General features: G+C 38.5%; 24 protein-coding genes, 2 long non-coding RNA genes and 3 pseudogenes across 29 annotated transcripts; 15 read left to right on the top strand and 14 right to left on the bottom strand.

The window, feature by feature from the left end:
* Positions 1–3,640: 3,640 nt before the first annotated feature.
* On the bottom strand, positions 3,641–6,186 carry LOC144655659 (prokineticin receptor 2-like). Its single transcript, XM_078515953.1, has one exon. The coding sequence runs from the start codon at positions 5,527–5,529 to the stop codon at positions 4,312–4,314; it is 1,218 nt and encodes a 405-aa protein (XP_078372079.1). The 5' UTR covers positions 5,530–6,186; the 3' UTR covers positions 3,641–4,311.
* Positions 6,187–8,931: 2,745 nt separating this feature from the next.
* On the bottom strand, positions 8,932–10,678 carry LOC144655673 (neuropeptide Y receptor type 1-like). Its single transcript, XM_078515971.1, has one exon. It carries the CDS (start codon positions 10,317–10,319, stop codon positions 9,267–9,269), a length of 1,053 nt encoding a protein of 350 aa, XP_078372097.1. The 5' UTR covers positions 10,320–10,678; the 3' UTR covers positions 8,932–9,266.
* Positions 10,679–14,762: 4,084 nt separating this feature from the next.
* On the bottom strand, positions 14,763–23,302 carry LOC144655683 (galanin receptor 2b-like; annotated as a pseudogene). The gene is made up of 2 exons (XR_013571171.1): positions 23,191–23,302; positions 14,763–16,080 (listed from the first exon to the last, which is right to left on the bottom strand). The product of XR_013571171.1 is annotated as a galanin receptor 2b-like (transcript).
* A 13,702-nt stretch (positions 23,303–37,004) lies between these two features.
* LOC144655726 (uncharacterized) lies at positions 37,005–42,164 on the bottom strand. The gene is made up of 3 exons (XR_013571189.1): positions 41,615–42,164; positions 39,157–39,321; positions 37,005–38,584 (listed from the first exon to the last, which is right to left on the bottom strand). It is a non-coding gene; the product is annotated as an uncharacterized LOC144655726 (long non-coding RNA).
* Positions 42,165–44,062: 1,898 nt separating this feature from the next.
* Positions 44,063–45,365, bottom strand: LOC144655670 (neuropeptide Y receptor type 1-like). Its single transcript, XM_078515966.1, has one exon. It carries the CDS (start codon positions 45,281–45,283, stop codon positions 44,189–44,191), a length of 1,095 nt encoding a protein of 364 aa, XP_078372092.1. The 5' UTR covers positions 45,284–45,365; the 3' UTR covers positions 44,063–44,188.
* A 6,440-nt stretch (positions 45,366–51,805) lies between these two features.
* Positions 51,806–53,939, bottom strand: LOC144655685 (QRFP-like peptide receptor). The gene has a single exon (XM_078515984.1). The coding sequence runs from the start codon at positions 53,937–53,939 to the stop codon at positions 52,908–52,910; it is 1,032 nt and encodes a 343-aa protein (XP_078372110.1). The 3' UTR covers positions 51,806–52,907.
* Positions 53,940–63,942: 10,003 nt separating this feature from the next.
* On the top strand, positions 63,943–65,803 carry LOC144655684 (neuropeptide FF receptor 2-like). The gene has a single exon (XM_078515983.1). It carries the CDS (start codon positions 64,036–64,038, stop codon positions 65,065–65,067), a length of 1,032 nt encoding a protein of 343 aa, XP_078372109.1. The 5' UTR covers positions 63,943–64,035; the 3' UTR covers positions 65,068–65,803.
* A 4,046-nt stretch (positions 65,804–69,849) lies between these two features.
* LOC144655681 (QRFP-like peptide receptor) lies at positions 69,850–72,189 on the top strand. The gene is made up of 2 exons (XM_078515979.1): positions 69,850–69,923; positions 70,687–72,189. The coding sequence occupies exon 2, from the start codon at positions 70,774–70,776 to the stop codon at positions 71,815–71,817; it is 1,044 nt and encodes a 347-aa protein (XP_078372105.1). The 5' UTR covers positions 69,850–69,923; positions 70,687–70,773; the 3' UTR covers positions 71,818–72,189.
* Positions 72,190–76,208: 4,019 nt separating this feature from the next.
* Positions 76,209–80,377, top strand: LOC144655678 (neuropeptide Y receptor type 1-like). The gene is made up of 2 exons (XM_078515975.1): positions 76,209–76,552; positions 77,204–80,377. Exon 2 carries the CDS (start codon positions 77,290–77,292, stop codon positions 78,331–78,333), a length of 1,044 nt encoding a protein of 347 aa, XP_078372101.1. The 5' UTR covers positions 76,209–76,552; positions 77,204–77,289; the 3' UTR covers positions 78,334–80,377.
* A 2,077-nt stretch (positions 80,378–82,454) lies between these two features.
* On the bottom strand, positions 82,455–84,792 carry LOC144655657 (QRFP-like peptide receptor). The gene is made up of 2 exons (XM_078515951.1): positions 83,292–84,792; positions 82,455–83,257 (listed from the first exon to the last, which is right to left on the bottom strand). Exon 1 carries the CDS (start codon positions 84,649–84,651, stop codon positions 83,422–83,424), a length of 1,230 nt encoding a protein of 409 aa, XP_078372077.1. The 5' UTR covers positions 84,652–84,792; the 3' UTR covers positions 82,455–83,257; positions 83,292–83,421.
* Positions 84,793–94,483: 9,691 nt separating this feature from the next.
* LOC144655693 (neuropeptide Y receptor type 1-like) lies at positions 94,484–106,119 on the bottom strand. Its single transcript, XM_078515992.1, has 3 exons — positions 105,258–106,119; positions 95,545–95,651; positions 94,484–94,791 (listed from the first exon to the last, which is right to left on the bottom strand). The coding sequence occupies exons 1-3, from the start codon at positions 106,062–106,064 to the stop codon at positions 94,707–94,709; spliced, it is 999 nt and encodes a 332-aa protein (XP_078372118.1). The 5' UTR covers positions 106,065–106,119; the 3' UTR covers positions 94,484–94,706.
* Positions 106,120–111,939: 5,820 nt separating this feature from the next.
* Positions 111,940–113,780, top strand: LOC144655658 (prokineticin receptor 2-like). The gene has a single exon (XM_078515952.1). The coding sequence runs from the start codon at positions 112,207–112,209 to the stop codon at positions 113,434–113,436; it is 1,230 nt and encodes a 409-aa protein (XP_078372078.1). The 5' UTR covers positions 111,940–112,206; the 3' UTR covers positions 113,437–113,780.
* A 665-nt stretch (positions 113,781–114,445) lies between these two features.
* On the top strand, positions 114,446–116,250 carry LOC144655668 (prokineticin receptor 2-like; annotated as a pseudogene). Its single transcript, XR_013571169.1, has 2 exons — positions 114,446–114,472; positions 114,674–116,250. The product of XR_013571169.1 is annotated as a prokineticin receptor 2-like (transcript).
* Positions 116,251–122,017: 5,767 nt separating this feature from the next.
* LOC144654065 (neuropeptide Y receptor type 1-like) lies at positions 122,018–123,111 on the bottom strand. The gene has a single exon (XM_078514174.1). It carries the CDS (start codon positions 123,020–123,022, stop codon positions 122,018–122,020), a length of 1,005 nt encoding a protein of 334 aa, XP_078370300.1. The 5' UTR covers positions 123,023–123,111.
* Positions 123,112–132,292: 9,181 nt separating this feature from the next.
* On the top strand, positions 132,293–133,458 carry LOC144655666 (neuropeptide FF receptor 1-like). The gene has a single exon (XM_078515962.1). The coding sequence runs from the start codon at positions 132,293–132,295 to the stop codon at positions 133,448–133,450; it is 1,158 nt and encodes a 385-aa protein (XP_078372088.1). The 3' UTR covers positions 133,451–133,458.
* A 6,586-nt stretch (positions 133,459–140,044) lies between these two features.
* On the top strand, positions 140,045–141,776 carry LOC144655665 (trace amine-associated receptor 8c-like). Its single transcript, XM_078515961.1, has one exon. It carries the CDS (start codon positions 140,127–140,129, stop codon positions 141,282–141,284), a length of 1,158 nt encoding a protein of 385 aa, XP_078372087.1. The 5' UTR covers positions 140,045–140,126; the 3' UTR covers positions 141,285–141,776.
* A 9,109-nt stretch (positions 141,777–150,885) lies between these two features.
* LOC144655689 (neuropeptide FF receptor 2-like) lies at positions 150,886–153,073 on the bottom strand. Its single transcript, XM_078515988.1, has one exon. It carries the CDS (start codon positions 152,840–152,842, stop codon positions 151,838–151,840), a length of 1,005 nt encoding a protein of 334 aa, XP_078372114.1. The 5' UTR covers positions 152,843–153,073; the 3' UTR covers positions 150,886–151,837.
* A 12,711-nt stretch (positions 153,074–165,784) lies between these two features.
* On the bottom strand, positions 165,785–167,801 carry LOC144655671 (neuropeptide receptor 22-like). Its single transcript, XM_078515967.1, has one exon. It carries the CDS (start codon positions 167,330–167,332, stop codon positions 166,262–166,264), a length of 1,071 nt encoding a protein of 356 aa, XP_078372093.1. The 5' UTR covers positions 167,333–167,801; the 3' UTR covers positions 165,785–166,261.
* Positions 167,802–169,847: 2,046 nt separating this feature from the next.
* On the bottom strand, positions 169,848–173,166 carry LOC144655696 (uncharacterized; annotated as a pseudogene). The gene is made up of 3 exons (XR_013571172.1): positions 172,544–173,166; positions 171,390–171,521; positions 169,848–170,670 (listed from the first exon to the last, which is right to left on the bottom strand). The product of XR_013571172.1 is annotated as an uncharacterized LOC144655696 (transcript).
* Positions 173,167–173,470: 304 nt separating this feature from the next.
* LOC144655708 (uncharacterized) lies at positions 173,471–175,780 on the top strand. The gene has a single exon (XM_078516009.1). It carries the CDS (start codon positions 174,393–174,395, stop codon positions 174,831–174,833), a length of 441 nt encoding a protein of 146 aa, XP_078372135.1. The 5' UTR covers positions 173,471–174,392; the 3' UTR covers positions 174,834–175,780.
* A 460-nt stretch (positions 175,781–176,240) lies between these two features.
* On the top strand, positions 176,241–178,334 carry LOC144655706 (uncharacterized). The gene has a single exon (XM_078516007.1). It carries the CDS (start codon positions 176,612–176,614, stop codon positions 177,098–177,100), a length of 489 nt encoding a protein of 162 aa, XP_078372133.1. The 5' UTR covers positions 176,241–176,611; the 3' UTR covers positions 177,101–178,334.
* Positions 178,335–179,330: 996 nt separating this feature from the next.
* On the top strand, positions 179,331–180,472 carry LOC144655709 (uncharacterized). The gene has a single exon (XM_078516010.1). The coding sequence runs from the start codon at positions 179,622–179,624 to the stop codon at positions 180,060–180,062; it is 441 nt and encodes a 146-aa protein (XP_078372136.1). The 5' UTR covers positions 179,331–179,621; the 3' UTR covers positions 180,063–180,472.
* A 902-nt stretch (positions 180,473–181,374) lies between these two features.
* On the top strand, positions 181,375–183,527 carry LOC144655707 (uncharacterized). Its single transcript, XM_078516008.1, has one exon. The coding sequence runs from the start codon at positions 182,218–182,220 to the stop codon at positions 182,659–182,661; it is 444 nt and encodes a 147-aa protein (XP_078372134.1). The 5' UTR covers positions 181,375–182,217; the 3' UTR covers positions 182,662–183,527.
* A 3,429-nt stretch (positions 183,528–186,956) lies between these two features.
* Positions 186,957–187,983, top strand: LOC144655710 (uncharacterized). Its single transcript, XM_078516011.1, has one exon. It carries the CDS (start codon positions 187,099–187,101, stop codon positions 187,516–187,518), a length of 420 nt encoding a protein of 139 aa, XP_078372137.1. The 5' UTR covers positions 186,957–187,098; the 3' UTR covers positions 187,519–187,983.
* An 8,323-nt stretch (positions 187,984–196,306) lies between these two features.
* On the bottom strand, positions 196,307–205,101 carry LOC144655662 (T-box transcription factor TBX20-like). Its single transcript, XM_078515956.1, has 7 exons — positions 204,618–205,101; positions 204,021–204,264; positions 201,964–202,237; positions 200,900–201,058; positions 200,177–200,253; positions 198,740–198,903; positions 196,307–196,577 (listed from the first exon to the last, which is right to left on the bottom strand). The coding sequence occupies exons 1-7, from the start codon at positions 204,712–204,714 to the stop codon at positions 196,423–196,425; spliced, it is 1,170 nt and encodes a 389-aa protein (XP_078372082.1). The 5' UTR covers positions 204,715–205,101; the 3' UTR covers positions 196,307–196,422.
* Positions 205,102–208,593: 3,492 nt separating this feature from the next.
* On the bottom strand, positions 208,594–214,331 carry LOC144655661 (T-box transcription factor TBX20-like). The gene is made up of 7 exons (XM_078515955.1): positions 214,137–214,331; positions 213,707–213,950; positions 213,044–213,317; positions 212,472–212,630; positions 211,805–211,881; positions 211,183–211,340; positions 208,594–209,736 (listed from the first exon to the last, which is right to left on the bottom strand). The coding sequence occupies exons 1-7, from the start codon at positions 214,222–214,224 to the stop codon at positions 209,537–209,539; spliced, it is 1,200 nt and encodes a 399-aa protein (XP_078372081.1). The 5' UTR covers positions 214,225–214,331; the 3' UTR covers positions 208,594–209,536.
* Positions 214,332–216,003: 1,672 nt separating this feature from the next.
* LOC144655727 (uncharacterized) lies at positions 216,004–235,214 on the top strand. Its single transcript, XR_013571190.1, has 3 exons — positions 216,004–216,067; positions 221,580–221,635; positions 235,014–235,214. It is a non-coding gene; the product is annotated as an uncharacterized LOC144655727 (long non-coding RNA).
* A 22,741-nt stretch (positions 235,215–257,955) lies between these two features.
* LOC144655688 (microfibril-associated glycoprotein 4-like) lies at positions 257,956–263,083 on the top strand. The gene is made up of 4 exons (XM_078515987.1): positions 257,956–259,634; positions 259,768–259,813; positions 260,256–260,636; positions 261,718–263,083. Exons 1-4 carry the CDS (start codon positions 259,311–259,313, stop codon positions 261,987–261,989), a joined length of 1,023 nt encoding a protein of 340 aa, XP_078372113.1. The 5' UTR covers positions 257,956–259,310; the 3' UTR covers positions 261,990–263,083.
* A 7,178-nt stretch (positions 263,084–270,261) lies between these two features.
* On the top strand, positions 270,262–276,472 carry LOC144655711 (mitochondrial import inner membrane translocase subunit tim16-like). Its single transcript, XM_078516012.1, has 6 exons — positions 270,262–270,331; positions 270,405–270,489; positions 271,713–271,801; positions 273,669–273,722; positions 274,618–274,683; positions 275,389–276,472. Exons 1-6 carry the CDS (start codon positions 270,329–270,331, stop codon positions 275,485–275,487), a joined length of 396 nt encoding a protein of 131 aa, XP_078372138.1. The 5' UTR covers positions 270,262–270,328; the 3' UTR covers positions 275,488–276,472.
* The last annotated feature ends 8,528 nt before the right edge of the window (positions 276,473–285,000 follow it).

The raw sequence follows: 285,000 nt of genomic DNA, 5'->3' as shown, positions 1-285,000 counted from the left end.
TTAAAAATGAACGGTCCCTTATAAAGAACAAGACGATTTCTTCAACTAGAAAATACTATTCTCTTGTCAAGCCGGAGAACAGTCAACAAGGGTCAAGGCCGTCTTGAATGTCTTTCTCTCCCGCCGAAAGTGGTCAGTAAAAAAATTCCCTAGGGTGCATCTTGGCCAAGTGGAAGTATAAATATTTATAAGCTGATTCTATTTTGCGTTAATTATTAGACCGGCGTTAAATGAGATTTCAATATGAAAACAAACGAAACTTAGAGCAATTTGCAGGCTGCCGTTTCCAACAGCCGTCGTAAAGCCTAAAGGGCTGGAAATTACAAGATACCGGTGGAATTCGCTATTGTTATCTTCTGTAATGTTCGAAGTCATGTCTTAATACCTGAGTAGACGAGACCCTTTATAATTTGGCTGCTCAAAGTTGAGGAAGAGCGACATAAACTTAGCTTTGCTGGAGGCTAGGGTGGTGAATTCTCGTCCCTTGTCACTAAAGTAAAAATAGGACAAATAACAACTCAAAGCAACGAAAGTTCTCAGCTTATAGAATACTTTATGAAGATTCTGAATGTGTAAACAGTTTTTACATTTAATGCAAGAAATTTGGGGTATTTAAAGGTGCATTGTCAAAGCCATTTTAACAAAATAAAAATAGTTTATAACTCAAGGGGAAATTGAACAATAATATTTTTGTAGCAAGAATTTGATCCAAGACATACAGGGGCATATCTGCCTTTACTACCACTAAAATTGCCTAGGAACGGCCCTGACATAAAATACAATAACAGGACTTTTTACGGGAGTATGTCACAGGAAATATAAAAGGGAGAATTCTAGGATCTTCATGCAGAAGCATTGAACAACTCATGACATACTCGAAATTCTGACCATTTCAAGCCTGCCAAGTTTAGTGGCACAAGGATAAATCCAACAGGAGCTACTCTATCTACAATGAATGCATGTCTGTGTAGCAAGTGTCTTAATTGTTCAAATACGCCTTATTTTTCGCACCTTCTACCCTGATTGATTCTTGTGCGAGTTCTGCCTTCCTGCCATGTTTCTTAGGTCAGCAATGTATAATTCCAGTGGTGAGTAACAAACTTTTGCCCTGTATAAGGTCTTCTATTCCCGTTTTTCCCAGCACTCATTGAATTCATGCTGTATCATTCAAAGGGAAACCATGAATAGGGAATTTTAGTATTAACAGTTTGTATTTATATATCTACTCCTTTGAGTGTATGAAATGGCTAGGTCACACCTTACCGATGCCTTCCTGTACCATCAAAAGGCAAGCTTTGACCTGAAATCCTCAAGGGAGTCAAAAGAGAGGTAGACCATGATCATGAAACACCTGGAGACGTTCGCTAAAAGCAGAGATCAAGTCCATGGGCAAGAGTTGGTACCAGCTAGAGAAGGATGCACAGGACAGGATGCTATGACGAGAGACTGTTGATAGTCTATACTCCTGAGAAGGAGTCGAGTGAAGGGCTACTACTACTTATTAACATGTTAACTTAAACCTATTTTATATTTTCGTGCTGTTCGTCTATGGGGAATACACTTCGTGTATTTGTGGGGATGAAGTGCTCTGTACCATTTGCCCTTTTGCCCCATAGCCTCGCAGGGTCAGCTTTCCCCTTATAGTGGAGTCCCCCAGTGTTGCTGTTGTTGGTTGTTGTGATTGTTCCCAAGGGTCCTAGAGATTAGGACCCCAGTTTCTTGGGAACCAGGGCATGTGGTTGTGTTTGTTCCCAAGGGTCCTAGAGATTAGGACCCCAGTTTCTTGGGAACTAGGACTTCCTGAAAGGAAGGAGAGGATTCCAGTCTCTCGTTGCCAACCAACTAACCTGTGATACATGTACCCTGCATGATTCTTATTGATGATTCTGATTGGCAACTGGAGCACTTCATCCCTTATCCCTTTTCTCCCACTGAACTTGTTGTCTTGTTTTGACTTCATAGGTTGGGAACATTAAAGCAAATTTATATGTAATATAAATGCCAATTTACATGTAATATAAATTAAAGTTAATGTGACAACCATGGAAGGAGTTCAGAGAAGTCATAAGATCACTCTATTCAAATACGCAGATCTGTCACGCTATATGCTGCAAGACCATCACTCTTGCGTTACATTCCAAGGTCAAACTCACTTCCAGAGTGTGATGCGCTATTCGGGCTGGCCAATCACATCGCCCCTTTTCTATTATGTCAATCAAGGCCATGCGGTTTTATCTAGACTTGAGTAGTTTTACTTCAAATTCTCTGAGCTCCCTAAAAGAGTTTTCACAATAATTCCCACCCACCCAACCCTCTTTGGTTCTCTTTTAGCTTAGTATTTGTAAAAATGTAGGCAATGTTCTAGTTCTACGCACATATCCGGCTATGTTAAGGGTGTTTATTATATTACTATTACTATTTTTAAACGTTAGCCATAGCTGATGGACAAAAGAAGCAAGCCCGCATTTATAGACATTATTCTAATAATTATTATTTCCATTTTGTATGCTTACTTACGTTCAGAGCTGATGGACTTAAGCAGCATGCCTGCTTACAGAAACATTGTTTTTTTTATATTGTTACCATTTTGTATGCTAGCTCAGGCTTAGAGCTGTTGGACTTGAGCAATGTGTCTTCTTTTGAGATATTGATATACATATAACCGTTAGCTTTAGTGTCAAGCTGGCATATACTAACTCGACCATTCTGTTATTCGATTACTGTCTCTTCTGAACTTATTCAATAGCTTTAGAACATCTTAACTAAGCATTGTCTTTTCTTATAATTAATAAACCACGGGAGGGGATGAAGAGCTCTGTACCATTCGCCCTTTTGCCCCATAGCCTCACAGGGTCAGCTTTCCCCTTATAGTGGAGCCCCCCAGTGTTGCTGTTGTTGGTTGTTGTGATTGTTCCCAAGGGTCCTAGAGATTAGGACCCCAGTTTCTTGGGAACGTTCCGAAGGGTCCTAGAGATTAGGACCCCAGTTTCTTGGGAACTAGGGCTTCCTGAAAGGAAGGAGAGGATTCCAGTCTCTCGTTGCTAACCAACTAACCTGTGATACATGTACCCTGCATGATTCTTATTGATGATTCTGATTGGCAACTGGAGCACTTCATCCCTTACCCCTTTTCTCTCACTGAACTTGTTGTCTTGTTTTGACTTGGCTTGGCTTGACATGGGTTGGGAACATTAATATTTGGTTTATTGCATTGTTATGTAATGTACCTGCATATGTATGTTTATCAATAATAATAATAATAATAATAATAATAATAATAATAATAATAATAATAATAATAATAATAATAATAATAATAATAATAATAATAATAATAATAATAATAATAATAATAATAAAATCTTTGTCATATATGTTCCCGGTAGACCGGGCTGGCCAAGTTACCGAGATCTCGGCTCACTCCAATTTCCTTTGTAAAATTTTTTAAGTGTTCATACGAAAAGGCGGGCCAGCCTGGTTACCGATTTCTCGGTTTCTCGATTTCTCGATTTTTCGGCAAACGGGAAGAAAAATTTCCTATATAAACACTCCAGTCTGGTCACCGGGATGCAACATGTTGTTTTTTTTTGAGAAAATAGCTTTTCTTTCGTAACTGACAGTCAAAATGGCATAATTTTCCCTTGTACCTATTTCCCCTACAGAAACATGCGAATTAGCTTTATTAGTAAAGTTACAAGTGTCGATAAAGCTATAATAGTCGCGAACGATGCAACTTTATGTGTCGCCTTTTAGGTTTCGTCTCTTGAATTTTATCCCCGTCGACCGGGCTTAAATTTTCCATATGAACAGACGACAAAATCCGCTCTGGTAACCGATAAAGACCGTAATCCGGACTCATGTGGAGAGGCCCTTAAAGTAAAAAAAAAACAACAAAGATTAAGGTACAGTTTTATTTCGGGACAACTCAGTTCTCCTCCCTTAATAAAAATAATAATCTTATAAACTCCCGCTCGGATATTCTTGACCAAGGCCATCCTCCGATCGCTCTTTTCAGTTCAAAGGGGACTATTAAAATACATCAAAATAATGTAGAAGAAAATGAGGAATGCAGTTGACGAATTTGTAGAAGTCTCACAATATTTTTTTAAAGACCTGTCATTAGTCTGCATTCGCTAAACAAAATAATAAAATTTGAAAGCCTTGTTCTTATGATTCACTCACAGCTTTTATTCTAAAAGAAATAAAATGAAAAAGAAGTGTCCGATAAAGTCTTAACTTACAGAATGTTTGTCCCCAAAACCCAGACACAGTTATGTAGGAGATGGCGCCACGTTTAAAGTCCTGTCAATACTAGCTCTGCGGTGTTGAATTATTGTTTTTAGAAGTTACCCTATTCGCCGCAAATGAAGGCGTTGAGACATTAGAATGACTGTTCTCACTACTCATCACTGAGGTCATTCTTAGTGCAGAATCAGACAAGGACTGTCGTAACTCAATCCGACGGCTGTAGATTGAACCCGACTCACCCTTAGCTTTTCTGTCTGTTGACACAGACTGTTGACGTTTTTGTTTACACATAAACTTCAGCTCACGAGAAAAACTTCTCACGAAAATGAAACAAATGCATGGATTCACTGCACAATAGGAGCTTGCCAAAACGCGAGATACATAATATACCACCTCAAAACTTTTACTACATTTAGGAACCACTTCCGGATAAAAGAGTTCGAGAAAAGCGAACCCAATATAGAGCGTCCAGCATATTAAAAATGCTGTTACAGTAGCAATGACCATCCTTTGTAAATTCCTGTTACGTTCCTTATTTCGTCTTGCTCCATTGTCAGTTCGATTTGTCGCCATTTTGTCCCTTCGAAGCTTGATTACCACCGTAGTGTAGAGAACAGATATAACAAGTAGCGGTATGAACAAGACTGTAACATATAAAAGTATGTTGTAGCCAAGGTGTGTTGATTGGTGGTCGAAGGCAGGTCCCCAGTTGGGTTGACATACTAGGCGATCAGCATCGCCATCGGCTATCAGTCGAAACGTGTAAAAATATGGAGCGTGAATTGCCATGGCCATGATCCAAGTAGAAGCGACGAGAAAGCGACGTATTTTCACGGTGATGTTCTTATACAGTAAGGGATATACAACTGCAAAGAATCGTTCAAAGGCGATTAAAACTAGACACTGCGTTGACACCGACAACGATATGTCGCTAAGGAAAGTGCACATCTTGCAGAGAAACAGACCGCCTTTTCCGTGAACTAGGAAAGCATTGGAACTGATGGCTTCTCTTGTAATCAGTCGAGGGATTAGAAACATCGCTACCAGAAGGTCGGATGCAGCCATGTTAGCAATAAGAAGCATGATGGGTTCTTTCATTCTCACGAAGGCTGTAAGGAGGAGCATGTTTCCCACCAAGGCCAGTAACAGAGTGAAGACATGGATTGTTATGGTAACTTGCCTTGGACCCACTACAATCGCACAATGTTCCGTTGAATTAGTGTTGTTAATGATTGCACCAACATCGCCTAAAACTTTGGAGACGTTAATGGCCGAATGCATCAGTGATTTGATCCAATCTCTTGTGGATCGGCTTTACTCCAGTTCGGAATATTTCATGTCAAATATTGGTCAAAGACGAACATCGCGTGGGGAAACAAATTCCGGATGTCAAAATATGTCGTATACCGATACGAAAAACGACTTTTCGTTTATAATATTTAGCAGAACAGAGTTTAAATAGCATTGTTATAGCCTTGACCCTTCTGAAACATTGAATTAAATATTCATATTCCTGTGTCACGTCAACACTTTCTACTTTGATCACGAAGCTGTCGACAGGCATTAATACTTTTAAGTCCCCCAACAGACAGTCATGCAGGGTCGATTTTCTTATTGCACACCGACAAGCCAAATTAATGATTACTTTATCATACGTGAAGGTGAAACATGGGCGAGTTATTTACAAAAAATGTATTTCTGAATTCAAGTCAGCGATCCACTTTTAACGAGTGTTATTTACGTAATAAACCGCACTTCTTACGGGTTCACCGATGCAATAAACCAACACGGGATGTTGTGAGAACGCGACAAAACAAGCTTGTAAATCACTCGCCTAAAGGCCCGTGATTTATAAGAATTTCTCGTATTCTTCCAACATCACAAGAGAAAAAAAATCACAATTCAAGGATTTCGTACTGAAATTGCCATTAAATATGAAACGGAAAGTAAGATCAAAAAGAAAGATTATTTTAAAAAAAAGTGGGTACTAATCCCAAACTAATTTATGTAATTTATATTTTTTGTTAGACACGTAGATGGCATTATTATTATTTGAACTATTTGAACAGCATGACAACTGTAACTGTCTTTTTTTCTTTCTTTCTTCTTTTTACATTGTTTAAAGCACAAAGTTAATTAAGATATTTTCCCTTCTGTTTTATCTCTTAATATTCAAGCTTTGTAGTATTGTTAGTATTAATTTTTGTGAGCAATGTAATGGCGTTTGTATCTTTCATGTGAATAATCTATAAGTAAATAATCTCGGTACTGTTAGTTAATATATAAGTGTGTTCGTCATCATTGTATTTTATAGAGTTGTTATCGTAAGCTAACTACATATTTATCTCTGATCGTAAGTTAATTGTAGGTAATTTATTCTTCTGTAAGTAACTTTAACGTAAGTAGCGTATATCATTGTAACTTATTTTTTGTTAGTAATTATTCTTGTTTTGTAGTATTGTTAGTACGTTTAACGGTTGTAATGGACAATGTAGACGCGCTTCTTGTGAATTGTCGGTACTGTAAGTTATTTTAGTATGTTTTGTAATTGTTGTGTCAAATGCAGAATAAAAAATAAATAAATAAAAACAAGAGAAAAAAAAGTATGGAAGGGAGAAAAGTTAATTTAAATTACATCATCCAGTTGCTTTATCTATAACCATATCTATCGGACGCCGCGGGTAAACCAATGACGACATTGGCTGAAAGAAAGAAAGCACAGATTCAGATCCACAGACAAAATTTATTGAGAAAATTCATCTAGCTGACGGGAAACAAAAATCGCTATGAACTCATAAGAAAAGAAAAACAACGTCGTTGTCCATTTAATTTATACAATAACCGAGCTATTGCGCGCGCTGTGATTGGTTGATGCCTGTCATCTATTAAAGCACAGACGCACAGATGACGTTACGGGGTGGTGTGACTCGCGCGCGTGATGAAGAGTTCATAGTCAGAGTTGTCGGCAAAGTTTTTCAAACTCGCGGGGCCACAACAAAGCAAAAAAGTTCAGCTAAATTACAAATCTACAGTGAGAAAAAATACACCAAACGTCCTTCACTTTTCGAAGCATTTTACTGGGCTAAACAAGCTTGAAGAAGACAGTTAATTATTTGACAAATTATCGAAATCTGTATGAAAGTGTTTGACCGATGTCGTACGAGGAAAACAAATGAATGGCGGTTTAATGCTTAGGTTAATGTCACAGACTTTCGAAATCGGAATAAAGGTTAGTTTTTTTCATTGACTTTCAATTGACCATTTTTCTTTCTGTTTATTCAATCGGATTAACAGTGATTCGTGTTAACGAAAACTTAATAGTGAAATCAAAACAACTTTGCTCATCGGCACGGCGGCATTGCTCACACTGAAGTGTGCTGAAGTCCTGTGTTATTACATAAAACAAATAGATTCCATTTTGCCGTGGGTCTGTTCAGTTATAGATCACAGAAGACGTCAAAATGTGGTATGAACATCAGTGACCCACTCGCCTTCGGCTCGTGGGCCACTTCTTTTGTTCATACCACATTTTGACGTCATCTGTGATCTATAACTGAACAGACGCACGGCAAAATGGAATCTATTTGTTCAATAAATAGTCCTGAACATTGGGATTATAAAAGTACCCATTGCAAAAGAAATATACCTGATGCAAAAGAAATGCCACAAAGAATAAAATACATCTAAGAGAGAAAAAAATTGGAAGTCTGCGTGGTGAAAAATGTTGCAACTAATGGTGTCTCTTGTAATTACGCAAGGGATTTACAACGTAAAAAAACTACCATAAGAAGGTCGGATGCAGCCATGTTAGCATTTTTCGTTTATTTTATCAAAATCAGTTATTGCAGAGCGTTACCAGCACAGCATGCTTACAGAGTAGAGTATTGTTATGTTAACTTGGTGGCTTGGTGTCATAGAAACTCCACCATGGCGCAATTTCTCCCTAAATATGTTTCGTTGCTGCTTACACCAAATCATCTTACGTTTCTGTAGAAACGTTTATGTATGGAACCACTACATACGCGCAAAACGACGGCTCCAATTTAACTGCAGCTGTTTTGAGTTATTCTGACTGGCAGAACGACAGTTTGTAGATAGCTCGATGTAGTTTTTTTAGCTGAAGAATGGTTCTTTTGGAAATTAAACTTATCTAGGAAGCCAATGTTCAATTCTTGCCAAAATACACCATAATGATCAAATATGACCAAATTTAAATTTTTTACCCGTCACTTAGTCACAAAGGTTACCATAGCAACGATTGACGTTTTCTTTTGTTCTCAAACAAGCTTGATTTTCTCGAAATCTAGATTGACTCTCTCTAGATTTCGAGAAAATCAAGCTTGTTTGAGAACAAAAGAAAACGTCAGTGGTTGCTATGGTAACCTTTGTGATAAAGTGACGGGTAGAAAATTAACATTTGGTCATATTTAATCATTATGGTGTATTTTGGCAAAAATCGAACATTGGCTTCCTAGATAAGTTTAATTTTCAAAACAACCACCCTTCGGCTAAAAAAAACTACATCGAGCTTCCTTAATCTTACATTGTCCAAAAAGAGAAATATTCATATTCATGTTGGAATTAAACAACAGTCGTCATAACTGAAACACATCACGATTCTGGTATTATTAAATAGAAATAAAAAACAACGCTTATAACGGTAAGCGACATGACTTTTATTAACTTATTTAAAGTACAAGTACGAAAGTTACCATCCTAAATATTATTGTACGCTTTGTTGAAGAGATATATTTTTGCATTTAAAGTGTTCTAGATACTTTCTATTTCAAATTATTCTCTTTGAAGACTTTCTCTGTAACTACATTTCACCAAAAGGCTTAAGAAGCCTACGATATTGCATATCATTTTGATTATCAAGAAGAGATCACCACAAGTTGCTTCTTATACGTCCATAGTTATAAACCTCTGAGCTCTGAGCTTACCACACCAAAAGAAACAAAAAAATATTAATATCACAAGAAGAGTGCACGACCCAGCAATGGGAACAAAAAAAGCTACTATTGAATTCTAGTTTCCATATCGGTGGAACTCTTCTTCCGTGTTATTGTATTAATAGATTTCAGACTCAGGTTTTTACGAATTCGCCGCATAAAAGTAAAGCAAATACATGGATTCACTACGCAATGGCACAACGAAAACAAAATGGCAAACTGGCCAAATATTTCAAAGCCTAGACTACAGTGAGGGATTGAGCTTGAAAAATAAAGATGAAGAAACTGAACGACAAGAAAAGGTAACCAGCACGAGGCAAATGCCAAAACGATCACTGCAGACATTTTAAGCAGCTTTTTGTTCCTTTTCTTGTGTCGTTGATTGACGATGGAAGAACGAAAAGGCGCCATTTCATCGTTTTTTAATTTCAGGAAGGTTATAGTTTGTAACATAGAAACTGTTACTAGTGGCACAATCAAAACAGTAACAAGTAACGCAGTGTAGTAGCGGGTATGTGTTGACTTGTGATTGAAGGCCGGCTCCCAGTTTGTGATACAGAAAGCTTCTCCATGTTTTGTCTCCAAACTGAAAGTATAGAAATATGGAGAATGAATCGCCATCGCTAAAATCCAAGTAGAAATGATGAAAAGCCGTCGCTTTTTGACAGTGATGCGACGATATTTTCGTGGGAATACCACAGCCACCAACCTTACAACGGTAATTAGAACCAAGGACAGTGTAGACACAGCAATGGTAACATCCGCGACAAAAGCACAAATCTTACAGAGGATCTCCCCAATCCATCCGTGGACTACAAAAACCGTCGACTCCTTAATATGGACCACTATCTCTCGAGGAAAGTGAACTATGGAGAAGAACAAATCTGAAATAGCTATGTTGGCTAGTATAAGGTTCATAGTCATATTTGATTTGAGATAGGCGAAGATAAGCAGGGTGTTTCCCACAAGCGAAGCAATGAGAAGGGCGCTGTATATGGTTACGTAACTTATCATGATAGCTACGAAATCAACTGGCAGCAAACACGTTCCATTTTCGTCTTTGTCGCGTTGAAATCCGTCTTTACTGCAACAATTTGTCGAGAAGTTGTTAGCGAGCATTGTGATGATAATAATCAGCCCTTTTATAGAAGCAAGTTCGATAGATGTAATAACGATAACCCTTATTTGAAGTCAAAACAGTAACCTGGCAAGAAAGACAATTTCCACTGATCAGCGATGTCGCAATAACATTGATTATGTCTATTTACTTTGTGACTTTGATACAAATGTATCTGAAATCCAGTATGTTTTTCTTTATATCATGCACATTTGCCGTTAGATATATTATTCATAGCATTTTTATGGTAAAAATGCTGTGCTATGGTAACTTCCCTTAGGGTGACAGGATCGGAGCTCCTCGTATACAGCTGCGTGTACCCTCATTGTCTCAAAAAACGTGCGGGCTTGCAGTTATTGTAAATGACTGTAAAATAACACCTGAACTGCAAAACTTGTGTTTGTTTGAATTATTGCACCGTCATGTTACCGCAATTACAGGTATATTCACGTCCACAGATAATTTTTAATTTTTGTTACTTTGAATAATTGTGTTTTGCGGCTGCCTTCAAAGTAGAGTAAATTATTTTTCCTTAAATGTGCTTGTCATTCCCTTTAGTAGGCTCGCAGGATGTTGAAGCTGAGGGACCTATCTGGACATCATAATCGGTGGTTACAGCAGTTCGGCGGATTACCAGACCTGGATATATGATTTCCTGTGTTCTAATTGGCTCATTCACCGACCAAAACATTGTTAAGACCGCGAAAGGACTAAGCTCCAGTAGGACGCTGAGCAAATACGGCGTCGGTCCCCGAGTCTTCCATGAACGAATATAACAAGCTCGAATGGTATAAGTAGAATCCCGATTTACTTACGTTTTCTTGAACCTCGAGCTCCGCATAACTAAAACCAGTGGTTGTTTTCCTTGGATTTATGTCACTTATGGATTTACGCTTCAATTTAACGCACGCTTTCTCGCTGTACTTTTCATTATAAATGATTTTTTGCACAAGATTTCGTTTTAAAGGCTGACAGCCAAAGCATCATAAACGAAAAAAAGATGCTTCGGCCTTAATGTGTCTAATGCAGCTAAAAAGAATTTTTCATCAGGCTATTATGACAGTTGAGGTATTGTATTACACGTTTCAAAGAGAGATTCACGTTGCGCCCGAAATGAGAGCCTGCTCGCAGGCTAAATACAATTTAGCTCAGATTTTTTTAAGATATGATCATTTCTTTCTCACGTGCAATGTTTGAGTTATTAATAAAACCATTTACTCTTCAAAAAATGTTCCAGGTACATGTACATGACGTATGTTAGGACTATCCTGATAACATTATTCCTTGAGGTAAAAAATGTAATTAATTATTATTTGTTTCTAAAAATTGACTGCCACTACAGCTTTCAATTCCGGCGCAGAATTCAGATTTCAACAAACCCACGTTAGATATCTTTCTTTGCTGCTGCCCCAGACACTTCAATCACTTTCTGTTTATACTCAAAATTTTGCAGTGTTTGTATTTTGTGTGCAAGCAGACTTGAAACAAACATTTACAGTAACTTGATTATAGCATTCAATATCACTCATTCAAAAGTTATTTTATTATGTTTATTGATCGTATCATAACTTCCTTTTCCTGTTACAGCTTTCTTGCCATAACCTGCAAAAAAATACGATTTAGCAAATTGTATTAGTGCAATGAGAGCAGCTCAACTCATATAATTATTTCATCCTATTACATGTACATGTATTAGCTATCACTGGGAAGTAAAAATGATTCTGTCAGAATTTGCATACTGTTGAAGTGTAGATTTTAGCTAGATCAAGACTCCCAAACAATTATTCTACCATTTCCCTCCACAGCCACTAAAATTTCACGAAAAGATGATAGCCTCATTTTTTTTTAATTGTGCATTTAATGTACTGTATGGTGCTTTACCATGTGGACATTCCGCCATTATTGGACAGCAAGAGATAGTTTTAATTTGGTGAAAAAGGTTTGTTGACATAGATACCATGGGTGATGATACAAAGAAAAAAAGATTTGTCAAAACAGCACATGTACCAGGCCAGCCCGGATTCTCCCCATACCCCAATCATGTCTGTGTTGCTAGTAGAAGATTAATCCGATCCACGGTTTCAAACAACTCCTTTTATTTAACAGTCATCGTAGGGAGTGTAGGGAGTGTAGACGTTCAAAATCTAAATTACAGAGCAGTGTTAGTAAAAGGCAAAAGTCAGTTCAAACCAAAGAAATATATTTACCTAGTGGCGTTTCATAGTTCTTCTGACTAGCAAGTCGTAGAGTTGTAAATTACATCTACACTGTATGACGTCATCGCATTATACTAATTACGAAATGTTCGAGTGTTGCGGCCTTAATTAGCTTGCGCTAATAAATTACATATTTAACAATACAATGTCCACCTTAATTACCAGGTGGCTAGTTTCGCGTTTTGTCTTGTTTTTCATCCATAATAAAAAATCTGTACTTGTCAGAATTCAAAGGATCCTATATGTAGGATCGTAAGAAAACGTAAAAAAACGTTAGATTGTCCCGCAGTTGATCACAAGGCGTTGTGCTCTTAAAGATGATTGATGATGGCTATTTTTCCTTTTGTTATTCGGATGATAAAGAAAAACAATAAGGGCCCATTCGCACTATAAGACAGGTTTGAAATGTCTTGACAGTTTTGAAAAAAATTGTCGCGACAATTTGTCAGAGACATCCTGAAGGGAACAAAAGGTAAATATTAGTACAAAAGCTTTGCACGTGCTTTTGTCATTCCTTTATTTCTTAGCGCGGCCGTTTTAACAAATTATCCTAGTCCAAACAAGTTGTTCGCACTTGTTTTTGCAAGTGTTTTCACTAAAAATGACAAAATGTATCGCGTGTGCAACGCAGACCAATCATAAGACAACTGCCTCTTTATTATTATGTATTCTTGGACTGACAAATTCGGTCTATAACTTCTAAACCAAAACATTCAAGATGGCGGTGCTGCAAACGCACACACGAAAAAAAAGGCACGCATAATTATTAAGCCAGCGAAATAAAGGGGCATAAATTACATCTTCCTTCTAAGGAAAAATACAAAATGAATCCAACGATCAAGGATGACATACGAACAGGAGCCACTATGTTGTAAGTACCTGCGGGAGCCTTTTAAAAGTCGGAAACTGGCAGCGACAGGATTGACAAATAATATTCCAACTCATCTGGAAAGTTGTATCGTATTTCACTTGCTATACATTTATAAATGTAATTTTTCCCTTTTAAGGGTATTTCTCTCATGAGCTAAGGATCTATAAATGTCCACAGTCTTTATAAAAAGTAAAAATGTACACGGAGATTGATCCCGGCGTTTATAGTATTGGACTGATATCGAATTAAAAATCTTATTGCGGGCCCAAGAGAAGCCCGCAACCCTAATCTTGACAGTGACCAGCGGATTACGTACCAAGCGTGCCAACACGTTTATTAACAGGCCAGCTCAATCCGGAAGTTGAAAATTTCTTCTTCCACCAAGAACTATTAGAATTCGAAAAAAATGTGTCAATCTCAACAGTTTGTCACATATTAAAAGATGGAAAAAATTCAAACTTATGTTTTGCAGACGTTCTTTAGGCGTTGCTGTAGAAGATTTGGTGTGCTGGAATCAGATAAACGGCGGCAAAACGAATGATTGAACACTGACAACATAGCGTGTTCAACGACCGATCTAAGATCACATCTTGATTCACATCGCTTACTCGATTATACTTCGCAAAACTGTCAATCAAAAAACAACTCTGATTGGTTCGCGACAATAGAAAACGATAAAATCCTGCATTCCTTGCGTGACGCGTTACTCGGAATAATTTTCTTTTGTGCAGTAATTTACCAAATTTACTATATAGTATTTTGCGACCTGTTTTATGACTTTATAGAATAATTGCCGTGAAACATGAATGTATTTTGCAATCTTAGATTACGCATGCTCTTACCAGTACCTCCGCTTATTGCTCACACGACTCTTTATAGGCCCGCACGCTCTAACCCGTGGATACCACTAGTTTTATATAAGGCATTATTATGCCTTTCCATCCTCCGTGTTTGAATACATGAAGATGTACAAGGCTTTTAATAGCCCCATTCACGTTTGTATAAAAATACTGCTGTGTTGTCTCAAACGAAATCGCAAATCACCTTCCAAATGTAGTTAAAACACATCAACAGTCGACGAAAAACATTCTTGCTTCAACCTGCTCTCAACGTGTTTTTGAATTTTAAACTGACTGAATTATTCAAACTGAATAGTATTCGGCGTATGGCCTGGTTCCAGGGAGAGAGGCCGGGGCAGGGGCAGAGGCAGAGGCAGAGGCAGAGGCAGAGGCAGAGGCAGAGGCAGAGGCAGAGGCAGAGGCAGAGGCAGAGGCAGAGGCAGAGGCAGAGGCAGAGGCAGAGGCAGAGGCAGAGGCAGAGGCAGAGGCAGAGGCAGAGGCAGAGGCAGAGGCAGAGGCAGAGGCAGAGGCAGAGGCAGAGGCAGAGGCAGAGGTAGAGGCAGAGGCAGACTAAGTATTTTTCGTCCAGCAATTCTTTAATTTCTTGCTTAGTCGAAGAAGCGAATCGACGAGCAATTTATACTACTGCTCTGGAAACAATGCATTGCAAGCGCAACCTAAAGACTATTTACTTATTTGCTAGCAGATTAGCAAACTGTAGATTGCGCTGATTCCCACAATTAGCTGTGGGCTCTTAGCCAAGAAATGTTAGGAAATGTTGTTTCAACTGTCATAATTTTGTGTCCATACAAGATGAACTCTTCCTCTGTGAAATCGCATGAGCCGGTTTTAGAATTTTACGAATACGATGCATAAAAGTGAAGCAGATACATGGATTCACTACGCAATGGCACAACGAAAACAGGATGGCAAACTGACCAAAAATTGTAAAGCCTAGACTACACTGTGGGATTGAGCTTGAAAAGTAAAGCTGAAGAAACTAAAGGGCAAGAAAAGGCAACCAGCACAAGGCAAAGGCCAAAGCGATCGCCATAGACATCTTAAGCAGCTTTTTATTTCTTTTGATGCGTTGTTGATTGGCGATGGAAGTACGAAAAGGCACCAACTTGTCACTTCTGAGCTTTGCCAAAGTTATAGTCTGCAAAATGGACACCGCCACCAGTGGCACAATCAAAACAGTAACGAGTAACGAAGTGTAGTAGCGCATGTGTTAACTCGTGATTAAAGGCCGGCTCCCAGTTTGTGATACAAAGAGTTTCCCCATTTACTGTCTCCAATTTGAAGGTGTAGAAATATGGGGAGTGAATTGCCATCGCCAAGATCCAAGTGAAAAAGTTGAGAAGCTGGCGGTTTCTGACAGTGATTAGAAGGTATTTTCTTGGGAATACAACGGCGACGAACCTATCAGCGGCAGTTAAAAGCAAGGATAGTGTAGACACAGCAATAGAAACATCCGTGACGAAAGCACAGATCTTACAGAGGAACGATCCAATCCATCCATGGACAAGAAATGTCGTCGAGCCGTTGATTTGAACCGCAATCTCACGAGGAAAGTGAACTATGGAAAAATAGAGATCTGAAGCAGCTATGTTTGCTATCATGTGGCCCATCTTGATATTTGATCTAAGGGACGCGTAGATAAGCAGGGAATTTCCCATGAGAGAGGCAATCATAAGGACACTATAGATAGTAGCATAGCTTATCATGACGGCTACAAAATCAATGGGCAGCAAACACTTTCCATTTGCGCCGTTATCAGTGCTGACAGAGTTTGTTGAGCTGTTGTTGGCGAACATCATAATCGAACGGCAGCAACCTGCGGATATAGGCAAGTTCGATGGATTAGCGAAACTGCAACAGAGATGTTGTTTTTAAAACTTCTCGTCGATTTGTATTATGATACTCAGCACTAAGTGCCGTTGAATTTAGCAGACAAGACGGATAAAACGTTGGGGCATCATATATGCTCGTGTAACACTGTAGCCAATATAACAGAAGTATGGCTGTGGAAGTCTTATAAAAAGGACATCTTCATGATTGACAACATGATATTGAACTCGTATAAGCTGTTTGGTTGAACTTGATCTTATTTCTTTTTTACGATTTAAATTTGTTACATTTCTGTGAATTTTTTTCTTCTTCTGAGCTGAGTATCATAAAGTAAAAGAAAAGCGGGGAGAAAATGTATTTTAAATTAACCTCGATTATATTTCATACTGTAACGATTTTTTTATTTTATTTATTTATTTTTTTTTCGTTCCTTTCACATTTGAAGATATTTTTCAACTAGCCCTTTTTACGTTTAACTTTTCATATTTGCATAACAATGCTCTTATGCGACAGCGAGGCGAATCCGGGTTCCGGCTGTTAATCATCTTGATTCTCTTCATCTCCAGGGGGCATGTAAGAAAAAAACAGCTGAGGACTGTTTACACTTCTTCAGATTCAGTTTGCCTCAAAGATGGGTTAACGATCGCTATTTTTTCAAATACGGATATAATATCTAAAAGAATACGATCGCACATGTTGCTCTTTATAAAAGGGACAATTTTTCTTGATTTTTGGCTAAAAATACGAAGCATTGTAACTTTTCGACTACAAGACTATTAGACTACTCGCCTGTGTTTTCTATTAACTACACCTCGTTGACTATTCGCTCATATAAAACGAGTGTTCTAATTGTTAAATATGGCTTGGAAGACAAACATTCTTAAAAGGGAGACCTGCATATACACCACCAGTTTCATATCTGTTCAGTCACAACAAAGACCACTATACGATCACTTTGTTGTAAATGTTGAACTTAACTACAATCGTGCACACAATTGTCGAGTCACTTCCCTTTTCCCGACATATTTAAAGTTATAAAGGGTACGCTGCATTTCTATCCTTCCTTCTTCCGTCCTCAATGTTGTTTTCGATCAATAATCAAATCAAGTATACGCGCAACCTTCTGAACGACAGTGTATCTGCGGGATCGGGAAATCAATCGGTGTATTGTTCGCATAATCAGCAAAACGGGTATTAAGATGTTGTTAGTCTTTTTTGTTTGATTTGTTTAACAAATAAATAATAAAACACGACGGTCATTTGAGGACACGAGGGAAATGTAGAAAACATGAGCCGCAGGCGAATGTTTTCTACATTTCTCGAGTGTTCTCAAATGCCCGGAGTGTTTTATGACAGAATAAAACATGGCTTAGGCTTCTTTCTTTGCTTTATGATATAGATTTTAAGACACCGCTAGTGAAGAGCTTTATTAAAAATATGTACAACAAGAGCGAGTAAACGGAGATGAACAGCAGAACATAGTTTACAGGAAGACAAGAAAACTGACACAATTTCATTCAGCCGTTCGACGTAAAATAAGGCTAAGCATTTCAGCAAAGTTTGTTACCTTTTAATCTTGATCTTGCTATTTTGATTTTCAATAAACTTCACCGACTCTGAGTGCAATTTTGTCTCAGCATAATATAGTAGTATCGATGACATTCGTCCTTAGCTTCGTTCGACTTGAACAAGGCGTATAATTTCCAGAAAGGCTATTGCTTCGGATCTTCCCGTAAACCTTGTTTGTTGTCACAATCAAGTTCCAGCATAAATAGACGATTTAAGAGGAGATTTTCGAAGAAAATCTTCGAAAGAAAACTCTGTCGCTCGCTTTCCTTGCGAGTTTCATTCAACTCAAGCAGTGAACACCACGCCACAAATTTTCTCGCCTCACTTCGTTTACATGAAAATGAAATGTCCAGTGGGTTTATACTTTAATAAAACAATTATTCCATTCGCCCTTGTTGGATACGAGTGGTTATAGCCAACGAACAGTCAACGACGCGCGAAGCACTCGAGGAAAACAGACGAAAAACAATAAAACATGATTTTTCTATGTTTTGTACTTTGATAAAACATAGGTTTTTAGCCAGTCAGAGCGCGCGTAAACTCCTATCTATATAATAAAGTCTGATACCTTAGTGTGATAATTAGTTTGATACTTAGTACCGCTGAATGTAAATAGACGAGACAATATAATGGAAGTATGGCTAATTAAACCGACAACGACAATTAATACTGAACCCTTGCAGGCTGTTTTTTGAGTGATGGGAAATTGTGCATCACTTGAAGTTGCAATTATGTATCTTTATATAATTGCTTTCATTGTTGTACCACACTTTTCTTCTTGTGAACTGAGAGACAGATACGAAAGAAGAAAGTATTGTGTAACCAGTTGCTGTGGAACAAAAAATCCTATTTCACATGTTTCCTTCCATGTGTGAACGTATAATAAACTTGTAAACATCTCTGTCATGCCTCTCCTACAAGAATCCCTCTTATGTTTATGATTCTTGGCTCACGAGAAATGAAACAAATCTAAATTGTAAAGAGAAGACAAGTGAATTCAACTAAAGTGTTACACAATTTTCCATCTCTCAAAAAGCAATCGGCAAGAGTTCAGTCAACATCATTTGGCCATCAATTCCCTGTTACTTTGGCTGCTTCTTTATCTTCAGTCCTGCTACTTAGCTACCATTAATAATATACCATTTCTGTACCATTTCCGTCATTTGCAATCTCGACATTTTTTTAGCACTTAGAGACTGTTACTTACAGCAAGGAATCCAGATGTAACAAGAAGCTTGAGAAGCTTGAGAAGCTTAAAATCGGGCGCTTAGTAATTAGCTATTTGTTTTGACTTGAAAGGCAGGGTACAGTACAGTAAAAATCACTGGAAAAACAGTCACTTAAAGCTATTCAGGCGGGGGGGGGGGGGAGGGGGGGCTTTTGAGGCCCGCGCTGACTTTGGACGCTTATAACTTTTTCAAGATTCAACCAAACGCTGCCAAACTTTGCGCGTTTATCTAAAATTTATCTCGCAATAATTTGGTAGGATTAGTTATTGTGCCAGTAACTTGTAACCATGGCAACGTCATTTTGACAGGCTTGTTTTCCCAAATTTGAATTTTTCGTGTTTCTATTTAATAATGAAAATCTGGAATGTTTTCAAGATTTCATTATTACTTAATGACATAATGGTCTCAATTTATAAAAATATATTTCGCACAATACAAAAAACGATTGAAGTGCAGCCTTTTCGCAATACTTAATAAAGGCGGGGTTTTTACCTGAAGACCAATTTCAACGCTTAAGGTGGCTGACGCATTTCAGTATTTTCCAGCCCTTACACTTTAATGGAACAGTATACAACTCCTAATCAGGAAACTACTATTGTCAAGAAAATGATCACAACGTTTTGACCAATGATTAGGTATTTGTTTCATACCATTACTGTAATAGCAACTGGTGAAGAATAGTAGTACTGACCCAAAGTATAAGGGCTGGAAAATACTGAAAACCATTTCAGCCGCGTTTCAAGGAATCCAAAAAAGCTTTACTTATCCCATATATATTTGTTTTGCAGTATTTTGTTAATTTTTGGACGATTTTGAGGGATGTCTGGGAGGCGATAGTTTTTCTCAAAGGATTAGTAAAATTTAGACAAATAAGAAATATTGGAGATTTAATGTGATTTTAAAATTTGAATTTGAAGTTAAAAATTGGTGGACGGACACCAAACAGTCTCCTGATAACCCGGAGTGCTCTTGCGAGGGGGTCAACTGTTTTTCTTCAATCCCTTCTTTAAATCTCTTAAAGTTCCACTCAAATTCAGGTAGAACCCCACCTTAAGTTTTGTTCTTGTGAGAAAACAACAGAAGTCAAAGGTTGCGTGATATAACCAAGCATGGATTTTAATTCTCCCTCCCTTTCCATCTCCTTAGCCTTTCACCTCCACCTGTCCCTCCCTTTCTACTCTCATTCAATTTAATGTTTGTTTAATTTCCTAACCAATTCAGTATCGTACTAATCTGTGCCAAGCAATCAGATAATAACAGAAATTTACCTTAATTTTGATCTCCCATACCAAGACCTTAGAGTATAAACCGCTAATAAAACAAAACACACTTGATATTAATTCTCTGAGGTTATACACCTTGTAGTATTAACGTACTAACGAACTTGATAAAAAACCCCATGTCATACTAAGGATTTTTACTGATCAACATAGAAAATAAGTTCACAATGGTTTGTTCCCAAAACGTTTTTTACTGTACAGAGGGCCTGTATACCGTATTGAAAAATTCAGAACGAACCGACTTCTGCCCGCTACCATGATATCATGTTGAAAAATTAGCTCGTTCGAAACCGTAGCAAAATCGTTAGAGACAGACAAGATACAGCCGTTTACTGGCAGTCTTTGAAAATCCTGAATTTCGTCAAAATGAGCCAAAATAAAGTTTTAAAATTTCCTTTATCAATATGGTTCTTATCTTTTTATTCAATTCTATGAACTGCTTTTATGCAGTACTGTCCACAAAGATTTCAATTTCCTCAAAGTTTTGGGACAAATGGATACAAAATATTTCGTGCAGAATGTAATTTGATTAAGCGAATGTTTTCACGTCTATAAATACTTCAAGCAGCGAATGAAAAACCGTTTTGTTTTCATCGATGAAAACCACTTTCAAATAGTTAATGCATAAAAAATAACAATCAGATCAGAATACAATAATTATTAATGTAAGGTCTCGCTATTATGTCTCGGCAGAGATACTTCTTTTTTGCAAGTTCAAATGTATGCAAATTTCGTGTGAAATGTAATTCGATTCCATTGTCTTGTTTACAAACTCTTTCTTAAGAAAGTTGTATTTTCGTGAATAAAACCCATTGGCCTGTTTTGTTTTCCTGATCATGTTTGTCTGTGATTTTTACAAAACATGTGGTCCCTTTTTTTCGGAACTTTAAGTTGTACAAAAATTCCTATTTTGAACACAGATGTCACTTCCGGAATTTCTCATCTAAAATTCAATTGGTATTTAATTATAATTATTCGAAGTTTTCATTTTCAAGTCATCTTTTCATTCGATAGCTTTACTGATCTCGTAAAAAATTCCATTCAAGTTCACACCAATACTGTACATTGCCAATGTTTTGCTGACGTCTTGAGAAGTGTCTTACTAACGTCACTAGTCAAATCTAAAATATATCCAAACCAAGTTGTGCAAACATTCTACTTTTTGTGACAGGCGACTTTGACGCCCAACTGTGCGGAAATGAAAATCGACATACTTCTTGCTAAATATATAAAAAAATAGTTTTAAAGTGGAGTCCGCCTCAAAAAAAATGTACCGCCAGATCACACTGCTATTTGTAGAAACCAGCAAAGCGTCTAGTTTCAAAGTTTCCCACAAAAACATTGCGTGACATGAATGACGTTACCCCTTTTATTTACCAAAATAGCTTCAACTTGTCAAAGCAACTACAGTTTCACAATGGTGATTATTAGTACCTTACCCTTAAGCTTTTTTCTCTGTCCTCCCGCCGAAGCAAAGAAGAGAACCAGATTGCAGATTAGCCCAAAAGTCGACCTACAACGATTTACTGTCAAAACTGAAATGAACCCGATTGGCCCAGGCTATCCCTGTCATTTTTAGCCGACAGGAGACTATCGTCTAGGACGACCAAAGGGTAAACTATAAATCGGCCACGCCCGATTAAAAAGTGTCTAGCGGATGTTGCGTTTAGTTTTGGGCTGACTGCCAGTTGTCCGGCTGGCCTCAAGCAGGATAAGGCGACGAGACTGCTGAATGGTAAAGTGAGCAGTTAAGCGAACTGTTCAGCGAAGGAGTAAGCTTTCGAATGTCTCAACGGCTGAGATTATACGTATATTGAAAAAAAAACCGGTTTTGCCAATGTACAACCTTACCGCCCCGGCACACAAAATCGTCATAATAAATTTTCCACCAAAATTGTCTGCGTATCCAGAAAAAAAAAATAGAGCTTTTTTGCTAAGAACTAAAACAAAAAATAGACGTAATTGAATTTTGAATTAATCGATTATTACCGTAATTTTATCGTGATGGATGACGTTTTTGATAGTTTTAACACCGCTCACTTTCGAAAGAGTCACGTTCTTCTCGTATAAACGCTTACATGAATAATGAAGACGAAATCCATCAGGAAATCGAGTAATATTAATTAATGTTTAACAAAAATCTAGAACTAGAATAATTTAAATCCTATTAAGTTATTTTCTACCTTTTTTTGAAGCTGAAGATGTAAGTGATTATCGTAAGTGATAACGCCAACAACAAATTGTTATCAAAGGCCTTAAAAAATGAATTTTAATATAGCTATTTTATAAAATCGTTTATGCGCGATTTAATGAGATTCAGAAGAACTTGTTTTCTCGTATCGAGACTTTGGCCTGCCTGTGTTGTGACTTCTATATAATGACAGAACGGACAAAAATAATTTACTTATTTGCGTGTAGTGACTAAATGATGCAAACACTGTTGCCTTGTAGTGACAGATTGAATTAAATATGTTACCATTTTTATTGTGAGGTTCGAATGCTTGCCCCTTCGCTAAACTGGCCTTCGCTCAGTTATTCGCTTCACCTTCGTTCATCATCTTGTTAAAATAGCGCATCGTACGCCATTTTTCATAAACAACAGCGCAAAGCAGGAAACAAATCGATCTACTAACTCCTCTCATATTGAAATTCAGCGCTTCTCCCAAGGTATGATGAGAGAGATAAGCATGACGTTATACGGAAAACGGCAAACGCAAGCTTGCTTTTCATTTTGTTTTCTTTTTATCGAACTCTAAAACCAATTTTTCTTAAAAATAGGGAAAAAATCATACATTCACGAAAAACACAAAACTACTCATTTCTGTGTATAAACGCCAAACGGCAGACAGCAGAAGTTAAATTTTTGCCATTCGCGTGAAAAATAAACGTCATGCTTAATCTCTCTAATGACGGACGTGTAGTGCAAACCGCCCTTAAAAGTTTTGATTCAAATGGTAGCGTAGCAGTAAAAATGTTAGCAACAAGTCAAAATAACTCACAAAAAGTTGAAAATATTACCTTCTCTTGACTTTAAATTTGATACTTGCCGAAACTTAGTCGATCTTATTTGAATTAAACGAAAAGCAATATTTTGCGTGCGTTAACACGATGGATATGTTAGAGAATCGCGTCCAGTTGTTTGTTCATCGCAACTTTTTAATTAACAATTTTGTTCCAAAAACGGAAACTAAGTAACATATTGAATAGAATTTGGCAAGCGTGTCAAATAAAGATGTTTGCTGTCTTCAATTGTGATGCTCTTTAAAAAAAACAGCTGAGTAATTTTCCCATAGTGGTGAGGAATTAAATTATACAATAGCTGGAGCCCAAAGGTTCCCCCAAAAAAGAGTACACATTGCTTTTCAAAATATTTCTTAGAAGTGCGTTATTAGGGAAACTTTCACTTAAAAAACATAATGTTTCTGGAAAAAAAGTCAGACACTTTTTTTTCTGGGAAACATTATTTCCTTCTGCATACACAATAGAGTACACATTGCTTTTCAAAATATTTCTTAGGTGCGCGTTAACTTCGTGATGATGAGATAGAATTTCCATCAAACTTCAACTTACAGGTAAGTCTCGTTTAATTTTTCAATTCTATCCCATCATCCTCAGTGTAGGGATCCCATGAGATGTTGAGAGACAGCATTTGTGAACCCAAAAAAGGGAAACTCAACAAGTTTAATGGCAAAAAACTGCTGTACAGTGAAAAATTACTGATTCTTGGTAATCAAAAAATTACAACACAGGCACTGAAGCGTTTAGAACAGTAGTAGCGTAATCTCCTTGTTTGTGCACCTCCTTCTGATAATACTGAGCGAAGGTGCAGTGGCTGGACCAGCCTGCTGTTCGGAAAATGGTTCCCAGAGGGACACTTGCCTGAGATGCATCAGAGCTAGATGCTGCCCTAATACTGTGTGGTTTAAATCGGGTCAGATCAACCCCTGCTAGGCCTAAAGTAGTTTTGACCCAACGAGAAACTGTATCCTTACTGACTGGCCTATGTGGTCTTACAAAACTAATGAATAAATTTGTAATTTGACCCCGGAGAGGTTTCGTCCGGGATAAATATTCCCTAACAACTGTAACAGGACAGAGTTGTTGATCAGGAGAATAAGCTGGAAATTCAAGTTCATGGAGATGATAACCTGGTCTTGTTTGTTTCAACTTATCTCCAATAGAAATTTTAACAACAGAATCACTAATCACCATATTGCGAATATCAAATAAATGAACAGTTTGTATCCTCTGGGCTGAAAGAAGAGTTAACAAAGTCACAGTCTTGAAAGTTAACATTTTGAGGTCTAGTTTTTCAACTGGGGATTGACTTTTTAAGAATTTCAGCAACAAAGCTGGGTCCCATGTAGCTGTGTATCGTGGAAGAGAAGGCTTCTCTTGAAAAACCCCTTTCATAAATTGTTTAGTGAGGGGCAGTTCTCCAAATGAAACTCCAGCTTGAGAAGGTAAAACTTGAGACAACGCAGATCTGGCAGTATTTAAAGCACTGTAGCCTAAGCCCTGTTCGAACAGTTCAGCCAAGAAATCCAGAGCTGTTACGGGAGACACTGAGCAGGGATCCAAAGCCCTTTTGCTGCAAAAACTGTACCACTTCTTGAGATATGTCTGGTATTGTTTTTGAGTGGTTCCTCTCCAGGATTTGAGGATAACTGCTGAAGCTTTCTCTGATACTCCTCTTGCTCGCAGTGAATCCCGGACAACTTGCATGCCATTAGCTTTAACTTCCTGTGTAGAGGGTGCCTCATTTGAGCATCGGTTGGAAGGGTTAGTACTTGGGGGTAACAAGGTAGAAGAAGAGGATGGTCGACAAGCATCCGTAGCAGACGTGGAAACCAGATCTGAGTGGTCCAAATTGGAACAACAATTATGCCGCAGGATTGATCCTGTTCGGTCTTCTGCAGAACCCTGTTGATAACAGCAAAAGGAGGAAAAGCATAAAAATTTTCTTCCTTCCAGCTTATTGAAAAAGCATCAATTGCAAAAGCTTCTGGATCTGGTTTCCATGAGACGAAAGGTCTCAATTGGAAATTGAGTCTTGAGGCAAAAAGATCTATTGATGGTTTTCCCCAGTGAGAATATATCCTCTCAAAAACTTTTGGGTCAAGTTTCCATTCAGTGTCTTGGTAGACTTTTCTTGATTCTGTGTCAGCTATGACATTAAGTTTCCCTGGGATATGGCCTGCAGTAATCCATAGATTTCTTTCAATACACCAAAGCCATAGATTTCTTGCTAGCTGATTGCATGCTATGGTTCTACCATCCATGTTATTAATATAAGCAATGGCTGTAGTATTGTCAATCATTGCTTTAATTTGACAATCTCTCAGGTTAGCACAGAAGGTTTTAAGTGTGAGAAAACAAGCCAAAATCTCAAGATAGTTAATGTGGTTGGTCTGTTCTTCCTCTGAAAAAGGACCCCCAGTAGACACCTCATTCATAACACCACCCCAACCGGTCAAAGACGCGTCAGAGTAAACAGTGACACTAGGGTTGCCATGAGAGACCGGTTTGAAGGCAGTGTGTATGTGTGTTATCCACCATTCTAAGTCAGATTTTGAGATGGGACAGGGTCATTAAAGCATCAAAATTCCCTTTCCTAGCCTTTAAGGCCATTGTTTTGTCAAGTTCTAACTGTCTATAAAAAAGTTGACCATGCATGACACCGGGAAAGCTAGAGACCATAATACCAATCAGTTCAGAAACTTCCCTTATTGAGGGTGACTGCTTTTGCAGTACTGCCTTGGCGTTTGTAACCAATTTAGTAGCTTTCTCGGTTGTCAAGGTGACTGTCATGTTGACATAATTCAAAATAAAACCCAGGAATGTTAAAAACTGGGTTGGTTGGAAAACGGATTTTTTGTGATTCAGAATGAATCCCAGATCGCTAAACAGCTTGACAGTGACAGCCACACTGGTCTCACAGTCCTCAAAGGTACCTCCCTGGAGATAGGAGTCATCAATGTAACCCACATTTTCTTGCCCTTGTGATCACAATGTAGCATAAACTGGTTTAAGTATTTTTGTAAATATTCTAGGTGCACTACTCAAACCATTAGGAAGGCAGGTAAACTGAAAGGGTTGATTTTTCCAAATGAATCTCAGGTATTTTCTATGACTTTCACTGACTGAGACAGAATAATAAGCATCTTTTAAATCAATGGAAGCCATAAAGCAGTTTGGGGTCATGAGAGTAATGGCATTTTTTAGGTTCTCCATTTTGAAATGATGATATTCTACTGATTCATTTAGTTGTTTCAAATTAAGAATAAGCCTGTGAGAGCCATCTTTCTTTGGCCGTATAAGTGCATAGCCTTTTCAATGATACCCCTTTCAAGAAAACTTTTGATTTGTTCATCAATAACCTTTACCTCAGATGGGTTAACTTTGTACTGGCTTGGTACAAAATGTTGAGTAGGGTTCTCATTAAAATCAATTGTGACCCCTCTGCCAACTGTGTACTCACAGCTTCACTCACAGCTCCTTCTGAATCATAAATCTTTGACAGCTCGGCAAGGAAATCGTCCTCACCTTCTGCTGACTTCTCGGGCGTTTCCGCCATCTCGGCTGTGACTGCAGCGAGCTTGTCGCATGCTTCGTCCACTGAGTCAGTGGTGTCCTCTTCCTCGTGCTCATCATCCTCCGAATCGTATCGATCACTAAGTTCGTCCCTTTTCCTTTTTCGGGATCCACTGGTCGCAGCGGATTTCGTAAATTCTTTTACAGTCGCTGCCATAGAGTTAATCGCCGTTCCAAGCGATGATAGAGATGCCGACTGATCCTCCTGAAGTTGTTTAAGGACTTCCATAACAGCATCATGTTTGCTGTTCGATTGGGCACGAGGTTTGCTAGCAGAGGATTTCGGCAACGTGGCCTTCTGTTTTGACCTGCTCCCCGTAGAAACCGGTGGTTTGGGTGCAGTTTCATTAGTTTTCGGCTCACCCCGTGGGTTGACCGATAAGTCAGTGGCCGATAAGTAGTCAAAAAGACGTTCATCTTCGCTGTTTTCGGCCATTGGTAATTTAGGCGCGAAACAGAACAAACACGGTGTGATTGTCACTGGACGCAGAGAAAACCGGAAAACCCGTGGTTTCCGGTGTGCCTCGTGGTATGCGAGGGCAAAGCTCCTCCAAATATCCACATAAAAGGGAAAAATATTCGATTTTTCCCGATAATTTGAAGAGATAAATTCGTACACGTTTGCTCTCGAAGCGGGAAAGGACGTGCATTGAATTCTGGGATTGGATGGTGCAATCTCATGGGATCCCTACACTGAGGATGATGGGATAGAATTATACCTGGCTTGTGCCTGTTTATCTATTCACGGTGTAGCATGATCTTATCGGCCAGACATTGTGTTTGCATTGTCATGTGCCATTTATGTGTTACGCACCGTTGTGTGAATAATTTTGATCACACACACTTACTATTATTATTGTTAGAATTATTATTAATATCATTATTATTATTACTGTGTGAATGACTGTGATCACACACACGTATTATTATTATTATCGTTTTAGGTTCTTCATACCTCAGTCTGTCATGTTCCGTGTTCGGTTATTTATACCGTCACGACATGTACTTATTTATTGGGGCGATGATTTATATCTCCCATTTTATCATGCTTTGTGTTTGGGCTATTTATGCCCTGCCGGCATGTTGTTTATAAATTGGAGTTATTTATACTCCATTTTTTGTCAGGTTTTTCAAGTCTAGGTTAATTATACCTGGCTTGTGCCTGTTTATCTATTCACGGTGTAGCATGATCTTATCGGCCAGGCATTGTGTTTGCATTGTCATGTGCCATTCATGTGTTACGCACCGTTGTGTGAATAATTGTGATCACACACACTTATTAATATCATTATTATTATTACTGTTTGAATGATTGTTATCACACACTCACTTATTATTATTATTATTATTATTATTTTTATTATTATTAGTATTAATTAAAATTCCTAAAGGACTGGGTCTTATCCATTATTCTAGAGAACTTTAAGGCATAACTTTACCCAGTTTTCGGGCCTTTTCTAATGTGGTTATTTTGATTGACATCACCCCCACTACCTGTACCATCACCATCTTCTTTATGGTCAGAGGCCTTGCTAGTCGAGGAGGGTATTGGAACAAATTCTTGATGCATTTGTTTTTTTCAATAAATGGGGTTTTTGTTCCTAATTGGTGTCGTTAGGTTAATCTAAGTTTTTACAAGTTTCTTTTCATTACAGTAACAAGGTTTTGAGAATACGGCTCTGTGCCCTCCATTTAGAGTTTATTAGAATTCCAATGTAAGAATTCCAATTCGCTGTTTTCACCGTTCCCATAATACATCTTGTTTACCCCCCAAAATTTTTGCATAAGCATTGTTTTCAATTTCTCTTGGGATTTACAGTGACGTGCAATCGTCCCCAGAGAAATTGAAAACAATGCTTATGCAAAAATTTTGGGGGATTATTTAAATAAAACAAGATGTATTATGGGATCGTGAAAAAAGCGAATACACCTAACTTTATTTTTTAATAATTGCTAAGAGAAATTCTTGCAATATCAACTTTATAATACATCCACTAATAGCCTCAAAGGTTCATCAGCTTATTTGCTATGCAAAGCACGTCATTAGCATTTTCTTTCCCTGCTTGTCAGCTCATTAATTTGAAGAGCTAGTCAACTACCTCATAATTTCTGTAAGTGATGTACAACATGTACATGTATGTTGACCTTTCGGAAAGTGCAGGTACAATAATTTTTATACAATTATACAGTTCTCAATGTTGAGAATATCAGCATAAAAGGATGCTTAAATGCTTAAACATCATTTGAGCAGCATATCAGGCACAATCTGATGGATTTTATAGTTATAATAAGTATACCTCAGCTTCTGTTTGTGATACCCTGTCCTTAAATCCCCCAAAGTTTTTTCCTTTCATTTGATATCTTTGTATGATAAATATGAGGGTAGGTTCTATAAATTATTGCCTTTTAAACCAATGTTATAAAGTAAAAAAAAAAAAAAAAAAAAAAAAAAAAAGTCTGTGCAGTTGGTTAGATATTTCTTGCCTTATAACACCAAAATATTGTACTTATTTTGGTTCATCCAAGGTGTCAAAATTAAATTACCATTATGTTAACTGGTAAACTTAATTCCTGAGATATATGTACTGTTAGGCTAAAAAACTGTCCTCATGGCGTACATATATACATGTACTGACATTTTAGGACCTTTGATGACATTTAATGGTCTCATTTGGTTGTTTCCCTTGTGATATTTAGCTATCATTTTAGGCCAACTACCCATTTTGGAGGTTTCTATTATAAGGTTTACAGGTTTCTTCAGCTCTGGTCAATGTACCTCCAGTTATTCATTTTCTTAATGGACAGTTCTTCCTGCTGAGCTGCATTTATTTGCCTTGCACCTGGGTTATATATACCCTTTACCGCATGTACCTATTTATTAGAGTGATTATTTTAATACCCCATTTTCTCATGCTTTTATGTTTGGGCTATTTTTGCCCTGCCAACATGTTGCTTTTAAATTTGAGGTTACATGTATTTGTGCCTCAGTTTATCATGTTCCGTGTTCGGGCTTTCTATACCCTCTCGGCATGTACTTATTTATTGGGGTTAAATTACCGTGATTGTAACTGGTAAACTTCATTCATGAGATACTATACTGTTAGGGTAAAACCTGTTTTCGTGGAGTACATATATGAAGATATTTTAGAACCTGTGATGACATTTAATTGTCTCATTTGGTTGTTTCGCTTGTGATGTTTAGCTATTATTTTAGGCCTACTACCCACTTGGAGGTTTTTATTTATTAGCTTAACAGGTTTCTTCCGCTCCAGACGGATGAACAGTTCGTCTTGCTGACCTGTATTTATTTGCCTTGTACCTGATGTTCCTCAAAAGTCACTCAAGAGCCTGTCGACACTGATGCGCCGACCATTGCCTCTCCGAGACGAGGATGCCGATGATGATGATTGACAATGTTCCTCAGCCCTTCAGGAAGTTATGTACATTGGTTTTCCTGCTACAGCCAGTGCAGCATTTAACGGTTTCTCCTAAGGAGTCCAGCCATAGATCATAAAGGTCCTAACTAGTTTATCAAACCATGTGCGCAGGGGCCACTTGGCGTTAAACTGGTGAACATTTTTTTTTTTTCAGTTTTTGTAATATAGTAGGCCTGAACTGTCACACAATGGCCATCAGTCTGAGTTAGATTTGTTCTGTTTGGTTATATAATTTACTAGGTTGGAAGCACTTGCGCAGGGGCCAAATGTTTCCTATTCTTGAGAATAACTTTAAATATTAGCAAACTTTGACAGTTCATGTAGGTCATAATTAGTTTATCAAACCATGTCACAGGGCACAGAGGAGTCAAGTTTGTCCGCAATTCAAAATCTCTACGGTGCAAAACGACCTTCAAAGCGATCGTGTAAGCGTACGTGGTCATGCGATACTTGTTTGCAGATCGTCTGGTGATATCGTATTCTGACAATGGTCGCCTGGGGTGAAAAAATCGTCGCCCTTCGGGCGACGATTTTTTTTCGGAAAGCGAAGCTTTCCGACGAGGCACGAAGTGCCGAGAAGAAAAAGAGACAAGGGACGAAACATTATACCACGTGATCGGCTCGATGTCACCCGAAGCATACTGGTGGCGGAAACGGAAGTCGTGTGTAGATCCATGCTGTGACAGATGAAATCAACCGTTACTAATCCGAAATTCAAAACAACAACTGATCTTTCGACCGGCGGTAAGATTCAAAATATGAATAGTGCTCTCCGGGAAAAGCGAAATTAACCAGACGAGGTACAACGCAATCCGAAGAAATTGAAAGTGGAAAACAAGGTTTTCTCTTCAAAGTGCTAAGTTACTTGTGAAACACATTACGGTATTGCAACATCACATGTCTCGTGACGCATTTCCGCCACCAGTATCCTCCGGTCCACATTGTACGAAAACAAATTTTTAACTGCCTAAAACTCGTCCCCCGAAATACAGCTTAAACGACTTGTTTGAAGATTTTCTTACAGTGTATGGGGAGACAATACTAGTCTTAAACCACATGTTAAAAATGAGATCGTTCCGTTTGATTTTGAGCGAGTAACGAGGGATCGGAATTTCGCCTCAAATCGCTTTCGTCCCTTGCTTTCTTTCTTACTGCTGGTCTCTCTGGTAACGCCCACAAACATTGTTGTCTGCGGATGTCGCATGAGGGTACGAATACGATATCATCAGACCAGACGATACAAGTATCGCATGACGGCGTTGTATCACGTACGGCTTACACGATCGCTTTGAAAAGCTTTTGAAGGTCGTTTTGCACGGTAGAGATTTTGAATTGCGGACAAACTTGACTCCTCTGTGCCCTGTGACCATGTGCGCAGGGGCCACCTGGTTAAACATGGTAACAATGTTTAGTTTTTGTATAGTAGGGTTGAACTGTCATGCAATGGCCAACATTCTGAGATATACTTGTTGTGTGGCTATAGAGTTTACTAGGTTGGAGCCCTTTATGCAGGGGTGAATTGTTTCCTATTCTTGAGAATAACTTTTAATATCAGGAGAATTTGTCAGATCATAAAGTTCATAATAATTTAGTTTATCACACTTACTGTCAGTAGGGGCCACTTGGTTACACCCGTAAAAATTTTCAGTGGTTGCAATGTCACAGTAGTGAACTGTCGTGTAAGGGCAACAGTCTGAGCTACATATTTTGTGTTTGGTTACAGAAGTTACTGTAAGGTGGAAGCATTTGCGCAGGGGCCAACTGTTTCCTCTCCTTATAAATAACTTTTAATTTTAGCAAAATTTGACAAAATAATAATTCTGTGGATCTTGCCATGTAAACAAGGGCCACTCAGTTAAACATGTCATCAGGTTTTAAGGGGTTGAGTGATTACTAGAGAGAAAGAATTAGTTATAGGAAGGACAAATGTTTCCTAACCTCGAGAGTAACTTTTCTTTGGAGCTGCTTGATTCTTGTCTAACCAATTAATTTGTGGATCAAATTGTGCGAGCAAAGGCCACTGGGATGTAGTTAGTTCCAAGTTGACGTGCATGGGCTGTAAGGCCTGGATTCATGGTTAAACATCTACTTGTAGTAAAGAGATTGGTAGAATTCGGGCAGGGGCTATTGCTTTCTGACCTTAAGAATAACTCAAATATTTGAGGCTACATTCAATAACTTATCAAAATGTATGTTCAACCTGAATTCGAGTTAAGACCTGTCAAACATTACTTGATACTTATGATTAATCATTTGTTCATATAAGTGGGACAGCACAATTGAGCAGGGGCTAAATGGTGGTGGACCACTTATATTTTTATAACTTAAGCAAATTCCCTAGTTGGCATTACTCTATCCTTGACTCATATTGCGATAATTCCAGTCCTCCTTCCCCCTTTTTTGGGTGGGCGAGCACACTTGTACTGGTATGAAGTAATTAATATTTATTACAATTTAACATAAGTTAATGCCCTGTAGGATGGGCTAGAGCTTGAGCCTTGGTTCCTACCCAGATTTCCTGACCAATTTTTCCCTACGGGGTTTTTTGTGGCAGGTTTTTTCTGGCCTCCGTTTACTTACTAGTTATCTAGTTTGTATTTGCTCAGCTCTACTGGGGTCAATCTTCAAAGTACAGTTGTAAAAAGGGCTTAGTTGACACCCAATTATATTATAATGGTATATCACACTTGCGCAGTTGCCAAGTGTCATGGACAGACTCTCTTGTTACAATTTACAAAACTACCTATCGGTGCAACTGGCCATGTGTACAGTGCACTTGGGCCGCTTTACAGTCATGGTTGTCTTAAGAGTGTGCTTTCAGGTTCATGTACCTTAGTTAGATACATGTTCGTTATTTAGCGTACTTAAGGTATGCTTTGTATGTACAGCAAATGACAAGCCAAAAATAATTAGTGTTCAAACAGATGCACCTCTATACTTATAATTTACTTAATATGGATTACAGTCTCACCTTAACTTCCCACTTGTTGTAACCTACCATTGCCATTCAGGTTGCTTATAGGTCTAAACTCTAAGTTGTGCTTGTTGTGGTATTGGGTTAATTTGTCCTAAATGCTACAGTGATCATGAGAATTTCCAGTGGCCATATTCTTTACTGTTATATGCTAGTGAGAATTATGTTCTCTTCTTTACTTTCACATTGTCAGTGGGTTGTGTCTGTTGCTTTGGCTTCGGGTGGGGTCCCGCTCACTCGTACCTCATGGCGGGCTGTGGCGGGTTCTCCCTCACCTTTGCTGGGATAATACTTTAAGGTTTCCATATTTTAAGCTTTCAATCCTTGATATAAAAAATAAACGGCCACACCCGTGGCCAAAATCTGCCAAATGGTAGTCTTGTCTTTTATTATCCCAGCAAACAGAGCTTTGCCAAAGCAACACATACATACTTGTTTATATGCAAGACATCTAATCTAGGAGGAACGTTTTTGAACCAAAAATTGCTAATCAAAAAGTGCAGATGAATAAACAACTGGACGTGATTCTCTAGGGTCAGATAAATGGCGTGGGTGGGTGGGTCGTGGGTCGTGGGTCGTGGGTCGGTCGTGGGTTTTGGGTCGTGGCAAGTTCGCCCCCGAAGCAAAGGACCATTCCTACCGATTTTTTTATTTTTGTATACCGTTTTTATATTTAACAAAAACATGTTTTTCTTTTTTGTCCGGCGCACCGTTTCGCTTTTTCTGCCGGACAGTTTTACAGTGCGGCTACTGTAACCGGGGTCACCCAGACAAAGTTAACCAATCACAAAGCAGAACTGAAACAAAAGATTTCTACATTTTTAGCTTCAGCCAATGAAATGTCGAGTACAGAACAAAGAAATTTCAACTTCTTCGTTCGCCACGAAAACAGATCGACACAAACTTTGGCCGTATGGCGGAGCTGAATTTTCAATTAATTTCAATTTCATCCGTTTTGAACTTGAGTGGTTGTGACAGCAACATTTGGAAGGTAAATATTAGCGATGTTTATGTAAGAGAAGTTCGAAACTGTGTAAAAACGGGGAAAGAAACGACCGTATCGTCTGTGTCAATGGTGCGTGGCGGAGTTCGCTCGTGACAATTTCAAGTTTTCTCTACGGCATCATAACGCGACGGTCATAGGTTAGGCAAAGTGCGTGGCGTATTTGCAAACAACGAAGCACATTACCAGCGTGATAAATTTAGTTTTCTGCGATGTCCGATCGTTGAGTTCCACCGAAAGCGTATCGGCCGTATACATCCGAAAGTTTCGGCAATTCAGCTAGCTTGAATAAACACGCAAAAACATAAGCTTCACGAGTGAACAAATTGAAATTTTATTTTTATTTACTCAAACGACAAAAAAATGTTGGCATCGCCACTTTCACTGGTACGTTATACAGCGCAGAATGTCTTCCTTCGCTAGCATCACGTGTATTTATTTTCCAAATGGTACAGCTACCAAAACTTCAATTGATGACGTAGAGAAAACTTTGAAATTGTCACGAGCGAACTCCGCCACGCACCATTGACACAGACGATACGGTCGTTTCTTTCCCCGTTTTTACACAGTTTCGAACTTCTCTTACATAAACATCGCTAATATTTACCTTCCAAATGTTGCTGTCACAACCACTCAAGTTCAAAACGGATGCAATTGAAATTAAATGAAAATTCAGCGCCGCCATACGGCCAAAGTTTGTATCGATCTGTTTTCGTGGCGAACGAAGAAGTTGAAATTTCTTTGTTCTGTACTCGACATTTCATTGGCTGAAGCTAACTTTGTCTGGGTGACCCCGGTTACAGTAGCCGCACTGTAAGGAAGTGGGCCGAAAATTGCAAGCATTTGCTTGACCTTGGCGTGCAGGCTGTTTGCCAAATGAGAATTTTCTGATCGGCAACGTTTTGGTAACAACCGATTTATTGAACGATTTTATGTAGATAGCTTGGTGGTTCTTTATTCCATATCGATTAAATGATCGTGCTATTCATTTATTTGTTTTTCCAATTTTATCTGGGAAGTCACGCTAGTCAATATATTTTATAATTTTTAATAATTCGTGGCTTTTCTTGGTCATTTAAAGGGATTTCTACAGAACACCTAATGGATTTTTTTCCTGTGCATGGCCAACTTTTTATTCCTCTAATGAAAAAAAAAGTTTCTTTTCAGTTGATCGCTACCTACCAGTGATCCAATTAGTGGCGTGGGAACGCTCAAGTATGATTGGTTAAAAATAGGTGAAATGTACATGTTTGCTGAAAGCATTTGCGGAAGCATTATCAAAACTTGCACTGTCTGGAACTATTTATATTCTTGAAATGACTTAATAATTGTACGCCGATTTTAAGTACTAGAGATTTCTTTCACAAGGCCAAATCGATGTTGCTGTTTCAGAATCCGAACTTGCAGGTTCCTCGTCGACCGCGGTCAAACGACAAAAGTATGCCAAAAACAAGACAAGTACTTCAAAGATACGGTTTTAATTTTCATAATTAAAAGTTTCATACATTACCGGTATCACGGTGACAATTTACGAAGTTTTTGGGGGCTTTATTAAAAAAAATGTTTGAGAATGGTGATATGTGGACTTTTCTGTGCCATTTTTTCAAAGCACTTTGGTTCAGATGTAAAACATTTAAAAAGTAAAAACACTCTTATACCTGGGAAAACGGGAATGTTCAGGAAAGCGTGACTCTCGCGTGACTAAGTTATCGTGACGTTGTGTTTCAGGTCAAAGTTTAAATGAGTGACAGATGTCAAACGAAAGGTGTCAAGGATTCGCGAGGCAGTAGTTGTTGTACACTGTTGTATGACGAAATTCCCCGAAATAGGAAGAAAAGCTGCCTATAAAGACGTTTGAATGCGGTGAAGGTGCGTCGAGATTTGACCTTCCGTTATCAATTGAAGCTTGAGGCTGCAGATGCACTATCGAATGTTGCGTTTAAAGAGATTAAAGGGAAATCAAAACTTGCAATGTCAAGAACTGTAGCGAAATAAACGTTTCATTTTGTTGAACGTAACTGACTAAAGTTATATTTTAGACCATTATTTTAAAATAAAAACGTTTATATTATTTTTGCATATATCCTGCGAAACCAAGAAACAAAAAAAACCCAATGAAAATATTTAGACACTAGTTTGTCACTGATCCACACACTGGTCCCTGATTAAAATTCCGATTTTACACAGATGAAATGGCAGAATTAGAAGTAGCTGATCGGCTTATCAGCCAAACTGAAGGAACTTGTCCTTGTCAATGCAATCGTTTTAAGGGTGTTCTTTTTTGTTTAAGATTTTTCAGTTTTTCTGCGAACTAGTAGGCTGCGTGGCTAACTGCGTGGCCGGCGTGCAAAGGGGAAGGAGAGGGGAAGTTCTAGCGGTAGTCTCATGCAACGTATATTGTAACACCTCCATCCGAGGTCTTTGAATGAGTGAGTTCAAATTTTCGGCCTTGTTAAGCCTCACACATTTTTCGGTAAATTTAAAATCCAGAGATAGCTGGTAACTCTGCCTATACACGCACGACCCACGACCAACGACCCACAACCCACGACCCACGACGCACGCCAATTAGACAATCTCAGCTTAGACTGATAGTTAGTCAAATACTTGATTACAAAAAAGATGCCACTGAATTTAAATTGGACCAAATGGATCGAACGATTTAGGATGAGATAAGAACAGGATGTGCTGCGGATATATATGCGGAAGTGTGATAACATTTGCAAACCGACAGCGACTTAATTGACAGATAATATTACAACTATCTTAGGCTGTTTTCTGAGTGATGGAAAGTCGTGTAACATTGCACACGCTTTAATTTTAAAATTTACTCTAATATATAGATTTAGGCAAGCCTAAAAGCGGAGCTCCCCGGTTATTTGCCCTTTATACTTTTTTAGACCGATTTTTTTATTCATGTTATTATCTTTATATATTATATGCATCATTGTTCACCATGAACAACAGCACCAAATAAGAGGAAAAATAATTGATCAATTAAAAAAGGATTATCAATTAGCAGTAACTTTTCTTAACCCTCGGATGTACAGTTGAATCTCGACAACTCGAACTCACAAAAACTTTAACCTCTCACTAACTGGAACCTTTTCGAATTCCCCTTAAGGTCAATTTTTTAAAATAATTTTACCCTCGCTAACTCAAACCTCTGATATTTCGAACCATTTTCGATTTCCCTTAAGGTTCGAGTTATTGGGATCCAACTGTACAAGACCATCACCATCATCTGTACTCCCACCATCGTATAAGGGGTTGGGGGGGGGGGGGGGGCTTGGAGACCCTCCCCAGAGTTTTCATCCTATTAAGGTGCAGTGAAATACATGTACTTGTGCACTGAGTAGAAAGCCCGTAGCGTACTCCACAAGATGACATAATTTTTGTTGGCTGTGACGTCAATATAGCTGTCATCTTGATGCAAAATCAAGCTAGAATGCTTATGGAATGCAAAACAAATCAAATCGTACCATTTTGTTTAAAAACAAAATGAAAAAAAAAAAAGAAAGAAAAATGTTAAACATGACGATTTTTCGCCAGACCTCATTATAATTATGGCATTGCCATGGCAACATCAAATATCATGAACATATGATTTAACACATGAAAATTTTTGCAAGGTATGAATGAACAACTACTGAAAAATTCAGCATTGTAGAGTACCGTATTTATTCGATTAAACGCCTCCCTCGAATAATCGCCGCAGATAAGGGCACAAATATTAATGGACGCCGCCCTTAAATACACGCTGCATCATGATGTGGCGTTTATTCCAATAATAGAGTCAAAAAGCAAATGCAATAGTAATCAAGTTTGAACCAAGGCTCAAAAGAAATATTTTCCTTGATTAAAGCCTTTTCAGATGAGCACTAAAAACATTTTTCTGTTTTTAAAATTCAAATGTTCAGTTACCATACTATTGTTAGCAAGAATAAAATTGAATTTGAAATAAACGACACCCTCATATAAGCGCTGACCTTGCCTGCGCGTTGCCTTGCCTGCGCGTTTAATCGAAAATTAAATTCAAAATTTTTTTAAAAAAAAGTTTGGAGGGGGGTGGCATCCACTCCCCCCCCCCCCCTCCATGTACATGTATGTCCAAGGTTAAACTCTCAAAGAGGAGATAAAACAAAGAAAATGTTGTTCTAGTTCTGGCTGGTATGTTCCAGCTGTACACATAGCATACAACTGGAAAGTTTTACATGCACCTTCCCTCCCCTTCCCACCCCCCCCCCCCCAAATGGGCACCCTTTGTCATAGAACGGTGACAAAAATTATTATAATTATACAACACAAGTGAATACAATGTAGTGCTTTTCGTGCACGCTGATTGGTTAACTCGGAGGTGATTTGCAAAGTACTTTTGACCTCATTACAGCTAAGAAAAACAAACTGCCATCGTGCATCGCTTTGTTTGCTTGTTATTCAACTTGTGTGGTACATATTAAAACAATTATTTACTTCAGCGTTGGTGAATGTGGTGGATATTTACCGCTTCGCGGCTCGGTAAATATCCAACAATATTCATCTCCACTACGGTGAATAATTGTTAATTATTGCCCAATACCAAAAATAACAGCTTTCTGCTAGCACACCAGACTAAAAGCTAGCTGCAAGCCAAAATAGTGACATTCTGTTATTCTGACAAATACATGTACATGTAGGGTCCCCCAAAACCATAGCACCTTCTTCCCTAATTATATGAGTATTGTTCCTTTCTCCTTTCACTTATTTACACATAATACAATCTATAGCTGTGTATAGTTTGGTTTTGGTAAAGTCAAAATTTGCCTAGGAAAAATAAATATTTCATCAGTTAATTATTGTATTGCAACATACAATGTTACTGAATTTTGAGATTAATGAACTGTGTTTCTCATTTATTACTGTTCTTCACAGTGTGAGCACTGAGAATTAAGGATAATTTTTATGTTGTGCTATCAGAAATCCTTTAAGAAATATACATGATTGTACCACAACTGGCTTTTTTTCATTAACTTTAAAATTACACCTGTCCATATTTAAGTACATTAAGTATTAGTTGTACATGCAATTAAGAGATAATATAATAATCTGATTGTTCATTTATCTCTCCCTGTCCCTGCAGCTATCTGGTACTTGTGTTAACCCTGAAAAAGGCAAAAAAGACAGATAAAATTTTGTTGATTATCATTGGCATTAATATTTATAATTCCAAAGTTATTCAAAACACTGATCTACAGATACAATGTATAGGGAAATATTTTTCCAATTTTTGGCTGGGCCAGGGACTGTGTTGAGGGATATGTTCAGAACCAAAAAAAAAAATCCTTTCACAGTGAGTATATCAGCACAACTGCTTTCAACCTACTGAAAACATTATTAGTGCTTTTTATAAGACCCGGCACATGTCAGGGCTTTGGTGAGTGTTTTGGTGAGCCACTGGCTAAAATTCATGAGTTCCCTTCAAAATGAGGTATCTTAAGACTCTTATGTTACTCTCTGACAGGTGCTGCTGAAAGCACTGTCTGATTAACTTCATAAAGGCTTGCATATTCTCCCCAAAACTTTTATCAGGGATGTAGCTAAGAGACACTTTGCGGGCACATCAACAAGCCCAGCTGTCTTTTCTAGCCTTAGCAGCTCTAAAAGTTTAGTAAGTCTTTGCTTTTATGAGAAATTTCAGCTGAATTCAGGTTTTCTTTCTACATTTGCCTAGTACCACAACAAGATAAACAGGTCAATTTGCACTTCTCCCACAAAATCATTACAAGTATTAATTCCAGTAATTTGTCGGGTCAGGTAGCAGATCTTGTTAGGTTTTTGCCCTCAAACCCCTCCCCTGCCCCCTCTTTTCTTGAGCAATGATAACAGTTTATTTACATTTGCTTTTACATGTAAATTGTGTACTAAATTCCTCAATAGAGGCAGAATTGCAAGGAAACAATAATTTTTACTGTTAACTTATTCTTATAAAGGAAATGTAATTATCTTCTTCTGTTCTAAGTAGCATAATGTATTTAGTTTATTTTAAGTAGCTTGTTGTCAACAAATAAAGTTATGTTTTATATCTAAAAAAGTCACAATACATTACATTTATTTAAAACTAGCTATGGTACATGTACATCCAAGCCATGCCACAGGCTATTGTGCAATATGCATATGTATGAGTGTTAAAAAAAAATTGCAACGATAAAAAATAGCCTTAATATACTATTACGCCCCCTCTTTCGCCTCCCCTTTTAACTCGCAAAAACATTACACCTGTTCGCACCAAATAAACACATATGGTGCATGTATTTTTTCTCCTGAAAACACTGCTTTTTATTCAGCTAAAATAACTGAATGTCAATGCCCTCAAAATGTTTTTATATGTTGGTGTCAGAATGTGGGAAATGCACTCGAAAAGGCCAAAATTTGTAAAATTTTCTTGGGCAGCACCCCCCCCCCCCCCAAAAAAAAACAACAACAAAAAAACAAGAAGGTAATGCCTTAGGTATGAAATGTTCTCCTAAGCTATCCCATGGGGTTGACTGGATTTTTCAAATACAGACACTACCCAGTGTTTGTTTGTCCATGTTGTCAGTTGCATGCATAAATGAACAGGTACATTAGAGATAAAATGAGATGCACAAGTCATTTTAGAATATGTATTAAAGACTAAATTAAAATCCCTCAGTTCCCAAGGGGTTGAATAAGTTTCATTTTTTAAATTACAAAGGTCATGCTGTTCTTTCTTGTTGGTATTCTCTTAGAGGAAAACAATGGCTCCAAAACAAACAGAAAACTCTACAATTGTTTTTACACTGCGTATGTGCCATACTTTACACAAAAAAGCACAAATTATCATCTAATGAATTTTAATTGTTTTGATATCTGTACATTGGGCAACTCCTGCCACTTTTAGTATTTAACCATGGAAATCTAACCCTTGACATCAGCTTGAATTACTTCATAAGCTTCAGTAATGTAGAGTGAATAACTTGTCTGTTGTGTATTTGCTATCCTATGTTTACATTGTAATGGCTCTTGAAAAAATGAAGACGAAAGTAGTTCTCAGACAGTACCAATGAAACTGGAATTAGAGTCCAAATACATGTACTTTGGGTGACATTTCATCGATAAAAACATTTCTAAGTAAACTATTTACATTGTGAAACGCAAATCAATCTACCTCTTTCCGGAAACACCAAATTTGAGAAGAGACCTGTTTCTCGATTTAACTAAACTACAAACAGTTCAGCAAGCTAAGGGAAAGTAACCAGGCAAAATCCTCGACATTTGAGAAGCGAATGCCTACTAGTCAGTTGAAAAATGCTAGCATATGGTGCTGATTAATCATTTACTTTGAAAATTCTAAACTCCGAAGTAAGAACGTTGACAAGACAAATTTTCCATAAATGAATAAGCCTATTATTTTATAACTTAACTTTTAATACTCACATTCTCCAAAACGTCGCTCGTTTTTTTTTTCTGAACTCTCTTTGTTTTTCTCTCTCGCGATGCTCCTCGCTACTTCGTTGCCTCTTTTCAGCTCTTTTGCTGGGCTCTTTCATGCTCTCTTTGTCGTTGTTGTTCGCTACTATTCACGTCGCGGATCGCTTTTCTCCCCGAAGTTCAATTCGCTCTACTCTCGTTTGTCAACATCGACACAACAAGAGATTAGAAAAAATAAGTTTTTCTCGTGTTTGAAACTTCAGACCGGCTGAATAAACGTATTGAATCTAGAGACTGAAGTCGTTTTGAAAGCTTCTTTGCAAAATTAAAAATTGAAAATCTTTGCCTACTACATTTTCCCACCAACAAACGCGGGCTCCCCGGAAGACAAACTCGTCCCCAGTCCTAATCAGGGCGGACGGACGGACGGACGGACGGACGGAAGGTCACGTGACTACCAAACTTTTTCGGCTTGACGGGTTTCAGTTTATCTGCTTTGTCCGCATGAACCAATGGGGCTCCGCCTTCGGCGCCTTCGGCGCCGTGCGAGCTCCGCTATTAACCTAATTTTTAAAGGAACCGTAAGCCTTTCAATCCTCCGTTTTTAAATAGTTATAGAGGCCGACAAATGGCATTTTCCTTTTTAACTCCTTGCATACTGTTGCATATCAATGCAGTAAGACAATGCTTATGTGCATGGAAGCATACTAGAACACCATCTGTCAGACAGCATATATTCTTTGACACCTGAAGCTATTTAAGCAAACAAACAGGTCTACACTGAACGAAGAAGAACTTCACGTAATTCTTAAGGTCAAGTTTGCCGTAAAAATTGTCTTGTCTATTGGGACCTCTTCTTTGTTTTAGCTATACTGTAATAAGATACAAACGAAGATTGTGTTTATCTTTTCGTTTGATAAGCATTTTTTGAATTTTAATAGTTTTGTCTGAAACTTAATTAGTCTAGTACTGATGGCAAAAAAAAAACGATGCCGATAAATTTAGTTAGAACGTAGTGAATAGAAGGAAATGGTTAGGAAGGCAGGCAAACATCAAAGGAGAAAACAAAGAGGCTAAGATTTCTGTTGGAAGGTCCACGACCCTGTACATCTTTTTTGCGCTCATCATTACGCAATCGCAATGTTTCTATTGGTTTGTTACATGAACACACGTAACCACCTATTGTATTTTGTCAGGTTTTGTGCAGGGTCAACCCCGACAATTTTTTCTCTTTTAACTATGAATCAAAGCTGTGGATCCAAAGATGCAGAATAAGAAAAGTACTGGAACCAATGTACAAAATATGATAAAAGGCAGCGGAATCCTAAAAAAACGTAAACCAACAGCGATGTGATAGTCACATAATACTGAAACTCCTTTAGGCTGTGTTTTTGAGAAATGGATAGATATGTAATATGCACTCAATTTCCTTTTGTCTATTGTCTCGTGTCTAGCCCATTCCTAATAAAAATACTCTTTATTCTTGTTTGTTCATTATGTCTGTTAGTGACAATAGTGAGAAATGGAATAGTACTACTCTGGTGTATAAAAGTAAACCAAATACATGGATTTACTCTGCATTCACACAAAGAAAAAATATTTAAATCGAATAAATATTTCCGGTGCGGTATTGAGCTTAAAAACTTAATTATATAGCTGTCAGTAAATCCTATATTGTCAGCGCAGCTATTTTTCCTTAATTTCTGAGAACTGTCCAATTTGGGATTAAATTTGGATAGTTTTAATTAGGACTTTCAGGTAAAATGCACAAACTGTCCAATTTAAGAAAAATTGGACAGTTTTGTCTCAGCCAATCGAATCGAAGAAAAAACAACATGTGACGGATGTTAGCCAATTAGTACAAAGCATAGCGTCAGCCCTGTAAACTTGTCTTAGTTGACAATGGCGGAATTTTTAAGGCAAGATTGCTACGTTTTTCCATTCCTTTTGAGCTTTTCAGCAATAGTAACAACAAAGAGAAATTTTCTACGTTGTCAGAAGAGGAGCTAGCTACACTAAGAAGCAAAACCTAAGAGCAAAACACCTCTAATAGTACAAAACTTGGGTGAACGTAAGTGCAGCGAAGCGAAGGAAGAAATCTGTCAGATATTCATCGCCACGAGCTAGATGCAATTCTTTGTCGTTTATGCTGAAATTCGAAAAGATTAGACGGCCATGAAGTATGAGCGAAATTGTGGAAAGGAGTATGTCAGATTCAAGAAGTTGTAAAGCTCTTCGGACACTTTGTTTACGACTTTAATTGATTGATGCAGTGTTTTCACTCACTTTGTAGCAAGCTTTGCAAACTCAGGTGAATAAAATTGCACTGTTTTGTTTAAGTTTTTTTTGTAAAGACAATGGCAGAATTTGAATTCCTTGGGGGCAGTTTCACGCTCACTCCAGGACCAAATTAAAATTCGCTACATGATATTATTTGCATTATCAAAAAGAGAAAAACACAAGTTTTTTTCTTATACACCAGGGGGTATACACTTTAGGGCTTCGATGTTGACTGTTACCTTAGTTAACAGTAGAGAAAGTAGTAGAGGAAGATATTCGAGATGCATGACTTAGAAAGGTCTATAATCTCGTTTCCATATAGTTTGAACTTTTCTTCTGTGTTGTTGTATTTATGACATAGATTTTTGGATTTGGACTTGTATTTTTGGATTTGGATTTAAAACATAGGATTTTACGAATCCGGCGCATAAAAGTGAAGCAAATACTTGGATTCACTATGCAATGACACAACGAAAACAGAATGGCAAACTGATTAAATATTTTAAAGCCTAGACTACAACGTGGAATTGAGTTTGGAAAATAAAGATAAAGAAACTGAACGGCAAGAAAAGGCAACCAGCACGAGGCAAATGCCAAAACGATCAATGCAGACATTTTAAGCAGCTTTTTGTTCCTTTTCTTGTGTCGTTGATTGGCGATAGAAGTACGAAAAGGCGCCATTTCATCGTTCTTTAGTTTCACCAATATTATCGTCTGAAGTATGCAAACTGTTACTAGTGGCACAATCAAAACAGTAACAAGTAACGCAGTGTAGTAGCGGGTATGTGTTAACTTGTGATTGAAGGCCGGCTCCCAGTTTGTGATACAAAGAGTTTCTCCATTTCTTGTCTCCAAACTGAAAGTATAGAAATATGGGGAGTGAATCGCCATCGCTAAAATCCAAGTCGAAAAGATAAGGATTCGTCGCTCTTTGACAGTGGCTCGACGATATCTTCGTGGGAATACCACAGCGACCAACCTATCAATGGTAATTAGAACTAAGGACAGTGTAGACACAGCAATTGTAACATCTGCAACAAAGGCACAAATCTTACAGAGAATCCGACCAATCCATCCGTGTACCAGAAAAACCGTCGACTCTTTAATATGAACCACTATCTCTCGAGGAAATTCAACTAGGGAGAACAATAAATCTGAAATAGCTATGTTGGCTAGTATCAGGTTCATCGTCATATTCGATTTGAGAGAGGCGAAGATAAGGAGGGTATTTCCCACAAGCGAAGCAATCAGAATGACAATGTTAATAGTAGCATAACTTATCATGATAGCCACAGAATCAATCGGCGGCAAACACGTGCTATTCTGAGCATTATGGCCTCGAAATTCGTTATTATTCAAGGTTGTTGTCGTGCTGTTGTTGGCGAACATCATCATAGAAGACGCAAACCGAGAACAGGAACAGGTTCGACTGACCAGTGAAACTGTAATACGGACCCAAATGAAGATTGCGTTTATATATTCGTTCTTATAGCATCTACACAGGTTAGACTGATAGTGAGTCAAATACTTGATTACAAAAAAGATGCCGCTGAATTTAAATTGGACCAAATGGATCGAACGATTTAGGATGAGATAAGAGCAGGATGTGCTGCGGACATATATGCGGAAGTGTGATAAAATTTGCAAACCGAAAGCGACTTAATTGACAGATAATATTACAACTATCTTAGGCTGCTTTTTGAGTGACGGAAAGTCGTGTAACATTGCACACGCTTTACTTTTGGAATTTACTATATTACCTGATTTTTGAAGGAACCATAAGCCTTTCCATCCTCCGTTTTTAAATAATTATAGATGCCGACAAATGGCCTTTTCCTTTTTAACTCTTTTTAACACCTTGTCTGTTGTCTGTTAGTGACAATAGTGAGAAATGGAATAGTACTAATCTGGTGCATACAAGTAAACCAAATACATAGATTTACCCTGCATTCACACAAAGAAAAAATAATTAAATCGAATAAATAATTCCGGCGCGGTATTGAGCTTAAAAAACTAAATTTAAAGATGGACGAACTGAAGGGCATCAAAAGATAACCAGCACAACGCAGACACCACAATTATTACTATAGACATCTTCAGTAGTTTTTTTTTCCCTTTTCGTGTGCCGTCGATTGACGATGGAAAAGCATAAAGGCTCTACTTTATTATATTACCTGTAATATAATCTTTACTGAGGTTATAGTCCGCAGTATATTCAGGTACACAGGAGCCGAAAACGTGAAAAATACCCACAGGCATTGTAATCTGATTTTTGGCAATATAGCTATTTTTACCAAATCAAGTACATGTAGGCTGATTTCGAAAATCATTGTTGCCAAGCTCAATTCTTGTATTAAGATAAAGTTTTGAGGCATTTAATTATGACGTCATTGTCCAAATAAGGAGTTTTCTTTCCTTTAGCTATTTTAAGCAAAATACATCCAGAAATTCTTTTAAAGCAGTATAAGTGCTACAGCTGCAAACAACAAACCGGCCGTATTTTTAAATCTTTTCAAGTAATATTTTATAAGCTTACACGCGCGAGCGAGTGCTTTATCAAGTTTAAAACACGGTGAATTACAGAGTTCTTTTTTAGCTACAACAACTCGATGCAGAAATTTGAATTGGAATTCCCTCAGCTTGTTTTCTTTGGAAACCTGTTTAACTGATCTGAAAATTATATCCCATTGTTCTGTATTTATTGGCAAGGATTTGCTCCATTTTTTCGGTCCGGTATGTGAACAATTATGAGCTTTCGTATTTAATAACCTGTAAAAATCCTTTACTTTGGCTGTTTCAAGATTAACCTAAGTTGAATCATCAAGTTCGATAATTGAGTGGTTTCCAAGAACATATTCTTAGAAAAATAATTGTTCCTTGTCCTAGACAGCAAACTGCCCGGGATTGCACTTGTAACTTGATAGTAATTTAAAAAGTTAGTTTTACATTTGTATTTCGTTTTAAATGCTTTATATGAGAGCAGCTGGCCTTGTTCATCTAACAGGTCACTGATTTAGATAATCCCTTAAGAGAACCATTCTTTGATGAAAAACGGTTTGCCGTCTATTAGTATTTCTCGGTTGCCCCAGATCATAATTATAAAGAGTTTTGAGCTCATCGAAGAAAAATAGCATGTCCTTATGGAAAGTTGGTTATTTTGACACATCAAAATTACAACGTAATAGAAAGTTCAGTCCGCCTAGCTTTTTCAAGAAAAAGTCGGGTACAGATTTCCAGTTCAAGTTTCCTTGTTTCAAAAGACGTGGAATCCATGCCAACCGCATTGCCTTTATCATTAAATCGAGATCGGGCCTGCGAATTCCACCTTTATCATAATCTTGATATAAGCTTTCTCTTTTAATTTTATCTCTTTTTTTTGTTCTAAAGGAAACCGAAGAGTTTCCTTTTAACAGTTTGGGTGGTATCCTTAGGCACACTAGTATTAGATGCCAAGTATAAAATTTGCCACAATCCAAGACATTTTATGATCACAACTTTCCCAAAAAAAGTAAGACTTTTTGAACTCCACATGCATATCTAAATGAGTCTGACGTTTTTGAACTTTTAACCCTCCCATAAGGTTTTTCCCAAATTTAAAAAAAACTATTTACTCTACAATGCTAACACTTTCAGTAGCTGTACATTCATCCTTTGTGGAAAATTTAATATGTCAACCATTTCTCCATGGTATTTGACGTTGCCATGGCAACGTCAAAAATATAGGCATGTCTTGACAAAAATCGTCAGTTTTAACTTTTTTCTTGATTTTTTCCAGTTTTTTTAAACAGAAGTGCAAAATTTGTTTATTTTTACATTCCATAAGCATTCTGGCTTGATTTTGCATCAATTTCCGTTATTTTGTGACCTTCTAAGAAAATGTTGAAATCCAAGATGGCGGATCCAAGATGGCGGCTCTTATGACGTCGTGTGACGTCATATGACGTCACAGCCAATTAAAATTATGTCATCTTGTAGAGTAAGCTAAGGGCTTTCTTTTCAGTGCAAAATATTTTCGCTACGCCTTAATATAACTAAAACTCCGGGGAGGGGTTCCATCCACCCCCCCCCCCCCCCCCCCCTTGTACGATGGTGGGGGTATGAGTTTGCTTGTACGTCCGAGGGTTAAGTTGAAATTATAGTAATCGTTAGTCTTTTCGCCATACGAAAAGTATATTCCCAGGATTTTGACTGGATCTCGAGGCCATGACAGCTGTAACGACGTCGTTCTCTGTTGTTGCGCCATTTGCCCAGCCACAGTGCTTTGGTCTTTTTGACATTAAGTTTTAAACATACATACATACATATATACATACATACATATATCTACCTTGATTTGATAAAAGGTGTCTTCCGAATTTTGACACAACATTATAGTTCTGAGCCATATTTCGGCAGAGAACGTTGAATGAGGGATAGTTTTAGCTCGAGGTGAACGTTGATTACTCTAATTTATGTCTTTTCGAACCAAGAAGACTGCATTTACGGCATTTTGTTCAAATTATGAATTCTACAATTTAATTAACTTGTTTACAACATGAAATAACATCAACTGAAAAACCAACTTAAAAAGTGCTAGAGCGAGAGCTGAACTGAAGCTTTCTAAATCCATGCATGGTCTAAAATGAACTATCAACAGGCGTTCTACATCGACGTTCGCTTCATTTTCAAGGAATTGGGGAATAAATAACTAGACAATTTATGACTCAGCGAAACAATTCGATATGTTTCATGTCAGTTCACGGCCGGAAACCACGCATATCGAATTGCTTCTCGCTGACAAATCGCAAAACGCGCTGATCGCTAAATGAGCCAAAGCGGCAAAATAATCATCAAATGAAGAGAATTCTACTCACATAAGGGTTTCAAGAAATTCCCTTTCGACCATCAGCTGCGCTCTTTGCAACCTTTCCATCTTATTCACAATGTAATACCCCGGATGTGAAGAATCGTTAAAAAGCGAACCAATACCCTCGGACATTACAACAGAATTTTTCTAAGTCTCCAGCCAAGGAAGAGTTCAAGCCCAATATCGCCATGACCGCCTTCAAATCAGCCCTAAAGTCTAGTTCCGAGTCCTAGTTGATGTGGCTGAAGACCTTTGCTGTCTAAAGGAAGCACAACGTTATTTGTACCGAGCAAAACGTACCGAATCAAGAGTTCAACCCGTTAAAGCTTTGTTCTAAGGTACAATAACAGCCGACGCAAAACTTGCAAATCGTTAGACTTCCACCTTCATAGGACTTAATGATGTCCTCCGGCAAACTTCCTTTAGACAGCAGAATGGAAAGCTATAGATCACAACTGTTCTACTAGTTAGCGCGCGCAACTAGAATTCAAATGAAAGAGAGGGGTTGGAGTTAGAGACTGGGCTAGACTAACCACAAGTAAATCTACGGGGAGGGAGACGGGGGGGGGGGGGGAGACAGGGAGGGAGAAAAAAAAGTAAGATTGAATTCACTACATTAGACAGGGCGACATTTCATTGGAAGAAAGCCGAACAATTTTCCGTATCCTCAAAAAAAAAAAAATGAAACCCCATACATTCCTTAACAGCCCGATAGCCACCTTTTATCAAATCAAGGTAGATATACATACATACATACATACATACATACATACATACACACACACACACACACACACACACACACACACACACACACACACACACACACACACACACACACCATACATACATACATACATACAGTTCAATATAATAAAATTACAAAAACAGATTAAAAATTTAAAAATTTAGATTAAAGGGCTTTCTTAACAGAAGTTATATCTGCGCAAAAGAGATTGGTATCATCTGCAAATTGGTTCATTTTAATTTCGTTGCCGTAAAAATTTATTAACAAGCTTACTTTGACGAATTTTACTAGATAAAATTTCTGCGCTTAAAATAAAAATATATGGTGATAGGGGACAGCCTTGGTTTACTCCCTTTGTTGGCTTGAACCAATTAGTCGCAAACCCGTTGTTTAGAACTGCATTTTTAACATTATTGTAAAAGACACTTGTCCACCGCTTTGCAATTTCACCAAAATAAAAGAGACTTAACACGCTTTTAATTAACGGCCATTCCAATGTGTCAAATGCTTTTTTAAAGTCGACAGATACTAGGACACCCGTTTATTCTTCCGTTTTAGTGTATTCCATAACATCACTTATGAGTCTGAGACTGAATTTTCACCTATATATCGCCCCTTCATGAAGCCTGTCTGATCTGGGTGTATCAGTTTTGGAAGAATTGTCTCAATCCGTCTAGCTAGAGCTCTAGATGCAATTTACATGTAAATGCAACAAGTAACGCAGTATAGCCGTTGAGTAGCAAGTTTGTGTTGCCTCGTGATTGAAGGCGGCGCCAGTTCGTGAATTTTGATACAAAAAGGTTCGCCGTTGTTTGCATCCAAACAGAAAGTAGAAAAATATGGAGAATGAATTGCCATCGCCAAGATCCAAATGCAAAGGACCAGAAGTCTATGCTTTTTGACGGCGATTCGACGATATTGCATTGGAAACACAGCGGCAACTAACCGGACTCTCTCATTGAGAGAGTCCAGAAGAGAGCCATGTTTATTATTTGTCCTTCCCTCGACTACAACGAGGCATTACGGCTTCTCGGCCTCACTTCATTGAGAGAACGGCGCCAACATCTTTGCCGGCAGTATGTCTGTAAACTTCAAGATGTAAATAGCCCTCTTCATTTTCTATTGCCTCGACGTGAGGAGATTGTACATAACTACGACTTAAGATCCGGCACAAGTCGAAGCACCACCAAACCTCGCAGAACGAAGCGTTCTCAGGCCTTCGTCACTTTTCGATATTACACCTCGAACAAGCTTGTTTATAATAGAACCTTTTATTGTATATGTATTGTAATTTTTATATTTATAGTTTATATTTATACCTTAGCTTGTTTTTTACTCTGTAATTCAGTTATTAATACTGCAATGAGTGTCTATTAAACATTACATTACATTAAACATTACATTACATTATATCAACGGCAATTTGAACATGTATTTAAGGAGGCTCGATGTAGTTTCTTTAGACTAAGGGTGGTTGTTTTGAAAATTAAAATTACCTAGGAAGCCAATGTTCAATTTTTGCCAAAATACACCATAATGATCAAATGTGACCAAATTTTAATTTTTTACCCGTCACTTAGTCACAACGGTTACCATAGCAACGATTGACGTTTTCTTTTGTTCTCAAACAAGCTTGATTTTCTCGAAATCTAGACTGACACTTGGTGTTTATTTTTTGATATGTTAAAGTTTAGTAGATTGACTAACTGTTGACGAAATTTTAGAAAAATCTGTAAGAGCGTTTTCAAGTAAATCAAGAATAAAATTTTCAGAAAAACACCGTTTTAATATAAAATAGGCGCCTTAAAATTGTTTCGTATTATTTGAGCACAGTTTCTCTCACTGAAATATAAATACTTACACCATCAAAGAGCATTAACTAAAAGCGAAAGACTTTTTGCTTTAATTTGTTAAAATATATCGACTGCCGATTGTAAGAAATTATAAGAAAATACCAAAAACTTCATTCTTGATTTACTCTAAAACGCTCTTACAGATTTTCCTAAAATTTTGAGCACAGGTAGTAAATCTACTGTACTTGAACATATCAAAAAATGAAAACCAAGTGTCAGTCTAGATTTCGAGAAAACCAAGCTTGTTTGAGAACAAAAGAAAACGTCAATGGTTGCTATGGTAACCTTTGTGACAAAGTGACGAGTAAAAAATTAAAATTTGGTCATATTTGATCATTATGGTGTATTTTGGCAAAAATCGAACATTGGCTTCCTAGATAATTTTCATTTTCAAAACAACCACCCTTCGGCTAAAAAACTACATCGAGCCTCCTTAAGCAAAACCAAGGACAATGTAGGTCCGCAATTATAGAAACATCCTTGACAAAAGCAGAGATCTTAGAAAAGTGATCCAATCCACCCGTGGATTAAAAAGGTCGTCTTGCCTTTTATTTCAGCCACAATCTCACGAGAAAGATCAACTATGGAAAACAACAGGTCTAAAGCGGCTATGTTAGCTATCAGATGCGACCCATCTGGATATTGGATTTTAGAGACCCGTGGACAAGCATGGGATTCCTTACGAGTGAAACAATCGAGATGATATTGCATATAGAAGCATAGCTTATCATGACAACCACCAAAAATCCGGTTAAACGATAGCGAACAAGTCCTATTCTGGGCATCGAGGCCTTGAAATTCGTCATCATTAAAGATAATCTGCGAACATCATAATCGAAAACGGCAACCTGCAAAGAGAGAACGTACGCGTTCGATGTGACAGCGATACTGTTATAAGACAGAAATGAAGATTGTTTATCGTTTCGTTTTGAGTTGCAGTGTGAAAGTTTAGTCTGATACTTAGCCTAGTACTGATTACAAAAAACAAGATGCAACTGAATTTAATTCGACAAATTTGATCTAAATATTAAGGATAAGACCTGCAACCACAGTGTCGAATATAATAGTGGCCGCTAAAGTCTTATAAAAGTTGGAAACTGACAGAGACATGATTGACAACTAATATTGAAACTCTTTTAGGCTCTTTTGTAGAGTGATAGGAAGTTGCATGCCTACTTGCATCCCTCATCGAAAGTTAAATTGCTACAATAATATCTAGCAAATAAAAAAAAAGATTGATTTAGTATATTTATATCGGCCTAAGAAACTAATCGTTGGTTGTAATCGTAACAATATTTCAACTTGAGATAGCGAGAAAGATGTCACATTTTGTTTGTTAATCCATTTAATGACCTCCCAAAAGAAGATTTATCTGAAACAAGTTTGTTTGTTTTCTGGTATCCTCAAGATCAATGCAAGTTTTAATGATATATTAATCGAAACCTCGTAACTTGGTGCTTTATTTCTTTGTATTCAAATAACATTATTTTACGCTTGACTTTAAATTTCTGTCTTGACGGCATCATTGATAGGAACTTGAGAAACGTTTTTGTTCGTTGCATGTGTTAACTGTCACAATTTTGTGTCCATACAAGTAGAAATCTTGCTCTTCTTAATTACATTAGCAGGTTTTAGAATAACACGAACTCGGCGCAGAAAAGTGAAGCAAATACATGGATTTGCTATGCAATGACACAACGAAAACAGGATGGCAAACTGACCAAAAATTGTAAAGCCTAGACTACACTGTGGGATTGAGCTTGAAAAGTAAAGATGAAGAAACTGAAGGGCAAGAAAAGGCAACCAGCACAAGGCAAATGCCAAAGCTATCACTACAGACATCTTCAGCAGCTTTTTATTCCTTTTGGCGAGTCGTTGATTGGCAATGGAAGTACGAAAAGGCGCCAACTTGTCGCTTCTGAGCTTTGTCAAGATTATAGTCTGCAAAATAAACACTGTCACTAGTGGCACAATCAAAACAGTAACAAGTAACGCAGTGTAGTAGCGTTTATGTGTTAACTCGTGATTAAAAGCCGGCTCCCAGTTTGTGATACAAAGAGTTTTCTCATTTATTGTTTCCAAACGGAAGGTGTAGAAATATGGAGAGTGAATTGCCATCGCTAAGATCCAAGTAAAAAAGTTGAGAAGCTGTCGGATTCTGACAGTGATAAGAAGGTATTTTCTTGGGAATACAACGGCGACGAACCTTTCAGCGGCAGTTAAAACCAAGGATAGTGTAGACACCGCAATAGAAACATCCGTGACGAAAGCACACATCTTACAGAGGAGCGATCCAATCCATCCATGAACAAGAAAAGTCGTCGAGCCGTTGATTTGAACCGCAATCTCACGAGGAAAGTGAGCTATGGTGAACGAGAGATCTGAAGCAGCAAAGTTGGCCATTATGTTGCCCAACTTGATATTTGATCTAAGGGACGCGTAGATAAGCAGAGAATTCCCCATTAGTGAGACACTTATAAGGACACTGTATATAGTAGCATAGCTTGTCATGACGGCTAGAAAATCAATGGGCAGCAAACACGTTCCATTTGGGCCGATGTTAGCGCTGTCAGAGTTTGTTGAGCTGTTGTTGGTGAACATCATAACCGAAAGCAACAACCTGTAAATATAAGCAAGTACAAATTGATATAAGCGAAACTGCGAGATGTTGTAAAACTTTTCGTCTATTTATATCCTAACAATTCAATGGACAAAACGGATTAAAATGTGCTACATCAGACGTGCTCAATGAAACACTGTAACCAATATTACAAAAGTATGAATGCAGTTGCCTGATAAAATGGACATCAAATGATTGACGTGATATCGAACTGCGGTAGGCTGTTTGGCGGTATAACAATTGAACTTGCTTTTATTTCTCTTTTTCAATTTGTATTTGTTTCATTTTTGTGCAGTTGTTTTTTCTTCTTCTGATCTGATTATCATAAAGTTAAAGGAAAGCAACTGGAGAATGTATTAAAAAACCCGACCTCGTTTTTGTACTATAACGATCCTTTTTTTTTATTTTCGTCTCTTCCACGTTTGAGCATATTTTTCAATTATGCTTACGACAGCGAGGCGAATCCGGGTTCCGGCTGTTAATCATCTTGATTTGCTTCAACTCCAGGGGGCATGTTAGGAAACAAACAGACCTGCCTACTCGTCTTCAGATTCAGTTTGCCACCAAGACCGGTAAACGATCGCTTGATAAGCAAAATTGATATTAAGGTTATATTTCTCTTTTTCGGTGGCTTTGTAGTTTGATACCTTAGTATGATACTGAGTGCCGCTGAATTTAATAGACGATAACTTATGATGGAAGTTTGTCTGCGGAAGTCTGATTAAACCGACGACTACAATCAATAATAAATCCTTACAGTCTGTTTTTTTTTGAGTGATGGGAAATTGCGTATTACTTGAATTGGCACTCATGTCTCTTTATATGATTTATTTCATTGTAATACAGTACTTTTCTTCTTGTGAGCTGAGTAACAGATACGAAAGCCTTGTATAACCGGTTGCTGTGGAATAAAATATCCTATTTTATAAGACAGCAATATACATGTTTTCTTCCATGCTTGAACGAGCTATCAATTTGTAAACATCCCTATCATACCTTTAATACAAAAATATCTTACTTTTATGAACTCGGCTCACGAGAAATGAAAGAAATTGAAATTGTAAAGGAGAAAGACATATGAGTTCAAGTAAAGTGTTACACAATTTCTGCTCTCTGAAAAAAAAAAAAAAAAAAAAAAAACACCGACCAAGAGTTCAATATCATTTGCTTATCAATTCCCTCTTACTTTGGCAGTTTCTTTATCTTCAGTCCTGCTACTCAGCTACCATTAATTATGTAACATCTATGTAACATTTTCGCCATTGCGATCTCGACATTTTTTCACCACTCAAGGAGTGTTACTTACAGCAAGATGTAATAGGCGTCTAGCGGATGTTGCGTGTAGTTTTGGACTGGCTAGTTGACCGGCTTGTCTCAAGCAGCATGAGGCGACGAGACTGGCGAATGGTGATGCGACCAGTTAAGCGAACTGTTCAGGGAAGTAGCAAGCTTTCGAATGTCTCAACGGTTAAGATTGCGTATACCGTATTGAAAAATTTGACTCGCCGAATACAACCTCGCCGTCTTCAGAAAACATGTCATAATCAAATTCCCACTAAAATTGGCTAAGTATTTCGGAACTAAAAACAAATATAAGAGATTTAATGTCAAGAACTAAAAATACATGCAATTAAAATTCACTCGATTATTGCCGTAATTTTATCGTGATGACGTAGTTTTAACATCGCTTTCTTTCGAGAGAGTCACGTTCTACTCGGTCGTATAAACGCTTTCATGAATATTCAACAGGAAATCGAGTAATATTAATTTTAGCTTGACAAAAATAGAGAATCAGAATAATTTAAATCCTATTGTGTTATTTTCTGCCCCTTTCAAAAGCTAAAGATGTAAGTAATTATCCGTGATAACACCAATTATTAGGCTGCATTCATTATGTATCCTACAGAGGGGGGGGGGGGGGCAGAGGATTTTAGGGGGGTTCTCAATTTTTAGAGCAAAAAAAGGGGGATATGAAAATTGTTTAAATATCTCCTGGGGGGATGCCTATTTTTTGTAAGATTATGTCTAGCTTTTGTAATAGTTTTAAAAAATGGAAAAAGAAATGATAAGTACAGCAGCTTCTTTCAAGGATTGTAGGCAACAAGGGTACCTCTATTATTTTGAGAGACTATAGTACCTATTTTAAAGTTTTTTAAATAGTGTGCCTCGCCTGTAGATGTAATGTTTCGATACAGTATAGAAAGTAAAACATCTAAAATGGAAACATTTAATGCAACCTCAGAAAAATGATAAGATAAGGAGAATAATGGCACATGTTGCACTTAAGAGAAATGATGCTGAACGGTCTGAAAACGAGGGTGAAGAGGATGGCAACAGCGGAAATGAATCCGTGGATGGTGTGATAGTGGGAGGGATGATGATGATGATGAGGTTGTTGCTTTTGTCAACGAGAGTGACAGTGAAACGCAGGTTTCTGTCAATACTCCTGGTAGTACTGGTACTCGAGCTGGCAGGCTATCTATACCTTATTCACGCTACTTCGACTGGCTTGCATAGGTATGACATAAACAGTCAAAGCTCTCTCGATGTTCTTATTGAACATGTCTCTTTAAATTTCAAACCGATATAGTGTACTTTTATACAGATATTTATTTTGATATTTCTTGTGAAGGAAGAAGGGGGGGGGGGGTATTCAATTACTCGGCTGATTACATGGGGTATTATGAAAATTTGTATGGACCTTGGGGGGGATATAAAAAAACGAGCTGCTGAAAAAAAAATCCTCTGTCCCCCCCCCTGTAGCATACATAATGAATGCAGCCTTATCAGTGCCCAAGGAAGTGAATTTCAAAGTCACAAGAACAATGTAAACTTTAGGTAAAATATCATGTGTAGCTATTTTGTAAAATTGTCTTTTAAGCGATTCAGTGAAATTCCGTGGAACTTCTCTGGATTTCTCGTATCGCCACTTTGGCCTGCCTGTGTTTTTGTTTTTTATTATGACAAAAATAATTTACTGATTTATTTGCTTGCAGTGTCTAAAATATTTCAACATTGTTTTCTTGTTGTGACAGTTAGAATTAAAAATGTTACCAGTTTCATTGTGTGTTTCGAAAGCTCGCCACTTCGCTTATCTTTTTTTGTAAAAATAACACATCGTACGCCATTATTCTTTACCACAACGCAAAGCACGAAACAAAGTGATTTACTTACTCTTCTCATATTGATTTTGAGCACTACTCTCAAGGAATAATTGACAGACGTGTATTGCAAACCCGGCCCTTAAAAGTTTGGATTAGAAGGCCGACTCTCGGTTTCATAATAAGAGCGCATAACTAGCGCTTTCGTTGTAGCGAGGGCAAAAAAGGCCAGTAAAATTACAGACTAACAAGAACTATTTACAATTTGTACAATCATTTACTATCACGTTAAAATAAATATTGACTAATGTTAACTCGTGTAACAGATTTCTGTTCCGAAACGACCAGAAATCAGAAAATGGTCTAACAATGTAAAGAATAATCTTTTATACTGTAAAAATGAATCAACCCATAGGCTTTCTCTGAAAATTTATTTTCATAAAGTTGTCCTTAGACAAACATTGTTGCAGACTGCATTTTTGTGTCAACATTGTTTTTGTGCGAAATTATGGTGTATGCAGAAAAAGATAATGTTTCCCAGAAAAAACGTTTCTGACTTTTTTTTCAGAAACATTCTGTTTTTTAAGCGAACGTTTCTCTGTTTACGCGCACCTAAGAAATATTTGAAAAAACAATGTGTACTGTTTTGTGGGGGAACCTTTGGGCTCCAGCTATCGCATAATTTAATTCCTCGCCACTGTGGGAAATTAATCAGCTGTTTTTAAAGAGCATCACAATTAAAGACAGCGAACAGCTTTATTTGACGCGCTTGCCAAATTCTATTCAAGATGTTATTTAGTTTCCGTTTTTGGAACAAAATTGTTAATTAAAAAGTGCAGATAAATAAACAACTGGACGTGATTCTCTAACATATCCATCGTGTTAACGCACGCAAAAGATTGCTTTTCGTTTAATTCAAATAAGGTCGACAACGTTTCGGCAAGTATCAAATTTACAGTCAAGAGAAGGTAATATTTTCAACTTTTTGTGAGTTATGTTGACTTGTTGCCTCCATTTTACTGCTACGCTACTATTTGAATCAAAACTTTTAAGGGCGGTTTGCAGTACACGTCCGTCAATCATACCTTAAGAGGAGCGCTTAATTTCAATATGAGAGGAGTTAGTAGATCGATTTGTTTCGTGCTTTGCGCTGTGGTCATGAATAATGGCGTACGTTGCGCTATTTCAACAAGATGACGAACGAAGGTGAAGCGAATAACTGAGCGAAGGCCAGTTTAGCGAAGGGGCCAGCTTTCAAACCTCACAATAAAAATGGTAACATATTTAATTCAATCTGTCACTACAATACAACAGTGTTTGCATCATTTAGCCACTACACGCAAATAAGTAAATTATTTCTGTCTGTTCTGTCATTATGGAAGGTACAACACAGGCAGGCCAAAGTCTCGATACGAGAAAACAAGTTCTTCTGAATTCCATTGAATCGCGCAAAAATGATTTTATAAAATAGCTACATTAAAATTCATTTTCACGGCCTCTCTAGCTTCAAAAAGGATAGAAAATAACACAATAGGATATAATTTATTCTAGTTCTCGATTTTTATTAAACTTTAATTAATATTACTCGATTTCCTGATGGATTTCGTCTTAATCATTCATGTAAGCGTTTATACGAGAAGAACGTGACTCTTTCGAAAGTGGGCGGGGTTAAAACTTACAAAGTTCTATCAGTTGAAGAACTGTGTAACAAATATAATAATATTGATTCATGCAGGTAGGACTTTGTATCTGCATGTGTCGTGTTTGTTTGCGAAATTTATTTACGTGTTTCAGAGCAATCAGGTCCGGCTGACACAACTCGAAAAAAAAATATACAAACAGACCAAAGATTATATTCCAGCTTATTTACCAATGCCTATATCGTAATGCAATCGAGCTTGAAAAAAAAAAACTGAACAATGCCGAAGCTATCGCTACAGACATGTAAAGTACGAATAGGCGCCATTTTGTCGCTTCTGATCATGACCTTGACCAAGATTACAGTCTGTAGTATAGACACTGCCATTAGTGGCACAATCAAAGCGGTGACTTGTACCGTAGTGTAGAAGCGGATCTGTGTTGACTCGTGATTGAAGGCCGATACCCAGTTTGTCATAAAGGGGGGCATAACACAATGTCATAGTAAGCGCGTAGCTGGCGGCTTTGTTGTCTTACTATCACGTTAAATATTAACTAATGTTAACTCGTGTAACAGAGAAGGCTCTTTAAGCTTGTTTCCGAAACGACCAGAAACCCGAAAATGGTCTAAAAAGTAAAGAATAAACGTTTATACTGTAACAATGAATCAAAGCTGGAGCTTTAGGAGATGTGTATTTTTACTGAATAAAAGAAAATTTATTTTAATGAAGTAGTCCTTAGACAAACATTGGTTGCAGACAGCATATTTGTGTAAACATTGTTTTTGCGCGCAATTATTTTGTGTGTATAATAATAATATAATAATAATAATAATAATAATCATTTCTATAGCGCTATTTAGCTAATCTTTCATAGCGCTTTACAATCACTATGCTAAAAAATAAAAATAAAATATAAAAATACCAAACTAAATTAATCTATTGAGCTAAAATATCTATACATGCAGAGAGTGAAGTTTTAAAAGTTAAAAATTTAAAAACTAAAAATATATAAGTGTAGAAGCAAATAATGTTTTCTACAAAAAATGGTTCTGCTGCAGCAAACGTTATTCTTTTTACGCGCACCTAAGAAATATTTTGAAAAGCAATGTGTACTCTTTTGTGGGGAACCTTTGGGCTCCAGCTATTGTATAATTTAGTAATTCCTCACCACTATGGGAAAATTACTCAGCTGTTTTTTTTTTTGTAAGAGCATCACAATTAAAGACAGCAAACATCTTTATTTGACGCGCTTGCCAAATTCTATTCAAGATGTTACTTAGTTTCCTTTTTTGGAACAAAATTGTTAATTAAAAAGTGCCGATGAACAAACAACTGGACGCGATTCTCTAACATATCTATCGTGTTAACGCACGCAAAATATTGCTTTTCGTTTAATTCGAATTAGATCGACCACGTTTCGGCAAGTACCAAATTGACAGTCAAGAGAAGGTAATATTTTCAACTTTTTGTGAGTTATTTTGACTTGTTGCTAACATTTTTACTGCTACGCTACCATTTGAATCAAAACTTTTAAGGGCGGTTTGCACCACACGTCCGTCTTAGAGAGATTAAGCATGATGTTTGTTTTTTCCCGCGAACGGCAAGAATTCAACTTCTGCCGTCTGCCGTTTGGCGTTTATACACAGAAATGAGTAGTTTTGTGTTTTTCGTGAATGTGGTATTTTTCCCTATTTTTATGAAAAATTGGTTTTAGAATTCGATAAAAAGAAAACAAAATGAAAAGCAAGCTCGCGTTTGCCGTTTTCCGTATAACGTCATGCTTAATCTCTCTCATCATACCTTGGGAGAAGCGCTTAATTTCAATATGAGAGGAATTAGTAGATCGATTTGTTTCCTGCTTTGCGCTGTTGTTTATGAAAAATGGCGTACGATGCGCTATTTTAACAAGATGATGAACGAAGGTGAAGCGAATAACTGAGCGAAGGCCAGTTTAGCGAACGGGCCAGCTTTCAAACCTCACAATAAAAATGGTAACATATTTAATTCAATCTGTCACTACAAGACAACAGTGTTTGCATCATTTAGCCACTACATGCAAATAAGTAGATTCTTTCTTTCTTTATATGAGAAGAACGTGACTCTTTCGAAAGTGAGCGGTGTTAAAACTATCAAAAACGTCATCCATCACGATAAAATTACGGTAATAATCGATTAAAAAATTCAATTACGTCTATTTTTAGTTTTAGTTCTTAGCAAAAAAGCCCTATTTTTATTTTTTTTTTCTGGATACGCAGACAATTTTGGTGGAAAATTAATTATGACGATTTTGTGTGGGCGGTAAGGTTGTATTCGGCAAAACAAGTTTTTTTCAATATTCGTATAATCTCAGCCGTTGAGACATTCGAAAGCTTACTCCTTCGCTGAACAGTTCGCTTAACTGGTCGCTTTACCATTCACCAGTCTCGTTGCTTTTGCTGCTTGTGGCCAGCCGGACAACCAGCAGTCAGCCCAAAACTAAACGCAACATCCGCTAGACACTTTTTACATCTGGATTCCTTGCTGTAAGTAACAGTCTCTAAGTGCTAAAAAAGGTCGAGATTGCAAATGGCGGAAATGGTACAGAAATGGTATATTATTAATGGTAGCTAAGTAGCAGGACTGAAGATAAAGAAGCAGCCAAAGTGAGGGAATTGATGGGCAAATGATGTTGACTGAACTCTTCCCGATTGCTTTTTGAGAGATGGAAAATTATGAAACACTTTAGTTGAATTCACTTGTCTTCTCTTTACAATTTAGATTTGTTTCATTTCTCGTGAGCCGGGAATCATTAACGTTAGAGGGATTCTTGTAGAAAAGGTATGACAGAGATGTTCACAAGTTTATTTTACGTTCAAATATGGAAGGAAAAATGTGAAATAGGATTTTTTATTCCACAGCAACTGGTTACACAAAACTTTCTTCTTTCGTATCTGTCTCTCAGTTCGCAAGAAGAAAAGTGTGGTACAACAATGAAAGCAATTATATAAAGATACATAATTGCAACTTCAAGTGATGCACAATTTCCCATCACTCAAAAAACAGCCTGCAAGGGTTCAGTATTAATTGTCGTTGTCGGTTTAATTAGCCATACTTCCATTATATTGTCTCGTCTATTTACATTTAGCGGTACCAAGTATCAAACTAATTATCATACTAAGGTATCAGACTTTATAATATAGATAGGAGTTTACGCGCGCTCTGATTGGCTAAAAACCTATGTTTTATCATAGAAAAATCATGTTTTATTGTTTTTTTTTTGTCAGCTTTCCTCGAGTGCTTCGCGCGTCGTTGACTGTTCGTTGGCTATAACCACTCGTATCCAACAAGGGCGAATGGAATAATTGTTTTATTAAATTCTTTTTTAAGTATAAACCCACTGGACATTTCATTTTCATGTAAACGAAGTGAGGCGGAAAAATTGTGACGCGGTGTTCACTGCTTGAGTTGAATGAAACTCGCAAGGAAAGCAAGCAACAGAGTTTTCTTTCGAAGATTTTCTTCGACAATCTCCTCTTAAATCGTCTATTCATACTGGAACTTGATTGTGACAACAAACAAGGTTTACGGGAAGATCCGAAGCAATAGTCTTTCTAGAAATTATACGCCTTGTTCAAGTCGAACGAAGCTTAGGACGAATGTCATCGAGACTACTTTATTATGCTGAGACGAAATTGCACTCAGAGTCGGTAAAGTTTATTGAAGTTCAAGAAGGCAAGATCAAGATTAAAAGGTAACAATCTTAGCTGATATGCTTAGCCTTATTTTACATCGAACGGCTGAATGAAATTGTGTCAGTTTTTGGGTCTTCCCGTAAACTATGTTCTGCTGTTCATCTTCGTTTACTCGCTCTTGTTGTACATATTTTTTAAAAAGCTCTTCGCTCGCGGTGTCTAAAATCTATATCATAAAGCAAAGAAAGAAGCCTAAGCGATGTTTTATTCTGTCATAAAACACTCCGGGCATTTGAGAACACTCGAGAAATGTAGAAAACATGAGCCGCAGGCGAATGTTTTCTACATTTCCCTCGTGTCCTCAAATGACCGTCGTGTTTTATTATTTATTTGTTAAACAAATCAAACAAAAAAGACTAACAACATCTTAATACCCGTTTCGCTGATCACGCGAACAATACACCGGTTGATTTCCCGATCCCGCAGATACACTGTCGTTCAGAAGGTTGCTCGTATACTTGATTTGATTATTGATCAAAAACAACATTGAGGACGGAAGAAGGAGGGATAGAAATGCAGTGTACCCTTCATAGCTTGAAATATGTCGGGAAAAGGGAAGTGACTCGACAATTTTGTGCACGATTGTAGTTAAGTTCAACATTTACAACAAAGTGATCGTTCAGTGGTCTTTGTTGTGACTGAACAGATATGAAACTGGTGGCGTATATGCAGGTCTCCCTTTTAAGAATGTTTGTCTTCCAAGCCATATTTAACAATTAGAACACTCGTTTTATAAGAGCGAATAGTCAACGAGGCGCAGCTAATAGAAAAAAAAAAGGCGAGTAGTCTAATTGTTTAAGTAGAACTGTCTTGGAATGTAGTCGACAAGTTACAATGCTTCGTAGTTTTAGCCAAAATTCAAGAATAATTGTCCCTTTAATAAAGAGCAACATGTGCGATCGTATTCTTTTAGATATTATATCCGTATTTGAAAAAAATAGCGATCGTCAACCGATCTTTGTGGCAAACTGAATCTGAAGAAGTGTAAGCAGTCCTCAGCTGTTTTTTTCTTACATGCCCCCTGGAGATGAAGAGAATCAAGATGATTAACAGCCGGAACCCGGATTCGCCTCGCTGTCGCATAAGAGCATTGTTATGCAAATATGAAAAGTTAAACGTAAAAAGGGCTAGTTGAAAAATATCTTCAAACGTGAAAGGAACGAAAAAAACAAATAAAAAATAAAAAAAATCGTTATAGTATGAAATATAACCGAGGTTAATTTAAAATACATTTTCTACCCGCTTTCCTTTTACTTTATGATAATCAGCTCAGAAGAAGAAAAAAATTCACAGAAATGTAACAAATTTAAATCGTAAAAAATAAATAAGATCAAGTTCAACCAAACAGCCTATAAGAGTTCAATATCACGTTGTCAATCATGTAGATATACTTTTAAAACTTCCACAGCCATACTTCTGTTACATTAGCTACAGTGTTACATGAGCATATATGATGCCCCATTTTTTTATCCGTCTTGTTTGCTAAATTCAACGGCACTTAGTGCTGAGTATCATAATATAAATCGACGAGAAGTTAAACAACATCTCTGTTGCAGTTTCGCTAACCAATCGAACTTGCCTATATCCGCTGGTTGCTGCCGTTCGATTATGATGTTCGCCAACAACAGCTCAACAAACTCTGTCAGCGCTGATAACGGCGCAAATGGAACGTGTTTGCTGCCCATTGATTTTGTAGCCGTCATGATAAGCTATGCTACTATATACAGCGTCCTTATGATTGCCTCTCTCATGGGAAATTCCCTGCTTATCTACGCGTCCCTTAGATCAAATATCAAGATGGGCCACATGATAGCAAACATAGCTGCTTCAGATCTCTTGTTTTCCATAGTTCACTTTCCTCGTGAGATTGCAGTTCAAATCAACGGCACGACGACTTTTCTTGTTCGTGGATGGATTGGATCGCTCCTCTGTAAGATGTGTGCTTTCGTCACGGATGTTTCTATTACTGTGTCTACACTATCCTTGGTTTTAACTGCCGCTGATAGGTTCGTCGCCGTTGTATTCCCAAGAAAATACCTTCTAATCACTGTCAGAAACCGACAACTTCTCAACTTTTTTACTTGGATCTTGGCGATGGCAATTCACTCTCCATATTTCTACACCTTCCGTTTGGAGACAGTAAATGGGGCAACTTTTTGTATCACAAACTGGGAGCCGGCCTTTAATCACGAGTTAACACATATGCGCTACTACACTGCGTTACTCGTTACTGTTTTGATTGTGCCACTGGTGGCGGTGTCCATTTTGCAGACTATAACTTTGGCAAAGCTCCGAAGTGACAAGTTGGTGCCTTTTCGTACTTCCATCGCCAATCAACAACGCATCAAAAGAAATAAAAAGCTTCTAAAGATGTCTATGGCGATCGCCTTGGCCTTTGCCTTGTGCTGGTTGCCTTTTCTTGCCCTTCAGTTTCTTCATCTTTACTTTTCAAGCTCAATCCCACAGTGTAGTCTAGGCTTTACAGTTTTTGGTCAGTTTGCCATTCTGTTTTCGTTGTGCCATTGCGTAGTGAATCCATGTATCTGCTTCACTTTTATGCATCGTATTCGTATAATTCTAAAACCGGCTCATACGATTTCACAGAGGAAGAGCTCATCATGTATGGACACAAAATTATAACAATTAACACAACGAACAAAATCATTTCTCATTATTTCTTGGCTAAGAGCCTACAGGTAATTCTGGGAATCAGCGCAATCTACAAATTGATTACTTATCTGTTAGCGCATTAGTGACTAGTCTTAAGGTTGCGCTTGCAATGCATGGCTTCCAGAGCAGTAGTATAAATTTGTTCGTCGATTCGCTTCCTCAACCAAGCAATAATTGCTGGACGATAAAAACTTAGTAAACAGAAAAAGATCGACAAAAGTTGCGAAGGAAATGTTCCACGAATACCTTGAGGAGAATACCATTCAGGAGCCGGGCGCAAAAAGGCAAAAAGGCGCAAGTGTTTTCGGCGAGTGTAAGCCCTAGCTACCTCTGCCATTGCCTCTGCCTCTGCCTCTTCCTCTGCCTCTGCCTCCTAATTCCATTTAATGGAAATTACATATAAGAAAATTCACTGTTTCACTATCGTTAGTGATCCTGTTTCCAACTTAACTGTTTATATCTCCCGTTTATACTTGCGTCGTAGAGAAGATATTTTAATAGTTGTGTGATAATTTACAAGAACCTTTTTTTTCTGTAAAACACTTGCTATTTTTATTTTTATTTCCCGTCTACAAGAACTGAAAAATGAAGAAACAGCTGAAATACAAAGAAATCTATTAAAGTATCAACTAAGCCTTAAGCATTTTTTTTTTTCAAATAAGCATAATGATTACTAATGCATTAACTTATTAAGGCTGGAACTATCGGAGTCACAACATTGTAATCATTGATCGACATTAAAACGAATTCAACCGAGCCATACGCCGCATACTATTCAGTTTGAATAATTTGGTCAGTTTAAAATTCAAAAACACGTTGAGAGCAGGTTGAGGCAAGAGTGTTTCTCGTCGACTATTGATGTGTTTTTACTACATTTGGAAGGTGATTTGCGACTTCGTTTGAGACAACATAGCAGTATTTTTATACAAACGTGAATAGGGCTATTAAAAGCCTTGTACATCTTCATGTATTTTAACACGGAGGATGGAAAGGCATAATGATGCCTTATATAAAACTAGTGGTAACCACGGGTTAGAGCGTGCGGGCCTATAAAGAGTCGTGTGAGCAATAAGCGGAGGTACTGGTGAAAGCATGCGTAATTTAAGATTGCAAAATACATTCATGTTTCACGGCAATTATTCTATAAAGACATTAAACAGGTCGCAAAATTTCCCAGACAGTGTTGGTAAATTACTGCACAAAAGAAAATGATTCCGAGTAAGGCGTCACGCAAGGAATGCAGGATTTATCGTTTTCTATTGTCGCGAACTAATCAGAGTTGTTTTTTGATTGACAGTTTTGAGAAGTATAATCGAGCACGAGGTGAGAATCAGGATGTGATCTTAGGTCGGTCGTTGAACACGCTATGTTGCTAGTTGCAAACCATCATGATACAATAACTGAGGCTAGACTGGGTGGCAGAACTTGAAGTACTGAAAATCCAGGATACATAAGATGGCATAGGACAAAAATATTTGGCGCTGGAAATTCACGAGAGAACCCACCCAAGGGACGGCAGCCTGAGCGTCAGTAATTTGACTAGGGCATTATACACCCTTTCAGGCTACCATGGCCATGGGAAGAAAAGGAAAAGAAAATGGCCATGGACAGGACGCGCAGTTATCTAAGCAAAAGTTCGCTTTCCCGGCCTAAAGACGAGCACTTTTCCACAAAGACAAATCATAAAGCAACTGAGGACAGACTGCCTTCCCTTGGGCGGCAGAACTTGAGATACAGAAAATCCAGGATAAATGCACATGGCATAGGACAAAAATATTAGGCGCTGGAAATGCACGAAAGAACCCACCCAAGGGATGGCAGCCTGAGCGTCAGTAATCTGACTAGGGCATTAGACACCCTTTCAGGCTACCATGGGAAGAAAAGGAAAAGAAAATGGCCCGGGACAATAGGGCAGTAAAATCGAAACGTGAACTCTGCTGTCAAGAAAACCCAAACAGATATGCCAAAGCAAAACATGCAAAACAATACGGTGGCTAAAAGAAAAAACAAAAGAAGCTGCGAAGTGGCTGGCAAAAAAAAGAAAGCTAACGATATGACACCAAATTAGATGCAAATGACGCAAAAAAGAAAACATGACAGGAAAACAACAAAATAAAAGCAATAATTAAGGCAATAAACGAGGGGAGACAATGGGAACCATGTAAATCCAACCTAGACTAGAAAGCTACAAAATCTTCAAGCGTGCAAACTCAAAACTTGGAAATTGGGACACTGAACTGAGCTCCACCATCCTATGTTGAGAGGCGAGACACGCACAAAGAAACCACATTGAAAAACCTCACGCAATGAAATTTAAAAAAAATGGGCGCCTATAGGGAATAGCACTGCTCAAACACGAAATTTGAGAGGCGAAGTATGCATAACAAAAAACATAAAAAAAAAACAACAAGCCAAATAAAAGCACTTCACAAAACCCGTTGTCTGTGAGGCAAACAACACGAAACATAAGTTTCACCGGAACGAACGAAACAAACCAAAAGGGAAGGGAAAGGAGTGGAAAGCACTATGCAATCCCGAAGTTTGCACGGCAAAGTACGCAACAAAAAACCTCACAGTTACAAGTACAAATAAAGCATGAAAGCGTACAATTCCAAAGGGGTCAAGGAAAGCACAGCACAAACCTCGTGTTTGCGAGGCGAAGTACGCTGACTAAACAAATTAAAGGCGTGCAAAGGAAAGCACTGCAGGCGAAGCACACTAACATAACGAATTTTCGTGTGCAAAGAAAAACACTGCACAAACCCGATGTTTGTGAGGCGAAGCACACCAACATAGCAAATAAATTTGTGCAAAAGGGATCGAAGCACTGCACAAACCCGATGTTTGCGAGGCGAAGCACACCAACGTAACAGATAAACGTGTGCAAAAGTCAAGGAAAGCACTGCACAAACCCGATGTTTGCGAGGCGAAGCACACTAACAACAAATAAACGTGTGCAAAAGGAAAGCACTGCACAAACCCGATGTTTGCGAGGCGAAGCACACCAACAAAACAGATAAACGTGTGCAAAAGGTAAGCTCTACACAACCCCGAAGTTTGCGAGGTGAAGCACACTAACATAACAAAATAAACGTGTGCAAAAGGAAAGCACTGCACAAACTCGATGCTTGCGAGGCGAAGCACACCAACATAACAGATAAATCTGATAAATGTGTGCAAAAGGGAAGGAAAGCACTGCACAAACCCGATGTTTGCGAGGCGAAGCACACTGAACCAAATAAACGTGTGCAAAAAGTGATGGGAGCCGACCGACGGGAAAAGCGCTTCACAAACCCGGAGTTTGCGAGGCGAAGCACGCATAAAATAAACATTCACAACAGTGCAAGCGTGCAAACTTTAGCAAGGGAACCGAGGAAAAAGCGCTGCACAAACGACCGATTTGTGAAGCTAATATGACACCTAACTAGGGAACACGTGGGAGGAAAAAACAAGCCAGTAAATGACTAAAACAGATAAATACACATCGCTACTTTACCAGATAGTGCCGGACTTGAGACTGGATAACTGCAGAAGTGTATAGGCGTCGAAGAAATGCTTTTAAAGCTTAAAAGACAGCGGCCAAAACTTAGTTTGAACATTTGCTATTACAACAAATCAGGTAACAGAAGCGAAGGATTCTTACGCGAACTGGGCCGAAATGAGATGCAGGGCTCTCATTTATACTCGCTCTTGTAAGGGACTGGCGCGAATAGGTTTTTAATAGCCCTTATGCCTGTTTACGTCAGTCTGGCTAGTTCGAAAGTACGAAATTGCAAATTTTATCATGAGCGAATTCCCTAAGCAGCAAAGATGAAGAGAATACCCACGTGAAAACTGCATGAAGGTGCCAGAAGGTTGAAAATAATTCGCGTAAACGAGGCTTGGTGGTGAATTTTGAGCACATGACGTTATCAAGCATAAGGCCTATTCGATAACAGTACAGTACTTTAAACGCCGGAATCAATCTTCTTGTACATTTCTACTTATTATAAAGACTGTTGACATTTATGGATCCTTAGATCATGAGAGAAATAACCTTAAAGTGAAAAAAAGACAATTATAAATGAATAGCAAGTGCAATACGATACAACTTTCCATCACTCGACAAAAGAGCCCAGATGAGTTGGAATAAAAATTGTCAATCCTGCCGCTGCCAGTTTCCGACTTTTAAAAGGCTCCCGCAGGCACTTTCAACACAGTGGCACCTGTTCTTATGTCATCCTTAATCGTTGGATCCATTTTGTATGTTTGCTTAAAAGGAAGATATAATGTATGCCCCTTTATTTCGCTGGCTTAATAATTATGCGTGTCTTGTTGTGCAAATCACCTTGCAGCACCGCCATCTTGAATGAATTTATAGGCCGAATTTGTCAGTCCAAGAATACGTAATAATAAAGAGGCAGTTGTCTTATGGTCTGCGTTGCACATGCGATACATTTTGTCATTTTAAGTGAAAACACTTGCAAAAACAAGTGCGAAAAACTTGTTTGGACTAGGATAATTTGTTTAAAACAGCCGCGCCTAAGAAATAAAGGAATGCCAAAAGCACGTGCAAAGCTTTTGTACTAATATTTACCTTTTGTTCACTTCAGGATGTCTCTGACAAATTGTCGCGACAATTTTTGTCAAAAATGTCCCGACATTTCAAACCTGTCCTCTAGTGCGAATCGGCCGTTATTGTTTTTCTTTATCATCCGAATAACAAAAGTAAAAATAGCCATCATCAATCATCTTCAAGAGCACAACGCCTTGCGGATGTTCGGGTAGCTGGTCACAGACTGCACGTACACGTCCAAACATTTGCTTCTTATTGCTAAGTTTATCAGGTAAGTTTACACTACCTTACAATACACAAGGAGTTCTTCTAAAATTAATTGCAATAATAATTCTAAGTCAGTCAACTGGTGAAGAAGGTCACTAGTGAAAACTTATTATCCGCGGGACAATCCAGCAGTTTCCTTATGTAAAACCGCCTTGTGTAAATAATAATTCTAAGTCAGTCAACTGGCGAAGAAGGTTACTAGTGAAAAGTTATTATCCGCGGGACAATCTAGCAGTTTCCTTATGTAAAACCGCCTTGTGTAACCACCGATTATGATTTCTAGATAGTTCCCTTCAAAATCGAGCGAGACAGTTAAAGGGAAAGACAAGCACATTTTAGGATTAATAATTTATTTTACGTTGACGGCACCCGCAAAACACAATTATTCAAAGTAATAAAATAGGCAATTATCTGTGGACGTGAATATTCCTGTAACTACACTAACAGGGCCGTGAAGGTACAGTAATTCAGACACACACAAGTCCTACCGGCCTGTAGTTAAACTTCAGGCGTTCTTTTACTGACATTTACAAAAAAAAATAACAAGGGTACCATAGCACATCAGTTCACATGCTGTGAATAATATATATAACGACAAATTTCATGATATAATAGAAGCGAAGCCAAATTTTGTCGGTGCTAGCCGGTTAGTTGAAATTAATTAGCCGGGGATTGAAAGCCAATTAGAAACGAAGACATATTTCGAATGAATAATAATCAATGTTATTGCAACATCGCTGATCAGTGGAATCTGTCTCTCTTGCCAGGTGACTGTCTTGATTCCAAATAAGGGCTATCTTTATAACATCTATCGAACTTGCTTATTTAAGAGGGCTGATTATTATCATTACACGATGCTCGCCAAGAACATCTCGACAGAGTTTTGCAGTGAAGACGGATTTCAACACCATAAAGACGAAAATGGAACGTGTTTGCTGCCGATTGATTTTGAAGCTATCGTGATAAGTTATGTTACCATATGCAGCACCCTTCTCATTGCTTCGCTTGTGGGAAATACCCTGTTAATCTACGCCTCCTTAAAATCGAATCTGACGATGAACCTGGTAATGGCCAACATAGCTGCTTCAGATTTATTGTTCTCAATAGTTCATCTTCCTCGTGAAATTATGGTTCAAATTAAAAAGTCGACGGCGTTTGTAGTCCACGGAACGATTGGACAGCTCCTCTGTAAGATGTGTGCCTTTGTCACGGATGTCACCATTGCTGTGTCCACACTGTCCTTGGTTTTAATTACCGCTGATAGGTTGGTTGCTGTAGTATTTCCAAGGCGATATCGTCGAATCACTGTCAAAAGGCGACGACTTCTCATCTTGTCTACTTGGGCTTTTGCGATGGCAATTCATTCTCCATATTTCTATACTTTCGGTTTGGAGACAAGGGATGGAGAAACTTTTTGTATCACAAATTGGGAGCCGGCCTTCAATCACAAGTCAACACATACCCGCTATTACACTGCGTTACTAGTTACTGTTTTGATTGTGCCACTAGTAACAGTTTCTATAGTACAACTTATAGTCTTGTTGAAACTAAGAGACGGAAAAATGGTGTCTTTTTGTACATCAGTCGTCCAAAAACGACGCAGGGAAAGAAACAAAATGCTACTAAAAATGTCTATAGCGATCGTTTTGGCATTTGCATTATGCTGGTTACCTTTTATTGCCATTCAGTTTCTCTATCTTTACTTTTTAAGCTCAATTCCACATTGTAGTCTAGGCTTTAAAATATTCAATCAGTTTGTCATTTTTCTTTCGTTGTGTCATTGCATAGTGAATCCATGTATTTCCTTCAGTTGCATGCGCCGGATTCGCATAAGTCTAAAATCTATTAATACAATCAAGACGAGATCCACCTTTGTTGAAGAACGATTATGCCAATAGCTATTTCTTGTTCTGGCTAATTCATTACGCATCTTGAATATATTTATTCTTAACGACGTGTGATAATTAAAGGATCATTTAGATGGGGAAAATGACAAGGAGGACACAATATGTTCCACAATTGACATGACAAAATTTAATTACCAGTGCGATATCTTAAGTTTGGATCACGTATGGCGTCACGAAACTGGCCGAAACTTTATGCAATTGTTTTCTTGAGGTTAAAAAGTAACAAATAGCAACTTTGTATAGTGAGAAACGCTTTTGTATGCCAACGTGGCCTCTTTATATTTCTCAGCCGTATAACTAGAGAATGATTATCTTCAACGTAATTCAGTTTTTAGGGTTTTCAATAAATCATCACGCGTCACTAGCAATTCCTTAATTTATATTTCAGTTTATTTTTATTGTTAGTTTTTTTTTGATTGAATGTTTGTAAAATTAACACTAGCTTTTATGTTACATTAATAAAGTTATACTGAAGATAAATTACTAAGTTGTCGAAGTTCTTAAAAGCTTATTTTTTTATGATTAGGATTTCTAAGTATTGTTTTGTAAAGCGACTTGTTTAATAGGACAATTCCTTATGATTAGCGTCGTTCGTCATTCGATTTTGTTTGAGGTTAAAGACAACATCTGAAACCGAGTAATATTTTTTTTTTATTTCAGGAAACACCAATAATATTATCATTACATGTAAATTTCGATGCTAAATTTCTCTTAAGTTGATTCACGATTGCATAATTAAGACAAAGTGAATTCAGGCGGACTGGTGAGGAAAAAGCGTTTCTTCATTCGATTTATCTCACATTGCAAATATTCCATGTGCGAATATTCAGAATAAGTTCACCCTAACTTTAAGTATTCCACTGAGATCAAATGAAACAGCAAGCTAAAGCACATTCGAGCTTCAAAGGTATATACCCTTTACATAAATGGCGCCCAAATTTGAATAACAGTACTTTGCCTCGAGTGGATGTTTTTTGTCAAAGAATTTTTTACGTGACTGCAAGGCTAAGGATGTATAAGTGTTGTTATCAAGACACCATTTATGCAAAGGGTCTATGGCGTATTCGATTTACCACTGCACCTGTAATTCAGAATACGACTGTAGGTTGCGTTTCGAATCCAAGCCAGGGTTCCCGATTTTGTTCTCTTTTCTTTCTTTCCTTTTTTAACGCATGTGTTTACATCATTTGACTATGGGCATGTCATTTTATTGTACCGCAATCAGCATTTAAGAAACCATTTACAGAAACGGAGCGTTTCTCTCTCGATCCGTTTCCTGTAGAAAAAAAAGTCGTGAACGTTTTAAGCGTTCGAGAGTTCGTAAATTTCATCGTTTTGGGGCCTTTATTTATTGTGGTTGAGTATTTCAATTTCGATCTCAAAAAAGGTGTTTGTTTGTATTGGTTGGAGGAGGAAAAAATAATGAAATGTAAGACGGCGTTCGTCCTCGATCCCTCGATTACTGATGTGCAAGCATTATGCACTTGTCAGCGGATCTACAAATTTTATAACAAGAAAAGAAGAAGTGACCGAAGGAGAGAAATTCGCTTCGATACGAACAACTCTGTAATGGCTTTACTATTTTCCGAGTTTTAAAGAGAGCAGGAAATTATTCCTTTCCCTTTTCGGCGAATAAATGGGTCTTGATAAACTGGAATTATACCAGTAAGGCGCCGAAGGGGCCGATTTTTCAAAATTAAAAACACATAACATTTTGAATTTTGAAGGGTGATATCCAGTGGAGATATAACAGCAACCAGCGCAGTCTGCCGATTAACAGCAACCACAAGTCATTTTATTCTTCTCCTTTGACATAGGGACGTGTTGTATTTTTTTTTTTTTTAAGTTTGCGTATGAAAAATAATAACCAGGACGTGTCAAGACTCAAACGGGAACATGCCAACTTGCCAGAGCAAACTTGGATTGAATTTACAAGTTGCTGGAACAAACTGTCAATCAATATTGCAACATCGCTGAGTTATGCGAGAAAGAACGTCCGGTTTGAACGTAAACCATTTAAATGTCATGTTTTTACACTTATATAATGAAAATTACCGCGCCCAAGAAATACAGCGTGCTGTAAGAAATGGCTTTATTTTCTGACCACAATTAATTTACAACAGTGTTTACAGGTAGTGTGTTAATTAATCTTAACATTTGCGCAAATGAAACAGGTATTATTAACGCAGCATTGTATTTTTTTATTTGAGTTTTTGTATTTTCTTGTTCCCTGCATCTTTTCCCGACCTGTCGTGATCTTTTCTTCGCGGTATCCGGTTTTCTAGGAATCCAAACGGTGTAGTTTGAAGTCCTGAGTGTTTTTTTAACCATTCATAAGTGTGATAAGCTGTAATTAAAAATAACCTTTCAGAAAAGGTTTTATGAAGTCAAATTTACAGAGGTAGTTTGCATTTTTACACAGGAGGATGGCCTTCAGGACCTACGTTTTTGCGGAGAACAATCACAATAGTAAACGTTCATCCTGAGTGCAGGGAGACAATTTGTGAAACATATTCAAAAGGGAAGCTCATATTTTACAAAGCTGTAAAAAAATTGTTATAGCAACGGCATAAAGTTTAAGGATGTTAATAAAGCTTGCATACTTTCCTTTCGTTGTGCGAGGCGATTTTAAAAAGGTATTTTTCGATAAAAGGTGGATTTCCACTGACGCGTAATTATTTATGTACGTAAAACGTGCGTTAAAATCGTACGTTGGCAAATTTCCACTGCCGCGTAAAAATTTTTAAAAGGCGTTGCTTTTTTACGTGCGTTGAGTGTACGTAAATGCTCGTCGTCCTAGATTTTGGCGCCAAAAAGCAAGCCGCCTTTTGAAAACTCGTCGCCGAGAAGACCCTGGGTACGAGGTTGGATATCGCGGAAAATTTGATTTGCCCTACCGCCAAAGTATTAATGGCAGTCGCTGTAGACAAGAGTTTCTTTCTCCATTTTTTACCTACGGCAAAGACGCTAGGGAAAAATAAACCGCAAGAGAAACTGGGTAACAGAGCTGTTTCAAAACGGTTATTAGGTGGGTGAATACCAAACGAAAGTAAAAGAAACCGTGAATATGACCACACGTCATTTTACAAATACTTCCGAAAGACACCATCAAGTGAATAAAGATTTGAGGCGGAGTTCCTGGCTTTCCGATTCAAAGCCTACGTGACTCCATAACATACGCCAATTATCCACTGTAGTAGGAAACACCTACTAATTATGCAAATTTGATTCTGGTGTGAAATTCAGAATAGAGGTTTCGCATGGCGGCCATGTTGCATGGCAGGAACAATAGAATATTCGTTCAATGGGACAAAATGTTCATTCTAATGCAAAACATTTTTATTCTTCCTGCTATGAAACATGTCCGCCATGCAAAACTCCCCCCGGGGGGGGGGGGGTACTCCCATATAAGGGCTATACGGGTATGTGCCACTCAACAGGGTATGCTTTTTGCCTCTCTGACTCTGGAACAGGGTATAAAAATCACCCTTTTGACTCTGGAACAGGGTCGTTTTTTCTCCCAGAATCCGGACTAAACACGATCAAGTTTAGCTATTAAACTCCGCTCTTCTAATCGCTTTATCTCCGAGCCACAGAAGAAGTCAAGTGAGCCAGAGTGAGCGCTTTGTGATGTATATGCTAGTGTTTTTATATCTATCTACATATATTTCCATTGTGGATATTGTCTGAAACAGGGTACCTATTTTGCAATGTTTGTCTGGAACAGGGTCGCAAATTCAACGTTTTTTCTCTGGAACAGGTCCAGAGTCTCAGAGACTCAGCGGCACACCCCCGTGGTAAATTTTAGGGAGTACGCCACCCCCCTCCCTCCCGGGACAAAAACTTTAGAATAGTTATTCAGCATAAGCAAGTTTAGATGACAGAGTCGTAATCTATTTTCATTCTTTCTTTACAAGTGAGTACAATCTATTTCCATATTATAATTAACACATCATATTCAAAGTCAATGCGTGTCATCACTTGAATCATATTTTTCAAGCACTCTGCATTTTGTCCAGCATTTGCATTGCTTTTCGACACATCTTAACGTGAGCTTTACTCGCCTCTTTCGCAAGTTTTCCACGATGATCTGATTTTAAAAATTTGAAAACATACCGGGCGATCGGTACCATTTGGCGCCATCCCCGATGGTTTAAGCCCGTCGTTGTAGAACTTGGCACATATTTCGGCCCAGCGACATTTCGTACTGTTTAATGATATATAATTGACTATACTTCATCTAAACGAAGGTAGCACGGTATACTCAAGAAAGATAAAAGTGAAATTCTATGCTTAAACCCGAACCCGTTCATCAGACAGAAAGAAACAAAGCTATGTAAATATAAAATATATTTGGTGTCATAGTCATGAAGATTGTTTGATTTTTAATTCATCGACAATTCACATTGTCAGAGCTGTTGAACTGATGACAACAAACGGTCTTTCATTGTTTAATTTGTAACTTGCATATTTAGTAGGTGTTTCCAAATACAGTGGTTAATTTGCGTAGGTAGTGGAGTTATGCGAAACATTATGCGAAAGATTTCAAACCTGTCCTCTGGTGCGAATCGGCCCTTATTGTTTTCCTTTATCATCCGAATAACAAAAGGAAAAATAGTTATCATCAATCACCTACAAGCCACAACGCCTTGCGGATGTTCGGTTAGCTGATCACGGACTGCACGTACACGTCCAAACATTTGCTTCTCATTGCTAAGTTTATCAGGTAAGTTTACACTACTTTACAATACACAAATGGTTCTTCTAAAATTAATTACAACAATAGTTCTGAGTCAGTCAACTGGTGAAAAAGGTCACCAGTGAAAAGTATTAATTTACGGGACAATCTAATATTTCTTTATGTAAAACCGCCTTGTGAAGCCACCGATTATAATGTCTAGATAGGTCCCTTCAACATCCAGCGAGCCTACTAAAGGGAAGGACACGTACGTTTTAGGAAGAAGACAACCGAAAACTCAAGTATTCAAGCTTAAATAGGCGATTATCTGTGGACGTGAATAGTCCTGTAACTGTGGTAACCGGGCCATGACTGTGCAATAATCCAAACAAACACAAGTCCTGCAGTTGAACTCCAGGCGTTCTTTTACACAACAAATGCAAACCTGCACGTTCTTTGAGATAATAAAGGTACACACGGCTGTATACGAGGAGGTCTTGTCTCTCTAAGAGAAGTTACCACAGCACAAAATTTTTATGATAAAAATGCTGATAATAATATATAATACGACAAATGTCATGATAGAAAGAAAAAAAATTGGATGACAGATACCTTTGTACCAAAGTCACAAAGATAAATAGACAATGATCCAGTGTAATTGCGACATCGCTGATCAGTGGAAATTGTCTTTCTTGCTAGGTTGATGTTTGATTCCAAATAAGGGATATATTTATTACATCTATCGAACTTGCTTCGATAAGAGGGCTGATTATTATCATTACACGATGCTCGCCAACAACATCTCGACAGAGTGTTGCAGTGAAGACGGATTTCAACACCATAAAGACGAAAATGAAACGTGTTTGCTGCCGATTGATTTTGAAGCTATCGTGATAAGTTATGTTACCATATACAGCACCCTTCTCATTGCTTCGCTTGTGGGAAATACCCTGTTAATCTACGCCTCCTTAAAATCGAATCTGACGATGAACCTGGTAATGGCCAACATAGCTGTTTCAGATTTATTGTTCTCAATATTTCATCTTCCTCGTGAAATTATGGTTCAAATTAAAAAGTCGACGGCGTTTGTAGTCCACGGAACGATTGGACAGCTCCTCTGTAAGATGTGTGCCTTTGTCACGGATGTCACCATTGCTGTGTCCACACTGTCCTTGGTTCTAATTACCGCTGATAGGTTGGTTGCTGTAGTATTTCCAAGGCGATATCGTCGAATCACTGTCAAAAGGCGACGACTTCTCATCTTGTCTACTTGGATTTTAGCGATGGCAATTCATTCTCCATATTTCTATACTTTCGGTTTGGAGACAAGGGATGGAAAAACTTTTTGTATCACAAATTGGGAGCCGGCTTTCAATCACAAGTCCACACATACCCGCTACTACACTGCGTTACTAGTTACTGTTTTGATTGTGCCACTAGTAACAGTTTCTATAGTACAACTTATAGTCTTGTTGAAACTAAGAGACGAAAAAATGGTGTCTTTTTGTACATTAGTCGTCCAAAAACGACGCAAGGAAAGGAACAAAATGCTACAAAAAATGTCTTTAGCGATCGTTTTGGCATTTGCATTATGCTGGTTACCTTTTATTGCCATTCAGTTTCTCTATCTTTACTTCCCAAGCTCAATCCCGCATTGTAGTCTAGGCTTTAAAATATTCAGTCAGTTTGTCATTTTTCTTTCGTTGTGTCATTGCATAGTGAATCCATGTATTTCCTTTAGTTGCTTGCGCCGGATTCGCATTAGTCTGAAATCCATTAATACAATAACACAGAAGAAGCGTTCCACCTTTATTGAAGAACGATTGTGACAAAAGCTATTTCTTGCTCTGGCTAATTCAGTACGCATCTTGAATATCTTTCTTCTTAACGACGTGTGATAATTAAAAAAATTATTAAGATGGGGAAAATGACGAGGAGAAGACAACATTTTCCACAATTGAAATGACAAAATTTAATTACCAGTGCGACATCTTAAGTTTGGATCACGTATGCAATCACGAAACTTCATGCAAGTAAGGCTGAAAAGTAACAAAAAGCAACTTTAATTTGTATGGTGAGAAACGCTTTTGCATACCAACGTGACCAATTTATATCCCTCAGCCGTATTGCTAGAGGATGATTATCTTCAACGTAATTCCGAATTACGTTGAAGATAGGGTCTTCAAGATAGGGTCGTTGAAGATAGGGTCTTCAATAAATCATCACGCGTCACTAGCATTAATTTCCTTGATTAATATTTCAGTTTATTTTTATTGTTAATTTTTTTGTTTAAAGTTTTGTAAAATTAACACTAGTTTTTATGCTACATTAATAAAAATATACTAAAGATAAATTACTAAGTCGTCGAAGTCCTTCAAAGCTTATTTGTTATGATTACGATTTCTTAGTATTTATTTTTGTAAAGCGACTTGTTTATTAGGAGAAATTTTTATGAGCAGCGCCTTTCGCTTTTCGAGCTTGTTTAAGGTTAAAGAAAACATCTGAGACCAAGTAACAGTTTAATTTCGGGAAACACCAATAATATTATCATATCATGCATATTTCGATGCTAAATTTCTCTTAAGTTGATTCACTCTTGAATACTTAAGACAAAGGGAATTCAGTGCGGACCGCGGAGGAAAAAGCGTTTCTTCATTCGATTTTATCGCACATTACAAGTACTCCATGTGCGGGTTTGCATCTTAATGCCTAACATATAAATACACACACATACACACTAAACACTTAAGTCTTCGCCTTCTTTCGTTGTTCGAATTAGTTTACAACAAATGGGTAACCAAGCTTTTGTTGAACCGAGAAGTCTTGGATTTCAAACTAATTTGCAATTGCACTGCACGTGCCACTCCCCGAAACAAACACTTTTTTCTTTGGGGGTAGGGGTATGCCTACAGCTAGGCTAATTTGCATTTGATACCATGTGCAAAATACCATGGGCAGGTAAATAATCCCGTCGATCGTGTGAAGCTCGTAAAATCCAAAGGTGGTCATCTCCTTATATGGAAGGTAAAGGTGGCCCACCAGGGGGGGGGGGGGGGGGTTCCAAAGGAGACCATTCAGTTACACAGGGAGTAGGATGTAGTGAACATAGGTTTACCCGGAGTCGTTGGAGTCTTGCTTAATTAAATGGTTGAATTTTGCGAGTATGAATTGGAGTTGAGAACTATAAATAATACAGGCTAGCCAACTTTTACAACTTTTCTTTATTTTCCTGTCATAAACTGACGTTCCAATGTTGAGAGAAGTGGTGAAGGTCTTAACCCATAATATGCTGAAATTTCTCCAAAAAACAGGGTTTTTTTTTTTTTAACCGTTAATCGATTCCCTTGGCTCTACGGTCCTAAATTTCTCTAAACTTTGCTAGAAATGAACTTTCACTTTCTGACACTGCAGTAGGTTTTTGATGCAATTTCCATGTAAAATGTACAATATTTTACTTATCGCATGCTGAACCGTTCCCAATTTTTTTTTCCTTGCTCCTTTCCTTTTTTTTCTCAGCTTTCTTATTCTCTCTACTGGCCTAAAAAGTTTTGATCTTAATCAATGGAAAACCCTGGAAAGGAGACCATGATCAAGTGCGGGTATATTGGCCTGTTTTAGCACCAATTTTACACATGTACAAAAAACTGATCACGTTTTTTTCGATTAGCTCTGTCGGAATGCAGTCAATGCTCAAGATGGACACTCCTGTGGAAAGATCTATCCAAACTCTACAAGTTGCACATCACAAACATCTGCTGACGTGTAAATTGATGACGTCAGAAGTGGTTGAATGGCCATTCCTCCAAATCCCGGAAAAATCCGGACTTAGCATATTTTAACGAATATTCGCTTATTTTAACGAATATTAGCATATTTTTTAGCATATTTTTACGAATTCTCGAATACTTAACCCTTAAAAGGGTTAAGTATTCGAGAATTCGTAAAGTTCATCGTTTTTGTGTCATTATATTTTTGGTGGTTGAGTATTTCAATTTCGATCTCACAAAAGGTGTTTGTTTGCATTGGTTGGGGGAGGAAAAATAATGAAATGTAATACAGCTTTCGTCCTCGATACCTCGCGATTACTGATGTGAAAGCATTATGCACTTGTCAGCGGATTTACAAATTGTATAACAGGAACAGAAGAAGTGACTGAAGGAGAGAAATTTGCTTCGTTACGAACAACTCTGAAATGGCTTTACCATTTTCCGAGTTAAAAGGGAATAGGATTTTTTCCCTTTTTTGCAAAAAAAAAAAAAATGGGTCTGGATTAAATTGAAATAAGATTAGTAAGGCGTCAAAGAGGATAAAAATAACTGCCCTAGCTATGGCTGATTTTTCATCAACAGACTACCAGAAACCGTGCTTCAAAATAAAAAAAAAAACGTAACATTTTGAATTTTGAAGAAGATATCCAGTGGGGATATAAAAGCAATCTGCGCTTATTTCTTGCAGTCTGCTGATTAACGGTCAACCACAAGTCATTTTTTCTTCCCTTTTGACATAGAGACGTGTTGCAGTTTTTTTTTAAAGTTTGTACACGAAAAAAGAATAACCAGGACGTGTGAAGACTCAACGGGAACATGACAACTTGCTGGAACAAACTTGGATTAAATTTACAAGTTGCTGGAACAAACTGTCAATCAATATTGCAACATAGCTGAGTTATGCGAGAAAGAACGTCCGGTTTGACCGTAAACCATTACAATGTCATGTTTTTACACTAATTTAATGAAAATTACCACCCCCACCAAATACAGCGTGCTGTTAGAAATGGCTTTATTTTCTGACCCCAATTAATTTACAGCAGTGTTTACAGGTAGTGTGTTAATCTTAACATTTGCGGAAATGAAACAGTTATTATTAACGCATCATTGTATTTTTTATTTCAATTTTTGTATTTTTTTTTTTTTTGTTCCCTGCATCTTTTCCCGACCCGCCGTGATCTTTTCTTCGCTGTCTCCGGTTGTCTAGGAATCCAAGCGGTATAGTTTGAATTTCTGAGTGTTTGTTAACCATTGATAATAGTAATAAGGTTTAATTAAAAAAAGAATTGGCAGAGGAAATTTGCACTTTTATACAGAGGACAGATTTCAGGACCTACGTTTTTTTTATTTAACGCAGAAAAAATAAATGTTTTTTATGTAGCTTGTGACGCATCACTTCTTACATAAAAAATGAGGCAACCTGGGGACTAGTTCGACCTTCGTTGAAGCATTGTCACAAAATGGCGTATTCCAGTTTTCCCTCCCTCTGCTCCCTGTCTTATATCTTACCGAACGTGAAGCGGGTTTTCCCCCGCCTTTGCTGGGATATTTCCTTGTTTGTTTTTCTAATGTTATCTTTAACTGATTGTTTTGAAATAAAACGGCCACACCTGTGGCCAAAAAATCCCAAATCGGAATGTCTGTCTTTGTCCCAGCAAACAGAGCTCAGCCAAAGCAACACACATGTCTTACCAATAAGTATGTTTTCATTAATTAAGAAGGAGCAAGATACATAAAAATGTTTACGTACGTAAAACGTGCGTTAAAAACGTACGTTGGCAAATTTCCACTGTCGCGTAAAAATTATTAAAAGGCGTTGCTTTTTTACGTGCGTTAAGCGTACGAAAATGCTCGGCATCCTAGATTTTGGTGCCAAAAAGCAAGCCGCCATTTTAAAAACTCGTTGCCGAGAAGACCCTGGGTACGAGGTTGGATATCGCGGACAATTTGATCTGCCTACCGCCAAAGTATTAATGGCAGTCGCTGTAGACAAGCGTTTACTTATCCAATTTTTCCCTACGACAAAGACGCTAGAGAAAAAAAAACCGCAATAGAAACTGGGTAAGAGAGCTGTTACAAAACGGTTATTAAGTGGGTGAATAACAAACGAAAGTAAAAGAAAAAAACGCGTTAAGGTGGATTTCCACTGTCGCGTCAATATTTACGTACGTAAAACGTCCTTTTTACGCGCGTTGAACGTGCGTTAATGCCCACCATACTGATTTATCAAGTTGGTGAATAGAGTGTGTGATTGTCGGCCATATTGGAGGAGTGAAACAATAAATTGTTTTTTTTTCCTTTGGGAAAAAAACCATTAACATTTTTATGCAATTAACAAATATCTTGTTGTTTGACTCTTCCAACATGGCTGCCATGAACACACTTTGTACCACACGCTAGTAAAAGAAATGCGTGAATATGACAAAGAGGCATTTTATAAATACTTCCGAAAGACACCATCAAGTAAAAAAAGATTTGAGGCGACCTTCCCGGATTGCCGGTTCAAAGCCTACGTGACCCGACGCCAGGCGTTTTCTTTCACTACTGCGTTCGTGCAATTTGGTTCTGTAGTCAGTTCTATAGATTATTTCTTGAAATGTTAAGACTTTCTCGATTAGAAGTGCTCCTACATCTGAATGTTTTCCCAAGTAAATCGATGGGCGATTTAAAACAAAATGGTTTTCCACATGGTAAGTGGTGTCATGTGACGAAATCCAAAAGTATGATTGGGTAAATCGCTGCGTAACCGCAGACAGCCGCGAAAAAAGTTGAACTCAGGTCAACTTTTTTGAAAACACTCGCGATCGCTACGTGCGTATACGCGCGTGTAACGTACGTAAATACAAAGAAAAAAACATGGCATTGGAAATTGAACAACGTAAATTCGACGCACGTAATTGCGCGCGTAAAATTTCCTTTTTACGCACGTTTACAATTTTTACGTACGTTTACGTGCGTCAACAAAAACGCGGCAGTGGAAATCCACCTTTATGGTGGATTTCTAATTAGTGTAAATCCACCTTAAGTTGAATCAAACGTAAAAAAAGGAAAAAGTTAAGACGTTTCTATATCACCCGACAGTGTTTTCTTATTACGACATAAAGATCGTGCCGTATTAATATTTCAGTTAACAGAAAAAAACTGCGACCTTTACAATACTGAATTATTGGTTTTAGATCTATTCCTATTTGCCGCAAAGGAAGGCGTTGGCGCATTGGAAAGGCTGTCTTCGTTACTCGGTACTAAGGTCATTCTTAGTGCAGATTCAGACCAGGACCGTCGTAACTCAATCCGACAGGTGTTGATTGAACCCGACTCACCCCGTACTTTTCTGTCTGTTATCACAGACTGTTGACGTTTTCGCTTGCACATAATCTTCAGCTCACGAGAAAAGCTTCTCACGAAAACAAAGCAAATGCAGGGATTCACTGCACAATAGGAGCTTGCCAAAACGCGAGAGGCGTAATACACTAGTTCGAAACTTTTACTACATTTAGGAACCGCCTCCGGAGAAAGAAGTTCAAACAAAGCGAACCCAATGTAGAGCGTCCAGCATATTAAAAATGCTGTTACAGTTGCTATGACCATCCTTTGTAAATTTCTGTTACGTTTTCTGTTTCGCCTTGCTCCATTTTCACTTCGATTTGTCGCCATTTTGTCCCTCCGAAGTCTTATTACCACTGTAGTGTAGAGAACAGATATAACAAGTAGCGGTATAAACAAGACTGAAACAAATAAAAATATGTTGTAGCCAAGGTGTGTTGATTGGTGATCGAAGGCAGGTTCCCATCTAGGTTGGCATACTAGGTGATCAGCATCGCCATCGGCTACCAGTCGAAACGTGTAAAAATATGGCGCGTGAATTGCCATGGCCATGATCCAAGTAGAAGCGACGAGAAAGCGACGTATTTTCACGGAGATTTTCTTATACATTATGGGATTCACAACTGCTAAGAATCGTTCAAAGGCGATTAAAACTAGACACTGGGTTGATACTGACAACGACATGTCGCTAAGGAAAGTGCACATCTTGCAGAGAAACAGACCGCCTTTTCCGTGAAGAAGGAAAGCATTGGAACCGATTATTTCTCTTGTAATTAAACGAGGGATTAGAAAGATTGCTACCAGAAGGTCAGATGCAGCCATGTTAGCAATAAGAAGCATGATGGGTTCTTTCATTCTCACGAAGGCTGTTATGAGAAGAATGTTTCCCACCAAGGCCAGTAACAGAGTGAAGACATGTATTGTTATGGTAACTTGCCTTGGACCCACTTCTAACGTACACTGTTCCGTTGAATTAGTGTTGTTAATGCTTGCATCAACATCGCTGAAAGTTTCTGAAGAGACGTTAATGGCCGAGTGCATCAGTGATTTGATCATTAAAGGTCAAATGACGAATATTGCAGTCTCCTTCGACTTCACTCCTGCAAGAAATACTGGCGACTTTTGCGCTTTTTGGTCAAGACGGACATCGTGGGGAACGGATACGGATGTCAAAATATGTTGTATACCGATACATAATATAAGATATAATTACAGGGTGTAGCATTTAAAACGTTATTAAAAACGTTAATAAGCATAATAGCCTTGACCTTTCTGAGATATTGATTTCGATATTTATATAGCTGTGTCACGTACCGCGTGAAAACCGTAATATTTTGGTCATGAAGCCGCCGATAATGGGATCAATACTTTTAGGCTACGGACGAATTTTAAAAGCTAAATGTATGATTCCTAGTTTTTTCTGCATTTAGTAAGAAATAGAAGACAAAAAACATGAAACGCGGGCGAATTATTCAAAAAGTTTCTTTCAGAATTCAATTAAATTTAAGTGTTATTTACGTCGTTAACGACAATTTCGAGTGCAATACCAATTAATACAGGATGTTGAGAGAACGCGAGAAAATATAAACTCGAATCTTATCATAAGAATACATAATCGGGCAGCAGTTTCTGAAGAGAAAAGCTTTATTTACACGGTACAGTATACTGACTATACTGAAGTGCTGAAAAACCAGTAAACTATCTAATTATTAACATAGCAAACTGAGTAATTATTCATTCGACCCCGAAACCCAAATCCCCGTTTTCCGTTTCTCTTCAGAGGTTGTGTCTGGAAGAGAGGGAATTGATTTAAATTGCGTGATCCAGTAGCCTAAAGCAATTTCATCATTTCCTTAAAGGATAATTGCACACATTCAGACCCACAAGCAAAATTCATTGATCCAAGAAACGAAAAATATGCTATGGAGTCAGTAAAAAGAAAGATAGAATCGCCGTAAACTCGTGATATCGAACTGTCGATTGAATTCTTAATTTATCTCATAGTCACGATAACAAACCAGCTGGCAATGCGGAATTAGATATCAAGTAGTTATGACGTAATAGCCAAAATAAGTAAAGTGGATAATTTTTTGTTTCTCTTCCTTTTGGCGAACAGTTTTTGAACGGTTCAGTTTGCCTTAAAATACCCAAGACGTTTTGAGGTTTCATTCGATATTAAGGTGATTCCCTTGAGATAGAACTGCTCATAGATTTCCAACCAAACTTTGCCAGTTGGTTGTTTACCTTTAAGGAAGTTAAATTTTGAAATAAAAAAGGGGGGTCACCGTATTCGTTTAGAAGCAGAGAGACCTTGTATTTACCGTATAATTCCTTATATTTCCTTTGCGAGTACCTGCAAAGTACACGTTCAGTTCGGTGATAATGTATTATTCTGCCATTGAAATTGATCTCTATTCATTTTATAGAAAGAATTTGATCGCTACATTCGAACTAAGAGAAAAAAATGATAGGTCACCAAACTCGTTTACGAGAAAACGATGATTTCTCTCTCGCACGAACCAAGCCATATAGAAAAATGCCGCCATTTTGTTTATGTGCGCGCGCTAATTAATTACGCGTAATCGTCACACAGATATTTTTTTTTTTTTCGCCTGAATAATTATTAATGAATTTTTTTGGGTGGCACTTACTCTCCCATATCAGGTGACACACCTTACAAAACATTTAAAGCATTTCCCTATGGGTTGAAGGAGGAACGGTTACGTGGATCACAGAAGGTAAATTTACAACAAAGCTATATGCTGAACAGAACGTATTTATGCAAATCATTTCGCTCCATGGCAGGATTTGAATTCCTTGGAGGCAGTTTTACGCTCACTCCAGGACCAAATTAACATTCGCTACATGATATTATTTGCATTATCAAAAAGAGAAAAACACAATTTTTTTCTTATACGCCAGGGGGTATAAACTTCAGGGCTTCGATGTTTACCGTTACCTTACTTAACAGTAGAGGAAGTAGTAGAGGAAGATATTCGAGATGCATGACTTAGAAATGGAAGCAAGAAATAGCAATAGCTCACTTCGAAAAAGAGTGGCAGCCTGGGCCGAGAGTGTCGCCGCGAGCGATTGTGTGATTATTCGGGAGGGACGAAGAATGGAACTCTAAATGCGATCATGTGTGGTTTAATACCTGGGGCGGATCCAGGATTAAACAAAAGGGGGTTCGATATAGGACCGCCGAAGGCGGTCCTCTGTAGGGGGGTTCCGGGGGCATCCTCCCCCGGGAAAATTTTGAAATTCAAGTCCTCGGAAATGCGATTTCCAACATTTTGAGGCCAAGTCAGTGTGTTTTAATGCCTCATATTTTTAAAGTCAAAGTGCCACTCCTTTGCATTAAAATATTGCAAAGCTACGATAAAACTATCAAAAATAATGTATTCTGATTCAAATTACATTTACAAAACTATACTGCGTTTTAGCTTTTTTCAATTTTGTGTCTCATCAAAGACGGAATCAACAAAAAGCATTCTTGGAGGGTATTATTCCACAAACATTTGAACTACAGCATCATAGTAAACAGGCTTTTAGTAATGAATGTTTATCAATGCCAAGCCTAATAGTCTTTCCGTTGTCATAGTGGTCTGTAAATATCCTTTGACAAGTTTCAAAGTGCTGTTTGCTCGCTTGTCAGCCGGGCTGAGGTGCAGATATTTCAACCTCAAGTAAGAAAAAAAGTGAGGTTTTGAAACGGCGTAGCCGCGACCACGAGCACAAAAGTTGTGTGCCTCTAGGGGGGGTCTGGGGGCATGCCCCCCAGGAAAGTTTTTGAAAATATAGGCCACTAAGATGCCATTTCCTGCATTTTGACATCAACGACGAACAGAACGACTTCAGAAACCACCACAAATGAACGTAAACCTTGCACGAAAATGAGGCGATCTACTGTATTACGGCTATACCGCGCCGACAAAACCGCAGGTTCATGCTAGGATTCCCTGAAGGTGAAAGAAGCCAAGGCACCACAGAAAAACGACAAAGGATCGTGCTTAAAGCAGTCAAGATTATCTTTCTTTGCTAGAGAAGGGTTACAAAAAACGGGAGAATTTTGAGTGAAAACGGTGGGCCAAAACGTGAGGGTTGGAATCTCTGGAGGTTGTAGCAAACAGTTGGTGTTAGGGATCAGCTAAGGTTTAATTTGTCCATTAAATTATTGCATATAACATTGAATTTATTTACTAACATTTTACAAGTATTTTAACGTTAGCAGTTTCAATTTAGGGGGTTCGACCGAACCCCCGAACCCCCCCCCCCCCCCCTAGATCCGCCCCAGAATACCAAACCGTAATTTTAATTAAAGGACTTGAAAAGAACGGAAAGTACAGAAGTACAAACATTACTAACTATCGGGAAGTGTAAAAGACGAGGAATTTATCGAAAAGGCAAAGAGGACAAGGCATATTAAACTTGAAATTAAGCTCACGCCGACGGGCGATAAAGGATAGCAACTGATCCGCGCCTAAACATTGCTTCATTTCTCTGAAGCGAAACGCAAAGAAGTAGTGACCAGACTACCTAGGAACCGGTTGCCTCTCTTTTTTGAATGAATACAGAAGTAGCAAAAATTTTAATTTTTAAGAGACAATGCTCAGAGATAAGGTAAGCTTGTTAATTAAAGGTCGCTCGGTAACAACACAGGCAGACCACCCTATGTGTTCGTGGTTAATAATTGTTGACATAAGGTCATGTTGAAATCAATGGCGCATATAGAAGATATATAGAGAAACATTACGTCGGCTTCGATTTACTACAAAATATAAAATTTACTCTAAATGATTCAATAAAAGTTAAGATGAAATGCTGAATGTGTCTTGTGTCGTGTTTTTTTGCCGCCCCGAGCCCTTTAAGACGTTTATTTTGCGAGATCATTTAGCGACCGTTAGAAGAGAGAGAGAAGAGAGAACAAGGCAGGCAGCTTTACCGCCGGCGGTCGCGACCTTGTCTAATTCAAGCTGGAACTGACGCTAAACCATCTTGTTCTCTCTTCTCTCTCTCTTCTAACGGTCGCTAAATGATCTCGCAAAATAAACGTCTTAAAGGGCTCGGGGCGGCAAAAAAACACGACACAAGACACATTCAGCATTTCATCTTAACTTTTATTGAATCATTTAGAGTAAATTTTATATTTTGTAGTAAATCGAAGCCGACGTAATGTTTCTCTATATATCTTCTATATGCGCCATTGATTTCAACATGACCTTATGTCAACAATTATTAACCACGAACACATAGGTGTAGCGATTACATCATTGATACACGTGATTTAATAATTTACTATCAATGTAACATGATCATCCAAGAATGAGATTAGAGTGAATTACATCTGAGATTGAACGCGTGTACATTGTACTTGTCTTCCTTCGTCTTACCCGATCACTACATTGGCGACGAGGACGGGATATAAGAAAAAGAAGCGAAGAAGCAAAACGCAGAAAGAAGATGGGAAATCCTGATGAAGCTGCTTCGGCTACACCGAGCAGTAGCGCCGCTCCACAAGCCCAAGCACAACCGGTACAGCAGAACATCACTGTTACAAACAGACAGCTCAATATTACACCCTTCGTTATCGACCGTGATCCCACTAACACCGCCAACAGATGGGATAAATGGAAGAAGGATATCGAACGTCAATTTCGTTTTTTCGGCATTCAAGACCCGGAGTTGAAAAAGGATGGTCTAATCATCTACGGCGGACGCGATATCGCCGATCTCGAAGACTCTCTACCAGATGTCGAAAGTACAGACCCACCCGCGGACGAATACACGAAATTCATCCGAAAGCTGGACAAGCATTTCCTCCCAAAGAAAAATAAAGATTACGCAAGATTTCAACTTGGAAATCTACAGCAAGAAGAAGACGAATCACTCGCCAAATACTTCGCTCGTGTACGAGAAATCGCCAAGAAATGCGAATATCACGATGAAAACGACGCCATCCGAGACCACTTAATAAAAACAATGCGTAATAGAAGGATTCGAGTTAAAGCCATTCGACAAGGCTGGAGTCTTCAAGAAATCCTGGATGAAGCCGCTATTGACGAAGAGACCAACCAGCAAGCGTCCGAAATGGAAAAGAAGATTTCCCACGAAGAAAAAGATGTTAAACGCATCGAAGAAACGCCAGCTTCAAAACCATGTGGTCGATGTGGGCGTAAACACACGCAAAAATGCCCGGCGTTCGGCGCCACTTGCACCGCATGTGGAAAACGAAACCATTACGCAAACGTCTGTAAAACTAACCCTCAAGAAAAGAAAGGCTTTCGTCCACAGCAAGACAAAACTCGCTATCCAAAAGATTACCGAACAAGACGCGATCAGCGAGGACGAAGAAATTATCGAAGACAAAACAACCGTAATGGCAAAATCCACCAAGTGTCAGGTCACGAGGAAATCGACCGGAAGTCCGATTCCAGCGACACTTCGAGCGATGAATGTTTCATCCACCACCTCAAGATACACAAAGCGAGCCAAAGCATCCAAAAGACCTGCACCATCTTCATAAACGGCATTGAAACCACAGTAGAGCCAGATACCGGCGCAGACACAAACATCATGGATGAATATCAGTTCCGAAAACTGCAAACAGAAAGACCGAAAATGGCACTTGAAGAATCGAAAATCAAATTGAAGGCACTCACCCATGACCTGCCAATCATAGGAGAATGTACCGTGAAAATCGAAAACCAGACGAGAGAAACAGAAGCAACAATCGTGGTAGTAAAAGGAAAGATTGACTCTCTACCTTTACTCGGAAGACCAAGCTTAGACGAACTGGGCATGCTGAAGATCGATGAAACTGGCGGATTAAAAGAACCAAACAAAGCCGTGAAGAAAATCGAAAACGAGAATCCTGAGCTAAAGAAAATCCTAAATCGGTACAAGAATCTTTTTGAAGGCGTTGGCAAGGCCACAAGAGATGGCCAAGAGATACAAATTCATCTAGCCATGAAAGAAGACGCCATCCCAATCGCCCAGAAACCTAGACGCGTCCCATACCATCTCATTGAACCCCTCCAAGACAGAATTGAAGAGTTTATCGAGAATGACATCATGGAGAAAGTCCCTGACCACGAAGCAATCACCTGGTGCTCACCAATCGTCGTGCAACCAAAGCCTAAGAACCCTAAAGATATCAGAGTTAGCCTGGACCTCCGTCTCTTGAACAAATCAATGCTTCGCACACGAAACGTCCAAGCCCCAATCACAGAGGACTTTGTAACAGTATTCAGAGACTGTAAGGTCTTTAGTAAACTTGACCTTAACCATGGCTACCACCAATTCTGCCTCGACCCCGAATCACGAAAAACCATGACCTTCTCCACTCCATGGGGCAATTACAGGTACAAACGTCTGGCCTTTGGCGGAGTAAACAGCCAAGACCTGTTCGATGCAGAAATCAGCAAGATCATATCAGGCATCCCAAAGGTTCTCAATAACCGTGACGACATTATGATCGGTGGTAGAGACTGGGACGAGCACAACAAGTCTCTTGCACAACTGCTACAACGATTGAAAGATCACAACCTGACCCTGCGACGTGAAAAGTGCGAATTTGGAAAAGCGTCCATCGACTTCCATGGACACTTGTTTACACAAGAAGGCCTTAAACCAAGTCCAACCAAGATTCAAGCTGTCCAAAACTGTGCTCCACCAGCATCCAAAGAGGAACTAGTCTCTTTCCTTCAAATGGTAGCCTACCTATCCAGGTACATCAGTAACTTCTCCAGCCGGTGTGAACCACTGAGAAAGATCACAAAAGTCAATGCAAAGTTTGAGTGGTCGACAGAACAAGAAACAGCCTTCAAGGACCTGAAAGCCGCCATCACAGCAGCCCCAGTCCTAATCCCGTACCATCCAGAACGCGAAACACTTATCATCTGTGACGGAAGCCCAGAAGGATTAGGAGGAGGACTGTTTCAGAAGACTGGCAAAGGATTCCAACCAGTACACTACGTGAGCCGGACCTTAACTGACACAGAGAAGAGGTACTCCCAAATCGAGAGAGAAGCACTCGCAGCAGAATTCACTACAACCAGGCTCCAGATGTATCTGCTTGGCGCACCAAAGTTCCAGTTGGCAACAGACCACAAGCCACTGCTTCCACTGTTCAACAACCCAACAGCTAAACTGCCACCGCGTATTGAAAGACTGGCCTTAAAAATGCAGAACCTTGACTTCGAAATGATTCACATCCCTGGTAAAACCAACATGACTGACTACATGTCCAGACACCCACTGCCAGAGACAGGGAATGACCGTCTTGAGAAATATGTCATCGCCACTGTCCAATCAGAGCACGCTGTAGTCCTGGACAGAATCAAAGAAGAAACCGCAAAAGACAGAGAACTTACGAAGCTCGCTGCAGCCATGCAAACAGGCAAATGGACCAAGACTGATCCAGATCTTAAGCCATACTTCGACCTGAGAGCAGAGCTATACATGGCAGAAGGACTGATCCTGAGAATGGACAGAATCATCCCCCCTGAATCACTGAGAGACAAGATTATCCAGATAGCCCACAAGCAAGGACACTTGGGTATCAGCAAGACTAAAGAAATGCTACGCCGAAAGTATTGGTTTCCCGCCATAAACTCTCGCATTGACACCGTTGTGAGCACTTGCTTTGACTGCCAGATAGCAACAAACACGCAGCATACTGAACCAGCCAAAATGACGAAACTGCCAGAGAGACCTTGGGAAACCATTGAAATCGACTTCTGTGGACCATTCCCAAGCAAAGAGTACGCACTGGTCATAACTGACCAATACTCAAGGTACCCAGAGGTTGAGTTTGTTTACTCGACAGCCATCAAGCCGGTACGGAAGAAGTTGAAGAAAGTCTTCGCCACTCACGGAGTCCCCAAGACAGTCCAATCAGACAATGGACCACCGTTTAACTCCGAAGACTTCAAAGAGTTTGCAGCAGAAATGGGTTTCACACACAAGAAAATCACACCACGACATCCCAAAGCCCAGGGACAAGTGGAAGGTTTCAACAAGCTCATAAACAAGACAGCCGCTATAGCACGCGCAGAAGGCATTGATCTCCATGAAGCAACCTATGACATGCTACAAGCATACAGGGAGACACCTCACCCAGCCACAGGAAATGCACCATATGATCTGCTCATGAATCGAGCAATCCGTACCAGACTTGACCACTACCCAACAGAGAGAGCCAACAGGGACGAAGAAGTCAGGAAAAGAGACAGCAATTACAAAAAGAAATTGAAGTCTTACCATGACCGAAGACACAGAGCCAAGAAACACAAGTTCAAAGCCGGAGAAGCCGTTCTCCTGAAACGTGACAAGAAACGCAAAGGAGACACCCCATTCGAACCGTACATTTACCTTGCCACAAAGGTAATTGGCTCCACAATCCATGCCAGGAGAACCAGTGATGGGAAAACAGTGTGCCGAGATGCATCCAAATTCAAGCTGCTCAGAACAGCCTATGTCCCAGCAAGAGACAAGAAAACACCCACTGTAAGACCAGTAGTACCACCAGCAGCTAAATGCCAGGCAGCACCAGCTGTCACCCAGGAAACAACACCAGTAGCAGCACCAATAGCCACCCAAGGCATTGTTACCCGACAAGTGCCAATTGAGGCAACGCCTACCAACCAAACCCTACCACTGCGCAGATCACAGCGACAGACCAAATCTACATTTGATGGGCATCTGAAGGACTATGCCAAATGAACATTGAATTGACTTTGAACATTGATCAGATGCTATCAACAATGATTATGAACACTAAACACTTGTTTCGTTACTGACATTGACTGCGATATTTCCGATTACTATGGTATTACGGTACCAGCATTGAATATGTTTCATTGATTAGGTGCATGTTAATCAATTATTATTTATTGATTAAGTGATTGATTAGTTGCATGTTAAGCATAACCAAGAATGAATTTGATACATGAATTTTAAGGAACTGATCTGAAGAAGGAGGAGTGTAGCGATTACATCATTGATACACGTGATTTAATAATTTACTATCAATGTAACATGATCATCCAAGAATGAGATTAGAGTGAATTACATCTGAGATTGAACGCGTGTACATTGTACTTGTCTTCCTTCGTCTTACCCGATCACTACAATAGGGTGGTCTGCCTGTGGTAACAAAGGCGCAAAAGATAATTTACTGCTGTTTATATCTAACCTGTAAAACGTCAATTGAAGTCAGGCAGTCACACAGAGTTGTAGCTGAATGCTCTCATGTACTACGAAAATCCGTTCGGTGGATTTTTATAGTTGAGTATTTCAATTCGGTATTATGGTCACCCTGTTGAAGATTTATTTCTGTACGCACGCACAAAACAACGGCATGGATCCAAAGTTTCTTAAAACCACCACAAAACATCTCTGCCGAGAACGGCAGCAGAACTTTGTGAATTTTTCCCTTGCTTTTTCATTCACATACACTCCAATTCAACGGCGAAAAGAATCAAAATACTATTCTGAAGTAGAAGTTTTCATACAGCACTTCCAGAAAGTGAATGATACGCACGAGTTCACACGTCCAAAATTTTAGCCAGGCGCTAAATGTATGAAGTTGTCACTAAAGTTATCAAAGCGTGACAGAAATTGTCGCTTGTATATTAGTGACAGTAATCACATGATTTCAAGGGCAATTTGAAATAAATAAGCACTTCTAAATGTTTCAAAGAAGACAATTTGCGCGAGCCCGGTTAGCCTTTGAAAAAGTTACTCGTGCTATTTTTTTCCAAATTGTACTTGAAATCATGTTATTACTGATACTAATTTGTCGATGATTCTCTACTCATTCATTATCTTCTCTAGACTTTATATATTTATCCTAAAACCATCATTGCGTTCAGCGTTCCTGTGTCCTTCTCTGTGTTTCTCCCCGCGAGTATTTTTGTTTCCCCCCAAATTATCCCACACACGCCCGCGAGGATACTCTCGGCCCAGGCCATCACTCTTTTTCAAAGTGAGCTGTTGCTTTAATGACCGGGGGCCTATAATCTAGTTTCCATATAGTTTGAACTTTTCTTCTGTGTTGTTGTATTTATGACATAGATTTTTGGATTTGTACTTGTATTTTTGGATTTGGATTAAAGACACAGGTTTTTACGAATCCGGCGCATAAAAGTGAAGCAAATACATGAATTCACTATGCAATGACACAACGAAAACAGGGCCCGGTTGTTCAAAAGAGGGTTAACTCCTAACCTCGGGTTAAATCGACTTAACCTCCGGTTAAATTTTATCCGCAGGTTAGTTCTGTTGTTCAAAGGTAAGTTAACACTAACCTCGGGGTAAACAGCGGGTTAAATTTAACCCACCTAACTAGGTGGGTTAAATCGTTAACCTCGGATTAGATAGTAAAATTCAATAGTGAAAGTCAAACAAAACGGCAACACTCAACGCCATCAAGCCTTGCAGCCGATAAATCATGTCTGGGAAGTCTTTCTTTGCCGCGAAGTTTAAATTTTCCACTTTTCGCAAACTTCGTGTACAGTCCGCATTTCCACGCCGACGGCAGTTATCGCCACGGTAAATTCTTGCCATACTGTACGTCGTTCTGTTTTCGTTTGTCACGCTGTTTGTAGTTTATTCTGTCAAATGATCAAGTTCTCTTCTACTTTGTCCGTTAAAATGGCTATTTTGGTCGCGCTAAAGCCTTGTTTTCTTGCCTTGCGTGAAGGTGCCGGTGTCACAGAAACTATTTTTACCGCTGGCCCGAAATAAAACAGACAAACAAAGAATATTATGGGATGCTATCCGCGAGTTAGCGCGCGTAACCCGGGTTTAACTAACCGGCCCACAAAACGTGCTTTGAACAACACCATTTTATCCTCGGGTTAATAAACCTCCGGTTAAGAAATCTAACCTCGGGTTTAGCTCTAACCCAAGGTTAATTGAACCCTCTTTCGAACAACCGGGCCCAGAATGGCAAACTGACCAAATATTTCAAAGCTTAGACTACAGCGTGGAATTGAGCTTGAAAAATAAAGATGAAGAAACTGTAAGGCAAGAAAAGGTAACCAGCATGTTTTCTTCTCTTTTGTGTGCGTCTTGTTTTTTTTTCGTTTTTTTCTTTTTTTCTTTCCTGTTCCGCTCTTTTTCTTCCGTGTTCCTTCCTTCTTTCCGTCCGCCTTTTTTCGTTTCTCTTTTCTTCCTTTCGTCTCTTTTTTTTTTTTTTCCGCTCTCTTTGTTTTTTTTGTTCGGCTTGCTCTTTCTCCTCTCTGTTCTTTTTTCGCGGTTTTTCCGTCCTCTTCTTCCTCTCCGATTCCCTTCTTCCGCCTGCCTTCTTTTCCTTTTTTTTTTCCTTTCGCCTTTTCCTGCTTTTGTCGCCTCATTTCCTCTTCGTCCTCTTCGCGGTTCTGTTTTCGTCGTTCGTTCTTTTGACCTTTGGGCCCCCTCTTTTGTGGTTTGTTTCCTGTTTGGTTTCTTGTGTTTCCGTCTTTTTCTCCTTTCGGCGCTTGTCTCTCTTTTTTTGCGTTTTTCTTCCCGGTCTCCCTACCCCCGCTCCGTGTTCTGTGTCCCGTGACTTCTGCGTTGCGTTTGTTTTCGTTGTGTCCGGCGGTTTTCTCTTTCGTTTGGATCTTCTTGGTCGTGTGTGCTGGTCGGTCGTCTCCCCCCCCCCCCCTCCACGTTTTTGTTTTTTTGGTGTTGTTTCCTTGCGCTTGGTTTGGTTCCCGACTCCCACCACTCACGTCTTCTGCCTTTTGTTTTTTTTGTTTCGTCTGTCGTGTTGGTGTCCGGGCAGATTTTCGTGTTGCGTGATGGTGGTTGTGGGTGTGTGCCTCGTCGCGGTGGTTTGCTTCCCTCTCTGCTCTGCTCTTCTTCTTCCTCGCGTTCTCCTACTCCTTTGCTTCGCTTCCAGCTACTTTGTGACAACAGTGCAACTATTGTTTACTCATGTTGCAGTTTTTTTCTTTTTTGTCTTGATCAACTTGTTGACACACTCTTTTCGACTTTTGGTTGATTACTCCTGTATGTGACCAACTGATGATAGACTCCGTCAGTCTGCATGAGTTCATCATGGCTTCCTTTCTCGACCACCACACCCTCCTGATAGCTGCAATACATCAGCATTCTGGACTGTTGACAACGGTGAGCAATCACAATGGTTGTACGACCCTGACGGCCTAACAGATGAGGAATTGATATGATATTAGTTTTTTGGCCTCTACTTACTATGTATATGTATATGGGGGAGCTTTGGCCAGCGCCCATACCTGCCGGCTTGTCCCAGTTTGTGCATTGTTCACACAGTCAGGGATGAGAACTGCTACCTTTTGTCACTTATTTTTCGTACTTTTTTTGATCTTCCGATCTTGATTTCGGACTATTTTTGACTTTCTTGCATTTTTTGTTTTTCTTTTGTTTTGGCATTGTTTGCACCTTACATTTTGCTGGTTTCTCTGTTACGATAGTTGGTATTACATGTATTTTTCTCACCTGATCCAGGCCGCTTGTACATTGATTCACTTTCACTGTCCAACGCTGAGTTGCTTCATCTGCCATATCCTGGGATCTTTCAGAGCTCGTGCAATGGCATTCGCTGCTTCTGTCCGCCACTAGCTGAGTTCCTCGCTCACCAACAGAGTTTCTTCCCTGAGATTGGACTCACATCATTTTTTTTTTGTGTGATGACTCCACACATTTTTTTCAGGTTTGCCTTGAGAGTTGTGTTCATGGTCTTGGTCAGATGCATTCCAATTTTTCGGATATGGAGTGTTCGCTCCAGGTTGTATCTGGCGCCATTTTTTCGCAGTCCACTTTTTCTTCTCACTTGAGGAGCCTCATGATCTGGCTTGGCCATCTTGGTTGCTCTTTCTTTCTTCCTGTGTGACGCCATCTTTCCTACCGGATTTCTCTGCTATTGTTGTGGCAGACGGCTCTTGACTCACCACCAATGTGTTGACGCACCACTTCAGTTGAGATTACGTGTCTTGGCCATCAACAGTCCTTCACACAGAGAGAGATATGTGTTGTATGACTCATACTTCGACATCGAGCAATCGCATGGACAATGATGTTTTGCACAGTTGTGTGGAGGATAGCCTGAACTATACGATCGTTTGACTGCATCACGCGATTCCTGACGGATATCGCTGGGGCGTTTCGTGTTTCTTTTACTGTGCACAACATGTTTGAGTATATTGTTAGTCCATTTGATGTATTTGTAATGTGTTGAATTTTTCAGTACTGTGCAGTTGCCGTCGTCGAATTCGTTTTTTGTTCTCGTTTTCGTCGATTTTCTTCTTTCGGACATGTTCGTTCACGTTACGCGTGATATCGATTTCGTCGAAATTCGGATAGCGATTCATGCATTTTCGTGGAGCCTCGAGCATCGAATTCGTATCGATGACACAATGATACTACGGTTGCATGCAGTGGTCGCTATGGTGATCAACAGCGCAGAGACTGGGTTTGCGGAACATGGCATCTGCTACCGACGCGAGTGTGTGGCCTACATCTGAGTCTTTCCGTCAGCTTTGTCATATCCATGATGCCTTTTGAAGTGTTCCAGTTAATGACAGTCGAGAGCTGACGGTGATCCAATCCTATTCTTTGGTTTTTATTGTAGCTTTTCGACCCTCGTTAACTGGAGTACATTTACGCCTAGTTCAGCTTGGTGATTCTCTTTCGAATTTGCCGAAATTCGCAGAGCCGCTCGAATTTCGAGGAGTATTTCGAACAGTGCGAATTTTGAGACATTCCGAGCAGCGAAATATGCTCGCGAAATTCGGGACGTTTCATAGACGACGAGTGCTACTTTTTCGCCGAATTCGCTCGACATTTCGCAATTTTTTTGTCGAGCCCGAAAGTTGCGAATTTCACGATTTCGTTTGCATTACTTTTGCACAGTACTGTACAGGATTATCTTGCACTATCATTTTATGACTGATGGGGTCTTCCTGGCCACTACTGGGATCATATCTCTGCGAGCTTGACAACTGTACTTTTCCACAGCCACTCTCACCAACCAATGCAACAGTCAGGCCACTGTCGACACTCAGTTCATTGTTTATCTGGGGAGGTCATTTTCATTGGTTTTTGTTTTTTTGTGCGATTACATCATTGATACACGTGATTTATTTTACTTCTGTACATATCATCCAGAATGAGATTAGAGTGAATTACTCTGAGATTGACGCGTGTACATTGTACTTGTCTTCCTTCGTCTTCCCGATCACTACATTGGCGACGAGGACGGGATATAGAAGAGCGAGAGCACACAGAAAGGATGGGATCCTGATGAGCTGCTTCGGCTACACCGAGCAGTAGTGCCGCTCCACAGCCCAAGCACAACCGGTACAGCGAACATCACTGTTACACAGACAGCTCAATATTCCCCTTCGTTTCGCCGTGTCCCACTACACCGCCAACAGATGGGATATGGAGAGGATATCGCGTCAATTTCGTTTTTGGCATTCGACCCGGAGTTGAAGGATGGTCTATCATCTACGGCGGACGCGATATCGAGACTCTCTACCAGATGTCGAAAGTACGACCCACCCGCGGACGAATACACGAATTCATCCGAAGCTGGACAGCATTTCCTCCCAAAGAGATTACGCAGATTTCCTTGGAATCTCAGCAGAGAGACGAATCACTCGCCATACTTCGCTCGTGTGGATTGCCAGTGCGATATCCTGCGCGCCATCCAGACCACTTATCTGCGTATGGGATTCGAGTGCCATTCGACAGGCTGGAGTCTTCGATCCTTGTGAGCCGCTATTGACGAGAGACCAACCAGCAAGCGTCCGAAATGGAGGATTTCCCACGAGAGATGTTCGCATCGAGACGCCAGCTTCAACCATGTGGTCGATGTGGGCGTACACCGCAAAATGCCCGGCGTTCGGCGCCACTTGCACCGCATGTGGAAAACGAAACCATTACGCAAACGTCTGTAAACTAACCTCAGAGAAAGGCTTCGTCACAGCAGACAAAACTCGCTATCCAAAGATTACCGACAAGACGCAATCGCGAGGACGAGAAATTATCGAGACAAACACCGTATGGCAAATCCACCAAGTGTCAGGTCACGAGGAAATTGACCGGAGTCCGATTCAGCGACCTTCGGCGATGATGTTTCTCCACCACCTCAAGATACACAAGCGGCCAAAGCATCCAAAAGACCTGCACCATCTTCTAACGGCATTGAACCACAGTAGAGCCAGATACCGGCGCAGACACAACATCATGATGAATATCAGTTCCGAAACTGCAATAGAGACCGGAAATGGCACTTGAGAATCGAATCAAATTGGGCACTCACCCATGACCTGCCAATCATAGGAGAATGTACCGTGAATCGAACCAGACGAGAGAAACGAAGCACAATCGTGGTAGTAGGAGATTGACTCTCTACCTTTACTCGGAGACCAAGCTTAGACGAACTGGGCATGCTGAGATCGTGAACTGGCGGATAGACCAAACAAGCCGTGAGAAATCGACGGAATCCTGAGCTGTCTTCGGTACAGAATCTTTTGAGGCGTTGGCAGGCCACAGAGACGGCCAAGAGATACATTCATCTACCCATGAGAGACGCCATCCCAATCGCCAGACCTAGACGCGTCCCATACCATCTCTTGCCCCTCCAGACAGAATTGGAGTTTATTGGATGACATCATGAGAGTCCCTGACCACGCATCACCTGGTGCTCACCAATCGTCGTGCAACCAGCCTAGCCCTAGATATCGAGTTGCCTGGACCTCCGTCTCTTGCTCTGCTTCGCACACGCGTCGCCCCAATCCAGAGGACTTTGTCGTATTCGAGACTGTGTCTTTAGTCTTGACCTTCATGGCTACCACCATTCTCTCGCCCGATCCCATACCTTCTCCACTCCTGGGGCAACTACAGGTACACGTCTGGCCTTTGGCGGGGCAGACCTGTTCGTGCGAGCGATCTCGGTCCCAAGGTTCTCTCCGTGCGACATTATGTCGGTGGTGGACTGGGACGGCACACGTCTCTTGCACACTGCTCACGATTGGGATCCACCTGACCCTGCGCGTGGTGCGATTGCGTCCTCGCTTCCTGCTTGTTCACGGGCCTTCAGTCCCAGATTCCTGTCCAGACTGTGCTCCACAGCATCCAGGCGCATTCTGGTCTTACATGACGAGACACGCAGAACACAGTTCAGCCGAGAGCGTTCTCCTGACGTGAGACGCGGGCACCCATTCGCCGTACATTTCCTTGCCACAAGGTTTGGCTCCACTCCATCAGGGCAGTGTGGGCAGTGTGCGGATCTCATTCGCTGCTCGCGCCTATGTCCACGGCGCACCCACTGGCAGTAGTCCGCCGCGCACAGCTGTCCCAGGCACACAGTGGCAGCACCATCCACCCAGATTGTTCTCCACTCCATTTTCGCGTCCTTGGCCCCTACCAACCACCTCCCTCGATCGCGGCTCTTTTGGGGCATCTGGGACTATCAATGCTTTCTCTTGTGTGCTTTGTCCTTTCTTGCTGCGTCTGCTGTTCGGTCAGCTTTCTTGGGTGCTGTCTTTTTTTCTGTGTAGTTGCTGGTCGATGATTTGATCATGATTTTGGACTGATCTGGGGGGGGCGCTCTTGCCGTGATTTTCTTGTTGATCTCGTGAGATTGGTGATTCATCTGGATTGCGCGTGTCTTGTCTTGTCTTCCTTCGTCCCGATCCTCTTTTCCTTGTGCCTTCAATCCTCCCTTTCTTTGTCTGGCCTTGCGTTCCACTTTGGTCCTCTCTGCTTGTTTCTCTTGGTGCCTTTCTGTGGCTCTCTCTTCTTCTGCTTTTCTTTGTCTCTCTTGTCTGGTTTTTGTGTTCTTCCCGTGCTCGCTCCTTTCTTCTTTCGTGTTCTGCAGTCTGCTCTCTTTTCTTTTTTTGTCTGGGTCTTTTTCCTCTCGCTCTCGCGTTCCTCGTGTGTTTCTGCTGTCGCTTTTTCTCTCTGGTGGCTTGTTTCTTTGCTGTGCTGTTGTCTTTTTGTGTCTGCTGTCTGTCCTTCCTCTGTGCTTTCTCCTCTCTGCTGCTCTTTTTCGCTTTCTTTGCTTGGTCTCCTCGCTTTCTGTCTGCTTTTCCGCTCTTTTTTTTTCCTCTTTTGCCTCTCCTTCCTTCTCCTTCTCTGTGTGTGTTTCCCTTGGTCACTTCCACTGTGGTGCGCGGGGCACGTTCTTCTGTCCTTTGTCTTGGGGTCGTCTGGCTGGTTCCTTTGGCTGTCTCCTCCCCTCAGTAGACTGGAGTCTTGGGGTCCTCTATTGCTCACTGTGACACATTTTCTGTGCACTGATCCTGGGGTCTTTGTGCTCGCGCTGCCGTCTTTTCCCTGCTGTCTGCTTCTCTTGCCCCTCTTTCCCTTGGGCCTCTCCTCTCGTGTCTGCGCTCTTTCTCCCCTCAGCGATTACTGATCCTGCTCTTTTTCTTTTGTCTGTCTCCACACTTGGCTGCCCCTGCTGTGCTTCTGGTTCGCCTGACCAGCTGCTAGCACCCATGACTGAACTAGAGAGCCCACAGATGAAACATTCGCGGGCATATCTGTAGTACGGTACTGGGTCCCTCGTGACGGGATGTCTACTTGGCTTAATTTTACTGTGGCACAGTCAGATTTGAGATTCTGGATCTCCCTTTCTGTGGGTCGTCCTGCTCGGTCTTTTTTTTTCGTCTCCACTTCTTTCTCTTCCTTTCTCTTTCTCTCCCCTCTCGTTTGGTGCTCCCTCTTTCCGGCCTGCTGCCACTGATCCGGGCCTCGTCGACTCCCTTCTGTCCTTCTGAGACTGGTTCTTTCGGTTGAGAAGACTGTGTTCGCCTTTTGGGTGGTTTTTTTTCTTTTTTTGGTGATCCTGGTTTTTACTTATTGCCAGGGACAGGCAGTGGCGCCCTCACTGGCAGCGGGGCATCCCCTTTTGGTGGAGACAGGGTCTGTGGTGATTTTTTGGGGGTGTCTGTGTAGTGCGTATTCTTGTTTTCTTTCTGTTGTCGGGTCTTTCGCTCGTGGCACTTCCATGTGACTTCCCATAGCCCCATTGTCTCGTTCTTTCTCTTGGTTTCGTCTCGCTTTTCACTTTTTGCTTTTTTTTGGTGCTGCTTTTTTCCCCTCCTTCTTTCTCTCTCTTCTTCCGCTGCTCCAGCTCTTTGGTCTTGGTCCTCATCTTCTCTTCTGGATGGCTCTTCTGCTTTTTTTTCTTCACTTTTTGCTTTTTTTTTATTCTGCTGACATCTTTCCTTCGTGCTTTTCTTCAGTGTCTATGCAGATCTTGCTTTGACTAGGAGTTTTCTCTCTCCCCTGTGGTGCTGGTCTCGCGGCCGCCTTCCGTACCCTTCTGGGGGGGGGCACCCATCCCTGCAGGCCCCACCTGACACTCTCGTACCCCGTCTGTGCGGGCCAGTGCTGCGCCTTTGCAGTGCCTCGTCGCTTCTGCGGTCTTCCTGGTGGTTGCGCGCGCCCCCCTGGGGCCAGCGCGCCGGGGGGCGCTCCGTGTTGTGGGGGCTCGCGTCTTTTTTCTTCTGCGGCTTGGTGTGGGCCGTCTGCTGGTGCCTCAATTCTTTCTTTCCTGTGGGGGGATACGTCATCGCTCCGTTGCTCGTCTTGGTCTCCTCGGTAGTCCATCCTCCGGACGTACGGGGGGGCGGGTCCCGGCAGTGTGCTGGCTACACGGTTCCTTGCCTTTGCGGTGCGCACAGACACACGCCAAGATCAGCAGTGATCCGCGGTGGCAGGCGAGGCGAGTGTCGGGGGGAGACTTCTCGGACTACATGTCCCTGCGCAGACTTCTGTCGTGCTTTTGGGTCGTCTGGGGCATTCGACCTCGTGTTCCTTCTTGTGTTGTCACTTCTTCTCGTTCGCCGTGGGGGGCGGTCGCTCGGCGGTCGCGTTCCGGGAGTGTCGCCAGTGTTTGAGAGCGTTCGGGGCGTGCAGCTTGTCTTGCGCCGCTGCAGCTGTGATGTGGTACTGGAAATCGGCGTAAAGTGTTCATGGTTGTTCTCATTATTTTAATTTTCTGCTAGAGTGCCTCGGATTTCTCCCTTGGAACGAACGAGTGAGCGTAGGGACGAGTGAGTTCGTCTGTGATCCGTGGGCACTTTTGTTCTTTGTCACTTCGCATTTCTTATGTCACGACACATAGCACTGCAGTGTCCTCCCATTTCCTGCGTGCATCTGGCTTGCTGCGGGTGCTCCATCCGTCACTCCCATGATCCTACTTCAGTGAGCATGGCATCCAATTGCTGCCATCTTCACTTGTTGGGTCTCTGTGGAGGGAGAAGCTCATGACACCTGATCAGAGGACCCTGTGCGTGGAGCTCCTGACAGCCCTGTGGACTTGGTCTCGACGGGTCTGGTCCCGCTCCTCAGTTGGGATCTGACATCACGGGCGGACATGCATTGGTCCATTGCTGTCCCCTTCCACTCACGTAGGGTGTGACCACATGTAGCTCCCCCATATCTACTCTACGTCTCGTACGACGCACAGACAGTGTCGGCATTGTTGGCATGATGTGTCATTTTGGATGGGACTACCACTACATGCAATTATGATTTCTGCTTTCCTCTTCCGCTTGTCCTCTGCAGTGTGATACTTGGAGATGCAGGGAGGAGGCCCTGGCTCACAATCTGTGCACCGACTATAGGGAGATCTTGATGTACACTCGCATCAGTGGGCCAGCGCACCTGTGCATTGTCATTTTCTTGTGTTCCAAATTTTCGGCTTCTTCTGCGTGAGGCAGTTCCCAATTCCCCCTGATGGGTTTCTTTGTCGGGGTCAGCCATTGGGTACATCTACTACTCGTGAGTCGACTGTGAGTCTCCTGGATCAGTGTGTCCACCATGTCCTGTTTCGCGACTACCAACGCATTTCCTCACTGCCGGTGGCAGTGTGACCACAGCGCCATTTGACCATTGCGACCCATGTTTCCATGCTGGTCATAGTCTCGTCTGTCCTCCTTCTCTTCAGTCTCGCTTTGCTCGGCGGGGGACAGCTGCTCCGTGGCTGGCTGAGTTCGCCATGGTGTCCCACTGTCCGAGCGAAGTCATTCGCTTGAGTGTGAGGTGGAGTGTTTGTGTGAGAGAGCGGCACTGACATAATTTCCTTGGTGCGCACAGTTGGGCACAGCTGGAGGTTCTCTTCTTCTCTCCTTCTTTCCTCTTTCTTTTCACTGTTGTCCAGGAATGTCCTTTCTCAGTGACTGGTTCATTTTCTCACTTCCCCTACCTATTGGCATGACCCTTGTTTGGCTTCAGAACCTAGTTTCAAGTCTCCCTGGTATTAGCTAGATTTTGCCAGTCAGTAGTGGCCTCTAGATGATCCCAGACCCTGTGCATAGCTCCACCCTCTTCCACTCTTGGCAGTTGTATGCTGTGTTGCCATTGAAAAGAATATTTCTTCTTGGGTTCAGTGGTAATTTTTTCTTCAGTCGTCATTCGTTCTTTTTTGGTGGGGGGGGGGGCGAGATGTCTTTCTTGTTCCTTTCTGCATGATCTTTTTGCTGGGAGTCACATGTTTGTTGTTCATTTGTTTTCTTTTTTGGTCTCCAGGGGCAGTGTTATTCATGTGGCTCCACTTGTTCTCTGGGGGTTTTTTTTCCCATGCTATGTAATGTGCTGCATCTTGTCGCTCTCCCTAGCTGTCTCTTATTCGGCAGATGCGAAGGATGGGGAAACTCAAAGAGACTGGGGACGGAGGCAAATGCCAAAACGATCAATGCAGACATTTTAAGCAGCTTTTTGTTCCTTTTCTTGTGTCGTTGATTGGCGATAGAAGTACGAAAAGGCGCCATTTCATCGTTCTTTAGTTTCACCAATATTATCGTCTTAAGTATGCAAACTGTTACTAGTGGCACAATCAAAACAGTAACAAGTAACGCAGTGTAGTAGCGGGTATGTGTTAACTCGTGATTGAAGGCCGGCTCCCAGTTTGTGATACAGAAAGTTTCTCCATTTCTTGTCTCCAAACTGAAAGTGTAGAAATATGGGGAGTGAATCGCCATCGCTAAAATCCAAGTCGAAAAGATAAGGATTCGTCGCTTTTTGACAGTGGCTCGACGATATCTTCGTGGGAGTACCACAGCGACCAACCTATCAATGGTAATTAGAACTAAGGACAGTGTAGACACAGCAATTGTAACATCTGCAACAAAGGCACAAATCTTACAGAGGATCCGACCAATCCATCCGTGTACCAGAAAAACCGTCGACTCTTTAATATGAACCACTATCTCTCGAGGAAATTCAACTACGGAGAACAATAAATCTGAAATAGCTATGTTGGCTAGTATCAGGTTCATCTTCATATTCGATTTGAGAGAGGCGAAGATAAGGAGGGTATTTCCCACAAGCGAAGCAATCAGAATGACACTGTTAATAGTAGCATAACTTATCATGATAGCCACAGAATCAATCGGCGGCAAACACGTGCTATTCTGAGCATTATGGCCTCGAAATTCGTTATTATTTAAGGTTGTTGTCGTGCTGTTGTTGGCGAACATCATCATCGAAGACGCAAACCGAGAACACGAACAGGTTCGACTGACCAGTGAAACTGTAATACGGACCCAAATGAAGATTGTGTTTATATTTTCGTTCTAGTAGCATTTACACAGGTTAGACTGATAGTTAGTCAAATACTTGATTACAAAAAAGATGCCGCTGAATTAAAATTGGACTAAATGGATCGAACGATTTAGGATAAGATAAGAACAGGATGTGCTGCGGATATATATGCGGAAGTGTGATAAAATTTGCAAACCGACAGCGACTTAATTGACAGATAATATTAAAACTATCTTAGGCTGTTTTCTGAGTGATTGAAAGTCGTGTAACATTGCACACGCTTTACTTTTAGAATTTACTATATTAACCTATTTTTTTTAAGGAACCGTAAGCCTTTCCATCCTCCGTTTTTAAATAATTGTAGATGCCGACAAATGGCCTTTTCCTTTTTAACTCTTTGCATACTGTTGCATATCAATGCAGTAAGACAATGCTTATGTGCATGGAAGCATACTCGAACACCATCTGTGTAATGTAATGTATATGAAATGATTCATATATGAACTGCGGGTGTATGTGAGAGTGATAAATGATCATCGCAGTGAATTTTCAATTTTAAGCAATTGGAATAAAGAAGCCTGAAAAAAAAAAAAAATCAGGGCTTCAACATAATGTCAGGCTTCATAATTCCAATTGCTTAAAATTGGAAATTCACTGCGACGATCATTTATCACTCTCAGCATATATATTCTTTGACACCTGAAGCTATTTAAGCAAACAAACAGGTCTACACTGAACGAAGAAGAACTTCACGTAAATCTTAAGGTCAAGTTTGCCGTAAAAATTGTCTTGTCTATTGGGATCTCTTCTTTGTTTCAGCTATACTGTGATAAGATACAAACGAAGATTGCGTTTATCTTTTCGTTTGATATGCATTTTTGAATTTTATTAGTTTTGTCTGAAACTTAATTAGTCTAGTACTGATGACAAAAAAAAAACGATGCTGATAAATTTAGTTAGAACGCAGTGAATAGAAGGAAATGTTTAGGAAGCCAGGCAAACATCAAAGGAGAAAACAAAGAGGCTAAGATTTATGTTGGAAGGTCCACGACCCTGTACATCTTTTTTGCGCTTATCAGACTATGCATGACTTACGTAATCACAATGTTTCTATTGGTTTGTTACATGAACACAAGTAACCACCTATTGTATTTTGTCAGGTTTTGTGCAGGGTCAACCCCGAGAATAGCAAAAAACATACAACTTCGCCGGGCTTTAACACAATTTTTCTCTTTTAACTATGGTTCAAAGCTGTGGATCCAAAGGTGCAGAATAAGAAAAGCAGTGGAACCAATGTACAAAATATGAGCCGGCCCGTACCGACAGCGAGTGTGTCATACTGAACACTTGGCTGTGTTTTGAGGGAGAAGTTGCACTCATCCTTGTCTGGTCTCGGTCTGCCCATTCCCAATAAAAAGACTCTTTATTCTTGTTTGTTCATTATGTCTGTTAGTGACAATAGTGAGAAATGGAATAGTACTAATCTGGTGCATAAAAGTAAACCAAATACATGGATTTACTCTGCATTCACACAAAGAAAAAATAATTAAATCGAATAAATAATTCCGGCGCGGTATTGAGCTTAAAAACTAAATTTAAAGATGGACGAACTGAAGGGCACCAAAAAATAACCAGCACAACGCAGACACCACAATTATTACTATAGACATCTTCAGTAGTTTTTTTTTTTCCTTTTCGTGTGCCGTAGATTGACGATGGAAAAGCATAAAGGCTCTATTTTATTACCTCTTATATAAGCTGTACTGAGGTTATAGTCTGCAGTATATTCAGGTACACAGGAGCCCAAAACGTGATAAATAATATACCCACAGGCATTTTAATCTGATTTTTGGCAATATAGCTATTTTTACCAAATCAAGTACATGTACGCTGATTTCGATAATCATTGTAGCCAAGCTCAATTCTTGTGTTAAGATAAAGTTTTAAGGCATTTAATTATGACGTCATTGTCCAAATAAGGAGTTTTCTTTCCTTTAGCTATTTTAAGCAAAATACATCCAGAAATTCTTTCAAAGCAATATAAGTGCTGCAGATGCAAAACATAAATTTAGCATTTTATTTATTCATTGAGTTAATAAAAATATCTCTTACATGCACGCAAACAGCGAACCGGCCGTATTTTTAAATCTTTTCAAGTAATGTTTTATAAAGCTTACACGCGGGATCGAGTGCTTTATCAAGTTTAAAACACGATGCCCAGCCGAGTGTTTTAGACTTGATAAAGCAAGAACTGCGAGTTCATTGAACGGCTCAAGTTAAAAATGGTCGAACGTACATCTTTTCATTCTGGCACTGATATTAAAAATTAAATTTTGGGTTCTTTTATCCAAAAAATTGGACATAAAATTTAGCCGTGTCTTTATCTGATATAAAGCAATTTCCTTTTGTTTTTTCCTAATGAATTATTAATGAGTTTTGAATGCGTAAACAGTTGAAACTCTTCAGTGTTTCGAACGCTGTGCTGGAAACGAATTGTTTATTTAAATTTATAAGTTTAAATTTTGCTTGCCTTGATCAGAGATGAAATAAGTACACACATACACAAACAAACAAGATGAATAAAAATTAGTTTAATTTGTGCTTGCAGGTTGGTTTCCAAGGCGTTTTTTGATTCCAACAATTTTTCATTTATTTTATTCGATAGTCAGAAAGGCTATTGAATCCCGTTCCATTTACTAAGCAGTTAAGCAAGTAAGATTAATTTTCCGCGGACAAGTTGTGACTGCATAAGGTTTCAGTTATTTTGCCGCGCGTGATATATTTCTCATCTGTGGAAAATACGCCTCACGTTCCTCCTTTCTCTACCTGAAACGTACATGAACAGGATTTCAAACCCGATCAATACATCATCTTGTGGCTTGTGCAGTCGTCTTCAAGTTCCTTCTGCATACCCCCCCCCCCCCCCCTCTCCGCCATCTCTAACAGAAATGTCGTCCCGACTTCGCAAAAGTTAGAAAGTGTGCATGTGTGTCAGTCATGGAGTTTTAACTGCCTCCTCCACAGACTCAGTTCCAAAGCCAATTGAGCGCGGATTCTGATAGAGAGTCGCGAGTGGGAGGATTGGAAAATTGCAATCTGTTGTATACTATTTGTCAAAACACACTTCAGAAGTCTTCTGGAATATTTATTTTTAAATCAATTGCTCCATTAGCTGTACAACAGACTTTGCTTTTTCTCTTCAGCTTGCGCCTTTTTCTTCCAGACGACTCCTTAGGAGAGATCAAACCCTTTTTAAAGGGTTTGATCTCTCCTAAGGAGAGAGAGCTGGGTAAAAAGCCTCGACCAATGTTATTTGTTATACCCAGCTAGCAGCAGCTTCTGAGTGGATTCACTACTGTTGATAAGCTCGTAACAGTATGCATTATTTAGCCTATGTTAACGCCATTTTTTCCCCACACCGTGCTATTACGAACTCTCGCTATCATGGACTCTAAACGACGTCCCGGCGTGTCCGCTAAAACAAGAAGTGACTGTATAATGCAATTTGATATGACTTGGTAGGAATCGCCTGAGAACCTTCTGGGTTTAAACGTTAGTGGTAAGCACTCCCATTTGAGCGTAAGTCAGAGTCAGAGGAGGTCATTCCTCCCTTGTCAGTGTGGTAGCTTTCTCAAAGTGTTGCCGCTATTGACTACTTGTGGTCACTCCCTGAGCTTGCCATCTGACTTTTTGGCACGATCTTTATTATCAAAGTGGTCCTGTTAAGCGTGTTTGGGCCTTCACGTTTTTAGAATGAAGAATGCACATTATGCTTGGCGTTTTTGGGCTTTCATACTTTCAGGACGAGGTATATAAATTGCCCCCGTGCTTGAAGTTTATGATGCCAAACCAGGTGGGTGTAGGGGCAACATCTCGATGTCTTGGACTAGAGGGGAGTGCACAAAGTTTAACACGTGTTCCTCTTTTATAAATCTATTTGCATATCATCTATTCATCCCCAGGGCATAATTACCAATACAAATTGACTGAGTTTGAATAGGTGCATGATATGAGCAGATCATCTCAAAGGGGACGCGGGTCCTGGGAACGAGATTGTTTCTATTTGTTAAATAAATTTTCAACTTTACGTTTTCTTTGACTGCTCTTTTGAGGACCGAGAGCTCTAATGGAAGCGTGCCGAGAAAATATATTTTTTCGGCTCCAGAGGCGGTACCCGATTCTGCGATGTGTAAACATTTGTATTCTGTATACGAGTCGAAAAATTAGACTCACAGAACAACCAACAAAATGACATAAAAACGAGCTTAAACAATGCGAACATATTTCTACTTCATTTTATTAGAAATACAAAGTCGTAAAATTTTAGAAAGCTTCAATATTTACAGTGGCAATTAGTGAAGAAATTTGAATATTCATATGGGTATACTGTGACCACGCAAACAAACACAAACATAGGATGGTAAGCCTGTGACTTACCGTTTCGCCTTCATCAAGTTGGTTTACACACCTCGATTATGAGGGTCTCAATGGGGTTAACCGTTAGCCGTAAAACGGAGACAAATTTAGCCGTTAGGCGTAAAAATTCGAAACTTTTAACCGTTAGCCGTAAAATATGTTAACCGTAAAAAATCGGTCAGTAATTATAAAAGCTTATAAATAAACAAAAATAGTCCACTTCATCGTCCCAGAATAGCCCTGAGACCTAAAATATGTTTTTTCAATAATACAAATTAATTATTAACATTTAAAAACAATTAAAATTAACTTTTTACTTCTGTTAACCGTTATGGAAATCAATTAACCGTTAGCCGTAAAAAAGCCAAAATTTTAACCGTTAACCGTAAAAGCCACCACCCCATTGAGACCCTCGATTATCCACTGATCCCAGTTGTATTACAGTGTATCTTTAAAGCGGAAAAAATGTCTCCGGTAAGGTTCTTGTTGCCAACATGTGGTGTTTGTTGTGAAAATAATGCATGCACGACGAAATGGCAATGAAAACATGGCGACGGAAATTGCCCGGTGCGGGTTGGAGCTATATATTGTTTTTTCTGCTCTATTGTTTTGAGGTTCTTCGTTGACTTGGTCGTTCTTTGTCTTACGTTATTGGTGAGCCTCCACGCGAAATAACAAAATTCTGTTTTTTTTTTTTTTAACAACGCGACAACAACGAATTTTTCGGATTTAAATTGAAGATAGTTGCGACCCCTTTACAAACACTGAATCCACGGCATCGCTGTCGTGGTGGCCCTCGCTACTTAAGAAAAGCCATAATTTATGCGTTCTACTCTTTTCAGTACGGTAGTCTATTCGGCATTTTACACTCAGTTGGGGAAGCTACAAACTTAACATTGTTTAATTCCTCTATCTTAGATCGAATCCCAAAATCTTTTCCTTTCGATTTTTTTTGGCTAAAGAAAGTCCACATAATTTCTTACCGATTGATATAAGAAAAGAGAATTCGACTCTTTGAGTGTGGGTGTCTACGCCACCTACGTATCATTGTCATTGTAATTGTCTTTCGATATTGTTCAATAACGCGGGCTTGAGTTTCACGTTTAATGAACGGGGCGTATTTATGCAAATCAATTCCATTCATAGCAGAAATTGCTTCCATTATGACAGCAGAGTAGATTTAATTAAATGGCGTTTTTTTAGAAGATAACAAAGATTCGTCTCAAAACGTGCTTTAGAAATAGATTTGCATTTCAATGTTTAGATTATGTTACAGTGTCAGACAGAAAACTTAACACTCAGACAGAGAACATAAACATTTAGATTTATCTTGGATATGCAAATTTCTATGTAGAATGAGTGATGGAGCCGGTTGGTTATTTTATACGTATACCTTTTTTTTCAAAGCCGACATAATAAAATTGCGTGTCCACCTTGCTCCGGTATTCCCAGCGAAACCCTTTGCGATTTGAGCAAAGAAAGAAAACCACTATGGGTTTTATTAATAATTGTAATATCTTTACGCGAAACGCCTTAGGTCATTTTAACTGTCATAAAACGTTATTCAATTTTCCGGCCTTTACTAACAGGCTTCCGAATAAATAATTGTCCCTGTGAAGTGAAGCCGAACAGTAGACGAACGTAAACGCAATAGGTCGTGACAACATCATGTACACCCGATCGATCACTCGTTGTGTTATATTACTTCAACTATTTTTCATCGATCATATCTTTGCAACTAACTTGAACAACTCGTCACGGGTCTCAGATGATGATGGTGCAAGTGTTAATAAGTCATCTACACCTGAACATTGTACCATTACAGTAGGTCCAAGACAGGTCAATATCGCAGTACACGTTTTCACTCTGTTAGCATCCTTGGTAGGAAACAGTCTCATCATTACTGCCTTCGTGAGGATGAAAGAACCCATCATGCTTCTTATTGCTAACATGGCTGCCTCCGACCTTCTTGTAGCGATCTTTCTAATCCCTCGCTTTATTACAAGAGAGGTAACAGGCTCCAACGCTTTCCTTGTTCGCGGAAATGGAGGCATGTTCCTCTGTAAGATATGCACCTTCTTCAGCGACATTTCGTTGTCGGTGTCAACCCAGAGTCTAGTTTTAATCGCCGTTGAACGCTTCCTAGCAGTTGTGTGTCCCGTACTGTATAAGAAAATCACACAGAAAATACGTCGCTTTCTTGTGGTTTCTACTTGGATCATGGCCATGGCAATTCACTCGCCATATTTTTATACGTTTCGACTGAAGACCATTGTTGACACAGAAGATACCAACCGTGAATATGAAGTATGTCAACCCAGCTGGGAACCGGCCTTTGATAACAAGTCAGCACACCTTCGCTACAACATATTTTTATTCGTAACAGTGCTGTTTATACCGCTGCTTGTTATTTGTGTTTTGTACACTGTCATCGTGGTCAAACTCCAAAGGGACAAATTGGCAACGTATCGAACTGACAAAGGAACGAGACGAATAAAAGAACGCAACAAGAATCTAAAAAGAATGGCCGTGGCTACTGTTGCAGCACTTGTAATATGCTGGGCGCTCTACATACCGATAAACTTTCTGAAAATCTTTTCTCCAGAGAAGGTTCCAAAATGTAGTAAAAGTTTCAAGGTAGTGGATTACATCTCTCGCGTACTGGCTAGTTCTTATTGTGCAGTTAATCCATGGATTTGCTTTATTTTCGTGCGAAATTTTACTCGTGAGCTGAGTATTATATGCAAACGGAAACGCCAAAGGTCTGATGCAAGGAGAAAGTCTAGAAAAAGCAACAGCTGTCGAACTGAGATACAACGGTCTCTTTCTGAATCCCTACAAACTGCCACCTCGCTATTAAGCAATGGGAAAAACCTCATTATCTTGGAATCTTTGTAGCTAAATAGTTAAGCATCTCAGCAATTTCGCACTACTGAAAATATAAACGAGATACGTTTCGAAATTTTCCGAGCCAGTTCCTTTGCACCGGTCGAATTGGCTTACTCAATTAGCAATTCAACACTAAAGAGTCTTGGAAATTCATGCGTAACGCGATGAATACAGAACACGTGCTTTATAAAATAATCATGATTGCTTTTTTGCGCTTGAGGAATAATGGAATTCTGCTCAAGAATTATTGGTTAAAAATTGTAAAGTCATGTACCCCCTGGCTGAAAGAGTCCAATATCTTTTTTGTAAATTTAATCATATCTACCACGCAATGAGTGCATTTTAGTAGGTGTCTTTTGTTCTTTTGGGGTTTGAATAAATATCATAATTTAGCTCCAAAATTTAAAGAAATGAATGAGCCCCAACAGTACAGTGTCCCATGATAAATCGATAAGCGACGACGAGTTAAAGACAGGAAATTTTATTTAGCAAAGGTGAATACTCGACCCACTTGGGATTCGTGTAGTTCAAATTTTCACAAAAATGTAAATTTCTTTTGGGAAGGAAGCCTTGTGCAAATTTATCAGAAATAACCGCGGGCTGAAAAGGCGGTCAGATCCACTTGACATTTCCTTTTCACATAGAAAGTTATTTTCTTGCTTTATCAACAAATTTGACGCCAAAGGCGCTTTTAAGTTTTGCTTTTCACGACAGATTTGGTTTGTCTTGTACTTCAAGGTGCCCGAATATTTTAGCAGATACAATTTTAACCCTCACCCCACCCCCACCCATAGCCCCGCTACCTGAATAGGGTTGATGTGATATAAACGGTCAGAGATAATGTGAAATGAGAAAGAAGCTGTCTCTTTGCGCCTTCCACTTAGCGCGTGTAAAGAGGACCACTTGTTTACTCTGCAATTATAACTGTCCACTTAAAAAATACCTGACAACATTCAATTATCCAGTTTTACGAATATTGAATTAAATAGTAATGTTCGTCGAACAGGACGCAAATCACATTCCTTCTAGGCAACACCTAAGGTAGGTTTAAATAATTATAATGTTTTTAGAAGTAATCGAAGGTTCGTCTCCCTTCTGTGAAAATGGATTACACTGTAATGATTAGATTGTGGTACCTCTTCAAAATTTGAACAAGGAAAAAATTGCATTTTATGCGGAACGCCTTCGGCTATTATGTCTCTAATAAAATTTCAGTTGCTTTTTCTGCCTTTTTTCCAATAGGCAGCAGAATAAAATATTTTTCCCTGCGAACTGAAGCCGAACGAATCAATCCGTGACGAAACATGCACCGATATCCTTGTTTTATATTACTTCAATTGTTCTTCAGCGGTCAAATCTTGGCTAAAGATGTGAACATCTCCTCACAGAGTTTGGATGAGGATGATACGAGTATTAACAATACCTCTTTAACTGAGCACTGTAGCCTAGCAGTGGGTCCAAGGCAAATCACCATCACGGTACACGTTTTCACACTGTTAGCATCATTGGTGGGAAACACACTCCTTGTTACTGCCTTCGTGAAAATGAAAGAACCCATCATGCTTCTTATTGCTAACATGGCTGCATCCGATCTTCTGGTAGCGATCTTTCTAATCCCTCGCCTAATTACAAGAGAAACAATTCGTTCCAACGCTTTCTTAGTTCACGGAAAAGGCGGTCTGTTCCTCTGTAAGATGTGCACTTTCCTCAGCGACATTTCGTTGTCGGTATCAACCCAGTGTCTAATTTTAATCGCCGTTGAACGCTTCCTTGCAGTTGTGTGTCCTGTACTGTATAAGAAAATCACCGTGAAAATACGTCGATTTCTCGTCGCTTCTACTTGGATCATGGCCATGGTAATTCACTCGCCATATTTTTATACGTTTCGACTGAAGACCATTGTTGACAAAAAAGATGCCAACCGTGACTATCAAGTATGTCAACCCAGCTGGGAACCGGCCTTTGATAACAAGTCAGCACACCTTCGCTACAATATATTTTTATTCGCAACAGTGCTGTTTATACCGCTGCTTGTTATTATGTGTTCTGTACACTGTCATCGTGGTCAAACTCCAAAGGGACAAATTGGCAACGTATCGAAGTGACAAAGGAACAAGACGAATAAAAGAACGCAACAAGAATCTAAAAAGGATGGCCGTGGCTACTGTTGCAGCACTTGTTATATGCTGGGCGCTCTACATTGCGATAACCTTTCTAAAACTCTTTTCTCCGGAGGTGGTTCCAAAATGTAGTAAAAGTTTCAAGGTAGCAGATTACATCTCTCGCGTACTGGCTAGTTCTTATTGTGCAGTTAATCCCTGGATTTGCTTCATTTTCGTGCGAAGTTTTACTCGTGAGATAAGAAGAATATGCAAACGAAACGGCCGTCAAAGTTATGTAATTACTGAAATGGAAGTAAGACGTGCCCTACAACGGTCCGTTTCTGAATCTGTATAAACTGCAACCTTGCCGCTTAGCTTGCTGTTAAGAATGAGAACAAAAATAATAATCATACCACTGTCGTGAAATGTTTGTAGTTTAAACTTGCAGCAATATAGAATTAAGAAGTTAATAAGTAAAGTTTCGAAATGTTCTGAGCTTGGTCCTTGGTGGCGAAAAAATTGGCTTACTTTAATTCAGCATTGCAGAGCCTCGGTGACTCATGAGAAAGTAAAAACTTTTGATACTTAATTAAAATTGACGTTTAAGGAGATCACTTCTTGATTACTTTCTTGGAAGAATGCGACCTTTTCACGGTAAAATGAATTAAATATACTGAGCTAGTCGGTTAGAAATAAAAGAAAGGGTCGGAAAACGTTTTTGTTAGTTGACAAGTCATATTTACCGCCGTGATATGCCTTATTTCTTCTTTCTGAATTTTTAAAATGGTATAGTGACACTCAATTGTTTCTCTTTAATATTTTTTATTTGAGTTATATCTTTATTTCGTTTTTATTTTTTCAATTTGAGTTTTTCGCTTCAAAAAAAAAAAAAAAGGAAGACGGTTCAATGCAAGACGTTGACGACGAATAAAAGTAAGAACACAAAATTAATGTTATTGGCAAGTTTTTGAATATTCTCACAGTAAATATTTGTTTAGGCAGCTAGCCTTGTACAGTTGAAGCAATCATGTACCCTTAGGCCGACTAGGGGGTCTGACCCACTTAAAATTCCCTCTTCCACGTTGACGTTTTTATTTTTGTAAGTCGCTTTATCAAGTGAGGGTGCTAAGGGGGTACCCAATTGTCAGTCCTGTTTTAGGCCATGTCAGTCTACTTTTTTTGGCCTTGTCAGTAAAGGGGTAAGGTAAACAGGTACTGGTATGTTGGTAACAGGGTAAACATGGGTAACAGGACAAATGTTGGTCGGGTAAAACATGGGTAACTTGGGGGTCGGGGCAGGGAAACTTTGTTGCTAACAACAACGGTTCAGTTAAATGAATTCACTAACTGTACGTTTCATTTCAGTACTTCCCAAAATCAACTACTGGCCAATTCGAGCCCCAACACCCTCTCAAGACATTTGGCGTCTAGTTAATTCCAAGTGCCCTTTACGGTAATGTGAATTCCACAGTTGTGTTCAGTACATTATGTTACATTAAATCGACAGCATCTAGCACTAAAATAGAGATAAAACAAGAATTAAAATCTAAAGTGCCTATGTTCAGCTCCACTGACTAAACGGCACTTTGTGTTAAAAGTATTTTTCGTGTATGCGATCATAGTACATGTACAGTTGTATATCATTAGGAGATTTTGCCAGATTGCGTGCACTGACATTATTTTACAAGACCTTGTTTAGACAGAGAAAAGCACGCAAGCTTTTAAGTAAATATAATTCATTTTTTGTTATTTTTACTCTTCTCGTTGTAGTTCCATTTCCACTTTTGTCGTTTGTCCGGATGTTCTTTTGTCCGCATAATTGCAATTCCGTAACGCGATCGAGTTATTTTGGAATATAGATTGGCAGCTTGTTTTTGGAACCTGTGCGGTATCATGTGAATGTCTAAATAGCTTTTCTGCTTGCATCTTTTTGCCGTGTCCCGGCGACAAGTTCCAAAAGAATAAAATATAACAAATGGTATTACGTGCACTTCAAATGCTCGCTGTGAGAAAGGTATTCTGTGATAACCGTTGTGATAAAAATAACCGTAGAAACTCGGACAGTTCAAACGTACAACTGTGTACTCACTCACACACTCACTACCCATTATATTATGCCCACTGGCACGTAGGGCAGCAAAAAGTTTATCCACTGCTGCCTGTCCTTGGCCAGCTGTTGGATGGTGTTCCAGCTTTGATTTAAGCCCCTCAATCCTGTCTCTACTGTTCGTCGCCATGTATTCTTGTGCCTGCCACGCTTGCGCCTCCCTTCGGATGTCCAGTATCCTTTCGAATGACATGGCCATAATGACATGGCCATAAAAATATGTCCTCCTGCTTGCACCGCAAAAGCAGATCCTTGTTGGAATTGGGCTAAGGCCAGAAGATGCGAAGTATTTTCCGCTGTTTTATTTTTGCTGTTGAAGGTTGGCAGCTTTCCCAGATCACTTTCTAACATTAATTTTGCCAACATTCTGACCCATACAAAAGGGTAGGCAGGACACAGCTCTGATAGATCTTGAGCTTGGTATGTGTACTGTACTGTGATGACTGCCACACATATCTATGCGTACAACTGAGTATTTTCATATATATGCAGACATCGCCGCCTCACTTGCAATGTACATAAATGTTCATAATAAAATAAATTCTATTTAGGATGAGCTTATCATGAACGGTTTTTGTCACGTATCATTAGTCAAGTGTTTGACTTTTAAGAGCACTTAAATAATTAACTTGCTTGCTGCTTTAAGTATTTGATTCCAGGTGACCAAGTGACATTATTGACAACTAGTAGGTGTTACAAATTAAAGCTGCACTGCCGAAACGTAAAAACCGAGATTTTCTTGCCTATGTATGTCACTGAAAGAGAAGTTTATGTTTTATGTAGTACAAATAATTTTTCATGCTCCTAACAAGACTTTAAAATGCTTACTGTCACCTCTGCACATTAGCACTGAGGATTTTGTCATTTAACCTTGTCATATTAAGGCTAGGTGGGCTAACGGCTAGTGCGCTTGACTTCGGATCGACTGGTCCGGGTTCGAGCCCAGGCTGGGGCACTGCCTACCCTTGTACCAGAGGATTTCAAAGCCCGCAGCGGATTACTCTTAGGCGGCCGAAGGCCGTTGCCACGTGTGGCGAAACCGTGAGAAACGGTGCATGAAAAACCTCCGGCACCCAGGGTAGGCACTGCACTGTGATTTTAGACCAGAAGCTACTCTTATAGTGCCTATATTTACCTAGGTGTAAAAATTAACATAGTGCATCTCTTTTAAATTAACCTTTTAAGTGTCTATTTCTAATTTACAAAGTGCCTGTCTTTACCTAGCTGTATAAATCCTGCGATAGACAACCATACCAACCAGAGAGGAGTAGAAGAAATATTCCAAGTCGCTTCATTGAACGGAAAACCTCCAGCCTCATAGGAAAATATTTTATACTTTAATGTTGGAGAGGGACTCAAAATCCCCTACCCCCCTCCCCTCCCTGGTCTGAAAAGGGCTGAAAATTGTATTGTTGATGTCCTGATTGCTCGAACACTTCCTATCTGTTAGCGAGTTAGCAATAAACTGCAATAAACTGCAAAACTGGAACATTCTACAGCACAGAAAATGATCCTCATTGAAGGTAGGGACCAAAAAACGCCAACTACAGTAGCTTAACGGGAAGGGCAGGAAGAGGATGAGGAACTCAAGAAAACAATCCCTTAGAGGTGGAGGAGGGGAAACCTGATTCATCGCTGCTTTTCCAAAAATTGGCTGATGTTTCCAATGTCCACATCCCTACCCCAGGTGTTTATGAATGAAATACACCGTTTTGCAAACATAACAATTATTGGTTTTTACGTGACGTCATTAAAACTCTAAAACCCAGAATCGCCAGACCCCTGAGTTCGTACCCTTCACTGGATATTAGACGTTTTTTTTATAATATATATGTTAAACTCCATAGCATTCACCGTCTATAAGAGTTAAGATAGAGCATTTTGAATATTGGAGGTTCACGCCACACGAGATCAAAGATGGCCGCCAGAAGGCTGTCGCGTTTTCTTTAAAAAATGCCTCATCCTGCGATTTTTAATAATATGGAAAGATAATGTTTTGAAATTTGCAATTTGTGAGGATACAGATTATTTTATTAAAATACATCTGTATAAGATGACTATATTCTTTTTATTTTATAAGAATATTGTTTTTTTCCGACCGTGGCTGAATATTCTTATTTTTCTCCTGATATTAGGCTGAAAATATTATTATGAACATTCTTAGATAATACCGTTTGACATTTCTGTTTTAACATGTATGTGGGTATCAATTACAAGTGTTTGGTGTCCAGATCTGTATCGTGTTATATTGTGCACATGTACCATTGCTTTTCGTTGCAGTCAGCAAGATCAAGATGTCGCGTAAGACGACACTTGGCCGTTGTGGCTTTAAACAAAGCATTCCTTACAGAGAAACAATGACGGAAATGAAAATACCTGATTTTGTTTCAACTAATAACATATTTAATTGTATTGTAATTACAAACTTTCAACTCAAAATTATATCATTTTCAAAATCTCAGCCTCGGGTTTATTCTTAAAATATTCTTAAAAATTCGCAAATTTCAGCCTCGATACTTCTTATAAACTAGATTTTTATAAAATAAAAAGAGTAAATGAATCCTCTTTGATATACTTTTTACATTGACTTCCTCGTGTTTGTGAAGTCAGAATAGGATCTAAAAGACGTATCTGCATACATTGAAAATCAACATGTTGACATTAAAAATAAGTAGGTATCTACTTAATTTATGTATAAAAAAAAATTATAAAGATAACAAAATACTGCACGTGATTTTGTGCTAAGATAGGTTAGTAAAAACTTTACATAAATGACATTATAGTTAACACAGGTTTTTTATCCGATTTTTTTAATCCTGTGGTAGTTCTAAGTGTTTCGTGCAATGTATTCAGATTTTAGGTCCACAGGTAGAAGTGTTCTCTCACTGGCATAAGCAGCTTTATTTCAACTCAGAGACTGTTTCTATCGCCTCCAAGAAATGTAAGTGTTAAGCCGCGAACCGCTTTATTACCATGATTACTGTTGGTTATGAAGTCTTTTCGTGTATCATACCATAAAAGCTTAGGCGGTACTGGTAAATCAGTCCAAACTCTTGTTTGAAAGTATTTGTGTTTCGTGTACGTGACAACTTGAAGGTCTTGCAATCTTGTTTCATTTGGCAAATTCCTTGACGCCTGCATTTAGTGTTCCATATCAGGGTAATCGAAACTTTTAATGAAAGTCGAATATTTGAGCGAATAACTTGGTTCATTACCCTATGTTTGAACATTTTCCTACAAAACTCTAACTGAGCTGATCGAAAAAGAGCGAATACATAAGTACAAACCAGAAACCCATAAGGGTTGAAACGTGTAACGCGCGCGCACAGCGTTTAAATATTCATTTTGCTAAAGTACCATATTTGGAAACACGAAGAATTTGTATTCGCGAATGCTTTATACACGTAATGACACACACAACATAATTTTTTGGTTTTGCGCAAAGTTGCTTGAATTTCGACCTAAACGCCGCACATTTCTTACAGAAACTAAAGAAATACATTAAGGGTATCGAAGCGAAGTTTTCAGACTACTTCAAGAAGATGAAACAGGAGAATTTAACCAGAATTTAACTTTATTCAACCAAGCTTGTTCAAAAACAAGATTACGCCATCGAGCGCGAGCTAGCGCGCGCTGTGAATTTAAACCAAATATAGTAAATTTGATTGGTTAAATGTTTCTTGTGATTTTCCAAATGTGGTACTAAGTGTAAGCGAATGTGCAAACGCTTTGTACATTGCGAATCATAGGGAGTTACACGTTTCAACCCTTATGGGTTTCTGTACAAACTTAATTTACCTGTTATGTAGGGAAGTCATATTTGATGTTTTACTCCCTGAGGTTCTTAAACCTAAGATGTTTACAAACAAATAATCTATAGCACTAGTTGCAGTGATTAACGATGAATATCACTGCTGTATAAAAAAAATCAATTTACTTAATTCAGCTACTGAAAAACTGAAACTTGAAACGATGATAGAAAGGCTTGGCAGAGAACTGACTTGCACTTGTAGGCAAAATGTCTTCCGCACAATACTACAGCTTTGAGATCAGGAGATATAGTTAACATACTTAGAAGGCAGCGTGGCCGAGTGGTTAGAGCGCCGGACTTGAAATCTGAAGGTCCCGGGTTCAATTCCCGTTCTGACCACTATCTGGATTTGTTCTCGGTCGTCCCGAGCTCAAATCCTCGGCCACGCTTGTAAATAGCCAACTGGTCTGCCTCCGTGTATAAATAAATTTGCTTTTCTTTTTTTTTTTTCTTTTTTGTTTCTTTACGATACCCGATATTTGACCGAAAGGAAGAAATATCTCTGTATTCCTTATGTTTAAGGTTAATAAAAATCCAGTTTCCTGACGTACTTTTCGCTCTCTGTATTATTCAACTAAAGCATTTTAGACCAATACGAATCCGGCGTATGAAAGTGAAGCAAATACATGGATTCACTATGCAATGACACAACGATAAAAGAATGACAAACTGACTAAATATGTCAAAGCCAATACTGCAACGTGGAATTGCGCCTGAAAAGTAAAGATAAATAAACTGAAAGGCAATAAAAGGTAACCAGCACAAAGCAAATGCCGAAGCAATCGCTATAGACATCTTAAGAAGCATTTTGTTCTTCTTATTGTGTCGTTGATTGGTGATAGTAGCGCGAAAAGGCGCCATTTTGTCGTCTCTCAGTTTCACCAAGATTATTGTCTGAAGTATGCACACTGTTACTAGTGGAACAATCAATACAGTAACTAGTAACGCAGTGTAGTAGCGGGTATGTGTTGACTCGTGGTTAAAGGCCGGCTCCCAGTTTGTGATGCAGAACGTTTCGCCATTTTCTGTATCTAAGTTGAAGGTATACAAATATGGAGAATGAATTGCCATTGCTAAGATCCAAGTAAAAAAGACAGAAAGCCATCGCTTTTTGACAGTGATTCGACGATATTGTCTTGGAAATACTACGGCGACCAACCTATCAGCGGTAATTAGAACCAAGGACAGTGTAGACACAGCAATGGTAACATCCGTGACAAAGGCGCAAGTTTTACAAAGGATCTGTCCAATCCATCCGTGGACCTGAAAAACCGTCGATTTTCTCACTTGAACCACAATCTCACGAGGGAGATGAACAATTGAGAACAACAAATCTGAGGCAGCTATGTTTGCCATTAAAATGTTCATCGTGATCCTATTTGATTTTAAGGAAGCGAAGATGAGTAAAGAATTCCCAACAACTGAAGCAATCAAAATTAAAGTGTATATAAGTGCAAAACTTATCATGATTGCATCCGGATCCATTGCTAGCGAACACGTTCCATTTTCGTCTTTTTGTTCTTGAAATTGGGCAGTAACGGGGGAGCTTGTTGAGCTGTTGTTGGCGAACATCATACATGTACATTCAAACAGCAACTTGTAAACTGACTGATCAGCGATGGTGTGGTGCTAATGAATGATCTTGTTGGTTTACATGATTGGTCATTAATAAGGTCATCAGAAAGGAAATACGTGATTGAAGTCAGAAATTGTCACGGTATTGTTAAGGTATCTTGTCGGACCTATACGCAGTACCGCCCTTAAATGGGTTGACTAAAATTAGAAAAGTATCATTCACCCTCTACTAATATTCTTAATTTGCTATTACTATCAGGTGTGCAATATTTTAAGTAAAGCATTAGTTAAAGATGATATTCAGTCCGTACAGAGCAATCGTCGCCTGCAACGTTTCTTTTACAGGAAGTAACGTTTACTAGCGGAAATAAAAATTCCGGGACAGCTTTACCTTTTCTTCATTATTTACACGAGATAACCTTGGAAAACAATTACAACCAGTAGAAGAACCTTGACACTATTCTAAATCGATTTGTTGCATGACAATATGTGTGGCTACATTATTTTTGATAATGCGGTTCTAGAAGATGAGGCGTATAATAAAAATAGTTATAACAATATAATTTATTTTTTATACATCAGTTGTATTTAAAAAAAAAAAAAAAAAACATTCATATGACTGGACAGTTAAAAATTGTAATTATAGCATGACAACAGAACAGAACAACTGAACCGAAATCTTTATATCTTGACTTATAAGTGACGCTCAAGTAGACATAATATTGTCTTTTGGAAAGAGATACGGGAAACCAATCGACATTTAGGCTATCCGTTTATCGATTCAAGTGGTTTTACAAGATTTCAAATTGGTTCTCGGGAGTTATATTAGACACACGTTAACAAAAAATGGCCGCTGTTTATTTTTGTCACCCAGAAGTCGCATTTGTTAACGTAATTTATTAAATTACCTACCCTTTAGGTCTTCTAGTGTTCCTTATCTGGTAATCAAAACTTTTAATGAAAGTCTAATATTTGAGCGAATAACTTGGTTCATTATTCCTGAACATTTTCCAACATAATTCTAACTGAGCGGAATTAAAGGGCGAACATTGTCCTAAACACTTATTATGTAGGGAAGTCATATTTCATGTTTTCAGCATTTTTACTCCCTGAGGTGCTAAGAGGGTCTGAATGGGGTTAACCGACTACCGACAAAGAGCGAAGAATATAACTGAGAAACGACAAAATAATTTTATTTTATTTGACTATCGACATAAGGACCCTCCAATTCATACCCGACTAGCGACAAAGGGCGAAAAATATAACTGACAACCGACAATGTAATACAATTTTAACTGACTACCGACACTATCCTCCCCCCCCCCCCCCCCCTTCAGACCCTCTGCTAAAAGCTGAGACGTTTGCAAACAAAAAATCTATAGCAGTAGCTGCAGCGGTTAACGTTGCACATCACTGCGGTATAAAAAATCAATTTACTTAACTAAAAAACTGAAACTTGAAACGATGATAGAAAGGCTTGGCAGATAACTGACTTGCACTTGTTGTAATTCGTAGACAAGAGGTCTTCCGCACAATACTCTAGCTTTGAGATCAGGAGATATGGTTAATAGTCTATATCCTTAATGGTCGCTACGTGATCGCTGAAATTCAAGAAAGTATGTTGCACCGTTGTAGTGTCATTGCCAAAGTCAAGGGCTCAATTTGTTAGAAGATAAGTAAAACCAAACTTACGATACATGATATTTGACCGAAAGAGAAATATCTCCATATTCCTTATGCTAAATGTTAAAATCTAGTTTCCTGACGTACTTTTCGATCTCTGTATTATTCAACTAAAGCATTTTAGACCAATACGAATCCGGCGAATGAAAGTGAAACAAATACATGGATTCACTATGCAATGACACAATGAAAAAGAATGACAAACTGAATAGTTTCTAATCTCACGAGGGAGATGAACTATGGAGAACAACAAATCTGAGGCAGCTATATTTTCCATTAAAATGTTCATCGTGATCATGTTCGATTTTAAGGAAGCGAAGATGAGTAAGATGAGCAACTGAACCAATCAAAATAACAGTGTCTATAACAGCAAAACTTCAACATGGTTGCATCCGGATCCATTGCTAGCGAACACGTTCCATTTTCGTCTTTTTGTTCTTGAAATTGGGTAGTAACGAGGGAGTTTGTTGAGCTGTTGTTGGCGAACATCATACATGTACATTCAAACAGCAGCTTGTAAACTGACTGATCAGCGATGCTGCGGTGCTAATGAAAGGACTTGTTGGTTTACATGATCGGTCATTAAAATGGTCATCAGAAAGGAAATACGTGATTGAAGTGATGAATTGTCACGGTATTGTTAAGGTATCTTGTCGGACCTATACGCAATAACCGCACAAAAATGGCTTGACTTCATAAGTAAATGAAATATTCGGCCTCTAGTAATATTCATAATTTGCTATATTATAATAACAGGTGTGTGACATTTCAAGTAAAGCATTAGTTAAAGATGATTTCCAGTCCGAGCTGCGCAATCTACGCCTGCAATGTTAATGTGAGTCTCACACGAAGGAATGTTTACTAGCAAAAATAAAAATTCCGGGACAAACTTACCTTTTTAGGCGGTGACGCCTATATGTTATCGCCCGGTGGACGGCCGTGTGAGGTGTGAAAGATTACTCCAACCGAGTAGCACTGGGAACTAAGCACTTTGTTGTTTACTCAGTTTCGGTACGCCATCTTTGATTGTCAATGAGTATGAATCAACTTTAAGAGCATCCATCGGCAAAACGCTTTTGATTTCTAACGTACAGTTAAACGGAGTTTTGGGGTCAGGGGGAGAATGATGTACTGGATAATTGTGAGCTCGCTTAAATAACTTTTTTACCGTTGTACGTGTATTCGAAGTCGGCATACATGATGGCAGACTAAGTTAACTGATGTTGAATTGGACGAGTGAAGGCCGGTTAGTGTCATAACTTTTGAAACCTTTCCAAAAGGGAGACCGATGGCAGCAGTATCTTGATTAGATTGCAAAGGTGAGCTATCTGAAATCATTGTTTGCTTTGACGTGCATTGTTGTCGATAATATTTAACTTTAAGTTAATTTTCCTTCTTTTCCCTTCGTGACTCGCCATCTTCCTTTTACTGCTTTTGATAATATTTATTCGGGTATTTATCTCAAGCCATTAAAAATAACGACGTACGAGAAGCCAGAGTTCAGAAAGAACTACCGTATTGCTGATTTAGCTGATCTAAAATGTTTTGTTTGATAAGTTGCATAAATGCATATGTAAGTGATTCTCAGGGTCGTAACCAGGTATATGGGATCAGGGATCACAGCCTTGGGATCGGGATCACAGCCTGGGATCCCGGGTCACAAGTCATGGGATCCGAATCGGCCAATCAGATGGGATCAGAATGGAATCATGGATCAAATGTTGCCACTTTTTGGGGATCAGGAATCAAAATTTAGAGCTAAAAGTTGGGATCAGCAATGAAAAAATATACCTGGTTACGACCCTGGATTCTAGTAAGCGGAGTTGACTCGGAGTACATTTCAGACCATTTCAATACGGAAATGTCACACAATCTTCAGTATCGACTAGGTGTGGAAATCAATCCTGGGCCTTTCTGTTGCTAAATGACGAAGCTCATAGTGATTTAATGTATTTATCTTATCATACTGTAGGTTTGTAATGTATTGGAGGTTCGTTTTGTAGTCAAGGCAAATAAAATTTAAAATGAATAAGAAAAATGCAATTTCTGGGATCATTGTTAAGCGTCATCGCCTGTGCATGCATGTATGCGTGCCGGTTATTTCATTCAGCTTGCAAAACAATAACACCTAGTAGAAAAACCTTTATGCTATTCCAAATCGACGTTTTATCTTATCGAGCATTTCTGAACGAAACGACTCATGGTGGGCTAAAAAACTTCCTGTACGCTATTACCGTAGTGTAATGTATCAAATCAAAAATGAAATAAACTCCGAAACTGAGCAGTACGTTCTGGAAATCAGCACTAACGCATTGCGGAAAATGTCATTTCTTTACCCACATTTTGGGTGTCAATCCTTTCATCAAAATGGTGTTTCTCGAATATGTTGCAAGTACAACATGTGTAACTACATAATATCATGCGGTTCTAGAAGATGAGGTGTATAATAACAATAATCAAAACTATAACAAAATTCTCGAACGTGATTGGTTATCAGCAGCCCGATTTGAGCACTAATAGGACAGTGTACGCGTCATGCTTGTAATTGGATAGTGTAATATGACAGTTTACGCGTCATGCCTGTGTAATTGGACAGTACGCGTCATTTTGCGCGCGCTGTTGTTGTTGCATTTGTTAAGTAGTTATGTTGTTCAGTTTTCATAAAGAGGTCTAACTATTCAACCGAAGGTTAGTTTCTTTCTCAAATTTTGTTATAGTTTTGATTAATTGGTAACAGGACTTCGTGTCGTCCAATTCTGTCTGTAATCATACTCGTGTTAAACAAATCGGACTCCCGCTTCGCGGTCGTCCGATTTTGTTAATCACTCGTATGATTACAGACCGAATTGGACTCACACTCAGTCCTATTACCATTATTAATGATAAAAATATAATGTATTTTCATACATCAGTTGTATTTTTTTTTTTAAAAAAAGACATTCATATGATTGGACAGTTAACTTTTATATAATAGCATGAAAAGAGAACGGAAAAACAGGACCGAAATCTTTATTTTTTGATTTATAAGTGACACTGCAGTAGACAAAATATTGTCTTTTTGAAGAGAAACGGGAAACCCATCGACTTGAAGGCTATCAATATATCGCTTAAAGTGGTTTCACTGACAAAATTACAAATTGGTCCTCGGGAGTTCTATAAGACACACGTTAACGAAAATGGCTACTGTTATTTTTTGTCACCCAGAAGTAGCATTTTTCAACGAAATTTTATAAATTACCTACCCTTAAGGTCTTTTCCCCGAAAAAGAACATGAACATAGATTTTTAGCTAAACTTTGTCTACTCGTTGATTACCTTAAAGAAACTTGAAATTTAAAATAAAAAGGGCGTTTAGGACCGGGAAGACCTTGCATATACCTATAAATAATTCCTTTGCGAGTACTGTCAAGGTACAAAAAAAATTGATCTGTATTCATTTTATAAAACGAATTTGGTCAGTACACTTAAAATACGAGAAAAACCTCATAGGTCACCATACTCCTGTACGAGCTAAGCTGGATAGAAAACAGCTGCCATTTTGTTTACGTGCGTGCGCTATATAAGTCAATGTTAACTTTAATATAATTAATGTGTACGTGGTACAAGTGACGCCCTAGCAGACATCATCGATTGCCTTTTTGATTTCAATACAAGTGCTTTGTTCAATTGAGAAGGTTCCTGCAGGTTACACATATGGATGAACACGTATGCGCTATACACCCATTCCAAAATGGCCATCTTAATTTTTGTCACCCAGAAGAAGAATTTGTTAACAGAATTAACCCTTTAATTCCCAAGTTTCTTTGACTTTCTAAAGTTTTTTTCTTGGCTTAGACATTCTTTAGATCTTCGTTTTTCTTGGCTTAGACATTCTTTAGAACTTCGTGATTGCATAAAAGAAGTTCAGGTAAAAATGTGTGCTGTTTCGAAACACCAAGGGCTCAAATTTTAATTGTGACGTCAGTAGCCGACAGTTGCTTCCTTCGTAGGCGAGCTGTTGGGCTTTGATTTGGCATGTTTTGTATTTATAAGTGATTTTTCGAGTCATTTTTCACTGCAGAAGCCCCCAGGCTGGCATCATTAAGCTAGAATGGTGGGTAGAGGCCAGGGTCTGAAAGAAACCAGAGGTGAGATATGATTTTGTCTTGATTGGAACGCCAAAAATATTCGAATCAGAAGATGGCGGTTCATGAGTAAAGTTGTCTCTCTGGCCGTTCTGTGGGTGGATTCCGAGACCTGCCAAGGCAATTTGGACGAGTTCTGACTTCAAAAGAATGCAATCGGTGCAACATTTTGCCGGCACGATTGGGTGGCTCGGTACTTATAAAAAATATATGGAATAGAGGTAGGTAGCCTTTCATGCCGCCGCCATGATTGTTTTTCCCAGGCATCGCTTTCGGTCACCAATGAGGAAATTACAGGTTTGCAAGCATAGCACTAATCGAATAGTAATTGCTGAGTCCGCCGAATGATTGATGGGAAATTTCCTTGGTGAACGGGAAGGAATAGGGTTGAAGTTTGCTGCAAATGTATATTTTTGAAGTCAGAATTATTTTTTTCATTAAAAAAATGGAGGCAAAGATGTGTGTTTTTTGCTGTTGTCCTGTTAGGTAGAAAACGGGCATTTTCGAATTTGCTGCTGAACAAACAACCATATGCAACGAAAATCAAGACTTGTAGTCAGTTAGTTGGCTTTAAAAGCTATGAAAGTTATCACTTTGCCATAAAAAGCAATCATTACTTTCAGGTGTCCAGATATGTGAAGGCTAAAGACATTTTAAACACTGCTGGTGTTTTTAGTACAGATATATACGATTGGGTCTTAAAGGGTTAAATTAACTTAAGGTGTATGGATAAAATCACTGCATGTATCGGTTTTAAAGGTATATCCAATGGGAGATTATTGGTCCCATTACAGGGAAATTTACGTAATTAAAAACACACAAACAAGCATAGGCTCAATAGGTGGCTCTTTTCACATTAAATCTCTTAAATTTAAATTTCAGTAAAGTACCGAACTTCTTAGAAAGGCATTTTTTTCTATTTTCATGTGTAACCCCCTGGCAAGAAGGCGAGACATGACACATTTTTGATATGGGTCTATTATAGATCTTACGATCGGTTTTACCAGCTATGTCATATAAGCAACTAGCACATACTTTAACTTGGTGTTTCAATTCCCGATTTATTTACCATCTCGCTCTATTGAAATAATAAAAATGCGTCTTTATACCTTGATAAATATCGCAGCCACGTCTTTTCGCTCCCGTGATGGCGTAGGTACAACTCGAGGCGTGCTGTGATCTTTATCACATTATATAGGTTTAGAAACTGAGGTTCTATTCCATTACTACGGGATAAACAATGAATTGTTTGAGATGATTTACGTTACAAACTTTCCATTTTACTGCATGCATATGGCAAATGATTTGGTCAAATATACACAAATATCATGTGCATTATAGAAGTTCGATAGAGCAAATAAAGTTGTCAGGGGAACTACCTTGTCAATAGCCGCTTTGGACTGTAAGAGACCATAGTCTAACCATCGTCCATTTGAGTGGGTCTTTCCCCAAACATATTTAAATTTCTTTTCATACATTGCTATTGCGAATAATTTATCTTCTTTAAATCAATAATTAAGGTCATGTATTGCTTTAAAACCGAAGAACAATATTTGTGCATTGTTTCCGATTGTTTTTTAGTGGTTTCCTTGGCTATCGTGCAAGGGCAGCTTTATGAATTTCAAGACCGAATTATGCGTCGCGGCTTCTGGAATTTTGCAGAAAAACTTTATTCCCTCGATTCGCTTTCGACTGAGCTCCCGGTGGTCGAACATGAACTACAGTCCGGTCTTATTGTGAGTCCGATACGTTCACGGACTGTTCTACAAAACTAGCAGGAATATTAAACTAGATTTGTGTTCTTTATTTATGAAGATCTGTACAAGCAGCCGGGAAATTTCATCCAAACTTAAATACGTTCGTCGAAATTGCTGCCTTTACCCCATAATTTATGAGACAGCCCCAACTCTACCACACCCGTTAAAAACAGCAGGCACACTAAAATCTCAGTTTCAATTTGCTTTGCAAATTGCAGGTGCATTTCGCCACAAACATGTGTTACGCCACAAAATGTAATCACTGACACAAAATGTAATAGTAACGCAAAATGTAATAACTTTTGCCACAAAATGTAATAGTAACGCAAAATGTAATAACTTTCGACGCAAAATGTAATAACGTCGGTAACGCAAAATGTAACAACTTTTGACGCAAAATGTAATACATAAAAGTAACGCAAAATGTAATAGCGCAAAATGTAATAATGTTTTGGTTGGTATATATTTGTTCGAAATATAAGGAATTACATGTGGGTAGGGGACAGAACATCTGTCTTTTTTTAAAAAAACTGGCGGACTCCACGAGCTTTTCCAAAAGGCTACTTTAATTTTTCCAGGGGAAAAGGGGTGAATAGGTGAATTCTCGTTAAATTCCTGTAGAAAAGTATTTTTTCATACAAAAAAGCCCTCCAAATAACACATGCCTTTCTTTATTTTGAAATTAAGGTACAAAAACTACGATTTGTAATGGTATATATGCTAACTTTATATGGCAACAATGAAATATCATTCAATTCCAAGAGAAAATGAGGAAACTCTCTTGTCAATTCTTTATCCGTTATATTATCACGCTAATTAACGTACTAACAAACAAGCGACTTTGTCCAATTTAGCGTCTTGCAATATTACGCTAGAAGCGAGTCAGATCCTTTTTAAATAAAAATCGGTAAAAGAATTATGCATATATATATATATATTAAATTGATGAGAATCTTATTTCAAACGAAATCTAACTGCAACTCTGAGGAAGGAAAAATGTAACTTGAAAATGTAAACTGAAACTTTAAACTATTTCAGGGTTCTTTTAATTGCGGGTTCTCCAGTAAATTAAGATTTATTAAGATTTTGCTGTCAATTGTGCCTTGATATTGAAACTCTTGCCTAGAGCAAGTCTCTGATGGGTGCCTATTATGATCTTAATAAATAAAGAATAATAATTAAAAAATAAATAAATGAATGTTTTGAACAAACATATACCAACCAAAACACTATTACATTTTGCGCTATTACATTTTGCGTTACTTTTATGTATTACATTTTGCGTCAAAAGTTGTTACATTTTGCGTTACCGACGTTATTACATTTTGCGTCGAAAGTTATTACATTTTGCGTTACTATTACATTTTGTGGCAAAAGTTATTACATTTTGCGTTACTATTACATTTAGTGTCAGTTATTACATTTTGTGGCGTAACAACATGTTCAGCTCAAGATTAAAAAAATGTAATGAAAAATTAAAATACCTATTTTTAATAACAGGTGCCATAACAAAGACATTCGAATTGAGTGAATAGCTATTCTCTATTCCAATTTGGCTACATTTCATTACTAATAAGGTTTTTTCTGCACCTGCGATCCTTGTGGCAAATCTCGCACTTTGTTCACCGATTACAAACAATAACATAATAATTCCATCACGCACAGGTCTTCTTGTTTAACTTCGCTGCCTTCTTCAGCCATCCTACAATGGATGGAAACGTAAATGTCTCCTGGGATATTTTGCATGATGTCGATGCAAGCGACAAGAACACCTCTCTACAACAAAATTGCACATTTATAGGAGTTGTTTTGGGTCCAAGGCAAGTTACGATAACAATACATGTCTTCACAATATTAGCATCCTTGCTGGGTAACACACTGCTTATCGCTGCCTTCTTGAGAATGAAAGAACCCATCATGCTCCTTATTGCCAACATGGCAGCGTCCGTCATTCTGGTGGAGATTTTTTTAATCCCCCGTTTAATTACAAGAGAAGCCATCGGTTCCAATGCTTTCTTAGTTCATGGAAAGGGGAGCCAGTTCCTCTGCAAGACGTGTACTTTCTTCAGTGTCATATCCTTGTCAGTGTCAACACAGAGTCTAGTTTTAATCGCCGTTGAACGATTTCTAGCAGTTGTGTATCCCATAATGTATAAGAAAATCACCATGAAAATACGTCGCTTTCTCATCGCTTCTACTTGGATCATGGCCATGGCAATTCACGCGCCATATTTTTATACGTTTCGACTGGTAGGCGATAACGATGCTGATTACCTAGTATGTCAACCCAGCTGGGAACCTGCTTTCGATCCAAAGTCAGCACACCTCCGTTACAACATATTTTTATTTGTAACAGTTTTACTTATACCACTGATTGTTATCTCAATTTTGTACATTAAAATCCTAATCAACAATAAAGGGGACAAAATGGCGACGTATCGAAGTGAAAAGGGAGCAAGACGAATTCGTAAACGAAATAGCAATTTACGAAGAATGGCTGTAGCTACTGTAACAGCGCTTTCAATTAGCTGGACGCTTTATATTGTGATTGCCTTTCTTAAGCTCTTTCCTCCTGGGGCGTTTCCTAAGTGTAACACTAGTTTCAAGGTAGTGGATTATGTCTCTCGCGTACTGGCTAGCTCTTATTGCGCGGTAAATCCTTGCATCTGTTTCATGTTTGTAAGAGATTTTTCTCGTGAGCTGAGAATTATTTGTAAACGAAAGCGTCCACAGCCTTTAATTTATGTCAGGAACGAGAGACGAGAGTCTGTCACGCGCATCAGCTGTCGAACTTCTGTGTCCGCACAAACTGCAGTGACCGTTATCGGAAACCGTGAGGAGATATTCTCTGAGACGAATGTCTGATCACTGCATTTTAAGCAGATAGATATCACCGATGTTGTTATGTCTTTTCTTTTTTTCGTAAATGAATATTTGCAAATAGTATTGATTTTTGTTTTAATTTTTATTCACTGTAACATCCGTTACAATCTGCTATCCTTTCCAATTAAGATATATCATTAAATACCTTTATAATTTGCCCATTCGTAAATGGACAGCACCTTTTACTTTAAGAAAAACATGAACTTTACTACCGTATACTGTCGGCATTTTCACTGTACAACCAGTTATACCGTGTAGAAATTGAATGCGGAAAGATCATACTTGGTAAAAAATTCATTATTTTGGATGAAGATCTCCATAACAAACCCTATTTTCATTAAAGGGACTATGTCATGGGGATTTAGGAGATTTTTGGTTTGAAAGGGATTTTAGTAAATTAAGGCATGGGAAACGACCATCTAATTTGTTTAAATATAAAAATAACTTCTTAAAACAGTGAAGGAACATTTCAATTACACTCCATGGAATGCGATATGGGTTTTGAAATATTGTTAGGCTGAACACTTTTCAAAATTAATCTTGTTTGCTTTTAAGTTTAAATTATAACGCCCGGGAGACACATTTGGTTGCAATGAACCAATGGTTTTGTGATTTAGATTCATAAAAGTAACTTATTTGCAAACATCCAGTTTCATAGCGAGTATTCGGCAAAACTTGATAAATGAACTTAACTCAGCCGTGACACAGTCCCTTTAACTGTTCTGAAATTAGTGGTAGGCAACTTTCCCCATGAAAAACTATCGAAAGATAAAACCTTGTTTTGGGGATAGGAACCAAACTTCGTCTATAATTTTTTTGAAGACGCGCGAAAACAACTTAAAAACGTTAGCCTCACCTTTTCAAGTTGTAATCCATTTCCATCCTAGCCATCTGCAGCCAAATGCGCTTGTAGACAGCTTCAGTGTTCTAATATAGCAATTGCTAAATAAATAACAGGTAATAAATCAATAACAATTTAATAATAATTAACTGGACCATCATTTTTAAATTTCTTACGACACAAATATAAATTGTGGCTGTTCAAAAATCTGTTAAAATCCGTGTCATAGTCCCTTTAATTTAATTGTTGGGAAATTCAAAACCGAGTGCAGATCCCATATTACTAGTCGTCGCGTAGTTTGCTTGTGTTAGTATTTAATTGGATTAAAAAATGAATCTTAGGAGTAATAGTTTTTTCAAAGTAGCTCCAGTATAAAAAATTAACATGAATAATTTAGATGGCAGCAAACAATTACAAACAGCGGGGTGGTTTAAATGGCAGAGGTCAATGACATAAGCTGCGAGGTACAACGAAGAAGGTGGAACTGGTTGGGACACATACTCAGGAGAGAGGGTGCGAACGACTGCTTCACAGCATTGGGATGGCCAAAGGAAGGTCAAAGAGCGGGAGGGAGACCAAAGACAACTTGGAGAAGGACGGTGGAGAAGGAACGAAACAAGGCGGGGTGGACGAGCTGGGAAGTAGCCAAAGCGGTTGCACGGAACAGGGAGTGTTGGCCTTATGCGCCTACTGGCGCGACGAGACATGATGATGATGATGATGATGATGATGATGATGATTATGATGATGATGATGAATTTACACTTAAATCACGCGAGAAAATGTTTACGGGCGTGGCACATATTCAAAAGATTATTCCGCTTATACATCCAAGCCGTTGCAGCAGACGGGGTGGAACCCGAAATTCGTTATTTTAAACCCTTCTTCAAACATAGACAATATAATTTCAGGGCCTAAGCGAAACTTTTCGATTTATTGACGTTTTTTAACATGTGGTATAACTTCAAATTTTCTCAATTCTCTTTTGACTTACTTGACTTAAATCTTAGGTTTCCTCTGGGAGAATAGGGCCATTGATTTGCTTCCTCTATTCCTCTCTGTGTTTTGCAACGTTGATTGCTTCTATCCAGGTGGCAAAACCCATCTTCTGTCTTGCCCCTCCACTGTTCTCCTCCATGTTTCTTTAGGTTGCCTTCTGCTCCTCTTCCCCTTTGGTGCCCAGGTACGAGCAATGCGCGGTTTCTGTCGGTGGTCCATGCCCAGTCATGCCCTATCTAACGCCACCTTCGCCTCCTTTTCCTGTTTGCTGATGGTAACAGTCATAGCCCGTCACTTGACCTCCTCATTTGACACCCGCAATGGCCAGTATATTCTAAGTATCCTCCGTAGACATTTGTGTAGAAATGTGTCTAGTTTTGCCTCGTCCCTCTCTTGGTCATTCTCCAGGGTTTCACACCCGTACAGAAGCACTGCTATGAAGTTGAACTTAAAGATTCTTATCTCGGTATTTTGGCTGAATTGCCCACTCCTCCAGGTCTTTTAAAATCAGTTTGTTAAATGCTCCTTTAGCTTTACCTAGGCGGCTCTTGATGTCATCCTCAGCCCCTCCGTACTTGGTTATTCTTGCTCCTAGGTAGTCAAAGCTGTCCACATCTTCTACCTGCTGGCCATAGACTATGATTGCATTGTTGTTGTTTGCATTTATCCTTATGAGTTTGGTTTTCGTGGTGCTGATTTTGAAGCTGGACTTTCCCTTCCCGTTAATGTACATCCTTGCATCATTCTCATATCTTAGATGGTATCCATAGTACCTCAATCTTAGGTAGTGCTTCTGTGTATGTTAATTCCTTTTCAGGTAGTCGACCTTCTTCTGAATCTGTGTTAATGTGCTTGGGATGAGAGCCAGGTCGTCTCCGAAGTCGAAGCCCTTTTAGGCATAGTTGTCATCGTCCACCTAATGCCTGTCCCTCCCTGTATGGACAGCTATTCTCCTCATCGCCCTCATCGCCCAGTCAATCACCAAGAGAAACAAAAAATCCAAACATGTTGCATCCCTGCTTGACACCGGCTTCACCTCGAACCAATCTGTCCTTTCATCAATATCAACCACTGCGCTTGTGCAGTTAATGTACATCGCTTGCATCATTCTCATAATCTTAGATGGTATTCCGTAGTACCCCATGATCTTTAAGGTAGTGCTTCCGTGTATGCTATCCCCTCGGGAACTCCTAATCTCATCTTTTGTTATTGCTCCTGTGTTAATACTGTCATTCACCTCGTTTGCCTCTTCCACTTCAACAGCTACTTCGGGAACTGGTCTGTTCAGGACCTCCACAAAATGCTCTCGCCATCTGTCTTTGACCTCGTCTTCTTTGGTCAGTAACCTTCCGTCTTTGCCTTTCACCATTGCAACCTTCTTTGGCCCTTCGTAACAGAGCCTCCTAGTTGCTTCGTATACAGCCAACTCTCGTTATAGCGGACACGCTCGGGGCGTCGTTTAGTGTCCGTTATACGAGGTCCGTAATGCGGGAGTCATTTACAGTCAAATCTCTTTCGCCAGGGATCTGGATTTTGTCCGTAATGCGAGTGTCCGCAATAGCGGGGTGTCCGCAAGGCGAGAGTTGACTGTACTCATTTCATTTGCTCCTGTACATGTCGTGCAGATGTCTTCTGCTTCTTGCGCAATGTTGTTTACCCAGTCTCTGTTGTCCTTCCTGAGCTTCTCTTTGCCTTCTTATTCTTCTCTCTGTACTCATGTCGGGCTTTGTTCTTCTGCCTCTCCTATCTTGCACCGGTTTTTTTTTTCGCTTTAGCTTCCTCCTCTCCTCGACCTTTCTCCAACTTTCCGTGCTGATCCAGCTCTGACATTTCTTCTTTCTTCGCTCCAGTACATTCATTGCTGTTTCTGTATGCATTCTTGAGTTTTTGCCACCTTTGCTTTATGCTGCTTGCTGGGTCAGATGGCTCGCTGTTCATGTCGTTCTAATCTGGTGTCAATTCTCGTGTAAACACACAAATATATATTTATCTAAGACAAGCCTGAGGATTGGCTTGGGTTGTTGAATGCAGCTTCTTTACCAATGCATCGAAGTTAAGCCATTATTAAGAGTATGTCGCGTTTTTATGTCATGTTCAGTTTTGCAATGGAATAATCGACAAGAAGAAGGAAAGACGACCATTTGGGGTTAAAAAATTCACTTTCGTGCCGTTGGTAATTAGAAGTGTTCACAAAGCTTATAGGTGCTACTGTGAATGCCTTCTTAGAGAGGTTTTCTTTAATAGCTTAAGCAAATTCTCAGGTATGTTTTAGATGAATATCTATATGTGGGTATCAACAAGAATTGTTGGAGTTACACCACATGCTAAATAATACTTCTAAAATCAACTTTGCGTTATCGTGAAAAGTATCCCTCGTTTTTTTTTTTTTAAATATTTCAACTCGAAAAGATTCGATAAAGCCGTGAAAAGTACAGTTTCGTTGCATTGTAAAAAAATCATTTGGTAGACTGATTTGAGAAGCAAAACAAATTCATCACAGAATGAAACAAAAGTCTACAAAATATGTAAATGTCAGAGCAAAAACCAGAGCGGAGAATTTCATCACAAAGCATAATTGCCTCTGTCGGGGCCGTCATAGACCGGCAACTAGACACCCCCAAGTTTCAGTTACCGTGAACCCGAAATTTTTTGTTATTTTTGTTGCATTCCCTGGTGACGTTTTAACATACTGGCCAGGGTAGAGTCGACCGAAGACCAGTAACCTGGCCAGTTTTATATCTCACTTGCGGGATTTGCCGTATTTAGAATAAAACTGTCGAAGATGTGATATTAAGATGTACATCGTTTGATACATTATCTATTTTGATTTATTGATTGGCTTATTTTTTGGCACTTTTATGTTGGTTCGGTTGAAAGAGATTTTATTCCAAATACTTTACCCTGGTCTAGTTTTGCCTGTCCTGGCGAAATATTCAATGATTCCCTAGCGAACATGAAAGTCTCGCTATGTCTTTAGCAGGAAATTGTACTTGCGAAAATACCCGCACAACACAAGGTCCCCAAAGTCCCGAGGCGCACGCTAAGTATGAACCATTTGACAATTGTTTCACGAGCGAGTATTGCACATCTGATGAATATATCAGAAATATCAGAAAATATTCGAAAAATCGTAAATCGAAAACAATGCACCTTTGATACGTTTAACCCAAAATAAAAAGCTCCGAAAACTAAACCTTCAAGCGCCGATATCATTGTTTTTCTATGATTTATTCTTCTATCAAGGAGAACTTTCTCACACTGCATGCATTTTCTGGTGCATGGGACAAACAATACGTCGCACAGGTAAACAATCCACTAATTACGATACCTCTGATTGCCCAAACGGTAATTTTCCAGTGGAACTTAAAAATTTCTTTCTTTCTGACATCCGAAATGATTTCACGGCTTTTTCGGCACTCTGCTGTAAAAAAAATAAATGGCAATGTGACCGATACAACAACCACCGTGTAAGAACAGACGTAAGTGATTCTCAAGTAACTGTTTGCCGATTGGGCAGAACAATACAAAAGTAATGCAAATATATCTTTTTCCTGCCCAATAAGGAGAAAGCATTCAGAGGGATGTTTGGAACTGGCCTGGTAAGGCTCTTTCCCTGGGAGTTCTTCCCAAAAGACCCCAGGCTTATCATCCTCCATTTAAGTGGTCGTAGCGACGAAATTTTCGTGCCGTACTTGAAAACTTTCGTCGCTACGATTTCTGTCCGGTTTATCATCCTTCGTTTAGCCCCACTACTGCCCCTGGGTCTCCGAGGATGAGGCCTTCCTAATACATAGTTCAATTTCTTTTCACTTATTGCTATTGCAATTGTAAATAACTAAACTTCCTAAAATGAATATTTAAGGTTATGTATTGGTATTAAAACAAAGAAAAAATATTTTTGAATTGTTTAAGATTTTTATTTGGTTTCCTTGGCATTTTACAGCGTGTGAGAGCAGCTTTACGAAGTTAAATATTCGACTCGCTTCCAGCATATATTTATTTATACTAAGCTGGCTTCAGACCGAATATCGTGACACCGCCTCTGGAATTTCATCCCCCAAAAAACAAACAAACAAATAACATCATTCCCTCGATTCGCCTTCGACTGAGCTCCCGGTCGTCGAAAGAACACTCAGGCCGGCCTTATTTGAGTCCTATTAGTAAACTAATTGTTCTACAAAATAAACTACCAGTAATATTTATTAAAATAGATTTATGTTTTATATTTATTATGTTCTGTACTAGCAGCCGAGCAATTTCATCCAAAAACAATTACGTACGTGCGTCAAAATTGCTGCCTATACTCCATTATTTATAAGACACAGTCCACTCAACCACTCCTATTAAAAGTAGCATGATACATTAAAATGTCAGTTTCAATTTGCTTTTCCATTAACAGACACATTTCGTCAGGTCAAATGTTAGGCTTTTTAAAAATATATATCTATAATACAAAAAGATACCCTTTTTTTAAAAACAGGTTCCATGACTTTCGAAACACTAAGAATTACGTGAAAATTTATTCTGTCAACACATTTTTTTTACATTACATTACCAATAAAGTTTTTCTTGCACCTGCGTTATTAATAGGGTATTAAAAATACAGGCGACAGCCAGAATAAATTATTCAGTTTTTTGTAAAGCTAGCCAAATCGAGTGAATGATATGTGACTTTAAGTCGCATTTTTTAGTGCCGGTAGCAACAGGGACATAACTCGTTCGTTGTTCACCGGTTGCAAACTGAAAGCGGTCACATAATTATTCAAACACGCACAGGTCTTCTTGTTTAACTTCGCTGCCATCTTCAGCCAGCGTACAATGAGCGCAAAAGTTAATGTCTCCTGGGATATTTTGGATGATGTCAATGCAAGCGGTAATAACACCTCTCTTCAACAAAATTGCGCCATGGTTGGAGTACCTGTGGGTCCAAAGCAACTTACGATAACAATACATGTCTTCACTCTCTTAGCATCCTTGGTTGGTAACACGCTCCTTATTGCTGCCTTCATGAGGATGAAAGAACCCATCATGCTTCTTATAGCAAACATGGCAACATCCGACTTTCTGGTGGCGATTTTTTTAATTCCCCGTTTAATTACAAGAGAAGCCACCGGTTCCAATGCTTTCTTAGTTCAGGGAAATGGAGGCCAGCTTCTCTGCAAGATGTGCACTTTCCTCAGCGACGTATCCTTGTCAGTTTCCACCCAATGTCTAGTTTTAATAACCGTTGAACGATTTCTAGCAGTTGTGTATCCCATAATGTACAGAAAAATCACCGTGAAAATACGTCGCTTTCTTGTCGCTTCTACTTGGATCATGGCCATGGCAATTCACGCGCCATATTTTTACACGTTTCGACTGGTAGACGATAACGATGCTGATTACCGAGTATGTCAACCCAGCTGGGAACCTGCTTTCGATCCAAAGTCAGCACACCTTCGTTACAACATATTTTTATATTTAGCAGTTTTATTTATACCACTGCTTGTTATCTCAATTCTGTACACTAAAATCTTAATCACACTTAAAAGAAACAAAATGACGGCTTATCGAAGTAAAAAGGGGGCAAGACGAATTCGAAAACGAAACAGCAATTTACGAAGAATGGCCATAGCTACCATAGCAGCGCTCTTAATAAGCTTTACGCTCTATTCTGTAATTGCCTTTCTCGAGCTCTTTTCTCCTGGGGCGGTTCCTAAGTGTAATATTGGTTTTGAGGTAGTAGATTATGTCTCTCGCGTACTGGCTAGCTCATATTGTGCAGTTAATCCTTGCATCTGTTTCATTTTTGTAAGAGATTTTTCTCGTGAGCTGAGAATTATGTGTAAACGAAAACGTCGACAACCTTCAATTAATGGCAGGAGCGAGAGAGGAGAGTCTGGCACACGCATTAGCTCTCGACGAACTTCTCTGTCCGCACAAACAGTGACTAGTATCGGAAACCGTGTTGAGATATTCTTTGAGACGAATGTCTGAGGAGATACGTTACCCAAAACCCTTTAATATACCTTTTCATTCTTTCGTGATTATGCAAATACTAATGATTGCTTATTTATTTATTATTTTTCACTGTAACGCCCGAAACAGTTTGTTATCTTTTCCAATTAAGATATGTCATTAAACACCTTTTAAATTTGCCCAATCGTAAACAGAAAGCGCCTTTACCTTTAGAAAACATGAGCTTAGCTACTGTGTACTGTTAGCATTTATTGGCATTATACCACTATGTGTCCGAAGTAAACATTACAGAAATGTAATTTTTATTGTACTTCAAAACCAGCTAGGCCGCGTAGAAACTGAATAAAGATCTGAAGATCTCCATAACATACCCATTTCCATTCATTGTAAGCAAACTGCAAAACCGGCTGCAGATGTCTTATTATTCGTCGGTGCGCAGTTTTCTTGTATAAGCTTTAAAAAGGACGAGAAATAAATCTTAGGAGTTCGGAATTTTCAAAGTAACTTCAGTGATCAATAACCATGACATGCAAACTCGCAGCATGAAAAATGGGGTTAATGGGTTGCTGGCTAAATGGCTTACCATAATGAATTTTTAACCTCTTCATTGCAGCTGTTTCTTTGTTTATACATCTTCACCTTAAAATATATCTTACATTCGAATAACACGAGATCCAGCTTTAAGATACCAGAGCGCAGAACATATCTCAAACATTGAAATATCTGTAGTTGTAATCTATTTCACAAAGACAACAAAACCGTTGTAGCGGACGGGATGGAAATAAGGCTACTTGAGTTGTGATTGTCTGATGTTGCTGAAGGGCATATAATGGAAGATAAGGGTGTAATGTATGATAAGGTCCGTCGTTAGAGCTGCGCGCAGGTGTTTTGCAAGAATAGGGGAATTTACATCATGTATTGCCACAAGAGGCACTGCAGAAGAAAGTCTGTACATACAAGTTTTATTAAAACAACAACAAGAATATGTCTTGTTAAGCATGGGGACGTTTTTCGTAATTTGCAAGACTTATCAATAAAGGAACATACGCAAAGCCTTTTTCTGTGTGCTCTGATTTCTAAAATATGATATATAGAAATCCTCTTAATCCTCTTAAGTTTAAGGTGGGGAGGGGGTGGATATCCCCCTCCCCCCCCCCCATAAGGGTTTTTGAAAAGTTTGAATAGAGGATGTACTCTAAAATTCTGTAACTTTCAGTAGTTATTCATTCATCACTTGCATAGATTTTGATATGCCAAGCATGTGCCATGGCAACGTCATAATTACAGATAGGTCTGGCCAAAAATTGTCAATTTTAACAATTTTCTTTAATTTTTTTTCCAGTTTTTTTTTTTTTTTTAAAAAGAATGGTAAGATTTGTTAATTTTTACATTCCGTAATTTTAAATTCCGTAATTTTACATCTAATTTTGTTACTTTTCTGACTTTCTTAAAAAACGGTGAAATCCAAGACGGCGGATCTAAGATTATCGCTCTAATGACGTCACAGCTAACAAAAAATATGTCATTTTGTAGAGTAAGCTAAAAGCATTCTACTCAGTGCAAAATAATTCCGCTGTGCATTAATAGAACGAGAACCCTGGGGAGGGGTTCTATCCAACCCCCCGCGCATGACCATGGACGAGTGAGGACGCCACTTGTAGCGCTCCGCAGAAATATTCACAAATTTAGCCTAAGATCCCGCGTATGGAATTTATCAGATCAACTATAAAAAGAAAAACGAGAGGCTTATCTTCCGGGGAATCTGTGTGCTCCCCTGACGAGAAAAAGCAGAAAGAAAGTCAAGAAAGTTCCGGAGATATTATCCCCGAAGCCTTCAATATGGCGGAAGGTTTGGCCGAGAAAGTTGACCTCATCTTATCGAAACTGTCAAAGCTTGATAAACTTGACCAGATTGAAGTTCGCCTTGACAATCTCACCACCTCTGTCTCCAGCATTGAGATGTCGGTGAGCCGGCTTGAGAAAGAAGTGTCAGCTCTTGACTCGAAAACCAAAACCATCGAAAAGTCGGTCAATGAGCTGAAAGAAAGCGTAAGTTTCTGTGAAGATGAAATTGAAGAAGTAAAGAAGAATGCCTACGACATCAAAGAAGACTGCTCTTCAGACATCGATGACCTAGGTAAGCAGATTTTGTATTTAGAACATTACAGCAGACGGGAAAACTTAAAATTTGTGGGCATTCCTGAAAGGACCATTTCTGCTGACGAAGATGATGACAGGTCGAGCGAAGACACGAAGGCACTTGTTTACAAGTTTATGGAGGATGAGCTGGCGATAGAAATCCCACAGCAGAAAATTGAATTTCAACGCATTCACTGTTTGGGTAAATCTGCCAAGAATGGGCCACGTCCAATCCTAGCCCGTTTTCTCCGGTATCCAGACCGCGAGGAAGTTTTGCAGCTGGCTCGAAGTAAGTTGAAAGATTCTGATTTTGCAGTTTACGAAGACATTCCCAAAGAACTGTATGACATTCGAAAAGCTCAAATGCATAAAGTTAAAGCAGCGAAGAAAAAGGGTTTAAAGGCTGTTTTCAGTAAGGCCCAGCCCGACGCCTATTTATTAACGGAAAATTTATCCCTGTCAACCAACCATTTTTCTAGTTAATTGTTTTTCTTTCATAAGTCAAAGAACTTTGAGACGTTACTCTTGTTAGTTACAAAATTTATGCAAGAATGCAGGATTTTGGTTTCAATGGTCTATCTCAATGATTCTGCGGAGCGTGCATGACGCCCGGAGAAGATCACTCCCATACAACTTGCTTTGGGGCAATGGGTAACACTATGTTTTTTTCTTTGTTTTGTTTTATGTGTGTTTAAAATTTTTCCAGACATCAGTTTTTTCAATGAGTTAATTAGATTTTACAGTGTAATTATCTGCTATTTTTCACTCGGCTCCACTTCCTTTTGTTACCATCTACTACTTTTTACACCCTTACTTGAACATCGCAAATTATAATTTTAAGCTTTTGTCCATAAATGTTCGAGGGATTCGAGATTTTCACAAGCGTAAAGCAATTTTTACGTGGATTAAAAAACAAAAAGCCGATATTGTTTTTCTACAAGAAACATATAGCTCCCGTGAAATTGAAAATCAATGGAAGTTTCAATGGCCAGGCAAAATGCTGTTTTCACACGGCACAACTCACAACAAAGGAGTCCTAATTCTTTTCAGCAACGACCTTCAGATTGATATTAAGAACGTGCAGGGGGATAGCGAAGGCCGATATATTTTTGTGGAAGCACTTGTCCAAGACACGCCGTTTCTTTTTGGCAATTTATATGCGCCAACGGAAAGGTGTGAACAATGCCATTTCTTTGATCACTTTGCCGAGGCTTTAGAAAACATGAGTGTCGACCCCAACAGTCAAATTATATTTGGTGGTGACTTTAACACTCATCTTGACCCAATACTTGATAACTTAGGAGGAAGAATAGAATCCAAACCTTCTGTTAAAAAAAATTAATGAAATAATGACGGCTTTCGACCTTATTGACATCTGGAGAATTCGCAATCCCCAAAAAAGCCATTACACATGGACTCAAAAGAAACCGTTAATAAGACGACGCCTGGATTATCGGCTCATCAGCACAGAAATTCAAGATGACATCACGGAAGCAAACATAATCCCTGCTATTAAGACAGATCATTCAGCAGTAACTCTCACAATAAATAGCTTAGATAAGCACCATTTGGCCCTTCTCACTGGAAATTTAATTCTAGCCTTTTAGATGACACGACTTATACCAATCTCATCACCTCAAAATATTCTGACTGGCTTAACGAATTCAAAGATGTCAACGACAAACGAGTCCTGTGGGATCTAATCAAGTATAGAATAAGACAAGTTTCAATGAAATATAGCAAGGAAAAAGCTAAAGAACTTAGAGCCCGTCTGGTAGAAGCCGAACAAAAAGTTACGCAGTGCGATTTAATCTGCAATACAGACCCTTCTGAGAAAAACATCTATAACCTCGAGACTGCAAAATATGAATACGAACTTCTTTATGACTATTGTGCGGGGAAATATTGTAAGATCAAGAATAAATTGGTATGAAAATGGTGAAAAAAATTCAAAATATTTTCTTAATTTAGAAAATACAAGATCCAGTAAAACTGCGGTCCGTCGACTTTTTGATTCTAAAGGAAAGATAACGGTCAATCCACAAGCTATAATGAGCGAACTTAAAAACTACTATCAAAATTTATACAGTAGCCGAGATCATGACTTGAATGAGGACTTTTGTTCACATTTTCTTGATAACAACAATATTCCGACTTTAAGTGAACAATCAATGTTGGTATGCGAAGGAAAGCTTTCGCTCGCGGAATGCCATAAAGCTCTACAAAAATTTCCAAACGGTAAAACGCCTGGCAATGATGGCCTTACTGCAGAGTTTTACAAATGTTTTTGGAACTTACTAGGTCAGCAACTTACAGACTCCTTAAACTATTCTTTTGAGAACGGCGAATTATCTAACACACAAAAACAAGCTGTCATTAGGCTTATAGACAAAAAAGACAGGGACAGAAGATATATTAAGAATTGGAGACCCATTTCTCTTTTAAATGTTGATGTTAAAATTGTCTCGAAAGCACTTGCCTTGCGCTTAGAAAAATTTTTACCAGAGATCATACATCCCCATCAGTATGCTTATGTCAAAGGAAGAACTATATTCGATGCCGTTCGGACAATTGACGATATTATGGAATACACGAAAATCAAACAGCTACCTGGACTAATGGTTGCTTTAGACTTCGAAAAAGCTTTCGATTCATTAAGTTGGCCTTTTTTGTTTAAAGCCTTGAAATCGTTTAACTTTGGTGAGTCCTTCATTAAATGGGTTTCTACACTCTATTCCAACATCTCAAGCTGTGTCATCAACAATGGCTTTGCGACACATATGTTTGAAGTACGCAGGGGTGTTAGACAAGGTGACCCGCTGTCAGCCTATCTTTTTATCGTGGCTCTGGAGATATTGCTTATCAAAATTCGATGCGATAAGAATATAAGAGGAATTATGGTTGAAAATAAAGAAATAAAATTAGCAGCTTTTGCTGATGACTTAACTACATTCTTACAAGGATTCAAGTCCTTTCAACGCCTTTCCAAAGTTCTAGACGGATTTGGAACCTGCTCAGGTCTGAAACTGAATGCGGAGAAAACCGAAGCTGGGGAGCAAGTACGACAACCCTCCGTATATCGATATAGAGAAAGTTAATAAACCGATTAAGATTCTAGGGGTCTTTTTTACTTACAACTGGCGCAAACGCCAAGAACTAAGTTTCGATGCTGTATTGAAATCGATATCGAAAACTTTGAAGGGGTGAAAATGGAGAAACCTCACCTTATATGGGAAAATCCAGGTCGTAAAGTCCTTCGTCATACCTAAATTTATGTTTCGAGCTTCTCTCATCTGCCTCTCTAAAGATATCATAAAACAGGCCAACTCCATTATTTATAAATTTATTTGGAAAGGAACGGATAAAGTCAAACGTCTCGCTATTATTAGCGATTACAAAAACGGTGGTTTAAGAATGCCTCACATTGAATCATTAATCGATACACAGCGCATTATGTGTCTTAAAAAATATTCTCAGGACTATTCTTCCCCTTGGAAGCACATCCTGTCCTTTTTTTTTTGAAGGATAACGGGGGCAAATTTCTTTTGCATTGTAATTTTAGCGTTGCTGATTTACCTATCTATCTTCCAAATTTCTATAAAGAGTGTTTCACAGTCTGGTGCAAACTCCCAACCTTTTCTGTTTCAACTCGCGAACAGGTCCTAGAACAAATATTATGGAAACAACCAATTCCTTCGCATTGATGGAAATCCCGTATTCTGCAAGAAGATATCTTCTAACGGTCTAATATGCCTTGGAGACATATTGACAAAAAACGGAAATCTTAAACCCTGGAATTCTTTTAATGGACTCCGGCTCAACGACGACCTTCTACTAATAGGTCTTTATAAATCGCTCCCTTCTGCATGGAAGAAACTCGTTAAAACCAATGATGAAGCTCATGATTCATCTATCTCTCAAAACACTGTCCTTAATTTTAATCTTAATTTGAAGGACGTAACTCTGAGCCTTGACTCAATTACATCCTCAAAACTGTACTGGAAACAGATAGAGACTATTCGGGTCTATCCTTCTGCACGAGTCAAATATACTACTCTATTTTCTACTTACAATTTTGATTGGGATTCGATCTATATGATTCCGCATTGTCACCCTCGACACCAAAACAAGAACTTTTCAATATAAAGTACTTAATAGAATAATTTTTACCAACAAAACACTGTACAAAATGAGGTTAGTCGACTCGCCTCTTTGCACCTTTTGCAAAACTTCAGATGAATCCCTCGAGCATCTATTATGTAATTGTGAACTTACCATAGCTTTCTGGAAGTCTGTTGTTCTTTGGGTTAAATCTTTACAGATTAACATTGACCTTCTAAACGATTGCGATATCATTTTTGGTTTTGTACAAAAGAGGCCTCACTGGCTGCTTTTAAATCATATAATCATTGCTGGAAAACAGATTATCTACCAAAATCGTTTAAAAAACAATGTACCATTATTGTCTCATCGTATAGCTAGATTACGATATACAGAATCTATTGAACGAGGAATAGCCAAAAAGAACAACAGACTTAACATACATGAAGGGAAGTGGAAGCGGTTGCTTAATGTTTAATGAATTGAAAAATTGCAACTGTACCGCTGGAAAAATTTAATTTAAGTTACTATATTTATTTTTATTTTATTTTATCGTATTTATCTTTTTTTTTTTTGTTTTTGTTTTAGTGTGTATAAGTCGTATATTTTTATCTTTCTATAAGAGTGATGTAATGTATTGAAGTAAAACGTTTGTGATGTAGTCAGTAGTGTCAATCGATGTATGTAAGATGTAAAATGAAAATAAAGATTAAAAAAAAAAAAAAAAAAAAAAAAACATTCCTTGTACAGTGGTGGGGATTTGGGTTTGCTTGTACGACCGGGGGTAAGCAAAAAAAAGTTACCCTTAACACTAGAACATACCTTAGCGCGCAAGGCAAACAACATATACCTTTAAAGCGGGGGTTAATGCGAATTTGAATGAAATTGTTAGAGGTTTAAAGAAGGCGTAACATCACAATACAGTTGACTCCCAAACAAGAGCATACCAAATAGTCAGGTGACTGTTTTGGTGTCCATTGTCAACTCATTTTTAATTGAAAAGTCTAATTTTAAAACTAGATGAAATCTTCGATGTTTCTTATCTCTGTAAATTTTGCAAATCCTTTGAAAAACTATTTCCTCCAAAAATCCCCTAAAATCTCAAATATTCACAAAACAGCTCAAAATATAGATTTATGAGCCTTTTTATAAGAGAACAAAAACAAATTTAATGCGCTTTGGTGCAGTACAGCACATATCACACATGTGCAAGCTATAGGCAGAGCCAAAGGCTCCCAATGATGTCTAGAAAATATATTTTAGTTCTAAAATGTACAGTTTTTCACACCATCGGTTGCCACAAGAAACTCATTTTTATAAGTTTCTTGCATCTTTCTGTTGCGCAATTTCCGATGGGTCTGCTTTTTTAAGAGATCAGCAGATGCTGAGGTGAAATCAGTGCGTGAAGGCAATCGGATGGATGGATGGAAAAGTTCTGATGAATGTAGAAACAAATAAATTAATAAGTATTCATATAAATAATTAAATAATTAAATCAATCAACCAACCAATCAGTCAATCAAACAAACAATCAATAAGCTCCCCCCCCCCCCCAAAAAAAAAAAAAAAAAAAAAACGCAGAAATCCTTTCAAAAATAAGCGCTTCCATAGGATTTATTTAGTTATAGCTCTTCAGGAAAGATATAACTTTTCCATTTTGTGCACAATTTGCAGTCGCCATCTTTTAAAAGAATTCATTCACGTTTTTGATGTGCGCATATCGAGTTATAGATGTATTTGGGAAAATTGGAGAGCACTCGAGAAGCAAGATCATCTCTCGTGCCCTCCAAACTACCCGTGTACCCATAACTCCGTCGATATGCAGGGCTGTATTATTTATTTTTGGATTCATACTAGTGTAATTAGAGAATGCAAAGGGGCCTGGAGTTTTTCCTTACGGCTGTAGTAGGTGTTTTGGGTCTCACATCATTATGATTGGAGAGTCTAAGTAAAGTACAGTATAAATACACGGGGTAAGAAACAGACCCAATGAAGTTTAGGACTATTGAAAAGAAGACCTACAATATTTCCATTAAACAAATGGTTCTTAACCCTCCGACGTACAAGGGGTGGATGCCACCCCCACCTTTTAAAACGTTTTCGAATTTTTGAAAAGAGGATTTACCTTACAATGCTGAAAATTTTAGTAGCTGTTTATTCAACCCTTGCGAATAATGTGTATTTGAAACAAACACAATTTTTTTCCAGTATTTTGAATCAGATTTGTACGATTTGATTATTTTTGGCCATAATTTTCTGACTGATGGTGAAATCCAAGATGGCGGACTCAAGATAAAGGCTATAATGACGTCATTTGACGTCACAGACAACACAAAATTTGTCATCTTGTAGAGTACGCTACAGGCTTTCTTTTCAGTTCAAAAATATTTCGCTGCGCCTTAATAGGACGAAAACTCTCGGGAGGGGTTCCATCCACCTCCCCACCCTCTTTGTACGATAGTAGGGGTTTGAGTTTGCTTGTACGTCCGAGGGTTAAAGAGAAGGAAATCGTAACCCGATAAATCTTTAACTCATTGTTGTCACAACAAAAATAATACAAAATTGACCATGTCGCACGTTTTATTTAATAACTCCAAAACTATTTACAGCTATAAAATCTCCAATATCTCATTTGAAAGGGCACAAAATACGCCTTCTAGGAAAAATATAAACTCTTTCATGCATACTTAAAACGTTTCAAAAAAAATTTTGAATCACAAAAAATCAGTAAAAATAAGTCACAAAATTTAGGCAAAACTGAAATAGTGCAAAAACGCTCCACTAGGTAAATTTTAAGGTCCAAGTAATCATTTTCCGTGTTCTAAGACAAAATTGCTCCCGAAAACCGGATGAAAAAATTCCAAACAGGGAATTAATTATTATTTTTTTTCCTTACGTAAACAGAAGGATCGCATTTCAGTTTCCATGGCAATGACTTATCAGAGCTCAAGTTACGTGCGGCTATTCACGACTGCATAATCCCTTCAAAACGAGTGATTATCAAAGAAATTGAGCTTTACATTCCCAAATTCGACAAAGGACAAGTTGTTTATGATAAAGGCGAGTTTCTAAACATAAAAAAAACGGCGATCCGAACGGCTTTTTGTCGCATTTTGCAGAACATGTGTTAAATCGCGAACAGACACAAACATGTGCGAAGCAAAATAAAAGATTATTTACCTCATTTTTTCGCTTCGAATTTCAAGCTAACTGTCCAAATAACTTTGTTCGAGACTTGAAAAACCTTCTGGATCAACTTCCTCCTCAAAAAACATCTTCACCGCCTTTTAAAAGCTGTTTTAACTTCATTCCACTTCGGCCGCCATGATGGAATTTTTAAACAAACACGTGTCAAGCAGTACGTTATACATTACTCGCGTTACACTGTATGGGTAGAATCTAATCAGTTTACATATGTATGTAAAAGAGACAAGACTATAGAAGAGATTTTGATGTTTGTAACAACGAGGATGTGTTCAACTCTATCTTGTAATAACTTTTTTTATATAAATCAGAAACAAGCAATGAAGCCTTATGGAGTTTCTTTTGCAAATGTAGTAGCGCATGTTAAAAATAATGTAATTCAGTTTTTCCTTTAATTTATTGGATAAAGTTACGTATGCAAGTATTTCATGAGTCGATATCGATCGACTGACAGATCTAACGAACGAACGAACGACCGATCGGTCAAAGAATAAGTCCCACATTATTCTTAAGCAAAAAAGAGAGATACCAAAAAACAAAAACAAAACCTCCATAAACCAAACTTTACAGACCTTTATTAACCACGTTTTTTAATTTCTCGTACGCCTATGCCCTCGAAACCAGTTATGTTAATTTTGGTTGATTTGATCATAGTTAATAGAGGGAAATGGTTAGGAAGCCTGGCAAAGTTCTTTGTTGTATGTTTTTGTTCGCTATTTTGGGGGTTGACCCTGCACAAAACCTGACAAAATACAAAGGTGATTACGTGTGTTCATGCAACTAACCAATAAAAACACTGCGATTACGTCATTCATGCATAGTGTATGAGTGCAAAACAAAAGATGTGCAGGGTCGTGGACCTTCCAACATAAATCTTGGCCTTTTTGTTTGCTCCTTTGATGTTTGCCGGGCTTCCTAACCATTTCCCTCTATTAACTATGATTTGATGTTAATATTAAAAAAAAACTGTATAGCGCTACTTTCCAGTGCGCTTTACATGCTATAAAAACTTTATACTAAAACTACTAAAATACCTATTTTTTGATGATTGCTTGGCTTACAATGATACCTACAATGTATGATATCTGCTATTATAAGGAATTTAGAGATATGTCTTGTGCTAAACGTCATAACCTTGTTTCTATAAAGGTGGAACTTTTCCTCTGTGACAGCTTATTAGCAGGTTTAATAATATTGCGAAAACGGCGTATAAAAAAGAAGCAAATACATGGATTCACTGTGCAGTGACACGACGAAAGGAGAACAACAAATCGAATAAATATTTCAAAGCCTAGATTACAGCGTGGGATTGAGTTTGAGAAATAAAGACCAAGAAACTGAAAAGCAATAAAAGGTAACCAACGCAAAGCAAATGCTAAAACGATCACTGCAGACATCTTTAGCAGCTTTTTATTCCTTTTTGATAGACGTTGATTGGCGATTGAAGTGCGAAAAGGCGCCATTTTGTCGCTTCGCAGCTTTACCAAGGTTATGGTCTGCAGTATAGATACGGTCACTACTGGAACGATCAAAACAGAAACTAGTAACGCAGTGTAGTAGCGGGAATGTGTAGACTTGTGATCGAAGGCCGGCTCCCAATTTGTGATACAATACGTTTCGCCATTTCTCTCATGCAAGCGGAAGGTGTAGAAGTATGGAGAATGAATTGCCATCGCTAAGATCCAAGTAAAAAAGATGAAAAACCGCCGCGTCTTGAGAGTGATTCGATTGTAATATGTTGGAAATACAACGGCAATTAACCTATCAGCGGCCATTAACACCAAGGAAAGTGTAGAAACAGCAATGGTAGCATCCGCAAGAAAAGCACAGATCTTACATAGGAGCGATCCAATCCATCCGTGGACAAGAAAAGCCGGTGAGCCTTTGATTTGAACCACGATCTCACGAGGAAACTGAACTATGGAGAACAAGAGATCTGAAGCAGCAGTGCTGGCTATTATAATATTCGATTTTAGAGACGCGTAAATAAGCAGAGAATTCCCCACGACTGAAGCAACTAGTAGGACACTGTATATAGTGGAATAGCTTATCATGATGGCGACAACATCAGTGGACATCAAACACGTTCTATTTTCGTTGAAGGTTGTTGTGCTGTTGTTGGCGAACATCATAACCGACCCTGGTAACCTGCGAATAGAGTCAAATTGGACTTGTCTGCTAAATTGTTACAAAAATGCTGTTTAAATATTCGTTGGGTATGTATTCTGATACTTAGTTGGATACTTAGTGTGCCTATAGATGGACAAAAGGATGTAATATTTACACTGAAGTTCTGACAACATTGTGCCTAATACAATAGAAGTACGGTAAATGTCCACAAAGACGTGACTGACAGTTATTTTTGATCCCCTTATTTAAGCTGTATTTTATAATATCATGGAAAGTTGTGCAACATTTGAACTTAAAAGCGTTTTATCTTTTCAGTTTGTCTTCTTTTTGTGCGTTTTTTTTTCGTGATCCGAGTACCATAAACATACGATTGGTGAGGGGATTTTTGTTCTGTTCCTGTTTCTTTGTTTCGCATCGTGGGAGATACAACAATTTGCTGTCGATGGCCCTTTTCATATTTAACTGTATTTGCATAACAATACAGCACGAAGACGGCAAGGTAGATTCGGGCTACAGTTGTTTGCCATCTTGACTTTCTTTAGCTTTTGTTTTCAAATAGTTTAACGATCATTTTGTTGCCATGTGGATTTTCTATAGCTAGGGAGGTCAGTTTAGTTCAAGAACTCAATAAAATCATGGCTTTGGATTAAGAAAGTTGTAGCCCTAATGGCTTTATGGAATAATAACTTAATGGCTCCTGAATGGCGGCTTGTGGCTGATCTTAATGGTTTAATAGTTCTACTCAATTTTTTGTTATCTGTTTCTTCAAGTTTAGCTCTAGGGCTATTCAAATAGAAACTAAAGTTCAAATTTGCTTAACAAGAGTAAGACCACTTGCAAACTTATGTATAAGAAAGACACTAGCTAGTGTATATCCTTTTCATAAGTACGAGAGTACCATGCAACCTTACTAATGGTATTAACGTTCAATGTTTCGCTATTGTAACCTCAGTGTAACTTATTCGTCCGTTAAGGTGTTCTTGAGAAACGTCATAATCAAAAATAAGATCCTGTAAATAGAAGCACGTTTACGTTTGAATTTTCATATTTCGCTAACAATACAGCTAATTTATTTTGTGACAGATTCCAGCTGTAAAATAACTCATTTTTCTTTAACTCCTGGACCTATTTAAGAAAACCGACAGATTAAGACTGAACACAAAAAACCTATATATATTAACATTTTAAAGTTAAGTTTGCCCTGACGATCGTTAAGTGATCGTTTTTTTTTCTATAGGGATCTATACTTATATCAGCAAAGATAATAAATACATGAAAATAAAGCTAAAATAGTTGTAGTTCTTACATCAAGAAAGTCACGATTTTTGTTTTAGAAAGTCGCTGCAACTTATTTATATAAATTTGAGAGCTTCACGGATTGTTTTTAATGGCTGGAAAAGTCCAGGCTATAGCTGAAACTTAAAGGGACAGTGTCATCACGGCTGAGTTTATTTCATTTGATTATGTTTTGCCAAATACTCGCTATAAAACTTAATTTTTACGAAGAAAATACCTTTATGGATCTTAATGTCAAAACCATAGCTTCATTGCAACTGAATATGTCTCCGGGACGTGATAATTTATTGTTACAACTGTTCAGCCTAACAGTATTTCAAAAACCCATATTGCAATCCGTTTCAATCTTCGTCACTTTTGACCATCCGTACCTTCTGTGTTTGCTGCGTCAGGGCCGTAACTAGCAAGAGGCACTTAACTCTTATAGATTTAACCCAAGTTTAAAATAAAATATGTTTTGTTGGGAACATAATCCCAAGTTGAACAAGATTTATTTCTCTCAAGAAATACTTTAAGAAAAAACCTTGAAGAAAGAGTTTTAGGGCTTTAGATTTCAAAATTTTCTAAAGGGCTTGACGCAAGTTTATAAGAAAAAAAAGAGACCACTTGTAAATTTACATAAAATCAGACAGTGCATGTAATTGGTGCATCAACAAAAAGCAAATATGCCCAACAAAGACGCCGCATTGACGCTCCATTTAGGCCATCGAGACCTTGAGACTTTTAAGTACTGAGAGAGTTGTTTTTAGCTATGTTTTGGTAAGCATTACAATAAAAAAATACGAGTTATATTTATGAATAAAAACAACTTGTAGTTGTTTGGTGAAACTGCTAAAAAATGTTTTTATTCAATCTGCATGTTCGTTTAATTCGGTTGTTCTCTGGTACTTTGGCTTAATACTTGAAGGGACAATAAGGGCGGCCTGAATTAAATTCGACGGATAAATAAGCTTAAGCATCAGATAACTTCAAGTAACTATGGGACAAAAATATAATAAAAGTATTTCGACGGACGTCTTTTTTAAATCGACATCGTTATTATTCAAAGTTATTATAGAACTATTTTACCATTTCGTACGACAATAATTTCGTTCTTTGATAACCCTTTTAACGTTTAACTTTTCATATTTGCATAACAATACACTTAAGCATCGGATTCGGGCGGATTCGGTTTCCGTCTCCTAATCATCCTGGTTTTCTCTAGCTTCAGGAAATATCTAAGGAAACAAGCAGTTTTAAAACACAGAAGAACCTTTTTTTATGTCTAAAGATTCAATTTGTAAGTAAGTAAGTAAGTAAGTAAGTAAGTAATAAAGTAAGTAGGACTTTATTTAACGAGGGTGACACCTGACAGTAATCAAACTGATAAACTTGTGGCCCTCGTAAATGCCAATATATAAAAAATTACTTTGATACCAATGCATGTGGATCTACTAGGTAAGAAAGGTTTGGCGTAGGGATCTCAAGAAAATTGTGATTTTTGTTGAAGAAAGTCGCAAGCAACCTTAAAAGGTGTTTGGTTACACTATTGGCGGCCATATGGCTGAGCATTCCTTCTACATTAGCTCTTCCTGCATTTTTAGTTCGCGGTATTTTTGAAAGTGGAAACTTGCTAATCTTCGCGTTTGCTTAGCAATAGCAAGGTCACTTACGAGTTAATACAAACAAAAGACAAAGTGTGCTCGAGCACGAAGATGAGCACGAGACAAACATGCAACGCAACAAAGATGAAGCATTGATGTCCCATTTTCACAATTGTAAACGATTGTACGTCATTGTAAATCCCAAGAGAAATTGAAAACAATGCTTATGCAAAACCTTTGGGGGGTAAACAAGGTGTATTATGGGAACGGTGAAAACAGCGAATTGAAAACTTGAAACTTGTGAGTGCTCGAAGATTTTGTTGATCTATTATGGGGAACATCATAATCGAAAAAGCAACCTGCGATTAAAAGCACCGCTCGATAATTTAGCACAAATTTAAACAAGTGTATCTGTAGTCTTGCAAAGGCTTAAGTGTCAGACTACAGATACATTTCTTTAAAAGCCTGATACATAGTCGGATACTACGTGCCGTGATAGACATGAAGCATAAAAAGCTGTAGAATTAGACACGCAAGGTAACAAACTGCAATACAATAGAAGTATGGCTTCAGACGTTTGATAAAATCGAATTTAAGTTATTGTAGGGTGTCTTTTTTTTCTGAATGATTAGAAGTTGCGTAACATTTAAACTTAAACTCCTCTCACTTTTAACCTATGAATTAGTTTCATTATTGTAAGAGGAGAGTCTTGCTTAAGCGGTAGCTGTACAATAAAAAAAAAAAAAAAAACTCTATTCCACACGACAGCGATATTTATTTGTTTTCGTTTTTAGGTGTTGAAAAGTACAATAAATGGTTGATAACAGTCCTTTCCTCGTTTAACTTTTCATATTTGTATAACAATACAGTTGAAAGAGATCGGGCGAGACAGATGCGTGCTCTGGCTGTTAATCATCTCGATTTCTGTAGTTTCTTGCAGTATGTGAAAAGAACTGTTTTCTTTTTTAGAGTGCGTCTGTATCTATATACAACAATGTAGGTGGAACACGTTCATGGGTTAATAGGATACTTAAGCTTAATGGCTTGATGAGTAAAAAAGCACGCACGCAAGCAAGCAAGTAAAACCTTTTTGTTTCAATGCCATTAACATCATAGAAAGTAATCGGCGTCACTTCAATTCCTCAAAAGGATGAAATAAAAATTACGTCAAAATTCAAAGTTAAAATGGGCAATAAAGCAGGGTAAGATTCGGCGTGGTGTCCTAATGGTTAGGGCACTGGAATCCAGATCGCCTTAGAACAACCCGAAGCAAAAACATGGACGACTTAGTTACTATGCAATGACACAAAGACGAAAGAATGACTAAAAAAAAGAGACGGAATATTTCAAAGCTTACACTGCAACTTTGAATTAAGCTTGAAAAATAGTCAGGTACACAAGTGGCCAAAATGTGATACTCACGGGCTTTTTTGTCTGATTTTTGGCAACATAGCTATTTTTACTAAATTGAGTACGCTGATTTCGAAAATCATTGTTGCTAAGCTCAATTCTTCTGTTAATTATAAGATGAAGTTTTGGGGCATTTCAATGTGATGTCATTGTCCAAATAAGGAATTTTCTTTCCTTTAGCAATTTTGAGTTTAATACATCCAGAACTTGGTTTAAAACATTACAAGTGTACTGCAAAGATGTTTCGAAAAAAATTTTTTGGGAGTTTTTACGCTGTTTCTATGAAAATCAAGCCCTTTAGAGACAATTGACCACACCTTCTTATACAAAATACACCCTATCTAAGCTTATCTCGGGTACCTTTTAACGAGTGTAGTTTTGAAATTTTGTTAAAAAACGAATACGAATCTTTGTATTAATAAAACGCAGGAATTGAAATAATAAAGAAAAAATTTTGTCTGGCCACACTGAAGCTACGAGCTAGCGATCATAAAAAACGACGCCATTACAATTTTACAGATATCACGTTTTCTCTTGTTTTGGCTTGCTTTTGGGGGGTTTTGCTAGCTTGATTATTTCTGTTGATAAGAACCCTTTTATGTTACTTGTTAAAAATTTCATTAGTTATGCATGAAATTATTCAACTTAAATGGTAGCTCAAATATCGTAAAAAACGACAAGATTCCAATACTCCGATTCACGGTGACTTTAAGTATGTTATTCCCTAATATATCTGAAGTCGAATAAAGCATGTTTTGTTTTTGTTGCAATTTGTTTTGGGTTGGACAACGAAACAGTTTAGTTTGACTGGACTAAAAGACCCAGATTTTACAGAGGCGCAATCCAATCCATCCGTGGACAAGATTGGTCGAGGAGCCTTTGATTTGAACTAAGATCTCTCGTGGAAAGTGAGATCAACTATGTTGACTATTATGACGTTCGTTGTAGCTTCCGTTTTTTACAGAGGCGAAAATAAACAAAGAATCTCCTTCGAGTGACGCAGCCATAAGGATACAGTATATCGAGGCATGGCTTATAATGATTTCCACGAAATCATCGGCAGCAAACACGTTCCTTATCCGTTGAGATAGTGTTGAAATTCGTCGGCAGTCAGCTGTTACTTTGTTGGCGAGCATTATGAAAGACGACGACTTTCGGAGACGAATAAATTTAAAGTGCTACTATGACCAAAAGTTTTGTTTTTCTTTTCGTCTTTTTCTAAAGTCAATTTGTTCAATAAGTCTATATTTAACTAGCGCGCTAGAATTTAGAACGTTGCGAGCAATATAAGTCTTGAAATAGCTTGCCGAAAATCGTGGAAAACCCGTCCGCCAGCATTACTCGGACGTCTAAAGTGAGCCAGCGACTGTACTGAAAAGCGGATTTACGCATGAGTTGGTCCGTGACGTCATATGCGCATCGTCGCTTCGAGCTTCGAGTGTTCCAAGAGAGAATATACTGAGAATTAACAGGGTTATAAAAGATATTTCTTCGACAAATTCTTCGTCTAGTTTGCCCGGTGGCGAAACCCAAGAGAGCCGCAACGAAGAGACATTGCAATTTAGCGGTATCGTTTCTTATAATGAAAATTTAAAGCCGTTTGACGTCGGTCTAAAGGGCAATGTTTGTATGCAAATACTTCAATATTTATTATGCCATACAACGAAGCTGCCGTCTTCTTGTCCAATCGAAGCACCGAACGAAGAAGCCTCGAAGAACGAAGAGGAACGGCGATTCATGGACTACATACGTTTGAATACATTGTATGATGAGAACGACATTGAATAGTTAGGATAAAATGTCTGCAATGTTTGAATAATTTAATAGAGAGCTCTGTATATATATACATGTAGGTCGCTATTGCCGTTTGCGAAGGATTGGAATGATCTTTACTGCTGTTTTCATTCTTGTAATCTATCATACACGCCATGGGCATAAAATCTATCTCAGCTGCTTATTCCGAAAAAAGCTTTATAAACATGAAATAATGTAAAATTTATTCTGAAAAATTAAAGTCAACAAGATGGTGCAGGTGATCAATGGATTTAGCTCCTTGAGTTTTATACAGTTTTACCTTCCTTGACTACAATACAGGTAATAAACCTTTTTAAAACTAAGTGTTTTAATGGGTAATAACACTTCAGACATCTGGCTTCAGCCAGCATTCAGTATTCCTGTTTCTTAAAATAAGAAAACCATTTGAATGCTGTATAGAGTCCTTCACTCTATTTACTGATAATGTTATGAAACTGTCCCACAAGTAGCAGCAAAACTGGATAGGAGTAGTTTTTCTTATTCATTTCACCCATTTGTTTTCCTCTTGGCCCCGTGATTTTTTAATGATAAAAATAACTGAAACAATATATGTACAACATGGGAACAAGTAAAATAATATTAAGGGTATAAAGTTTTTAAGTTCATAAATGGGAACACCTGGACCTCAAACAAACACTGGGACCTTGATCAAACGTTTCCAGTTTTGAACCGGCATTTAAATGAAGCCTGCGGTGAGTCGGGGTCTGGCATCTACTCAAGAAAATATTTTTTTATGGTATCATATGCAATATGACAGTGGCTCTTTCCAGAGAATATCACTGGCAGTACATTGTGCATCTGCAGTCATCGCTAGAAATCACGGACATTGAAGTCGGCGAATTTTGATGCATCTTACATTACGCGCTCGCGAAACTTGGTAATAGCCGCTGATTCGAAAGCCTGACTTTGGGCTCATATACATCTACGATGATACACAAAAATGCGGCCTACACAGAGATATATTTTGTGAAGTAGGAAAACCACTGGTCAAAAATATTGCCTGATAATAAAACTGGAGCAAAATATCTTTCAAACGATGGCTTTTGCGGCAAAATTGAAGCAAAGACGGCTGAAATATCGTAGCTCAAAGACAGCGGATTTTGGGATTTCAACGTGGACTGCCGCCGTGTGTTTACAGCATGCGATTTTTTGTGGTTTTCTAACGGCAAAGATACAAATGAATTCTACTCGGAAGGAGATGTAAATTGTTTGGTGAGTTAGATTCATGTATAGTTTTATCAAATCTGCTTGCACATTTTTTCGATCACATTTAGTTTGCCGATAATCCCTGTTTATAAACTTTAAGTTTTCGGTTTTCGCCATACATTCCTCCTCTACGCCTTATAATTTTGGTCTCAAAAACTGTTCGCAGAAAACGTTCATGAATACAAATGAAATTCCAAGTCTGCACTTCAATTCTTGTACAATGTGGTTCTTAATACACCAGTCTATTGTGTTCCGCTTGCACATTTTTACATTTGTTAATTTGTCAAGAAATATTTAATAAAACATTTCATTCTCCATACATTTTCTTTGTAATTCTTGCGTTCGCTTCTACGGTCAATGTACCGCAGGACATACTATTCGCGGACTCGGAGGTCCGCGATTTCTAGAGATGATGTGTATGTGATTGAGAGTTCAATTTTGGGATTAATCTTGTTTCAACTTAACGTGACTGTAAACAAGCCAGCTCCATGTACCACCCTAAATAAATTGCTCCCTTGATGCAAAAAGGCAAAGTCTGCATGCAAGTCTGCTTGCCCATCAGGCCAAAGCATATCTTGGTTTAAGTAGGATAAAGCAACCTGGATGAGATGGAAGTATAATTGCATCACAGGTTTAACCTCCCCACTCCCCCCACATACATGTAATGACACTGGTCTGGGCTCACGCCTGAACAGCTTGATTCAGAGTCTTGCGCACTGACCATTGGGTCACCGCACCTAAATCAAAACAACTACCCCATTGCTATGCAACATTTTTATTTATGGTACAGGTTTGACTGTATTTGTTGTCGGCTTCGCAGTTCGTGTATACAGTCAACTCTCTCTAAGACGGACACCGTCGGGACCGGCCCCAACTGTCCGTCTTATAGAGGTGTCCGCCTTATGGAGAGTCGAGGTAACGTGACACCAGAAATTTTGAGACGATAAAGCTAAACAGCTATGCACAACGAATACACGTCTGTTTTAGTCGCTTACGTTAGCAAAACCTATAAAGTGGAACAAAAATAATATCAGAGATTCGACCTGTTTGTAAATAACAAACGGTGATACTGTAAGTAGAAAACTAAATCTACAAGTTTAAGCAGAGAAGTAATGCGTTTTAGCGGATTGTTTTTGGTAAATTTGGTATTCTTAAGGCGCTGACCTGCTATGCTATATGTCCATAACAAGTTTTAAAGTGTTATTCACGAAAAAATTACTTTTAGTGCCTGTCCGTTGGCGGTTTCAAAGTGTCCGTTCTCCGTCTTAGAGAGGTGTCCGTCTTACAGAGAGTTTTCTTACAGTAAAATGACTGAAAAACGGCAGGGACCATAACCAGGTGTCCGTCTTATGGAGGTGTCCGTCTTATAGAGGTGTCCGTTAAGAGAGAGTTGACTGTACTCTTTAAATAAATACATATATAATGGTTGCAAGGGTCCTGTGTGACCTCAAAATTGCCCCCTTGTTACAAAAAGGCAAGGTCTGCATGCAAGTCTAGTTGCCCACCAAGCAACTAGACTTGCATGCCCTCGTCACACCATCAATTTGCCAGTTCCCATTCTACACTTGGAGAGGAGGCACCATGAGAGTTGTCTTGCCCAAGAACACAGCACAATGACACCAGTAAGAGTCCACACCTGAACCGCTTGATCCGGAGTCTGACAACTTACACTTAGGCCACCTCACCTCAATCAATACAACATTTTTATTTATGGTACAGATTTGACTGTACTTGTGTTAGAAATTATGGTGGATCAGCAGCTCAGGGGTTCTCTGGCACATTCACATGATTTATTGTTGGCTACTACATTCTCAACTTATGAACGAAAAGAGCATGCCAAAAATAAATATATTGCAAACTTAAAAAAAAGAGTAGCTAGGATTTCAACGGTGCTCTGTTGCACACAGCATGAGTGATTGGCACAGGTCATAATTATAGCTCATGGCCCCTGTTGTACTTAAATATAATAAAGATATACTGAGTAAAATCCGGATAGCATGTATGTCTCTGAGACAGGCTAACACTGTTCTATCCTGAGATTACTTCTCAAAAAAATGTTTTTCAATACTATAAGGGCACAATGAAGTGCAGTCCTACTGTAGTGTATTATATTGCATGACAGAAATAAACAAGTGACCAACACTGAAGACGTGCTGGTAAGTTTATTAAGACTACAGTGTATACAGATGACTACAATGGAAACATTATTCAGTACATAATCAGTAAAAAGATATTGCTAAGCTTTGCATCCTCTGTATGTACTTTCACATAATGTACCGCCTCGTGCGAATTTATTCAAGTTTATTTGTACAATAGAGGATATAATTCAGGAACATACAGGCCGATTTTTTTGACATGAAGTATTTACAATAAATTTAAAAATGACTATTCTAGAACACGAGAGCTTGAGCAACAGAAGTAAATTACGCCACTCACCCAATGTTTTGCTTCTAAAAAGGAGCGAATACAGTAAACTCACTGTAGATAATTCGAAGCGTTATATTCTATTCACTTCCCTTGGATAGTTGAAGAAGTTAACTTCACAAAGGTTGCAGGGAGAAATATCTATAAAGCATTTCCAAGAGTACAAGTTTCCCTCAAAGTTATCAGACGATCTATTATTCATCTTGCGTGGTTCGGGCGAGTTAAAAATTCCGCCTCTTGAAATATTTTCTGCCACTATGTTGTGCAAAAGTGACCTGAAGATGCCCTGAAGTATGTTTAAAAAACATTTGCGCAGTAGATACGGCTTCTATATCACTACAGATTAAAAAGAAAACCAATGTTTTTCCAGATCGGTCACTCCAGCCTTCGAAGAAGCCATTTTGTTGATGCGCATATGACGTCAGCATGCTCTCGCCCCAACTAGTTCCAGATCTCTATTTGGTCCTCGGACATTTTTGAATCTAGTAATGGCGGCAAGCCAAAGCCGAAGTTTACGCGTGAAATAAGTGGTCTTCCAATTCGAATTTGAACTTAAAATTTGGCAAGGTTACTATTTAATGTAAGTACTTTCAAAAACCCAAGAGAAAAGGGAAGGTAAAATTTTGATCATAGTACCACTTTAAATAATCAGCGAAACTCTAAAGTATAAGAAATGTTTTAAACAGATCTAAAAATATAAAAGGATACTCTAAATTTTCGATCGCCTTCTGCGGTCTTCTTCAGAGAATGATGGATTTTGCAAGGTTCGCAGAATTCAAATAAGTTGCATTGACGTTATTGTTCGTTGCCCCCCTGGGGAGCAACTAGCGATGCGTAAACCCTTGGGAAGGGCGCTCTTTCGTTTATAGTGTTCTTTGTCGAGGAAAGAATGTAAAGACTCCAGAAACAGTCTTTTATTTTTGCTGCTTACACCTGTTTCAAGAATTTCGGCGTAACTTGGATTTATGTCGTGGCCGATTTCTGCATGATGTTTAATTGCGGAGTTGATATTTCCGTTTGTTCCGGGCTTGTGTTCGGCTCCTCGCGTTTTCCAGCTTCTTTTGCTTTCCCCAACGTATGCAACTGAGCATGTCCTGCAAGTCACTTTGTATACAATTCCTTTCAACCGCCCTTTATTCGGTCGGTCCTTGGGCTTTTTGAAGATATTTTCTAACGTTCGTACTGGTTTAAACGCTGTCTTGATGTTTTCGCGGCTCAAAATCCGTCGAACGCGCTCCGACACTCCTTTCACATACGGGATGGACGTGTATGCCTTCGGATTCTCCTGGGTTCTTGGTTGCGTGTTTGTTTTGTTTGACTCGCCAGCTGACTTGATGAAACTCTCGGGATAACCGTTGGCTTTTAAGTCATTAATAACGCGTTGTTTCTCGTTTTGTCTTTGCGCAGTTGTTGATGGAATGCACTTAGCTCGGTCCTAACTCTTATAAACTACTCTAATAAAAATCCTGTTATGTTTATCCTGCAGTTAAGCTTGGGTACACGTTTTTATTCTTTTACCATCTTTTATTAGAATATTGAGGCTGAAACTTGCGAAATTTTAAGAATATCTGAAAAATTAAAACCATAGCTGAGATTTTGAAAAGGACATAATTTTGTGTGTTGAAAATTGTATTGACAATAATGAGTTTTTAACAAAACTGTATAAATTCCTTCATTTATCTAAACGGCAAAACTAGTCAATAAAACGATAAAAACACGCACTAGCCAAATGCTCAGTGATAATAAAAACTCGATGAACGCTACATGTAATACATAAAGGTATGGTATACAGCACAAACGGAAAGGTATCTCCACCGCTATAATGTAAGAATATTCTCAAGAATATTTTCAGCCAATCATCAGCAGAAAAATAAGAATTTTCAGCCTGGACCGGAAAAACCAATTATTCTCATAGACAAAAAAGAGTGTAAGTGCCTCTCTGTATGTTAGTATATACAGTTAACAATCTAGACCAGCCATCGAACGATTTGCTCAGCAGGTGATAGGTGTGCTGTCATTATATCATGGCCGTGGGGTGTAGAACTGACAGACTGTCATAAAGGTTGGAAATAAAATTGAGTGTTCAATTTTCATGCTGTTTATTCAGAATCATTTCAGTGTCGTGCTTTATAAGTTTTACTACTTGATTTTTCAGCCCGCTATTGTTTACTAAGTCCAATTCTTATAATAAGAATCCTTCGGCTGCAAATATTAAGTTGGTATTTTATTCTTTTTTGAGGTAATTAAAAAACCTCTTTATACCCAGTGTCTATTATCTCGAATTCAATTAACTTGATTAATATAAAAAAATATATATTTTTATTACTTGTAGTTCAATGGAAAGTTTCATATCTGGCTTACTAATTCACGGTTGGGCAAATGGATTGATATTTAATGCCGGATATTTGACGCCTCTTCTATTCTACGCATTATGTATGCTTTACCACTCGAATTGTAGACATTCTAATTCTTAGGCCATTTTAACTTCAGTGAGATAAAAAGAAACACACTGTGGTGACAAACATGACAAGACAACGCATGTCGAAAAAAAAAACCTTGATTTTAACAAAGAACTTAACGTTTCGTATGCTACAACATATATATGAGATGGAAGTAATTTCATCTGCACTGATCGAAGTCGACGGACTGTTTTCTAGCTAACATTAACCGTGTGTGTCCGCAGTGCGGATCAACCTAATGGTCCAATAATTACTTTGATCACACACTCTTTACTTTTTTTTTCCTCCGAAGGAACCGCCGTTTATTTTACCAGCCCAATAATCACAACCAGCATCTCATCGAAAGTATACGATTTTGTTTCCTCTGGAAGCGGAGGCCGGAGGCGGACAATTCCGGGTGTAGAGTTAATCATGACATTTCTTTATTACTATCTGTCCTTTCTGGGGGTTGGGTTTGTCGTTCAGAGCAATGACACCAGACGCGCTAATACAAAATTAGTATTCTAAAAAAAACTCGATGAACGCTACAAAATCGATTTGCATTTCAATTTGACGAGCTCATATTTAATTATTTATTTCGCTCATAAATAGCTGTTAGGTAGGGAAGAAAGCTAATGCAGGTTCTTTCCGCTAGAAGCCTTTTTCCAGAAAAACAAGAAAACTCGCTGTAATAAAATCTCCTCCTGTTCGCGTTCATAAAAAAAGAAACAACGATAACAGTTTACATTTTATTTAAAAGCTGATTTGTAATCTGCATTTACTCTTCTTTATAGTAGTTAATTTAAGGAACACTGCCACGGGGATGTTTCTGCTTTTCAGTAAAAAGTACTAAAATTGGCGAAGTACTTTCGCTCGTAAACTAAATACGCCAGAACATCAAGATAAAGAGTTAAAGTAAATTGTGGTTGGAGGAAGTGGGGAGCCGTTATCAGTTCTTAGCTGCTTTTCCAGGTCACAAAGGGCAGAACTTGAAAAGGTCAACCTTACTTTTCCAAGTTGAGATCTAAAGTTCATGATGGCATCACAATTGCATATAACTTGCTTATAACTTCAGTACACCGGCATAGTCTAATTTAATTGTCTGAATGCTCAACCAGAGTCAGAATGAGACACTTTGACTTGATGTTATGTCAACCAATACTTGCAATACTTGTTGAAAGTCTGCGCAAATCCGTGACTTGAGTTCTATCACCTCTTGCCTGGATCTCTCATGAACGCATGCGTTTAGTCATAGTCTTGTTTCTTGACAGGCACGAGATCTTAACTGCGTTCTTGATTCTTTATGAACTCTGTAAGCGCTTCTTAGACTTCTTAGAATAATACGAATCCGGCGCATAAACGTGAAACAAATGCATGGATTCGCTATGCAATGACACAACGAAAGCAGAATGACAAAGTGACCAAATATTTGAAAGCTTAGACTACAGCGTGGAATCAAGCTTGGAAAATAGAGATAAAAAAACTGAAAGGCAATAAATGGTAACCAGCATAATGCAAAGGCCAAAGAGATCGCTATAGACATATTTAGCAGCTTTTTATTCCTCTTTTTAATCCGCTGATTGGCGTCGGAAGTACGAAAAGGCGCCATTTTGTCGACACGAAGCTTTACTAAGATTACAGTCTGCAATACGGACACCATAACCAGTGGCACAATCAAAACAGTAACAAGTAACGCAGTATAGTAGCGGACATGTGTTGTCTCATGATTAAATGCCGGTTCCCAGTTTGAGATACAAAACGATTCGCCATTTCTTTCATCCAAGCGGAATGTGTAAAAATATGGAGAGTGAATTGCCATTGCCAAAATCCAAGTGGAGATGATGTAATACCGCCGCGTTTGGACACTGATACCTGTAAATTTTGTTGGAAATACAGCAGCGACAAACCTATCAACTGTGATTAAAACTAAAGACAGGGTAGAAACCGCAATGGAAACATCCGCGACGAAGGCACAGATCTTACAGAGGAGCGATCCAATCCATCCATGGACAAGAAAAGTCGCCGAGCCTTTAATTTGAACCAAAATCTCGCGAGGAAGGTGCACTATGGAGAACAAGAGATCTGAAGCAGCAATGTTGGCTATTACCAGGTTCCTTGTGTTTTTTGATTTTACAGAGGCGTAAATAAGCAAAGAATTACCTACGAGTGACGCAGCCATAAGGAAACTGTATATAGAAGCATAGCTTATCATGATAGCCACGAAATCAATCGTCAGCAAACACGTTTCATTCTTGAAACGATGGTCTTGAAATTCGTCAGCGGTAAGAGAGGGGTCGACCGAACTGTTGTTAACGGCCATATCATTAAAGTCGACGACGAAGACGAAAAATTCAAATACAGTGTAATCAGCAAAACTGTAATGAAGAACCTTTTTAGTTTATCGTACTATTAATATAACTTGATACCTGCTTAAAATTTAGGTACTAAGTGCTTCTCTCCACTGTAAACAGTCAATCAGTTTAAGATACGTGCGCTCTCGTTAGCTCATGACTGCAGGGTGCCAATGCTGTTTATCCAGAATCAGCTTGATTTCGTGCGCTTTAAACTTTTACGTATTACAGCCCGCTTTTGTTATATTAGCATAAATCTCATTAAAATTTCTCAGCTGCAAATACAGGGCTTTTGTTTAAGTCGTAGCTTAATGGATAGTTTTATATCCCTCTTTTCAATTTAACGCTAAGTGAACCGCAGGCAGCTCAAGCTAACAATGAGAGGAGTTTTAATAATTAACATACTCTCGCCTTTTGGTATATGGAGGTGTTGTGTTTCTACGGTTTGTATTTATAAATTTTGTATGAGAAAAAAAAAAAACGCTTTAGAATTTATAGCTTAATATCGCGTTATTTAGGTTTAAATCCGAATGCGTTTCTTCTCATGCAAACGTTTATAAATACGAACCGTTGAAACAAACACCTCCATATGCCACAAGGCGAGAGTCACGATTCGCGTACCTTTTAATGGACCATTATGTTAATTATACACACTCCTCTTGTCGTGAACTTAGATCGCCTGTAAGTGGGCAAATTAAAATATTGCGTGTTAACTTTAGCAGGAGCTCAGAAAAAAGAAGGAAACATTTGTCGCCTCTTTCATTCTAATTGATTTACAAGATAAAGTTATTACATCCGCAGTGATATAGTTGTTGTAAATTGATTTTTTTTTTAGCTAAAATAACTAGTTTTGTTCACAGGCGGATCGATTCATAAGGTGTAATATTATTTTTTCTCGAAAGAAGCATATTTGACTTTAAATTTTGGTTTGATTTTAGTGTGATACTCGCTGGCTGGTTATACCAGCCTAAAGCCCTCAGCACTACCAGCGTCTCATGGAAAGATTACGTTCTTCCTTTTTTTTTTTTTTTCGGGAAGTGAGACAGGAAGCGGAAAATGTCGGTGTAGAATCAATCGCGATATTTCTTTATTTCTTTCGCGGCTTGAATCTGGTACAGAACAATGACGCCGGATTTGCTTGTGTCACAAAATAAATATTCTAAGCAGGTGTATTTGAATCTAAATAGCTCTTAAATTGTGTTTTTTTTTTCCTCGCAAAAAGCTATAAGTTGATAAAATATTGAGATTTTTCTTAAACTTTCCCCACGTAGTTTTCGAGTTACTCATGTCAGAAATATCAAAAAATTGGGATTCACCGAATTTTTTCCGAGATACGACAAAATATTTTAAATGAATTAATGCAGGCTAACTTCCTTTGTCCGAATGAATTTGAGGGGGTCTATTAAACGAATATATTTCACTTTAAAAGTCCATTTAGGTAAATCTTGTCTTCAAGAATTGCATTTGCAAACGTTCAAAACAGCAACATCTGACTGATTCGATCGCGTGCGGGAAGAAAAAAAATAATAATTCAAAATATTTTAATTCTAACATTCAAATTTGGCTCATATTTTGTCTGTCATAACAGTTGATACATCCCGAAAAAAGTTGGATTACCGACAAGTTAAGAGAGCAAACTGCAAGCGAAGTAAACGAAACGGCTACCCACCCTATATGTGTTTAGAAAGTTCCCTTATCGCGTGCGCTCGATGCAGGACGTGGCGTCGCTTTAACGTTGCGACATGATTTACGTGCATAGGGAGGATGCCCATAAACAGTTAACGCGCACGTCCTTAAGTCAAGAAAAACAATAAAATTATTTAAGGTAGCTGATAACGGCATTTTCCAGTCCTTATACTTTAATAAGTCATAACACAAATGCACAATCATTGGTCGATAAGTTGTGATCACTTTCTTGACATTATAAGTTACCATAGCAACAGTATAACCTGTTAAAACCACCCTTAGTTTTAGCTTTCAGTGCTAATACTTCAAAACTGAGGTCAGTGACCCCCACTTTTATTGTTGAATTAAGATCAGCATGTCGTGATACAACTTTTGGCTACGTTAAAAACCATTTTGTCAGAGCGGTTCAGAGCCACCTTAAAATTACAAAATATTCATGTGGCTCTAAACCGCTCTGAGGTTTGGTACGGAAAGGGGAATATGCCTGGTGTAAGACGTGTGTCAACTAGTTTTGACTTGGATTGTAGGTAACTAACTAACTGAGTTCATAGCGATAAACAAGCTCGAGTTTTCAGTTATATAGCATTGAACATTTTATTACCTTTTTAATGAATTATTACGATTGAAGTACATGCATCCAATACTAATACAAAGAAGGTAATATGAAAGAGGAATCTATTGAAATTGTGCTTAAATTTCTGGTTTTTGGCTATATTAAAAGTCCAAATTATTGCCTGGCATATATCGTGTTAACGATGATTTTGCTTCTATAATAAGATGATATTCTCACGCGGTACGTTTTTTTCTTTTTCTTAAACCATTTATTATCTTCATTTTTGTAAAACGTGACAAACATTCTCTTCAATAACACTGTTCTATCCGAGAAGACTTAGTCGTCTACTGCATTACATATTCCACTGGGAAAGTTAGTTTGGCATCTTAGTAAGCTTTACGGTTCAGACTTTTGTTCCAAACACCTGGCGATTTATTGCTTGGGCTAATAACTGTGGTATCTTCTCAGGATCAAGATGCTCTTGTGCTTCCGCGTCCCACATTCTTCTCATTGACCTGCCCAGCATAGCCGTCTTTTTATCCGTAGAACCATTGGACTCCTTCCCTTCGCTGCTTGTTTCTGACTGTCTTTCTTCGTCTGCCTTCTTTTTGTCCTGCCCAGGTGTCTTCTTCCCCTTTGCGAACCATTGGACCTATTTTCTTTGCTTCTTGTTTCTGCCAAGAGTATTTCTTCCTTACGATTGCCAGCTCTTGTAAGTATGGCCAAACCGTGGGGAAAATTACTCGGGAAATTCTACAGCAAACTCACGCCCCTTTGACTTCAGGGAGACGCAAAGATCGTGGGTCTTCGTATCTCTGCTTGTTCCAGTAATTTCGAATTGTTGCTGGAGCGCACCATGGATCTTACCAAAAAGTTGCATGCCACCTTCGGATGAGTACCACTGTTCTTCCTTCGTCTCTGCTTGGCATGAAGGTTTCTCTGATAGGTCCCTCACATCTAAGTCGTCATCTTCAGGGTGATCATGATATCGTTCCCGAACCGTTTTCTGATCCTTTTGATCCGAAAACGGACTTTGTAAGCGGAAAGCGCTATGTCCCTCTAGCATTTCTGCAAAATAGAAAAAAATGTATTTAGTTGCCTATGAGCAACAGCACAGTACTTATACCTTCACGACAGAGAGTTTCTCGACACTCACTTGGCAAGTCAGTGTGTACATTGTTAATAAGTCGTTTGTGCTGCACACTGTTCAGAAGCTTTTTTTGTTTTTAATGATAAAAGGACCTGAATGCTTATCACCGACCAGTAATCTGTATGCATTTCCTTTTACCTCAAATCTGTCTGATAGTTGCTAAAACTTAAAAACGCCGTGCGTTGACGATGATGTTGTTGCTCAGTTGTTGTGGTTGTTTTTTTCTGTTACCTCCGAGAACTCCGGAGACGCTAAGGGCATCGTTTCGAAACTCGTTGTTGTACTCCTTTTGAAGACTAGCAGAAAAGTTTAAAGTTGCTTTTGCTTCAGTTCAACTGCGAGTACCATTTCTCGTGTGAACCACATGTTAGCTCATATATTATTTGCCCGTGTTTTTTTTTTTTTTTTTTCGGTTTCGATTCTTAACCCTGAGGCATATTTGAACATACTACAAGTATTGAGGAATCAGGATTTCTCGAACCGTTGAATTGAAAGGGAAACAAAATTGGTTTCGAGAAATCAGGTGTAAAGCTGCAGTGTTCTTCTGAGTGAAACAAACGACGACAAATTCTCGGATCAACAAAATTTAGGGTTCGGAAAATCGGGATTCCACAATACAAGCAAAAGTCTTAATTACCAAGTACTCCGTTCAGTTTGTATTCTTTCTCAAAAACCTTAAGCTTCACATTCATCACTTTGCCATTGTCCAGCAATTCAACCGTCATGTTTACAAAGGATAAAGGTGGCTTGCCGTTGCTGGTGCCGTCATCTGAATGTAAAAATAATAATAATAATAATAATAATAATAATAATAATAATAATAATAATAATAATAATAATAATAATAATAATAATAATAATAATAATAAAAATCCGTGACTTTGACAGCCAGACTAGACTTTTAACTGTATGCCCCATATGTTGTTTGGGGTGGGTGAGGGGGTTGTGTCGGTGCGGAAATCGTCTCGATCATGGGGAGAAGATAAACCACTTTGTGTCAAAAATAGATTTCAACAAAAATAAAGAAAAGTTAGGATTTTGGAGGGATCAACAACGTATACGATTAAGGGAAATCTCATTCAGGGTTAAGATAATTGAGAAATTAATTTTACTAAAAATTTCAGTCAACGTAAAATTTTCTAAATGAATCATGAAAGTTCTCCATTCTGTACTAATTGGGGTCATTTGTATGAAATATTAGCAAAGATCGTGGGAGGCATGCGGGTTTTCAGACCTTCTAAATTGAAAATGCACGATTTAAAATGCAAAAGATACATGTAGCTGAAGCCTGAAGAAACAATTATTTTGTGCATGCATTAAGATATTATGAAATGATCATAATGAAGAAATTTGCCTGACGCTTTTTTTTTCGGTAGAACCTGGCATGATCTTAAAAAAAAAAATTGTCCCGGTTAGGGCTTCTAACATTGGGAAAAATAGAATCGACTGATCCGTTATAAAATTACCAAACATTGTTCGCAGGAGTCATTTGGTAGATTTTCACAAACGATATGCGACCGTGTCCAGATGTTCGTGACTCATAGCTTGTCTAAGTTGTTCTGTCAAAAAATGGCAAAATACTACTGAGTCTTCTGACTTTATGAATAGTTCGTTTTAATTGCTTGCTTGAATAGAAAGGCTAGAAACCGAAAATATCCCGAAAGCGACTAAAACGTCGATTGATCCATGTGAAAATTACACTTTAAGCATGAATTACGAAAGGCGGAAGTGGGAACACAGGCGCACAGTGTATAAGCGTTCGTTACTTTCGCTTTAGTGCAGTCACCTTACCTTCGATTTCTTCGGTGCTCCAGCTTCCTAGATGTCGTAAGGCATGGTTTTCCCAAAGAATTCTTGCAACTTCTTTGTCGTCTTTAGGATCGCCAATAACATACTGAATGACTGGCTGGTTTGAATGCGTCCACAGACCGTACAGCTGGCCATGCGAAGATTTCTTCTTCTTTGCGATCGGACCCGCGATTAGCTGTCTGATCCGCTTCAGTTCACCACTATGGACTGTAACTGTCACGCTCATTTTTCCGTCAAAACTGGCGAAACACGCTGTAGAATGAGAACGAGGAACAAGGTACAAGGATTATTTACAAAGCGAAAGCTTTACAATTTTTATCAGGTCTATTGCACTTTAAAATGTAAACATTTCCTAGAATTAACCTTTCACGTGATTTTATCCCTTCTGTTCTACCGGTCTTTCCGAGAACTGTTTACATATCTAGCTTATTTATGGGCTAAATTTGAATTGCATGCTTCGCGAAACAAATTAGTTCAAAACATAAAACAGAAATAACAATTTAAAATAATGGAAAATGAATACATGTCTTTGAACGTTGTTGCAGAACTGGACGTTTAGCAGTGAATACACCATTACTAAAACGTACCAGTATATGGTTTCAAAACAACATCAAATGAAGACTTAAAATACTCACATAAATTTGAAGATAGATACGCTTCGGAGATAATGCCATCAAAATGTTTTGTTATAAAATGATATTGAAGATTTTATTATTCAGTTTCTTCGTATAGCCACACTTTGGTGACATCAAAAAAAACCTGTTTATTAGAAAATGAAACTCAAAATATTTCGCTTGGGGGTAAAACAAGGAAGCACTTATACAATCAGTTATCTCGCTATGGCCACACGTGGTACATATAACATGTACCTGTGCATTATATACATGTCTGCTCCTCAGTACTAGTAAAACTCGTTAACCGAGGAACGGTATCAACAGCAAGCTAAAAAAGGTTGTTACTTAAGTAAAAAAAGAAAGAAGTGGCGAAAAACAAGAATTAAAGTGAGAAGCAATTAAATGTCACAGCAAGTGCTTGTGGGCAATTGCCGTCATTTCTCGGAAAGAAAGGAAGGTCAATTGATAGCAAAATATTTTACCAAGGCTACTGTTTACAGTTTACATTGGCACTTGGTGGACAGTTAACTACACATCAATAATAGACTAGCAAAATTTTCAGCAAGTTCCTTTCGTCGGAACCGAAAATAAGTTAACACGAGAGATTTGTTCTCGGAGAGGTAACAGCATGACATTTCTTCTCCGAGGACAAATCTTTCGCATTGACTTGCTTTTATGTCTTTCCTTTATGTCTTTCTGTCTCTGTTGACTTTGACGCTGCTCTCATTAATAAGCATTGCTTTATTGTATTGTAAAACGTAACTAAAGAAACTCTCGAATCACCAACACAAATTAATGCATGCTTTAAAACAATGGAAAGAATGAAATATCGGTTGTAACCGTGTGCGAATTCCAAGAGTAAAATAATTCTCACTACATATTTCACCTTTTTCTAACTATGATTCCGTCTTTTTAGTGTGGTAAAAAAACTGGGTACGCTTAAAATAGCTTTGTGATCAACATTATATAGGTAGGGGTGACGCCATTAACTTATTTTCTTAGAAATTGAAAGTAAACATTGTGCGCTCCAGAGTTTCATTTTCTTCGAAAAGAGTGATATACGCATGAGCAGATTGTAGACGTGACTGTCTCTCTTAGTGTTGTTATGTTATCGATAACAAAAGATTTGTAGTTTTGGGAGCTGCTCTCGCTGTGTGTTTAAAAGAGCGCAAAACTCTAGCATTTCACACCTTTGCCCTTTAAAAGTTGTGAACGTGATGCCTTGGTCAGCAGCCCAGCAGAACAGGCTCGGGGTAGAGAAAAGTGTGTTGGAAAGTTACTTCCGCAACAGAGTAACATGGATTAATCCCGGGGACAACACGAAAGTGGAAGTTCGCGTTACTTGCTCCAACGACAAGCAATATACGCTGAGGGTTTATCTGCCATCCGACTTCCCCAATTCCTGTCCCAACATGGTGGTAAAAACATCGTCGAAGTTGAGGGCCCGCAACGGTCTTCTTCTAGAGCAATATCCTGGCGACAATCACTTGGGCTATACTATAGATGGCTACACCGGCATCTGCCATTTTAGGCCTAATTGGTGGAAAAGTGATAACACACTGTACCAAGTGTTCATGAAAGGATTGATATGGCTGGAGGCTTATGAGGCACATCTTCGAACTGGACAGCCCTTGAGTCAGTACTTGAGCGAGATGTAAGCTGCTAAGTTTTATGGTGAACAGAACTCACTCTGTTTTTTTTTTTTCAGACTGCAGAAATCGAGACGCGTGAAATGCATTTTGACGGACAGTCGCTATGAACTATTTTAGATTAAGTAGGGAAACTGCATATAGATAACTATTATAGATAACCTTGAAAATGCCATATAAATATAATAGTAATAAATATAATATCAGTGTATATAAAACAATGGTAAAAAGCACATTAGCTGTTCTGACTCGTGTGTTGACAACCGTCGTCATTTGCATGTAACTACGTTTTTCCTCGCTTGAACAGATACACCAATTGTTTTCCTTTAAAATTTATTTTATCTTTCGTTTGTAACCTTTACTTTTATTTGTTTATTTGTTTATTATTTTTAAAAGACAAGATCGGACTGGTCGCAAACAAACAAACAAAGAAAAATAAGAAAATTGCTTGGATTTTTTTCTTGGAAATCGAGGAAGCAAAACAGTTAGTGATAAATAAGATTAGAGGGACGTTCTGTTGTCAACTGCCAATCAGTAAGAAAAGAACTGTCAAATGTTTTGCAATTTAAAATTCTCTCTTCGCCTTCAGGTTAATTTAACATAGAAAGATGGTAATAGCAAAATTAATGGTAGAGAATTAAATGTTCTTACCACAACAGTGTCATTACTTCTTGGAAAGAAAGGAAGACAAAGTGACGTCACTACAAAACATTTTGAAACCAAACATTGCTCCTGTGACAACAGGCTCGTTTAGAGCAACCAAACTTACCCGTAGTAGGTTATAAGCGTTGTAATATTATTTGGCGAATGGGACAATTGTTTACAATTTTTAAATTGTAACATTTTTTAGTTCCTTACATCTTTAAAAAGATGTAAGGTTAATACTATAAAATCAATCGTACAAGCTGTTACCTATTTTAGTGCCTTCTCAATATGAAATAAAGAGAAGAAATCAACACTCGCCCATTTACTTGTTTAGTATTCACGAGCTACGAGTTCCGTTTTTTGTTTTTAAAATTATGTAACAAGTGAAGAGACCTACAATGGCAATGCACTGAATCACATGGCATGGAGGTATTCTTTATTATCAGGATATTTACAATCTTGAACCTGTAAATAAATTAACCTCAGCAACACCTCTCAAACCCAAGATTTGGTCACTTTTAGCAGCTATTGCTAAGCTAAGTTGCGCACCATAAGTATAACCCACTTGCCAGAATTTTGCCAGCGAAGTCAAGTGGCTTGAATCAGAAAATGAACAATTTACAAGTGAATTTTTTCAAGCGGACACATTATTACTCTCAGCGGATGTTATAATCAGAAGCTATCAATCCATATTACATGTACACGGGACAACATACAACATATTTAGTGAATTTCTTTCTTAAGCGAAACGGTTTTTTTTTTTTTTTTTTTTTGGGGGGGGGGGGGGTTTACTCAAAATTCAAAATATATTAAGTCATCAATAATATAATATTTTGACTTTGGCTTTAATGTTTAAGGCTGGATTTATATGGCAAGTTGAATGTATCTTTTTAGATCTAGAATTCAGGTTTTAACTGATGCTCTTATAACAAAAAACTGTAAGCCTTCTCGAGCCGACACTTTGATTCTAGAATTGTCTACGGAACTTGGACATGACCAAGCGTGCGCATGTTCAGGGCAAGTGACAATGACATGGCAGACCGCTTCTCCTCTTTCTCTCGCTGAGTCCATTAGAAGATAGGTTTTTAGAAACTGTCTATTGTTAAACAGCCTCAGTTTTCACCGACTAAGCCCTCGCCATTATGCCATGGTCGCTAGTCCAAAGGCAAAGGCTTGCGGCCGAGAGGAATGACCTTGAAGCATACTTCCGCAACAAAGTGAAATGGATTAACCCAACTGATCAGAACGCCACAAAAGTCGAGATTTCAATTACGAGTAGCAATGACAACGAGTACACTCTTAGGGTCTACCTTCCATCAGACTTTCCCAATTCCTGTCCGTCCATGATCGTGAGTTCTCCTTGCCATTGTCTAAAGAAGAAGGACGGTTCTTTCTTGAACGGTTCGAGTGGCGAAGATCACACCTTGTCGAGCAAAGATGGCTGTACACAGATATGTCACAGCAGGCCAGGTTTATGGCAGAATAACTACACTTTATATCAGGTGATTACCAAAGGTTTGGTGTGGCTTGAGGCTTACGAGGTACACCTACGGCATGGAGATCCGCTCGATACGTATTTACAAGCCGATGAAGGCTTGCTTTTGGATGGGGTTGTTAACGAGCTATCATAAAACTGATGACATGTCTCCTTCAAGCTACATCCACGCAACAGTTGATTACCGGCTACCGACTCGTTAAAGAGACACTTCTTACAAAGCACTTGTTCTTGTAAATGTTTCTCGTGTATTTAATATCGTTAACAGTAACACAGCAATTGACAATAGAGAGGAAAGACATTTGTCTTGTTCCGGAGACTTTTAAGTTATGCAACTGGTATTATTTATGAATTTTGTAAAAACAATACTGTCCTTGCACAATACTGCGCAACAAGTATGTTTTTTTTTAAATATCAAAAACGCAGTTCGCCTTTGTTAGTTATTTGGAGCACCATGTAGCTCGTGCAGCTTTTTTTCCTTTCATAAAATAATGTAGATATGTGTTATAATCAGTAGAAAAGTGTATATGCGTGATGGCGTTTTCTTGGAAATCGATGAAGCAAAAGGGTGACATTTAAAATGTGCAGCGATCAAAATAAACAACAAGACTGAGATAAAAAAAAAAAAAAACACTGAGAATATATAGCAAAACTTAGAATAGAGTAATAGCAGAAAAAGATATACAAATGTCATGTTAACGTATCCTACCAGAAAATAATATATATACATGCAGATTTAATATTTCCGCCCATTCAACGTCTTTTCCCGTAACAAATCGGTATCATGCAATATAACTGTCGTCCATAAAGACAGAAAAACTGGTTTAGCGACGTTTTAGCCAAATTATATTGGAATTGTTGCAGCTCTTTCGTTTTCTGAATAAACGATATGTGTGGAACAATGATTACATCGCAAGGAAGTTCCTTATTTAACATTGGTCAGTCCTCCAAAAATTTCAGCTATTAAAACCGTTGGAACGTCTGATGCATGCTATTTCATCTTATGCTTTGGCCTAAGCAACCCCTCAAAAAATAACAATTCTGGGTCGAACTTTGAAAGAGAAAAATTTTCTTCATCCGATGTAACATTTTAGTATATGGAATCAAAATTTGTTAGTAAATCTGCAAACATGTTAGGTGAGAAACACGAAATGATGGCATGGACTGGAGATGGATTGTATATGTTTTACTGGACTATCGTGTAGCTAAATTCGCTCGAAAAGTTCTGCAAGTGAGCTTTATGAGTTAATACCATTATCGGGGGAAAGACATTTTGTCTCTGACTGTAACATATACTTCACTCCAGTGCAATAAAAAATCCGGCTTTAAGAGTCGTTCTAAAGGTGTGAATAAATAAGATCTTTACCTTTCTCGGTGTTGCAGTTTGATATCCTTCAATGTAATCCAGCAACCAGTTTATTTGAGCCGTCGTTCAGTCTTCTTGAAGAGATGAACTACGTTATCTTGGCTTGAAATGAGTAGAATTCAGCCAACGTACAAAAGTGCCTGGGTTTAGTATCGTTAAAAGGGAATGAAGAAAGAATTTAGTCGAGAAAAATGTTTCTTTGGAACTCGATCATTCTGCGAAATTCCAACTTGCGTGACTGATTTTACATCTACCGGTCTTTCTAAGAAAAATATATTTTGTTATATTTATTCATGTAAGAAGTAATTTTATATGCATGACAAAGGTGGTCACTTACAATTAAACAACAAAGCAAATTTCATTCTACCTATTTTTGCATGGCTGTTGTGAGATGATGTCTACGATGAATAACGGTTCCTGCTGTTGCAGAAAAATTAATTAGAGGTAACCCTGGAAACCTAGGTCAAAGCATGCGATACAGAGGGCAGCTTATCAGTGATAATTGTTACGCTGAACGACCGCTTGAAATTTTGTATTTATAAAGACTTTTATCACCATGTTTTCCATCGTTTTTCGAATGTTATGTTTTTAGACATCATCATCATCATCATCATCATCACTTTGTTAACCCTCGGATTTGAAGAGTAGCTTATACAGCTAATATCTCCGAGCATTTCACAGTAAGCACAGTACAAGGGGCAAAGACCAGACCACAACACCGGGAACTCCATGCCCTACTCTTTACGATGAGTGTGTGGGTTCTTTTACGTCCCCTGCTGACCATAACACTGAAGATGCAGGAGACGGGGCCTACGGTTTATCGTCCTTATCCGAGAAGACTAGAATATCTAACCATTTGCAAATGCTATTGCAAAGGCAGCATATTCTCCTCAGTTATTTTAAGACCCTGAGTGTTGGTCCGGTCTGGGACTCGAACCCGAGACCTCCCGCACTGTAGTCCGTCGCTCTACCAACTGAGCCAACCGGTCGGCGGTTTAGACGCACTGCTTACCACGAAAAGGACAGTGTCTTAACAAATTGCAATCTCGAAAGGTCAGAGGCCGGCTTTTTTTTTGGAACGTACACTCAAGCGTAGATGTTTTCATTGCCATGATTAAGTTCGCAAAAAAGAGATCTGCGCATGCACCAATTTCTGCGAAAAGACAGACAAAAATTCGGTTCAAAATACATTCGTACATCTTCCTTGCCTGAAACCCGCAAAACATTTTCTGAATTTTTACCAGAAAGTTGATTGGCACAACAAATTAATCAACGTCTTAGAACTAACGTCATGCCTTGGTCACCATCCCAGCGACAAAGGCTCGGGTTTGAAAAAGAGTTACTGGAGAGGTACTTCCGCAACAGAGTGACATGGCTAGATCCAACTGGCGACACAAAAGTTGAAGTAAGAGTGACATGCACCAACGACAAGCAGTACACTTTGAGGGTTTACGTTCCTTCAGACTTTCCCAACTCCGTTCCCGCCATGATTGTGAAGACACCGTCGATGAGTAGGCTGATGCGGCGTGATGGAAATGACCTGGGAGGCACGGCCGACCATACTTACGGGATAAAAGATGGCTGTACTCAAATCTGCCATTTCAGGCCAGAGCTGTGGAGAAGTGACAACACGTTGTACCAAGTGTTCATGAAAGGATTGATATGGCTGGAAGCTTACGAAGCACATCTTCGCACTGGGGCAACCCTAGGCAGATATTTGAGTGAAATGTAAATGCACTTTTCACTCTCGCTGACTATAGACAAATCGCAATGAAAGCAGTCGATGTTTAAATTTGTTTGCTATTGTGAGTACTCCTGTTCAGTATTATTATTATTTCGAGAAAAAATGTAATTCAAAACATAGAGGCGACTGTATCTTTCTGTGATACTCGATCAGTGATATATTGTTAACGTGATCCATCACATGGGCCACAGTCAGTCTTATGTACGAATTTAATAAATAGAAACAGAGACAAAACAACTTTTTTCGTAAATTTTCGAAACAAATTATCCAGCCAGAGGAGTGTATGAATCATAGTTCATCACGGAAGCACCTTGTAAGTAGCGTGACAGAAAATAGATGTTTGTTGGCTGTATACGATATCAACAGTCAAATATTTGATTTGTCTCGCAAAAAAAATAAACAAAATGAGTTGATCAGATAAAAGTAGTTTGAGGACAACTGCCCGGGACAAATCCCTCTGCGATTGGAATGATATCATTTACATTTGACTTAATCACACAACACGTGATTGACCGGAAAAGTACCTGAAACCTATTTACATGTTTGTTGCGGAATCAGTGTGACAAGAACCCTTTGCACATTCGCCAGGTGAATCAAAATGAGTTTTTAAAATTTCGATAATTCAAGATGTTTATTCTACTCTCTGAATGGCGACAAATAAAGACTAGAAATAAGGAAGAAAACAATATCTGTCACATGACAACGATGAAAAACAATGTGAGACGGTTTGAATGCAAACATCATTTTCCACGAAAACCACTCAGCGTGACAAATTCTCATATCAAATGATATTTCTGAGAACGTATAATCCTCATCAGCTAATGCTATTGCATAGAATAAGCCAAAGCCCAAAGCGAAAAGTGGTTCTGCTTCTTATTTTAATAGGAAGCGAATGCCGGAGTTTTTTAAAATCTGACACAGAGCTCTCCGTGCTCTTCATAGTGGAACCAGTTTTATCCTCAACGAGGAAGACGAGCGAGATGCAAAATAAACGAACTGAGAAGTCAGCAAACAAACACTTTTTGTTTTATTCAAATTCGTTGGAAATATGGCTGTTGTTTGAATATATAAGCTCTAAAAATAAAAATATTTGTTTGGAGAACTGTTTCATTTTCGATAGTACAGTACGCATGCTCTAGTTTCCGAGAAAACGAACGCGTGAACGAAAACATGATCGGGCCACTTTCACTATTATCTGCGGTTGCTTTATTAAATCTTCGATTTCCATTCATTTAAGTAGTTCCAAACGTTCCAAACGTCATTATTAAAACCCTCGCTTTTTTTTTATATATTATTTTTTTCATCAAAATGAGTGGCACCTGAAGAAAATGAATATTTTTAGGACAAGTCCCCGGTACAAACCCCTCGAGCGTTAAGGCTATATGTCACGCAATTCATACCAGGCAAGTCATAATTTGATTTTATATATTGTATTGCAATGCATGTGTTTTATTTGCTCTGAAAAAGAAAATACAGAATAAATAAATGACTGCTGTCAAACAGAGAGGTATTTTGACCGTAAACACGCCGCGGTTTTCGTGGAAATCACAACCGCATAATTAAATTCAATATCTTCCGGGCTTTCTTAGAACTTTTTATCTTCGTGACCTAAACGTGTAATACTTCAATCACTCGCTGAATTCATAACAAAGCCGTCAATAATTAGGCATTCTTCGCTTCATTTAACAAAAGGAAAATGCGAGGAGTAAATCACGATTTTATTTCTTGCTCAGAGTATATGCAAATCAACTGTCCGTTTTTAAACTGAGCAAGACAAGCAACAATCACTGAAAGTGTCGATTGAGAACTGTATATGTCACATTAGGTACCATATTACCATATTAGATTAATATATCGTGATAAATTTTTATTCGTCCTACAAATAAAATGTCAGCAACCTAGCGAGCATATGGCGTTATAGCTGCTGACGTTCCACTGACCCGTTACGCACGATGAAGTATCATTTTCAATTTGTCACTACGCATGCTCCAATTTCCGGGAAAGTGGAAATGTGATGAGTTGGCAAAACACCACAAAAGCTACGAGTATTTTTGCCACCAAATAGTTTGGCATAACATTTTGCGAATTCTGTCCGTTTTAGAAGTTCAGACGCCCGATTTTGAGCCTTCGTTGTCTTCTCGTCATGCCGTGGTCAGTAACACAGCGAAAAAGGCTCGGATTCGAGAAAGATTTACTGGAGAAATATTTCTGTAACAGAGTGGCATGGATTAATCCAATTGGCGACACAAAAGTTGAAGTAAGAGTAACCTGCACCAACGACAAACAGTACACACTCAGAGTATACCTTCCCTCAGACTACCCGAATTCTTGTCCGCAAATGGTTGTGAGTTCTCCCTCGTCTTGCTTAAGAATGAAAAACGGTTCCTTGTTGAGTGGTATGAGCGGAGCCAATCACACCTTGGGAAGCAGGGATGGCTGTACTATGATCTGCCATTATAATTCAAGCTTGTGGCGTGACGACAACACACTATACCAAGTGATCATGAAAGGATTGATATGGCTGGAAGCTTATGAGGCACATCTTCGCACTGGGGAATCTCTGAGTAAATACTTGCAAGAAATGTAGACGTGATGGGGACGGAAATACTTTAATGCTGTGTGATGTATTCTGCATTGTACATCGAACACATCGCGTGTATACGTTGCCTTTTACTAGCTAGGATGCCATGAAAGTGTTATATTAGACAAAATAAGGCACATCGTCGAAACAAAGCAAACCACTTTTGACTCAGTTTATGCAGACTAGACTTCAATCTGTTCACTTCTAGAGTAAAACGTACCTGAATCCACTTCCGGGTAGCTTCCGTCTTTTTGACTTGTATCAGTGACTATCAAATGAATGGTACCGGGAAGTACTTAAATGTGATGCACTTTGTTCCTTAGAAAGAGAATCGAGTCTAAGATTTTTTTATTTATTTTGAGTTTTTGAACTTGGTAATTTATATTATAGTTAATGGATCCTTTCAAGATATTCTAAGAAACCACTGTCAAAAGAATTTGATCTCGGTCAGAAAACTTAGTCACAAGTACCCACCAACTAAATTGTTTTGGATCGTTAGAGACAAGAAAGTTTTCCTTGTTTTGGAATAGACCTGCCTATTACAAAAATTTACTTGATTTCTCATTTGCAATTAAACGACAAAGAAGTATTGCCAAGAGCTATATTGAAAGCTAAAGCTTGTTTTATTAATTCTTCGCCTTCTTTATGAGACGCAATTTTTAAATATTGTTTATTCTTCACGATCCAATGAAGCATGTTACATGTCATTAGGCCAGACTATAGGTGTATTGCCGCAAGTCAAGAATTCTTAATGGCCCGATTTATACTAGAGACGGATCATCCGTCTCTAGTATAAATCGGGCCAATGAAATCGAAATAATGCTTGGAAATAATAGTGAAAGTAGTGGGAAAATAAATATTTTTTTCCTCTGTATAGTATCGTTGACTGTGTTAAAATTAATATGAAAATCATTTTTTGTGTGTTTTTAATGATTTTAATGTGGTGTAGACAGCCTTAAGTACCAACGTTTTTGTCAATTTATGTTATCGGAGAGCCACTGAAAGGTTATACATCTATATCTTGAACTTCTTTTAAGATTCCATGACAGACCGGTTTTATTTAGATGTCACTGAATTAGAAATATATTTATAATATAGACTGACCAAACCGTAAATTATTACAACCACTTCTATTAACCATTTTAATTTAATAGACCACTGCATAAATTGCCTACATTTACTATTCAAACCATACTTGCAACCATTGTTCAAATACGTCTCGACGATGCTTGATCGTCATTTGCACGGAGGGGAGTGGAGAGGGTGGGGGGGGGGGGTGGTCCTCAAAAAAGTTTTATACGAGGAGGCTCAGCCTCGAGGACCAACCCCTTACCCTTTTATATATCATTTTGTCAGAAAAGGCACCCTTTCGTATACCTTTTATTGGAATAAGGTATCCCTTTCACATACCTACACGACATGACGGATACTTAATACAGGAAGTTTTCTTGTCATTTTTAGGCGGTAACGCCTATATGCTATGGCCCGGTGGACGGCCGTGTGAGGGTCGAGTGAAAGATTACTCCAACCGAGTAGCACTGGGAACTAGGCACTTTGTTGTTTACTCAGTTTCGGTACGCCATCTTTGATTGTCAATGAGTATGAATCAACTTTAAGAGCATCCATCGGCAAAACGCGTTTGATTTCTAACGTACAGTTAAACGGAGTTTTGGGGTCAGGGGAGAATGATGTACTGGATAATTGTGAGCTCGCTTAAAGAACTTTTTTACCGTTGTACGTGTATTCGAAGTCGGCATACGTGATGGCAGACTAAGTTGACTGATGTTGAATTTGACGAGTGAAGGCCGGTTAGTGTCATAACTTTTGAAACCTTTCCAAAAGGGAGACCGATGGCAGCAGTATCTTGATTTATAGATTGCAAAGGTGAGCTATCTGAAAGCATTGTTTGCTTTGACGTGCATTGTTGTCGATAATATTTAACTTTTCCCTTCGCGACTCGCCATCTTCCTTTTACTGCTTTTGATAATATTTATTCGGGTATTTATCTCAAGCCATTAAAAATAACACAGTGACGGTATCCGTATTCCTATTTTTACGAGAAGCCAGAGTTCACTCAGAAAGAACTTCTACCCTATTGCTGATTTAGCTGATCTAAAATGTTTTGTTTGATAAGTTGCATAAATGCATGTAAGTGATTCTAGTAAGCGGTGTTGACTTCATTACATTTCAGACCATTTCAATACGGAAATTTCACACAATCTTCAGTATCGACTAGGGGTGGAAATCAAATCTGGGCCTTTCTGTTGCTAAATGACGAAGTTCATAATGATTTAATGTATTTATCTTATCATACTGTAGGTTTGTAATGTATGGAGGTTCGTTTTGTAGTCAAGGCAAATAAAAATTAAAATGAATAAGACAAATGCAATTTCTGGGATCATTGTAAAGCGTTATCGCCTGTGCATGCATGTATGCGTGCCGGTTATTTTATGTAGCGCTTAATAAATTAACACGATACCACCATAAGTTGCGTCTGGCCTCCCTTGCTAGCCCGTCCTCGACCACAGCTACACTGTTTTCACAGGGTTCAAGGCAGCTAAACCCAGCTACCAAAAATGAAATTCATGACAAAATATTACACGTTTTTTTTTTTTTGTTTATTTACATTATTTTTTATAGCAGAGTATATGACGAAAAGAACAAAAATCTGACTTTCCCCACCCATTTTGCAAGTGAGTAATTCAAAGCCCGGACCCACGGCTCTCTGGGGCTATTAGGCCATTCACTGCACTACCAGCCGGCCACAAGGTTTCAAAACCGACTAACGTCCGCCTTCAAGCACGGACCTTGGAGAACACGTTTACTCAAATGAAGGTCGAAATACTGAAAAAATAAAATAAAATACATGAGTATTTCTGAAGTGTCATTTTCAATAAATCTCGACGTGTCGTAAAATCCTACACATGACGCTGCCTAACAAAATATATCCACCTGAAGTTAACTCGACAGAAAAAAGATGTTTCTTTTAATAGTGCCCTGTTTTAAATCATGTCGCATGTATTTAGAATATAGCAGGCTCTAATCCGTCAAGAACATCTGCCATGGTCTAGAAAATTAATGTCTCCGGCAGTGGACTGTCAAAACTTACCCGATTCAGAATTGAGCCTGCTGAGCTTGACTGCGACAAACAATTGAAAACTACTCTAATGTACTCATTTAATTCTGTAAAGGCATTAGCATATATCTATAGGGGCTTGGCTAGGTTAGGTCTGTTTAAATCCAACTCATGGAGAAGCCCCATAGTTCATATAAGAGTGCTACACTCCAACCTGTGCAACGTGCTCCCATTCTGGGAGAAAGACAATTCAGAAGGACTCCAATATGAAAAGGACGGGGATGCTTGTCTAGCTTAGAAGTGTAAATTACAGATTTTGGTCTCAAAATCAGAATCTCTTAAGTATTTCGTAATGAGATTTGCCTAAACTAGTGAAATCGATTTATAAAAGAATCGTTTTGGCCTGATTCGTAATGCCATCTTAATATAAATGCCGCGAGTTTTTTGGCTGTCTTATTTTCTTGAACGTTGTTTTCATTTTTTCATTTTCATATTTTTATTATTATTATTTTTTCATCAAAATGAGTGGAACCTGAAGAAAATGAATATTTTTGGGACAAGTCACCTCGGTACAAACCCCTCGAGCGCTTAGGCTATATGTCACGCAATTCATACCAGGCAAGTCATAATTTGATTTTATATATTGTATTGCAATGCATGTCTTATATTTGCTCGAAAAAGAAAATACGGAATAAATAAATGACTGCTGTCAAATAAAGAGAGGTATTTTGACTGTAAACACGCCGCGGTTTCCGTGGAAATCACAACCGCATAAATTAAATTCAATATATTCCGGGTTTTCTTAGAACTTTTTATCTTCGTCACCTTAACGTGCAATACTTCAGTCACTCGCTGAATTCATAACAAAGCGGCCAATATCGCTTCTTTCGGTTCATTTAACAAAAGGAAAATGCGAAGAGTAAATCACGATTTTATTTCTTGCTCTGAGAGTAGTAACTTATATGCAAATCAAATCCGTCTTAAAACTGAACAAGACAAGCAACAATCACTGAAAACGTCGATTGAGAACTGTATATGTCACATTACGGTACCATTTAATACATATCTCCGTGGTACATTTTTGTTCACCCTACAAATAAAATGTCTTTACGGTAGCGAGAAGATGGCGTCACAGATGCTGGCGTTCTACTGATCTGACCCGTTACCGGTTACGCACGATGTTTTCATTTTCAACTTGTCACTACGCATGCTCCAATTTCCGGGAAAGTGGAAATCTGAAGAGTAGGCAAAACACAACAAAAGCTACGAGTGTTTTTTCCACCGAATAGTTTGGCATATTATTTTGTGAATTTTGTCCGTTTTAGAAGTTCAGACGCTAGATTTTGAGCCTTTGTCATCTTCTCATCATGCCTTGGTCAGTAACACAACGACAAAGGCTCGGATTCGAGAAAGATTTACTAGAGAAATACTTCCGTAACAGAGTGTCTTGGATTAATCCAACTAGCGACACGAAAGTTGAAGTAAGAGTAACCTGCACCAACAACAAGCAGTACACACTCAGAGTATACCTTCCTTCAGATTACCCGAATTCTTGTCCAGAGATGGTTGTGAGTTCTCACGGTATCTTGCTGAGTGGAGTGGACGGAGAAAATCACACCTTGGGAAGCAAGGATGGCTGTACTAAGATCTGCCATTTTCGGCCAAGCTTGTGGAAGGATGACAACACGTTATACCAGGTGATCATGAAAGGATTGATATGGCTAGAAGCTTATGAGGCCCATCTTCGCACCCGACAACCACTCAGTAGATACTTGCAGGAGATGTAAACATTGACGCGGACGAATTAAGGATAATCGTAGTATGAAATTCTGTAGAATTTGCATTATACATTGAAGCAAAAATGACTTGTCTACGTTGACTTTAAACCAGCTAGGATGCCAGGAAGGAGTTATAGTAAACAAAGCACTTGGACTTCGAATTCTGACCAAGTTTATATAGACTGCGCATTAATAACCAGTTCACTACTCCAAGAGTGAAACCTCGAGGTACTTCAGGGTCGCTTCAAGTGTCCGACAAATGCAGACTGCTGACAGTAGACTGCAGACTGCAGATTTGCAAAATTCCACTCCGTTTAGCTTGAATAACCCTCCACTCAGCCTTACGCTGAAAACGCTCCGGTTAGCCTTTTTTTACGGATAACTCTCGATAACACTAATTGTAACACGATATATACTTTCGACTCGGTAGTGGACTACATGTCGGGCCGGCAATGTAACTTTAACCCTTGGACGTACAAGCAAACTCATACCCCCACCATCGTACAAGGGGGGGGGGGGGGGTGGGGTGGATGGAACCCCTCCCCGGAGTTTTCGTTATATTAAGGCGTAGCGAAATTATTTTGCTCTCAGAAAAAAGCCCGTAGCTTACTCTACAAGATGGCATAATTTTAATTGGCTGTGACGTCATTAGAGCCGCCATCTTGGATCCGCCATCTTGGATTTCAACATTTTCTTAGAAAGTCACAAAATAACAGAAATTGATGCAAAATCAAGTCAGAATGCTTATGGAATGTTAAAATAAACAAATCGTGCAATTCTGTTTAAAAAAACTGGAAAAAATAAAGAAAAATGTTAAAAATGATGATTTTTGGCAAGACCTGACTGTATTTATGACGTTGCCATGGCAACGTCAAATATCATGGACACATGGTTGACATATCAAAATTTCGGCAAAGGATGAATGAACAGCTACTGAAAGTTTCAGTACTGTAGAGTAAATCGTTTTCTCAAAATTTGGAAAAAACCTTATGGGGGGGGTGGCATCCACCCCCCCCCCCCTCCTTGTACGTCCGAGGGTTAAAACCGTTTACCATATGGTCACTAAATTAACACAGAATGATGTAGACTGTAGACGGTAAATTTTGGTAACTGCAGTAGATGTTTTGGTGTCATTATGGCGTAATATGACGTCATTATGAGGTCGCATGAAAAATTGTATTGGCTAAAAGAGTTTTTCGCTGATATTTTCATCGAAGTTGAATGTATGACCAAAAACTGTTAACAGTAACGTGTCTGGTATATTGGTTTCTGATATAACTTTGTTTGTCATTAGCAACAACTATGAAGCCATTATGACGTCTATATATTGATAGCTGCCAACATACCATATACAAATTATATTGATTGAAACACCCAAAATGCAGTTAGTTAGACCAAAAATTCAAAAGCCTGGTCAATTTTCTTTCGACAGATCACCTGAGTAGAACTCCAATCCTGAATTCCGAAAACAAATGCGTACAAACAAAACACGATGAAATTCGCTTTCATTCATGGAGACCAAACTTACACATCTTTTTAGCCCGCGCGTGTGCGTGACGTGATCTGACGTCACTTTTATGGTATATACTCTCATCGACCATAATTTGTTACCAATCAGCGCGCGAGAATTCTCTCGGTTATGGTATAATCATTCCTTAAGAAAGGAGCGCATACTATTGTGCGTTTGCTAGTCACGCAGACTATACCACAAGGCTCCCGTCCAGGGACCGCGGAGGGGGAGGGGCTGGTAGGGCTATAGCCCTACCACTTTTTTGGTTGGGTTGATATGTTAGGGCTCTAAATGAAAAGGATAATATAATATAATAGCTATAGGCAAGTCTAAAGGCGAAGCTCCACATTTATTTAAAAAAATGAGCTAAATGGAAAAAAAAACTAAACCTTGTCTACACGGAATCTATCGAAACTGCGTTCAAAAATTAAAAACATCATTAAATTTTCTGTCATAAAATCAGGCTCAGCAATTCAGTAGAGGTTGTTAGCTTGCATCACGGTCTTGTCTCTTTCTTCAGCGGACTTTATCTATGTAGTGCTTAGCTTCATTTGCCAAAGTTATTGTATTCTTGATGATGGCAGCTGCAGATTCAACAGCAAAGTTAACAACAGAAACAAGCAAACTGGACTTGCACAAGGAGTATCATTCGTAACAATTTTCGTTTTCCACAATTTCACGGACTGATATAGATGACTTTTGAGGACATCGTGGAAGAAAAAAAGATCTCTGTCGCTCTTTTTACTCGCGGTTTTATTCAGCCTACACAGTAAACACCGCGCAACAAATTTCCCCGCGTTTTCATTTCATTTAAACTTCGTTTAGATCTAACTGAAACGTCCACATTATTCACTCGATAGAAAATAACGTCAATTGCTCGTTGTACGGTTATCAAAAATGCGACCAGAGAAAATTAAAATTTAACCGTGTAGCGATTGAACGAGAGCCACAATTTTTTTTTTTTGGCTTAAAGGCGCATCGAGGTTTCGATACACTCACACTTGAAAAAAGACAAACAAAATAGAACAGTTGGATAATTAACCTCTCAGTTCTTTTGCTGTGTAGTGCCGCTGAGTAATTTTACTCGTTGTCTACATTTTGTCTTGCACTGCGAGCTTTATTTGTTGTTGGTAATTTCCTTTCTTTCCTTTAGCCACGGGCGGGAAACCTCCTCCTCCCTGTGTCTAATCTGTTCGTACGTGTGGGGGTGGCGGCAACCCCCAAAATTTCTCGGCTCGATGGATAACAATTTGCTTACATTTATGGATGCTCCGCTCGCGCGGGTGCTCCACTATGAATTTTCACATGATAAATGGCGGAAAAGTGACCCCTAATGATTGCTTGTCTTAGCCAGCTTTTAGCCCTACCACTTCAAAATGGTCTCCGCGGTCCCTGCCGTCAGTGTTTTCACTTGCGAGATGAGCCTTGATCTCCTCGCGAAAGGGTAGTTGAGAGATATGCTATATTAAAAAAATTGCTTACCTTCAACATTTTGAAAGTGCTCCAGCCTGTTTTTTTATTATTATTATTCTTTTTAATGGTACATATTAAAAAGCCGAGTCAAAACTGCGATGTGAAAAAAAATTGTAGGCCGGGCCTACTGGCTTCGGTTAGCTGCAATGACCATTTTCCACGGTTGTAATCTATAGCTATTACCAGTATACTAGCTACGTATAGCGTGTCTAGGTACGCAGAGGTATCATAATGGATGCGAAGAAGCCAAAGGCTGGAGAAACGGCTTCCCCCATCGATGTCGCATGTCATAGTTCATTTGTCGCAACATGTCGACATGCAAATGGCTTTAAAAATGAAAATTACCCCTTTCACATTCCTGCAGAAGGGTTGCGGCATCTCTCTTCGTATTTTTTTTTTTTTACTTAAATAACCTATTCAAATACTTAAATGAATCCACCGTGTGGGGGCATGATCGTGACATTTGGTTCCGTTTGAATACCTAAATTGCAGTTTTTCCTGCCTTTTCGTATACTTAGACTTGTAGAGCGACAACCGTATAGATAGATTAGTTTAGTTCACGGTCGAGTTTCGCTTACATTGCGTTAGTTCGCTGATGCCAGACATTGCACAACTAGGGTCACAGTTCACAGTCTCGTGTAGCTTAAACGGATAAACCACCGATTGTCATGCGAAATCTTTCTAAAAAAATAGCAAAATATAACTTTTATGTACAGACATTTTACCTTTTTAATCGAAGATTCTTTGACTCTCCCTTTGGCATCATGCCCATCTGAAAGTGATTATTTAAAGCCAATGTAAAACAGACCTCCTGCTTGCGTGTCGGCAACTGTACCAACTAAGAATGTTATTATTTTATAATACCTGTTTAAAATAATAAGCTCAAAATACACAAAGATAGCCGTTAACTAACCGTTGAAATAAACATAATATTTAAAGTTTTTCTTCTGTCTGGAGAACCTCATCGGGTTCCCACAGTAAGTTTAATATATATTTTAAGTGCGTCACTGACATGAAAAATATAGTTTGTATATTAAAACAATACGCGGAGTGATGTAAAAACAATTTTCGCAAGCCTTGATCTTTGGGAGAAAAGCATTCTGGAAACGAAATATGTTTTTTGTCAAATATTTCGCTTGGCAAATTTGAGGAAAGTATATGAAAAACTAAATAAATTAATTCTATTGATTGATTCGATTGAATTGACTCCTTGATTTCTAATGTAACTTACAGTCCTCGAATTTGAACTAAAAAAATGCCAGCCATCGTTCAGTTTGCACATGGCGAGTACTTTAAAATTGGTAATATTTTAGGGGCCCTGTGTGTGGCTTTTCTTCTCAAAATGGCAGTAAGACCCCATTTATGATCTATATTTCAACACAGAATAACCCAATGAGTCGTACTGTAATTCGTGTTTTCAATTAGCTTTGCAGTCCGTTAACGAGTAAAACGTCATCAACAGAATGTTTGCAACAATACCAATAAATCGGCATAAAGGTTAGGGGAGGTGGCTCATCTCTCCTGACAAAGTGTCTAATAGAGGGTGCGTGTCGTGCTATAGCTATTTATAAATTAAACATCAGCTCCTAGCTGTAAATTAATAAATTTAACATCAGCTCCTAGCTGTTTGATCAGCCATACATTTAAAGTTTGTTTATTTAACAAATAAAGAAGCCTAAGCCACGTATACTGTCAAAAAACACGACGGCCATTTGAGAACACGAGGGAAATGTTTCTACATTTCTCGAGTATTCTCAAATGTCTGGAGTGTTTTATGACGGTATAAAACATGGCTTATGTTTCTTTCTTTGCTTTATGATATAGATTATAGACGCCGTGAGTGAAAAGTTAAATTAAAAATACTGTTGTAAATGTACAACAAGAGCGACTGAACGAAGATGAAAAGCAGAAAATAGTTTACGCGGGAAGACTAGAAAATTGACACAATTTCATTCAGTGTTCGACGTAAAATAGGCTCAGTATTTCAGGTTTGTTACCTTTCAATCCTTATCTTGTCTTCACCGACTCTTCAAGAGTGCAATTTCGTCTCAGCCTAATATAGAAGTCTCGATAGGAGCCCTCCCCCTTGCTTCATTCGACTTGCACAAGGCGTATAATTTCCAGAAAAGCTATTGCTTCTGATCATGATCTTCCTGTAAACCTTAATTGTTTTCACAATTTTCCAGCATGAATAGCCGATGATTTAAGAGGAGATTGTCGAGGAAAATCTTCGAAAGAAAACTCTCTCACTCGCTTTCCTTGCGTGTTTCATTCAACTCAAGAAGTGAACACAGCGCTACAATTGTTTCCGCCTCCGCATACTATCACCTCGTTTGCATCAAAATGAGATGTCCAGTGGATTGATACTTAAAAAGGAATTTAAAAAAAACAATTATTCCATTCGCTCTCGTTGGATACGTGTGGTTATAGCCAACGAGGCGCGAAGCACTCGAGGAAAGCTGACGAAAAACAATAAATCATTGATTTTTCTATGTTTTATACTCTAGGTTTTTATCCAATCAGAGCGCGCCCAGACTCCAATATATATTATAAAGCTATTTGGCAAAGCTTTTAACGTTTTTGTATTGAATAATGTTTCGACGGATATGGTTCAGGGCCCCTGAAGAGGGAGATTTCTAAGTGAAAGCCACGTGAACGCTCGTCGTCTCGCTTTGGGGGGGGGGGGGGGGGTGGGGGGGTGGTGGAACCCCTCCCCGGAGTGTTCGTTCTATTAAAGCGCAGCGAAATTATTTTGCTCTGAGTTGAAAGCCCGCCATCGAGAGCATAGAGCCGCCATCTTGGATTTCACCACTTTTTTATAAAGTCAGAAAATAACAAAAATTGATGCAAAATCACGCCGGAATGCTTATGGAATGTAAATAAAAACAAATCGCAACATTATGTTTCAAAAAACTGGAAAAAATAGAGAAAATGTTGAAATTGACGATTTTTGGTCAGACCTGTTTGTACGTCCAAATGTTAAATTTCAAATTTCGGCCTCAGTCATTTAGAGTATTCAGGACAGAACGCTTATATTTTTCGTCGTGGTCTAGCCGCTGTATTGGCTAGACCCATCAGGCATTAGAAATGGTAGATTACTTTAGGGGTCGTCGAAAAAGCCTGAGACAGGCCTGTATTGAACTACCTTCCTTGGAGGTATAATTTAAATTTTCCGTCGAGCATAATCGTCCATTTTATATCGGAGCACCCCCCCCCCCCCCACCCCTTCGGGGGCTCACCCACGGGTTGAGAACGTTCTTTAAATTGTTACATTTCTTCAATACATTTCAACAAATTTAAAGAGCATCTGTAATGGTCTTTAATTGCCAACGTCTCCATGCAGAGAACTTTTTATTGGGCAAGGTTATCATGATTATATTACGGCATAAAGGAATGAGATATTTGGGTCAATGGTGAAATGTGGTGAAAGCGTTCAGTTGGACGAGTGATGTAGTGCAAGACCGTTTTGGTAGATATCTCATTACTTTTTGGTAAAGTAATAAAAAATTAAGGAATATTATTTTCGATATTGTCTACCTATAACTCAAGTTTTTTTTTTCTTTCTTGCACAGGATAGGAGTACCTTTTCACAGGCAATAGTGCTAATCTCGGTTAAACCTTTCCCAAAGCGTCAGGCATGGGTGGGATTAATGGATAATGGGAGCCCTGTGAAAAACGAATCCAATGGGAATTCAATAAGAACTTCTTCACGGCTAAAGGAAAATCAAAATTAATATTACTTTTACTTCAAAATAAAGACATCATAATTTCAGCAGAAGCTTTAATTAATTCTTTGCGCTATCGTAAAATAAACAGTTGCTTACACATAGTAAGTAATATGCTATCGAAACAGTAACAGTAAAACAAAAAAAGCTACAGTAAACACCCGCGTGTAAGAACCTAGTGGTTTAAGAACCTGCTGGCAGAAATTTGCCATTTTAATACCCCAAAATATAAGAACCTGTTTAGCCAAACAAATTTCAGCAGGTTCTTATATGTGGGTTATAGAAAATTTTTATGAACATTTTTAACAGAACATCCCAAACTGTATTTACAAATAAAGAAAAGACAGATTCACAGAGACTGTAATTGTCTTCTTTGAACCTTGCATGAGGCTGAAGCAATACAGTTATGAATAAATGCTGCATAGTGAAGGACCAAACCCATTTTTTTTTTCTTCTCGTACAATCAAAAACTATGGCTCCTCCTTAGAAATTAAGAACCTTATTAAGAACCTACCTAGCCTAAATTACTAATAACTACCCCCAAATACAAGAACCTATTTTGCCAAACTTAGAAGATTGTAGGTTCTTACACGCGAGTGTTTACTGTATCCAAAACAGTTAAAACTGAAAGCTATCAAAAAGAGGAACAGGGACTATACTTCGATATATTTGACTGAAAAACTGAGCTTTCTATAAAAGAAACAATAACGTGGTGGTATGCACTAATATAATTATATCGGTGTTTATTGATAAAAAAAAATTATTTGCCAGCATCACTGTGCTTGCTACCCGATGGACAATATTTAAGACTGGATGTTGTTACATCATAAGGAGCAACCTTAAACGTAGAAGACATACTTTGTTGCTTGTACTCTTGTCCCAGGGGGTGTACTCGGGATTTTAAGTGACGGGGATGATCGAAGGATTTTTGGGGGTTTGTAATTTTCGACTCTGGAATTTTTTGGGGATAGAAAAATTTGGCAAGTATATTTTTGATTTAAGTTGGGATTTTTTGGGGTATAACAAAAAAAATGTAAAGATTCGTGGTAGTGCATTGGCTGTGTAGTTCTGAGAATAAGGTGCAATCAAAACGTGTTTTGTTGTTGATTTTTGGGAGATTAATTTTTGGTCTTGGGATATTTTTGGGTTTTGTTGGAAGCCCTAGGGTTTTTTGGGGGACATGATTTTTGACCCAAATCGATGATCTCCGTCACTTGAAATCCCGAGTACCCCCTGGGACTCTTGTACTTTGTATAAGACCGGAAATTAAATCACTGGCTTCAATCAATATGAAATTGTCTTAGTCCTATTCTTGTTTGGAATGGACTAACTGGCCTACTTTTGCGAAATCTTCACATATTTCAAAGATGATTTTTTTGGTGGTGCAACATACTTTTCAGCTTAATAAATATAAACGATTTAATTAAAAAAACAATATTTTTTATACTTTTCCTTTATAGCAATACTCATGTAAAATGGGACAGTTTTCCATACGACAGTATCAGGAGCGAAAGAAAAAAGGGAGCTAGACAGCGTTATTTTGAGTAAAAGCTGTACATGGAGTTAACAGATTTATAACACTGTCTGATAGTTTCGGGTAAATATAAATGTATAATGTTAAAATGAGGTGATTCAATTTAAATAAAGAAAACGTTAGCTTTATAGCGATTCTTTGAGTTATTTTTCTCATGTACAATATTACTTTCGAATTGAAGGAAAATAATAGTATTATAAGGTCAAGACAAAATGGGACGAGACTGAGCTGATCGTTTCAATCAACAAACTTGAAAACAGGCATTTATTCACAATGCACCGACTTGAAACGTAGCTCTCCATCAAAACAAACGCATAATTTGTTACTCTTACCTTTTTAACCATTAGGTTTGGCACCGATATAAAACAATCTCTACTAGGGTGGTTTGTGATCGGACGAAATGATACATTTCTCTAAGGCCTTAGTCTTAGTGCTTTTATTCGGTAGGGTCTTCCATGGACTTTTCTGCCTTAGTGGCGATGGGAACCGAGGGCTTGGTTTACACGATCACAGGCTTGTAGTCACTGTTGCCGATCATGCTGAGAATGTGTGCTTTCCACTTTCCTCCACCTGAACATTCGGTTGGGGGGGGGGGGGGGGGACTCAGAGTTAAAATGGTAAAGCCCAGTGCGAAATATTCTGAATATTGACGCATGTATACTCTTAGCTGCCTATTGCGGAATGCCATTGTAGTATGGGGAGACACAAGGGGAAAGATGTTTCAGCGGTGATTCTAACATAAAAGGATTGGTCGCCACTTGGAGATGAATGTCTGCAACAGGGCTATGGTGTAGCAATCCCTGGTGATTGGCAGATACCAGTAGATCTGAAAGGAAAAAAAAACGTGCTGTGAGCAAGACAAACATAACAACATAACAAGATCAAAAGTTATAAGATAAAAAAGAAGAGGTTCTTATATTAGTATGCAAGGAAAAACATCAACATATTTTCGGGAAATATGTTAATTGTAATTTCTTGAAATCAAATTATGAGTATGAGTAATCCGTTACAATCTCCCCAACGCTTAATAACATTTGCTTTTAAGACAATAGCTTATTAACTTATCTTCACTTGTTTTAAAAATAATTATGTTGATGGTTTCCTTCCTCCAAATAATTCGCTGCTTTGTTTTTTTTTTTGTTTTTGTTACTAGCATGCAATGACTTTATTTAACATAGCTTCAAGGCGAATTATGAGTTATAAAATGCGTTTTATACAATAAATTCACCGAAATGAGTCTTATTTCAAATCGGTCTTCACTTTAGATGAAATACTGTATAACAAGATCTGGGACTTATCCAGTCATCTTTGCATTGATTAAAATTTGTATCTACCGGTCTTGTTAATAAATTAATCCCAATCCTATTATATTTTAATTTAAGACTTGAGTTCATTAATCTTATCATCTAATTAAAACTTCCTTTGATTTTTTTTGACGCACGAGAATGAAGCCTTCAAACCAAAAAAAATGACCATGACTGAACTAGAGAAAATGAGAGAAGAAATTCCTTTTTTGTACTGTAAAGCAAAGCTCTTCTCGCATTAGAACAATTGAATATAGATCAATTGATCTCTAAAGAAGATAGACTGAAAACAAAATATTTTGAAAACCTATTATCTAGTTCATGTTATTTAAGGTGCCAGTGACATTCAAACTAGTCTAAAAATTAAACAAAACTTAACGGCCTGACCCAGTGGAGAAAGATGGACGAAATTGACACCGTTTGAAAACATTTTGGTCTTTTTCACGAGAGGGTGGTTTATAATCTCAAAAAATCCTCTTTCCAAACGAGCTTATAATATTGAAAGGAAAGCTCCAGCGTAGTGCAAATTTGCTGTCTTGACATGAGAAAATTGACTTAAGGTTTTAGTCTGTAAATATAACTTTTATCTATAATCCTTTATAAAAGTTGCTATGTTCAAAGGTTGGAATTTGCCCTCCAAGCATTCGTTCACATGTTGCGCAAATTTTTGTAATGTTTTGTTGTTGATAAGCTTTAATTGGTGATTATTCCTGGTTAAAGATGTGTTTTATTTAGTCTAATGATTCCGGGCACAAAGCATGACTCGAGTTAGTTGCACAAGTCTCTCCGCAACTATTTAGCTTTCTTTTTTATCGGCAACTGTTGTGATCCTTGAAAGAATACATCATAATCATGAATGCCTTGTAGATTAAAAAAATAATAAAAATAAAAGTAATTGGTGATGCTTTTTCTAGGTGCCTTTCTAAAAGTGCGAACAACTTGTGCGTGGTTCGAGCTTGGGCTGATAAGAAAAGAACTGCATGAAAAGGGAAATTTTATAACCCAGTAAATCATTTCGAACTTGCTAACACATCCCAAAAAAACATCCATAGCTTTTTTTTTCGAGATTCCTAGACATCCATTTGTAAAGAAAGTTCGGTATTCACTATTTTTCAGAGTATCCTTATGTATCGAACCCGAAATGCCTTTGCAATTTGACGCCATCTAGTTAGTCTGTCGCAATCACTACGATTTCTTTAACAAAAAAATGAAAGAGACTGGTACGCCTGCTTCGGCAAAAATTATCTTTCGCTCGTTAATGTGCGTAAATCACTATTTTTTTTTTGCTTGATTAACTGTTGTTTATTTGAGATCAATAGCTTTATTGTCGAGAAATAATCACTAGTTTATGTTTCAATGCCGTACATTTTTTTTTTTTTTTAGTACAACCGGGTGAATACGTGTTATGCAAATATCTTGATTTTTGACTTTGGGCACCCTAAACGGATATTTTGGGGCTCCGCGAATACAATCATAATCAAATGAACCTAACACACAGTTTTGAGACCGGCACGATTTTCATTCGGCACATGAAAAACTGAGAAAAAAAGCTCCAAGAGGCAAAAGCAAGTAAGTTGCTACTTCAGCATCCTCATCGGACTTCTGTGTCATTAAACTTTAATAGTATAGTACTTGGACTGCCTATGCCCCTGCCGATTTTACGTTTACCAGACCAATAACTGACCTTCATTGAGACTGGCCATACATCCGGCGCAATGCGAGTCCTTTGATTCCACTTGATGACTTTGCAAGATAGCCGACGGTAAGAAATGACTGGGTAGATATGTGGTGGGGACAGATATGGGGTTTATATGACCTTGTCGGTACGCCGCTCTGTGAGGGCACTCTCTATAAATAAAGACGAGATAAAGAGATTTCCTTTAGTTCTCTACAATGAAAGAAATCTTCAAGAAAAAATAGAAGAGTGATATCACTATAAAGGAGCATGCATAATACTGAAAAAAGGTGATTTTTCTTAAAAGTATTGCTCTGTTTGCCATAAATCTAAAAAACATATAACCTCATGGCTGCTTCATATCGGGACTAATTCCAACTTGTTTCATATTCGTGTTATCATTTGCAAAAGCAAAGACTCTGGATCCCTGTACCTATTTCCGTTTGTTATATAAAAACGCGTTTGTATATAAGAGCTCGCCCACTAAAACGACTACGACTTTACAACAGGGCCTTGGGCGAAATGTGCTGTTTAACAAGTTATTATAAACAGTTGATTAAAACTGATGATTAGATATATTGTTGTGTTTGTTTCAATGGCGATTTCTTTTGTCTTTCTTAGTCCTGTCGCATTACTTTCTAGCTTTCTTTCTTAATAGCTTTCTTTCTTTAGCAACGGGATGATCCTAAAAAAGAGGCGAAATTGCATGTTGGATGTTATCTACCAAGAGTAAGGGCGATGTTAAAATTCTCAGTTGGATCTTGTTCTGCTATTAATAGTGTGTCTTATTAAGGCACTTTTTAAACTGACATTGTTAGTTTTACAAAATTGCTAGGTCACACTTTTGTAGGGGATTGCAGCCATTTGACTTAACTGCGAACACACAAACATAACCAAAAGGACAAATTAGAAAATAATTCATTACCATTTAAGGGATAACATAACAAGTGTTCTCAAAGTTCTCTACGTTCTTCGTACATAGTCCCCATTTACAACGTATTAAGCCTTCTTATCGAAAAACCTTTTATGCTTGCTAGAAAGAGGTATTATAATTTGTTCCCGCCTTTCGCTATGCCTAAACTTTTCTTAGGCAAACTGTTTATACGCTTTTTACGATGTTTTGTCTTTCGCTAGAAGAAAGAAGATGGTTTACCTCCTGCTCTTATAGTAATTCATTTTTCCCAAGTGCGTTTCCATTTCAAAAAGAGCTTTTGAGCACTGCGTTTTATGGCATTGTTTGGTTTAAAATAATTTAAAACTAATGGAATTTGAGTGGTAAAAATTTCAAATTTCAACTTAGAGCTCTTTGGAGTGGGAAGAGACAAAACGATACCGACTGTAAATTATAATCAAGTACTCCATCCGAAACCTGTGTTCCTGAAGCATAACTTAAGGTCTTCCCCCTATAATATAACTGTTTGTTGTTTAGTAGCAAGTTGCACCTACCTTTGCACTGGCAATATCCTGATTGAGTCCCTGAAGCCCTTTGCAAAGGGGTTGCTGTCGATTTTTAGACGTGTAATCTGCAATTTACGACATACAGAATTTTCGCTTGAGTCGCAACTACTTAATGAGACCATGCTTGGAGGTCTCGGTCTTGGTCGTGTAAAAGAAAGAAATTCTTGTTATTTATCACCCATGGAATTTTGTAAACCTAGTGGATAAAACAAAAGACCCAGACCCATTGACTGTTAAATAAGCTGCAGCCGAAATGAGATTAGGCTAGGTGGAACAACCCTGGATAGATGGGTTTAAAAAATAGGCTTCTTCATGCAACCCTACTGAGAAAATCAACAAATAAATACTTTTTCTTTAAATCCATACTATAATAATTAAACAATTTGGTATTGCTTGCTTTTCATGAAAGCCAATGATTCTCCATTTTGTCTATCGTGACCCACCCACTGCGGTTCTTATCCCGCCAAACTGTAAGAATATTTTGTTACACAGCTTAATGCGAGGAAAAAAACAGACGAGAACGCACTGGAACTATATGGAATAGTTGTAGCCAAAGTGTTTAAATCTTGTAGTTACGGGCATGTAGAGTGGCACACGATGAGAAAATGGCAACAGCAACAACAACATTTTGCTGACATATACTTACTAGAATAAACAGTGAAGAATGCTAGCAACAGCCAGTGAAAGTTCATTTCATCATTCACTTCTTACCAGTTGGTTTTGATATGCTGTCACGGCGATAAAACTTGTCTCAGGAAACTCGAACGTTTTTGCTTCTTTTGAATGAAGGTCAATCACTGAGGCTGTGTGATCACGTTTTCTGACAACGTGTACTCTTGGTTGGTATTTATGCATGGAGTTCAGAACAATCTGTTAAGACACAAAAAACGATAAATATTGCAACGAATAATGGAAGTGTATTTAAAAATAAACAACCCAATTAGACATACTTTTAAAAAGTCAGTGAAAAGGTAAAGAATAGTGGATATTTCACAGCTATGAAAAATACTGCAGCAGGAAAGATGTAAGAAAAATGGCAGCGGATGCACTTACTTTTCCCTGTTAAGAAAATTCCAACAAAAAGGAAAGTAAAGTTTGAGATCAGGTTTTTCATTGCCGTTAATTATGTTAAATATAAGGAGGCTTGTTTATTAATGCACGACACTGCGTCATGCTTCCAACTGAAAAAAAAAACCTTCAATCCGCAAAAAGTCAAGAAAAATTCCTCCTTTTATCAGAATTTACGATGGATATTCATTGAATAAGTATGAGTATGATTTTAAAATAGAACATTTTTAACGATGTAAGAAAAACTAAATAAAGGGATTCTTTGGCTAACAAACAGATATATCCATGCAACGCTAGGAAGCACAAGTTTCCTGCATCGGGGTAGTATATTAATGACTAAAAGTCGAATTTAAAGAGGAAATTATTAGTCCACTTTTTTTTCATACCAGCTGTTATTTTTATCTTATTCTTGTTCTTCTTTGTAAACTGGCAAAAATATAAAAAAAAAATCCGCGAGGAGATATTCTAGAGAGAACAGAGCAACCCCTTCCGACACAATCTCATCCGCTTTCAGAACGCCGCCCGTTATCTGTTGTGGGAACCGGCGGTGATATAGGGCGCGCCAACCAGATGCCGCAACCCCGTTCTACTAATTCTGCACGTAATCCAACGCACAGGACGAACTCGTGGAAACTAAATATACTTTATTCATATACATACTAATAACCTTTCTACTACCCTAAATGCATTTATATAGGACGACTTACATGTCCATTTTGGTCCGTAACGTTGTTGGTTAGTTTTACTTTCTCGAACGATATGATCTGTTTTAGCAGCTGCTCCCCAGTAAAAGGCGAATCTGGATGCATATAAAGTCTAACGGGAGCTGGTGGATCAGCTTTACCAGCCACAAGCCATGTTGAACGGTGATAGGCGTATCTGTAACGTTTGTCGTCAACAGGCACTATATCCATCAGAACCATGTAATTTGCATCTAGGCTGATACCGTTCAGTGATATTCTCAGGGTTGGAAACATCCGCCTTCAAAAGAATTTCGAAATAAATCATTCAAATATATGTATGTCCATGGTATTGCTTCCTTTCTTCTCTTGGTCGAGTCTAACTTTTTAGAAAGCTACTAAGTGTAAACGTATTTCCATAAAAACTGCTCTAATGCCTTCATTGGATGTCTTTACAACTTTGCAGCTATCTTTGGGTAGTTTTCAGTGCTCAGTAGTTGACATAACTCAGGGAATTAGGGCGACAAGAGTAGCAAAAGTAAGTTTCAATTGAAATAATAACATTTTGATAAAATAATTGGTAGACCTACTTAATTTGGCTTCTAAAGGAACAGTTATTTTCGAATTCAAGCCAGAACTAAGTGACAAATGTTAGCATTTCAATTTGGCAATGAAACTAATCATCTTCTAGTGTTTGAGAGTTAGAAGGCAGCAAATGTCAAGTTGTCGCTGAAAGGGATATAAACGATTTATAATATAAGACTATGAATCGTAAACTTTCGTGAGCATTTCTCAGCAATATAAATTGTTTGTCGAGACTTGAAGCTAACAATTCTTTGTTTTATTACAGTCATCCAACAGACACAGCGTTCTTCAAGGCCTCTTCAAGAAAGCAATACCCGGGAGGGTCTTTTCTAAGCGTTGGAGCGTTTGGCGAATGTTCCTTTTTTAAATTGAATAAAACAACTACATAACTTAACAAACAAGTGATTTCGAAAATCATTAATGCCTCGAGTAGCCCAGCTGGTAAACCTAAAGTAAAATATATGCTGTAGGCAAGACAAGAACCGCCACGTTGAAAATGGCCCACGCAATATAAATGAAAGTTATTTTTACTCGCCTAATTTGATTGTTTATGATATGTTTCGAGAAATAGAATCAGTCATATCGTTCCCGTGCTCTGTCGATGCTAGAGCAGGTTAAGATTGAAAAATTTAGATTCTATAGAGAATACCAGATCTGTAGTAGGCATAGATTATGAGAATGCTCCCTCGAGGAACATTGTGTGTATGGCATATTAGTCATATTGAGATGAATAGAGTTCAGTTCAAATGGGCCAAACATTGTTTGAGAAATTTCAATAAAAAGACAACTTAAACTTTTAACCAAGTACCGTATACAAAGTTTCCATTAAATACTGTTATAATTTCTTTTGTTCCATTCGTCAGCTTCATGACATATATTGAGAATGTTTTCTGAGACTTGTTTCATGCAATAGCAAACCATGAAACTCGTCCTGCCGAAATATCATCCGCAACCTACCGCACGCTTCATTTCATTTATTCCACGGTTTTTACCAATATCACTTTCAGGGGTTTAAGAATGAAAATTGTAACTAGTTAGATGGTTTCGTGAGTCATTTTGGATACTATCCACAATACCTGTCAATAAGCCAATAAATAAAACATGGTGTGAAGTATCCGAGTCGCTGCGGTCGCCTTTACAAAACAACTCAGTCATTTAGAACACATTATCACGAACGAAATACTTCGTTTCAAGTGTTTGGTTTTTCATCGCCACGATCGTTTATATCGGCGTCTTGCTAGAACAGACTGTAAAATGACGGTGTTGAATAAGACTTGGTAGCGTAAACATTTATCGTCACTGGTATGCCGCCTGCGGTCATCTTGGTAATGGCTTCCTTACAATTGTTCGCACGTTCGCAGTTCTTGACTGTTCTAACAAAAGTAGCCGTTGGTTTGAGAGTCATTAAACTATTCTTTAACTAGTCGGAGCCTCGTAAAACATCTCGAATCAACGACTGTTTTAGCGTTGCTAACAATACAAAGCAGTTGCAATCTTACCTTCCAGACTTTGTTATGATCATTTCTGTTCCCAATTCATTGAAGCGATCCCATAGATCGCGACTCTCTAAGGTAGCTGTGACAGTTTCTACATCTTCAGCAACTTCAGAAGCAGAGGAAGGTCCATCTATAGCGTCATCAGTACTGATTTCCCCGCAGGATCTGAGCCTCTTTGAAGAAGTTTCACCAAGCACAGGGACATCTTCAATGGCACATGGTTTCTTCCTCTTAGCATCGTCTCCTCCTGAAGATGGCAAATAAGAAAGTTTGGAAAACGTTAAAATCATGTTATAGTCGCTTCATTGAGAAATGGAGTCTAAACGTACGTGATTGCCACCTTTTCCTACAAATTGCAACGGTGATATTAACGTGAGCGATGAGAGTCAGTCTATTCAGTTTAACGACTGTCCTCAGTTAAGACTACCCTTCAAGTTGACTACAGTGCCAAAGATTTCAAATGAAAATACATGCTTAGTTCTGGAGATGAGCTCCAAATTCTTCAAAATCGTTTCTTCTAATACTAGTCTTTACAAACAATAGTTTAGCCTGAATGATAAGAAATGAACAGAAATGACAGCAGCAGAATATTGGAAGTACCGTTTTCATCCGTAGCCATCAAAGACGCAATCGAGAACGCTGTAGCTTTGGATGAGAGGTGTGACTGTGCATTGCGTGTATCATAGCATTCTGCCATAGCGCCCAAGTCTATTTACAGTTTTCTAAATCCTTCATCTCACCCACTGTTGTCTCCAAACAAGTCATAAACAGCAATTAAAGGAACTGTTGATTGGATCTTGGCTTATGCGTCGTGTAAGCCAATCAAAACTAACGCGGTGAAACTGAAACACTGTTGAGACTTAGGCACACTAAATACTTATAATTCAAATATTGGTTTGTGGGTGGTAGTGGGCAGTGTTGCTGAAAGTGTGTTTTGTGAAAAGAATGGATTCCTTATAATGTACGGTTTAATTTGAGGAGCGCTGAATGTTCGTGTAACGTAAAGGGACTAAATCACGCACATTCCCAAAAGGTCTAGACAATTTGACATTAGAATTCGTTATCATACTCTGCCATCACCTTAGTGACCTGTCCTGTTGGACGACGAGGTAACAATGCACAGGACAGGCTAGTGCAAGAAGCACTATAACTGCGTAAATTTGCCCCTATAAATGATTACTTACACAGAATGCATGAAATGCATAATAAATATTACGAATTTTATATGACATGAAGTACAATAGTGAATGTTGTCGCAGGCCCGTGGAGATAAACAAAAAAACTGGAACATTCCTTGAAGTTTCAGATATTTCCTGTCATGTGCACCTTGTCGTCTTAACTGTGCAATTGTTAATGAACGCCAGCAATGTAACATACGTTGGTATTTGACTAGTGCCGGCTGTAACACTCCGTTCGGATGGCCTAACAACAAGTTTGTCAACTTAATGAAGAAAATCGCGCCTTCATGTATGAGGACAGTTAAAACGCCAAATAGACAGGTTTTGGTTTTAAAAGAAGACGTTGTCGGTTGAATTAAATGTTTCATTTTTTCCGTCTAGAGAGGTATTTAAGCCGTTACAGTTGTTCTCGGTTCTGTTTACACAAATACAATGCAGTCCAACACTACGGGTATGTACTTACCATTTTATCAGCCTGCGACACTGGTCGTAAACGCAGTTTCCTGAGCAATATGCAATAATCCAAGGCCAAATGACTATAAGACTTAATCAACACCTTTTAGGGGTACATCCTTGATCATCTTAGAATAATGCATCTAATCTTCAGTGATTCCACAATTTGGAATTCGCTTTCTAAAAAAACGTTTCGGGTTTCCATACAGAACGATAAATGAAAGAGTTGCATTGCTTCCACGAACACGATCGCTTTTTGATATCATGAACTCAGTGATCCTATTTACGTAGCACCTGCTGGTTGAGTTTCTGGTATAAACAGAAGAGTTCATGAAAGAGAAGATGAGAAAAGTGTTGACAACATGATACATAGTTAGTTTACGGACATCTGTTGTTCCAGATATCGACAAACTGATAAATTAATAGCATTTCCGATTCGCATTTTAATCGAATACCGCCAAAAACTACCAAATGTGTCAAAACGAAAAGGGGTCGCATTGCCTTAGGAATGTATAAGGGATAATTAAACGAAAAACAATTCCCCTGTTTATAGCCCTGAATAAATTTTGTCAACAAACGTTCCCGAGTAATCTTTGCATCACTTCAATACTTGGAATGTTATCTTTGTTGCTATTATGGAATCACCACGTTGACATCGATAATTGCTGAATTGAAGAACGTTTTCGTCAAATGATACGCATTTTTCCGGCGGTTTCTCCTCATTGTGAAAGTTTCGATAAACACAAACAGTAATAGGGGAAGTTGTTCGCAGAAACAACAAGCTGTATGCCCCATTGCTGTATTTAATCCAGAAATCCTTTTAACGCAAATCACTTTATCCAAAGCCATTGGTTGAAGTTTGATAAGACACTGGGTGGTGACATTTTCTGAATACTTTTCCCGAGGCTATGTCGCGCTGCAGAGTTATCTTTGTTTTTCGAGGAAAGAGAATGACAGCCTCGGAAACACTTGCATTGATTACTGACAGAGAATCTTTTTTCTTAAATGATCACAGTACATAACATATTTCTTTGATTGCTTTTGTTTGACTCGGTCATCTTGAATGGGTCAAGCGCATCCTTTCCGAAAACGGAATTCAATTTTTCGACCCCGGAGTAAATGTCGACGTCCGATTGTCGCAAGACCTTCAACACCGACTCAAAAAAATCGGTGCTAACATCGTAAAATAACATTTATTTTGGATGGTCTTAACATGACCACTTAGGAAAATCGGCTTATCTTATTAGTTTTTCACGGGTCTTAAGTTGCAAATTAAGGCAGGATGTGACAAGCATAGGTGTCTAGCAAAAATTTGTAATCGGGTATTAACTGACGATGTAACATCGGCTTCTAAACAGCAATACATGAACATCGTCACGCTTTTCCCGTTCGGTCTGTTCAATCAAAGAATTAAAAAAAATGAAAAGAACACCCACGGAAACGTTTGGAATATGGCAGGACAGCCGTTGTTTTGTGACGATTTTTAATTATTAAATAATGAGTAGCAAAAATAGACTTAATAGATAAATTAGTAAACAAATAAATTAATTTATAAATTAATTAATAAGAAGGTAAATAAATGCATAAATAGAGAAATAGTGCAAGTTAATTCACCAAGCACATATTTTTGAACGATAGTAAGTATTTTAATTAATTTAGACGAGAGAAACCAAGTAAACAAACAGTGAAGATTTATTACTGAACTAACCTCTGGCCCTGGATAAAAAGTTAGCCCGCTGGCCCGATGAGAGCCAGGTAACCCCATACCTGACCATCTGTTCTCAATTGCCCTGTCGTGATAGCCACGCATTTTCTCTTATCAGTACATCTCAGCCGATTCCAGCCGTCGGTGGCATCCTCAATGTGCCGCTATTCCCGTGACATGGGGTTATCGCTGTATCTTTTGGGCTTCTGTTCACAGCTTATATTAAGATCATTTTACCAGATTATTAAAATGGATAATCTGTTCGAATATTCGGCCGAGTGTGCATGTAGGCAGCGGCACATGCTGTTGTTGTCCTGTGTTAGATGTTCGACTGACGTCTCAATAAGCCTTTCAACCCACATTGAATGGTTCTCACGCCTTTCAGATAGACATCCATTACGAATTAACTTTCGGAGCAAACCATTCGGCACTCAACACTTGATAACAAACTGTGTTGATGTAAAGGTGCTGACAGTATACCATTCTTATATTGCATTGGCATATTTAGAGTTGCAAATCGCTGCACCGTGAATGTCCTTAAAATAGAACTGGGCTAAATGATAATCTTAACACTAAGCTTAAGTGTCAACATGAAATCCCTTTTTTGCAACTCGAAGGAACCATTAACCCTAGCCACTATGTCAACATAACTCCATTCTCTTTGAGTTTTCTTGTGCTCATTGCATTTCTTGTCAGTACTCGCAGGGAGAATCTCTCGGATCACACTGAGACAATTTTCGTACTGATGATCGCTCCTTCAACTCTTCTAACTTGTAAGCCTGGTTTCTTGTTTATCGCGCTGGAAGAAATTAGATCTTGGTCACTCTTGGGGCTTGAAGGGTTAGATATAGATTGCAAGATAAGGCAGAGAATGATTGAAATACTTGAAAATGAAAATTTCTCAAGGCAAAGGAAAGCATGCTCCTCGCAAATCCCTTCTTAAAGGACAATGCATCCATTTTTAATTTGAAAAAATAGTTGTTTGCCAACTTGGGACATTTATTGTTTTAATAACGCAATAGCAAAAAAAGCTTTCCCGCCATTCGAACACCTTTCAGTACATCTCAACGGTCATCTTTAGTCCCAAATTGAAATTTGTTCCAGAGGGACTGAGTTGAGGTATCTCTGCTTTGATACCGGAGAGGGAGATAATAATGTTTTTTTTTTTTCGTTCTCAGTAAAGTCTGAATATTACAACCCCTGCATTTATAGCCCTTAAAAACGTACACCAAACTCAAAAAAACAGAGCAACAAATCATTTAATTATCTCTTGTCATTTTAAATTACTTGATGAACGCCGTTTATCATTCTTTTTACAATCGTTATCTACCAAATATAAAACTGACAATGAATATGTAACTTGGCATAAAAGAAGTTAAGAAATTATAAGCAAAAGAGACTGTCAGAAAGGCGGTTGATGTCATTCTTGAGTGAATTATCTTTATTAAATAAAATTTCTTACAATTATCTTCTAAAATGGTAATTTGGAATGGTGAAGATCTAGAAACCGACTGCGGGAACACATTACTTTTTTAGCAACACAAGGAACAAGCAATAGAGAAAATATATCGACGATTATCCACAACTCTTGCTTAAACTGGTCTATAAGACCTACTGCTACCTGCTCATAAAGAGGACTTTTACATGTATACTCGAATAACAAACACGAGACAATGAAATATGTTAAGTTTCTTGAACTGAACATTTTTATATAGAAAGATGCAGGAAGTTCTATTTAAATATACATACATTTTATATGTCAATTGCGTATTGTTGGTGACGAAATATGCTGAACATAGGGCAAACGTTTGAAGTTGATAGACTCGCCATGAACTTCGAAATAACGAGTTTCTAAAGATTGATTGACAAATTCAGTATCTGAAATTCTCTTAACTTAGGAACTTGGGTAAATTTTTCTTTATGAAAGACCAAACAAAAGCCTGAAACCCTGAGGAGAAAGATGTAAAAGGAAAGGGATGAAATAGGACGGGCTCCTGGACGCAAACCCAGGAACAGAGATACACCGGAAAGAATTGTGTGGTTTTGCGTGCCTCTCGACATTAAGGGGAGAGCTGAACCAAGCAAGACACGATTGACGAGATCGCTATTCTCGTCATTCTGACTTGGCAGCTTCTCGATCTTACGGAGAAGTCTCACTTCTCGCCTTTAAATAGCTTTATAGCTTAAAAGAATGGTAACGTTGAGCTCGGAAACTCTCCGTGGACACTGTAAGGTGGCAGCGAAGGTACGTCCAATGTTCCCACGGGCTTCGGTGAAGCAAACGTCGGCGACAGTAAATTCGGTAAACTTTGCTGGCGAAATGCACTCAGGACTCCCGTAAACGGTAGTCTTGGAATACCTGGAGATGGTGGTGGTAAACAGCCTTGAAAGAAATAAGAAAGGAAAAAGCATTAAGACTGGAGAAGAAAACACGGTAGAGTTTTTTCCCTTACACGATATTGTAAGGTAAAAATCTCAGATCCCCCAAAGCACGGGAGCTAAAATTAGACCTAAGGCCAGTGTTAGGTTTCTACTGCAGTTCGCCATCCAAACACTACTGCCCCTTGATATTCTGTTTTCAGTAACATGGCCCATTTTTAGTGGCGAATACATTGTCCTAGTGCACTTGTGCTATCAATAAAATGACAGAATAGCTTTTCATAAAGGAATTGAGGCCAACTATTTATGAACAGATTGAGCTAAGCATTAGGTTTCACTTGCACGTATCTACATGAACTGAACCAGAAGCGGGTGCGATGTTTACTATAAATTAAGAACTTTCCAGAATTTTTATCGCACCTAGAAACTGTGCTAGAAAATATTAAAATATAACCAAAAAATTAATTTGTTCATAAAATATTTCCATTTTTTCCGCATTGTTAAAGAGCATGCATTTTTGCAATAACGACAACGAAGAACAGTATCCCACCCAGAAGCACTTCTTGAACGTTTCCAAAGAAGGAATAAGTTTTCAGGATTTCAGGATTTCCGAGATCACAGTGCAATAAAAAAATGTGAACAAAGACCAGAAAATACACTTGGCAACCAAAAACAAGTGACATTATCAAACTTCTTTGTTAAATGTTGCAAACGCACTTTTTTGCAACTATATTATTAATTGTTCAGTTGAATTTGAAATACAAAGGATAAATAAAAAAGACAAGTGTGTGAGAAATGCCACCTTTCAGAAAATACGGTTTTGTAAGATTTGAATAATAATATTGCAGGTTCTGAAGCAAGATATCACTGATTCAGTTACTGGCAAAGACGCTTTCTCCTATATCTTGCAAACTGCAATTTTGCACTTTTATCCTCCGACTTTTATATCCGTTACTCTTACACTTTTATCTCCCTCACAACTTAAAATATCCCTAGACGTAAAAAATGACATCTGAAGAGTAACAAGGAAATATTCTCTTGGATCACAATCACGAGTCACCCATACAGTGACTGCATATATACTCTATCGATAATTAAAAGGTTTCACTTTCTTTCTTTCAATGGGTAAGCAGAGAAAGCCGATATAAGTATATTGCGGTAAGAAAATAAAACTAAGATAATCTATTTTTCGTCGATTCATTCAATTGATACCACCCATAAGGGTAATTTGGAAAGTTTCATCAAAGTAACATGTTGCGAAGAATAAATTTCTCATGTTTACTTTTTCTTTGTTTTGTTTGTTTGATTGTTTGTTTGTTTATTTGCATGTATCTGTGTTTGCATCCTTCAGTTGTTTGTTGATTCTGCATGAAAAACGGACATATGTAGACATCCAATGAGTTCATGTTTGTCGAATCTTTGCGTTTACTTTGCACACATCGATAGTCACCTGATTGAAAGAAAGACGCCTTGTCCTGCGATCTACAGCCCATCTTGGGTAACTGGTATCTGCTGTTAACGCCCAGCTGTGGTATAAGCGGGAAAGGAACAGAAGGGTACATCGGGTCTGGAATCATCGTATGTGGATAGCTGTCGTGAAAACAGTCCCTAGAAGAAGAAAAAATAAATAAATTCAAATTAGAGTATTAATTCGAGTATTGCCGCCGCGTAGGCGGTACATGGTGACCCAGAGGGAAACGTTATTATAAAGTAGTTTTAGGTCATTTTTTTAAAAAAAAACGGAGTGCTGTTTGATTTGATCGCAGCTAATTCTACATGAATCCGAAATCTAACCGAGTGTCTTGTTTGATTTCCTCATACATGTATGGGTGTCTTGTCTTAGTTATTTCATGTTTTAGCACCGAAAAAGAAAAAGACTGCGAAAAAGGATAAAGGGATCGGAGACAAAAACTGTGGAGTGAATAACAAATTGCCAAGGGATGACTTTTACGGAAGAGCATAACTTTTCTGAACAATTAACCACAATTTGAATTCCCGAAGGCTATTGAACAAAGCAGAAGTGGTTAGTTAGCAAACCCAGTACTCGATTGTCTGACCAAAGTTCCACCCACCTTTCTACTGGAATAAGACGTGATGAGTCCCGGAAACCTTTGGCAAATGGATTGCTGTCTATTTTTAATCGTGTGATCTACAGAACGGAAAATAATAGACGGAACTCTAGTAGTTATCAAACTTATCATTAGGTAAGTATCACGCAAAAGGGAACTGACAGCGATGACTGAAAAAAGCCTATGAATGTGTGGTTTTAAGGAACCACATCCGTTTTTATATTTTCTAGATTTATTTTGAAACATATTTCCGATCACGATCCAGTCCTGTTATTTTTTTGTCGTTCCTTTCTTAATACATTTAAAGTGTATCTTAACTTGACACAAAACTGACTTAATTTTATTTATCGTTTTGTTCATTAAATAAACGACATTTGTTGAATTACGTTATAGAAGCAACAGTTACATTTATTTTCTATGTTAGAAAGCAACCATATTTCCATTTGTTGCAAAAAAGCTAAGCTGGGAAGGCTCTGGGAATAGACTGGTGATGTTGCATGCGCTTGTCCTAATTAAATGATAATTCAATTAAAGTTAAACCATGGGCTTTCTTGTTATTCCATTATTCGCCTGTTTCTCAAAGGGAGCCGAAGAACTGAAAATTGTAATTGTAAACTGCTAACTGGAAACATGAAAGATTTAGTAAAGCACATTGCCTGAACTGACTTACCAGCTGATTTTGGTACGCAGTTACTCCAATGAAATTTGTCTCTGCAAAAGTGAAGGTTTTCATCTCCTCGGACTTGAGATTAATTACAGAGGCTGTGTGGTCACGTTTACGAATGATATGCACTCTGGGCTGATATTTATGCATGGAATTTAGAATGAGCTGAAAGAATAGAAAATAGGAGATATCAACAAGACAGTATATGAAACAATAGGTAACTAAATTATGAATAGATAGATAGCAGGAACAGTGGAGTGTTTTTCCCAACATACTCGAGTTGTGTAATGTGTAAATGACCGAAAGAACCAAAACTGGGTCACTTGGCCGTGAGTTCAGGCGTTAGTAAAAAAAAAAAAGTTGGAAGCAGCTTCATTGCATTAGATCTATCTGCTCTGGCGTCCCAATGGTGAAGATGCTAGAAAGAGCTCCATGATTTTTCTTTCGTTTTGTAAAACCTGGAAGTGGAAACGAAATTAAAGAAAGAATCCAAATTTTATCTGTGGATATTTTAGAACAAATAAACTAGTTAGACTTAGGGCGGTTAATGCTGGAAGGTGATACCGTCTATAACTTACATGCCCATTACGGTCGCCATCGTTGTTGGTTAGTTTTACTTTCTCGAACGATATGATCTGCTTTAACAGCTGCTCCCCAGTAAAAGGCGAATCTGGATGCATATAAAGTCTAACGGGAGCTGGTGGATCAGCTTTACCAGCCACAAGCCATGTTGAACGGTGGTAGGCGTATCTGTAGCGTTTGTCGTCAACAGGCACTATATCCATCAAAACCATGTAATTTGCTTTAGGGTTGACGCCGTTTACGGATATTCTTAGTGTGGGGAACATTCGTCTGCAAGAAAAAAAGAAGCCAAAATCCTGTCAGGATGATATACAGTTATTTGCAGAAGGGCCGGAAAGTTACGGGTCTGGCAAATGAAATCATCGAGATTGTGACTTTACATCACTTATCAGGTGACAAGTCATAACTTTCGGTTCGGTAGTTTGTTTGCGTGAATGAGCTAATTCACACCGTGGGAAACTTTAATAGGAAAAATGTTGTCTGTTTATGCAAAAGTAAAGAAGCTGTTTACAAAACAGCTCTTATCTTTTTAACAACTTTGACTTCCGGCACCGATTTATTAGCGGTTAGTGCAAGGATCAGTTGGTGGTACAACGCAAAACGCAAACGCTTTTTCCAGGTTAGTTAGACATTCCAACAGATGCTTCGGGATGCTTCACCTTCCAGCCTTGGTAATGATCATTTCAGTTCCTAGTTCACTGAATCGTTCCCATAACTCTTTTCCTTCCAGGTCAACGGTTATGTTTCTCAACTCGTCCTTGGCAGGGTTTTCGAACACTTCGCCGCCTTCTTCATCATCGGTGGCTACTTCGCTTGATGACGATTTCATCCTCTTGGCTGGTGGCGGTTGAGCACTTTCGTCTTCGGAAGCACTTTCTTTGTCCTTCGGAGACTCTCTTGGGTCTAAATACCAGAACAAAAATATCAGTCTGTAAGACAATCATTCGCGCATTTACGTTTTGTTGTGGAACACTTTGAAATGTCCCGCTAAGACACTCAAAATTTGCGCCACTTTGTTAGAATCTCAAAACGGATGACTTAACAGATAAGTGTGTCAAAATACTACTAGCATCGGTTTTACTCACTTACCAAAATCGCTTCGATCATCTCTGGAAGACATCAGAGAAGCTATGGAGAAAGCATTAGCCTTCAATGAGAGTGAAGGTGAAGACTCCATTACGACTTGTTGTATACTCCACAGACGCTGCGTTCGTTTGTCGCACCCGGTTCACGCAAGCTGCTAAGTTCTTTGGCAAACAGGCAATAAACAGCAATTAATACTTCGATGACAGCCCAGGTATTTGTCAATAGTGAAAAGCACTGGGACGAGACCTTATCCCAGAATAGAACGTCAAATGCCACTCATTTTGATACTCGACACGTCACTGTACATACGGAACTTATTTAGTGAATTCACGATGGAGATGAAAAAAAAACAACAACAACAAACTTTTCTTGATTTTGCTGTCAGCAGGTTGTTTTGCCTGCAATAATGGTGTAGCAGCCTTCAATTTGTGAAAGATTAAAAGTCATTATCATTTTATAAATTTGTTTATATATTTTTTTTTTCAGCAGTGTTGAAGAAAAATAAATTGGCGACCCTCACGTAAGCCACATTGTCAGCGATTTTTACCTTTTTTCACTCATGATTTACAAATTGTACAGCATCGCACCAAACATGTTTCCTTGCGACACCTCCAAGGTGAATTTAAATTTGTGCGTTCGTTCACGAAAGGTTTGTGTTAAGCGGGGCTGAGAGGCAAGATTAGACCTCTCCTCATTTGATGAAAGATAATGGCACCGAATCTAAAAGCTGGCAATCTTGTTTTATCCTATATTTCACGGCCCTTAAACTCGAGAACAATTCTCAACAACAGCCTTGAAGCGGAAAAAGATGAATTTCTTTGGAATTGTCAAGATTTTTCAGATTTGAATAACGAAGCGTGGTATTCATTCCACTGGCGTTGACCTTCATTAAAGATAACCACTTTACACTTTTTAAACGTTTGTTTGTTTGGTATGATAGTTGACGGAAATTGGTAGCACCCCGAGATCGGTTTATTTATTTAAGATAGAGCTAGATCAGCGCAATTCAGAGCTTGTGATCGATACACCCATTTATGCATTCCAAGTTAAACACAAAGCAGGCAGTGGAATTATTAATGTTCTTCTTGCATTTGAAACACATTAAAGATGTATTGTAATAGTTTATTTTTTAACAACAAAAGTCTGTGTTTATCAATTTATCTTCAACACAAACCACTAACTTTTAAATAATTAGGTATCACCGATCCATTACTAGTAAAACAGCACTATTGGAAATGCCAATATTTTCTTCCTATATACAAAAGTGCGTGTTATCCGTTGAGAGAGTAATGGCTGTTGACAAGGCGAAATTATTTTCCCACGCTGATGAGTATTCGCTATCAGAGCCGAAGAAAGAACAGAGATGCCGACGAAATCCATCCAGTCCATTTGAAAAGCTTTTGATTAGGTTAGCTCTTTAAGACAAAGAAACATTTCATTCATTTCGTGATGAGAACAAAGATCTTCATCCGATAGCAGCAGCAACTCGACACATCTGGATTTGTGGGGAGGACTGAAATTGCTCAACTTCCTGAGGTGACATTGTTCGTCCACGTCGATGGCCTTTGTCAAGCGTTGTTTTCGAAGGAAACGCGCTCACTCAAGAACACATTCTTTGGATTTTTCGTCGGATCTATGCAGCTCTGTAAAAAAGCTGAGTAATCCTCCACAGTAGAAAAGTCACACGTCCCTCTTGACCTGTGTTAAACCAATCTAGGCGTACATGAAACCAGACACTATTCACACCGTACACTTAATTAGCTTAATATACTGATAAGAATCTAGATAAGTGTCGCATTAACATGAATAGGAACTCATTATTTCAATGAGTATTATGTTTCAAGTCTAGTTCGTTTTGCGCTCACGACATGCACAAGAAAGGCAAACGCCTATGACGAAACAAGTCTGCTTCCAGAAGTATTCTCCAAATAAAGGTAATGGCCCTAAAATTGCTAGTACAGAAATTTATTTTAAAACCATACCACACAGCTGCCTCTTATAAAGGAAAAGAATGAAGCAATGTGGTTAGTACCGCAATTCGTAAAGTGATGTGTTTTATAAAGGGCTATCTTCGCCTAAAGCATTCGTGGTGTAAACTATCGCCATATGTGTTCAAATGGATAGACACCTATCCGTTGTCTATCATCGCTCAATTAAGCTGTTTATTTATCAATCGTACCATGTTTTCAAACACGCTGGATGTAAACCGCCCGGGACGAGCCCACAGTGATATTTACTTAGCTTATTATGTGGACAAATATAATTCGACGACAACGCATAGATCGGTCGGTACCATATCAATAGTATCATGTAACGATCAAGTTTATTTCAGTATTTGTATTCTTTCATCTAGGACTTTCTTATGATACTGATACAACGTAAGGCCTGTATCAACATTTCAAAATCACTTCAAGTTCTGATATTTCAACAAACACATAAAAACTAACATTAAGGCCTTTAACGAGATATAATGTAGAAAGAAACAACTGAAACACAAGATTAACAAACCTTAACGAGAGAAACATTACACTTCAGATTTGATTGTGTTTTAACAGGATAGTTCTGTCTTTTTACCTGTTACAGAAGACACAGAAAGTTTGTGCACAAAATACAAAATATGTGTTCTTGCGTTGATCTATTGACGAAATATGGACAGAAACTACAAGATTGTCAATCCCCGATAGGAAATCTTTATTTGATCTTTAAGATTGTTTAGAAAATATCGTTGCGCAACATCGAGAAATCGTTGTATGATCTGCAACAAAGATAATAGATAATTGTTATCGAGTTGATGACAGTGTGTTTTGTCGGTGTCTCACTGAAAACACTCGATTAAGACCAAAAAGTCTGGATTTGTCCTTTGTTTTTTTCTTTGTTTTTTGTTTTTTTTTTTCTGTTTCAACAGAAATGTTTCTGCGAGCGCTAGAGGGTATATCATTTTGTTCCCGCCATATAACTAATTACGTGCCGCTGAATGGGGGATCAGTTAAAGAAACAAACGACAATTTTATTTGCATTATTACTGTACGTTTTTTTTTTTCAAGCTCATGTGTAAAGACGTGGACAATTTACTGATTTAATACCAATTCCAGTAGTAATTGCATTATAAGCCCAACAGCCAAGTGGAGATTTATTCAACTGTGTGACTAAGCCCAAGGAAAAATCCACGACATTCAAAAAATCCTTCATCGTAAGTGTTTGTAAGAAAATTAATCGCAATGAATGATTCATAGAGAAAGGTGACTAGACTACCCCATGAAAGGATTGCTAACCCATGGCAGTTCACTCCTTGCGTACCGGATCGTCAAACAATTCTACTCAGCCATGTTTTCGTTGCCTTTAATTCATGAATGGGATAGGACTGTGGGAGTAAAATTCAGGGCCTAAGGAATACGACACTGAGGCCAATGGTTCTCTTCGAAAGGGTTTTGACAACTAAAACGTTCCAGAAAAACATTTAATAGCATTAAAGTGGCAAGGTCACACTTTATTCGAATACGCAAATTTGAACCCACAGAACAATGGCATCAGTAGTACTAGTTACATGAACACAGACGAAATGTTGGTAGCCAAAAACTAAACAAAAAGAACGACAAGTATGGTTAATTTCCAGGTGTTTCAGACTGTCTTTTGTCAAGACGACGAATATCCAGATGAGCGTAACTCACTTTGTGTAGAAACGTACGCGTGGTCCAGTATCCTGAGGTGAAGTTAACTGGAAATTTATGATTAAAAAAGCATCTCATTTATTCTTAAAATTGAAGCAAGCTATTTCACAACATAGACAAAGATCACCTATATATAAAACAACTGGCTAGAACCTCGTTTTACAAGCATATTGGCTTCCTAAACTGTTATAAACTACAACTGTTTATAATTGATCAAAACTCTGAAATATTTTTGTGAGATCCCAGACCTTTTTAATCTCAATAAAAAGTTAATCAATCAGAGATTTTTTTCTCGATAAATATTAAAATCTATAATACATCATTTTTATTGTCTAAATTTATTCCACTGTTTTTTGTTTACTGTTAAAGTTTGCATGTCCACGACACAACGAAGATCTCATTGGTTTTGTATTTTGGACTTTGAAACAGTCATGATATTTGATACGCTCATAACAAGAACGAAGAACTCTTTTTCAAGGTATATTCATGCCCTCTTCATGGGGAAATACCACAAGATACAGCCCACTTTGTTCTATAACCTGATATAATTAAAAATATTACAGATTTGGGAAACGTTGGATTTGAAAACGTGAAAGAAAAGACGATGGACTCCTTGCTCAAAAGGTCGATAACTCGATTACTTCAGATTTGTTTTGTTTTGTTTTTCCTCTTAGGTTTTTTTTTTTTTTTTTTTTTTTTTTTTTAACGGTATGTATTGGAATATAATGCAACATTCTCTCTTGAGAGTGGAGATGAAAGGCACTAACTCGGCATGACTGAGGAGGTACTTTACTCGACTGACCTTGGGCCTCACGGATCTAAAAGCATAATGGCCAGCAGGCTAGAACTCTTCGTATCTGGATTGCAGTCCACCTTGTGCGCAAATCGTTACTATGAGGCCACCATATCCATTAGGCCACACACTGAATCGCGCGCTTTATATTTGGGTTTTAAAAGGCTTTAAGATCAACATTCATCCGTCCGTTACGATGCTTCGCACTTTCTATTCAGCAGACCACGATGAAGCTGAATAAAGCAGTTTCCCGCTAACTGTTCTTGCCAGTTGCAGTTGCATTAGCTAGACCAGTTTATTTGTCATCGGCAGCCCATGCTATAGTTATATGTCAGCAGCCAAATTTCAGTTGTGATGCATTTTTTATGTTTTTGGTCGTTACGGCATGTTTGATGATCACGTCGCACACGCAATTTTGCTAGCACAGATGTCGCGAGGATGTTGCTTTATTTTACACAGTTTTTGGTGTTCTTTGAGATTAGGATTACTCAGCAAGCAAAGGAATGATCGAAAGTTTGAGCGATCGCTTCTATTTTTAGGGAGTTCTTTCCAGAGAAATTGGTTTTATCTCCGGCCTTTAGTGTTGTTGTTGCATGGAATGAATTGGCAACCAAGAGGTTGTCCCAAAGAAAGAATATTTTTCCTCGATGCCTTGTTACTTGAATTTCGTTTTGCATATGTCTGAATTACGAATCAACACCTTTTCAGTCACGATTCGCTTCATTCTCGCGCTGTTGTTTGCTCATTAACAAAATAAATTGTTTTCCCCCGTTTTATTGTTGCATGGAATGAATTGGCAAATTATGGGTTGCCCCAAATAATGAATGATTGAATCTTTTTCCTCGATGGCTTTTCACTTGAATATTTCGTTTTTGCATAATTATGTCTGACTTACGCACCAACACCTTTTTTACGATTTGCTATATTTCTCGCGCTGATGTTTGCTAATTAACAAGATATATTGTTTTTCCCCGTTTTATTGTTCATGGAATGAATTGGTAAATTATGGATTGCCCCGAATAATAAATGATCGGATCTTTTTCCTCGATGGCTTTTCACTTGAATATTTCGTTTTTTCGTATGTCTGACTTACGCATGACCACCTCTTTTTACGATTTGCTTTATTTCTCGCGCTGATGTTTGCTAATAAACCAGAGAAATTGGTTCTATCTCCGGTCACCAGTTTTGTTGCTGTATGGGATAAATTTTCAGCTTAGAGGATTGTTGCCAAGAATGGACCTCTTTCCTCGATAGCTTAATAATTAAATTTCGCTGTGCGTATACTGACGTACGTAACAACATCTTTTTTTCTGACGATTCGCTTTAACTTTGTGCCGTGATGTTTGCTTATAAACAAGCTAACTTGATTCAGGAATGCCAAAATGGAGTTGCAGATCACCAAGTCGACTGTCATGCAGGTTTTTATTAGGACTACGCATTTCAAAATGCACGTTTTGGTCAATAGTTCATGAAGTCAGGTTACGCTGTTTGATGATGAGGACTTAATGTACGTACCGTAAAACAACTTCAACTTAAGGTGGATTTCTAACTGACGCGTGTTTTTTACGTGTGTTTACGTGCGTGAAAATAACTTAAAGACAATGTAAGAACGACTTGCGTACACGTTTACGCAAGTCGTTCAAACATTGTCTTTAAATCTTTTACGCACGTAAACGGACGTAAAAAAATACGCGTCAGTGGAAATCTTAAGAAACTTTTAAAAATCGCTATATTCCAGTGTTGGTATATCATCAGCTACAGACAATTGCAGGATTTCCGAAAAACAATTTTAAAGTAATTGTTTTAAACTATGAATTGTTTTGTCGTATCGATGGAAAACGTCCGTTTATCTTATTATTGAGTTTGCAATATATCATCCAGTCTTAACTTACACTTGTAATAACTCTCGAAATTCAGATTTCTTCGTCTTTGATCATGAGCGCTTTCATGCGATTTAAGACCATTTGAAAAATTTGCCTTGTAATGCCCAAAATCGCGTGTTCAAGCCCTAAATTCAACAACAATGGTGCCAAATACGCAGAGTACTACAACACACATTCGGTGTTTCCCGTCGGAAAATGGATTATTTGTAAATGTGTATGACTATATTTGGAAACTGAAAAATGTGTTCCTTATAACCATTGTTCCTTAATTGAGGGTACATTTCATTTGTTTCGTTCACGATTGCAATTTCCTAGTTTAAAAACGTCGCAGTGTATTGGTTGTTTGAGAATGTCTTCTGTCTCCTCGTTAAAACGAAGAAACGTTTTACAACTTAACTATAGTTAGCTTGATCTTTATAATAGCGTAACAAGCAAAATTGCATGGGAAGTGTTATGGTTTGTTTCGACAGTACAATAGTTGCGTAATTAATCTGCCAACTTTACAGTAGTCTCATTTTCTTCTGGGGATAAGTCCTGGAAGCAAACAAGCGTAAAGCATGCAGTGCAACTCAATCACTTAGAATATCCCCTTGCACGGAAAGCGTAATTTTCCCACGGTGGATTGAGATTATAACAAAAGGTATCTTTATAGTACCCTTTTGGTCGAGAATGCCGTGAAAGCTTAAAATTCCTATCGAAGTTCAGTTGTACCGCTTGTAGGAGGCGGGTAAAGAATTGGTTATTGTTTAGAAAACCTAGTTCTGTCTCTGTGTTAAAGAGTACCAATATTTCTCGTCTAGAAAGTGCGGGTGGTATCCAAGACGTTCCGGCTTCGACTCAACTCCTACGCCAATACCAACACAACAGCGTGTTATAATAAACCTTATAAAGGATTTTGGACTGCCTTAGGCGTCATATGGCGTAAATATCTTCACAAGTGGGTGTCACCACGTTTCTCAAAATCCTCTAGTAATTTCAGCTTAGAAACTAATGATTATACTGTCGGCCAAAACGATTATCGTGCTTTACTAGTTTCCGCCGCCCGCACACTCTATAAGTCGAAGAGGTCACAAACCCCCAGTATACCTCTTTTTTTTTTTAGATGAGTCCACATTTTGATGTATGTGTACGCTGACATGTACATTACGGCTACGAAAGGTGCGACACGACAGGACTACACAAGTTCAGACTACACAAGCACAAGTCGTCTGTAAGAATCAGCAACGGTCAAGCATGGGGTAAAATCAGTTATCGTTAAGGACTAGATACATGTAATAACACTGCCCTTTTGCCACACTTTCTTTCCGCCGCTAAATTCGCCGGATACAACCCCAGTTCGTGATCGGGTTGTAAGAGATTAAACTGGATGTTTGGATATTTGTGGTTTGTCTGGTCAATTAATTAATGGGGTGCAGACATTTCCTCGCTTGCGTTTCCTATCATAAGCTACAATACCTTTCGTCTTACTACAGGGGCTTACAATTAAAATTTCTTGGCAGTTAGCGCGTTTTGGAACTGATCTACTTCCTTTTTTCGTAGACAAAAATAGCTGTTGGCTGATTCCCGTGGGGGGTGGGGAGATATCATCATACGTGTAAGAATTAAAAGTGATACTTCTATGAGCTATAAAAGTATAATTTGTGAGTTGTTCACTGGCATAAAGTGGTAAAAGACTTTGCCTATTTGCCTATTTGTCGAAAATAGGACTAGTGTGATTCTTCTCTCTTCCTTTTTCTTTCGTTTTTAACCGGGAAGTCAGAATATCGAGCCCAATCTATTATTAGACATCCATGACCTTCTACAAGAACGACAGAGCACGTGGTAAGGAAATTCAACTGGATTTATAAAGCGAGGTCATGCGCTATTACAGTAACTCACAAGACTTCGCTATTTTCACACTTAGTCGAGCTACTTTTTTGTATCATTGCGAACTACATAGTTTACGAAACATATGTGTTTTACAAAAGTTCTGATAGCAAAATTGTTTTACTTCGTTTTGTGCATGTGCGTAGCAGAAAGGAATTCCTTGCCCTAATTTGGCGATGTCTACAACCACATCATTTACCCTAACGTCTTTCATAATCCACCCTCTTGGTCTCCATGGAGTTTTAAGCCGATTGTAAATATGACTTTTACAATCACCTGACAATTAGCACGGTATTATCTTTGAAAAAAGGATGTACAGACCTCAGATTAAAAAGAAAGAAAAACAGAAACAAGAAAAATATGAAAGACGGCTTCCGCTTTGTGGTCACACGAGGGTGAAGGGGAAAAACACGATAAAACTTCGTTTATTTTTATTGTCATCTTATTAACAGCGTTATTAATATTGTTATAGGATATGTGAATTGTGACTCACTGCTATCCAAGAGCGGATATACCTAGGAGTATTTGGGAAGGGTTTGTAATCTGTATAACTTGACAATTACTCATAACAATCTTAACAACTGCAAACACATGTTTCCATTATAACAACAATGATGCGTATACTGATGACAGCGATAAATATTTGCCATTTTCATTGTCTTTTTTATCATGGCCAAGTTATCACGAACCTAAGCCTCCACTCCCGAAAAAAAACTCACGTTAATAGCAGAAATTGTTGCAGGTTATTTTGCTTTAGCGCATTTGTAGATAAGCGAATTTACGGAAAGTAAATGCGTCCAGAAGCAGAAAAATAGTCTCATTTATTATATTTTAAACGTTTATATCGAGGTTTCAGGATAAGGTGGAAAAATGGTCCACTTAATAGCCAAAGATCAACATTTAAAGAACACATTTAAGGACACATTTAAAGAGATTGTGTCACGGCCGAGTGAGGCTTATCTTATTAAATTTTCCAAAAACTCGCTCATGAAACTTACTTTTTGAAAAGAAATTACTTCTCTGATCTTCTCTGGATCTAAATGACACAGCTATAGCTTCATCGCAACCAAATTTTTCTCCCAGGTGGTATAATTTAAAGTTACAAGCAAACAAGTTTAACTTTGAAAACTGTTCGGCCCAACAGCATTTCAAAAACCCATATGCATCCGTTTCAATCTTCGTCACTGGCCATCCGTACTTTCTTTAGTTTTTGCTGTGTCATAGAAATGTTCCTTCACTGTTTTAAGAGGTTATTTTTTGATTCATTTTCAATGCCCAAATTTGGCTAAAATGCGTGACACAGTCCCTTTAAAGTGTGATAAAATGTTTCTAGCTCTATGTCATTTTAATTCTTAAATTTTGACAGCTTCCGTTTCTGTCTTGCTTCCAAACGTTCGTGTTGTGTTACAAGCATTCCCAGACAGCTTCTTACAACTGTGGCATGGACTATCAGGTCTTCCATTCGATAAACATGTTGAAAATTGATACTGCCATCTACTGAGCTGCCCCTTATCACTTTATCACAGAATCTCAGCTTCTCTGTGCTGTCATCGTGTTCATCCTTTCTGTATTAGGGTTGTCATCCTCACTTGGATTAAAGAAGAAGGCGGTGACCTTTCTAATTCCAATGAGTTAATCAACAAAGTATACTAAAACCTTTTCTTGCCCAGACTTTGGTATAAAAAGCATAGATGACAATTGATTCTTTCTTTTAAGGTTTGTTGCCACATCGAAAGAATTTAATCAGTTTAGATATATATTTTATTTCCCACGACTGAACTCCTCTATTAAACATAACAGAGCTTGAATACTTCGACTCTTTGCTAAGGCGGGGACAGACTGGGAAGTCATTGTTATGAGGTGGAAGGTAGTTTTCCATTTTATGTTCCTTCCCTTCATTGTACCCTTTCTCATATCTTCGCGTCTTTATTGACCTGTAATTTCTTCGCAAAGTAACATGATAAATTTAGTTTATCATTTCAAAAACAAATTTCCCATGACTGTGATCCTCTTGGCCTTTATGTTGACCGTACTGCTGAGGCGGAGACAGGATGAGAGGTCGCTGTTAAGAGGTGGGGGGTTGTATGCTATTTCACGTGTCTTCCTTTCAAAGTGTCCTTTCTGATTCTGCACGTCTACTATGACCTGCAATTTCTTCTTTAAGTAACACGATAATTATATGGGTAAAGTATATGAGTAAAAGGAAAGAAATAAGCAGTAGGGAATGGCATTGAAAAAAAAAACATTGCGATCAACAACGGACAGTTGCGGTTAGGAAGAAAAACGTATTTCGTGTCACAATAAATTTTTAAACCATTTTTTTAAGAAAGCGACTAAAATGAAGTCCATGTGTAACATAATAATTAACAGTTAGGCAGTCAACCTCGTTCCCAGCGTCTAAGCTCGAGTTTTCTATCGGCTGATAGGTGGCGATGGGCGGAACCTTGTGCCAACTATCAAAAGTCGGTAGAAACTGAGAACGGGCTTTCTGATTGTTTTAGCATAACCCAGACCCAAGATAAAGTGAAAGTGGTTATTTTATAGTTTGGGATGTGATTTCGGTAATTTTACTTGCACGTCGTGCTCCCAGGGAAGTCTATCGAAAATAAGACCGCCCTTACGTAGCCAATCAGATTGCGAGTTTGCTTTCAAGTCGGCCACTGGGTTATTATAATAAAAGATATACAGCTTGCAGTTGTGAATCTTTATCAACTCAGCAATCATCATAGTTGTGAACAAACAAGGTAAGACCAGAAACAAATAATAAAGCTTCATTTCCTTCGTGGCTTTCGTCCCCACTGGTATTTTTTGTCTTAATTTCGTTAAAGCTGTTTACTAGTTGAAAAGATCAAAACACTTAGCTTATAAGAAACAGAGACGAAGATTGCTACCGAAAAGCGGGTCTCTGCGGAGATTTAAATGAATTTCTTACTTTCCATAAGCAACAGGTAGCACTGAGGTAACAAATGGTTTCCGTGGAATATAGTGAAATATCACAAAGAAACCCCCTACAATGCAAATCTGTGCTAGTGACATACTATCTAGGTGGCCTAAATCATTTTATCAAAAAATATATGCATCTCATAAGACCGGTTTTTAGGGATTATCTATTTTGAGCCACATGGGAAATTCATTTCTTCAGGCAACTGGCCTGTTCTAAGTACAACGAGTCTTGGGGAGCGATCATAGAATCGCGAAAGGGTATGGAGGCAAAAAATGGGAGGACGAGACTAGGAAGAGCCACCACTTTGCCCGTTTATTCTGTAAGCCCCAAACATGCAAGCTAACATCCGAAACTTTGCAGAAGAACTGTCTTATCATCCACCTTATAACCTGTTAAAGAAAAGCTTTAAATTCCATTTTGCTAATTTGCCAGTCTTAGGTCATTTGGAAGTTGTCTCTACTATCCTGTAACAAGATTATGTGCTGTTTTGAACATACTTGTTTTCCTTGGGCTACAACTGGCTCAATGTCTGGTTAGAACCTGAGCATGAGCCAACCTAGAAGTCATTTACAACAGAGTCAACATCGAGTCAATCTATTGTTTTTGTTGTTGTTGTTGTTTTTTTTTTTCTCCCACTTTTACTTCTGTCAATGTAATTTTCATTTGGTTCTCAATGCGTGATTATTGACTTCATAGTCCAATGTCACTGCAAGGGCCTTTGTTAAGTTCGTCAGTTCTACTCAAACTCCTCCAAAGCTGTATGGTTAAGTTTTCCTTAACAGCTGGCAGATCTATTCGATAGTATAGGACGGAGCATGCATGCATGGGCATTTAGTTATTGTAGCAGAAATAGTAGGAGTTGATGCTGGAAGCTGAACGGGGTTGTCCCTACTTCTCATAACGCGTTACTTTTTTGAACGAGATGTTTTGATTTAAGAAACGGCTTTAACTATTGCACTTTTCAATGCATCGCCTTAAGCAGGTTTAAAGTAAGTTGTTTCCAGGCAAAATTACAAAATTTTACATGCTCTCTATAGTGATAATATAAGTTTGCTCAAGGGATAAATTTGGAAATGCATGCACGATGTTAATTAACCTTATGACGTCAGCAGAGATCAATCTGTAACTATGAGGATTATAGGAAAGTTCTGCTCTGATTTCTCTTTGAACACAAACTAGATAAACTTACTTCTGCCCTGCTAAGCCCAAAAACATCCAAACAAGGGCTGAACATAAGGATCCGGACCTCGTAAGGAGATTTAACGGACCTCTGCTGATTTTAGCGGAGTTAAAACTAATCACGTTGAAGCTTCAAGTCAGATAAGATTAAACAAAGCTGTCTATATTTTCAATGTCAGGTTAAAACATTATTGTAAGTTTTTAAAGAAGAATTTAGCCAAGAACAAAACTACTACTGTTGAAGTGATTCCTATACCAGGTTTTGCCTTTTAAGATGTTATGCTAAAAAAAGGAAAGAAATAATTTGTACCTCTTAGGGTGAAAATAAATTCGAGCTACGCCCATGAAACGGGAATCTGGTGTCTTTCGGGAGGTTTTTGAAAATTCCCGGCGACGATCACCCACGCCGTAACCCCCTGGGAGTTCCCCCTCTCTCCAGGGTATTTAAAAGTTGAATCAGTGCTTTCGCACTGATTCGCACTGATTCAACAAACATCAATTCCAGCAAGTTCAACAAGCTACAACAAGTTCCAACAGGGTGATTAGACGGTTTAAATATTTCACCAGGCCGGCATTGTTTGATTTTGAAAGCGTTTTCCCTTCGCTTTAGGCTATAACGTTTTTACCAAAGAAACACTGTAATGTAATACGTACCTGGGAGGGAGGGGCTCAAAAAGCTTTTTTTTTACCGGGTCGAGTTATAGGTCCAAACCCATTCACAGAAAAGGTAATCCTTTCGTAAACCTCCGCTAGAAAAAAGGCACCCCATTCAGATATACCTACATATTTTATTAATTTTTACCCGAATAACCCGTTAAAATAAGCGCCCGCTAGGTTTTTACCCGTCAACAAGATGGCAGTATTCCCTACCCTTTTGTATATTTCAACTCGTGATAACCCTTTCCTTTTATATACCTAGAGCCTGAGAAACGATACTCCTTTCGGGCGGGAAATAGCTTGCGTTGAACTATGGATGAAGTAAACCGTCCGAGCTGGAGCCCTAGCTGGGATCATCGAGTTATATTCCTTGTACAAGACACTTAACTCTCACAGTGCCTCTCTGCATCCTAGATGGCTAGAGTATAAATGGGTACCGGTGACCCGGTACAGCAACAAAGGATCACATTTAGGGCGGAGGAGCAATACAGCTCCTAGTCGCCGCATGCTACAAAAATCGGATGTACAACCCCTGCCTTAGTATTGGAACGAATCGTTTCGTTTACCTTCCGTACCAAAGCAGATTCCTGTGGGATTCCAATCTAGACCACGTTCGCGTGCAAATGGACGGCAGCCTGACGTCTGTCATCTAACCGCAGAATGCTTTTGCCAATTTGTTTCAAACTTATCCGCTGTTGACAAGCCCAGCTCTTACTATTGATTGAGTTTTCTATGCTTAAAAGCCGTTATTAAAATTAAAAGTTTAATTTGATTTCGAGCTTTTCCGTTGCTTATGAAATATAGCCTAGCGTGACTTCACCTGAAGGGCGTATTTTGCTACTTAATTTGAAGTATTAGTAAGGAAATATAGGAATTGAGTATCTGAAATTATTGGAATAAAGATCTGCAAGTCAAATTAACGTTGTTCATCTCTAAACGATGCTTCATTTAAAGTGCTAAGCTTTCTTCTGTCCTATACATTGTACCGTTGTGCGAGACCTCTTTTATATTGGAACACCGTAAATCACTTGTAGACCCTTTCACTTCCAATTTTGTAGCCGTAAACAAAATACTGGTTAAGCCCCCCTCAAAGGTGCTAAATAAACAACGAGGGTAGGGATTTATAGTATCTGCGATAGCAATAAACTATTTGCCGCACTCAGGAATTTATAAAAGGATCTAGTAAACGTTTTGCATTTCTTTAATGACAGTTCCTTATGCCCATTCGCAACAAAAACAGTTTAAATGCAACGAAGCAACGAAGAATAAAATTACTTGGCTTGTCTGTTGCCTGATCTCCTGTTTAAGTAATGCTCTCGTGCCAGACGTCACTCTAAGTGTTGAGCAATCTGGTTTCACACGCAACAGTCAATCCTTTTAACCCTTTCAAGTAGGGATCAACACAAAGTGAAAACTGCAGGAAGCAGGTGGAGATTAGCTTTGTTACCAGTTCTGTAAAATTCGGTCTGGGTACCGGGTAGACGTTGAAGCGATTAAGAAACATCTAGCTGGCAGTCACGCGATTTGCAACGCCAATCAAGTAAAACTATTTTGACTACCCTAGCCAATTTAATCCAATAGGACTGAGTCACCTAAGAGGAAGGGATTATGGCAACTGACAAAAGGACAAAATTGTGTCTCTTCTTTACTTCTGACAAATGGCAACTCATGAAAATACAAAATACACCGGTCACAAAAAAAGTAAGAAAACTAACCCTGATAATGTTGTACCGAATGTCAAATCTAAAAGGATGGTATTGGGGACTGAATCAACAAGCTTTTTAAAAGTTTGTTGTCATAGTTTACAGAGCTAGCAGTCAGTTGTTTATTTTGGAGAGATACGCTAGGTCAAAAGATACTAACTGAATGAGTGTCCACCTCTCATCTAAACTTAACCCTCAAATAATAAACGCACAGTTCTGAACACAGTTTGAAGATATTTTCACAATAGTGATCATAATCAAATTTCCCCATAAAATAGCAATGTGTCACATACAAACGGAAGAAATGTGGCGAGAATTACGAAAATCATCCACTGTACGTGGTATGCTGTCTTGATGAATTATTAAAGAAATTAAATTAAGAATTTTTCGAGTTCAGACGGTCAATTATGCTTCAGAATCGTACCATGTTAGTTCATCGTTCCATAGTATAATGATTTCATGATGGCGCTGGACAAACATGTGAAAACTCCAGGCAAAAGAGGCCAATGTGTTAATAAAAGGACGTCCGCTGCTACGCTGCCAATATCGTGAAAGAACAAAAGAAAGTGTCAGCAAACCGTTAACGCTTTAAAAGTGGTACAATTGAGCCGATTATCACGTCGGCCACTGAAACGACTATCACTAACAAAAAAAAATGTTTTGAAAGTTGAGGGTTGAAGAAGCAATGGAAATAATTCCTTCTCAGCTAGAGACAGTTATCAAAAAGAGGAAGGAGACTGGTGAAGCACAGCTTACTTTTATCCAGCTTTCACGCCAGACATTTCCGCCTCGAAAGGCCTGCTAAGATATAGAAATCATAATATGCTTAGGTGACATCATTGCAGGAGATTAAAGAAATTACCTCAAGTTCAGTTTGTAATACAAAATGACAATTCTCCTTGTTCGTTGCAGCATACTAATTTCCAGTTTCTGCTAAGGAATAACTGCTTCCTCAAAACAAACTCTACCAGTTGACGATTTTCTTTTTAATAAAAAATTAACGAACGATCTTTGGCTAAAAACGTTTTAAAAAACACGAACTTTTGACTGTTAGATCTACAGTCTTCGACTGGTAAAATTGAATTACAAAACATGAATATAAATGTGTAAGAATAAAAAAGATTGGACTATGCTAATTAATTATGAATGTGTGTAAAAAGAATGTTGTATTGCCCGGGGGGCAGGAATTGTTGTCTGTATTTGGATGGTATAGTAGAAACGCAAAATATTTTTTTTTTTTTTTTTTTATTTTTATATTTTTTTTTTTTTATATAAAAAAAAAAAAAAAAAAAAAAAAAAATTTTGTTAAAAAAAAAAAAAAAAAAAAACCTTAAGTATTATTTTATTGTTTTTTAATTGGGGGGTTCAAAAAACTTTTTAGAAAAAAAAAAAAAGGCGACACGTGGGGCAGCACCAAAAACCAAAAAAAAAGAGCTTAGCAAATCCACGGATTACCCATTCAGAAAGGCACATTTAAACCGCCGTGGAGACGTAATGTGGCAGATTTTCTTTATGTTTGCCATCTGTGAAATAAACCGGAAATAGGTTGCTACAAGCTTAAGACACTTCTCTGCGGCGTGGCTAAACGGGCAGGACGTGTGCGCATAGCAAAATTACCCGTGGATGCCAGCCAGTACAAGTAACCAGGTAACGGCTAACCCGCGAATATGAGTCGTGTGGTCATTGCTACCATTGGTTTATCATCGTCACTTCTCCGTTTCTCGCTCAGTGTTCTCGGAGGCGCAGCCGAGGGTTCTTCCGTTAGTGGAGTTTAGTTTTTTTTTTTCTCATACCTAACAACTGACAAAGACGCATTTTGTTTTTCGAATTTCATCACATCATTCTGCTCGACGCCACCCGAATATGAACTTGCCGCGGTCTTAAAGGCGCACGCCCTGAACACGTGCAAAATCAAGTGCTGCGCTATAACACCCCTCTGTAACAGACCCAGTGGAACCCGACCCAGTGGATTATTTTCCCCTACCCAGTGAAAATTTAGTCTCCCCGGTACCCAGCGAATATTTTGATTTTACCCGCCTATTTTTATCTTCCCCAGTGCTTTGCGTGTGACTTTTGTCGACAAACCTATTTAAGAAACGAGCCCAAATAAGCCGACCCAGTAGGAAATGGCCACCCAGTGACTTTTTTCAGATTCCATCGGGTCTGTTACAGAGGGGTGTGCTATATAATGACTCAGAAAGAGCGTATACATCTGGTTGAAGAAACGTTGACCATTTAAAAAGCAAAAACCATGAACGATATTACCCAGTGGTATTCTTGGTAGGCAGCTTTGGTAAGCTTAGTAATATTTCCTTTCATTGATAATCAAGATATTTTCTTTCTTTGAGATATGACTTAAGAGCATGATTTATGCAGCCTGTCTTATTTATAATATCATGGTCATTGTCTCAAAGACGACGTTTTTTTTTTTTTCGATTTCCCAGTATTCATTTGGGTCACATCGTTAATGGTTTACGCTTTCCATTGGTTAACGATTCTTCATTCAGATGTACTTGAATAAGGAAAATGAAGTATCACCACGCACGCGTTATTGTAATCAAAAGTTAGCCATTGAGCTTAGAATTCATTTTCACCCTCTGGGTTTTAGGTATTCATCTGGTCAAACAAAATTCGAAGGAAAAATGATAGATTTTCACTACATACAGAACAGTGAATTCTGAGCCTAACTACGATCTAGAGGAGCCACTTTATACTGAAACGACAAAGGAAAGATACACAGAATTAACGCTTTCACCATATTGCATAAAACTGACCACTGCGATGGGTGGCATGTTGTTATAGGATACGACAGTCAAAGATTCTTATTACCGATTAATGTACCTTTTTTAATTAATGTTTCTTTATTTGGGCAGTTTATTTTGAAGTTATCACCGAGTCGGGTACAGAAACTGAGGAAAAAAATCTGAATACAATTCAGTAGAAAATCGAAAGAATGAATTACTTTATTTAAAACTATTAAACAATATGTTTTTTTAAATATCCTTTCCATGAAGCTTCCCGACTGAATGCAAATAACGCAAGCAAATTTTAATTGCTGTTCTGTCGTGTTTATTCAAGGAAGTGTCAGCAGTTTATGTTCGTCAGTCACTTGTAGAATGACTTGTAGAATATGTTGAGTACAGTTTCTTGCTAACTGTTCTCGCCAGTTGCAGACCATTGAAGGTTTATTTGTCATCAGCAGCCCATGCCATAGTTATATGTTAGAGTTATGTCAGCAGCCACATTTCAGTAGTGACGCGTTCTTATTTTTTCGTTTTAACGGTATATGTTGTGATCACGTCGCACACGCAATTTTGCTAGGTGGCAAGAACGTTGCTTTATTTTGTGCAGTTTTGGTGTTCTTTGCGATCACGACAACTCAGCGAGCAAAGGAATGATCGAGAGTCTTAGCAATGGCTTTTTTAGAGGAGTTCTTTCCAGGGAAATTGGTTTTATCTCTGCATGGTCTCTTGCGTTGTTGTTGTTGATGCAAAAGATGACTTGGCAGCCTATAGATTGTCCCAAAGAAAGTATCTTTTCCTAGATGGCTTCTTACTTGAATTTCGTTTTGCATGATGTCTGAATCACGTATCAACACCTTTTCAGCCACCATCCGTTACATTTCTCGTGCTGATGTTTGCTAATTAACAAGAGAAATTGGTTTTATTCCCGGTCTCTAGTTTTGTTGTTGCATGGGATGAATTGGAAGATTAAGGTTTGTCCCGAATAATAAATAATGATATTTTTCCTCAATGGGTTCTTACTTGAATTTCGCGTGTTTTGCGTATACCGATTTCTGTATCAACACCTTTCTCGCAATTCGCTACATTTTTGTGCTGGTGTTTGCAAATAAACCGGAGAAATTGGTTTTATCTCAAGTCTCCAGTTTTGTTGTTGCATGCATGGGATGAATTGGCAGCTTAGCGGTTGTACCAAAGAATGGATCTCTTTCCTCGATAGCTCCTTACTTGAATTTCGTTTTGCGTTTACTGAGCATGACGTATGTATCAACACCTTTTTTTCTGACGATTCGCTTTAACTTCTTGTGCTGATGTTTATATATAAACCAACCAACTTGATGCAAATATTCCAAAACAGATATGAGCAGATCACCTTGTCGACGGTAATTCGGGAGGTGTTAATTAGAACAACGAATTTCATAAGGCACGTTTTCGTCAGTAGTTCATGAAGTCAGGACACGCTGTTTGATGATGAGGTCTATCTTTTAATGTACGTAAAACAGTTTTAACTTAAGGTGGATTTCCCTGACACGTAATTTTTTACGTGCATGCGTTTATTTTTTTTTTTAGAGACCATGTGTGAACGACTTGCGTACAGGTTTACGCAAGTCGTCCATGCAATGTCTCTATTTTTTTACGCACGTAAACGCACGTAAAAAAATACGCACAGTGGAAACCCACCTTAAGAAACTAAAATCGCTATATTCCTGATTCCATGCAGTGTTGGTATATCATCAGCTGCAGATAAATGCAGGATTTCCGAATATCAATTTTAAAGTATGATTTGTTTTGTCGTAGCGATGGAAAACTTCCGTTTATCTTACTATAAAGTTTTGCAATATATCATCCAGCCTTAACTGGTCTTAACTTACACTTGTAATAATTCTCGAAATTCAAATTTCATTCGTCTTTTAGCGCTTTCATGCGATTTAAGACCATTTGGAAAATGGCATGCTCAAAATCGCGTGATCAAGCCCTAACTTCGACAAGTGTTGTTGCCAAATACGCAGAGTACTCCAACACACATTCGGTGTTTCCGTACGGAAAATGGATTATTTGAAAAAGTGTACTGACTATATTTGGAAACTGAAAAATGTGTTCCTGCACCATTCTTCCTTAATTGAGGGTACATTTCATTTGTTTTGTTCGCGATCGCGATTTCCTAGTTTAAAAAAATAATCTGAGTGTATTGATGTCTGAGAATGTTTTCTGTTTCCTCGGTGAAACAAACAAACAATTGGTAACTTAACTATAGGTAGTTTCATCTTTAGCGTAATAAACAAAATGGCATGAAAAGGCCGTAATGGTTTAATGGTTGTTTCGACAGTACAATAGTTGCGCCATTAATCTGCCAGCTTTACAGTAGTCTCATTTTCTTCTGGGGATAGGTCATGGAAGCAAACAAGCGTAAAGCATGCAGCGCAACTCAATCACTTAGAATATCCCCTTGCACGGAAAGCGTAATTTTCCCACGGTGGATTGAGATTATAACAAAAGGTATCTTTATAGTACCCTTTTGGTCGAGAATGCCGTGAAAGCTTAACATTCCTATCGAAGTTCAGTTGTACCGCTTGTAGGAGGCGGGTAAAGAATTGGTTATTGTTTAGAAAACCTAGTTCTGTCTAGGTGTTAAAGAGTACCAATATTTCTCGTCTAGAAAGTGCGGGTGGTATCCAAGACGTTCCGGCTTCGACTCAACTCCTACGCCAATACCAACACAACAGCGTGTTATAATAAACCTTATAAAGGATCCCGGGGGGGGGGGTACTCCCATAAATTTCGGATAGGGGTGTGCCGCCCAGGTTCTTAAACCCTGACCCTATTTAAGGATAAAGAAAGCGAAAATTGATACCCTTTTTAAGGCCCAAAACTGAAAAATGATACCCTATTCAAGGGAAGAAGAAACGTTCCGTGACGACGCAAATAACGGCTAACCGCGCACAGCAAAACACAAATCTTTATAAAATCAAAATCGCTTTACTAACACTTGAACGGATGCCTTTTTACGTTTAGCTGGGCGTGTTTTTAGCTGATAGAATAAGGTACCCTATCTAAGGATCACACCGGGAACACATTGCCAATACCCTATTTAGGACTGAGAACCTCAAAAACCATACCCTATCGGGCGGCACATACCTATATAGCCCATATATGGGAGTACCCCCCCCCCCCCGGGTAAAGGATTTTGGACTGCCTCAGGCGTCATATAGCGTAAATATCTTCACAAGTGGGTGTCACCACGTTTCTCAAAATCCTCTAGTAATTTCAGCTTAGAAACTAATGATTATACTGTCGGCCAAAACGATTATCATGCTTTACTAGTTTCCGCCGCCCGCACACTCTATAAGTCGAAGAGGTCACAAACCCCCAGTATACCTCTTTTTTTTTAAATGAGTCCACATTTCTGATGGATGTGTACGCTGACATGTACATTACGGCTACGAAAGCTGCGACACGACAGGACTACACAAGTTGCGTCGTCTGTAAGAATCAGCATCGGTCAAGCATGGGGTAAAATCAGTTATCGTTAAGGACTAGATACATGTAATAACACTGCCCTTTTGCCACACTTTCTTTCCGCCGCTAAATTCGCCGGATACAACCCCAGTTCGTGATCGGGTTGTAAGAGATTAAACTGGATGTTTGGATATTTGTGGTTTGTCTGGTCAATTAATTAATAGGGTGCAGACATTTCCTCGCTTGCGTTTCCTATCATAAGCTACAATACCTTTCGTCTTACTACAGGGGCTTACAATTAAAATTTCTTGGCAGTTAGCGCGTTTTGGAACTGATCTACTTCCTTTTTTCGTAGACAAAAATAGCTGTTGGCTGATTCCCGTGGGGGGTGGGGAGATATCATCAAACGTGTAAGAATAAAAAGTGATACTTCTATGAGCTATAAAAGTATAATTTGTGAGTTGTTCACTGGCATAAAATGGTAAAAGACTTTGCCTATTTATCGAAAATAGGACTAGTGTGGTTCTTATTTCTTCCTTTTTCTTTGGTTTTTAACCGGGAAGTCAGAATATCGAGCCCAATCTATTATTGGACATCCATGACCTTCTACAAGAACGACAGAGCACGTGGTAAGGAAATTCAACTGGATTCATAAAGCGAGGTCATGCGCTATTACAGTAACTCATAAGAATTCAGTCGTTATTGTCACATGTTATTGAGCTACTCTTTTGTATCATTGCGAACTACATAGTTTACAAAGCATGTGTTTTACAAAAGTTTTAATAGCAAAATTGTTTTACTAAATTATGTGCGTAGCAGACAGGAATTCCTTGCCCTAATTTGGCGATGTCTACAACCGCATCATTTACCCTAACGTTTTTCATAATCCACCCTCGGCCTCTTGGTCTCCATGGAGTTTTAAGCCGATTGTAAATATGACTTTTACAATCACCTGACAATTAGCTCGGTATTATCTTTGAAAAAAGGATGTACAGACCTGAGATTAAAAAGAAAGAAAAACAGAAACAAGAAAAATATGAAAGACGGCTTCCGCTTTATGGTTGCACGAGGATGCGGGGGAAAAATAAGCAAATCTCGGTTTATTTTTATTGTCATCTCATTAACAGCGTTATTAATATTGTTATAGGATATGTAAATTGTGACTTACTGCTATCCAAGAGCGGATATATCTAGGAGTATTTGAGAAGGGTTTTTAACCTGTATAACTTGACAATTACTCATAACAACCTTAACAACTGCAAACACACGTTTCAATATAACAACAGTGATGCATATACTGATGACAGCTATAAATATTTGCCCCCTTCATTGTCTTTCATATCATGGCCAACTTTCACCAACTAAGACCCTACCCCCACCACTCCCGAAAAAAAACTCACTTAGCAGAAATTGTTACAGGTTATTTTGCTTAACGCATTTTGAAGATAAGCGGCGAGTTTACGGAACGTAGATGTGTCCATAAGCATAAAAAATGTCCCATTGATTATACATTAAACGTTAATATCGAGGTTTCAGGTTAAGGTGGAAAAAACGTTATACTCTATAGCCAAAGATCAACATTTGAAGAACACATTTAAGGGACACATTTAAAGAAACTGTGATAAATTGTTTCTGACTGAATGTCATTTTAATTCTTAAATTTTAACAGCTTCCGTTTCTGTCTTGCTTCCAAACGTTCTTGTTGTGTTTTAAGCATTCCCAGACAGCTTCTTACATCTGTGACATTGACTATCAGGTCTTCCGTTCGATAAACAGGTTGAAAAATGATACGGCCATCAACTGAGCTCTCCCTTTATCACTTTATCACAGAATCTCAGCTTCGCTGTGCTGTCACCGTGTTCATCCTTTCTGTATTAGGGTTATCATCCTCACTTGGATTAAAGAAGAAGGCGGTGACCTTTCCAATTTCAATGAGTTAATCAACAAAGTATACTAAAACCTTTTCTTGCCCAGACTTTGGTATAAAAAGGATAGATGACAATTGATTCTTCCTTTTAAGTCTTTTAAGGTTTGTTGCCACATCGAAATAATTTAATCAGTTTAGATATATATTTCATTTCCCACGACTGAACTCCTCTATTAAACATAACAGAGCTCGAATACTTCGACTCTAAGGCGGGGGACAGACTGGGAAGTCATTGTTATGAGGTGGAAGGTAGTTTTCCATTTCACGTTCCTTCCTTTCATTGTCTCCTTTCTCATTTCTTCGCGTCTTTATTGACCTGTAATTTCTTCGCAAAGTAACATGATAAGTTTAGTTTATCATTTCAAAAACAAATTTCCCATGACTGTGATCCTCTTGGCCTTTAATTAAGCTTTATGTTGACCGTACTGCTGAGGCGGAGACAGGATGGGAGGTGAGGTGGGGGGTTGTATGCTATTTTCATGTGTCTTCCTTTCAAAGTGTCCTTTCTGATTCTGCACGTCTACTATGACCTGCAATTTCTTCTTAAAGTAACACGATAAGTATATGGTTTATAGGAGTAAAAGGAAAGAAACAAACAGTAGGGAATGGCATTAAAAAAAAAGGAAAAAAACATTTCGTGACACAATAAATTTTTAAACCATTTTTTTAATAAAGCGACTAAAATGAAGTCCATGTGTAACATAATAATTATCAAAAGCCGGTAGAAACCGAGAGCGAGCCGTCTAATTGTGTTAGCATAACCCACTGACCGATCTATTAAACTCAGAATATCGCTAGAATTGATTTATTGAAGGTTTTGATTGATAAAATTCAGCGAAGACTACGCGCGCGCTCCGAGAGCCTTCTACGGATCGATAGTAGGCACCTGTGTAGCCAATCAGATTGCGCGATTACCAATAGTAGGTCAGTGTGGTTATGCTAATTAACAATTCAGACGGCAAGCTCGAGGTTTCTACCGGCTGATAGTTGGCGAGGGGCGAAGTCCCGAGCCAACTATCAAAAGCCGGTAGAAACCGAGAGCGAGCCGTCTAATTGTGTTAGCATAACCCACTGACCGATCTATTAAACTCAGAATATCGCTAGAATTGATTTATTGAATGTTTTGATTGATAAAATTCAGCGAAGACTACGCGCGCGCTCTGAGAGCCTTCTACGTATCGATAGTAGGCAGCTGTGTAGCCAATCAGATTGCGCGATTACCAATAGTAGGTCAGTGTGGTTATATGCTAACGAAAATTAGACCGCCCTTACGAAGCCAATCAGATTGCGAGTTTGCTTTCAAGTCGGCCACTGGGTTATTATAATAAAAGATATACAGCTTGCAGTTGTGAATCTTTGATCGAACTCAGCAATCATCATAGTTGTGCAAACAAAGTAAGACCAGAAATAAATAATAAAGCTTCATTTCCTTCGTTGCTTTCGTATACACTGGTATTTTTTGTCTTAATTTCGTTAAAGCTGTTTACTAGTTGAAAAGATTAAAACACTTAGCTGATAAGAAACAGAGACGAAAATTGCTACCGAAAAACGGGTCTCTGCGGAGATTTAAATGAATTTCTTACTTACCATGAGCAACAGGTAGCACTGAGGTAAAAAATGGTTTCCGTGGAATATAGTGAAATATCACAAAGAATCCCCCTACAAATCTGTGCTAGTGACATACTATCTAGGTGACCTAAATCATTTTATCAAAAAATATATGCATCTCATAAGACCGGTTTTTAGGGATTATCTATTTTGAGCCACATGGGAAATTCATTTCTTCAGGCAACTAGCCTGTTCTAAGTACAACGAGTCTGGGGGAGCGATCATAGAATCGCGAAAGGGTATGGAGGCAAAAAATGAGAGGACGAGACTAGGAAGAGCCACCACTTGGCCCGTTTATTCTGTTAGCCCCAAACATGCAAGCTAACATCCGAAATTCTGCAGAAGAACTGTTTTATCATCCACCTTATAACCTGTTAAAGAAAAGCTTTAAATTCCATTTTGCTAATTTGCCAGTGTTAGGTCATTTGGAAGTTAAGGTCATCTACTATCCTGTAAACAAGATTATGTGCTGTTTTGAACGAACTATGATTTTCATATTAAGTTGAGCTAAACAAACATGGCTCAATAGTCTGACTTCTGCACTTTCCCACTGTATATTACATGTGTCAGAAACGAGCATGAGCCAACCTAGAAGTCATTTACAACAGAGTCAACTTCGAGTCAATCTATTGTTTTTTTGTTTTGTTTTTTCTCCTACTTTTACTTCTGTCAATTAAATGTAATGTTCATTTGGTTCCCAATGCGTGATTATTGTCTTCATAGTCCAATGTCACTGCAAGGGCCTTTGTTAAGTTCGTCAGTTCTACTCAAACTCCTCCAAAGCTGTATGGTTAATTTTTCCTTTACGGCTGGGAGATCTATTCGATAGTATAGGACGGAGCATGCATGCATGGGCATTTAGTAATTGTAGAAGAAATAGTAGGAGTTGATGCTGGAAGCTGAACGGGGTTGTCCCTACTTCTCGTAACGCGTTACTTTTTTGAACGAGATGTTTTGATTTAAGAAACGGCTTTAACTATTGCACTTTTCAATGCATCGCCTTAAGCAGGTTTTAAGTAAGTTGTTTCCAGGCAAAATTACAAAATTTTACATGCACTCTATAGTGATAATATAAGTTTGCTCAAGGGATAAATTTGGAAATGCATGCACGATGTTAATTAACCTTATGACGTCAGCAGAGGTCAATCTGTAACTATGAGGATTTATATAGGAAAGTTCTGCTCTGATTTCTCTTTGAGCACAAACTAGATAAACTTACTTCTGCCCTGCTAAGCCCAAAAACATCCAAACAGGGGCTGAACATAAGGATCCGGACCTCGTAAGGAGATTTAACGGACCTCTGCTGATTTTAACGGAGTTAAAACTAATCACGTTGAAGCTTCAAGTCAGATAAGATTAAACGAAGCTGTCTATATTTTCAATGTCAGGTTTAAACATTATTGCAAGTTTTTAAAGGAGAATTTAGACAAGAACAAAACTACTACTGTTGAAGTGATTCCTATACCAGGTTGAACCTTTTAAGATGTTATGCTAAAAAAGGAAAGGAATAATTTGTACCTCTTAGGGTGAAAATAAATTCGAGCTACGCCCATGAAACGAGAATCTGGTGTCTTTCGGGAGGCTTTTGAAAATTCCCGGCGACGATCACCCACGCCGTAACCCCCTGGGACTTCCCCCTCTCTCCAGGGTATTTAAAAGTTGAATCTGTGCTTTCGCCAAACATCAATTCCAGCAAGTTCAACAAGCTACAACAAGTTCCAACAGGGTGATTAGACGGTTTAAATATTACACCAGGCCGGCATTGTTTGATTTTGAAAACGTTTTCCCTTCGCTTTAGGCTATAACGTTTTTACCAAAGAAAACTGTAATGTAATATGTACCTGGGAGGGAGGGGTTCAAAAAGCTTTTTTTTTACCGGGTCGAGTTAAGGTCCAAACCCATTCACAGAAATGGTAATCCTTTCGTAAACCTCCGCTAGAAAAAGGCACCCCTTTCACATATACCTACATATTTTATTAATTTTTACCCGAATAACCCGTTAAAATAAGCGCCCGCTAGGTTTTTACCCGTCAACAAGATGGCAGTATTCCCTACCCTTTTGTATATTTCATCTCGTGATAACCCTTTCCTTTTATATACCTAGAGCCTGAGAAACGATACTCCTTTCGGGCGGGAAATAGCTTGCGTTGAACAATGGATGAAGTAAACGGACCGAGCTGGAGCCCTAGCTGGGATCATCGAGTTATAATCCGTGTACAAGACACTTAACTCTCACAGTGCCTCTCTGCATCCTAGATGGCTAGAGTATAAATGGGTACCGGTGACCCGGTACAGCAACAAAGGATCACATTTAGGGCGGAGGAGCAATACAGCTCCTAGTCACCGCATGCTACAGAAATCGGATGTACAACCCCTGCCTTAGTATTGGAACAATCGTTTCGTTTACCTTCCGTACCAAAGCAGATTCCTGTGGGATTCCAATCTAGACCACGTTCGCGTGCAAATGGACGGCAGCCTGACGTCTGTCACCTAACCACAGAATGCTTTTGCCAATTTGTTTCAAACTTATCCGCTGTTGAAAAGCCCTGCTCTTACTATTGATTGAGTTTTCTATGCTTAAAAGCCGTTATTAAAATTAAAAGTTTAATTTGATTTCGAGCTTTTCCGTTGCTTATGAAATATAGCCTAGCGTGACTTCACCTGAAGGGCGTATTTTGCTACTTAATTTGAAGTATTAGTAAGGAAATATAGGAATTGAGTATCTGAAATTATTGGAATAAAGATCTGCAAGTCAAATTAACGTTGTTCATCTCTAAACGATGCTTCATTTAAAGTGCTAAGCTTTCTTCTGTCCTATACATTGTACCGTTGTGCGAGACCTCTTTTATATTGGAACACCGTAAATCACTTGTAGACCCTTTCACTTCCAATTTTGTAGCCGTAAAAACAAAATACTGGTTAAGCCCCCCTCAAAGGTGCTAAACAAACAACGAGGGTAGGGATTTATAGTATCTGCGATAGCAATAAACTATTTGCCGCACTCAGGAATTTATAAAAGGATCTAGTAAACGTTTTGCATTTCTTTAATGACAGTTCCTTATGCCCATTCGCAACAAAAACAGTTTAAATGCAACGAAGCAACGAAGAATAAAATTACTTGGCTTGTCTGTTGCCTGGATCTCCTGTTTAAGTAATGCTCTCGTGCCAGACGTCACTCTAAGTGTTGAGCAATCTGGTTTCATACGCAACAGTCAATCCTTTTAACCCTTTCAAGTAGGGATCAACACAAAGTGAAAACTGCAGGAAGCAGGTGGAGATTAGCTTTGTTACCAGTTCTGTAAAATTCGGTCTGGGTAGACGTTGAAGCGATTAAGAAACATCTAGCTGGCAGTCACGCGATTTGCAACGCCAATCAAGTAAAACTATTTTGACTACCCTAGCCAATTTAATCCAATAGGACTAAGTCACCTAAGAGGAAGGGATTATGGCAACTGACAAAAGGACAAAATTGGGTCTCTTCTTTACTTCTGACAAATGGCAACTCATGAAAATACAAAATACACCGGTCACAAAAAAGTAAGAAAACTAACCCTGATAATGTTGTACCGAATGTCAAATCTAAAAGGATGGTATTGGGGACTGAATCAACAAGCTTTTTAAAAGTTTGTTGTCATAGTTTACAGAGCTAGCAGTCAGTTGTTTATTTTGGAGAGATACGCTAGGTCAAAAGATACTAACTGAATGAGTGTCCACCTCTCATCTAAACTTAACCCTCAAATAATAAACGCACAGTTCTGAACACAGTTTGAATATATTTTCACAATAGTGATCATAATCAAATTTCTCCATAAAATAGCAATGCGTCACATACAAACGGAAGAAATGTGACGAGAATTACGAAAATCATCCACTGTACGTGGTATGCTGTCTTGATGAATTAGTAAAGAAATTAAATTAAGAATTTTTCGAGTTCAGACGGTCAATTATGCTTCAGAATCGTACCAAGTTAGTTCATCGTTCCATAAGTATAACTTGTGAAAACTCCAGGCAAAAGAGGCCAATGTGTTAATAAAAGGACGTCCGCTGCTACGCTGCCAATATCGTGAAAGAACAAAAGAAAGTGTCAGCAAACCGTTAACACTTTAAAAGTGGTACAATTGAGCCGATTATCACGTCGGCCACTGAAACGACTATCACTAACAAAAAAAATGTTTTGGAAGTTGAGGGTTGAAGAAGCAATGGAAATAATTCCTTCTCAGCTAGAGACAGTTATCAAAAAGAGGAAGGAGACTGGTGAAGCACAGCTTACTTTTATCCAGCTTTCACGCCAGACATTTCCGCCTCGAAAGGCCTGCTAAGATATAGAAATCATAATGTGCTTAAGTGACATCATTGCAGGAGATTAAAGAAATTACCTCAAGTTCAGTTTGTAATACAAAATGACAATTCTCGTTGTTTGTTGCAGCATACTAATTTCCAGTTACTGCTAAGGAATAACTGCTTCCTCAAAACAAACTCTACCAGTTGACGATTTTCTTTTTAATAAAAAATTAACGAACGATCTTTGGCTCAAAACGTTTTAAAAAACACGAACTTTTGTCTGTTAGATCTACAGTCTTCGACTGGTAAAATTGAATAACGAAACATGAATATAAATGTGTAAGAATAAAAAAGATTGGACTATGCAAATTTATTATGAATGTGTGTAAAAAGGATGTTGTATTGCCCAGGGACTGGGCAGGAATTGTTGTCTTCATTTGGATGGTATACTAGAAACGTGGCATTTTTTACTTTATGTTTGCCATCTGTGAAATAAACCGGCTAAACGGGCAGGACGTGTGCGCATAGCAAAATTACCCGTGGATGCCAGCCAGTACAAGTAACCAGGTAACAGCTAACCCGCGAATATGAGTCGTGTGGTCATTGCTACCATTGCTTTATAATCGTCACCTGTCCGTTTCACGCTCAGTGTTGTCGGAGGCGCAGCCGAGGGTTCTTCCTTTAGTGGAGTTTATTTTTTGTCCTCATACCTAACAACTGACAAAGACGCATTTTGTTTTTCGAATTTCATCACATCATTCTGGTCGACGCTACCCGAATATGAACTTGCCGCGGTCTTAAAGGCGCACGACCTGAACACGTGCAAAATCAAGTGCTGCGCTATATAATAATAATAATAATAATAATAATAATAATAATAATAATAATAATAATAAAATATTTATATAGAGCAAATATCCTAACAGCTCAAAAGCGCTTTACAGAAGTAACGTTAAAAATATTAAAAACACTATTAAAAAAATAAATATAAAAATAGTTAAAAGGTTACAAAAAATGCTTAAAATCTTAGACTAATAAAAAATGTTGCTAAAAAGTTATAAAAATGCTTTTTAAAAAAGGAAAGTTTTAAGTTTATGTTTAAAAAGGGACACTGAGGAGCTGTTCTTAATGTCAGAAGGTAGAGTATTCAAGAGTGTAGGAGCTGCCACGAAGAAAGATCTTGCGCCATATGTTTTCAAATTGAAATGCGGAATAGAAAGAAGGTCTTTTGAAGATGAGCGTAGCTGACGAGGTGGAGTGTAAGGAGTAAGGAGGTCGCGAACGTAAGAAGGTGCCAGATCGTTTAGAGCCTTGTACGTGATGGGTAGAATTTTAAAGATGATGCGATAATTAACAGGAAGCCAGTGGAGATTTAACAAAGTAGGTGTGATGTGTTCGCTCAGAAAGAGCGTATACATCTGGTTGAAGAAACGTTGACCATGTAAAAAGCAAAAACCATGAACGATATTACCCAGTGGTATTCTTGGTAGGCAACTTTGGTAAGCTTAGTAATATTTCCTTTCATTGATAATCAAGATATTTTCTTTCTTTGAGAGCCTTAAGAGCATGATTTATGCAACCTGTCTTATTATCATGGTCATTGTCTCAAAGACGACGTTTTTTTTTTTTTCGATTTCCCAGTATTCATTTGGGTCACATCGTTAACGGTTTACGCTTTCCATTGGTTAACGATTCTTCATTCAGATGTACTTGAATAAGGAAAATGAAGTATCACCACGCACGCGTTATTGTAATCAAAAGTTAGCCATTGAGCTTAGAATTCATTTTCACCCTCTGGGTTTTAGGTATTCATATGGTCAAACAAAATGCGAAGGAAAAATGACAGATTTTCACAGAACAGTGAAGTCTGAGCCTAACTACGATCAAGAGGAGCCACTTTATGCTGAAACGACAAAGGAAAGATACACAGAATTAACGCTTTCACCATATTGCATCAAACTGACAACTGCGATGGGTGGCATGTTGTTATAGGATACGACAGTCAAAGATTCTTATTACCGATTAATATATTTTTAATTAATGTTTCTTTTAGGCAGTTTATTTTGAAGAAATCACCGAGTTGGGTACAGAAACTGAGGAAAAAATTCTGAATACAATTCAGTAGAAAATCGAAATAATAAATTACTTTATTTAAAACTATTAAACAATATATTTTTTTAAATATCCTTTCCATGACGCTTCTCGACTGAATGCAAATAACGCAAGCAAATTTTAATTGCTGTTCTGTCGTGTTTATTCAAGGAAGTGTCAGCAGTTTATGTTCGTCAGTCACTTGTAGAATGACTTGTAGAATATGTTGAGTACAGTTTCTTGCTAACTGTTCTCGCCAGTTGCAGACCATTGAAGGTTTATTTGTCATCAGCAGCCCATGCAATAGTTATATGTTAGAGTTATGTCAGCAGCCACATTTCAGTAGTGACGCGTTCTTATTTTTTCGTTTTAACGGTATATGTTGTGATCACGTCGCACACGCAATTTTGCCAGGTGGCAAGAGCGTTGCTTTATTTTGTGCAGTTTTATGGTGTTCTTTGCGATCACGACAACTAAGCGAGCAAAGGAATGATCGAGAATCTTAGCAATGGCTTTTTTAGAGGAGTTCTTTCCAGGGAAATTGGTTTTATCTCTGGTCTCTTACGTTGTTGTTGTTGCAAAAGATGAGTCAGTGGCAGCCTAGAGATTGTCCCAAAGAAAGTATCTTTTCCTAGATGGCTTCTTACTTGAATTTCGTTTTGCATATGTCTGAATTACGTATCAACACCTTTTCAGCCACCATCCGTTACATTTCTCGTGCTGATGTTTGGTTTTATTCCCGGTCTCTAGTTTTGTTGTTGCATGGGATGAATTGGAAGATTAGGGTTTGTCCCGAATAATAAATAATGATATTTTTCCTCAATGGGTTCTTACTTGAATTTCGCGTGTTTTGCGTATACCGATTTCTGTATCAACACCTTTGTCACAATTCGCTACATTTTTTGTGCTGGTGTTTGCAAATAAACCAGAGAAATTGGTTTTATCTCAAGTCTCCAGTTTTGTTGTTGCATGTATGGGATGAATTGGCAGCTTAGAGGTCACTTTACCAAAGAATGGATCTCTTTCCTCGATAGCTCCTTACTTGAATTTCGTTTTGCGTTTACTGAGCATGACGTATGTATCAACACCTTTTTTTTTCTGACGATTCGCTTTAACTTCTTGTGCTGATATGTTTGTATATAAACCAACCAACTTGATGCAAATATGCCAAAACAGATATGAGCAGATCACCTTGTCGACGGTAACTCGGGAGGTGTTAATTAGAACAACGAATTTCATAAGGCACGTTTTCGACAGTAGTTCATGAAGTCAGGACACGCTGTTTGATGATGAGGTCTATCTTTCAATGTACGTAAAACAGTTTTAACTTAAGGTGGATTTCCACTGACGCGTAATTTTTAACGTGCATGCGTTTATTTTTTTTTAGAGACCATGTGTGAACGACTTGCGTACAGGTTTTCGAAAGTCGTCCATGCATTGTCTCTATTTTTTTACGCACGTAAACGCACGTAAAAAAATACGCACAGTGGAAACCCACCTTAAGAAACTAAAATCGCTATATTCCTGATTCCATGCAGTGTTGGTATATCATCAGCTGCAGACAAATGCAGGATTTCCGAATATCAATTTTAAAGTATGATTTGTTTTCAGTCGTAGCGATGGAAAACTTCCGTTTATCTTACTGTAAAGTTTTGCAATATATCATCCAGCCTTAACTGGTCTTAACTTACACTTGTAATAATTCTCGAAATTCAAATTTATTAAGTGCTTTCATGCGATTTAAGATCATTTGGAAAATGGCATGCTCAAAATCGCGTGATCAAGCCCTAACTTCGACAAGTGTTGTTGCCAAATACGCAGAGTACTCCAAGACACATTCGGTGTTTCCGTACGGAAAATGGATTATTTTGAAAAAGTGTATGACTATATTTGGAAACTGAAAAATGTGTTCCTGCACCATTCTTCCTTAATTGAGGGTACATTTCATTTGTTTTGTTCGCGATCGCGATTTCCTAGTTTAAAAAAATAATTTGAGTGTATTGATGTCTGAGAATGTTTTCTGTCTCCTCGGTGAAACAAACGAAAAAAAATATAACTTAACTATAGTCAGTTTGATCTTTAGCGTAACAAGTAAAATGGCATGGAAAGTGTAATGCGGCTTGTTTCGACAGTACAATAGTTGCGTAATTAATCTGCCAGCTTTACAGTAGTCTCATTTTCTTCTGGGGATAAGTCCTGGAAGCAAACAAGCGTAAAACATGCAGCGCAACTCAATCACTCAGAGTATCCCGGCCCCTTGCACGGAAAGCGTAATTTTCCCACGGTGGATTGAGATAATAACAAAAAGTATCTTAGTACCCTTTTGGTCGAGAATGCCGTGAAAGCTTAAAATTCCTATCGAAGTTCAGTTGTACCGCTTGTAGGAGGCGGGTAAAGAATTGGTTATTGTTTAGAAAACCTAGTTCTGTATATGCGTTAAAGAGTACCAATATTTCTCGTCTAGAAAGTGCGGGTGGTATCCAAGACGTTCCGGCTTCGACTCAACTCCTACGCGAATATCCACACAACAGCGTTTTATAATAAACCTTACAAAGGATTTTGGACTGTCTTTTAGGCGTCATATGGCGTAAATATCTTCACAAGTGGGTGTCACCACGTTTCTCAAAATCCTCTAGTAATTTCAGCTTAGAAACTAATGATTATACTGTCGGCCAAAACGATTATCATGCTTTACTAGTTTCCGCCGCCCGCACACTCTATAAGTCGAAGAGGTCACAAACCCCTAGTATACCTCTTTTTTTTTTTTTTTTTTTTTCAGATGACTCTTCATTTAGTCACACTTTGATGGATGTGTACGCTGACATGTACGTCACGGCTACGAAAGCATGGGGTAAAATCAGTTATCGTTAAGGACTAGATACATGTAATAACACTGCCCTTTTGCCACACTTTCTTTCCGCCGCTAAATTCGTGATCGTGATCGGGTTGTAAGAGATTAAACTGGATGTATGGATATTTGTGGTTTGTCTGTTCAATTAATTAATGGGGTGAAGACATTTCCTCGCTTGCGTTTCCTATCATAAGCTACAATACCTTTCGTCTTACTACAGGGGCTTACAATTAAAATTTCTTGGCAGTTAGCGCGTTTTGGAACTGTTCTACTTCTTTTTTTTCGTAGACAAAAATAGCTGTTGGCTGATTCCCGTGTGTGTGTGTGTGTGTGTGTGTGTGTGTGTGTGGGGGGGGGGGGGGGTAGATATCATCATACGTGTAAGGATTTTTAGTCTATAAGCTATAAAAGTATAATTTGTGGGTTGTTTTACTGGAATAAAATGATAAAAGACTTTGCCTATTAGTGGAAAACAGAGCGTGCGTTGTTGTTGTTGTTTTTTTTCTTCCTTTTTCTTTTGTTTTTTAACTGGGAAGTCAGATCGAGCCCAATCTATTTTTGGACATCCATGACCTTCTCCAAGAACGACAGAGCACGTGGTAAGGAAATTCAACTGGATTTATAAAGCGAGGTCATGCGCTATTACAGTAACTCACAAGACTTCGCTATTATCACACATTGTCGAGCTACCCTTTTGTATCATTGACATAGTTTACGAAGCATATGTGTTCTACAAAAGTTCTGATCGCTATGTAATGTGTATAGAAGATAGAAATTCCTTGCCCTAATTTGGCGATGTCTACAACCACATCATTTACGTACCTTAACGTCTTTCATAATCCACCCTCGGCCTCTTGGTCTCCATGGAGTTTTAAGCCGATTGTAAATATGACTTTTACAATCATCTGACAATTAGCACGGTATTATCTTTGAAAAAAGGATGTACAGACCTCAGATTAAAAAGAAAGAAAAACAGAAACAAGAAAAATATGAAAGACGGCTTCCGCTTTGTGGTTACACGAGGATGCGGGGAAAAAATAAGCAAATCTCGGTTTATTTTTATTGTCATCTCATTAACAGCGTTATTAATATTGTTATAGGATATGTGAATTGCGACTCACTGCTATCCAAGAGCGGATATATCTAGGAGTATTTGAGAAGGGTTTTTAACCTGTATAACTTGACAATTACTCATAACAACCTTAAAAACTGCAAACATGTGTTTCCATTATAATAACAGTGAGGTGTATACTGATGACAGCATAAATATTTGCCCCCTTCATTGTTTTTTTTATCTTGGCCAACTTTCACCAGCTAAGCCCCTACCCCCACCACTCCCGAAAAAAAAAGCTCACTTAACAGAAATTATTACAGGTTATTTTGCTTAACGCGTTTTGTAGAAAAGCAAATTTACGGAAAGTAGCGGATGCGTCCATAAGCAGAAAAATTGCCCCATTAAATACCGTTTATATCGCGGTTTCAGGATAAGGTGAAAAAACGTAAGGCTTTTAAGGTGGATCGATATTTAAAGTGTGATAAAATAAATGTTTCTGACTGTATATATATCATATCTGTTCTTGAATTGTGACAGCTTCCGTTTATGTCTTGCTTTCAAACGTTCGTGTTGTGTTACAAGCATTCCCAGATATTGACTATCAGGTCTTCAATTCGATAAACAGGTTGAAAATTGATACGGCCATCTACTGAGCTCCCCCTTTATCACTTTATCACAGAATCTCAGCTTCTCTGTGCTGTCATCGTGTTCATCCTTTCTGTATTAGGGTTATCATCCTCACTAGGATTAAAGAAGAAGGCGGTGACCTTTCCAATTCCAATGAGTTTATCAACAAAGTATACTAAAACCTTTCCTTGCCCAGACTTTGATATAAAAAGGACAGATAACAATTGATTCTTTCTTTTAAGGTTTGTTGCCACATCGAAAGGATTAAAATCAGTTTAGATATGTGTCATTTTACCACGACAGAACTTCATTAACGGTGTATTTCGACTCTATTGCTGATGCGGGGATAAACAGGGAAGTCATTGTTATGAGGTGGGGAGCGGGGGTATGCTGCCATTTCATGCTCCTTCCTTCATTGTATCCTTTCTCATTTCTGAGCATCTTGACTGACCTGTAATTTTTTTCTTCACAAAGTAACATGATAAGTATTTAAGGAGTTTAGTCATTTTAAAAATAAATTTCTCATCACTGTGATCCCCTCGGCGTTTATGTTGACCATACTGCTGAGGCGGAGACAGGCTGAGAGGTAGTTGTTAAGAGGTCGGGGTTGTATGCCTTTCCATGTTCCTTCCTTTCAAAGTGCCCTTTCTGATTTCTGCACGTCTATATATTGACCTGCAATTTCCTCTCAAAGTAACATGATAAGTATATGGTTATAGGAGTAAAAGAAGAAATCAAACGGTAGGAAATGGCATTAAAAAGTGTTACGATCGACAACGGGAAGCTGCAGTTAGGAGGAAAAACTCATTGCGTGTCACAAATAATTTTTTAAAATCTTTCTTTTAAGGAAGCGTTTGAAATGAAGTCAATGTGTAACATAGTCATGAACAGTTATGTGGTAAGCTCGAGGTTCCTATCAGCTGTTAGCATAACCACACTGACCTACTATTGGTAATCGCGCAATCTGATTGGCTACACAGGTGCCTACTATCGATCCGTAGAAGGCTCTCGGAGCGCGCGCTTAGTCTTCGCTGAATTTTATCAATCAAAACCTTCAATAAATCAATTCTAGCGATATTCTGAGTTTAATAGATCGGTCAGTGGGTTATGCTAACATAATTAGACGGCTCGCTCTCGGTTTCTACCGGCATTTGATAGTTGACTCTGGGCTTCGCCCCTCGCCAACTATCAGCCGGTAGAAACCTCGCGCTCGCCGTCTAATTGTTAAATAGATGGCGATATCGATGGACGGAGCCCCGAGACAACTAGCAAAAGTCGATAGGAACTGATAGGGACCCTTCTGATTGTTTTATCATAAACCAGACCCCAGTGAAAGTGAAAGTGGTTATTTTAAAGTTTTGGTTTGTGATTTGGGCAATTTAACTTGCATGTGCTCCCAAGTCTATTGAAAATTACACTGCCCTTACAGAGCCAATCGAATTGCGAGTTTGCCTTCTAGTCTGTCACTGGGTAATGGTAATGAAGGACTGATATGGCTTGCCGGTTGTGAATCTGTGATCGAACTCAGCAGTCATAATTGTGCGACAACAAGACCAGAAACAAATAATAACGCTTCATTTTCTTCGCAACTTTAGTCCTTGCCACTGATATTTTTTGTCTTTATTTCGTTAAAGCTGTTTACTAGTGGAGGCAGATTAAAATACTGAATATATATTTAGCTGATAAGAAACAGAAGCTAAGATTGCTACCGAATGACAGGTTTCTGTAGAGATTTAAGTGAATTTCTTACTTTCCATGAGCAACAGGTATGACTGAGTGAAATATCACAAAGAAACTCTCTGCAAATCTGTACTAGTAACATACTATCTTGGTGGCCTAAATCATTTTACCAACAAATATATGCATCTCATAAGACCGATTTTTAGGGATTATCTTTTCTGAGACACATGGGAAATTCATTTCTTCAGTCAACAAGTCTGTTCTAAGTTCAAAGAGTCTGGTGAAGGGTAAAAGGCAAAAAATGAGAGGAGCCCAGACTTGGAAGAACCACTATTTAGCGCGTTTTATATGAGAACCCAAAACATGCAAGCTAACACCCGAACGTCTGCAGAAGAACTCGCTTATCATCCACCTTATACCCTGTTCAAGAAAAGCTTTAAATTCCATTTTGCTAATTTGTCAGTGTTAGGTCATTTGGAAGTTAAGGTCATCGACCATCCTGTAAACAAGATTATGTGCTGTTTTCAACGTACTATGATTTTCATATTAAGTTGAGCTAAACAAACATGGCTCAATAGTCTGGTTATAACCTGACTTCTGCACTTTCCCACTGTACTCCAGGTGCGTCCGAAACGAGAGCATGAGCCAACCTAGAAGTCATTTACAACAGAGTCAACTTCGAGTCAATCTATTCTTTCTTTCTCCCACTTTTATTTCTGTTAATGTAATTTTCATTTGGTTCTCAATGCGTGATTATTGTCTTCATAGTCAAATGTCACTGCAAGAGCTGTTGTTAAGGTCGTCAGTTCTACGCAAACTCCTCCAAAACTGTATGGTTAATTTTTCCTTAACAGCTGGCAGATCTATTCGATAGTAAAGTCAGTATAGGACGGAGCATGCCATGGCATTTTTTTATTGCAACAGAAATAGGAAGAGTTGATGCTGGAAGCTGAACGGGGTTGCCTACAACCTCTCGTAACGCGTTACTTTATTGAACGAGATCAGTTTTGATTTAAGAAACGGCTTTAACTATTGCACATTTCAATGCATCGCCTTAAGCAGGTTTTAAGTAAGCTTTTTCTAGGCAAAATTCCAAAATTTTATATGCTCTCTATAGTGATAATATATGTTTGCTCACGGGATAAATTTAAAAATGTATGCACGATGTTAATTAACCTTATGACGTCAGCAGAGATCAATCTGTAACTATAGTGAATCGAACAAATCAGGTAAAAAGAAATCATAAATTTAGTTGAAGATAATAGGATAGTTTCGCTCTGATTTCTCTTTGAGCACAAACTAGATTAACTTACTTATGCCCTGCTGAGCCCAAATACATCCGAAGGGAGCTGGGCACAAGGGTCTCGTAAGGCGATTACGATCTATTACCGGACCTCCGCTGATTTTAACGAAGTTAAAACTAATCGCGTGCACGTACGTTGAAGCTTCAAGTCGCAGATTAGACAAAGCTGTCTATATTTTCAATGTCAGGTTTAAACACTATTGCAAGTTTTTAAAGAAAACATTAAGCAAAGAATGAAACGACGACTGTTGAAGTCATTCCTATACCAGGTTATACTTTTTAAGAAGTTATGCTAGCTAGAAAAGGAAAGAAAGAATTTGGGTGAAAATAAATTCGAGCTACGCACGAACTAGAATCTAGAGAGTTCCCTTTTTCCCCAGGGTATTCAGAAGTTGAATCGGTGCTTTCGCCCAACATCATTTCCAGCATGTTCAACAACCTACAACATGTTCCAACAGGGTGATTAGACGGTTTTAATATTTCACCAGGCATTGTTTGATTTTGGAAGCGTTTTCCCTTCGCTTTAGGCTATAACGTTTTTATCAAAAGACACTGCAATGTAATAGGTACATGGGAGGGAGGTGTTCAAAAAACTTTTTACTGGGTGGAGTTAAGGTCCAAACTCCTTTCACAAAAAGGTAACCATTTCGTTTACCTCCGCTAGAAAAAGGCACTCCTTTCACACAGACCTACAGCGACCGTTAGGTTGATCTGTTCAAGATATTTTGGTAAGGCCCTTTCAAATAACAAGTTCGCAGTTTTCCTAACCCTTTTTTTTATTCTAATTCGTAAATCACTTTCCTTTTATATATATATACCTACATCCTGAAAAGATACTACTTTCGGGAGAATAGCTAGCGTTGGACTCTGGATCAAGTAAGCGGACCGAGCTGGAGCCCTAGCTGGGATCATTGAGCATGAGTTGTATTACTTGTACAAGACACTTTACTCTCACAGTGCCTCTCTACACCCTAGAGTATAAATGGGTACCAGTTACCAGGTACGCAACGAAGGACCACATTTAGGGCGGAAGAGCAATGCAGCTCCTAGTCACCGCATGCCACACAAATCGTAGTTAAAACCCCTGCTTTAGTATTGGAACGAAAGTTTCGTTTATCTTTCTTACCAAAGGGGATTCCTGTGGGATTCCATTCTAGACCACGTTTGCGTGCAAATGGACGGCAGCCTGACTTCTGTCACCCGACCGCAAAATGCTTTTGCCAATTTGTTTCAAACCTATCAGCTGTTGACAAGCCCTGCTCTATTGTTCGTTTTTTGTTTGTTTATAAGCTGTTATTTAAAAGTTTAATTTGATTTTGAGACACTTAAGCTTTTCAGTTGGTTATGTATTATAGCCTAGCGTGACTTCACCTGAAGGGCGTATTTTGCTACTTATAATTTAACGTATTAGTAAGGAAATATAGGAATTGAGTATATGACATTTTTGGAATAAAGATGTGCAAGCCAAATAAACGTTGCTCGTCTCTAGGTTGCTTCACATTTGAAATGAAAGGCGGGCATTTAAAATACCAAGCTTTCTTTAGTTCTATACATTGTACCTGTCGTGCGAGACGTCTTTTATTTTGGAACACCGTTAAATCACTTCAGTTTAGACCCCTTCACTTCCAATTTGTAGCCGTAAACAAAATACTGGTTAAGCCCCCCTCAAAGGTGCTAAACAAACAGCGATAACTATTCGCCGTTCTCAAGAATTTAGAAAGGGATCTGGTAAGATTTTTGTCTTTCTTTATGCCGCATGCAACTAAAACAGTTTGGATGCAGGGGACCACGCAACAAAGAATAAAAATTACTTGGCTTGTCTGTTGCCTGATCTCTTGTTTAAGTAATGCTCTCGTACCAGACGTCACTTTAAGTATTGATCAATCTGGTTTCATACGCAACAGTCAATCCTTTTAACCCTTTCAAGTAGGGATCAACACAAAGTGAAAACTGCAGGAAACAGGTGGAGATAAGCTTTATTACCAGTTCTGTAAAATTCGGCCTGGGAAGACGTTTAAGCGATTAGGGAACATCTAGCCGGCAGACATCGATTTGCATCGCCAATCAAGTAAAACTATTTTGACCACCCTAGCCATTTTAATCTAATAGGACTGTGTCACCTAGGAGGAAGGGATTATGGCAACTGACAAAAAGACAAAACTGCGTCTCTTTACTACTGACAAATGGCAACTCATACAATTTTAATTTAGCTGTCAATTAATTATCGCGTCTGAACATTAACATTCTTAGTCAGTTCCAAACGGCCAACTTGTAACAAAGTATACAGGAAACTACGTTTGCGGGACATAAATTCCGCAATTAACTCTGGTTTCTCTATCATCGCAGGTAAGAACCCCTTTTTCCCTTCTCCCAGTTTACTAGTCAGGTTACTATCCTTACAACTTGCAAGTAGCTATAAATGCACCCGGATTCAGAAAGAGAAACTTAGACCGGAATAAAGTGTTTTCCTGAGAACTCTTAGTACAATACATTGAGTAAACTGAATAAACTGACAGTAATGTTGTAACGAGGGTCAAATCTTAAAATATGGTATTGGGAAATTAACACGAAAGCGTTTAAGCCAGCGTTTACATTCAAACTTCGGCGGGTGGCCCCGTGGGCTCCTGCGTTTCGTCCCTGTTTTCCGGGTTTCGCATCCGTTACAGATTTTAAATCACTTTCTCTTCCTCTCCGTCGGCGTTTCCTCGGTTCAGTGGTCTCTGTTGTCCCAGCCGTCTCATTTCGTGGCCTCCATTTTGGCGCTTCGTGGACTTTCTGTGGCCGCCGGTGATCCGGCCCCTCGATTCACGGCAGGAGCGAGGGCGCTTTGGGGCTTTTGGCGGGAATCATTCGACTGGCCGCTCTTGTCGTGCCTCCTCGTGTGATCTGCACCTCCTCCCAAGTCTGTTGTCTCTTTTTTGTTCGTGTTTCTGTGTCAGTGGCCCAGCGCCTTTTCAGATCCTCAAAGCACAATGAGTCGCGAGCGTCGGGCACTGTGGCCCCGTTCAGCGACAGTCAGGATCAGGATCTCCTCCTCACTGAGAGTCTGTGTCTTCGTAGGTTGTAAGTTCTGGTCGTCTTGGCGTGGGAAACTTTCAATTCTGCTGGATGGGATTCAGCCTGCTGCATGTGCTCTGCGGGAATTGTTGTCGGCGGCATTTCGCTGGGAACCTGCTTCGATGTTCTCTGCTGGGAAAAAATATGTCCTGGCTGGCACTCGAATATGTATCTACTGCTAGCTGGCACTGAGAGCGGATATCCCCGGTGGTAATTAAACCGTTAATAACTTATTGGGTGTCCAGTATCGTTTCCGGCAACGACCAATCGATTTTGAAAATTTTCTCGTTGGGTACTCCTGTTAAGCTTGTTGTCATAGTCTCAAGAAGTATTTAAAACGCTTTCCGAGATAGTAGTCCGCTGTTTGTTATTGAGAGATACCCTAGGTGAAAAGAATGTCCACCTCTCGTCTAAATAAACATACAGTTCTAAGAAAGTTTGAAGATATTTAAACAGTCGTGATCATAATCAAATTTCTCCATAAAAAAGTAAAGTACCACAAAATAAGGATCCACTATGCGTGGTATGCTGTCCTGATGAATAAGTAAAAAGAATAAATCAAGAATGTTTCGAGTTTAGACGGTCAATTATGTTACAGAACGATACCATGCCATGTTAATTCACTGTTCAATACAATGATTGATCAGCACGAGACAAACAAGTGGAAACTCTCAAAAGAGAGGCCTACTCTGGAACACAAAGTCGCCGTAACTTTTGGCGACTTAAGGCGACTTTAGGCGATTTTAGCATATTTTGTCCAAAATTACAGGCGATTTTGGGCGATTTAAGGCGACTTTGGGCGATTTTGAGCGACTTTAGGCAATTTTAGGTGACCGACCTAAGTACAGTTGTGGTATACATGTACATGGGAATCATCATGGTACACCATAAAGCATTGTTACAGAAAATATCTATACTATTTAAAGCGACTTTGGGCGACTTTATGCGACTTTGGGCGACTTTAGGCGATTAGGCCTAAAGAGGCCAATGTGTTAAAAAAGGAACTCCGTTGTTACGAGCCAATATCCTGTAAGAACAAAAGAAAGTGTCAGCCAACCGTTAACACTACAAAAGTGTACCATTGAGCCGATTACCACGTCGGCCAAAACGATTATTACTAAGAAACGACTGTTTTGGAAAAACTTGAAAAAAAAAAAAACAATAGAAAGTATTCCCTCCCAGCTAGAGACAGTTATTAAAAAGAGGAAGGATACTGCTGAAGCACAGCTTACTTATATCCAGCTTTCACGCCAGACATTTCCGCCTCGAAAGGCCTGCTTAGATATAGAAATCATAATGTGCTTTTAAAAGTGACATCATTGGAGGAGATTAAAGAAATTGCCTCATGTTCTGTTTGTTATGCAAAATGACAATTCCCCTTGTTGGTTGCAACATACTAATTTCCAGTTCCTGCTAAGGAATATTTGCTTCCTCAAAACAAACTCTACCAGTTGACGATTTTTTTTTATAAAAATTAACGAACGATCTTTGGCTAAAAACTTTTAAAAAACACGAGATTTCGACTGTTAGATCTACAGTCTTCAACGGGTAAAACTGAATAACGAAACATGAATATGAATGTGTAAGAATAAAAAAGGTTGGACTATGTAAATTAACTCTAATTGTGTGTAAAAAGAATGTTGTATCGCCAAGGGAGTGGGCAGGAATTGTTGTCGATCTGCATTCGGAGTCACCATGGTATGCCACGATTCTAGTGATCGTGCAGATTTTCTTTATGTTTGCCATCTGTGCAATAAACCGTTTGAAATAAGTAGCCACAAGCTTAAGACACTTCTCCGCGGTTTTGCCGAAACCAGTACACGTGCACATAGCAAAATTACCCGTGGATGCCAGCCAGTACAGGTAACCACGCAACGGCTACCCGCGAATATGAGTCATGTGGCCATTGCTCTTATTGGTTTATTATCGTCACCTGTTCATTTCACTCTCAGTCTTGTCGGAGGCGCAACAGAGGGTTGGAGGGAAAAATCTCACTGTCTTCCGTAAGTGGAATTAAGTTTTTTCTCATACCTAATCAACAACGGACAAAGACGCATTCTGTTTTTCGAATTTTATCACATCATTTTGGTCGACGCCACCCTTACATAAACTTGCCGCGGTCTTAAGACGCAAGACCTGATCAAGTGCAAAATCAAGTGATGCGCTATAATGACTCCGAAATAGAGTATACACCTGATTGAAAAAACCTTGACCACGTGAAAGACAAAAACCATAAACGATACGGACCTAGTGGTAATCTTGGTAGACAACCTTGGTAAGCTTAATTATATTCCTTTTACTGATAATTAAGTTATTGTCTTTCTTTAATAGCCTTAAGAGCATGATTTATGCAACCTGAATTTGTCATGGTCATTGTCTCAAAGACGACGATTATTTTTCCCCTTTTCCCAGTAAACATTTAAGTCACATCGTTCATGGTTTATGCATTTCATGAGTTAACGATTCTTCATTCAGTTGTATTTGAAAAAGGAAAATGAAGTATCACCACGCCCGCTTTACTGTAGTCAAAAGTTAGCCATCGAGTTTAGAATTTATTTTCTCTCTCTAAGTTTAATCCATATGGTCTAACAAAATCCGAAGGAGAAATGACAGATTTTCACTACGTACAAAACAGTGAAGTCTAATGGTGGATTTCCACCGACGCGTAAATTTTTACGTGCGTGAAAAAAATTAGAGACAATGTATGAACGGCCTGCGTAAACGTGTACGCAAGCCGTTCATACATTGTCTCTAATTTTTTTACGCACGTAAAAAATTACGCGTCAGTGGAAATCCACCATAAGCCTAACTACGATCTAGAGCAGCCACTTCAAGCTTGGAGTTATTCTCCATGAAACCACAAAGGCAAGAACACAGAATTAACACTTTCACCATAATGCAACAAACTGACCACTGCGATGGGTGAACATGTTGTTATAGGATACGACAGTCAAAGATTCTTATTACCAATTAATATATTTTTAATTATGATTATTTTAATTTTAGGCAGTTTATCTCGAAGTAATCCCCGAGTTGGGTACAAAAACTTAACGAAAGACAAATCTAAATACAATTTAGTAGAAAATCAAAATAATAAATTATTAAATTAAAACTATTTAACAGTATTTTTTAAAATATCCTTTTCATGAAGCTTCCCGGCTAAATGCAAATAACTCAAGCAAATTTTAATTGCTGTTCTGTCGTGTTTACTTAAGAAAGTGTCAACAGACTAAGTTCGCCCGTCACTTTTCAGGATTTGACTTGGCATATCGACGCAGCAAACACTCCATATAAATCATTATCAAAGTAATTGGACATTTAGGGGTGAAAACAACAGTTTTAAATTTTAAATAATTCATGATCTTGATACGTTACAAAAAAAATGTATCTTAACTTTATCCTCTGCTTAGTAACAATGAGTGTTAACATATATAAGTTAATAAAAACAATTTTACACACAAAGCCCCAATTAAAATAAAAACAATTATAGATCGTAATGGAGGTGGGATATTGTATTGACGGAGATGCTTTGCATCCGGAACTTTTTCAATGACAATAAGTTTGTACTCCAATCAGAAACTGAAAAATAATCTCACGTAATTATCAAGTGTCTTACGAGAGACATTATTCATTAAAGAATATTAATTAGTTACGCTGCCAAGTGTCAGAAAAGCTGATGTTTTTTTTTTATTATTATTATTATTATTGTCAGCCTGAGATGAAAAGAAACTAATTACGCGACCTTTTCAAATATACAGTATTCAGACTTTACGGAAGACAAATTGTACATTAGTGCAAATGGTATGCCATGAATTCGTTATTGCTCTCCTTCTCATTCTTATTTTCAGTTCTCGAAATAGAAAATTGTTTCGGTTTTCGTACGATAAGAAATCACGCTTTCACGGGTCCTATTTCGGAAAGAGTCTACGACTTGGACTGGTTAGGCTGTATAGAAGCCTGCAGTCGCAGCGAAAAGTGCGTCTCTTACAACTACAAATGGCGCGTAAGTGGTGAAGATGAAGGCAATGTATGTGAACTGATTGATGACAGCGGGGCTTATGACGAGTGTGATACAAATTCCCTTACGTATGTGCCTGGCTTTACTTTTCATATCATTAAGGAAAACATCAAGGTACGTATGCGATAACTGAGTAATATATTTTTTTTTTTTACATTTTTTTGCTTGGTATATAAATGCAGACGTCACCATACAGTCAACAATCGATGAGATATTTGGTACCGATATCCATTATTTATCCTTGCAGGTTACTTCGTGTAAAGAACCATGTTATCAGAATGTGACAAAGAAAGGTACCTCCATCTCTGAGCTTTTAATGAATCGATGATCATGACGTCGTGAAACTGCCATTACTAGACTCCGAGCACACGATGTTGTGTTATTTTCGATTATCTTGACCGAGGTTGTAAGTACAGACTGAGCGCAATGTACTCTGTACTCAAATACGTGAATTTGGCAGCAGTTCAGTGTTTGTGAGTCACGTCCAAAATTATAACAATAATAATAACGATAACAATGATGATGATGATGATGATGATGATGATGATGATGATGATGATACAGACATGCAATGTCCTTTATGTATTTTATCGCTTTTTTTTTGTTTGTCAGGGCATTCAATTTGAATTGAGCTTTTATTCAAACGCCCGCGATTTGTGGCAAGAACATTTGTTGCTGTTGATTATTTTTTGTATTTTTTTATTTTTTTTCTGACATTTTTCCTACATATTACAGTTTTCACAGATTGTTACGAACTGTTGCTAGCAGGAAAAACGCAAAGTGGAATTTATTCAATCAACCCGGATGGCAAAGAAGAATTTGACGTTTTCTGTGATCAGAGCACGCAAGGTGGTGGATGGGTTGTCTTTCAAAAACGGTTCAATGGCATGGTCGATTTCTTCCGCAACTGGACAAGTTATAAAAATGGATTTGGAAACTTATCTGGAGAGTTCTGGCTTGGTCTTGACAAAATTCATCGATTGTCGTCACTTAAATGGAATACCCTACGCGTGGATCTATGTGATTTTAACAACGTGTCGGCATATGCCGAGTACGATAAATTCAAAGTGTTGAATGAGCAAGATTTTTACGCGCTCGGCATCGGAAAGTACACAGGTATATAAACGTATAGTGAAGTGTATTTTTAATGGGTAATGCTTTATATTCAACGAAAAAATCCTGCATCTGAAGTGCAGATGAAATTACACGACCCATCGACCCTATTTGAAAAATGTTATACTACCCATAGCGGAAGTACAAATCAAAACTTTTGGGGGCTCTTCGTCTCCACCTGGAAGTATACCATTCACTATACATTGGCGTCCTGAGACCTTGCTACACTTTGGATTACTCCGCATCCGCACGTATAGCAACCCCAAATGTGTTTTCCTTCGAATTCATAATACAGTGTAAACCTCTAGTTGGAAGATATGACTAAACCAAGAAAATTTTGATGACCCCCGAGAACAAAAAGAATAGTTCGGGTCTTCAATCGAAAGTATTAGATCTTACTTTTGTATTCTTGATTTTTTTCGAGAGTACTGTGCACTGAAACTGTGTTTTTCAATGTCGCTATTATAGCCTAATTAATTTTTTACACTTTCAAGAAGTTTTTATTTTTTTATTTTTATTTTTATTTCGTGGCGCACCTGAAAACTAGCTGTTTAGCTAAGTATTGCTGACCACGTTAAATAAAGATTGTATTGTATTGTATTGTATTGTATTGTATTGTATTGTATTGTATTGTATTGTATTGTATTGTATTGTATTGCTAAGGGAGTTAAAAACAAATTCACGTCCTCCTCCAGTCTGCTACATCTTTACACTGGGCGCCAGAGCCTTTGGCGCCAGGCGAGGAACTAGAGTCGCTAATAGCATTAGTTAGCCTAATTTCTTGTTTTGAGTTAGCTTAAGTTAGTTTAACGGGCTACCAAAACCTACTACAACAGTTTGTTGACCTAGGTTGCTAACGTGACAGTCATATATAGAAAATAGCTACCAATAAATTTCCATTCGTACTAATGGCAGGATGGAAGCACGAGCTTTTGCAACATTTGCAACTATGTCACTACCGAGATCCGGTATAATATCATCCATTTAGTGTGGCATAATTTTGAAACCGAAAACAGCCGAGTCTCCCCTAAAACCCTCTATCTCCTTGGCCTCGTAATTATCTGTACTTAATTTCCTTTGATAGGGACATCTGGTGACTCCCTGACGTGGCACAACGGGCTCCCATACTCCACCGAGGACAGAAATTCTGGCGACTGTTCCGCTGGTAACTGCGCCACCATCTACCACGGAGCATGGTGGTATGGTGATTCCTTTCAATCAAATCTTAATGGGAAATACTATTTAACACAGAGCACGCCTACATTCGATGGGATCATTTGGGCAGCGTGGAGAGGGTTTCAAACCTCCTTGAAAAAGACAGAGATGAAAATCAGACCTTGTCAAGACTGCACATAAAGAAATATCGAGCGGTTAAATTTATCCCGATGATATATCCCAATAAGAGGGATAAATTTGTGTATTTTCTAGTTCCACTGTATAATGCAGAACTTTTACTTGCTTTTGCATAAACCTGCCACGTGACTCTTTTTAATTTCTCCAACTTTCCAACCGCCGTTCAGAACAAAACTGTACATACCAAACATACCGAAAGCACTTTGGGTTCTAGGGTTCTGGCTAGCCACGGGGGGGGGGGGGGGGGGTCGTGGTGGAAAGCCCTCTCACCTGTGATCACAGCTAAGCTATCCGAGGGCTCAAGGCAACTGAACACAGCTGCGAAAAATCGCAGGCACCTGTAACTGTAAACTTTATAGAAAAGTCTTTCTTGAATGGGCAAAATCTGCCTTTCACCAGACATCCAGCAAGCCTGCAATTTAGCTATTATTTCCTTAGGTTTATCTTTTTTTTTGTTATAGACAGGTTTACATGACAGGCTTGGGTAAAGCCCTTATTACCGATTCATGATCATCTACTCGGGGATTAAGTTTTTCTGTTCTTTGACCAACAAAACTCAAATATATTTAACTATAAAGGTCGATTGAGAGCTCCGTGTTTCAGACCGGCCATCAAAGTGTAGAGGAAACAAAACGCGACGGAAGTGATTCGGGGAAGAATAAGAAAGGCTACCGAAAGTCAATTGAGGTCTCTCGAAGATTACCGAAAACAATCCGAAGGTTTTCGAAGATTTTCGATGATGACGTTGTCAAAAACACAAAATTTTCCTGTTAACACAGCTCGTGAGGAAAATCAAAATGATAGTTTTGGCACCCTTCTCAACTACTGTCACAAAAAAAGCCCAAACAACAGATAAGGAAAAGGACGCTTCTGTTAGAGTGCAGCAACTTACGCCTTAAAAATAAAAAGCTAAATAAGGACCTAGAGAGTCCAAACAATGAATAGTAAGTCAATGCACATAAAAAGTCTTGGGAAAGTTATATCAAGATGATGGAAGTCAATAAATTCGTATTAATTTAGTATTTGAGAGTTGTGTCACTTTTGTTTAAATACCATACTTGTATGCAGCTTCTATTGCAGCATATAATACTTAGCTAAACTCATTGCCAATGCAGATGGACTAACTCGGTGTTCAAGTTTCTATCACGAAGTCTTAAAACATTGGCAAAGCACAAAACAACCTTTTCAAAACGTTACATCTCCACACAATGAAATAATTTGGAATAACCGCAACATAAAAATCGAAGGCAAAACACCTTTTTATAAAAACTGGTTCGAAAAAAATATTCTACGTATTAAAGACCTTCTTCAAGACGACGGTAATTTCCTTTCTTTTAATCAATTCTCCAAAAAATTTCATCTTGAAACACCTTTCACTTTATATTTTGGATTGATAAATTGCATTCCGTCGAATTGGAAATTAGCAATAAAAAGAAATCCCCAGCAAATGCCGGAAAATGAAAATACAACTAATCAAATCTCTACCAAAACCGTCTACTCCGTTATGATAAAAAACGCCTTTTTACCCCCCACCGCTGAAGGCAAAATCTTAAGGTATGGTTTTAATCCAGCAAACATAAACATAGTTTATGAATTACCTTTCCAGATAAAAAATGACATTAAGATATCAATGTTTCAATTCAAGATTATTCATAATATTCTTCCAACAAAGGTTAGCCTTTTTAAGGCCAAAATATCGGATAATGACATATGCCCTCAATGTCTCACTGACAGACATTCTTTAGATCACATGTTTTTGCACTGTCCTTCAACTTTAGCTTTTTGGAATTTATTTCAAAATTGGTGGTCCAGCAAAACTAAAGAAAATATTACCTTATTAAACTCTATGATTTTATATGGAATTTTTGACAACAAGATTCACATGTACGCTTTAAACTACACGCTTCTTATTGCTAAGTACTCCATATACTGTAAAAGCTTACACGACGAAAAATTATGTTTCAACAGCTTTCTCGCACTCTTAATGGACAAACTTAATATACAAAGAGAAATTGCCATACAAAATAACAGTCTTAATAAGTTCAATCAAACATACGGAAATCTCTTGTAATTTTTTTTTTTTCTCTGTGCATTATTCTTTTTTTTTTTTTTTTAAAAAAAAAACTAAATTCTTTTGTCGTAACTTGTTTTTTTTTTTTCATTGTAACTAAATATGATAGTTATATGCATTGTTCATAAAATTATAATCTCAAGTAGCTAATCTCAATATCCTGTAAAACGCTTCTGTTATATGTACGCTGTATGGTCTACTGTAACTTAATCTTGTAAATACTATCAACACTAATAAAAATAAATAAATAAATAAAAAATTAAAAAAATTAAAAAAAAAAACAGAACGATAAAAAAAAAAAAAAACTCGGTGTTCTTTATGTTGAGATAACTTGCAATGCTGCTAACTTCCTTTTTCTGTCTCTCTGGAACTGCTCCCTGTTTGAGGAGTTATCTATTTGACATGTTTGTTGGTCGTTTACTAGACTATTATCTCCTGTTGTCTGGTCAAGTTTTCTTAAAATGCTTACTGACGCTTGAAAAATAATGAAATAATCTATTATGCTACTCAGAGAAGTTTCAATTCAGGATTTTTGGTATAAAGCCTGCCACCCCTTGCATGCCTAGCTTCGTTTGCATGTTTCTTGTAGTATAAATTAATGTCCTTGTAACTTCCCATAAGATAGGAGTATAGCCTTTTTCTTAATTAAAACCCCATAAAATGATTTACTTTGACTGCTGACAAATGTTTCTTCTGGGGCAAGAAAAAATATAGCGGCCATATTTGTATTTGGGCATTGCTCGTTCAAATTACGCACTGCATTCCTTTTAGAATCCCTCATTAATCTCCGAAGAACAGTCAATTCAGTTTCACCGTAATTGACAACTTCCAATCTCTTCAGCCTCCCCCAATATTTTGGGCAATTAAGCTGAGAGATTGTAATTAACGAAATACAAATAGATTATCCAGCGGCGGTTAGTGTCCTTCTTTGTTTAATTTAACTTATTTAAAAAATCTGGGCCGGGTTGTTCGAAAGACGATTAACGCTAACCCAGGATTAAAAAAAGGTCAAGAATTTAATTTCTCTTGTTTTAAAGGGTTTCCCAAAGCTAATATTTTATTAAGTTTGAGATTGGTCCATGTCAAAACTGAGGGACAGAAAATATTAACAGAAAACCTCAACGAAATTATATAAAATTGAAATCAAATTTCACGCTAATCCTGGATTAGCTTAATCGTGCTTTGAACAACCGGGCCCAGGGCTATATGCACCAAATTGAAGAAACCGCGACCTCGTAAAAAGCATAAACCATGAAAGATTAGACCGAATGGGACTCTGGGTGGACAGCATTGGTAAGCTTAGATCCTGGTTTGTGCAACCACTATAATGTTCATTCTGTCACAGGCGACGACAACAATCCTTTGAGATGTTCTATCTAAAGGAACCCATAAAAAGCACTCTACGTGAATAGAATACACATACATTGGTAGCTGTTAGTTAATGGCTTCTTTGTTGTGGCTTTGGTCAACTGTAAAACAATAAGCTGAATAAGGTAAAGCAAATGCGCCAAAATATATATTTATTAAAAACTAGCCATGGTATATTCCCATTCCTGAGTTTCGATTGGTTTACTGGCAATGGTATATGAGCCTGTATACCATGGACCGCAAATAAGGTAGGTGTACGCGTCAGCGAGAACAGCCGGGGAGCTCAAATATTGCAATTCTTTGTGTGTTTTTAATAAAACAATTTTTCTACTAGCGTTTGTTGGATATGAGATAGTAGATAGCAAACTAGGCGCTACGCGCCTCGTTGGCTTTTTCTACTATCTCATATCCAACGCGCGCTCGTGGAATAATTGTTAAATATCCACTTTTAAAAGTTATTAGCTATGCGTTGCATAATAGATTATGAGGACTACTCGCATTTAAAGACATTGGCTGCGTGTATGAACTAATGGCTTCGAGTCTGTGGGATTATCGTCGAAGATAATTAGTGTGCAAAGTATGTAATGAAGGACTAGCCAGACTTTTGCAAGAGAGTAAATGATTAGCAAGCAATCTACAAGCTGAGTGTCCGGTTAACTCGAGTACAATTTCAATAGCAATTTAAATAACTATATTGATCTTTTGTAATGTAGTCTATTTATCTTTTGTAGTGACCACGAACAATAAGTCTCAGTTATAGAGCGCAATTCTAAACTCGGCTCACTGATAATAAATTCAAGACACCCAAGTTATCTACTCCGTGACATTGAAAATTGTCCATAGAGAGTACCTTTTCATTTCTCTGATGATTTCTTTGCCACCGAGGTCTGAATTAATGCACGATAAGAGCTTAACAGATGAGGAGGCAACAAATTATTATGTATCTAGACGAATTATGATCACAGACGAATACAATAATTAGGGTGGGTCGTTTTATTTCTGGTATTTATTTACTACACCTTTGCTACGCCGCACTGCTAAAAGATCCACATATGAAAAGGAAGCCCGGGGCCTGGTTCGATTAACATTTTAAACTTTCTTTTTCGATGACCAAATTCGTCATTGGCATGTGACGAAAAATTGATCCCAATGAAGATCGAGCAATTTAGAAAGGCAGTTTTGATGTGCACATATAATTAACATCGTTATGCAGATCTCATACCATTTAAAACTCTCAGGATTGTTCGACTTATTCGTTTTGACACGCTTATGCCAACTGGATAGTATTTTAAAGAGGGAAAAAACTAAAAAAAGCGATGATCATTTTTTTGTCACCGTTTGGAAATGAAGAACAGAAAACAGAACAGCAAAATTAACAATCAAGACTATTTTATTGTTTTCATACACACGGTTCAAGCCACTCCCAGTATCGTTCCATCTACAGTGTCAGTTTACTCAGTCGCTTGACAGAAAGTGATCGAAGTGATATATGCAGTGAGTACATTACAAACGCCAGTTACGATTTCATGGTTTCGCAAAGAAACTTAAAAACACTTATCGTCCATGGAACTACAGATCATACAAGAATAATATCCTCCAGTTGTAGTGCACATGCAGCATTCCTTGCCGCTTGAGCAGGATTCGCCTTTTTTCTTGCAGTTGGGTACCTGAGTGGTGCGGCTAGCTTCAGGAGGGCTGAATCCTCCCCGATCGCGCGGATCGCGGAAAATATTCTGAAGGAGAGAATTATCATGGTATCCTCGACGAATCACCGGACGCTGGCCTGCAAACCGCGAGGAGACTAAAACCACACAAATGGCCAGAAAACTCACCGCCAGAAGGAATTTCATTACTGTCAAATACAAACACAAAGAGTTACTTTTAAAAGCTTAATTTCGTTGTTGACTAAAGTGTTTTTTACAACATGCTTGTATGAACGCTATATCTTTAAGTATCCTTTTGCGAAGAGTCTAAACTAAGTAATAAGGCTTTTAATCAGTTTTTTTTTTCTGTAAGGCGTAAGGAGTTTATTCTGATGCTCTGCCAGCTAACGTTTGCTGTGTACACTACACTTTCGCTTAAAAAGTTGTATTTTACAACTTCACATGTTTGACACGAGAAAGAATCGTCATGCTTATATTGTCAGTTAAAAACAACTAGATTATCTTAAATCATGATGCAGCATATAAACACTCGGCCAAACTCAATATTAAAGCAGATGGACCTACTCAGTGTTCTTGATGTTAAGATAACTGCAATACTGCTATCTGGCTATCTTCTGTCTCTCTGGAGCTACTCCCTGTTTGAAGAATTGTTGATCTGACTTGTTTGCTGGTCGTTTAATCGTTTAAATACTGTTTTAATTAAGGCACAGCATTCCTTAGATAATCCCCCATTAATCCTTGAAGTTCAATTCAGTTGCACCATAATTGACAACTTCCAATCTCCTCCTCTCCCGGTATAATAGGACATGATAGGCAACGTGACTGAGAGATTTCAATTAAAGGAGTATAAATGATTTATTCAGCGACGGTCTGTATCCTTCTTTGTTATTCTTATTTATTATTATTAAGATCAGAAGCTTTTGAACCTATTTTTAAATGGCATCTCTAAAGAAAGTTCTGGACAACGGGCGCTTACTGTTAATAAAGTGATAATAAATGTTCGTATGCTTTCGTAGCTACTAAAAGCCTTCTTTGAGTTGTTATAAGAATCAAATGTCAATTTCTAACGGATAGACTATTCATGTTGCAACGGCAGAATGGCCAAAAAATTCTGCTTATGTTTGGCTTCGCGTTTGGTGACAGACTATGAAAAATTTTAAGCCGCAGGTTTTTGCACACAGATTGTTTTGTTTCGGAGCCTCTTTTTAGAAGTTCAATTCAGTTGCACCGTAATTGACAACTTCCAATCTCCTCCACTCTCAACATAATGGGCAACTTGACAGAGAGATTTCAATTAACGGGATATAATATAAATGATTTATGAAGCGTCGGTCAGTTTCCCTCTTTGTTACCCTCTTTTATTACTGTTTAGATCAGGGCTTTAAAGCCGACGTGCCTCTGCAGAAATTCGAAATGACTTGTCTAAAGAAATCTCTAAACAAATTAGAGCATTGAATCGTGAATAGGCCTTCGCTGCTAATGCCTTAAGCGGGCTGCGAAAAGAATCAAATGCTAACCTACTTGCTAACGAGAGGAATAAATATTTGGCTACTGCAGAATTGAAAAAAATATATGCTTAAACTATTTCCTTTGCGGTCCGCGGAGAGTCTATGGGGACTTTTTAGCATACGCAGCTGAGAAGTTTTTTTGTAGGCGTATTGTTGTTTCAGCGTAGGAGCCTTTTATGAATGCTCGTGGTAGCTGCTTGTTTCTTGGGTGCCGGAGCTTAAGGGAAAGTAAGGGGACTTATTTACTCTTGGTGAGCTTTAGTAAGAATCGAATGCCAGCTCTAACGAATAGATTAAGAATAAGAATGTGTCAACTGCAGAATTGCAAAAAAAAAAGAAGACTACTGGGAGACCTTTTAGCCGCAGGTTTTTGCACACGGATTGTTTTGTTTCGGAGCCTCTCATTAGAAGTTTAGGTAATTCAGTTGCACCGTAATTGACAACTTCCAATCTCCTCCTCTCCCATGATAGGCAACTTGGCAGAGAGATTGCAATTAAGGTGATTCCGCGGTATTGCATTGCGCATCCTTTCTGCGCATAAGTTTTCGCGTCATTAAGCGCGCGCACGAGCGCGCGCGCACACAGAACACTACGAGATTCCCTTCAGGCTAAGCTCGGTAGGGAAATAAATGGTCGTTTTCTCTTGAACGAGCACGGTGACCCCCATTTTTTAATGCATTAATTTAAATGTCAAACTGTTGTCTACAATATATCGCGATTTAAAAAAAAGTTTAAAATTCTACATTGAGATATTTTAATTTTAATGCCGTAAAAAACACGTTTTTAGGTAGTGTCGTTAACGTGCGCACGAAGCAAAATCTTAAATTTCTTTCATTATCTTAATTCCTGTACAATAAGAATAGTTTTTAATATAAGATAAAAGTCCTTTTTGTTGAACTAGACTAGTTCTTTAATGCAAAATGATTTTTTTCTGGAAACAATAGCGATCCCCATTTGGATTACTAGGGTTCCTAATATATATCTCGCGGGTCGTATATTTACTAAAATGCCCATCCATTTTACACAAAAACTAGCGCGGTGACCCCCATTTTTTATTTCATTTTTTTAATGCTCATAACATAATTGTAACCTGGACCAAGTTTCAGAAAATTTTTAATACTCCTTCTATTTCAGTGGAATCACCTTAACGGAATACAAACGATTTATTCAGCGCGCGGCGGTCATTTTCCGCAGTTTGTTACCTTCTTTAATTAGCTATAGTATACTTTCTATTTGAAAAGAACAGTGTTTTAGAACCGACGAGCCTTTGCACAAGTTTAAAGAAATCTCTACCAAACAACAAAGAGGACTAAATCGTGAATAGGTATTCAGTCTTAGCTGCTAATGCCTTGAGCGAGCTATAAGTCGGATATAAGTTAATCAAATACTAATGAGAGGAATAAATATTTTCATATTTGGCATCTGCAAAAATGGCAAAAAATTCTGCTTTAACTTTTTTCGCGCTCTTATTCATAGAAAAGGCCGCTTTTAGAAAACTTAAATATTTACATAAGCAATTAGTGAACAAACTTTTATTTAAATTTTCTGTCTGACACGACACAGCCGTTAACATGAGAAGGACTGGAAACCGATAGGAATCTCGTTCCAGAGCCCGCGTAACCCGTATCCAGCGGAACTGGTCAAGGGGATCGTGGGATCTGGGAACGAAATTGGTGAAAAAAGATGTCGGAAGAAACGTGTTTATAGTACGTTTGATCAATATTTCTGAAAATGGTGAGTATTTTCGCTTTCTGGGAGTTTTCAATACTTCTTAGTAGCTGTAACAGACGGCGACTTTCTTTTACAGGCGAGGTTTATAGCGCAAATTATAGTTCTTGGTGGTCAAGTAATCGGACGAGCATTTGCAAAAGCGCTACGTCAAGAGTTTCAAAGTGAGTGATGCAATCAGTCCTCAATACAGATGTAGTTAAATTTACTTATTTTGTTAAACATTTTCAGCGTTTTAAGTCGCAGAAGGGAACAACGTCTGTTTTCTTTTCGTACAGGAATAGTTTGCATTACCAAGGATAGTAAGGAATTCAGCGAATAGATGCATTTAAACTTAAGCTTACATGAGTTTATAATGCACCTATCAATGTTAAGCCCGAGGAGGGGGGGGGGGGGGGTCGGGCTGACCACGGGATTTTGATCGTGAGCGCTGTCCCCAGGGTGGGGATTTTGATCGTACGTGATGCCCCCAGGGTAGGGATTTTGGTCATTTATAGAAGGTTTGAAGGACACCTGACCACCTTTCATGGGGATTTTGACCAATTAATTTGTCCCGGGGGTGGGGAATTTGACATTTTTTTATAGAAAATGTCAAAATCCCCACCCCTTGCCCGACCCCCTCGGGCTTAACATTGATAGGTGCATAATTGATGTACTACTGTATGCATGCATGCAGTCAATGCGAGTTTCACTGCTAAAATAACTAAGAATTAAAGTTAATAAGCGGCCATGCAGAAGTTGGTAGTTGATCAGCGGAAATAAGCTCTGTCCTAGGGAAAATTTTCGGTCTGAAATACATTTTGTGAAAAGAAAAATTTAAAAGTTAAACTGATAAAATTATGTGTGCATATGCTGACATAGTACACATAAGGGTTTTAATGTAGATCTGACAGTTACACATGCTTCCATTGGTTGTAATGGTCTACATGAAAGACAGAACACTTGATTCTTAAGTAGCATTTTATTAGCAAACATAATTATTTGAATCGGCAGGCTTAAAAACCCTCATTAATTATGTCACATGAGTGTGACACTTGTAAGTGTGTGTATTTCTACTGTGACATGCTTTTTCTTCTGTCAGCCAAGCCACCTCTGATGGAGCCAGTGTCTGACTGAGCGGTTTAGGGAACTGGCGGCCCCCGTCACTAATCTTTCATCCTACCAATAACTAGATTTGTTCTTGGTAGTCCTGAGTCCTCAGTCATGCTTTGTAAATAGCCAACAGGTCTGCCTCCTGTCAGCTGGGATTCTTAATAGTTTGTGTTTAATTTGCAATATTTATTATAGAATTTACAGTGTCTCTTAGTAGAACAGTAATGGTAAATCCACTGACATTTATTATTATTATTATTACTTTATTGAACTTCATTTTTGTTATCTTCCCCAGGTGGGGCAGCAACTCAGCGAGCGTCCAAAGGAGCCCAGGAAGGGGCTAAAAGAGCAGCGACAAATAGTGTCATGGGAGTGAGTCTGCAGGTTCGTTTGTAATTTTATTATACACTGTAAGGTAACTAGGCAAGAGATTTTGCGAGGTGATGTTCCTGCATTTGCTAGGCCAGTTAGCTGACCACGCATTAGGGTCAAACCAGAGAGGGGTACTCCTTGGATCAAATTTTTTTTATTGGGACCTTCAAGCTACATGTAGACTGCATCAAAAAATAGTTATAGAGCTCAAGATATTCAAGGTGGGGTAAAGCTACACAAAATTACCAGTGCTGTTTACAATGACCAAGAAAGCACAAATTAATCATAGAAGTACTATCATACATGTACATGTACCTATTTTAATTTTATTTACAAACAAAACAATATTTAGAGATGTACACTGCAGGCCAGATGAGCAGAACAGAACTCACTTCAATCGTGTATGTATGATAACAAATGATAGGCTCTTGCCTGTCAGAAATGTTTCTGGTGCTTTGGTGCTGTTCAGCCTGCATGTCATCTGCGAAAAAACTAAATCTCTTTAAAAAGGGATTTTTGATTATGCTCAGTGTAATACAAGGCTCTCAGTGGCACAATAGCAGCACTGTACTGTATTTTGCAGTAATAGATGACAAATTTGTCACTTGCTGTGTAATACACTTGTCTAGAACTGTTTGCTTCAGGGTGCAGACATACATGTAACTGAACTCGATACTTACATTTGCAGTGTAAGTTGTTCTAATTAAAATTTTTAAAGATTTGATTTAAAGAGGGTCAATTTCTTCCACCAGTGCCAAGAATTTGGTCACGTTTGTAGGAGTTTGAATTAGGAGGGTTAGGGAAATTGAGGGTAAAATTGCAGTGTTTGAGTAAAGTGAATCCAAGGGAAATGATGTTTGGCTCGAGTTCCATGTATGTGACATAAGGGTTTACAATATTGCTTTATCACATTTAATTTAGGATTTTACTGTTAGTGGTAGGATTATTGTCTTTGAAAAGCCCCTTTGCTTTGGGGCAAGTCAATAAATAATAATTTGGAGGTTTGAGAAATAGAGTTTTTAAGTACAGTTAAAGTATTGTATGGTAATCAAACTGTGACAAGTAAAATTACATAGTAGAAAATCATTTTGCATGCATTTTTTAACATTGAATTTCTAAGAATTTGTCAAAATCTTAAAGTAAGGGAAATGAAAAGCATTTTAACAAAATGCTATGGAAGTAGGACCTTTGCAGAACATGGTCACATGACCCTGTCAGTCATAAAAATAGGGGGTAGTGCATTAAGATTACCAGAAATGAGAAGAGCATGGTGAAATTAGTAAGGTTGCCAATTTTGAGACTGCTGATGCTTAAGCATGAGATTTTATGGTGGTTTAAAGGCTTTAAAAATTTTAAAGAATTTTTATGCAGGAATAACTTGCTAGATGGCAAGGCTTGCCCTCCAGCATACAAATCTTCTAAATTTTAAACACTTCATTTCAAACCACTATCAAATATCATGGTAAAGCATCAGCAACCTCAAAGCTGGTAACCTTAGGAGTTTCATGCTCTTTCCATTTCTGGCAACCATTTTGCACTACACCTTTTTATGCTTGACAAGGTCATGTGACGCTGTTATTTCCTTCCTTATTTTCCACTGGTACTTAGCCTAGGTGGCCTTGAAAATAGAAGTCTCACTCACAAGTTGAACGTTTTTATAGTGTGAATTGTTCTCACATCTCCGTCTATTGTTTCAGTACACACAAACAAAGTAACCCCATAACACACATCTTGATGTACATGTACAAATTGATGATATTTTGTGCCAAAAATAGGGAGTACTTGTAATTTGTAATCTTGCTATTTGTCATTGTAGTGTAAGTTTACCAGTTAACCACATGATGTTGTGTGTCCTGTTAACTTGTAATTCTTTCAACAGGAAGCTAAGCAAATCCTTAATGTTCAAGATTTAGACCCAGAACTGGTTCAAAAGGTAAATTCACACAAAATGATTGAAAGAGTTACGTTGTACATGTTTGTGTAATAATGCCATAGTTTCAATTTACATGTATCTACAGAATGTATCGTTTATTAATTAATAGGCTGTTTGCATGACCTGGTCACATGGTACACAAACAGCCATGCTCAGTCGCAGGTTACACAGTGTGGCATCCAAAACAATCGAAGGTGAAGCTTGACTGGTGTGGGTCGCTTTGTTCTGAATGTCCCACTGTGTGTTTTGCCGCCCAGCATGGCTGATTTTGTACCATGTGACTGGTTCATGCAAAGGGCATTATTTTTTTAGCACTATTCCTATGGTATGCATCTATTTAATGTTTGCTCTTTGTGGGATGTACAGTTGCCAAATGGTTATTGCACTGGACTGTGGATTGACTGGTCCATGTTAAAACTCTTGCCCGGATCATTGTGTTGTGTTCTTGGGCAAGACATGTTACTCTCTTCATGCCTCTTTCTACCCAGTAGTATAATTGGTAATTAATGTAATTTTTCTCTTTTGTGAGGAGGTAAGGGGAGTGGGGGGGGGGGGGGGAGATTAACCTTAACATCTTATTCAGGGAGGTGGGGGGTGGGGGGGGGGAGAGTTAAAAGTATACATACCCTCAGTCATTTCATGCTACAGAAACCAGAGATAAGCAGTGGTCTAAAGAACCCCTGGGCTCAAACACAGACATTACAGTACTCTTTCAACTGAGTAAGCTAACTACATTAAACACACTTCAGTACAATGGAAAATTTCTAAACACACAGTAATATTATATTACATCTGCTATAGAGATACAGTATCTACATTGTACAAGTCAATATGGGGATCATTGCTAGACATCTACTTTCTTACTCATTATTTTTTGTTTGATTGATTGTGTCAGAATTATGACCACCTCTTCAAAATCAATGAAAAGAAGGCAGGAGGATCATTCTACCTACAATCAAAGGTCAGTCAACAACACACATTTCACCACAACACAAGGTCACATGGCCTTACATGTAACATGGAAGAATCAGTCAAAACTACTATATACTGTTCATTACTGCATCTGGTCATTCTAAGCATGGCAGCTGCTTGATGTCTGAGAATGTGTGTGTGTGTTTTGTTTTGTTTGTTTGTCTGTTTTTTAGATGGGGAAGGGGAAAATATTGTAAAAGCTGTTGTTAAGTTTGATAACTTTTGTCTTTTGCCTTCTTTTTCTGGCAAAATAAAATGGTTGTTGTCTTGTACATGTACGGTATGTCACTACCTAGTTGTACTTCAAATGACAGTCATGTTAAGGAGAACCCTGACAAAACAATGAATAATGCATTGAACTAAATGTAACACTTTTTTGTTTACATCATATGACTGTATGTACATGTACATAATAATTATACATGTATTAGGTGATTAAGTGTGGCTGAACTTCAGCACCCATCACAAAATAGAGATTTGTGCAGTATGATCAGGTACAGAGTTTAAAAAGTAAAACAAGAGGGTTTGAATAGCACGTCAGTGGCATAAATGAGGTGTGCTGGCAGCTTCCAATACATCCTTTTGATCTTACCGGTAACTTTTCAACTGGTTAATCGGTTAATTGCAACTGGTCCAAAAACAAGGGGGACAAATAAATAAGTATTGATTATCGTATTTTTCGTGCTGGCCTTAGGTTGTCAGAGCGAAGGAACGGCTGGATGAGGAGTTAAACATGCAGGAAAAGGAAAATGAACAGCAAAAACAGAAGAACACTGGTGAATCAGAAACGTAGCATTTGCTTCAATGGGATGCTAAAAATTGAACTTCACTTGTTTACATTGGACCGTGATACAAAGAATGAAACAAGTTTATATACAATGATCTCACTTCATGTACATGTTACAAACATGGAGAATTTGCCTTCACTTTAATGTACACTTATTGGTACATGTATATGTACATAAAGACCATGTCCCAATGCTGATGTATTATGTCATTCTCACCACCTGTCCACTTGGCAGTGTACTGTTATTGTAAAGAGAAATTGATGGTTTAATCACAGGTTTTATAAAATGCAGCAGTCTTTTTTTTATTGAAAGAGATATTTCATCATTTTTTTTATTGATTCTAACCGGAAGTCGACTTTAATGCATATACATAAAAATTATAATAATGCACGCATCCAACAACCAAGTAGGAATCGTTCAGAATGATATTAATTTTGTATTACAGTTGGAGCTTCATTGTCATGTTTATGCAAAAAGACAAGAAAATTTTCTGAACAACATGTCTATTGCCTCATAATAAATAATCTCGGTGGTCAGGAAACTCTGATTGCCAAGTGTCACATGAAAGTGTTTTCTAGCCTAATAGCACAAAGCATAGGCACATCTAGCGAGCTATCAACAACGACAACAAAGGCAACAACAACAACGTCATTTCTACTTACAGCCCCATGGTTCTATCTAGGGTATTTGAGGGGTAAAAGCTCCCCCCCCCCCAAAAAAAAAAAAAGGATTGAGTGTGGCATTCGACTCTACATGTGCACATCAATCTATTAATATTATGTTAACCATTTTAGGAATATATATAAAATTATGCAATTGATTAATTGGTTCCACTTGACTTGCGAAACTAGTACTCTAAGTACTCTCTGCTCTAACTAATACTCTAGGAGTACATGTTTCCCATTTGCTACTCTAATAATATTTTATTTCTGAAATTCCTAGAAATTTTCCTTTTGAAACTTTCACAAATACATTGTTTAAAATATACAAGCGTAGTCTTTGTTTTTGGAACTTAACCCAGACTTGATGAAGATATCACGCATGAAATGTCACAATAAGTGTGTGGGAAAATATCACTCGCATTTTGGTGAAACTATTCCTTTGCCGGAATATGCTACTATATCAAGCTCCGAAAATGACAATTCCCCGAAAGAAGTAGCTTGTTCCAGGCGTGCGGCTAGTTGGGGTGCAGTGCGGAAAACGGCGAGCGAAAAATAAGGGAAGGGGTATATTCGCCGTTCTTGGCGCTGCTGCCCAACTAAAGGCTGGTTCTCGTATGATCGCCCCGATTGTTTCTATCGCATTGATCGTTTGCAAATACTGAGACGATCGAAGCGAGTGGAAGCGATCAGGGGGTTTTCATATGATCGTCCCGATCGCCTGGTATGAGCGAAGACCTACGAAAAACAATCATTTTTGCCCTAGATCCAACACAATGGCAGCCTTCAATGAATAGCAAAACACGTGGCCCCCTATCTTTTCAGTTATTACAGTTTTACGGCGCAGTAGGAAAAGAGACGCTCGTAGGATAAAACAAGGGCGATCCAAGCGATCGTGATCGCCCCAATCGCCGCAGACGTTTGCGATCGTCTGTGTATTGTTCTCATATGATCGCCCGATCGCAAGAAAACTTTTTGAAGTGACAGAGGCGATAGAAACGATCGGCGATTATATGAGAACCAGGCTTAACCGAACGCCTGGAACAGGCTGCGAAAGAAGCGACTCGCCGAAAGTAGCGACGCTGCGAGAGTAACCCTTGTTCTAAAGGCAGAACATGTATGTTACTCTGTTTTGAAGTAAGGTAAATTCTTTTAAAAAACTTTATCCTTTTTCAACGACTGATTCCTTTCGCGAAGTTATCAAGCACGTTTGTATATTAATTCCTGGTATCGGCACATATACGGTGCACGTTGAACCTACCCAAAAATAGTAACCCCCGAACGTTACGACTCTCCGAAAGAATTGATAGGGTCCGACAGAAAAACGCTGTCAGATCCCCAAAAAATGGAGGGTCGTTACTTTCCGTATACTTCAGACATCATGCATATTTTCACTTGACACTCTGAAGAGAATTGGGGGACCAGAGATGCCCAAAGTAGGAAGGGGGAGGGGGGATTGAAGATGAACCCTTTCTTGCTCCAAAAAGATTGGCAGCCGACAAATTTTCGGCCCTTCGACCTTCCATTCTTCCTTTGCTCTCGATAATGTTCCCATATAGCACCGCAACAGTTCTCGGTAGCTAATGGACACATACTTTTTCCACCGAACTACAGGCTTAAAGGGACTATGTCACGGATATTACCAGATTTTTGAACAGCCAAATTTATATTTGTGTCGCATGAAAAATTGCTATATTAGAGCACTGAAACTGTTAACTAGCATTATTGGCTGCGGATGGAAACGGATTTCAATTTGAAACGTTAGGCAAACGTTTTCAAATTGTTTCTGCCCGTCTTCAAAAAATCGATATTTGTAGCCTTAGCTTGATTTCTATCCGCAAAATCACAATTTATTGACCATCAGAAATAAATTTCAGTTAATCAATAACTCTTGTTTGAGCTTTGAACTTTGTCCAGTAATCTACCTCATGTGATCTTTTCACGTGAGTACCCCAGGAAACCCATCATCGACCAATAGCATCGGGCCTTTTGTAAAGAGCATGTTCAATGCTCATATTGTCTTTGTTTAGTTTCAACACGAGCAACACTGAAGTCAGTACTGTTTTCAAGCAGTTAGTGGTTTGTCCCCCACTTCCCCATTTTTCAGCCACACTTAGTTGTTGTCGTTGTTTTGTTATAGCTATGCAATAATCATCCCCTTTGGGCCCTGATATTTATAAGCAGATCTCATTACCTCTAACCCTGGCGAACCGTGAACTGCTGGCCGTTAAGTAAAGTATGTGACCTCTTGTAAACTTCCCCCAGCCTTACCATAAGAGTTATGCGGTGACCAGCAAGGAGAATTTGCTTGTTGATATTCAGGGTTTAAAGGGTTGATATAAGAAAATTACCTCCGAGTGTAACTTCTCCCAACCATATCAAAAGAAAGGTATGGGACCAGTTAGGAGAATTTGTTGATATTTTGGCCTGATTTTATATTCATTCCAAAACATGAGGAAGTTGATTAATTAAGATTATATGTTTCTTTAGATGTTTAAAGACATTGTTTTTTAAGGGTTTAGTTGCCTTCCGCTAATTTCAGAACAGTTTAGACCAAAAATCTGCGAAATCTCCGCGACATAGTCCCTTTAAGGACCACCTTTTTATTTCTGCGTCAAAACTTAAATGTATGAAATACTATTTACATGATAACATCTATATACATGACAATCCATTTGGAAAAAGGCTGATGCGTTCTAGTACTTTTAAATATGTCGCATATTTTAATGCGGCCTCCAACCGTTACAAGATAGAAATATGGCTAATTGAAACTCGTGTAAAGGTTTGTATAACATTGCTGGCTTTCATTGCAATCATCCTTCCTCTTCATGGATTCCTTGGAAGACACGATCACCCACTAACTTGCAGAGATCTTTCCTCAGCTCATACAAGGACATCTTTGATCCATTCAACTTAACAAGATTCAATGTTTTCTCAAGTTCTTTACATATGGCTTGCCGCCTGTTTTGGGCTTTTCCTTCTAGAAAATCTTGAAGTGCTCGATCAGTCTTAGAGACATCACACTCACCGCCAGACTCCTCTTCAGCCGGCATGACCAAATTACTTGATGAATTCGAGTCGTCATTGTAGTTCATCGGCTTTTCACACCTTGGCATATGAATCATAGAAGGCTTTTTGAAATCACCAATGTTCTCTCTCGGGCTCCCCTCTGCGTCGATTTCTAAAGAATCCGGGCGCCCCACTTCTGGACAAATCATCGATTTAGATCTTACTTCAGCTGGCTTTTCCATGGGTTGAGTATCTCGGCACTGGGGATCACAGCATGCGTGTTTGCACAATTTTTCGACTTCACAACATGCAAAAGTACTCGCTATTGAATGCAGTTTTCGTTGACGGGCCCGCTTACGCGTACGTTCCTCCTTCACCGGGATGCCATCTAAGCGACATGCATTGATTCCGTTCACACCGGGTTGCGGTTTGCTGTCGTGCGTGTCATTTGGTTTTCCAATCTCTACAGCTATGGTATCCTTGGAATTATTATGACCACGTTCACAAACGGGAGAAAGCTCCATTCGGGAAAATCTTTGACTGGGCTGAAATTGCGAATCTTCGGGAGATTTTCTGGGGTTAACGGTGTCATGATCTTGACACAATGTAGAATTGTGCGGAAGTGACGTCCCCTGATGAACATCATGGCTTACTTTCTTTATTGGAATGGCCTGCTTGATGGAAGCTTTAGTTATGTTTGATCGTGGTGCGGGTTCTGTGGCGCATGCGTGCTTTGTCTGCTCAGACGTTACATCAATGACTGACAGTTGATCATCGGACATTCGTGAGATAACTGAATCAGGTACTTTCGAAGAACCCTGTCCTCTATTAAGCATGAGATTATCGCCCGTAGAACAAGATGATTCTCTTTGCGAAAATCTATATTTAGGGTCGCATTGGCAATCCTGACAAGTTTCGTCGCATAATCGGACTTCGTCGTTGTCCTGGTCTTGACAACATTTCGAATTATTTGCCATAAAATTCGACTTTCCTTGGCGTCCATGCTTGCTCGTTTTCTTTGCGCGATGTGTAGACTTGCTTTTGCATTTGTTCCTTGTTTTCTCCAAATCGACAGCAGCTTCATCCAAGGGATTATCTAACACCATTGGCTGTCTGTATGATCTCGTGTGCCCTTGATTACGTAAAATACCATCCTCAACGCACCAAGGCTCTGTGGGATAACATAGTTGCCTAAGGTGGTACTTGGAATCCTGATCCGTTTCTGCATCTGATCGTATATTCATGTTGTCCAGCTCTTGGCAAAATGACGAATCGCATGCCATCAGTTGTGACTTTCGTTGAGGGACATGGTTTCTTGCTTCCCTTGGTGGAATGGCGTAAATGGTAGATGACTTTTTTCTATTTCCGTGAGGTGTGAATGTACTGTTACATTCGTGCCTGTTTTGCTCCATTTCCCCGCCAATGACATCTAAAGGATCGTCTAACACACGTTTACCGTACGAAGCGCGGCTTTGTGAGGACGGCCATCTTTTAAATATACGGCCATCCTCAGAAGCAAAAGGCGTCTCCGTGTGTTGGCTGGGGTGCCACTGGGAATCTTGCTGAAGGCCATGTTCGCTCTCTGGCCGGCTTGGAATTACATTTTTGCAAAACGCTGTAATTCCGTTTACCCGAGCTGCCGATTTGCTGTCTGGTGTGTTTCCTGTTTGCTCAATCTCTATACCAATGGCATTTATGGGATCTTGTGACAATCTATTGCACAAATAAGCATTTTGTACACCAATCAAAGGCTCGATATGTGACCTGCTTTTAGGATGGAATTGGGAATCTTGGCAGACTTCATGCCATGGCCTTAAGTTCATGTTCTCCGGGTTTTTGGAAAGTGGCGAATTGCTTGCCATCAAATAGGAACTCCACTTAAGAGCAGGTTTTCGCCTTGCCTTTCTTGGAATAGCGTCATAGCCAGCGTCTCTACTAGCGTCTTTCTGAGTTGTTGTTTTGCCATCGTATAAAATGTCACCTATTTCATCTAAGAGATCACGATTTTGACTTCCTCGTGGAGTGAACGCTTCATGGTGTCCTGATCTACTGTGAACTCCATCAAAAATCCAGGAATCATCAACAGTGTAAGACGGCTGTCCAAGGGATATTCCTCGATCTGGATGGTGCATCACCCATATACACCCATCATTTAAAGACGATGGCTGTTTCGAGTGGCGCTGCAAATTGAACGATGGATTTCGTTGACGTTCAGTATTATATGCACCTTCTTTCCTGTGAAATGAGTGAGGACCTGCCTGAGATCCAGAGGAGCACCTCTGGGGAATTTCAGGAAGGTGCTGAATGGGAGGCAAACTGGAACTTCCTGGCTTTCGATGGAAAGTGCTCTGGGTGTAACAAGGAATAGGAGTTAAAGTCTCGCTTGCTACCCATTCGCCATGATCCCTGTTCTGATAGCTCGCTGTGGTGCCTCGAGAGCCACGTCTGTGGAGAGATGGACCGCTCCTCCTGTTTAAGTTGGGTATCTTACCTTCTTGATCATAATCGCCATAAGTGGAACTCGAGCTGTTGCCGAGCACGGTGCTTTGACCAAAGGGGCATTGCGGCTGTGACTGTGATGGTAATGCTGACGTCATTTTTAGGTATTCTTGATGGTGTTGATCCACGTCATTATTTTCACATTTTGATATATTTCTGAAAAAGTAAAAGGATAAAATCATTTAAGGTGGCTCAAAACTGTTCCCTGCATTTTTCGGCACCTCGACTTTGACGGATCAATACTACGACACTTTTTCAGTTGACGCAACAATTATGGCATCAAACAGATGCCCAATCAAGTGGCTATAACTCAATAACAATTCCCGTGACCCCCATTTTTTATTATCGAATTGCAATCAACAGGATAAGATGCAACTTTCGGCAAACTTTAAAAAAAATCTGAACATGGGGTTCAGAGCCATCTTAAATTTTCGAAAATTTAGGGTGGCTCTGAATCCCATGTACAGGCTTTTTTTTAAACTTTGCCAAAAGTTGCATCTTGTCTTGCTGATCAAAAATTAACCATAAAAATAGGGATTGCCGAGCTCGTTTTTGAGTTATTGCCAGTTAACGCTTAAATAAAGGGTGTATTTAGCAGGTTTTACTGTAGCTATGGTAACCTATTGTGTCATAAAGATGATGATAACGTGTTCACCAATCATTGGGAATTTGTTTGACACCATGATTGTATGATCAACTGATAAAGAGTGGTTATAAGGAACCATCAGAATCTAAGTCTTGGAAAGTGCTGAAAGCTGTCGCCAGCCACCTTAAGTCAGCTTCAAGTGCCGTTGCTACGAAGAAAAAGACAGATGAAATACTTTAAAAACCCGGATATAGGAAACTGTGGATCAACAACCAACGTACAGGTTGAAATTTGGCATTAAAATAAAATCACGGGGAGGTTTCAGTTTGACTCAGAAATGACTATTTAAGGTGGCAAAATCAGCGGCGCGTTGTTCACTGGCAATTTTAATTAAAAACGCCAAGAAAGCGCGCGAGAGAAAATATCATTTTGTAAATATTCTTTGCTTAACTCCCCTAAAGTTGTCTTTATTGTTAAAAATTATGACCAACGAAGCTAGCCTCCTACGCAGACGTTCTTTGGGCTCGTCACGCGTTTCTCCGCAGACGTCTTTGGGCTCGTCACGCGTTTCTCCGGGAGAAATGCGTGACGAGCCCAAAGAACGTCTGCGTAGGAGGCTAACCCGAGGCCACAGACTTGCGGCTCTATTCAACTTCAAACGCCTGCTAGAAATACAGCATATAGTGCCTTTCAAAAACAAGTAATAATTAAGTAAAATAAGTCGGAAAACTATAGAGAACGGCAAATGTACAAATGTCACGAATGTTTATAGTCGTGTAAGCTTTCGACGTGAATCGTTTTGCGGAAATTGGCCCGCGGTTGAGCCGCGTCTGTCGAGTTCCATAGACGAATGCTGATTGGTTTCTTCAAAACAAAGGCAAACCGCCGGCGAACGGAAGGGGCAGCTCGGTTGAGCAGACGTTCGTGGGGGAGAAACGCGTGATGAGCCCAAAGAACGAATATTCCTTATAAAAGTCAAATCAAGCAACTGGCTGCAGATCAGAAAATGAATGGAGTTAAAAAGGCGACAAAAACGGTGCGGTGTTCATGCGTAGTAAGCTGAATGAAACTTCTGACTGAGCGAGAAAAAGGGAATTGTCTTTAAAGCCGGATATCCTCGAATAATCGAGGTATTCAGATTAATATGAATGCCCGAAGTGTTTAGTCGTAACGTGGAACATTTGTATTTGTTGTACTAAACAATCAAAGACTTTGATATCCGTAGTCATGTTTCTTCACAAATTTTCATTCAACATAATCTATATTTCTATTTATTACCGGGTATTACAAGCGTGTTGTAACTCATGGCATTTCAGTGCTATCGACAAGGCGAACCCGGTTGATGAATATAATGTGTGACAGGCTGTTAGCAACACATCCTCCTAGTGTTTAAAATGTCCTCAACAAGGCATTGGTCTGCATTGCCAAGACATGGACTTTAATGTAAAGCTAATAATTTATGTTGTATAAAATTTGCTTATTTTTTACCTTCTTCCGTGTAAAATATTTGCATAATTATTTGAACTGAAAAAAGAAGTTACCCTCTAATAGCATACGACAACCACAACGGCAATTTATTCTTCCCATATCTATACATGGTATTATCAGAAGTACATATTATGTACTTCTGGTATTATTATATAGTTACATTGTATTATAAACGATTTTACAATTCAATTATATTAGTAAACAACGTGGATTGTCGGCTTAACATAGAATCTTAGATAAACGCAGCGGTAGTTCTACAGATAAATGGATCAACGTTGTTAAAAAGAAACTGAACTTAAGTGTCGTTATCTAAACTATTAAAGTTGTGAAATTTAACACTCATTTTATTTTAAAAAAATCGTTCCGATTCTGTTGTAAGAGGGTCTGAATGGGGTTTAGTGTTAAGTGTTATTTGCCCATAACTTTTAGTTTTTGCTGTTACATTGGCCAATTTTTTAATGTTTACTGTTTCCGGAGAAAATACTGTTAAGTGTTTGGAGGGTTTTTCGTGAAAGACCCATAGTCTTTTTAGCATTGTAAGTTCTTATCTGCTCTTCGAAAATCGGGTTATAAAAATCGCTCATGAACTTAGAGAAAATTTTCCGATTTCTTCACGGAAATCTTCGGTAGTCTTCGGACATCTTCGGTAGTCTTCAGAAATCTTCGGCAGTCCTCGGGAATTTTCGGTAGTTATCGGAAATCGTCGGAAAATGGCCGATAACTTCTTGATATACTGAACAAAATAATATTGGCCTTTTTGGAGCTGTTTTTGTTTCTTTTTGGATAAAATTTACTGTTTCAGTTAATTTTTTACTGTTAGCGTTAAAATGCCTAAAATTTAACTGTTTCATGTTACAGAGCCAAAAAATTAAATGTTTAATGTTATCGAGGTACCCCCATTTACACCCTCATGTAATGGTGGCAAGAGAATAAGAAATGAAGCTCGTTTTCAATTTCATGTAATCAAATGTCTGAGTCTTTGATTTATGAATGACCAAGTGTCATTTAACCGGCCAACACATGTGAGCATTTTTCCAGTGACATTTGAATGTCTTTATACCCTGCTGCCGCTGATAGGCCTTTGTGCATGCATTGTAAGACAAAAGCAACAATGACGCTCTTGCCTAACCATTAACCGAAAAGCATTTTCTGAGATATGAAACCTATAAATAATAATGTTTGTTTTAGAAAAAAAATATACATATATATTATCTGCAAGCCATCAAGGCTTATGGCGCGTTTTTTTTATTCACAATTCTGGAATGAGAATGACCAGA

Source organism: Oculina patagonica, chromosome 5, assembly GCF_052425735.1.
Source record: "Oculina patagonica isolate OP01 chromosome 5, crgOcupat, whole genome shotgun sequence".
In the NCBI taxonomy this organism is placed as follows: Eukaryota; Metazoa; Cnidaria; class Anthozoa; order Scleractinia; family Oculinidae; genus Oculina; species Oculina patagonica.
Note: the sequence above shows the minus strand (reverse complement) of the source record. Positions and strands in the feature narration are given on the sequence as shown.

Coding starts and splice junctions, on each gene's coding strand:
- LOC144655708 (XM_078516009.1), top strand. CDS start 174,393: ATGCCTTGGTCAGCAGCCCAGCAGAACAGGCTCGGGGTAGAGAAAAGT.
- LOC144655661 (XM_078515955.1), bottom strand. CDS start 214,224: ATGGAGTCTTCACCTTCACTCTCATTGAAGGCTAATGCTTTCTCCATA. Junction 213,951..214,136: donor AGATGATCGAAGCGATTTTG/GTAAGTGAGTAA, acceptor TCTGGTATTTAG/ACCCAAGAGAGTCTCCGAAG. Junction 209,737..211,182: donor GGCGTCTTTCTTTCAATCAG/GTGACTATCGAT, acceptor ATTTCTTTCAAG/GCTGTTTACCACCACCATCT.
- LOC144655711 (XM_078516012.1), top strand. Junction 271,802..273,668: donor TCATGGGAGTGAGTCTGCAG/GTTCGTTTGTAA, acceptor TTCTTTCAACAG/GAAGCTAAGCAAATCCTTAA. Junction 274,684..275,388: donor CATTCTACCTACAATCAAAG/GTCAGTCAACAA, acceptor TGCTGGCCTTAG/GTTGTCAGAGCGAAGGAACG.
- LOC144655709 (XM_078516010.1), top strand. CDS start 179,622: ATGCCTTGGTCACCATCCCAGCGACAAAGGCTCGGGTTTGAAAAAGAG.
- LOC144655710 (XM_078516011.1), top strand. CDS start 187,099: ATGCCTTGGTCAGTAACACAACGACAAAGGCTCGGATTCGAGAAAGAT.
- LOC144655658 (XM_078515952.1), top strand. CDS start 112,207: ATGTACACCCGATCGATCACTCGTTGTGTTATATTACTTCAACTATTT.
- LOC144655688 (XM_078515987.1), top strand. CDS start 259,311: ATGAATTCGTTATTGCTCTCCTTCTCATTCTTATTTTCAGTTCTCGAA. Junction 259,814..260,255: donor TCAGAATGTGACAAAGAAAG/GTACCTCCATCT, acceptor TACATATTACAG/TTTTCACAGATTGTTACGAA. Junction 260,637..261,717: donor CGGCATCGGAAAGTACACAG/GTATATAAACGT, acceptor TTCCTTTGATAG/GGACATCTGGTGACTCCCTG.
- LOC144655671 (XM_078515967.1), bottom strand. CDS start 167,332: ATGGCCGTTAACAACAGTTCGGTCGACCCCTCTCTTACCGCTGACGAA.
- LOC144654065 (XM_078514174.1), bottom strand. CDS start 123,022: ATGATGTTCGCCAACAACAGCTCAACAAGCTCCCCCGTTACTGCCCAA.
- LOC144655665 (XM_078515961.1), top strand. CDS start 140,127: ATGAGCGCAAAAGTTAATGTCTCCTGGGATATTTTGGATGATGTCAAT.
- LOC144655684 (XM_078515983.1), top strand. CDS start 64,036: ATGATGTTCGCCAACAACAGCTCAACAAACTCTGTCAGCGCTGATAAC.
- LOC144655693 (XM_078515992.1), bottom strand. CDS start 106,064: ATGATGATGTTCGCCAACAACAGCACGACAACAACCTTAAATAATAAC. Junction 95,652..105,257: donor CATTGATCGTTTTGGCATTT/GCCTCCGTCCCC, acceptor ACAAAAGAGAAG/AAAACATGCTGGTTACCTTT. Junction 94,792..95,544: donor ATATTTGGTCAGTTTGCCAT/TCTGGGCCCGGT, acceptor GAACAACCGGGC/CCTGTTTTCGTTGTGTCATT.
- LOC144655659 (XM_078515953.1), bottom strand. CDS start 5,529: ATGCATTCGGCCATTAACGTCTCCAAAGTTTTAGGCGATGTTGGTGCA.
- LOC144655707 (XM_078516008.1), top strand. CDS start 182,218: ATGCCGTGGTCAGTAACACAGCGAAAAAGGCTCGGATTCGAGAAAGAT.
- LOC144655681 (XM_078515979.1), top strand. CDS start 70,774: ATGCTCGCCAAGAACATCTCGACAGAGTTTTGCAGTGAAGACGGATTT.
- LOC144655670 (XM_078515966.1), bottom strand. CDS start 45,283: ATGATGATGTTCGCCAACAACAGCACGACAACAACCTTGAATAATAAC.
- LOC144655689 (XM_078515988.1), bottom strand. CDS start 152,842: ATGATGTTCGCCAACAACAGCACAACAACCTTCAACGAAAATAGAACG.
- LOC144655657 (XM_078515951.1), bottom strand. CDS start 84,651: ATGATCAAATCACTGATGCACTCGGCCATTAACGTCTCTTCAGAAACT.
- LOC144655673 (XM_078515971.1), bottom strand. CDS start 10,319: ATGCTCGCTAACAACTTCTCGACAAATTGTTGCAGTAAAGACGGATTT.
- LOC144655666 (XM_078515962.1), top strand. CDS start 132,293: ATGGATGGAAACGTAAATGTCTCCTGGGATATTTTGCATGATGTCGAT.
- LOC144655685 (XM_078515984.1), bottom strand. CDS start 53,939: ATGATGTTCACCAACAACAGCTCAACAAACTCTGACAGCGCTAACATC.
- LOC144655662 (XM_078515956.1), bottom strand. CDS start 204,714: ATGGCAGAATGCTATGATACACGCAATGCACAGTCACACCTCTCATCC. Junction 204,265..204,617: donor GATGGCTACGGATGAAAACG/GTACTTCCAATA, acceptor TGCCATCTTCAG/GAGGAGACGATGCTAAGAGG. Junction 198,904..200,176: donor AGGATATTGCCAGTGCAAAG/GTAGGTGCAACT, acceptor CTTTATTTATAG/AGAGTGCCCTCACAGAGCGG.
- LOC144655706 (XM_078516007.1), top strand. CDS start 176,612: ATGCCATGGTCGCTAGTCCAAAGGCAAAGGCTTGCGGCCGAGAGGAAT.
- LOC144655678 (XM_078515975.1), top strand. CDS start 77,290: ATGCTCGCCAACAACATCTCGACAGAGTGTTGCAGTGAAGACGGATTT.